Source organism: Melitaea cinxia, chromosome 25 (genome assembly GCF_905220565.1).
Source record: "Melitaea cinxia chromosome 25, ilMelCinx1.1, whole genome shotgun sequence".
Lineage (NCBI taxonomy): Eukaryota > Metazoa > Arthropoda > Insecta > Lepidoptera > Nymphalidae > Melitaea > Melitaea cinxia.
Window position 1 is genome coordinate 5,230,443 of NC_059418.1, and position 288,358 is coordinate 5,518,800.

Sequence of the window (288,358 nt, forward strand, 5' to 3'; positions counted from 1 at the left end):
TTGGCTTGTCAGCCTCTGTACTCTCCAGGAATACAATATAGTCAAAATTACCCCCGTTCTCAGGGTAGTGCCGCACGTAATCGGCTACCCGAAACGGGGCATACCTTTCGGCGTCTGTTAGCTCAACAGATTTTATGGACTCGGAGTCGGAGCTCAACGAGTCGTCCTCAGCGTTACCTTCCTCCTTCTTTTTCCTTTTCTTACTTCTCCCCATCTCTTGATTAATTTATAAGTATTTATTTATAAAAAACTCCAGTGAATGAATTATAAAATTAATAAAATATTTTTGAAAAAAAAAGACCGCCTTTTCACTTCAAAGTTCCCGCGCTTTTCTGTTTGGGTTAAGCTTCATATGTCACAATTGAGCGCCATGTTTATTATAAATTTTTTTAAATGTCACAAACATGGATCAAACATATTTCATCCTAGGTCACAAAAGATAGCTTTTAATAAAAAGTGTATTTTTAAGTAAACATTTATTTGACATAAAGTATTATTATTAATTTAAAACGTTTTTAGTATGTTCATATCTTTTTAAATTTTATAATTGTTTAACATTTTATTATTACGTCTCGTAAATGCGTCGGAAAAGTGCTAAAAAAAAACAAAACAAATGGTTTTGAGCAAAATGAAATCATTATATCTAAAACAAAAAAAAAAAACGATAAAAGAAAGTTTTATATAACATATATAAATTATATCAATAGTATTTAAGATTAGCAACACTAATAAGCTTTTCTAGTCGATTTCAACAGTGTTTATAGGAAGTGTACTTACGTTTATTTTTAAATCTGCAAAAAAGTAGTTTTTGATGTATTTTATGGGGAAAAAATGACACAAATGAATGTAATAAGTAAATGTTATTTAATCGTTAGAAAAGATTACTAGCAATGGCGACTTAATTTTTTTTTAATTTTTTTTTTATTACGAACATGACTGAGGAATTAAAATATAATTTGTTGGAATATACTTTAACTAACGATGAGAACAAAATTCTAGAGATTTGCATTACTTGTCTGAATAAAGATGTTCCTTTTATAGTTTTGTCGAAGTGTGAACATGTGAAGATTTTTGATATATTATTGGATTATAAGGTATTAAGTCCTTTATTAATATGACTTTTTTTTAATTTAACTTTTAAGAAATTAAATTGCAATGGATATTTTAATTAAAAGTTTCTGAATGGCAATAAATTCGCTAGTATAGTAAGATTTCAATATAATGGTGTCTTGTTAGAGGCAAAATGGCGGATGTTTACTTTCTTTTATAGTTATACAAAAGTTTATTAAATAAAAATAAATGATGAAATATGTTAAAAACGTGAAAATATTTAATCAATGTATAATTTGTTTGAAAAAATTATTTCAATTATATTTTCTTTTATAAGTATAATAAAATACTTTTTCTATATATTTAAGATTTACATTTTCCATCATTTTATGAAACAAAAAATAAACTATTATATAATATGTAAACAGTAAACCCGTAGTTGCTCCGTTTTATTAGAAATAAATTAATTAATATTTATTTTTTTCCTAGAAATATATGAGGTATAGTTTTTATATTTAGACATCTCATATATATTTTTAGGTGGAGTTAAACAATAGTTTTATATGCTACACATGTCACAATGTTTTGAAAAAGATATACAAGTTCAAGAATCAAGCTAATGACAGCATTAACAAGTTGTATAATGAGGTATACTTAATTTATATTTTATTGCAGAATATTCTAATTCTCACACCACATCTCACACCATCTCATACCACAAGGTTGTCTGGAAGAGATCACTCTTTCAGCGATAAGACCATATTTGTACATTTTTCATGTTATGTTATTTTTTGTTTCTTTCAATGGTGTACAATTAAGAGTATTATTGAGACATTAGTTAATTGCTCACAATAATTGTGTTTGTTTTCAAACAAACAAAATAAAAGACATCAATGTACATCGACAAGTAATAAAATGAGATCATGCATTTTTTATTTTTCAGGCGAAACATTTAGAAATAACGAAAACAAGTCCATGTCTTCAATATTCAAATATAGAAATAAATTCTACGATAGATTCTCAACCGCTTGTGGTCGAAATAAAAGAACCGTCCAATAAAGAGAATTTTATTGAAATTGCTACGGAAATTAAAATAGAAAGAAGCTTGGATCTTGAACAGGAGATACCTTTGAAGGTATGTATGAACAACTAGCTGTGTGTGCGCGGTTTCACTCATGTTAATAGATTAAGAAAACATACTAAAATATTTTATAGTCTACACTATCAAATGAGGTATCACAACTGAGGTAGGGCACAGCAGGAATAACTGAGGTAGGGCACAGCAGGAATTTCCTGCTCAAAATATGGAGCAGCCCGACTGGGGTAGTACCTCGACCTTACAGAAGATCACAGCAAAATAATACTGTTTTCAAGCAGTATTGTGTTCCTGTTGGTGAGTAAGGTGACCAGAGCTCCTGGGGGGATTGGGGATTGGGTCGGCAACGCGCTTGCGATGCTTCTGGTATTGTAGGCGTCTATAAGCTACGGTAATCTTTTACCATCAGGTGAGCCGTACGCTTGTTTGCCGAACTAGTGATATAAAAAAAAAAAAAAAAAAAAAAATCCAGCCTTCCTCGGTAAATGTACTATCCAACACAAAAATAATTTTTGAGTTCGAACCAGTAGCTGTGTGATTAGCACGTTCAAAGAATAAACAAACATACAAACTCTTCAGATTTATATTATGAGTATAGATTGTGTTTGTTCTTAAATATAAAAAAAAGTGTGTGTGTCCACTCGGACGCTAAACTGGAGTTTACTCCTTTAGATCGACTGTCTAAATAGGCAAAAAAAGGCTTACTAGTCTAAGAAAAAGGTTAATACCAAATCAAATGGTAAATAAACGAATCAAATAACGCCATCTATCGGCGATAGATGATAGATGGCGTTACGAGAAACGTAACGAAGTTATTCGTTCAGTAAATTTTACTCCTTATGTTTTTTTTATGCAGTCACAGCACTGACTTAAGGCTGTCGCTCTGGCTGCTGCACCAATGCATCGTCAAAGTAGTAATTATAATAATTGTTTAACAGCCTAAAAAGGAGAAAAGAAAAGTCGGCAAAGCAAAAACTCCCTTACAGAAAAAGTATGAAGGAAAAATAAGAATAGTCATGTTAACTACAGAAGAAATGTTAGAAGAAAGGAAAGCAGAGGCCTTAAAGAAGAATTACATAAAACTGCCTTACAAATGTGAATATTGCATAACTGGTTTTGATCATGAGTTAACTTTGAAGAGTCATATGGAGAAACGGCATAGTAAAGTAAGTTTTGTGACATCCCTTACTTGTATGTTTCGTGGATTTAACCTGCCTTAATTCATATTTAGGGATTAATCAACCTAGGTTACATTTCTAAAGAGTTAACCCTCTGAATTTAATTTCACGGGTTTCGACTATGTTCGGGGGATCAGCTCACCTTAATTGAATATTTGGGGATTGGAACCCCCCTTTGATAAACATCTGGGGGTTTTAACTCTTTAGTTAATTTCCAGGAGTTCGACTGCATGTTAGTCAAAGGTCTAGAGGGGGGGGGGGGTTACTTTAGTTTTTTACATTACGTTATAATTTGTTTTCAGAAAAGCGATGGTATAGAATGTAAGATTTGCAATTCGATTCTCGGCACGAAAATGTCTTTCGACGAACACCATAAAAGACACTTTAGACGGTGAGATTTATGTTAATAATTTTGTTTATTTATAATATTTTTTTTTTATTTTTATTTTATACTTTACTGTACACCACAAACATATTACAAACAAAGCATAAAGATAGTTAAGAGGAAAGGGTACCGGCTCTTTCTCCATACAAACGTAGTCGACTGTTTTCTCCCTGGATAATGACACTAGATCAAATATTTTTGTGACATAGAACTCTTTGCTGCCATGACCATGCCCCTATGTTTTGATTTTTTTCATATTCTTATTATCATAGAAATTAGGAGACTTCAAAAACTCGAAATATTGCATAATTTTTTGTACATTTTCAGACACTCATTAAAAAAAATATATGCATATTTTCAAAAAAATGAGAACATAGGGGCATAGCCGAAGTCTTCTTTTATTTTCTAAAAATAATTTTTAAAAAAAATTGCCATGTTTTGAGGAGAAAACAGTCGACTACGAAACACTGTTTTGGTCAAAAATTATCTACCTAAAACGGTCTGAGCTGCAGTTGTCCCTTTCTTGCTTTTTGGGGGATAGGTCTGGGGGAGGGAAGGGTCAAAGCAATACGTATATACGCCAGCGAAGTGATGCCTCATAGTCGATAATTATATCGATACACTAGTGATGTAATTTTTAGTCGATATTTTCTAAAATTCGTATTAACAAAATTAAATAATTTCTCTTTTCATAACTACAATAAAACCGTATTTGTATATGCGGTTTTTATTGTAACACTGTGCAAACCTGGGCTAACGAAGGGTTTCGCTAACAAATAACAATGACAATTATGGTAAATAACTGTGTTGTTTGTTTTTGGTATCAAACTAAAGGGCTCAATACAAGGATTTCAAAAAAGATTAATATTAATATTATGATTATTAATACCGTAATACTAATAAAAAATACAATAAGAAAGTTAAAAAAAATTAGGATTCTGCTCTTTCCCATGCCTATGCCAAGCAAGCTGCGAGCCGCGCTTCTTCCTCGCCTCCTAGGCGAAAAATAACTTCGGGGTTTACTCTTTCCAATATATTTTTTTATCAATTTCGGAATACTCTGTAAAAAGTTATGCATGGTCAAACATAAATAAATATAGATACGTGGCGACTTTAGAACCTCCTCTGTTTTTTTTCATCGGTAAAAAATTGCTTAGTTGTTTTCTTGACATTACTGAGGAGCAGATTATTAAATTTGGTCGAATCTATGTACCTATGCGATTCGTATTTGGACTTCGCAAATAGAATCATATTTCTGAATTGCGTAAAAAACTCCAGTGGCACCACTGGCGTAGCATTCCTTGGAACCCCGGGAACCTTGAGGCCTTGTATCAAAATTAGTGGGGGGACAGGCAAATTATGGGTAAAGATTTCTCACAAAAAATGCTTGCATTGAATTAAAATAAATATTTATTGATTATAAGTTATTACTTCCTCCTAGAATAGACAATAGTGAGTGTAGTCTGCTGTAGCTGTTCCTGTTCGATCGAAATCCTTAGGTAATTTTTTATCAGTTTTAGTTTTGAAAAACATCAAGTTAATACCTCCGGAAAACTGAATGCAAGGCTATTGAATTTTATCAGTAATAATTCCATGAGTTCTTTATGTAATGAATGTTTTGAATTTCGGGTTTTAAGCTAATTTAAAGAGCTTGTAGTTCCAAGCTGGAGAGTTATTAACCTTGACCTGCAGCAATAGATGCGGGGGATCGTTCGCTTCAGCCTGTGAGGCCAATACTATTAGTGAATTCCTATGAATCTTCCGCATCTATATGGGGGATTCACAGGCGCATAACCTGAAGAAGAGATTCAACGCTGCCTCCAGGTCTTACAGGTAGTAAATCGCTAGGGCAAAGTTCAAACACAGCAGAATTGATGAGAGACTATTGGGCTTTCCAAATGGAACCCGTGCCTTCTGTTTCTTACAAAAGCTGTCGAAGGTAACTTTTTTTAGTCTACACTTCCATCATTGCGCGAACCTGAAGGCTCTCTGGCACATTATGCGAAAAAGTAAGCGAAAATTCTTTGCACTCTTTTGCGTCGAATTCAACTCTTGACGATGAGGGAAAAGCACCATCGAGCATTCCACGGTGCGAGCACGCGATGCGTAATGTGCACTATGAGCCGTGTCGTTTGTCGTGTTCTGCATTCTTTCGATGTCAAGAAGTCTAGTGGTGCTAATTGTATCCACCAGTGGTTTGCAACCAATGTGCGAGCTTCGTGCGCATTCTTTCCGCGTACATTCAAAGTGTGGAATGACCTTGCTAAAATTTGGGGGTTAAAGCGTCTAGTGTCTAAATCTTTTCTCTAAAGGCCATGGGCGACGGTAGCCGTTATAAATCAGATGGCTTCGTCTGCTTGTGTGCCCCATTCTTATATAAAAAAGATTAATTCATTGTTCATAATGATTAACTGAATCCCGAAATAAACAATGCAGAGTGTTATCAACAATTGGGCGCACGCTTGACTCGGATAAAAGGGGATTGCTTTTCAGACTTCAGTCATTTCTGAAGTGAAAACTCTATAGGTATTTATGACAGTTTTTTTATTCTTTTTTCCAGGAAACACAAGATTAAGTGACATTGTGGATAATATTTTACTAATTTTTGCTTACACGCCTTAGGGGCCCTGTAAATAGGGGGCCCGTATCATTGATACGGCTGATACGGCAGTAGTTACGCCCTGAGTGGCACCCAATTCCCTACTGCGGGAATAAGTATATGTATTCTCAACTTACTTTACTCTATTCTTTTTAACCCTGTTGTACCAACTTATCTAAAACGACGATTTAAATTTCTTAGTGATTCCCATGAACGCAGTCTTCGTTCTGAGGAAAGCTTACTTCTTGAATTTCCCTCTCAATCCTCTTTCTTTTATACTAAATCTTTCACTGTTCAAGCTTGTCGACTTAGGAATTCTATAGACGTGTAAAATCGGTTTCTATTTTTAACCGACTTCCAAAAAAGGATGAAGCTCTCAATTTAACTGTATTTTTTATGTATGTTACTTCAGAACATTTGACTGAGTGGACCGATTTCAACAATTTTTTTTTAATCGAAAAGTGGTGTCTGTCATTTCGACACCAACAATTTATACTACGCCAATTCGATTTTTCGATAAGTTTGTTTTTTAATGCGAACTTGATAAAATGTGTTTTTATATGTAATAAAAAAAAATTGTGAAATTGCAATGAATAAATTAACTATTAAAGATACCAAATTTCAAATAAGTTTCTTAATTAATATAAAAGGTATCACGTTTTTCCCTTTTATAAGTCTCTATTGTAAAGTTCATTTTTAAGAGTTAGCTTAGTATAAATTGCTGGTGTCGATTTGGTCTCACTTAAGTTTATTTGAGATCTAACTTTTCGAGTTATATAAATAATACGTTTTTACTTAACTATTTTCGTCGACCTACGTTGTATTTATTATACCGCATAACTTTTTACTGCGTGTACCGATTTTGATGATTTTTAATTTAATCGAAAGCTCGTGTTTATCTTGTCATATTTAAATTTCATCGACATCTGATAACAACTTTTTGAGTAATCTTTAATAACTCGTTTTTACTTGACTATATTTTCGTCTACCTTTGTTGTATTACATGTCGATGTAATTGAAGTCGGCTTTTTTTCCTTTGCATACAAGTCGAACTCGGTCTACCCAGTCAAAAGTTCTGAAGTAACATATATACAAAAAAAAGAAAAAGAAAAATACAGTCGAATTAAGAACCTCCTCCTTTTTTGGAAGTCGGTTAAAAATCAATCTGATACGTATTATTATTTTCTGTTGGTGTTCAATAAAGTGTATTGTTATGTTATGTCATGTTAATCACCCACTCTTTAAAAAATTTCAATCGATTACGTAATTTGCCTAACTAAAAAAACATAAATAAAATAATAATTGGAAAAGTCGCCTTCATGATTTTTGTAAGTGTACAGTACATAATGTGTGAAATTGGTGTGATTTATTTAGCTATCTTTGTGTAATTATTGAATTTTTATCTTGTTCCAGCTTTTTCAATTGACTTTCTAATAGTTGTTCTTCACGCAGGCGGCTTTTCTTGTTTTTTTTTTAAATTATAATATTATTTTTAACCATTGTTATATCGCCGCAATTATATGTTAATTAATACATATAACCTATACCTATGTATTAATAACTGCGACAAACATGAGACATTACAAATTATATAGGTACTAAGACAAATATTTTATACTATGTATGTACTACATTACATATATATACTATACTTACACTTATACTATGTACTACATGTATACACTATAATTATGTATGTATTTCATTACCCATTCTTACACACACCTCAACCATGTAATTACATACCTAATTCATAAATAAAGTACCTAAGTATTTCGATAATTACCCACATAAATATAGACATGTATCAAGTCACAAAGAGTATCTAAGTCAAAATAATAAAACATAATAATAAGTAGTTTACGAAATTCAATAATAGTAAGCCGAGTCTCAGCAATACGATGCAGAACAAATTCAATAAAACAAGCCAAATTCAGAAAAATAGCACTATGCGCTCTATGTACTCGTAGTCAATCACAAACGAAAGATGCGAATACTAAAATATCGTCAACAATTAATAGCTGAATAGCCGGCGCACGCACACTAACAATACGACCGTCACACATAGAAAAAACGGAGCGGAGATGGCGCGGGGCGCGGTAGCGGCATGCAGCGCGACAGAAACATTTTATTCAAATACCTATTTTTGAAAAGTCTCTCCGGTACCCTTTCCTCTTAAAGACAGTGAAGTACAATGGGCGAACTTATGGCTTATTAGCCATTTCTTCCAGACAACACAGATATATCGACAAATACAAAATAAAATTCAGTTACTTAATAATAGTAAATAAAAATTGATATTTTTTTGCTGACCCGAATTGAAGTTCTGTCACGATTCATCCTGTATCATCCCACTGCTGGACATAGGCCTCTTTCTCCACGTAAGAGAAGGATTAGAGCTTAATACACCACACTCCTGAGATTAGTGCATTCAAACAAACTCTTCAGCTCATTAGTATAGATATTTGGAAGCTTACATGGGGCGCACAAAACGTGTTCGGAATAAATAAGAAAAAAATTCCCTTTGCGTTAATGTACTTTTTCATACGATTAAATTTTGAAAATATTTGTGCCTCTTTGCATACTTTTCAACAGCCTCTTCTGGTGATGAAAATCGTTGATTGCGTAATTGGTTCTTAATTTATGGGAACAGAAAAAAGTCACAAGGTGCCAGTTCGGGACTGTATGCGGATTGGCTTATAAGTTCTACGTTTTTCAAAAATTCGTTTGTCTTTCCGCCCGTGTGGGAAACTAGCATTGTCGTGGTGCAATATGATGATACGGCGTTTACGGTTATTTTTACGCAGTCGTCAATAACTTCCGGCAAACAAATGGTCGTGTACCAGTCACTATTCACGGCACGACGATTCTCTAAAACAACAGTAGCCACGTTTCCAGTTTTATTAAAAAAAGAAGCAATCATTGGCTTAGGTGCACTTTTTCACGCGCGCCGCTTTGGTTAGTTTCGGCTCACCTTGAAAGACCCATACGCTGTTGTGCTTTGTTTTGGGACCGTTGCAAAAAATCCATTTCTCTTCACCTGTTACTGTGTTCCACACCAAATTTGACGCGCTTTCGTTGAATCTGGTAAATATAGCATTGCACCAAGTGCGCGGTCCGTTTTTTGAGCCTCGGTCAAATTATGTGGGATCCACCGCGAGCATAGCTTTCTCACACCCAAATGCTTGTGTAGGATTGATTGTATGTAACTCGTGCCTACGTCTAAGGATGCCCGAATCTCATGGTAGGTCACATGCCTATCTGTTTTGATCATACGGTGCATAGCATCGATGTTTTGTTGTTCACAGCGGTGGACGGGCGACCATCGCGAGATTTGTCACTGAGATTGACACGACCTCGCTTGGATTCCGCAAACCAGCTATAAATAGTCGTCTGGCATGGTGCTTCATCGCCAAAAGCAGATTGAAGCCGAGCGAGGCTCTGATGAACTGTCAAATTACACTTAAAATCGTTAAAAATCATACTACGAAAATTTTTCCGAGTTAAATCCATGTTAATGTAGACACACAATTTTCAAAATGGCGCCACAATGTAAAAACAATTGACAGTCAGATAAAACAAACTGCATTCTACAGCCAAAGAGTTCCATTTTCAAATTTTGAATTGCTTTTTGTAATTACTTTTTAAATATTGTTTATGTAACTGATCAGTTCCGGAAACTTTTAGTGCGCCCTATGTATCAACTCGTTTGTTTTTAACCAACTTAAACTTTTTAGACGACCGAAACGCGTATTTACTTAACTATTTTTTCGTCTACCTAGGTTGTATTACTATAGATTTAATTGAAGTCGGTTTTTTTTTCGTTTTCGAGCAAACTATTTATTAAGCATTAAATATTATTATTATAAATTTTAATCTGTAACCTATCTAAATATATTTTTTTTAGATATGAATGTATCGAGTGTGGTAGACGCAATAACAACGTGTACACAGTACTGAAACACTACAACGAAAATCACGGCAGGATCAAAACTGTATTTAGCTGTAAACTGTGTGATTTTTCTACAGAGTAAGTCAGTTATATACTTTTTTTATAATACAAAGGTGGAAAACAAGCATACGGTGGTGCAGTGATGGTAAGACTTCAAATAATAATCGAATTGAGAAGTTTCTCCTTTTTTGGAAATCGGTTAAAAACGAAGAATATTCACAACTGGACTGTATGTTATTATATATGTTACCCATAACTTTTCTTTTGGGGCTTGTCACTTGATGGCATTTAAATTTAAGTGATATTGAACGAGTACTATTTGGGTTATCCCTAGCAAAGTGTATTTAATTGACTTCGTATACGTCTAAGATGTTCTCATTTTATTACTTGTCGATGTAAATTGCTGTCGGGTTTTTGTTTTTAGAGCCATATGGTCTCGTCTTGGCAACGTTTTGCATGAAATTGTTTTTGGTGGGATCTACTTTAATAATTTAGTTTAAATGTTGTTAATATACGAGTAATTCATAATTGTTTAAAGGTCGCACAGAGTGTACCGATATCACCGGGACAAGCATCGAACCAAAAAGGTCGAGTGTGAGTTATGTGGAAATACGTTCGTGAACAACGCCGGACTCAAGATACACATGTTGTAAGTTATCGCTTAAGCCTGTAATATCCCACTGCTCTCTTTACCCAAGTAGAAGAAGTATAATCCACCACGCCGCTCCAATGCGGGTTGGCGGGTAAATAGATTATAAGTTATTATCATCATTACAGCCTAAACAGTCCACTGCTGGACATAGGCCTCCACAAGTTTACGCCAAAAATAACGTGAACTCATGTGTTTTGCCCATAGTCACCACGCTGGGCAGGCGGGTTGGTGACCGCAGTACTGGCTTTGTCGCACCGAAGACGCTGCTGCCCGTCTTCGGCCTGTGTATTTCAAAGCCAGCAGTTGGATGGTTATCCCGCCATCGGTCGGCTGTTTAAGTTCCAAGGTGGTTGTGGAACCTTGTTATCCCTTAGTCGCCTCTTACGACACCCACGGGAAGAGAGGGGGTGGCTAAATTCTTTAGTGCCGTAGCCACACAACATAAGTTATACTGACTATAAACACGATTTTGTTAAATAAAACTAAAAGTAGAAGTAAGTTTGACTGAGAATGAAGAATATCCTGTTCAAAATATGGAGCATCCCGACTGAGCAAGTACCCCGAGCTTACAGGAGATCACAGCTAAATAACACTGATTTCAAACAGTGTGTGTTACTGTGGTAAGGTGACCTGAGCTCCTGGGGATTGAGGGTAGGGTTGGCAACGCTTTTGTGATGCTTCTGATAAAGTAGGTCTATAAACAACGGTAGTCGTTTACCATCAGGAAGTCTATACTCTTGTTTTTATAATACCACAATTGGGTATCTCAAATAAATGTGTAATTAGCCATATGTCTGCCCATTGTAATTCATAATATGTAACTATTATGCTTTGTTTGTAAAGACTTGTGGTGTTCGATAAACTAAAGAAATCAAAGTTTTCACTTTAAGCACAGTACACGGCCAATCCAACCGAGTGTACTCCTGTGCTGAATGTGGCAAGCAGTACCGCGCTAAGTCTGGTTTGGCTGCCCATGCGGTCACCCACGCCCCTTCCCCCGCCTACTGCGCTGACTGCGACGCCCACTTCACTTCGCAGCTGGGCCTGAAGTATCACTTGAAGCACCACTCCAAACACAGCGAGAAAAGGTTACACTCTATTTAACTTTTTTATTAGTCTCGAATTTTGGTCCCCAGAAATTTATAGAAGATTATCAAATGATTTGGATTTAAAACTATTGGTTATTTTTCTTTTTTACTAGTTTTAGTCTTTTTTTGGGCCCCAGAAAATTTTAGAAGACTATCAGACAATTTGAATTAAAAATAATCTGTTTCGTTATTTTTAACGGCAAAAAATGGTTCATATGTAGTTTTTGAAGACATTTCGTCGTTTGAATTAGATTCTTTTGGTTTCCAGAAATAGGAGCAAGACTACCAATACAATGATTTACAATTAATATGCAGTTCTAACGCTTTTCTTATTTATTTATTTTTGCGACTCTAGAAACCCTTAGAGGATCATTAGTCAGTTAGAACAAGGTACAAGAAATTATTATACTTTATTATCATAAATTAAAGCTTTACCTGTTTTTAGGTGCCTTTAATGCCAACATTTTCTTGCTAAACAAAGTAAAAAGATTGCACACGTTATTTTATGTGATGACTCTATTAATTGGTAGGCGATATACATATTTTTTAATAGTTATATCTTCAATTTGGTTTAGTTATTGTATAAAATTTTTCTCATATGTTAATTAAAATGATTTCTTTGCAGATTCGAGTGTAACGAATGTGACGCCAAGTTTATCGTAAAGAGGTCGCTCCAGGATCACATAGACTGGATTCATCTCAACAATACGGAGCACGTTTGCAATAAATGCAATAAAGTCAGTATACACTGCATTATTTATATACATAAAAATTAATGGCAGAACTGTATGTACGCGCATAACTTCTAATAAATTAACTTGTAATTAATTAATTGAATTTTTTTTTGAAGTATATTTTCTTTACACACGTTTGACTTTTTTTGTAGTAGTTATGGAATGAAAATTGAAATTGAATGAAAAATGAAATTTTATATCAATTCGGTTTTTGTATTTGGTTATTGATTTGTAGAAGTTTTTATGGAATGAAAATGTAAGGAAATCGCGCAGTAGATTGGGAAATTAAAAAAGCAATGACACACAAAAACACACAGTCGAATTGAGAACCTCCTCCTTTTTTGAATTTGGTCAGCTTTTGGAGTGATCTTTGATAATGCGTATTTACTTGAGTATTTTTTCGTTTACCTACGTTGTATTACTTGTCGATATAATTGAAGTCGGTTTTTCTTCATTTGCCTGCAAACACAATTATGTAAGGATTTTTTTTGCGCTCAACATAAAAAAAAGAAAAAAACAATAACAAAAAACAAATTAATAACAAATCGCTCTACGGTAACATTATTTAAAAAATTATAATTCGTGATAGTTAAAAATATAAGTAAAGAACATGGCCTGTTTTATCGCTCATGCTGTTTATTCACTTATACTCATTCACCTCTAAAAATATTATGACCACCATATTTGCTTTTTATAAAAAGATATTGAAATGTCATATTCAAAAATATTAGTTACCGTAAAATGGGGTGAATAGACACAACTTTCAACTTCAACACTGATTTTCTTACATATTTTGTATAGAAGCTTATTAATAAAACATTGTGAAATCGTGAGTCGTGTTGTAATATACCAAATATGAATCCCAAAAATTAGCGAAATCATGTCTATTATTTGTAAATTGAGAAAAAGTAGGTGGTTTCTATTTACCCGGAAACTGGGGTCAAAAGACACGAGGGAGGGGGTGAATAGAGAAAAAACACTAGGGCTGTCAAATTCAACTTTAATTTATTTATTGAAATAATAAGTAAGAACAAAGACAACATAAATGTATGTATCTTTTCTAAATCAGTATATATATATATATATATATATATATATATATATAAGTATTACGTATTTTCAGGAACATTTAATTAAATACTTTAGGAATATAAACATGAGCAGTATATTATTACAAGCAAACAAGCTTAAAAAAATAACAAAAATATAAGAATGTTTAATTCTAACATAAAGTATAAAATTGTAAAAAAGAAACTATAAGTATTTCGTATTTTCAGGAACATTTAATTAAATACTTTAGGGATATAAACATGAGCAGTATATTATTACAAGCAAACAAGCTTAAAAAAAATAACAAAAATATAAGAATGTTTCATTCTAACATAAACTATAAAATTCTAAAAAAGAAACTATATTTGGTAAATAATTCTTAGGTTTTCTATAAAATGAGATCAAAAATCACAGTTGAAAATAAAATTGGGAACATTATGATTATAGTAGCGATATAATTCACTTTTGGGGTTTAGTTTTGGAAATTAAATTGGTAACTTTTTATACTACCTATTTAATCTGAATCCATCAGAGCATTTAATATATCTTCATCACACCTATAATATGTGGGCCGCCTAGAAATGGTTTTCGTTGATGGTGTCTCAACAAATGTATTTGACAATGTTTTCTTTAATTCTGCATCGCTCAGAAGAACATTAGAAATTATTTTAATATTTTTCGGGTTTTTATTATTAAATTCATTTCCTACAACGGTTTCAATACACGCTATCCCATTCATGTCGTCTTCAAAAACTACTGGCATAGTTGTTATGTCATAAGGACTAATGTTATACGAACAACTTGCAACATTTTCATCCGGAAGATTTGCCTTTTCAATAATCGGTGTATTGTAGTCGTAGGAACTTCTTGCGATTTCTTGATCAAGTTGATTTTCAAGTATACTAGTAGGTACATTTTCTTTGGAATCGTTTCTTTGAACAATTGTAGTTTTTTTCCCTTTACCCTTTCCTTTAGTGACCCTATCCGCTGTCTTTTTATTTTTTTTGCTGATTTTTCGGTCTCGTGGAACAGAAGAATCTATGTATTCTGGATCAGTGTCAATATAGTCTTCATCACTCGAACATAATACACTCTTTCCTGCCTGAACTTGAAGTTTTCTTTTTTTTTTTTTTTTTGGTTCAACTACGTTTATAGTTCCGTACCGCATTTCCTTCAAAAAATTTAATACTGTTTGGTCAACAGTTTCAGCTTCCTTAACTTGGTCGTGCCATTCGGGTATTTGTTTTAAAACTTCTGAAGGGTTAAAAGGATGTATTCCTGTCTTCCTAAAGCCAGACATAATATTACTTTTGCTGTTTTCTTTCAAATTGTCCATTAGTTTGGACAGCAATTTGGGAAAACAACCTTTGGGAATCGAAGATTGATTTCTCCCGTCTGTTTTCTTCCATTCCGAAATTATACTTCTCCAAGCTATTTTCATTGGTCTGAATAGAGCAACATCAAGAGGTTGTGTTATATGTGTTGAATTTGAGGGTAAGAAAACAAAATGAATATCCTTTTCGTAACACTTTCTTATTAAATCGAGTGAGAGATGGGAAGACAAATTATCACCTATTAAAATTTTTTTACCGGATTTATTTTCAAAAAACGGAAGAATCATAGTGGTCACCCAATCTTCAAAAATATTAGCATCAAACCAGCCCGATTGACTTCTATTATAACGGGTTCCTTTTGGACCAAACTTTGTCCAAGTATCAAATAAGTTTTGCGCCTTATAAACTACATATGGGGGTATCATTTCTCCTGCAGCCGTACAAGCCATCATAATTGATACTGCAGCTTTTGAATGATTCATTACGCGTTCCGGGTATTTTGTTCCTCTCTTAGTGATAATCTTTTTTCGGCCGGGATCATCAGCCAAACTTGTTTCGTCATAGTTAATGATGTTATCAATCGGAACACCACTGATTGATTGTTTTAATTGTTCGAAATATTTTTTTAATATATCCGAAGACAATGCAGCTCTACTTCGTTTAATATTTTGTGATATCCTCTGCGTTATCTTATCACTGTATCTTTTTAAAAAACTTCTAGCAAAGTCCGGTCCAGGCATGTTGTCCTTAAACCGTTTTTCTTTAATGCCCAATTTGTCCAAATAATTTTTAACTAATAACCTCAAATCATAAGGTTCAAGAGGATATCCCCATTCAGCACATACATTTATGTATTTTATAAATAATAATTCCACCTCTTCTGATAACACTGTCTGACCACCTTGTCTCTTCATATTCTTTATAGTATGTCTATATAAAACAGATTTGTCTATTTCAAACTTTTTAGCGATGCAACTTAAGGAACTGCTACTATCATTATATTCCTGAATAGCCTGCTCAATCAATTCTTTAGGATACCTTTTATACTTCTTGCCACGAGGATCTGATTTATAAATCCTCGGAATGGCGAACGAAATACAATGTAGCGTACCTGTTTGAAATAAATATCAAGTATTTAGCCTGGTTTTTTTAATGTTTGAATTTATATAAATAAAAAAAAACAGATAACCACTTAAAATGGTTTTCTAATAATTAATTGTTACTTATAATAATTTTAAAGCCCCTAGGTAGCTAAGTATAATGAACTAGTCTACGATAGACAACCCTAAAAAACGTGTTTCTATTAACCCCCTTTTCGTTTCTATTAACCTCTCACCCGTATCTATTCACCTCCTTCTTCGTGTCTATTGACCCTAAAGGCGTTTCTATTTACCCCTTTCTCGTATCTATTCACCTCGAAATTGCAGAAAAATGCCTGCATCCTGATTTCACAAGAAATAAGAAAGAAATAATTGAATATTAACACTCACCTTTGTATTCCTAAAAGATTAGAAATTTAACTTTCCAAATAAATCAATTCGCTAGGTGAAATCTGCAAAGAACTCAATATTGAGCAAAACTTTTCGCAAGGTCTAAAACCACTATTCACACACGTTCACTTTAACGGCGTTTTTCTTTAAACCATTAAATTTGACATAAATTTGTGTGTTGTCAGCATAAAGGAAAAATATTGCCGTGTAATTAATAGAAGAAATAAACCTTCAATAATAATAAGCTATAGATAAACTAGAGACAAAATAATGAAACTTCCAGTTTTGTTTCTATTCACCCCGCGATTTCTATTCACCCCATTTTACGGTATCTGTACTCTCGGAATTCGTATTTTAGTAGTTTTAATGTGCCTAACAAATCGATAATTATTTTGGTTTATCAGATATTCATTGATATTTTCGCTATTAATTTAACTTTATTTAAATGCACTTTATTGTTTACAGCTTTAATTGTGCTTCCAAATACTTTGAGTTAATTAACTAGTGCAAACATTTTCTTTTCTAATTCTGTAATCGATTATCGTTGAATATTGGACCCTATAATTTGACGAAAACTATCTTTCTCATTTTTCTTCGCTTCCAGACTCAAAATTGAGCTGATATTTTATATTCTAAATTACTCATTACATTTTGACCCAAAAGTCCTTATCTCCTTTTAGACAAAACATAAAAAAAGGTTACTTTATACACATTTGACTGTTCATATATTATTTATTTTCAGGTGTTCATAAACAGTGCGAGCTTGAAGAAACACAGAGAATTTGTTCATGAGAAGAAGAGGCCGCCGAGAAACAAAATTTGCGATCACTGTGGCAGGGGCTTCACTGTTAGTTAACATAATTGTCCTAATTTTAAAAACAAACAAAAACCCAACGACAAGTAATACAACGTAGGTTGACGATAAAATAGTCAAGTAAAGACGCATTATTGGAGATAACTCGAAAAGTACTTATCACATCTCAATTACATTTGAATGGACATGACATGCAACACCTTTCGATTAAAAAAAATCATCGAAATCGGTCCACCCAGAAGTTCTGAGGTACATTACATAAATACAATCTAATTGAGTACCTCCGCCTTTTTTGGAACTTGGCCAAAACATTACCATAACGTAAAAGCCAATTTTCGATTGAAATAAATCATTGAACTCAATCCATCTTGTGAAAAGTTATGAGGTGACACACAAAACAATTGCAGTTAAAGTGAGAGAAATAGTAGTTTTAACTGAGGTAGGGCACAGCAGGAAATATCCTGCTCAAATTTGGTGCAGCACAATCGGGGTAGTACCTCGACCTTACAGAAGATCACAGCTAAATAATAATGCTTTCAAGCATTGTTATGTTCCTGTTGGTGAGGAGACAATATATTTACAACTTTTCCGTGCGTTTTGTTGCTTATGAATGGTATGCAGTTCTGGTTCACGTGGTTTTACTGTCTCTCACTTGTATGTAACTGTATACTATCAACTTGCTAGTTCGCATTCAGCGTGTAACATGCCACTGTGGGCGGCTCAACGTGCTCTTCGAGGCACGGTGGGGAGACCCACAAAGACAGACATCCAAATCGGAAAGAAATATTGTTAATACAAATATATCATCATCCCGCGCGGTTGTCGAACCCGCAAACCGTTGGGTGTTTCTGGCGCCTACTCGCACCACTCCACCAGAGCAGTTGTGCTTATCTAACGCCACGACACTTCTCTGTCCGCAGTCCCTGTCTATCCTGCGCTCGCACATCCGAACCCACACGGGCGAGCGGCCGCTGCACTGCGCCCACTGCCCGGCCACCTTCGCCCACTCGGCCGCCCTGTACACTCATAATAAACTCTTGCACGGAAAAACTTAATAAATATATTTTGTTTTATTGTCTTTTTTTTTATTGAAGAGGCACTTCTTTACGCACACTCGACTTGGGGAGTAAGCTGGGGAATGCGTGACGAGAGCGTTATGAGCAAGAGGGAGGTGCGAGCACACGTTTTCTTTTTTCTCTTTCTCTCGTAGCCAGTTACGTTTTGTAGATCTAAGACATAGTCCTGACCTATTGTGCAGAAGTTTTAATTCAGTCTTGTGGTCTAAAGCACTCGTTTTCTAGGGTAATATATCAAGGAATCATAACTAAAAGTAAATAGTGAGGTTTGGTCAAGCTGATGTTATAAGTATTAAAATTTAGATGTTAATAAGTTGGTTGAATTCATGGAGTTTATCAATTAAAGGATGAGAGGAATTGTGTACAGCATTAATTAGGAATCTATCATATAAAAACGGTCTTCTTAGATGTAAGGGAGGGTCAACCAATTCCACCTGAAGTGCATTCATCACAGTAGCCGTTCGCAGTCACTACTGGACATAGGCCTCCACAAGTTCACGCTAAAAATGGCGTGAACTCATGTGTTTTGCCCATAGTCATCACGCTCGTTACTCATAGTAGGGAATATATCTGCATTATTGGAGCAGCGTGGTGGACCAAGCTCTGATCTTTCTCCTACATACATACACACATATACATACATACAGATATATATACATATATAGATATATATACATACATACAGAACAGATCAGATTGGATCAGAACAGATCAGAACAGAATAGAACAGAACAGAATAGATCAGAACAGAATAGAGCAGAACAGAATAGAACAGTACAGAATAGAATAGAACAGAACAGAATAGATCAGAACAGAACAGAATAGATCAGAATAGAACAGAATAGAATAGATCAGAACAGAATAGAATATAATAGATCAGAATAGAGCAGAACAGAACAGAACAGATCAGAACAGAACAGAACAGATCATAATAGAACAGAATATAATAGAATAGAGCAGAACAGAATAGAACAGATCAGAACAGAATAGATCAGAACAGAATAGAACAGATCAGAACAGAATAGATCAGAACAGAATAGAATATAATAGAACAGAATAGAGCAGAACAGATAAGAACAGAATAGATCAGAACAGATCAGAATAGAACAGAATAGAACAGAACAGAACAGAACAGAATAGATCAGAACAGAATAGTATATAATAGAACAGAATAGAGCAGAACAGAATCGAACAGTACAGAACAGAATAGAACAGATCAGAATAGAACAGATCAGAACAGAATAAAACAGATCAGATCAGAATAGAACAGAACAGATCAGAATAGAACAGAACAGAATAGAACAGATCAGAATAGAATAGAACGGAACAGAATAGAATAGAACAGAACAGAATAAATAGAACAGTATAGAATAGAACAGAATAGATCAGAACAGAATAGAACAGAACAGAAAAGATCAGAACAGAATAGAACAGAACAGAATAGATCAGAACAGAACAGAATAGATCAGAACAGAACAGATCAGAACAGAATAGAATATAATAGAACAGAATAGAGCAGAACAGAATAGAACAGTACAGAACAGAACAGAATATAACAGAATAGAATAGAACAGATCAGATCAGAACAGAACAGAATAGAACAGATCAGAATAGAACAGAATAGAACAGATCAGAATAGAACAGAACAGAATAGAACAGAACAGAATAGAATAGAACGGAACAGAACAGAATAGAACAGAACAGAATAAATAGAACAGTATAGAATAGAACAGAATAGATCAGAACAGAATAGATCAGAACAGAATAGAACAGAACAGAAAAGATCAGAACAGAATAGAACAGAACAGAATAGATCAGAACAGAACAGAATAGATCAGAACAGAACAGATCAGAACAGAATAGAATATAATAGAACAGAATAGAGCAGAACAGAATAGAACAGTACAGAACAGAACAGAATATAACAGAATAGAATAGAACAGATCAGATCAGAACAGAACAGAATAGAACAGATCAGAATAGAATAGATCAGAACAGAATAGAACAGAACAGAAAAGATCAGAACAGAACAGAATAGAACAGAACAGAATAGATCAGAACAGAACAGAATAGATCAGAACAGAATAGAATATAATAGAACAGAATAGAGCAGAACAGAATAGAACAGTACAGAACAGAACAGAATATAACAGAATAGAATAGAACAGATCAGATCAGAACAGAACAGAATAGAACAGATCAGAATAGAACAGAATAGAATAGAACTGAACAGAATAGATCAGAACAGAATAGAATAGAGCAGAATAGAACAGATCAGATCAGAACAGAACAGAATAGATCAGAACAGAATAGAACAGAACAGATCAGAATAGAATAGAACAGATCAGATCAGAATAGAACAGTACAAAACAGAATAGAATAGAATTGAACAGAATAGTACAGAACAGAATAGAACAGTACAGAACAGAATAGAACAGATCAGATCAGAACAGAATAGAACAGAACAGAACAGATCAGAATAGAACAGAATAGAATAGAACAGAACAGATCAGATCAGAATAGAACAGAATAGATCAGAACAGAATAGAACAGAACAGAATATAATAGAACAGAATAGAACAGAACAGAATAGTACAGAATAGAACAGTACAGTACAGAACAGAACAGTACAGAACAGAACAGCACAGTACAGAACAGAATAGAGTAAGCAACTCAATGCCTGTGTAATAGCCGATTGATATAGCTATATTTTTTTCAATAAACATACATATAAATTATAATAATAAGTAACAAATTAAATCGATTTCTTAAATAAAATAATCTTAATCTCTTACTCTTACTCTCTTATATATACTCTTAATCTCTATATATATTTATATATATATATAATCTGAATCTCAGAAACGGCTCACTATTACCCTACAGAAAAAATCTCATAAAACATGGACAAATACGGACCAAATTCTCATACCGAGTTATAAGAATCTATCAGATGTCATAGAATCTTATAACCCTATATGAGAATTTGGTTTGCATTTCTCCTTGTCTCTCTCTCTCTCTTGAGAATTTTTCCATAGGATAGCTAAGAGGAGGAGCTAAGGTCTGTCACTCAGGCACTATGAATAATGGAAGGAGGTGCCATCTAGTTCATTATTAAGATTTCGACCAACTGTAGCATTTGGTTTACTGTGTGAATCATTTGACATCATAAACTACTGGATTATATGATTGTAATATAGGCTGCTTTGCAAGTAAAATATTCGTTACATCTTTACCTTTATCAGATTTGTCTGACTCTATACAATGACAACCAAAAGTCCTTTTGATTCCCTACGTATTTTCTTTTATTTTTATTGCAATTTGTGCATATTTCATGGAATCGACCACGTTTTAAGCATATTTTGTAGGATGATTGGTCAGTGTCCATACTAGAATCATCATAATATTCTACTGTAATAAAACTGCTAGGTTCGAGCACTTTGCATGTTCCCCAGGGGTTGTTTATTCATGTTGAAAAAAAAAGTATATAATAAAAAAACTTACCAACCAACAGTTTGCTAACTAATAATAATACATATAAATTAAATTAATAATAAAAAAAATTATAGAAAACTGTTCTGAATGAATAAAATTGAAAAATAATTAACGAAAAACTACAAAAAACAAATGCGCGCGTTGAATTTTCCCGCCGTTTTTTTCACACGCATAGGTATTATACTCTTCATCTTTAGTTGATTGTCAAAGTCCAGTCAAATCATGGAGCATAGAGTCAAATGAAAAATTTCAAAAAAGGTTCTATATTTTTATAATTTTTTGGTTTTCTTTAATTTAAGATTTTAATTATAGTCGAATTTCGACCTCGGGCGACCACTAGTTATGATTTGCTATATATAATAATATTATTAATCTACAGTCAATATTGAATATCTAAATACTATTAAACGAGCAATTCTTGTATAAGTATATATATATATACAGGATGGGGATGACAATACAACAATAACTTTGACATCGTATATGTAATGATCTTCCAAGCCCACATACAAAAAATCAATTAAATACATCCAGTAGTTTCGTCAATAAATATGATTTTTCATTTTTTAAAATTACTACGTGTTGTATAACATTAATAAACGGTCACCCGCAGGTTAACGACCCTTTGAGCGCGATCGGTACAAACATAATATTAAGCGTACGCGTAAATTAAAAACGTGCAAAATTGTTATCTATTTTGGTAGGTCAGTGATATGTTAAGACATTAAAAACATTTGTTAAATAGTTTTAATATTCAGTATGATTCTAATAATTTTCTTTTTATAACTTTTGTTTTTAAAAAAATTATTGTTTCTTTTAATGCTTAAATTTTAAATTCTGAAAATGTAAATTCTGAATCTAACATAGTTTTTTCAAGTAGGTAATATCACGGGGAGCACACGTGGCATATCAAATTTACAATGTTTAATAAGTTTAAGTATTTCGTTGCCAACATTCACTATATTTATTTCAAAATCGAAATATTCCCAAAACTTTTGCTCGAGCAATTCAAAAAATGCGATAAATACAACAAATAAAAATAACAACAATTATTAAATAATAAAATACCACGTTATTACATTAAAATATTAAATCTTGCAACAGCTGAAAAAAACAACGTGCCACGTGTGTTACAATGACCCTGAGAGATTGTGAAGGACAACTGAAGGGGCCTACTCAAAGCACTGCCTGCAGGGCCTGCTTGCAGTTACTGCCGCAGAGGATGTTGCTCCACAAAGCACTGCAAATCATTTACGCGGCATACGTTGTCGTGTTCACTTGTGTTCTCTTTGTCCTTGCCTAAATTCGTCAGTTTTTATAAATGGCTCCTACATTATTCAAACACCAAAAAATAGCATTGGGTTTGACTGTATTGAGTACTTGTAGCGTTCAGAAGAAAAAAAGGAAGCACTGGTGTAAAAAATGGTTACTACTGCGTAAGACATTGAGTCACGCCAATTTATTAAAAGAATTAGAACCTGATGACTATAAGAACTATCTTCGAATAGATGAATCAGTCTTTGAAGATTTATTGCAAATGGTGACACCACTAATTGAAAAAAAAAGTATTTTGATGAGAGATACTGTAAGCGCAAGAGAAAGATTAATTGTTACTTTAAGATTCCTTGCTACTGGGGCCAGTTATGAAGACTTAAAATTTAGATCAATGACCTCTCCACAGTTACTATGTAAAATTATACCAGAAACGTGTTGGGCAATCTATGTCTCTTTAAAGAAATACATTATGGTAAGTAATAAAAGAATTATCATCATCAACAGCCATTTTAATGATTATTTCAAAAAATAGGTACACAAAAATACAATTTGTATTAGTTTTCATAATGTAATTTTTACAAACGGTATGATATCCCACTTAATTATATTAAAAGCCTATTTCTCATGCTTTTTATTATATAATAAAAACTGTCCTAACTGACTTCCTTTTCCTTCATAAATAATTGAAGATTGTTTGTTATTAACATATTCAAGATTGTCATCTTGGGATATTGCACCTAAGCTATTATTTATTTGTGGATTGGATGGTTCAGAGAATGTGATGTGTTTCCTGATGATGGAGGCAGTGGGGACATGTTTCTTGATAATTCTTCATGATGACGACGGTCATCTTGACTTATTGTACCAAAGTTAGGTGGACTGTTTGCTGATGATGGTGAAGCAGCAGATTGTTGGGTATCAATGGAAGTACTTGAAGGTTTAGGGCGGCGTTTTATATATATCTTTGGATGGTTCAGGGAATTTTCATTATATTCGTATTGCGGAGATGTGAGAGGAAATGTAACTGAAGTGGGTGATGGTGAAGGAGAGGGAATAATTGAAGATGAGGGAATAGAGACAAATGAATTATTGGTTAGTTGCTCAGTACTGGCATAAAATATTACATCCGAAATGAGTTTTTTTGCTATGACCTTCTGATTTGCAGTTAGATCTCTCAATTGCACTCCAATAGATCTACCTATAATTTCCCAATCATCCTCTTTAGTATTTAATATTTTATTTGTTGTGTAGCGTAGATACTGTAAGCGCAAGAGAAAGATTAATTGTTACTTTAAGATTCCTTGCTACTGGGGCCAGTTATGAAGACTTGAAATTTAGATCAATGACCTCTCCACAGTTACTATGTAAAATTATACCAGAAACGTGTTGGGCAATCTATGTCTCTTTAAAGAAATACATTATGGTAAGTAATAAAAGAATTATCATCATCAACAGCCATTTTAATGATTATTTCAAAAAATAGGTACACAAAAATACAATTTGTATTAGTTTTCATAATGTAATTTTTAAAAACGGTATGATATCCCACTTAATTATATTAAAAGCCTATTTCTCATGCTTTTTATTATATAATAAAAACTGTCCTAACTGACTTCCTTTTCCTTCATAAATAATTGAAGATTGTTTGTTATTAACATATTCAAGATTGTCATCTTGGGATATTGCACCTACGCTATTATTTATTTGTGGACTGTTTGCAAACAATGGTGAAACAACATATTGTTGAGATCCAATGGGAGTACTTGAGGTTTTAGGGGGGCGTTTTATAATAATTTTTGGATGGTTCAGAGAATGTGATGTGTTTCCTGATGATGGAGGCAGTGGGGACATGTTTCTTGATAATTCTTCATGATGACGACGGTCATCTTGACTTATTGTACCAAAGTTAGGTGGACTGTTTGCTGATGATGGTGAAGCAGCAGATTGTTGGGTATCAATGGAAGTACTTGAAGGTTTAGGGCGGCGTTTTATATATATCTTTGGATGGTTCAGGGAATTTTCATTATATTCGTATTGCGGAGATGTGAGAGGAAATGTAACTGAAGTGGGTGATGGTGAAGGAGAGGGAATAATTGAAGATGAGGGAATAGAGACAAATGAATTATTGGTTAGTTGCTCAGTACTGGCATAAAATATTACATCCGAAATGAGTTTTTTTGCTATGACCTTCTGATTTGCAGTTAGATCTCTCAATTGCACTCCAATAGATCTACCTATAATTTCCCAATCATCCTCTTTAGTATTTAATATTTTATTTGTTGTGTCGAGCAGCTGTTCTTGCTTTTTTTGAAAACTTGAAACTTTGTTTCTTTTTACAGCTGGTGGAGCCTCTGAATTACAATCCTGGAAAAAGTAAAGCTTGATATTAATATTGTTTCAGATGCCTACAACAGAGGCAGAATGGCTAGAAACTGCAAGAGAGTTTGAAGAAAAATGGAATTTCCCTCATGTAATTGGATCTATAGATGGAAAACATGTACAAATTGAAAAACCATCAGATAGTGGCTCATTATTTTATAACTACAAACACTTTTTTAGTATTGTTTTGTTTGCAATGGTTAATGCTAATTACGAATTTATGTTTGTACATGTTGGAACAAATGGATGTGCTTCAGATGCAGCTATTTTAAAAAATACAAAATTTTATAGAAATTTAGTAGAAGATAAATTGAATTTGCCACTACCGTGTCCCTTATCTAATGGCGATGTACCTGTGCCTTATGTTTGTTTGGGGGATAGTGCCTTTTCCTTAAACCGTCATATAATGAAACCGTTTCCATTCAAAAATATTAGCCATGAACAGAGAATATTTAATTACAGACTTTCACGTGCAAGACGAGTTGTCGAAAATGCTTTTGGCATACTGGTTACACGATTTAGAGTTCTGCGCCAAAGCATAAACGTTAAAGTGGAAAATATTGATTATATTGTCTTAGCATGTTGTGTCTTACACAATTTTTTGCTAAAAAAGTCACGTGCCAGATATTTTACTTCCAAAAGTGTGGACCGTGAAGATGTCAGAGGAATCAAATTTCAACCTGGTGAATGGCGGTGTTCTGAAGGATTAACTCCTCTCGAAAAATGTTCTACAAGACAAAAGAATGAAGAAGGAAACAACATTCGAAATATTTTTACAGAGCATTTCAGTGGCCCTGGACGTGTACCATTTCAAGAACAAATGCTGAAAATTGTGAGATTGTCAGATGAATAGCCAATTCATCATTGAGTTGTTATTTTTAATTTCTTTTGTTTTTATGTATTATCATTGAGTTGTTATTTTTAATTTCTTTTGTTTTTATGTATTATCATTGAGTTGTTATTTTTAATTTCTTTTGTTTTTATGTATTATTTATATTTTTTTAGATGATGATTAATAATGAATAAAAAGGTACTTTTATTTTTAATGTATAAATTAAAACATAGTAATTTAAGAATCTGTGTTTGCTTAAATGACTCACATTAGCATGGATAATAAATAAATAGTTAAACTTACCTCATCAGCAGATACTGCAGTATCCACACCAATTCGGGCAGCTATGTCCTTTTCATCCAAAAAGGTAAGTAGCTCGTAGTACCATAGCGTAGGCAAATACACATCGTCAATACTGGCACCGGTCTGAGTAGAATTCATAACCTATAATAATTAGATGCGTCACATAAACAGTAAGTTAAGAACTACCTATATGTTAGAGATATGCGAGTAAAAGGTTATTATGTCCAATGTTGTAAAATAAAAGTGCTTAAGTAGGTACGTACCTTCTTTCTTTCTCTTCCATACGATGTCCTCATGTTTTCTAATTTTTTTTTGAAAACTGCTAATGTAGCATTTTCGTCAAAAGTTTTATATTTTTCATGTAAAAGCGACATGGCCTGCGACCGCATATCTTTGTTATGATAATGATCGTGGTTAGTTTTCCAAAGACATGGCAAATCCCTATACAATTCGATTACGTCCCTCCACACGTCTTTTTCTCGCTGGCTCATTTTTCTTGAAGAAAACGGAGCCAAACAAATAATATAATAAAACCAAACCAACTATATAACTGATTAATTGATAAATGACAACATGAACTGACAAGAAAAACCACAGATCAAATAGAGTAGACAAAAGTCGCTATGTACAGACGTATACAAAATGGTGGTCTAAATCGGCCCGACCGAGCTACACATGTCCCTGATTGCAGTTTACGGAGTGGGGAGATCGTGTGTCGGGCTGGCAGAACGACACTGCGGCCCTGCGACAGGGTGAACAATTAAAATATCGGCCCTGCATGCATACATACAATACGATCGGCAGTGGCACTGCAAGCAGGGCCCTGCAGGCAGTGCTTTGAGTAGGCCCCTTGAGTGTGCCAGGGCTGCCAGAAAATTTTGTATGAGTGTTACAAATAAAATTATTTGTTACACTCATAGAAAATTTTCTGTAGTCATATTTTTTAACAAAATAATTTGTTGGCTTAAAATTCGTATAATTTTCGTTTCTTCTTATTATTATTGCTTGGCTAATAATGTGCCCTTAAGTGTATCATTGGATAAACTGTTTCTAAGTTTTGTTCTGATTAAATGAACTTCGTTGAATGCTCGTTCATATTATAGATTGCACTGTGATGGGGAAAAAATAATAAATTTAAAGCAAATTGAGGCAATATTTTATAATTTTCAAATTGTTTTTTATTTCAAAATGTATTTTTTTTTTCAAGTCGAAATTATTATCACAAAAGAAATTATAAGTTTCATTAGAAAGCAAACAAATATAGCCTTTATATGATTTTTCAGAGTCTTCATTCAAGTAAAAGATCTAGGCACGCGTTACGTAGTTGGGAAATTCAACGAAAATCGTACATTTTGCGTACGATCTTAGTCTAGCGATCGTACATGAGTCAAAATGCAAAAAAAAATTCGTATGAGTACGATTAAAATCGTACATCTGGCAGCCCTGGTGCGTAGGCTAGCGTAAACAAAACATGTTATAACATGTTTTTGGTTTTTTTCCAGGCTCGCTGCGTACGCGACAAGCGGCCAGTGGTTGGCCAGTGGTGTCTATACTCTATGCCCTTTATTTAGATACTCGTGTTTCTTGATGTTATTAGCGTTGTTTTGTCAATTTTAATTAATTATTGGATTATCTCGAAAAACTCTTGGAGTGAATTGTGCGATATTTAACGCTTTATTTTTATAGTGATAAGTACCTACCTAGTTTAATAGTTATTATGTAAATTGTGCGATATTTAACGCTTTATTTTTATAGTGATGAGTACCTAGTTAATAGTTATTAAGTGAATTGTGCGACATTTAACGCTTTATTTTTATAGTGATAAGTACCTAGTTTAATAGTTATTGAGTGAATTGTGCGAAATTAGACGCTTAAGTATTAATATTAACAATAGTTTTTATTTTATTTACAAGGCCACGCTATAATTACACAGCTTCGGAGTACGCTGACATGATTTTTGTTTACGGAGAATGTCACGGCAATGCTAATTTGGCAATAAAGAAGTACCGGGAGAGTTATGGGAACACCCGTATTTGTCCAACCAATGGCCGCACTATTACAAATGCTTTCCAGAGGATACGGGAAAATCAATGCTTAATCCCGCATTTAGATACTGCTCCTCCACGTGCAAGTCGATTGCGGGATGCTGAAATTTTAGATTATTTTTCAAATAACTCAACAACCAGTTTGCGTAAGGCAACACGTCTCCATCGTGTGGATCATAAAATGATACATAATGTTTTAAAAAGTGACAAACTGAGGCCTTTTATGTACAGTAAAGTGCATGCAATGTTGTCAAGGGACAAGCCCGTCAGAGAAGCATTCTGCCGCTGGATGTTAGCAAAGAACGAAAGAACTAAACTGATTTTTTTATTGATTTAATGTATATTATATGCATAATTAAAAAAAAATTGCATTCTGCACTCCTTCTCCATATAAACTACTAGCCGACCCGTGCCCACTTCGTTGGGCGTTAATTATATTTGTCTTTGTGATGCAAATATATAATAAAGTTTCCATCTCGCTCGTATTTCTCCGTTCTCCGACTTGATTTACATATACCTATTACTATTATATATTTTACTGAATTTTTTGTTCAATAACTGACAATTGTTGACAAACAAAGTTAAAAATTGTACCTCTTTATAATTTTAGATTTTTGTTTTGTGTTTATTAATCTGTGTTTAGATACATTAAGTGTGCGAAATTTCATACTCCTCCGTCCGATTTTTTTTTAAATACGAACATGACTGAAGAATTAAAATATAATTTGATGGTGTATAATTTAACTCAAGATGAGAACAAAATTCAAGAGAAGATTTGTATTACTTGTTTAAATAAAAATGTTCCTTTTATAGTTTTGTCGAAGTGTGAGCATGTTAAGATTTTCGATTTATTATTGGATTTTGAGGTAAGTCCTTTATTTATAAACTTTTAAGGGATAAAATTGCAATGGATATTTTAATTAAAAGTTTCTAAATCGTTAATCAATTCGCTAGTATCGTAAGATTTCAATATATTGGTGTCTTATTAGAGACAAAATGACCGATACTTATTTTTTTTTAAATTAAGTTTTACATGTGTTTATCTATAAAAATAAATTATGAAATATGTTAAAAATGTGAAAATATTAATGAATATATACTTAATTTGTTTTATGGTAATAAATTTTATTTCAATTTTATTTTATTTTAAAAGTAGAATAAAATACTTTTTCTATATATTTAACATGTAAATTTTCCATTTCTTTATGAAACAAAAAAAAACATAAGATATATATATATATATATATATATATATATATATATATATATATATATATATATATATATATTATAGGAGAGTAAACCCTTAGTTGCTTAATTTTATTAGAAATAAATTAATTCATTTTTATTTTGTTCCTATAAATATTATATGATAGTTTTATATTTAAACTTCTAAAAGAGCTTTGGCAGTTTAATTAAAGTATTTAAAAATTTAAGGTAAATCATAAAATAAGCTCACTCATATAATATATTTTTAGGTGGAGTTAAGCAATAGTTTTATATGCTACACATGTCACAATGTTTTGAAAAAGATATACAAGTTCAAGAATCAAGCTAATGACAGCATTAACAAGTTGTATAATGAGGTATACATAATTTATATTTTATTGCAAAATATTCTAATTCTCACACCAATTGTTTGTTCACTTCCTAACCGCAGTTTCTATGTTGTGTCCTATACCCAGATTGTCTTGAAGAGATCACTCTTTCAGTGATAAGACCGTGTTTGTACGTTTTTCATGTTATTTATTTATTTATTTAACAATTTATGTACACTAGGATAGCAAAAGGAAATAGCTCTTATAAACAATGCTGGTACAAAGGCACTACTTATCCCATGATGGAATCTCTTCCAGTAGTCCTGCTACAGGAAACTTATAAAACAGTCGCAAAATTAGCGTGTACAATCTAAACATATAGATAATAAAAATATAATATAAATACATAATTATACAATATATAAATGCACACATACATAATAATTTATACACACGTAGATACAAATAATACGATACTTATACATACACGAATACACATATATGATACATAATATAATACATACGATAATAAATTCCAATACGCATTAGGACACTTAATTAAATTGATTTTAGACTAGGATTGATTAAGGTAGAATTTTCTCACTCTTCTTAAATAGCGATAGTGTTTTGCAATCGCGAATTTCATATAGGTAGGGAATTCCAAAGTCTAACGGAATATGGAATATAGTTATGTTATTTTTTTATTTCTTTCAATGGTGTACAATTAAGAGTATTATTGAGACATTAGTTCTTGCTCACAATAATTGTGTTTGTTTTGAAACAAACAAAATAAAAGACATCAATGTACATCAACAAGTAATAAAATGAGATCATGCATTTTTTATTTTTCAGGCGAAACATTTAGAAATAACGAAAACGAGCCCATGTCTTCAATATTCAAATATAGAAATAAATTCTACAATAGATTCTCAACCGCTTGTGGTCGAAATAAAAGAACCGTCCAATAAAGAGAATTTTATTGAAATTGCTACGGAAATTAAAATAGAAAGAAGCTTGGATCTTGAACAGGAGATACCTTTGAAGGTATGTATGAACAACTAGCTGTGTGTGCGCGGTTTCACTCATGTTAATAGATTAAGAAAACATACTAAAATATTTTATAGTCTACACTATCCAGCCTTCCTCGGTAAATGTACTATCCAACACAAAAAAAAATTTTGAGTTCGAACCATTAGCTCTGAGATTAGCACGTTCAAACAGTAAACAAACATACAAACTCTTCAGATACCTTTGAAGGTATGTTTGAATACCTGCTGCTGCTGTGTGTGCACGGTTTCACTCACATTAATTTGAGGAGGAAACTCTTGGTACTAAAATATTTTACAGTCTACAGCCTTCTTTAGTTGGTTTTTCCTATACGGGTAAAGACTTAAGTCCAGCTAAGGGACCATAACAGCCAGATTACATGCCTTCAGGCCAAAGAGATGTTATAAAGTATTAATTGCAATATTTACCGACTGACCTCCAAAGAAGGAGGAGGTTCTCTATTTGATTGTATTATTTTTTTTAATTTTATTTATATCTGGATGTAGCAGAGGCGGCTCGTAACATATTTTGATGGGGTTCACAAAAAAATTAACGAAAAACTAGAACTTTATTTATTTGTATAGAAAATCTTTTCAAGCTTTTATCTTTTAGCTTTACCCACAGGACAGGCTTATCTTGTATAAATAATAAATAAATTAATAAATCAAAGTTCATCCATCATTCCCCCATTAGGATTTTTTTTACCCCGTATTAGATTTTTTTTTACCCTGTATTAGGGGTCTGGCAACCCACACAATACACAAACACAAATGCCCAGACCGCGGTTAACATCTGTATGGCTAATACAAATGTATGCCATGTGCGAGAATCCAACCGACTACTCCCAGCGCGAGAGAGAAACTTCTTAGCATTCCATGGATTCACCGTGCGGGTACTGGGTCCATCTTGCGGCAGAAGGAGAAACTCAGAGCAGTTCCCAGGACTTTGTAATCTAGGTGTAGGTTTAAGAAGGCCCTCTTTGAGATGCGCATCAAGCTCACATTCACTGTTCGAGTTTCCCGCCCTGCCTAGCCAAATTTGGCAGGAACCTGTCAGTGCAGCCTTAGACACTCGTTCTAAAATAGAACTTACTGCAGTCCTTGACAGGCCCAATGTCTTTCAGAAGATTATAGAGAGATTTTGCTGGTATACCTCTCGCTCCTACTTCTACCGTGTATAAAGTAACCTCATAACCATTTTTGTTAAGTTCGTTTGTTAGATCGTAAATCATAAGCCAGTGCTGTGACCGTTGTGATTGTAATAATTGTTTAACAGGCTAAAAAGGAGAAAAGAAAAGTCGGCAAACCAAAAATTCCCGTACAGAAAAAATGTGAAGGAAAAATAAGAATAATTTTTTTAACTACAAAAGAAATGTTAGAAGAGAGGAAAGCTATGACCTTAAAGAAGAATTACTTAAAACTGCCTTACAAATGTGAATATTGCATAACTAGTTTTGATCATGAGTTAAGTTTGAAGAGTCATATGGAGAAACGGCATAGTAAAGTAAGTTTTGTGACCCCCTTTGTTCGGGAGTTTGAACCCACCCAAATTTATATTTAGGGACTGAACCAACCTTAGTTACTTTTATGAGGACCCTAACCCTCTGAATTTAATTTCACGGATTTCGAGTCTTTAGTTATATGTTCGGGAGCTTCAGCCCACTCTAATGGAATATTTGAACCCCCAATTTGTTAAATGTTTAAGGGTTTTATTTCTTTAGTTAATTCCAGTCGTTCGACCAGTTTAATTTCCAGGAGTTTGACTCAACGTTAGTCAAATTTCGTGAGTGGGGGTGGGGTTTACTTTAGTTATTTCGCTTAGTATGTATAAAATAAACAATCATTTAATTTCTTGAAACATAAATTTTTTATATTACGTTGTAATTTGTTTTCAGAAAAATGGCATACAATGTAAGATTTGCAACTCGGTTCTCAGCACGAAGATAGCTTTCAACGAACACTATAAAAGGCACTTTAGACGGTAATATTTGTGTTGGTAATTTTGTTTATTTTTAACCGACTTCAAATAAGTAGGAGGTTACTCAATGCGACCGTATATATATATATATATATACACCGGCATATTTAGCGGAACACAAAAAAAGGTCCATAATTAATAAAAATATGGTTTTATTTTAAAATCTACTTACTGCACTTCTTTTGGTATTTAAAGTTTCATTTGTTTTTTTGTGAAGAATGGTACATTTTTGAACTTTTCATGTAACCGGGAAAAGTGAAAATTAATATTAAAATAACAATTTATTAAATTAGAAAAATGGTGATTAATATCGCGTATATTCTCCACGTGCTCTTATTAAAGTTTCTACCCGTCTAGGCATACTGAGAATGATGTTATCGATGGTCTTATGGGATAGTCTCCGCCATTCCTCAACTACGGCGATTCGCAGTTCACCCACGTTGGCAGGAGCTGGAATTCTGGACTTAACTTTTCTTTTCAGCAAGTCTCAAACGTGCTCTATTGGGTTCATATCTGGTGATCTCGCCGGCCACTCCATAACAGTGATATTCATATCATTAAACAAAATCGTCACCGATATATGGGGGCAAACGATACGACATTTTCTTCTACAACTTCTCTGATATAGTGGTCTGCAGTCAGACTCCCTCTGTCAATCACTACCAAGTCTGTGCGAGCTCCCAAACAAATGCCCGCCGAAACCATTATTGATCCACCACCGTATACAACTGTAGTTTCAAAATTTGTCTGAACGTATCGTTCTCCTTTGCGTCTCTATATTCTTTGCCTGCCGTCAATTTGATTTAAGAAAATTCTGCAGTCATCACTAAACAATACCTTACTCCATTGGTCCGCGTTCCAAAGTCGATGTTCCTGAGCAAAAGTTAACCTGTTTCTACGATGACCCAACCAGCTTCTTCGAACCTTCTTCGTGCCGTACGCTCACTTACGGTTACACCCCGCACTGCTTCTAACTCATGTCAGGCTTGGACGGCTGTCAAGCGGGGGTTCCTACGTACACGAAGCCGAATGAAGCGATCATCCCTACTCGAAGTGCGTCTTTTTCTGCCTTGTCCTGCTCTTCTCACATAAGTACCGGTCTCCCTGAACTGTTGGATACTGCGATGGATCGTTGAAACTGGTCGACGAAGATCTCTGGATATCACTCTGTAGGTTTGACCATTTCTTCGCATTTCGAGTGCCCTGGCAAAAAAAACTAACAAAAAACAGTACTTCAATGAAATTTTAAATCAAACTCCGAAAGAAATACTCGAAGTTCGCTCCAGTTAAGGTGTATTTGAATAAAATTAAAACAATTGCATAAAATGTGATCTTCAGTTGTTTTCTTAATTTGAAAATATTTCTTTTTAAATTAAATGACATATAAACCAGCCAGCAATCTTATATGATACTGATATCAAACCTTTATTTTGTGTTCCGCTAAATATGCCGGTGTATCTATACTTATTATAAAAATAAGTCCCCCGGCCGCGTCTTTCTGTCCTCCTGTCTGTCCTCCTGTCTGTCCTCCTGTCTGTCTGAACGCGATAAACTCGAAAACTACTGAACGGATTTTTATACGGTTTTCAACAATAGAAAGAGTAATTCTTGAGGAAGGTTTAGGTATATAATTTATTATGCTTTTATGTAAATTAGCTGAAATACGGCGACAAATGTTGAAGAGGTCGCAAAAAATCTCGCCAAATGGGAACTTTCCACGCGAACGCCGCGTAAACTAGCAAAGATACAGTTAAGTAATGTACTAGAGAATTCAAAATCTATAAAAATGCTACAAAAAAGTCCGCGATAGCATATCTCTATCTCTTACGGTTGACTTACAATAACCACTTTTATGTTAACATTTTTAATTAAAAACATTACGTTATTTTCAAAGCTATTTTCTTTAGTTCGGTATTAATCCTTATCCAAATGAATATGTTAGTTAGCTTAGTCATTTAATGCAGATTGAAATTGCTCTTTACACTAAATCAATCAGATGAATAGTTTTTGAGATATCGTTGTTAGAAGTAATTAGTAGCGAAACATTTTTAATGCTTGGCGAGCATTGAGATGCCTACGGCGAGTCCATCCCCTCTGCCCCGCATCGCTCGACCGCCTGCTCAAGCTATATAAACCGGGCGATGTAGCGTGCGATCCGCCATAGTAAACAGACTTTGGTAGCAACTGAACGCATTGCGTATATCGACTGTCATCGGCTTACTACGGGTATTGCTGTTCGGCATTAAATCTTGCTATTGGTTCCTATTATTATGCTATTGTTAGTTTTAATTAATTATTTTCATACTTAGTAGGTGGTGTAAGAAACCTTTCAGTTTACTTTCTTCTTTTCGTTTGGTTATTTCGTTACTTTTTAAATAACCAAGTACCTTACTTTTCCGTACTTGGTTGCTATAAATAGATTTTTGTAAATAATTTTCGTGAGTCTATTTAAGTTCATGTATATTCCTTAATTAATTATTTTCATACTTAGTAGGTGGTGTAAGAAACCTTTCAGTTTACTTTCTTCTTTTCGTTTGGTTCTTTCGTTACTTTTTAAATAACCAAGTACTTTACTTTTCCGTACTTAGTTGTTATAAATAGATTTTTGTAAATAATTTTCGTGAGTCTATTTAAGTTCATGTATATTACTTTTTTGTTACTTGGGTGTTGTAGGGAAGTTGTTGTAAATAAATATTATTTAGATTCATTAAACTGTTTCTATTAAGTACCTCTTTATTCAATTTCTTATTAAACTTAGGTAGATAATCATGCCGAGAAGAAGGCCAAATATAGGACGCAGTACGTCTGCTGCTAAAAGACTTCGTTTGAATCGGAATAGTGAAAATAATGAAGAGAGAGAACTGCGTTTATCATTGGACCGTGAAAGACATATTTCGCAAAGACTGCGAGAGTCTTCTGCGGAACGTAACGCACGTTTGTCGTTGGATCGTGAAAGACATGTTTCACAAAGACTGCGCGAATCCTCTGCTGAACGTAACGTACGTTTGTCGTTGGACCGTGAAAGGTATGTTTCGCAAAGACTGCGTGAATCCTCGGCAGAACGTGATTTACGTTTGTCGTTGGATCGTGAAAGACATGTTTCACAAAAACTGCGTGAATCCTCTGCTGAACGTAACGTACGTTTGTCGTTGGACCGTGAAAGACATGTTTCACAAAGACTGCGCGAATCCTCTGCTGAACGTAACGTACGTTTGTCGTTGGACCGTGAAAGGTATGTTTCGCAAAGACTGCGCGAATCCTCGGCGGAACGTGATTTACGTTTGTCGTTGGATCGCGAAAGACATGTTTCTCAGAGGCTACGCGAATCCTCTGCTGAACGTAACGTACGTTTGTCGTTGGACCGTGAAAGACATGTTTCACAAAGACTGCGCGAATCCTCTGCTGAACGTAACGTACGTTTGTCGTTGGACCGTGAAAGGTATGTTTCGCAAAGACTGCGCGAATCCTCGGCGGAACGTGATTTACGTTTGTCGTTGGATCGCGAAAGACATGTTTCTCAGAGGCTACGCGAATCCTCTGCTGAACGTAACCTACGTTTATCTTTAGATCGTGATAGACACAATGCTTTAATGGAAACTGAAACATCTGAGAGAAGACAACTCCGACTACAAAACGATCGTATTCGGCACATAAATTTTAGGAATAATATGCCAACTAATGGAACACAAAATAATAATAGATGGTCCAATAAAGAGTACTCGGCAATGAATTACAGTACAACAATTGATTATCAAAATTATCGTATCGTTTGTATAGGTTCTCCTTCCATTGTTTGTCAATACTGTTCGGCACTGAGATGGAAAGATGAGTCAAAAGGTTTATGTTGTTCAAATGGTAAGGTAAAATAAGATGAAATAGGTGCTCCACCTGAACCTTTAAATTCTCTACTTGATGAAAGTCATCCAAAGCATACAGAATTTATGCGTCATATTCGGCGGTATAATAATGCGTTCCAGATGACTTCATTCAAAAGTCAACGAGTAGTTGAAAACGGCTTCATGCCAACATTTAAAGTCCAGGGCCAGGTTTACCACCTTGCAGGTAGTCTTCTTCCACAAGTTCCTGACGACCATAAGTTTTTGCAGATATATTTTATTTCCGATCCTGAAGTTCAAGCAACGACTCGATGTAATATTAGTAATAGTAATTCAAGAACACCACTTGATAACTCTATAGTCAGGTCATTGCAAAACATGTTGCATTTGCATAATAGATACGTACAATCTTTTAAAACTGCAATGGAAAGTATCTCTCTCGATGTCCCAGATTACAATGTAGTAATTCATGCCAGCAGGGTACCTGACGGTGAACACCGTGGACGGTATAATGCTCCTTCTACCAGTGAAGTAGCAGTTGTCATTGCTGGACAACAATTTGACAAAAGGGATATCGTTCTTCGAAGCCGCGACGAAAATCTCCACAAAATTTCCGAACTACATCGTTCATATGACAGTCTTCAATATCCATTGATGTTTTGTCGAGGTGAAGACGGATACACAATTGATATTCCCCAAGTTAATCCTTCTACAGGAGACAGAGTACAGAAGAAAGTTTCATGTATGAATTATTATTGCTATCGTTTAATGGAACGCCATAATCATTATAATGTTTTACTAAGGTACGGAATGTTACTGAATCAATATGTTGTAGATCAGTATGCTAAACTAGAATCAGAACGTTTAGCTTTTATACGAAATAACCAAACACAATTACGCGCAGAAAATTATATACACTTACAGGATGCTTTACATTCTAATGAACACACGACAAACAATATTGGGCAGCTGGTAATATTACCGTCATCTTTTACTGGCGGACCAAGATACTTACACGAAAAAACTCAAGATGCCATGACCTATGTCAGGAATTACGGGAAACCTGACCTCTTCATTACTATGACCTGTAATCCTAATTGGAAAGAAATAAAAGATAGTCTGCATTCCACCGCAACACCTCAAGACCGATATGACATTTTAAATCGTGTGTTTCATTTAAAAGTACAAAAACTATTACACTTAATAAATAAGGTAAACGTATTTGGTCCGACACGCTGTCACATGTATACGGTGGAGTGGCAAAAACGTGGGCTGCCACATATACATTTGCTTTTGTGGCTGACAAATAAAATCAGGCCCGACCAAATTGACACAGTTATAACGGCAGAATTACCAGACCAAGACGAAGACCCAACATTGTATGACATCGTGGTAAGGAACATGATTCACGGACCCTGTGGAGCTTTAAACCCTAACTCGCCATGCATGCATGAGGGAAAATGTTCAAAAAAATTCCCAAAACCATATCAGAGTCAAACTTCAACTGGTGATGATGGCTATCCAAAGTATAGAAGATTATCACCAGAGGAAGGAGGACGCAAGGCTGCTATTCGTAATTACGAAATTGATAACAGATGGGTAGTGCCTTACAATAAACTATTATTAAAAATTTTCGAGGCGCATGTTAATGTAGAACTTTGCAGTTCCGTGAAATCAATAAAATATGTCACTAAATACATCAATAAAGGAAGTGACCAGGCTACGTTTAGTTTACATTCTACAAATGAAGTAGAACAATTTCAATCTGGCCGCTACATTTGTAGTTCTGAAGCACTATGGCGGATTATGTCCTTCAATATTCATGAAAGAGCACCAACTGTCACACACCTCGCTGTTCATTTAGAAAACGGACAGCGGGTGTATTTCACTGAAAATAATGTAAATGACATTGTGAATAATCCAAGAGATACTACTTTAACAGCGTTTTTCAAACTATGTGCAGAGGACGACTTCGCAAAAACTCTGACCTACGACAAGGTGCCTGCCTATTATACCTGGAATCAAAATACGAAAAAATTCCAACGACGAAAGCAGGGGGCGGTAGTTCTCGGGTACCCTGGCGTGAGAAAAACAGATGCTCTTGGAAGGGTGTACGTGGTACACCCTAATAATGCAGAATGTTTTCATTTGCGGTTGTTACTCCACGTTATAAAAGGCCCTACTTCGTTTAGAAGTCTCCGCACTTTTGAAGGTGTAACTTACGACACATTCCAAGGGGCTTGCAAAGCTATGGGCCTCCTCGAAGATGACAGTCACTGGGAGAGTACGCTCTCTGAAGCAGCCATATGCTGTTCACCAAAATCACTTAGGTGCCTTTTTGCCATTATGATATCGTTCTGCCAAATCACGGACCCGCATCTTCTTTGGCAAAACTATCAGGAAAGTATGTCCGAAGATATACTGCAACGCAGACGACAAGAACTGTCATCAGATGATTTAGAGTACGACCAAAATATTTTTGATGAAGCTTTAAATGAATTAAATAAAGAGGTCGAATCTCTATCAGGTAAAAGTATAAAAGATTTTGGTTTTAACTTGCCATTAAATTCAAATCTTTATGCAATGAACAACATCGAGGATTTACGAGAGACTGACTATGATTACACCCAACTCTTACAGACAATTCAAGATGAACATCGCTTAAATCCAGAACAAAAAATTGTTTACGACCAAATATTGTCATCAGTTAATAGTAATGAAGGGAAAATGTTCTTTCTAGATGCACCCGGGGGCACGGGTAAAACATTTATAATTAATTTATTATTAGCAAAAGTAAGGTCTGACAGAAAAATTGCTCTTGCCGTGGCGTCGTCCGGTATTGCAGCCACACTTTTGAAAGGCGGGCGAACTGCACATTCCACTTTCAAACTACCTTTAAAAATTTGCAGTGACGACGTCTCTAGCGTTTGTAACATCTCAAAACAGAGTAAAACAGGTAAATTAATGCAGGATTGTAGCTTGATTATTTGGGACGAAGCTTCCATGTCCCATAAAGCATCAGTTGAGGCATTAGACAAGACAATGCGCGATTTACGCAACAGAAATTGCCCAATGGGTGGCTGCACCGTTTTGTTTTCTGGAGACTTTCGTCAAATTTTGCCAGTCATAGCAAGGGGGACTAGAGCTGACGAAGTCAATGCATCACTCAAAAGATCTTATCTTTGGCCACATATTACAAAATGTGAACTTAATACAAATATGAGAATTTTGTCCTCCAGTGAAGACAATAAACAATTTTCAAATAACTTACTTCAAATAGGTAATGGTGCATTTCAATCCGGAAATGTTAAAATCAATCTTAGTAACCTATGTGCTTTGGTTCAAATGTGGAAGAATTGGTTGAGACCGTATATCCCGATATTACTAATATAACTACAAAGACTTTATGTTGGTTTAAGGAAAGGGCTATATTGGCACCTACTAATGAACAGGTTGATAAAATTAATCATTTAATTATTTCCAAGTTTGAAGCACCATCACAGATATACTATTCAGTTGATACAGTTTTGGATACCGCAGAGGCAGTACATTATCCAACTGAATTTTTGAATTCTTTAGTTCCTCCCGGAATTCCTCCACACAAGTTAATATTAAAAGTGGGTTCACCAGTGATATTACTTAGAAATTTAAATCCCCCAAAATTGTGTAATGGCACGAGACTCAAAATAGTTAAATTAAAAAACTTTCTAATCGAATGCACTATTTTAACTGGCTGTGGTACTGGTGATACTGTTTTAATTCCCAGAATACCGATGATTCCCTCCGAATTACCCTTCCAATTCAAAAGACTGCAATTTCCAATCAAATTAGCCTTTGGTATTACTATTAATAAGGCACAAGGCCAAACTTTAAAAGTTGCAGGAATAGATTTAACTGATCAATGTTTTTCTCACGGCCAGTTATATGTTGCCCTTTCAAGGGTGACATGTAAAAATAATCTGTTTGTGTTTACTAACAATCCGTCAGAAGTAATGAACGTTGTGTATAAGGAAATATTTCAATAGAAATATTCCTTATACACAACGTTTCAAGTAAAAAGTATTCACTTTTAAATATCCGGTGCCTACCTTACAGCTTCATCATCAACAATGTGTAGATATCTTTGTCATCACATATACTTCTTTATCTATACCTAAAACACTGGATGTGTCTATAATATGCGAGGAGTTATTTCAATTACTCTAGGCTCCCATCACCACATCCTGACCTGGTTACTATAGGACCAGCTGCAATGTTTACTCTTTCAAACATAATAAGAATTATCCAAGTCGATACACTGGCCTCGAAGTAATAGGGAAACATAGTCATTATTGGGGAGTTTCGACGATGATATGATATACCTAATCATCGTATTTTTAAAAACAGACAAACAAGTTACACATAAAAATACCAAAATCGTCATAGGTTTGCCTATAATATTTAAGAAGTTCCTGCGATTTCACCAGGATCCCATCATCAGATCCTAACTGGACAATGGGACCACCTGCATACGCACCATATATTAAAAAACATCCCTACGAATTGAGAACCTCCTCCATTTTTGAAGTCCGAAATCCACACGGGCGAAGCTGCGGGCGGAAGCTATCTATATAAATAAAAATGAATGTTGTTAAGCGCATAACTCGAGAATGGCTCGGCTAATTTATTTTTTTGTATGTTCCTTAAGGCCCACGGAAGGTGTTAATACAAAAAAAAATTTACTATTGACAGAACGAAGTCTGTCCGGGCAGCTAGTATATATATATATATATATATATTTTTTTTTTTTTCAGATATGAATGTATCGAGTGCGGTATACGCCATAACTACGTGGAAGAAATTCTGAAACACTATAACGAAAAGCACCGCGGGATCAAAACTATATATAGCTGTAAACTGTGTGATTTTTCTGCGGAGTAAGTCAGTTTTGTACTTTTTTTTATAATACAAAGGAAATTTAAATAATGATTTTTAAATCAAATATAGACAATCATAGACAATCCTCAGATTATATAAAATTTATACCCAAATTTTTAATATAATAACAACGAAATGTAATTATTTTAAATGTCGATAATATACGAGTAATTTATAATTGTTTCAAGGTCGCACAAAGTGTACCGCTATCACTGGGAGAAGCATCGAACCACAAATGTCGAGTGTGAGTTATGTGGAACTACGTTTGTGCACAAAAACGGACTCAGGAATCACATGTCGTAAGTTATACTGACAAGTCACACGATTTTGTTGTTTTACATTTGATTCTGATATTTTATTATTTTTATGCGACTAGGTCGGCTAACAAGCGTACGGCCCACCAGATGATCAGCGATTACCATAGCCTATAAGCGCCTAGGGATGACCAGAAGTTGCCGACCCTACCCCCAACCCTGTCCAGCAGCTCTCTACCCTACGCCCTCACCAAATTACTTCAGAGCAGTGTTATTCAGCTGTGATCTTTTGTGAGGTTGGGGTACTTGCAGTCATGCTGCTCCAGATGTCATTTGGAGTCTTCCATAAAAATCAATCCGCAAATAAGGGGTTGTAGGGCTATGCTTAGCGTGATGAGATATAATCATGAAATGTAATAGAGGGGGTGGGTTTCGCAGGAAATGTGACATGCGCACATCATTAATATTTGTTTCTTAACTAAGTAGCGCTTAAAACTTTTTCATGGTAGTAATGTTGTGTTCCAGTGGTGAGTAAAAGGTATAGAGCTACTGGACAGGGTAGGTGATAGGGTCGGCAATGCAGTGGCAATGCTTTTGTTGTTGCAGGCGTCTATAAGCAAGGGTAATCGTTTACCATCACCATCAGGCAGTCTGTACTCCGTTGTCACCTTTATAATAGTAAAATTGGGTTGTCTCAAAGAAATGTGTAATTAGCCATATGTCTGCCCATTGTACTTCATAATATGTCACTGTCTTTATGCTTTGTAAAAACTTGTGGTGTTCGATAATCTAAAAACAAAAACTAAGTTTTCACTTTCAGCACAGTACACGGCCAAATCAAGCGAATGTACTCCTGTGCTGAATGTGGTAAGCAGTACCGCGCTAAGTCTGGTTTGGCGGCCCATGCGGCCATCCATGCTCCTTCCCCCGCCTATTGCGCTGACTGCGACGCCGACTTCACTTCGCAGCTGACGCTGAAGCACCACTTGAAGCACCACTCCAAACATAACGAGAGAAGGTTACAGTCTATGTTACCTTTTTATTAGTTTCAATTTTTGGGCTCCAGAAGTTTATAGAAGATTATCGAATGATTTGGATTTAAAACTATTGGTTATTTTTCTTTTTTACTAGATTCAGTTTTTTTTACGGTCCACCTCAAAATTCACGTCAAAAATTCAAGAAACCAAGTTTTTGGTTTTTATTTTTATCTTTTACAAGAAAAAAAGTTTTTTATACGAAGGTTGGTGAAAAATTACCTATTATGTCCCAAACACACTGTAATTATTATTTTTTTTACCTTGTTTTGAACTCAATATTGAAAAAGCACCCTCATTTTCAATCGAAATTCATTTTTCGAGCATTTCTTCCTATTCCTTCCCTATCACTTCCTGACCTCAGATCGCCCGTAATTTATTTTACCTTTCATTTTTTGTTGTATTCTCTTTTACAATGGGTTTCAACCTATTATGATTTTTTTTGGGCTTAAAAGCTATCCGCACTGGTCTATGAGAGGATCATTAGTCAGTCAAAACAAAATACAAGAAAATCAGTGTTTACTTTATTATTATTTATTTATTTATTATTTAATAATTGATGTACACTAGGATAGCAAAAGGAAATAGCTCTTATAAACAATGCTGGTACAAAGGCACTATTCATCCCATGATGGAATCTCTTCCAGTAGTCCTGCTACAGGAAACTTATAAAACAGTCGCAAAGTTAGCGTGTAAAATCAATAAGCTTTAATTTATTATCATTAATTAAAGCTTTACCTGTTTTTTAGGTGCCTTTAATGCCAACATTTTCTTGCTAAACAAAGTAAAAACATTCCACACGTTATTTTATGTGATGACTCTATTAATTGGTAGGCGATATACATATTTTTTAATAGTTATATCTTCAAATTGGTTAAGTTATTGTATACAATTTTTCTAATATGTTATTTAAATGATTTCTTTGCAGATTCGAGTGTAACGAATGTGACGCCAAGTTTATAGTGAAGAAATCGCTCCAGGATCACATAGACTGGGTTCATCTCAACAATATGGAGCACGCTTGCAATAAATGCAATAAAGTCAGTATACGCTGCATTATTTATAAACATCTATATATTAATACGTGAAGCAAAAACTTTATATACTAAATTTCATGAACATCGTTGGAGCCGTTTCCGAGATTCAGATTATATATATGTATATATGCAAAAATTGCTCGTTTAATAGTATTAGATTTATTTTCAGGTGTTCATAAACAGTGGGAGCCTGAAGAACCACATAGAATATGTTCATGAGAAGAAGAGGCTGCCGAAGAACAAAATCTGCGATCACTGTGGCAAGGGCTTTACTGTAAGTTTACATAATTGTCCTAATTTTAAAAACAAACAAAAAACCGACTTCATTCACATCGACAAGTAATACAACGTATATTCTATTTTTTAATATTATTAATAGTCTTAAATAGTAAACAAATATGGCGTACTTCCGACCACACACAATAGAGTAATATTGTAAGTATAGTGCGTTTCAGTAAAGAGTTCCCTTCGCTGTTATATTAGCTTAATTGGCTTCAATGTTGACATATCTTGATATAAAATTTCCCTAACTACTTATGACAATCGTATTTCCTGATTTTGGTAAGATGTTGTTCGGGTGCAATAAATTTTTAAGTTCTAAATTTTTTAGTATCTACATACCTATCTACATGGGTAAGAGGCAAGGCTGCTTTTAGATTAGGAATTTTGTTTTTAAAACTTGATTAAATATCAATTGGTTTGTAATATTTATTTACGCTAAAATGTTCTTAGTTATTTACAAACTAAAACATTAATAAAACATCAATTATTTTTATTGAATGTAATTTAGCCAGTATTATATGTTAGTAAGAAAACATGGAATTTATTTATTTATTATATGGACCATCCATTTCAATAGGATTTACACCTGAAATTATGCTATCGCAATCACTGTCTGAAGAAGTTTCACTGTCTTTTACTTCAATAATGAAATTATCCATTTTTTTATCCAATTCCAAATCATTGGCATAATAGTTTTCTTCGATACGTCTGACGTGATCACATTCTTTCTTCCATATGTCTTCCATGCTTCTTTCATTGCAGGCGGTAACCTTAACGATTTGTGACCATGCAATGTCAAGTATGAATCCACTTCATAAATAGGTTCTTCTTTGTGCTCTTTAATGATTTCATAAAGTTCGACTTTAAGCATGTTTGGCAAATACGCCAGTCCCCTACTGGTAATCCACTGTTTCATTTTCGCTTTACTATTTGCCATTGTTGGCGACTTGTTAGTTTTGACGCTATGATATGGCGTGTTATCCATTACTACTAAACTTTGCGGAGAGAGGTCAGGTACAAGGTTCACCTGACTTTGTCTCTGACTTGAAAATCAACTTTGCGTTGGGCACGAAACCGTTTTCTCCTCCAGCATGCACAATTATCCAGCGAGCTCCCCTTGCATCGGAAGATAGAACTCCTTCTTCACCTTCATTTTGCCAGCATTTGGTGACACCGTACGAAGTATGGATGTAAGTTTCATCCAGGTAAATGACAGGTCGAGTATCAGTAGCACTACGATTCACCCGCATCTGTGTTAGATATGTAGCTCGCCAAGCTATTATGTCTGGCCTCTTCATTAAAATTTTTCTCTTGCTTTTGTATTTTTGAAAGCGAAAACCAATTGATCGCATGATTCTCCACAGACTTGTGCGGCTTCCGTTGAAATTAATATCGACCTTCAAAGCATTCAATAATTTTGTCAGGGTCGGAACTTCTTTCGAACAGCATAAAATTCATAAACTTTATGACGTATAACGCATAGGTCAAAGTCGTCCAATTTCCTCAATCCCTCTTGTCGTGTGGGCGTGATGTTCCCGGAGTTGAAATTTTCGTGGATGTACTCGCGGCAACTGCACCTTCTTGAGATATTTTTGTCACCGTCTTTTCTGATATACCTAAAAATAAAATTAAATGACGTTCAGACCTAATGCAATCATCCAATGTAAGGAAATTATTAAAATCATAATATATATTAATAATAAGGTTAAGATGTTTGCCTCCCTTCTTAGAAAAAAACCTCACAATTACTCCAGATAAATTATATATCATATTGTAGGTAATTGCTTGCTCTACCGGCTTCCACAACTAAAAAATTATTATTGCTTTTGTTTTTGTAAATTAATTAATTATTAAAATTATAAATATGTGATGGCTTTAATTTTGAAACAACTTCAAAATGAGTGACAACTATTATGCTTATTTACTACGAGTTATTCGCACGGGTATTGCTAGTAATACTTATCAGTAAACTAAGTATTACTTATTAAATAATTATTTTTACATATAACTATTATGTGTCTGTTATAAATCATATTATTGGGACTAACATCTGCTTATGGTAACACCATTTTACTAACCTGTCATAGCCGCTACCCGACGGGGAACATTTTCGTATGGAATAAGAGGAGCTTTATTAGTTTTTTCACGTTCACAAAACTTTTTAACTTTGAGAACCAATTCTCTTTCACCACTTCTTAATGTCTTAGGCTTGATTGATAAGTAAATAACACTAAAACAAATTAAAAACATTGAGAGCTCTGAACACTGATAGCATTGAAACAATACGACAACCAGTGCTACCAACATTTAAAACAGAAAGGAACTCTTTTGTGCAACGCACTGTATAGTAAAGTGACACAAAGAGCAAATGAAGGAACAATATTAATAAGCCAGAGACGAATATAAAATTAATTATATGTTCAAATATTTAACGCTATATTGCTTAAATTATTTCAAAACCTAATAATATATTGAATATTTTTGCTAAGAATTAGTAGAGGTACAGAATTACGAATATATATATATATATTAATCGAGCATCGAGCATAAAAGGCAACAAATTTATATTTCGTTTATGTGAAATACTCGGTAAAAAAAACGTCAAAAATAAAATTTACAACAAAATAGGGCCGCCTGTGTCTAGAAAAAAGTCGACCCTAACAATATTATTAAATTATTATTGTATTTACTATGAATAAAAAATCTTGCGGCGACGGCACACTCTCTCTAACATCTAAAAAAAAAGGACTAATAACATTGTTCTCCACGAAGCTCTCATTGGGTAATCCTAAGTCTCATCCTAGTCTTAAAAAAAATTCCTGTGAACTAAAGTAAATTTGTATGCCATTGCTACATATATGGTAACTTTAATATTAAATGGGATAGCGTTAAAAATGTTCAGGGTGAAATTGATATTCAGAAATATTCATAATATAAAATAAAACCTTTACAATGAACGCTACCATTGCTGTACGTGCTGTGTGGCTACGGCACTAAAGAATTTAGCCACCCCCTCTCTTCTCGTGGGTGTCGTAAGAGGCGACTAAGGGATAACAAGGTTCCACAACCATCTTGGAACTTAAGAAGCCGACCGATGGCGGGATAACCATCCAACTGCTGGCTTTGAAATACACAGGCCGAAGACGGGCAGCAGCGTCTTCGGTGCGACAAAGCCAGTACTGCGGTCACCAACCCGCCTGCCCAGCGTGGTGACTATGGGCAAAACACATGAGTTCACGTTATTTTTGGCGTAAACTTGTGGAGGCCTATGTCCAGCAGTGGACTGTATAGGCTGTAATAATGAACGCTACCATAAAAGATTGACATTTGCAATATTTTTAACCGACTTCAAAAAAAGGAGTAGGTCACTCCGTTCGACCGTATATATATATACATATAAATTTTTTGTGTGAGTTCATGGGTATTCGAGGATGGTTTAGATTCACAATTTGGTCCACTGAAAAATGTTTATTTAACTAATTTTTAATTTATAAGTAGTTGTTAATTTTGGAATGTTTTACATTGGATCCGGTAGACTGCGCTACCATCGCAGCATCAAATATTAAATGTTATTATATTTTAATTTCAGTTTTTCCCGACAGTTGGTGCTGCGATCAAATTCAGAAAAATATTTTGTGTTATGGCAAAACAACGTTTGCGGGGTCAGCTAGTATATATATATATATATATATATATATATATATATATATATATATGCCGATTTTGATAATTATTTTTTGTTGGAAAGGAGATATCCCTAGTTTAGTACCATGATTAGGAAATCAGGATCTGATGGTGGGGTCCCAGAGAAATCGAGGGAAACTCTCAAAAATCCGCATAACTTTACTGGGTGTACCTATTTTGATGATTTTTAATTTAATCGAAAGCCGATGTTTATCGTGTGGTCACATTTAAATTTCATCGAGATCTGATTACAGCTTTTGGAGTAATCTTTGATAATGCGTATTTACTTGACTATTTTTTCGTCTACCTAACGTAGTATTACTTGTCGATATAATTGAAGTCGGTTTTTCTTCGTTTGCCTTCAAACACAATTATGTAAGGATTTTTTTGCGCTCAACATAAAATAAAGAAAAAAACTAACAAAAAACAAATTAATAACAAATCGTAACATTATTTAACAAATTACAATTCGTGATAATTTAAAATATAGGTAAAGAACATGGCCTATTTTATCGCTCATGCTGTTCATTTACTTATACTCATTCACCTCTAAAAATATTATGACCACACCCTATTTGCTTTTTAAAAAAGATATTGAAATGTCATATTCAAAAATATTAGTTATCTGTACTCTCGGAATTCGTATTTTAGTAGTTTTAATGTGCCGTAAAACGTGGTGTATAGAAAATGCGGGGTGAATAGGAAAAAAATGGGAAAAGTTATTTCTACTACAATTTTAAGGCAAAGGACATACGAAAACTACCAAATTACTTTTTTTCACTGTGGTAACATTTTTTTTTGTACGATGGCAACACCCTTTTGTAATGAAGTAAGCAAAAAGTGGTATTTCAAAGGTTGTTTTCTGTACCGGTCGAAGTAAGTGTTTTGTTGCTCTCCAAAACTTCACATTTTTAAATGAGAAAAACGTTTACCCCCCTTACTAAACGTTAAACCCTTGGTGTAAAAAGCAGTTTCGATCAATCTGTTGTTCTCCTGGGATACATTTTGTGCAAAAGTAAGTGACAATATTTGTGATGTTTTTGGTTTATTCATTATAATCATAAATTGCGCATTTTTTGTTTGTTGTTGAGGTTAATAGACACGGGAAAGGGGTGAATAGACATGCGGTATGGGATCAATAGATACGCCATATGGGGTGAGTAGACACGGCATATGGGGTCAATAAAAACAAGAAAGATTTAACAGTCAGGGTTGTCACCTGTCCTTTTCTTACCTTACCGTAACCTCTTCACGCTTCAACGTTTAAAGTTATTAGGATGAAGTTTGGTATGAATATAATTCCCGGAAATGACCCACCGATCCATTGTTTTAAATATTATATAGAATAAAATGTGTGAATAATAAAATAGTTTATAATATTGTTATATTAGTAGTATTATAATAATTAATGTATTTTATATTTTAATTTGATTTAATCTATGTATGTATAATATGTATTAATTAATTTTAATATAATTATATAGTTATACAGTATACTATGACTATGACTAAATTAACATATGTATATTTTATTGTGTGTTTATTCTATTAACAAAACATTCCATGTGGGTTTCCTTTTTGGAATGGCTGCTATTTAATTTTTTCTCAAAAATTTCATGGATGTTTCAGGAAAAGCGCTAACTAGTATTTTTTTTTTTTTGTTATTTACAGATAGACATTGGTATTTTACCAACATGCCTCGCACATATAAGTCGGATCCAAGAGGTAAACACTATAAAAAGTACGACGAAGCTGTACTCTTAGCCGCCGTATAAGACTATGGAAAGGGACAATATTCTTTAAAAACCATTGCTGAAAAATATAAAATTGATAAATCTGTATTGTACAGGCACTGCACAAGAATGATGAAAAAGCAGGGAGGACAAACAGTTTTGAGTGAAGAAACAGAATTGAATATAATTAAACATATAAATATATGTGCTGAATGGGTTTACCCATTAGATGCCCTTGATTTACGGTTCCTTGTGAAAAAGTATTTAGATAAAGCAGGGAGAACCGTTACTAAATTCAAAGAAAATTTGCCAGGGCCGGATTTTGTTGCCTCTTTTCTTAAAAGACACAAGATAAAATTACCCAAAGGAATTCTCAAAATATAAAAAGAAATAGAGCAGCGGCCTCGCCTGAAATAATCAAAGAATACTTTATATACTTTATTGCACTCAAAAATAAATATAGAAACATAAAATAATAGTAAGGTTTATGGCAAAAGTGGACTTATCTCTGAAAGAGATTTCCTCCAGTCAACCCATGGTCATGAGTAAATGTTTCATATAGCGAGGCAAACAGTGCAAGAAGTATTCATTAAGAAGAAAAATAAAAAAATATATAAAAAAAAACTTATATAATACTTTAGTCAGTTAAGAGACTCCTTGTCCGATATTGATCCTAACAGCCCTACACAGGACCTAGTGCTAGTGAAGAAAGTCTCCAAGAGAGTCAGCAGGTTTTTCTCTCCAAATCCTTCGAACCCTAACACGAAACAATGATAAATTACGACGAAACTAACCTAACGGACGACCCAGGTCGCAAAAAAATAATAACAAAACGAGGTACGAAATATCCCGAACGAGCGTTGAATCACTCAAAGGCTGCTGTCTCAATAATGATGGCCGCCACCGCAACTGGGGAGCTGCTTCCGCCTTATGTGGTTCACAAATCCCTAAATTTATAAGACACTTGAACTGAAAATGGTCCCCGGGTGCCCGCTATAATCGCACGGCAAGTGGTTGGGTTGATTCAACAATGTTCGAAGACTGGATCAAATCTATTATAATACCTTTCTTCCATAAGAAAGAAGGAAAGAAATGTCTGATTGGTGACAATTTATCGTCACATTTGTCTTTGGATGTGATCAGCCTATGTCAAGAAAAAAATATTTTTTTTGTTTTTTTGCCGGCAAATAGCACTCATTTAACTCAACCACTTGACGTAGCCTTTTTCAGGCCCATGAAAATCGTATGGCGTAATATCATTTTAAAGTGGAAAAAAACAGACGGAAGGTCTCAATTGACTATTCCAAAAGGGTGTTTCCCAAAATTATTGAAGAAACTCATTGAAGATCTCAGTAGAAATGCCAAAGAAAATATACAGTCAGGTTTTAGGAAAACAGGAATATACCCTTTGGATGAAGAACAGGTGCTGAGCCGATTACCTGTGGATGACAGAAATGACGATGAAGACGCAGTAGAAAACTCGATTCTTGATATTTTAAAAGAAATGAGATATGAAACCATGAATATTGTAGAGAGTAAAAGAAAAAAGAAATTAAACGTCATTCCTGGAAAAAGCATTGGAAGGAAATAGAAGATTACGTAAATACAGATGAAGAAGTTATACCAATAAGTAAAAAGAAGAAAACTAATTTACGTCCAACTAAAACAAAGGAAATAAAGAAAACGAAATGTCTGCATTGGAGGAGAACGAAAAATCATTTAAAGGAAAAGGAAAAAAATCTAAATCTGAAACTGAATTAAACAGACAAGAGAAAAAAGAAGGAGAGCATGAAAATAACGAAATAAAAGAACTAACTAACTAACTAACTAACTCAACTGGCTCAGTGACCCGAAGTGAGTCTTGGCCTCCGAAACAAGATTTCTCCACTTTGCACGATCTTGCGCGATTTCCCGCCAATTATTGGCTTGGATCTCACTCAAGTCTGCTTCAACCATGTCCCTCCAGCGGTACCTGGGGCGACCCACCGGTCTACGTCCAGTTGGTCGACCCAGATACGCTCTCTTAACTGCTCGATCCTCCCCCATGCGTTCGACATGACCGAGCCACCGCAACCGATGGGATTTGGTAACTCCAATGATGTTTGGCTCTGACACCAGGTTTGCAATTTCAGCATTGGTTTTTATTCGCCAGCTGCCATCTTGCCCTTTAGACGGTCCCAGGATCTTACGGTAAATTTTCCTTTCCGTAACCAGAAGCCTGTTCTCCTCTCTGAGCGTAAGTGTCCAAGCCTCACAACCGTACATTAGGATTGGACGAATGATGGTTTTGTAAATTGTGATCTTTGTCTTCCTACTAAGAAGCTTGGACACCAAGACCTTGTGCAGGGCTGCACTGCACCTCAAGGTGTTTTGTATACGGATCTGTATTTCTTCGTCACGTGTATTCGTATCGGTTACAGTGCAGCCAAGATACTTAAATTTCGACACTCCCTTGTATGTGGTACTTCCAACATGGAGGTCTTGTCTTGCTTCGCGAATATTCCTATATCGCTTCATGTGGAAGTACTCGGTCTTGTCATGGTTGATCAAGAGACCAACCTTTTTTGCCTGCTCTTCGAGTGTCATAGCGGCTAAAGCAACGTCGCTAATGTGCTCCCCCAACAGGGCCAAACCGTCAGCGTAGCCTATCACCATATGCCTTCCATTCAGGTCAAGCCCCAGATCGAGTGTCATCAATCCTCTAATTACATGCTCTAAGACAATATTGAAGAGCACTGGTGACAAGGCGTCGCCCTGTTTTAGACCGGTAATAACAGGAAATTCGTCGCTCAGCTCGCCGCCAACCTTTACACACATCCTGCTCACTCCGGTAGCCGCCACCACTAGGTCCACTAGCTTTCTTGGAATATTAAAATTCCTTAAAATGGCATACAAGGAAATTCGATCCACGCTGTCATATGCTTTCCTAAAGTCCACGAACAATGAGTGAATGCTCTGAGCGTATTCCCATTTCTTTTCCATGAGTTGTTTAAGAAGAAAAATCTGGTCAACCGTACTACGATTGCGTCTGAACCCACACTGATAGTCCCCTAAGACTTTTTCCGCATATGGTTCTAGCCTTTCCAGCAGTATGTATGACCAGACCTTATAAGCAGTCGGGAGCATAGCAATACCTCGGTAGTTCGCGCACTTCTTTTTGGAGCCCGTTTTATGAATTGGGCAAATAATACCCAAATTCCATTCCTGGGGCTGTACTCCAAGGTCCCACACTTTTTCCAGGAGTTCGAACATTTTGGACTGTACAGCGCTTCCACCATATTTCCATAATTCAGCTGGTATTCCATCCACACCTGGGGCCTTGTTGTTTTTAAGCCTCATTATCGCCCTACGAACTTCGAAGAAGGTGAGCGGTCCCAGTTCCTCCTGATTGTCATCGGCTAGCTGGATAATCGGCTCTGTCGGTGGGGGGCAATTGAGCAGCTGTTGGAAGTAATCTCGCCACATGCACTTAACGACATCTTTGTCTGTGACTAAGTTACCATGATCGTCTTCTAGCATTTGTGTATCCGGCTGATATCCCCTCCTCACTTCTCTAATCTCCTGATAGAACTTTCTGGTCTCGCCTGCCTTCATAAGTCGCTCCATGTCATGAACGATGTCGTTAAGATGCTGTCTTTTAGCCCTTTTTATTTGTCTTTTGGCCTCTATCCTCAGTTCGTCATATTTGGTCTGCCATCTGTCTTCCTGGTTTGCTAAGATTTTATATTTTCTTCTTTGTTCCACCACTTTTTCACATTGTTGATTCCACCATTTCTTTCTTCTCTTCCTCTTCTTTGTACCAATTACCGTTGTTGCAACTTCTTTTACCGTGTTCTTTATTCTATCCCACCCCGTCTCCATGTCCTCAATCATCAAGTCTTTAAATCTATTGCTTAGTTCTATGTGGAATTTCTCTCTGTGTCGTTTATCTTTTAAATTGTCTATGTTTAATAATGGTGTGTGTACTTTTGTAGTTATCTTATTTGATTTTATTCTACATTTTAATTTAATACCAATCATGTAGTGGTCGCTATCACAGTCGGCGCCTCTGTACGACCTAACATCTTGGATTGTATTTTTGTGCCTATCATCGATTGCAACATGGTCTATTTGATTAACGGTATGGCCGTCAGGAGATCGCCAGGTACCTTTGTATATATCTTTATGGGGAAACATTGTGCTTTTTATAACCATTGATTTTGCTGTAGCAAAACTGATTAGTCTCAGACCATTATCGTTAGACTGGTCGTGTTTGCTGTGTCGCCCGATGGTAGGCACAAAAATTTCTTCCCGGCCAATTTTTGCGTTAAAGTCACCGAGGACTATCTTAATATCATAATTGGGTAGCTGGTCGTAAACCGCTTCGAGATGTTCATAAAAGCTGTCTTTAAATTCATCTTCAGCAAGTTCAGTGGGCGCGTATGCATTCAATATCGAAATATTTGAGAATTTGCCTTTTACTCGTAGTATTGATATTCTATCGGATATTGCATCAAACCGAAGCACACTACCCATGAATTTCTTAGCGACCATGAAGCCCGTACCGTATTTATGTTCTCCTTCTTCCCCACCACTGTAAAAGAGCACTGATTGGTTGTCAACATTGCATTCTCCTCGGCCCGGCCATCTTACCTCTTGGAGAGCTGCTATTCCGATATTATATCGATACAGCTCTTTATTAACTTGGTAGATAGCCCCGAGTCTATACAAGGAACGCACATTCCACGAAGCAATTCGGAAGTCCTTTAATTCGTGCCATTGGTCGTCGTTTTTGGGATCGGATCGTTTCTTTCTTGGTTTCGGTTTCGTAACTTGGTCTTTTTTGCGTGGGAGGGGCGTTAACCCGCCGCACAACCCCCATATTGCTGGAGGACCACACCCGTCAGAAGACAGCGAGTCCATCGGACTTAGCCGGAAGCGTAGCTAAGCTGTACTACCGACTTTTTCCTCCGTCCGTCACCCAGAGGACGCTTACGCTAGCGCATTACACCGTGAGGGCCGATGCGGCGCGTCACTGCGTTTAGTGGGCAAGGAGATGATCATCGTGATGCATCTTCTTCATGCCGTGATGTAGGGATTAGCCAGTCAACATGATGGATTTAAAGTTGACTGCCCAGGGTGCGCCGAACGATCAGTAATGTATCGTCACTCGAGGAGGCTCTCTACTCACACCCTCAAATAAAAGAACAAGAAATAGAAAAACCATAGTTTAGAAAAGATGAAAGAGATAAACCAGAAATAGAACTTGACCAGCTAGACGAAAAACAACAAGAAAATGAAAATAATAATTTAACTGAAAGGCAATATGTGGAAACAACCTTGGATCGTACGGAGTTAGAAATAGCAACTATGCCTATGATTTATCAGGATATTTTTTATGGAGAAGAAGTTATCATTCCGAACACTCAAGATATGGACTGTAATTCTGAACAAAAGAAAAATAATATTAAAATTATTTCGGACGAGATAGTTCCGACGGATACAACAAAAAAAAAACGAATAAAATTAATTTGAAGCAATGTAAAAGAATAAATCTAATGTCTCCTGTGAAGATTTCTAAGTCTCCAGCTGCCCCAAATGATCTCCCCAGCACAAGTGGCTTGAAAATACCAAAAATGCGACAACCATCTTTTTATAAGAATGATTCAGAAATACTCCGAGATTTAATGGACGATTCAATTTAATTTTGAATAATTCATTAAATTTGGAGTATAAAATAATATTATTAGTCTATAAGGCTACCACGAGACGGACTGCATCGCATCAACTGCGTGAAGTCGATATGTTCAACTGTGCGCAGTGGATACATTTAGTTGAATGCATTTGGCGTTCGATGCATGTTTGATGGTTGTCTAAGTTTAAATGCAATTATAACCTAAATACTTACTTACCTACTGCTTGTAAATTAAGTTTTATTGTATCTACTTTAACAACTTGCAAAAGGATGTTGTATATGATTAATGGTTGTGCAATTAATAAAATTATTTATTTCAACTATAAATGTTTATTTTGCCTCATACTAAACATTATGCTTTTTTAACTGCCTCCACATATAATAACAATAACCATACTAACCTCCTCATTTTAAAGAGTAGCTGTTGTTATACAACTAATATAAATTTTTCAAAAAAAAAAAAAAAATATCTACAATATATTATGAGTAAGTAGTACCTGTACATTATATACCAAGTGTCAACCCTACAGAATTTTTCTATTCACCCTATTACGAGGTGAAGAGAAAACACTTAAATTGTTGTTTTTTATAAAAATAAACAGATAAATTGGGTAAAACTGTATAGTGACAAATAAAATAAACCGAGACTCAAAAGAAAACAACATTTTCTTAACTGAAGGTAAAGAAATACATAGTTTAAGACTTAACCAAAGTTCAAAATCGTGCCTATCGACCCCGTTTTACGGTGCTTAAAATGATAAATCGATATATATTTTTTTAGTGAAATAAATAGTAAATGGAGTTTTACAAATGTCCGTAAGCTAATGTTTTTTTTTTATGTAACTGAAGTAGGGCACTGCAGGAAATATCCTGCTCAAATTTGGTGTAGCCCAATCGGGGTAGTACCTCGACCTTACAGAAGATCACAGCTAAATAATAATGCTTTCAAGCATTGTTGTGTTCCTGTTGGTGAGTAAGGTGACTAGAGTTCGTGGGGGTTTGGGGATAGGGTCAGCAACGTGCTTGAGATGCTTCTGATGTTGCAGACGTCTATAAGCTACGGTAATCGCTAACCACCAGGTGAGCCGTACGCTTGTTTGCCGACCTAGTTATAAAATGGAGACACGAGACAGATTTACAACTTTTCCGTGCGTTTTGTTGCTTATAAATGGTATGCAGTTCTAGTTCACGTGGTTTTACTGTCTCTCGCTTGTATGTAACTGTATACTGTCAACTTGCTAGTTCGTATTCAGCGTGTAACATCCCACTGTGAGCGGCTCAACGTGCTCTCCGAGGCACGTTGGGGAGACCCACAAAGACAGACATCCAAATCGGAAAGAAATATTGTTAATACAAATACATCATCATCCCGTGCGGGTGTCGAACCCGCAAACCGTTGGTGTTTCAGGCGCCTACTCGCACCACTCCACCAGAGTGGTTGTGCTTATCTAACGCCACGCCACTTCTCTGTCCGCAGTCCCTGTCCATCCTGCGCTCGCACATCCGAACCCACACGGGCGAGCGGCCGCTGCACTGCGCCCACTGCCCGGCCACCTTCGCCCACCCGGCCGCCCGGTACACTCACAATAAACTCTTGCATAGAAAAACTTATTAAATATGTTTGGTTTCATTGACTTTTATTTTTATTGAACGACATTGACACTTCTTTACGCACGCTCGACTTGGGGAGTAAGCTGGAGAATGCGTGACGAGAGCGTTATGAAAGTGTGATCGGGCGTGGCGAACGGAGCAAGAGGGATGTGCGAGTACACGTTTTCTTTCCCCTCTTTCTCTCGTAGCCCGTTACGTTTCGTAGATCTAAGACACAGTGCAGACCTATTGTGCAGAAGTTTTATTTCAGTCATGTGGTCTCAACTCATCGCAACTAAAAGTGAGATTTGTTTAAGCTGATATTATAATTATCATTGATCTTAATTTTAAGAAGAAATTTCGTAAGCCGTATTAAAATATTATTATTAATAAGTTGGTTGAATTCATGGAGTTTATCAAATAAACTTTTGAACGCCAAAGTCGCCTATACTTGACAGCCACTAGCGAGCCCTGTGCCCCAACGGCGTCTATAGGCGACAAAAAACCCAGACTACAAAAATATTACATAAACTTTTATTTTTAATACTTATTAAGAATATATTTCTAGCATTTTCATAATCATAATAATATGCTCATATCGCTTTATTCACAAAAATATTTATATACAATAATGAGTTCCCTGGTTTTTGTGATAGGCAAAGCCTGTGTCACAATGAACCAGTGTGCTCTTCCATTATTTATTTCTAAAGCAAACTTTACACAAGAAAACTTAAGTAAATTAATTATTTTAATTTAACATTTCTCAAAATAGAATATCCCAGCAACTGAGTATGAAAAACGAGTCTTTTAAAGCTACATATACTGAAAACATTGAAATTAAAACATGCATTCGTATTCCACGTCTATAGTTGATCGCTAGGAATGTGACGCAAGAGGCATACCTACATATTCTTTTAGCTATTCACAAAATCGCAATTCTACTCAAACGTGTTATATTTTTTTATGAATAATTTGATATTTGAATTAAAAAAAAGGTAAAAAACATAAAACTATCATCAGCTATCACATAATTAGAAAATAAAAAGAAAATCAAAACAACTAAAATCAATCAAATCGCCAGTATAAATCAGATATCTCAAATCTGGTGCATCCCTAGCGCGTCACCAATTATCTTTCATATTAGTGATCTTCACTATGAACTGTCAGTTGAGATACGCAATAGGTCTATGGTTGGTAGCAGTCATTCTGTATATTCAATGCACTCTGTGGCAGTCATTGTATATATTACTATTAGTGTCAAATTGGTGTCAAATAGTATTGATTTAAATGTGAAGTAAATAAACTGCTGTTTTAACGATGATAACAAGAAAAATTCCATTTGCTCGATAACGAAAAAAAACGACTTCAATTACATCGACAAGTAGTACAACGTAGGTAGTCGAAAAAATTTCCAAAGAAATACGTATAAATTTATGTGGTATCACATAACAAGTTCCAGCCTTCGGTAAAGAAAAGAATCATCAAAATCGGTACACCCAGTAAAAAGTTCGGAGTAATAAAATACATGTGAATTGATGACCTCTTCCTTTTTTGAAGTCCATAAAAAATGAAGATTAAATATGAAAGCAAGGTCCGACGAATGCAAAGGGAGAGAGCGAGAGCTCTTAAAGCCGCTACAGCTGTGCCAAAGCCGAAGACAACATCTACGGAACGGATGAGGTTGCTACGCGCGCGGCGGAAGGCCTTGCTTCTTGACGACGAGCCCATATGTACAGGTTTGACTAAAATATAGGTTTTAATCTAAATATATTGATTATCAGAAATAAAATGCTAAATGTATTTTTCGTGCTAAATTTGCTCTTGTTTTGGGAGTCCGGAAACACAGTACAAAAGTAGGTACAAACACCAAGACCACTGTAAACCTCTATGTCACCTATACAAAAACCCTACCTATACCTACAAATAATTTATATTTATTAATAATTGTTATTATTAAACCTATTTAGAAGATTTCCGTGATCGCAGATCGAAGACGCGAATAAGATAGAAACAGCCACCGCTGTGACCACTGCGTCATAGTGCAGTCTCTTGTTTTCTATTTAGGTAAATTTTATGTTCAGAAGTAGGAAGACACTAGACACTGGCACTTTGTACTAGACCACTGAGACGCCGGAAACAGTAGCCGAGTCGTAGATTTGCCGATTTGTCATTTTGTAGTTTTTAAAAAAAATGTTAGGTAATGTATATCCAGAAACATTCCAAATAAAAAACGATGATTTGTATGTGAAGATACTGTAAACTATTGTGTGTTTGATACAGGAATTCGAAAATTTCATACATACATTTTTCATACAATTTTGATTTGTTTTTATCTGGGCTATCTGGATCTAGATAGATCTATCTGGAATCCTATGTAATAATGCTATGTGGAATATAAGTAAATATAAACCATAAACCTATCTTTAAGTAATTAGTGAACATTACTTCATTGTAATTTTACAAATTGCAATGTCATTTTATGTGTGAATTTTTTTTTATATTATTAAAACTAAACAACTGCTTTGGTGTAGACTTTTGTGTGCCGTGTGGTCACCTAAGCATCGGCGGTTTGCGGGTTAGATACTCACTCGGGGTGGATATATGTGTTTGTTTTGGATGTTTGTCCTTGTAGGTTTCCCTACCATGCCTTGGAGAGCACATTATGCTGTCCTGTCATTATGGTCCCGGTTGTTATCAAATACACCTGATAGTGATCTTTACTTATATTAGAGAATATATCCCCCAACCCACATTGGAGCAACGTTCTTGATTAAGGTCCCATCCTCCTGCCAAATGGAGAAAGAGGCCTATGCCCAGCAGTGGGAAGCTACAGGTTGAATTGTCACATTTCTATTTTCAGATAGAAGATGACTCAGATGATTATCTAAGAATAAATCATAAAATATTGACTTTCATGACAAACAAAAAGCTACAATACAATACAAATATACTTTATTGTACAACCAAAAACAACAACGAACAAAAAAAGGAATGTACAAAAGGCGGTCTTATCGCTAAAGAGCGACATTTAAGATAGGTGTTACAAAGCTACAATGTTACATTTAAAGATAGGTGACCTTCCTCACAAGTTTCAGTGTCAAGGGGATACTTTACAAAGAATTTAGGAAGAAAACGTTTCTTAAATGAAGAACATGCAGAAATTGACGGTACTCCACCTGAGAAGAAATACGCAAACACAAACGCCCAGACCACAACAAATATCTCCTATCACCTATAAAAAATATGTTTCTTGAGCTCGGATCGGACCCGCGACCACCAGTGGAACAGCACAGCACAAGAAAATTTACAGCAGCACACAATATAGCTACTAATTTTTACATTAATTCAATATCCCTAATAATGCGTATTTATTGGATTATTTTTTCGACTATACCTACGTTGACGATTCCCATTTTATTAGTTTCGATATTCATTGAAGTCAGTGGCGTAGTGTAGGTGGAGGGAGTTGGTGAGGGGGGGGCATGGTACAATGCACAGGGCATTGTATGAAAGGGGGCGGCAAAATCACCACAATTTTTCAATTAATAAAAGTTTAAGTCCTACCTATCGACAGCGTGAAAGTACAAAAAAGAGAAAGCGAGATGATGTCGAGTGCCGTCGAATTGGTACTGACCAACACCCCACTGTTCTCACTAGTAGTAATTATAGTAAAAAATTTAATACAGTCTTTACCAGAAGCTAGTACATAGTCATAGTACAAGCTAGTACATAATCTTCATATATAATATAATATCATATATAATAATTTTTCCGATACCTTGATCACCGTAAACATTTTTTTTACGGTAATTAGAGAACAGAAAAGTTTATAAGTTTTACCGGTAAATAGAATAGAGGATCGGCTAAATTTTCCGAAAGTGTAAAACACTATTAATTAATCTTTATGGATAATTATTGCCAGTAGGGCGACACTTTTTTTGCTATACTTTGTATACCAAACTTGAATTTTTATATAAATTGGCAAAATTGTACGTCAAAATGAAAAAATTTAAACGTCGGAAACGTCGTAATTGTCAAATTTTGACTCGAACAATTATTTCCTAACCGCCATATTATATTGCAACCACCGAGTAACCACGCCCGGAATTTTGGATTTTTCGTTTTTTCTGCATATATATTTTCTGAGCCCTAATACTTTATTGTGAGAATATTATTCGTCGCTTCTAGGGATTTACTATGGGTTTGTATTTGAACCTGAATCATTGGTCTTTTTGGTCGAACGAAGTAATTTTGCTTTTGAAAATTAGTTCTTAATATCCATATCAACAGAAAATAATAGTATTTTATAGTTATACCTATATTTTTATTACTTATACTATATTTTTCTGTTTTCATTCCTTTAGAAAATACAGTGAAACGTAATGTGAGATATCAAAAATGTACTATTTGTGGTCTAAAGAGGACCCCTGGACTGGAGCCAATGTATTTTTGAAGAAGTTTCCACTTGATCCAGATCGGTTAGTGTAAATATTACTATGCTCTGTGGTGTTAACAATAGAACAATACAATATTTAAATAAATTCGGTCATTCGTTAGTTAAGTGGGCTCCGATTTATGGGGTGAAATGGGGGTGGGGGGGTAAAGGGTGGTGGGGAGGGTGGGTTTTTTAGCCCCCCGTAGTGTGCTTTTCGTGTAAACCCCGTGGTTTCGAAGATATCGTGTTTGAAGTTTTGGGGTTAACTTTACGTGATTCAGAGATATTACAATACCTTAGAGCTCCGCGTCGACTCCACCTTAACTCCGGTGCAGCGGGAAGTGCACTCATATACTCCATTCACCAACTTTCACACTGTATTTTCGAACAAATTTACGTAAAAACGATCTCGATTGCAAGACCAACAAACGATACGAACTGACGCTTAACGACTGACAAATCGACACTTTTAAACAAAATAACGCGTCAGACACAATATTCTAATAAAATTAGTAACATTGCGTGCTAGAATATAGGTTTAGAAATTCGAAAAATACCCAAAACCGAATCGGAGCACCCCACTGTCCACGTGGTCTTGGTCTGTCCTACCCCTAGAGTGTTTTTTTGTGCCGCGGAGGCGCGGAGCCAAGCGTTCCTCTAACTTTCGAAATTCTTCTTCTAACCTCAAAACTTTAACCATGGATATCTCCATAACCAAGGGGTTCTGAGGTGTGACAGTGGTACCAGGGGTAGCGCCGGGGTAGCGCCCCCCCCCCTTCCCCCACGGTCCCGAAATTCGGTTTTTCCTAATCTAAAGCTTTGTGTTTTAAAGGAAATGCTAAGTGACGCCTTATTTTGGTCAACGGTGTCTATTTGTTAGTCGTTAAACGTCAGTTCGTATCGTTTGTTGATCTTGCAATCGAGATCGTTTTTACGTAAATTTGTTCGAAAATAAAGTGTGAAAGTTGGTGAACAGAGCATATGAGTGCACTTCCCGCAGCACGGTAAGGTATTGTAATATCTCTGAATCACGTAAAGTTAACCTCAAAACTTCAAACACGATATCTTCGAAACCACGGGGTTTACGCGAAAAGCACACTACGAGGGGGGTAAAAAACCCACCCTCCCCACCACCCTTTACCCCCCCACCCCCATTTCACCCCATAAATCGGAGCCCACTTAACTAACGAATGACCGTTATATTTACGAGAGCATACATCATTTTTATTTGTTTCAGCTGCCTAATGATATGGAAAATTACATGCGATACCATATAATGGGCACTGTCAATAAGGTAATGTTAAAACGTGGCAGACTCCCTACAAAATTCCAATGTCAAAGTGACACAAAAACTGTAACATCTCGGCCCGCTGCTATCAAAAGGCAAAGATTGGCTTTAGTACAGGAAGCTCTCGTAGACATTAAATTGGAGAGTGATACCAGAGAAGCAAATGCAACTTTATCTCCTAGTAAGTACTTATTAGAATCAAAGTATAACTATTCCTGTCTGGGAGTGTGTAATTTGATTGCTCCAAGATTTAGACAGATTATCAATTTACACCTTTATCTTTGTTTTACGTTCACCTGTAGAAGTCGTAGACGGACATCAGCCAAAAAATCAAGAATCAAGGTTTTGTGAAGAGTACATACTTCAGACGTAAGTCAGAGCAAACAGAATTCAAATCCCATAGTATCGCAACATCACCATCCAAAACATGGACGTCAACTGTATCAACATCTCCCTTCAAAGTAGAACATGTAAAGCTAGATATGCCAAGTGCTTCCAAAATCCATAGAAAATTACTTGTGGATAGATCTGATAATGACACATCACTGTGCCAGTCAATATTACAACAATCGTCACCATCAGTCCAATAATTACAGTTGAAATCAATGTCGGAAAGCAGTACCTTAAATGAAGAGAAAGATATATTAGGAAAGAGTAGAAAAGCAAAGTAAACCCTAGACAATATATGAAATAAAATTGAATCCAAACATGTTTGTATATTGGAATAACTCATAATATACTGTGTTTAAAAAAAAATTGAATACAACAGGCTCAGAACTTTCTGATCAATTTAGAATATCTACATCATATGCTATAAAATATTTAGAAAATGTATTCCAATGATTTCTGATGTCCTTAAATCCTTTATTGTAAAACGAGATAAGAAAATGGATGAAGACATCCCTTCCAATCGCATTTAGGCATCACTACAATAAAGTCAACTGCACTTATAGGTTTTGGAATTGAAATAGAAAAGCCTTGTAAATCGGTACATCAGGCATTAACATGGTCAGAATATAAGAAAGAATATACAATCAAATACTTAATACACCAAATGGTTTGGTAAATTATATATCATCCGGATATGGATGGATAAGTAACACTTTACTCATGGAAAACTGAATTTTTTACATTTTCGTCATGTTTCTTTTCCACTGCTATTCTTAATTTGCTTTCTAATACCCGACCTCTCTTCATGGCTTTTGTGTCCGGAGTATTGGTTCCTATGATCATAGCCACCAATGATCCATCTGCATTTGCTTACTTTGTAAGCTTTTGAAGCTGTAACTCGCCCGTACCTTAAGTCATGTCACAATCTGATGTTGTGCCCGAGTATTCTCTTCAATAATTTTAATATTTTTTTTTCTGAAAAATACATGGATATTTTGTTCAAAAAAGAACCACAGTTAAGTTCATCACAACTTTCTAAAATTAAATAATGTAGTGAAAAGTTCTCAACCTCATTTGTTTTATTGTTACTGTTTGATACTTCTTAGAGAAATTGTGATAGAAAATCATTTTGCAATGCAGTCTACGTAAATTGTTGTATTTTAACAGTGGACAGATCTTCGGTAGTAATGTATTTAATATTTGTACCAACTTAAGTCAGTTTTGAGTTTTTCCAGTAACACCGAATTTCTGTACATAATGGTTCTTCGCTACTTCTGTAGACCCATATCAGGAAAGCTATTGAATGTTTGTAACCGCCTGTAGATGCAACACAGTCATGACACTGGATGCTTACGACATTATCTTGTCAACCGAGGAGGTTCTCAATTCCATTGTATTTTTTTTAATGTATATTACCTCTGAACTTTTCAGTTTGTGGACCGATTTCTTATTTTCTCACATCTCATTGGCCTTAGTTCGTCTCATTATCATCATCATTTCAGCCTATTGCAGTCCACTGCTGGACATAGGCCTCAACAAGTTCGCGCCAAAGATGCGTGAACTCATGTGTGTGGCTACGGTAACAAAGAATATAGCCACCCCCTCTCTTCCCGTGGGTGTCGTAAGAGGCGACTAAGGGAAAACAAGGTTCCACTACCACCTTGGAACTTAAGAAGCCGACCGATTGCGGGATAACCATCTAACCGCTGGCTTTGAAATATACAGGCCGAAGACGGGCAGCAGCGTCTTAGGTGCGACAAAGCCAGCCCTGCGGTCACCAACCCGCCTGCCCAGCGTGGTGACTATGGTCAACACACATGAGTTCACGCATTTAGTCCGTCTATTGCAGATGTTTTAGACAGTGTCAGACAGACACTGTGTCGCCTAGGTCACTCTTCAGGAAAACGCAGAGTTGCCTAAGCTCTGCGCCACCCTCTCGACCTCACTGGCTAGGCCCACAGGAACGCCGAGTCAATACGTGTGGAGCTAGTTCGGCTGCAGGAGTCTTTCGCATTTTAGAGCTATGCCACGAATGCTTGACAGAGACCCCATTCCGGGTTTCAAATGAAGTTTTCCTTCTCCAGGACCCTGATGATTTTGGGCCAGGTTTAACCTTCGGCCGCCTTTTACGACCCCCACGAGAAGAAAGGAGATGGTGCTATTCTACTCTGCCGACACCACAGGGTATGATTCTTACTTTAATCGAAAGCTAATGCTTGTCCTTTAAATTTGTTCTTTTTGAGTAATCTTTGATAACGCCAAATTGCTACGCCAGTATTCCAAGCACTTTTCGCTGTTATGCTGCCTTGCCAGTTGCTGAATCATGTATCTGCAGAAACTTATCGATTTATCATGATGCTACAGTAAATTTACATTTTTTTGGAAGCTCCACGCAATTCAGGCGTAATCTAATGAGGGAATTCGGGAAATGAAAAGCATTGATTACAATAAATCTGACACATTTATCATCTAAAGAAGACGCTTGTGAGAGTTGAAGCGGTTCTTGGTTCGAAGTCCTTTGATCTTTGGAACTTTGTAAAGTTTGTAACGTGACGCGATTAAGAGGGAATACTTTTGAATTAAGAAGACCTAGAAACTGTTATTAGCAGAAGCAAATCTATGGAAATAAATAAAATTGGTGTCTTTTTTTAATAATAAAAGAACCCTTTTTACTAAATTCATTTGTATGTATACACGATACATATACCAAAATAATATTTTTTACAATTTTTGTCTGTCTGTCTGTCTGTTTGTTCCGGCTAATCTCTGAAACGGCCGAACCGATTTTGACGGGACTTTTACTGGCAGATAGCTGATGTAATAAGGAGTAACTTAGGCTACTTTTATTTTAGAAATTTATTTATTTTATAACTCTGCGAACTGAGCAATAACTATTTTGTTAAATTCCACTCGGACAAAGTCCTGGGCACAGCTAGTTTACATGTATATTACATACACGTATTTTTAATTAGTATTTAATTATTGTTGTTTGACAATGACGTGTAATTTTAAGTATCAGCTGTTTAATATAATTCTATTACTGCAAGTTAGTTATTTTTACCGCCAGGTGACTAAAGAAGCCACGCTTCTTCCAAGGTCCCAATAAAAACATATTTACCATGAAAAGTTGTTGTCGTTTAAAAGTTGTTTTTCTCACGTGTCTTGTATGTATGCATATAATATTATTTAGTACCGCTGAACAGATTTATATAATTACTAGCTGACACCTCAAACGTTGTTTTGCCATATATGTTATGATGAACCCCCTTGATTACTAACTTGTAACGATTCTAAGACCTACCTATATGCACACAAAATTTCATAAAAATCGTTCCAGCCGTTTCGGAGGAGTATTGTTACTAACATTGAGACCCGAGAATTTTATATATAAGATTCATCATCATCATCATTTCAGCCTATTGCAGTCCACTGCTGGACATAGGCCTCCACAATTTCGCGCCGAAAATGGTGTGAACTCATGTGTGTTGCCCATACTTTCCACGCTAGGTAGGCTCTTACGTCACCCACGCGAAGAGAGGAGGTGGCTATATTCTTTAATACCGTAGCCACACAACTTACTTAATTTTATATATAAGAGAAGCTATGATAAAATTCGTTTTGATAAACCAAGTGTTTTTACAAAAACGACGTTAAAAAAACCCAACGTGACAACTTTGAGACGCTATAGTTTTTTTTTTTGTTTTGCAGGAGTTGACACTTCCAATGTTGAACCAGAAATAAAGGTTGAACGCGATGATGACGAAGGTAACCCTGATAAAGACGTGCCATCACTTGAAGTAAATATAAAGATGGTAAGTGGCAGATTCTAATTTTGAATAAGATTTTAATTTTTAACCGACTTCAAAATAAGAAGAATGTTAATGTGTATTCAATTGATTATTTTTGCGATCACCTACGTTGTATTACTTGTCCATGTAAGTTGAAGTCGTTGTTTGTTTGAGAGCACACAAGTATATTTTCTTGATCTACATTTATTTTTGTAGTTTTTTTGCGTTATTTATTTTTAATGTCTGTGACTGGTGCAATTGCCAGAAATAAATATCATTCTTTCTTTCTAAATAATATTTATCGTATATTTAGGAACATGAAGACGAAATTAAGGAAGAAATTACATTAGAAGAAAATAACTTTCAATGTCGGATATGTCTTAGTGCTGGCAGGAAAATGTCACCGTTGGAAGAGTACGAGGAAATCTATAAAAAACTGTTATTTGACATCTACCCATATCGAGTAAGTATCGAATCTACTTTGTTTTAGGTTAAGATGTAACAATGAAAGTCTATGTTGCCTGTTTTCAAAATTAATTTGAGACTGTTATCTGAGATGTGAGATAACAGTTGATCGCAACAAATGAAAGCCTTTTATATGTTCTACTCAAAATCTGGACCAGAACGACTTGGGAATTACTTCAACTTTGAGAAGATAACAGCTATAATAATACTGCTTATAAGCAGTGTTATGTTTCTGTGATGAGTTAGGTGAAAAGAGCTCCTGCGGGGATTGGGGGTAAGGTTGGCAACGTGATTCCGATCCTTCGATGGTGTTACAGGTCTGTAAGCTACGGTAACCGCTTACCATCAGGTCATCTGTACACTTGTTTAGTTGAATAACAAAAAAAAAATCCTCCAGATGTCAAACTTCCTTTTTCGTCCATATTAATGACTGTCCGATACACGTATGTAGCCTTCGTTGTATATAGGAGTGTAGAGGTGTCACTGAAATTGTTTTCAGAATGAACATATTCAGCTTAGTACTGTCCTGGTCTGCTGGGAGTGTCGCGCGGCGCTGAGGAATGTGGACAGGTTCCAGAGGAAAGTTAGAGCGGGGCACGACATGTTACAAACGGAAGATGTATGTATGGCATATACAATATAAATGTAATAATTGGAGTTTACTCCTTAAGCATATATCATTACAGCCTATACAGTCCACTGCTGGACATAGGCCTCCACAAGTTTACGCCAAAAATAACGTGAACTCATGTGTTTTGCCCATAGTCACCACGCTGGGCAGGCGGGTTGGTAACCGCAGAGCTGGCTTTGTCGCACCGAAGACGCTACTGCCCGTCTTCGGCCTGTGTATTTCAAAGCCAGCAGTTGATGGTTATCCCGCCAACGGTCGGCTTTTTAAGTTCCAAGGTGGTAGCGGAACTGTGTTATCCCTTAGTCGCCTCTTACGACACCCACGGGAAGAGAGGGGGTGGCTATATTATTTAGTGCCGTAGCCACACAGTAAGCATAAGCCTCCTTAAGCATATAAGGCCCCAGGTATTAAAAAAATATGAGGAGTAAAATCTACTGAACGAATGACCTCGTTACGTTTCTCATAACACCATCTATCGCCAATAGATGGCGTTATTTGATTCGTTTATTTACCATTTGATATGGTATTAATCTTTTCTATTTAGACAGTCGATAAGTGATGATCGATAGTGAAGGAGTAAACTCTAGTCGTGCGTCGGAGTTGACACACATTTTTTTTATAGAGTTGGAGTTTTGTTTCATTTATTGTTTGCAGTATTTAAAGCAGGGTTCGCCAAACCGATTCATAAAGGTAACCGTTTGAAACGGTTACCGTATGAATCGGATACCGATTGAAAAGGTTACCGTTTTATTTCGGTTCCAAAACCGTAATAAAACGGTTACCGATTAAACTGTAATACCGAAATATAACGTTATGTATTTCGGTTTTAAATGATTCGGAGAAGTAACAGAGGGTGACAAAATCTGTGAGCCATCGTTTAAAACGAAGAATCTGTAATGTTCCTTTGCTTTTATTGATAATGCTTGGTTTTTCATAAGACTGGCTTCTTTAACTATGAAAGTAATTAAGTTTTTTGTTTTGAATTATTCGTTATATGCAATATAAACATTAACGCGAAAAAGAGATGAAAACTTGCTCGCGCCACGCCCGGGGCCTGTCGTCTATCACAAATAAATAAGTTTTAAGTAAAATCACGCAACACACGGGAGCGAATGAGATAGAGATATGGTGTACGTTCGGACCGAAATCCGAGCTAGCGCAGCGCAGCTACAAGAACGGGAATTGCCCGCTTAAACTTACGACGCGAACGTTATGCCTACTACCGGTTTATTTCGATACTGTATTACCGATATGATTCGGTTACCGAATGATTCTCTTACCGTTATTTTGATTCGATAAGTACCGTTTTATAAAGGTAAATAACCCATACCGGAATATCCCTGATTTAAAGAAATTTAGTCAAGAAAAGAATTACATATATGTTTAAACTTTTGCCTTTATGTAATCTAAATAATGACCATCTATGGGATCTATACTATAAGACACTATGTGTCGACACAGTGGTCACAGTATGTCACAGCAAACAACTAATACGCTAGCGATTACGGTTATTAATTATATATACAGATGCTTAACATGGTCTGAGCGTTTGTGGTCTTATTATTTTGTGTTTCTCAACGCTGACACAACATTCTACTCGAATCTGGGAAATGTTTAGCCCTTGTTTTAGCTTAATAACAGTACAATTAGATTTTACTTTCAAATTTTCATATTCCACTCTTGTTATGAAAATATTATTCAAAATAAAACTCAAATATTTCTTTATTTAAGGAATGCTTCAAAGGCACTTCTGAAATGTCATTTTACAAATTAATATCAAATTATTTAATTAATAATTAAAAAAAAAACAATGGTTAAAGTACCTTCCTATATTAAGCCACCGACTATTCGGAATGTAGATTTTCAGAGAAGAATCGGCAAGTAACTCTGCAGTTAATTGTTTAAAATTCTTTCAGATTAATGTTTCTCTATCGACTTTAACAACAGTTGTCTTCAATGATTCAAACCCTGGTACAATATTTCTAACAGAAGCAGACAAGCGAACAGACAATCTCAATTCAGAAAATGAAACAAATGACAATCGAGAAGATAACGATTTACTCATAGAAAAAGAACACCAAGAAAATAGAAAAGGAGATAACAAAGGAAAGTCAAAAAAGAAATTTACCAGAAAAAGAAAAATGGTTATAAGAAAACCTAAATTCAAAGTTGTTGAGGGTGTTGAGACATTTAAAAGAGTTGATTTCGATTTGGGTGTTTCAAAAGTTCTGGATGAAAAGAGAAACGATGAGAGTTGCAAACAAAGGGGATACAAATGCTCAACTTGTGGTTTAAGTTTTGATGATGCGAATGAATTAGATGATCACAACGGAGAATGTGATCCTGAGGTAAAGCTGTATATTAATAATATTAACATATGAAAGGCACAAAGCCAGGAGAAAAAGTGGTAAAGTTACCTTAAGTAAACTTTTCTTAAAAATCCTTGTGTCACAATGTTAGTTAAAATACTCCTCCAAAACAGCTAGACAGATTTTTATGACATTTTGTGTGCAGATCGGGTAGGTCTGAGAAACGGCCAACATCTATCTTTTATACCCCTTAAGGCATTAAAGGGGTTAAAAACATTTATGGCAAAACAACGTTTATGGGGTCAGCTAGTATATATATAAATTTAATCACAAAAAGAATCCCCACTATTATTTATGTGAAATATTATTGTAATGATTTTTAATATTATTTTTTATCATTAATTTTTCTAATGGCAAAACTGGTAGTCTTTGCCACTATTTTTATACCACCACAAAAACACCAAACAACCAATCGAAAACTAATTTTTTCTAAAAAAATGTGATAACCTCTTTATTTCTTTAACTGCCTTTAATATTCTTTACTACCTTCATTTCAACCCAAAGATAATTCCGTTTATTTTCAGAAAATTGGGCCCTACGATAGTGATACACGCCAGTGTCGGCTTAGAGTGATGGCCCAGCCTGTTTCCCACTCCCAAACCCACAGCAGGGAGTTCATTTGCAGGTTGTGTAGCTACAGGTGTTCTGAAGAAAAAGACTTGAAGATTCACGCCAAGACACATAGGAGGGCCATTGAGTGTCTGGAATGTGGCCACCTGTTCGAGTAAGTGTTAACTAAAATTTTATTTCCGTTAATTTATTTAATTGTTTAATAAGTTAATTAAATTTATTTCTGTGTTATATCTAATATATCTAATAATATTATAAAATTATAAATCTGAGCAGTCCTCCCGTGACCGTGGTTGCTGTAAGGTATCCGAAACGTCATCATCTAAAAAGCTTGATAAATCGCGATAATCAATCCGAAATCAATAATAATATCCGATTTTCATTATGGTGAGTGAAAGTCGCGTAAACATTAGAATAGCTGTAAAGTTTGTTTGCTATAACCCAATCTTAGGAGCTACTCGTCCAAGTTGAAATTTTTTGTTTGTTTGAATACCCCATTTACCAACATACCAAAGCTGTAGTCAATTTTTTCCCTGAAATTAACGCGGGTGGAATCTCGGAGCATAGTTAGGAATTTCATCATCATCATCATCACTTCAGCCTATCGCAGTCCACTACTGGACATAGGCCTCCTTAAGTTCGCGCTAACAAAAATCGCGTGAACTCATGTATGTTGCCCATAGTCACCACGCTGGGCAGGCTAGTAATTTATATAGAATATTTTTTTGCAGTAATCGTCGACAGTTCAATAACCACTACAATGAGTATCATCAAATCTTCACTTGTGACCATTGCGGGCTCTCGTTCGAGATGAAATCGACTCTTATCAAACACATCAGGTATATTTTGTTATACCAAATGTATCTCAAGCGCGTTGACGACCCTCCCCGCCAATTCCCCCAGGAGCTCTGCTCCTTACTCACCAGCAGAAACAAGACTGCTTGAAGCATGTTGTTATTTAGCTGTGATCTTCTGTAAGGTCGAGGTAGTTCTCCAGTCTCCAGGGCGACTTCAAATTTTGAGCAGGATTCCCAGCTGTGCCCTGACTACACAGCTAACCTGGATCTCTACCTTACTCACAGAAACACAACACGAATTGAGATTAGTATAATTTAGCTCGACAATGAAAAAACAACCTTTTTCGATTTTGCATCGAAAAAAAAACGTTGGTAATAAAAAAAAACCGGCCAAGTGTGAGCCGGACTCGCGCACCGAGAGTTCCATACAAACAAAATTAGTAAAAATATTTTTATTGTATGATGTTACTAAAAATTTATGCTTTTCGCTATTTTTCCTTTATCTGTGCTATAAGACGTTGCTTCGTACCAAATTTAAAGATACTAAGTTCACAGGACCTGTAGGTTTTGATTCCCTTGCGAGTGTGGAAAATGTGCAGCATAAACGGCTGTATCTTTTGATTGCGTTGGCTTAGAAGTTCGATTTTTTCACAGCTCCAAGGGACAGTAGACCTGAGTATTTGATACGAATTTCAGCTTGATACCTCCACGCGTTCCTGAGAAAAAGGGTCTTGACAGACAGACGGACAACAAAGTGATCCCATAAGGAATTCGTTTTATCCTTTTAAGGTACGGAACCCTAAAAATCAACTAAATACGCATTATTAGGGATCAAAAAGTACTAGTCAGGTCTCGAGTAAATTTAAATGGGATTATCTCATGAATTGACAAATACCAACTTTCGATTAAAAAATGCAGTCGATTCGAAAACCTCCTCCTTCTTTTGAACTTACCACTTTTTGCATTTCATATTCCTCCTGAATGGAAAAATTAGAGATTAAATAATCAAAATATAATTACTTACAGCAGAAAACATACGAAACTAGAGTGCAAGATCTGTGACAAGAAGTTCTCGAGGTACAACAGTCTGTGGCTCCACAACAAGGTGTTCCACGGGCCCCCCATTGAATCCGCCTACTGTGTGGTGTGTGACCTGAAATTCACAGATGCTTACAGATACAAGTGGCATCTCGCGAACAACGTCAAGCATAAACCTAGGAAGATTTTACGGTTAGTGTCAAGATCCAGCCTGTAAAATCCCACTGCTGGGCTTCCCTTTCTTCTAGTAGGAGACGGATCAGAGCATAATCCACCAGGCTGCTCCACTGCGAGTTGGCGGATGTATTCCCTACTATGAGTACCGATCGCTATCAAGTGTACATGATAACAAACGGTTACATTCTTTTTTATTTTTTTAAAAAAAAATAGGAGGTTTTGTCACAGTGACCACGTCACCTCCATCGTTCTTGACTAATTCAACATCGTCTCTTTAAATATAATATTAGGACTAATTTATAAACATTTCTAGCCATTCAGTAGTTGGTGAAGCCAAGTTAGCCAAGATACTTTTGAATACCCCCACAATAAGGACGCTCCGAGAAGCCTGTGAACGCCCCAGGAGGCTTCTGAGCTTCTGGAAGAGCTGGGCTCTCTTTTCACGCATAACGGACCACCTTTGAGTCTAAATGCGGGAAACCGAGTCCATAACAATACAATACAATACAATAACCCCCACAATATTTAAATTATATTCTGGGTACTGCATAAAAAATCTACTTCGTTCAGTTTCGATCCGCACTCATTCCATCAAAACAATATGTATCCTCTACTCGATCTCATTCTGTGTACAATGGCGAATCAAATATCTTCATTAGGAAGCCAGTTCTGTTTCATTTTATGGTTAGTGTGGCGAATGTAAAAATTAAAGTTTGTATTAAAAATAATTTGATAGCTAAAGCATATTATTCTATTCAAAATTATATTTACCATATGATATGGATGAATTCAACTAACTATATAATAAGACCCATTTTGAAGTAAAACTTTTTTACCCGCGCTTGACATTTGACGCAGCATTACGAAAAGTGTAATCGGGCGAGGCTATTGGGTTTGGGTTAATAATAGGCGTTTATATTCTAACTTCTCTATATTTTATTTTGTACACGCTTTACAAAAGCAAATACACGGCAGAGCAATTAATTAACAGACATCTTTAGTCGCCATCGATGACAAGAGAACAGTGAATGATACCATATCTATAATATAAAAATGAGTCGCTGAATGTGTTGCTAAGCGCAAAACTCGAGAACGGTTGGACCGATTTCGCTAATTCTTTTTTTAAAATATTCCTTGAAGTACGAGGATGGTTCTTACGGAGAGAAAAATTCAAAAAAAAAAAATTTAAATTTCCTGACAAAGTCTAAAAACAACACTTTTCTATACTCCCATACAAAAGATTTGTGATAATACTAATACATACAAATACAATTTGAACTTTAATACCATACGATCAAGTTTGTGTTAGGCGATACGAAGTTCGCCGGGTCAGCTAGTGCAAAAATATAAATTAGAGTGGATGGGCACAGATAAACAAATGTTTTTATTGTATATCCAACAGAGGCGAACGGAAGTTGAGGAGATATAAGTTAGTGAAGATGAAAGAGAGTTACGTTTCGTTTATAACTGTAGGGGCAACTAGATAAGTTTTACTTCAGTCGTGTGGTCTAAAGCACAGACGTTTTTTAAAGACTAACTGCGGAGTTTTTATTTTCTATTATTCTCTGTAGTTCTGAATCGGCGGTAGCTTACTATAGATAGGTTCGTTAATGGTGGTACGTTCATTTTTAATACATCGAAGACGCTGCTGCCCGTCTTCGGCCTGTGTATTTCAAAGCCAGCAGTTGGATGGTTATCCCGCCACCGGTCGGCTTTTTAAGTTCCAAGGTGGTAGCGGAACTGTGTTATCCCTTAGTCGCCTCTTACGACACCCACGGGAAGAGATGGGGTGACTATATTACACTCCGGTGTAATGGTGCATGTGACGGTGCCTAAAACACCGACTGTCGCGGGTTCGATTCCCGCTCAGAGTGGATATTTGTGTTAACACGAAAATTTATTTCCGGTCTGGTCGTTAGTCCTTGTGGGTCCACCGTGTCTCAGAGACCACGTTAAGCCGTTTATCTCGGTTGTTATCATGTATATAACTACATACCCGCATTGGAGCAGCGTAGTCTATTAAGCTCTGATCCTTCTCCTACATGGGAGAATAGGCCTATGCCCAGCAGTGGGATATTACAGGCTGAAGCGTAATTTTTATATAAGTTTAGTGTACATTGCATTGGTGTTTCAAAATAAGTAAAATGAATTGTGTTTTTCAGACGCGCAACACCTGTCGCAGCACGCCAACGGCCGCTAGCGCACGGCCCGATACACTCACTGCTCTCTGACCGAAGTCAAACTTCTATACAATCGTTGTGATTTGAAACTCGGCGAAACGAAAATGCGTCACTATAAAGAAAGAAACACATAAATGTAATAGTAGAGAATGAGATAGAATGGCGCTTACGACCTCTTTCACGAGACCTTGATCATCGTCGATAGAATGAATCGCAACGGCCTACCTTCCTACGACTTTTAAGCCTCACTACTGACGTGTGTAAATTGCATACATCTGCATGTCGCATGTTTTCAACTTATTTCAACCTTATTTTTAGGTTGGCTAGACATTACCTAACATTCTTTTTTGAGTAAAGAAACAGTGTTACAATAAATATATAAATAAAAAGTTTAATAATTTTTATAAAGAAATTTTTTTTTTTTTTTTTTTTTTTTTTTTTCGGCGGGTAGCTGCAAAATATACAACAACACTTCTGTGAGCTCTCTGTTTTTATATTTAAATTAAATATATAAATATCAGTATATATGAGTGATATGTGCTAAAGGTTCATAATACCTGCCAGTAAAAGTCCTCTCATATTAATATTTCTACTAAATCGTACGTAACTCCAGTTTCTGCTGTCATCTGCAAAGATCACTGCTATCTTAAATTACTACACAAGCTATGGAGTCAATCAAGCAGTCTATAGATGATCTGGCTTCACAACTGAATACTAAAATGGCTGAGTTCCAACAAACCCTACAAGCAACTAGTAGCCCTACATCCAATATAGCTGCTCAATTCAGTATGTTTCGCACTTTCGTACTAACTGCATTGGAAAGTCTGCAATTGCAGCTTAGAGTGTTAACTAATCAGGTTGATGAGCTTGAAATGAGAAGCAGGAGAAAAATTCTACTAGTACACGGTATACCTGAGACATCTAATGAGAATACAACATCAGCCGCTGTCAAAGCCTTGTCTGATCATATCAAGATTCCTGAGTTAGAGTGCACTGCTGTCAGTCGAAGCCAACGCATGGGCCGCTTGGCTGCTGGTAAACCAAGACCAATTCTTATAAAGTTTAATGATCTTGCATTGCGAAATAAAATCTGGTACTCCAAAACTAATTTAAAAAATACTGGCATCACACTATCGGAATTTTTAACAAAAAGTCGCCACGAAGCATTCATGTCCGCAAGGCAGCGTTTTGGAGTCTCGAAGTGCTGGACAAAAGAAGGACAGATCATCATAATCGGTCCAGACGGCGTTCGGCACCGCATTGTTTCCACGGCTGATATAACGGTAATAATGAATCAATGTGAAGTACAAGAGCCAGCTCCTACAACTGATGCAACTAGAACCGTAGATTTATCACCTCCAGCCTCCAATTTAAAGGGTACTAAAACTTCCCAGTCTCTTCTTGCACCAAGGCCCAAAAGGAATGTTAAAAAGTAATTAATTTATCTTATATTATTCTTAATTTTTTATTATTCTTAATTTTTTTTTTCTTTTATTTTAAATTTATTGAATGATTACAAATTTATCAAATGTATCATTAACGTTTATACAATTATTACCATTATGTTGTATAAAACAATTATTACCATTATGTTACATAAAACAATTGCTTCCTTAAGGTCGATTATTGCCTGTAATCTGTGTTGTATACTCTTATCGGTATCGGTATTTGTAACTTTCACTTAACTTTGCACATTTTATTTTGTAATTATAAAGTAGGTAAACAGCATTTACATTGAAGATGTACTTAACCAATCTGTCGTTAAGCACACCATGACAACATAATATGACAATGTCAAAATTGACGTAATTGCTGTTTAATCTTTTCCTTTCTAGTGTGGCAAATGCTGAATGCCATACAGCCTAAAGATGGTTTAGTGACATGTTTCTCATACTCAATACTTAAACCACGGATTCAATGTAAATGCTTTTTTATTTTTATATATTTTTCTTTGCGAGAATGGTAAAGTAATGGGATTTAGTTTCCTTGTTCAATTTTGCTTAGTATTGTAATGTTGAAAACTTGTAATTATTAAGATTTGTATTATAACGCTGGCAGGTATGAGAAATTATTTGTTTTTATTTATTTATTTTATTTTATTTATCACTTTTATTGTTCTCTTTAATACATTATTAATATTATTATTATTTACGTTTAATATATATACTACATTTTTTTATTATATGGTTTTATACATATACATTTTAGATTGCATAATTATATATATATACTTATTGTTATTTTTATTATTATCTTGCACATACAATGCTCAATATTAGCGGTACAGCTATTTCTGATGATAACAGTTTTTGTTCCCTAAACACATCTTCGAATGATAGTTTTCATAGTGCTTCTTTGCCTTTGAATAGTATACTTAATGCTACATTTTCCTCTCTTCATAAAAATTTTAATGTCGTTCATATTAACGCACAGAGCATCCCAGCCCATTATCCCGATCTTTTAGATACTTTCGACGTTCCGAATATCCATGCCATACTAGTTTCTGAGTCTTTTTTAAAACCATCTTTGCCTTCCACCTCTTTCGCACTCCCGGGGTTTCACCTTATTAGAAATGATCGTACTGGCAAAGGAGGTGGTGGCGTGGCCATTTACCTTCGAAGTCACATACCTTTCTCTATTCTAAGCAAATCTCCTTCAGTTTATTCGGAATCCGCAGAACATATTCTCTTGGAAGTATTATTTGGCAAGCTAAAAGTACTCTTAGGAGTATTTTATTCTCCCTCACTCCAAATTAACTACTTCCAAACTTTTGAAAGCTTGCTCGAAACTTATGTTCCTAATGCCGATCACACCATTATTATGGGCGATTTTAACACCTGCTTGGTTAAAGATGACTCACGTGCTAATCAACTCAAGCATATAATCACCAGCTCTAACCTTTCTCTGCTCCACACTAATCCAACGCATTTTTTCCCTAACTGCTCTCCTTCACTTCTTGACCTCATGATCGTCTCTTCTTTAGACCTTGTTTGCTTGCACGGCCAACTTTCAGCCGAAGCGTTTTCATACCATGATTTAGTTTATTTATCTTATAAGATTCGACCTCCTAAAATGAAGCCTACAGTCATTATGCGCCGTTCTTTCAAAAATTTCAACAACTCCAACTTTACGACCGATTTGAACACAATTGATTGGGACGCTGTTCTTAATGCTGCTTCTATTGATGAGAAACTAAACATCTTTAATTCCCATCTTATTAATCTTTTTGATAAACACGCTCCCTTGCGGCCTATAAAATTGAAACATCTCCCAGCTCCCTGGCTCACTGAGGATATCAGAGCATTAATGACCAAACGTAATGCTGCGAAGTGTAAATACAAATTGAAACCATCTGAACTAAATCACAATAATTACAGGCGTTTACGTAATAAATGCAATAAGATGTGCAGGGACGCTCAAAGACAATATGTACATTTGTCTGTGAATAAAAAGAGCTCATCAGAGGTGTGGCGATTCCTTCATTCTCTTGGGTTAGGACGCTCCAAAAATGAAACTTCCCTCAATATAGACCTGAACGTCCTCAACAACCACTTTTCCAATTCTTCTATCCCCAACCCTTACAAAGCACAAACTGTTTCTCTCCTCAAAGGCCGTACCAAACCCAATCACCCTTCATTTCAATTTGAACAAATAACATCATCTGATATTAAAAAGAACGCATCAGCTATCTCATCTGATGCCGTTGGCTCTGACGGAATAAGTAGAAAAATGGCTATGTTGGTATTGGAAGAGATTATGCCTGTAATATGTCACATACTTAACTTCTCTCTTACTTCAAAGACTTTCCCTAGTGTTTGGCGTCTTGCTAATGTCACACCAATCCCTAAACTCTCCAATCCTTCATTACCCTCACACTATCGACCTATATCTATACTTCCTTTCTTATCTAAAATCCTTGAACGAATCATTCACTTCCAACTTACCTTGTTTTTAACTAAACACAATATCTTGAGCCCTTTCCAGTCCGGTTTCCGACCCGGCCATAGCACTGTGACGGCACTTGCGAAGGTTTTCGACGACATTCGGTTTGGAATGGATAACAAGCAAGTAACCATACTAGCATTACTGGATTTCAGCAATGCATTTAACACCGTTGATTACGACATACTCCTAGCTATTTTAGAGTCCATTAATGTATCCGCTGAAGTCATAGAATGGTTCCATTCTTATCTATTCGGGCGTCAACAGCGTATCTGTGCCGGAGGTCGCGATTCTTCGTATTGCCGTCTCAGTGCTGGGGTTCCCCAGGGTAGCGTGCTCTCTCCACTACTATTCTCTATCTTTATAAACACTGTTACTGAACTTCTCTCCATCTCCTTTCATCTTTACGCTGATGACTTGCAGGTTTATTTGACAACGCCTGTTGAGAATATTGTAGAAGCTATAAACACCCTTAATTCTAACCTGAGCACTATCACCAACTGGAGTCGGTCGTTTGGATTGTCTGTAAATTCCGGCAAGTCACAGTTCTCTATTTTAGGTACTTCTAAACAACTAGCAAAGATTGCTCGCTATAACCTTCCTGACGTTATATTCGATGGCTCCGTGGTATGTTACTCCAACGTGATAAAAAATCTAGGGGTTATTGTTGACAGCTCTCTCTCTTGGCGTCCACAAATTGCAGAAATTAGTCGCAAAATTTTCGCAACTTTTCATTCTCTGAAAAGATGGAAAAATTTCCTACCTATTAAGACTAAAATATCGCTAGTTAACAGTCTTATGATGCCAATCTTGGACTATGCGGATGCATGCTATCCAGACTTGTCGGAGGAACTGATCAATAAACTCGACCGTCTGCAAAACCTTTGTATAAGATATATATTCAGCTTAAAGAAGTTTGACCACATATCACAGTATCGCTCAAGGCTTGGATGGCTGCCAATAAAACATCGACGTAACCTTCATATTCTGTCTCTCCTCTACACAATCCTTTTTTATCCTACTTCACCGCTATACCTCAAAGAACGATTTTCTTTCCTTGGCAACCCTTCTCTTCATCTATGCCTTCGCTCTCAAAACGACAACAAATTGAGTGTGCCAATTCACAACTCGAGTTCATATTCTAAATCTTTTACGTTAAAGGCTGTTAAACTATGGAATGCACTACCATCAGTAATTCGTCAGTCTCCTTCTATCTTTGTCTTTAAAAACCGCGTGAAGCATTTCTACCTCACTATGACTTAAATAGCATGTCTATGCATACTTATTTCCACTGTTTGTACCCATCTCTCTATCGCGTACGTTTATTTATTGACTTATATATGTGTATTTACATGTTTATTTTTATGTATATGTATATATATGTGTATGTGTTTGTATGTATGTATTTATGTACCCGTGTTTGTGTATATGTATGAATGTGTGTATATAAATATATATAAATTTATATGATTTATTTGTTTATTTATTGTATTCTAGTTGCATGTGTATATATGTATGTATGTTTGTAGAAATTTATATATGTATTCTGATTAAACGTTATTACTATAGCGCAAGCCCGTTACACTGCTAGCTTTTTTCTGTTGGGTAATCTGGAAGAGATCGCTATTTAGTGATAAGATCGCCCATTGCACTATATGTGTCTAGAATTAAGGTTTGCTATGTATACTATCTTTAGTTGCAATAAAGTGGTTTATTATTATTATTATTAAAAAGCACTTAGCGTAACACCAACACCGTTAACCACGAATTACTTTAAATATTAGAAAAAAAGTTGATCATGGTTACAAGAAGCTGTAATTACGAGGTAAATCCGACTATCTCAAACATTACAAGTCTTTTATACGACTTTTCAGAAGTCTCACTTCTGCCGTGTGTGAATTGTACACAAGGCTTTATACTATTCAATGTTTTCACTGTGTTTTTGTCAGTCGTTGTATGAATGCGGTGTTGTTTGTAAATAGATCAGTAATTAGTCATGAAATAATTGTATGTGTATTATTGAATAATTTTTATTGTATTCTCTATTAGAACGATTATTTAAATAAATGAACAAACATCCAAGGGCTTTCAGTTAATCATACCTTTTGTACTACATAAAGTAATGTTTTTTTTAATCATCATCATCATCATCATTCCAGCCTATTGCAGTCCACTGCTGGACATAAATCTCCACAAGTTTGCCCCAAAAAATGGGGTGAACTCATGTGTGTTGTGTGCAGGGCACTTTGTCGCACCGAAGACGCTGCTGCCCGTCTTCGGTCTGTGTATTTCAAAGCCAGCAGTTTGATGGTTATACCGCCATAAGGCCATAAGTGCATTTGGTACTAAATAATAAATAACATTGTTTTATATTTCATTTTACTTTTTTTAAAAATTAGTGTTATTTTACATTTAATCTGATTTTCATTATCTTTGAAATTCAAATCGTTATTGTAGCGTTGATTTCTAACTCCTCTGGAGATTGAAAGCTAGAGACATCACTGTGCACTCTTCGGGCGTCGTAGTCGGAGGGCGTGAAGAGTTTTTTAATCTCCTTTATGAATAAGCCTCTTGATGTCCTGTTGAGACTGTCATATTTTTCATAAAATAAAACATCGAAGGCATCTCTTGTTATTTTTTTAATCTTTCTTTGCGAACGCGGGAGCTTTTCAACCTTTATTGTTATTTCTTTCAATTTCCCATAATCGTTTTCATTATAAAACTTATTAATATTTCTCAAATAGTTTCTCAATTTTTCATATTTTTTGTGTATAATTTTCTTGAGTTTGATTCTTAATTTATTCGCTTCCATGCTTTTAAGCTTCCCTAGATAATATTTGACGCCTTTTTTTAAATCGTCATCAGAAAAATCTTCGTTATTATTCACCATTTCAGATATTTCATCAGCGACAACCGTCGATAGTTCTTTTATCTTTTCATCGTCGTATTTCAGAATGATATTACCAAGTTTCTTAGCATAACTCACCAGATATCCTTTTTCTTCTTCATTTTCGAAAACAACGACAGTTCTATTCAACAATTTATCAAGCCAACGATTCAGAACGTCTATGAAGTGTACTAATTTATCTTTGATTGTTGAGTTGTGAAAGAAACCGTTTTCAACTTTAAACGCTGTTTCAAGATTTAAATTTAGACTTCTCGGGTTTGGGTCTGAGTTGATCGACAGGGTGTTGACTCCTTTAACAAAATGGAATATAAATTAATGAGCTGATTCCGTGCAGTATTAATCGTATTATCCGTAGCTACGGATACTACGGACTACGGATCTACTAGCTTATAAAAATGTAATTTCATAATTATGAATCTATACTAATATTATACATAGTTAAACTTGGTTACTTTATTTGAAGATTTATAAGGGCTAGTTTCTGGAAATTATGAATTGATTATGAAAATTTTTTACCATTAGAGCTTTAGCTTTTCATAAGTTTTGCTCTTGTGTCTCGTCAGGTTTACGAGCCATAACGTATTACTGTTATGAATTAAAGTTGCTTCATCATCAATCTGAAGATAGGAGGTATTTCGGACCGTATACGGCCTACTCTAAGTAGAAAATAAATTTTCATCCTACTGAAGACCGTTTGACATTACTCTGGTGTAATGGCACGTGTGTCGTGTATGCGCTCAAACACCTGAGATTTTAGTCAGTTCCAGTTGTTATCATATATACCTGATAGCAATCGTTACTCATAGTAATATATCCGCCAACCTGCAGCGGAGCTGCGCAGCGTGGTAGAATAAGCTCTGTACTTTCTCGTAAATGGAGAAAGAGGCCTACGCCCAGCAGTGGGATGTTGTACTCCCGGACTCTTTTCTCAAAACTAAAAAATATCTTAGAATTTCTCTCGAGACACACAGGATTTTAATGAAGTTGTCCCTCACAAGATAGAGACAAGTGTCAGCTTTCGATTAAAATAAGATTCATTAAAATCGGTACACCCAATAAAACGTAGGTCGACAAAAAAGTGTTTCTATTTTATGTCCGTTACTCGTAATTTATTCGGGGTAGACTGATTTTGATTATTCTTTTTTTTTTCGAAATTTAATCCATTTAAATTTAATTACATTTTTTATTTAAATACTTTTTGAGTTATCTTTATAATGAGTATTTTCTTAACTATTTTATTTCCAACCTATGTTGTATTATTTTGCAAATTTTATTTTTAAAGATGTATGTTATGTAATATGCACAATAAAGTATATTTCTTCTTCTTCTTCTTCTATTATTGGTCGAAGTAATTGAAGTCGGTTTTCGTACAATTTCAGAAAAATTTACGATTACAATTTTAGAAAAATTTAACGACTATCATAAATAATAATAAGTAACTTTTACCACAAATAGTGAATAAAGTAAAAATTGCACCAAATAACACCATATTTCCTTTATCTGAACGATAAAATATAACAATTTGTAGCCGCGAACTGTTCGAAGTTATTTCAGATTAACACGTTGGTTGCTGAAGGCATTCCACGAAATGACCAATTTTATGTTGTTTCAGGAGTTTTTATAGATCTTAAAGCCTCTTATAAATCGGTAGAGATTTTTTTTCTGAATTTGTCCATGTTTTAATGAGATTTTTTCCACAAGGTATAGATAATATAATTTTTGAACCCAGCTTCGAATTATAATAACCAGGTCTATTTTTGGAGTTTACTCCTTTAGAACGATATCTGGTATGAAATAAACACGGAGAATGAAACCGAGCTGACACACACACACACACCTTTTTATGCTATAATGGTGGCAGATAAGCGCACGGTCCACTTGACGGTAAGAAGATACTTCTAATATAAAATTCTCGTGTAATGGTGTTAAACATTGAACTCCTCCGAAACGGCTCGACTGATTTGAATAAACTTTTGTGGGCATATTGGGTAGTTCTGAGAATTGGCTGACATCTATTTTTCATACCCCTAAGTTATAAGGGAGGGGGGGATTAAGCGGGTTAATAACATATATGGCAAAGAAACGTTTGCGGGGTCAGCTAGTTATCCTATAAACGCTTGCCACACAAAGAATTGACAAATGTCAAGCGCATTGTTGAGCCTACCTCCTACCTTTTCCGAAGCTTTAGCTGCCTTGCTAATCATGGAAACAACATTATTTAAGAGCAGTATTATTTAGGGGTTATCCATTAATCCGCCAACCGCAGCGTTGTGGATTAGCAATTCAGCAACGGTAATCGGTTACCATCAGGTTAACCGTACGCTTGTTTGCCGATCTAGTTGGGTATAAAAAACCCATAGCTGCAGCAGTTAACGTGTTAAATTCAATGTTAGGAATCGTAAAATGAAATTGAAAAAGTTTTATTTGCAACAGACATTGCTTGGATAATATATCCAACTAGCTGTTCCCCGCGTTAATTTGAGTAAAAAAATAGCCTATAATTTCAATACCTACTGGTTTGAATTGAAAAATTCTTTTTTGTTTAATAGACCATTAACCGATTAAGACTATAGGCTATTTCTTTCTTCAAATTTACACGCGTGAAACCGCTTTTTCATAATAATATTAATTTTCACACTATGACACCTCATCTGGAGAAGTCCTGACGACCGCTCTGGTGTAATGGTGCGTGGGCCGTATCGGGGGTCTCTAAACACCGACGGTCGCGTGTATGATTTCCGCTCGGAGTGGATATTTGAGTTTATACAAATATTTACGGTCTGGTTGTTAGTCCTTGTGGGTCTCCCCACTGTGCCTCGTAGAGCATATACTGTCGGTCCCGATTGTTATCATATACACGTAAACCTGATAGCGATCGTTACTCATAGTAGAGAATATATTCGCCAACCCGCATTGGAGCAGCGTGGTGGATTAAGATCTGATCCTTCTCCTATATAGGGAAAGAGGGCCCAGCAGTGGGATATTACAGGCGCCTGCCTGCTGCTATAGCTGTTTAGAGGACAAACAGGGCCGCATTTAGGGGAGGGCAACCGGTGCTACAGGCTAGGGTCCTTCACAAAAGAGGGGATATAACTTCGGAAAAAAAAATCAAAATCAGACTATTAAACAACTTTTCCTTTCACATTTTTTTCGCGTTTTAGCTTTTAAAAAAAAATGTCCATTTTATTTGGAAAATAATTTAGGGCCAAGGGACCTCCACTCCTTTGTTGCTCCGAGGCCTCCAGAGCCATATATAGATATTGCCATTGGAGTAAAAATAGGAACATATTGATCCAATTATACTTTAAACTGGTCTAATTAATATATGAATTGCTATTTTTAAAGTTATCTTTTTGATTACTTTTAAAAATCTAACTAGTTAAACCGTCTCAGTATTAAGGCAAATAAAAAAACAAAATGTCTTTCAGAGTTTTTTAATATTTTATTTATAAAACATTTATCTAGATATAAGCGAGAGACACGAAATTGAACATTACGTAACACAAATTAAATATATTTATTTATTATTTATTTTGGAGTTTATTGGAGTTAACTCCTTAACACGTTGAACGCCAGACCAAAAACCATGTTTAGTCCAGTGGGCCGCGACGGACACCATGTGACTGCCATTATATTGGGTCCAAGAGGCCGTGTCGGACACCATGTGTCCGCATGCCCTCGATCACTTCAGAAGCCTCTAGGGAGCCGACAGACAGTGTTTCGACTGTTTTTACTAAGGCAAGTGACCCGCGCGGCCTCACAGTGCAATAAGGCCACATAGCACAAAAAAAAAATCGAAAACACTTTGAATTTATAGGCTTTTTAACAAATTGTTTCCAAAAATGTTATAGCTGGTGTCTGCCACTTGAGATCTTGGAAAATAATGGGTAAATAACTGTTTCCGTCAGTCGCCCATTATTTTTGAGGTTTTCGCTGACAATATTTGCAGAAAAACACCTTAACAATTTTTTGACGATTCTCGATTTATTGGTGTGGCCCCAGGCGAAAGTATGCTGTCGGACATACGGTGTCCGTCATGGCGTTCAACGTGTTAAGAATGGATTTTAATACAAGGCCCCCGGTATAAAAAAAATATGAGTAGTGAAATCTACTGAACGAATGACCTCGTTACGTTTTTGTGCACTATCTATCGTAACCCTATTGGATTCCGATAGATGGCGTTATTTAATTCGTCCACGTGGTTACCATGGTACCATATTAATCTTTGCCTTTGGCTAAGTAGCCTTATTTGTGCCTATTTAGACAGTCGATCTGAAGGAGTAAACTCCAGTCGAGCGCCGGAGCTGTGTAAAGGCGGCAAACAACGCGTACAGTCCAACTGATGGTAAGCAAATAACGTAGCCTATGGACATCTGCAATATAGGCTTCTGGCAAACTTTTTAAACAGAAACACCATACTTGAGAGCAGTGTTTTTTCGCTGTGATCTTCTGTAACGTTGAGGTACTTCCCCATTTTGGTTGCACCAAATTTTGACCAAGTTAGCGACTACGGCTTCTATTTATATCTTATAAATGGTATGTATTATATGGAGGTTTAATTTTATGTCTCTCGCTTGTATATTTTCTATATACATAATTATTTTATTGTTCCACATCGTCAATGTCTGATTCTGTGTATTTTAACAGTAGTAATCTATTAACAACTTTGTGGACTACCCTCTTATGTCTACTAAGAGCCTTACTAGTCCTAAAGTTATTGCCACATAATTTACAGGTAAGTAGTTTCTCCCCGGTATGAAGGGACTCGTGCTCCCTTAATGCTGTTACATCCTGGAAAATAATAATAACTATTATTTATATATTAATACACGAAGTAAAAACGTTGTACCCCTTTTGATAAAAATTGCGCGGACGGTGAAGTGTGAAATTTCGCACATTTATATTTTATATAGAGAAAAAATGCAGAAAACTAATATTTTTTGTTAATTATGCATAAATAATACATTAAATCAATAACAAATACATCACACACGCTACCACGCATATATACTATTTTGTTTATTATTATTATTTCGACCACTGGGCGACCACTAGTTTATATATATATTCAAGTAAAGTAAGTAGTCTTTACGCACGTTTGATTTGGGGAGTAAGCTAGAGAATGCGTGATGAGAGCGTTACGAAAAGTGTGATTGGGCGAGACACACGTAGCAAGAGAGAGAGAGATACAAGCGCACATTTTCTATCTCTGTTTCTCTAATAGGCAATTACGTTTCTTATATCTAAGACACAGAGCAGGCCTATCGTGCAGAAGTTTTACTTAATATTTTTTACTATTTATACTCACCCGACAAACTTTCCCACATGTCTGACAGAGGTATATCTTTCTAGGTTTGACTTTCTTCTGGCCGTAGTGCGTCTCTCTCATGTGACGTCTTAGCAGCCTGCCTGTTGACATTATCTATACAAACATATAAAATTAATTAGTGATTGATTGGTTAAGCATATAACATCCCACTACTAGGCAGAGGCCTCCTTCTCCATGCAGAAGGGTCGCGAGTTAATTCACCCTCTCTTCCCCGCGGGTTGGATATATTCCCTACTAATTCGGAAAATTTTGCGAGTGTAAGGCACAGCCTGGGGCGTGCAAGATCTCATCAAAAACATGTTGTTTTTTTTATGTCACTAGGTCGGCAAACAAGCGTACGGCTCACCTGATGGTAAGCGATTACCGCAGCTATTAGACACCTGCAACACCAGAAGCATCGCAAGCGCGTTGCCGACCCAATCCCCAATCCCCCCAGTAGCTCTGGTCACCTTACTCACCAACAGGAACACAATACTGCTTGAAAACAGTATTATTTTGCGGTGATCTTCTGTAAGGTCGAGGTACTACCCCAGTCGGGCTGCTCCATATTTTGAGCAGAAAATTCCTGCTGTGCCCTACCTCAGTTAAAAACGTTGCCAAGACGAGACCATATGAGTCTTACTGCCACAAAATTATCGGAACTCATGCTGAGCCAAGTTTGTTACAATACAAGCCCGAACTTCACACCTTAGGGGTCATCCATTAATCACGTGATATTTTTAAGCAACTTTCTAACCCCCAACCCCCCTTTATGGATATGTGGTGAAATTAGCCACCGTGATACACATTTCTAGACAGACATCAAGGTTGCAGGGTGTTTTGATGTTGGAGCGAATTGAATCGTTCTTTAATAGTATGCAGATGTAATAAGTGGTGAAAAAATTGGGTGACATTGAGCGGTTTTGTTTCTTGATACAATTTATTGGTTGACGTAAAGTAGGGATAGCGAAATAGTACTTTAATAACTTTATTTTGAATTCTTTGTAACGGCGTTAAGTTTGTCTTAGCGGCACATCCCCAGACTTCTATTAAATATTTAATGTTAGATTTAACTAAGGTGTTATAAATGATCATTCGTACTTTATTTGGAATGCATATATACATACTATACTATACTATACTTTTTTTTCATACTCACTTTATTACAAATGTCGCACTTGTGATTGGACTTCCCGCGGTGCCTGTAGTTGACGTGGTCGCGACAGTCCGCCTTCGTTCTGAAGCCGCGGTCGCACAACGGACATTTTATTCTGAAACAATCATTACTACTATACTACTGTACAATGTTATATTGGGGTGAGGCACAGCGGGATGTATCCTGTTCAAAATCTGGAGCGACTGAGTAAGTACCTCGACCTTACAGAAGACCACAGCTAAATAATATTGCTCCTAAGTAGTGTGGTGTTCCTGTGTGAGGAAAAACTTTTTTGAAAGATGAAAGATGGTACGGCACGCAGATGCTCAATGAGATACAAGATGCTCAACAGGAAAAGTGATGCTAAATAGGACGCGAAATGCTTCAACAGAACACATACTACTCAACTGGACACGTGATGCTAAATAGGGCGCGTGATGCTAAACAGGTCATAATTATAATGCTCAACAGGTCATAATTATAATGCTCAACAGGTCATAATTATAATGCTCAACAGGTCATAATTATAATGCTCAACAGGTCATAATTATAATGCTCAACAGGACGTGATGTTAATTAAGACACGTGGTGCTTTACAAGGCTTAAGAGGTATGTGGGAATACTCACTTAAGCGCATTGTTCCCAGCGTGTGTCTTCGTAAGTTTCATATGATGGTAATACGAGGACTGCGACGCGAATGTCTTGTCGCACTCGTAGCACTTGATGGCCGGCCTCTCGCCGTGCGTCAGCAGGTGGGTCTTCATGGTGTCGTAGCGGACCACCTTGCCGCACACGGGGCACGGCTGGCGCAGCAGCGTGCCCGAGTGTAGTCTGGAAGGATTCAATTATTTTTTTAGCTAATCAACAGATGGTTTTTTGTATTTAAGCATATCTATAATTTTTTTTTTTATATCACTAGATCGGCAAACAAGCGTACGGTTCACCTGATGGTAAGCGATTACCGTAGCTTATAGACGCCTGCAACACCAGAAGCATCGCAAGCGCGTTGCCGACCCAATCCCCAATCCCCCCAGGAGGACAATAATGTTCAGTAATTATAATTTATTAAAATATATGTAAATTATATATTCAAACGCGCCATCTATAATCGAAATAGTTGTTAAGACCCTATCATCTGCTACTTATTTCAATTTTCTGAAAACCCACATCAACTTCCTTATCCTATCAGCGATCATTCGAATGACGGTTCCAGACAAAGTGTAGGTCCATTTTATTACTCCAAGATATTTTATATGATCACACGCACTAGCAGTCTTCTGAGATAGGGGTTACGCATGAGTGGACTTTCAGGGCGAAACTAGTGGTGGGCAATGTGTTTTTCCGAATCGAAAATGGTTTTGGAATGATGAAAAATGGAACTTGGTTTTGGTAGTATTTAAAGACAATATTTTGGACCTTAACCATTGAGAGACATAAAAGACTCCCTCCTCAGCAATAACCTTCAACTTGTCCCAAGTCTGATCATGAAAAATTAAGGCAGTGTCATCCGCATATGAGTAGATTTTGCAATTTGTAAGGTTAAGGTTACAGAGATCGTTTACATACACAAGAAAGAGAGCAGGCCCGAGGATGCTACCCTTAGGGACACCATAAGATAGACAAGCTGTGTCACTTAATAATAAGTCACCCAATTTAAGCTGTTGTTGTCGGTTAGTGAGGTAATCTCTGAGAAGCTGATGAGATAAGCCCCTTATACCAATATTATAAAGCTTGTCAATTAAGATTGCTGAGGAAACGGAGTCGAATGCTTTGGCAAAGTCTAAAAATACACCCAAACATTTCCTGCCAGAATCTAGGTGGTCGCCAATTTCCCCTGTCAAGGACAAGACTGCATCTTCTGTTGATATGCCATCCCTAAAGCCGAATTGTTGATTGGACATCAAATTATTCGCAAAGAGAAATTTCTTAAGGCGATTATTAATAAGCTTTTCGAGGATTTTAGCTAGAACCGGGAGTACAGATAATGGCCTGTAATTATTTAGGTCATCATCACTACCACCTTTATGAATCGGTGTAACCACGGCTTTTTTGAAGCATAAAGGAAACTGGCCCTTTTCAAAACAAAGTTTATATAAGTGACACAAGACAGGGATAAGAATATGTTTAGCATTTTTTATAAAATATGTTGAAATGTTGTCTAAGCCGAGGGAAGAATCATTAGAAAGATTGCATATTATAACATTTAATTTAGAAGGATCTGTGTTTGACAGTACGAATAAATTTGATGAAGGAGTTCCAAGTAAAGGAAAGGTAAAGGGGGGGGGGGTGGAAGGACAAATCGATGTTTTTTGCAAGTGTCATACCAACTGTCGAAAAATGGTTATTAATGTAATTTTCCGATTCAAACGGAGAGGTCTTAATAGATGCAAGATTATGATTTACATTAGTTTTCAATGTGCAAATATGTTTAATGCTTTTCCATAATTTTTTATGGTTGTGTTTAGCAATGTCTAATTTATTTCTTTCGTAATTGATTTTAAGTAAACGAATAAGTTTTTGACAGAAATTTCGGTAACGAGCGGTGGTAATTTTTTAAATATGGTTAAGAGGGTTATTTTTTACTTTAATATGAAGCTTATCTCGGTTTCGGATGCAACGCAGCACACCAGGAGTTATCCACAGCTGTATACAACGTTTACGGTTTGAAATGATATTTATGGATTTATTGTTATTTGTAATATAATAAACATTTAATTTGCAATAACAAATAATGAGATCAATAATTGAGATAAAAACTATCCTATCTGCCAAGTTAGACCAAATTACAGATGGATACAAAATTTGATGAAAATTGGTTCAGTAGTTTCGAAGATTATCGCCCAAATACATCGTGACAAGAAATTTTTATATATATAGAAGATTTGTAAAACTGATATCAATTATCATCGACAAGTTTAGTATTATCTTTATTATTAGATATAAATCAAAAACTATTCTAAAAAACTTTCTCAACTTTAAATGGGACCACACGACAAGCACCGTCCTTTGAATAAAAATAGAATCATCAAAATTGGTTCTCCAAAACAGAGCTTTACGTAACAGTACATATGCACTTACGAGGATACAAACTATTTTCATCTTTGTAAATGTATGGAATGATTCGTACTCACTTCTCGTGCTTCCTCAAATTCTGTATACCGGCAAAGGTTTTACCGCAGGTCGAGCATTTGTGATTCAGGTTTTTGTGCACTTTTTCTATATGTGTGTTTCTTTTTTTCTTTGATCTGAAAACAATAATTATAACATAATCTATCATCATCCTCATCATTTCAGCCTATCGCCAGCCTACAGCCACGGGAAGAAAAGGGGAGGCTATATTCTTACTGCCGTAGCCACACAACATAACAGAACATAATCTTTACTAATATAATAAAGCTGAAGAGTTTAATTTGAAAAATTCGTTCTGTATAGGCTAGTCCATTTACCAAAGAAGGCTATGGCTATTAGTAAACCTGAACTGAAAGTGAAACTGCGTGACACAGCTAGTTTCATATGGTTAAAAAGTTTGTATTAATCTTGAGGCCTAACAGATCTTTTTCGAACAAAAAAAAAAAACTATTAGGATAAAATTTACAAGTTTACTTCGTCTATTCAGACGATCTTGGCACTAATGTACATACAAACAGTATCAATAACGGAAGAAGAAATATTATCCGTAATCGGTCCACCGAGTAAAAAGTTCTGAGGGTAACATATTTAAAACAAAAATAAATACAGTCGAATTGAGAATCTCAAGAAGGTTTAGTACAAAACATAAAATATAAAATTGAATGTGAGCTTAACTTTATTGGCAATCGCAATCAATTTATAATACAAAAATAACTATTAAATTAATAATGACAATTAAATAATTGAATATATTAAACACAGCGACACAACAGCGTATATATATATGTATGCCTCAATGTAATTATGTATGTGTATGTTATATGTATGTATGTATGTGTGTATATATGTGTTTCATACATTATATATACTAAAATATTTACTTATTTATATGTTTTTTTCTTTTTTAATAATTATGTAAGTTTATCATATCGTAGTTTTTATCTATTTATAATTGATTTTTACTCCTTAATTTGTGCACACCTTAACCGCTGCTACTGTATCGTGTCCAGTACCCAAAGGTTATCTGGAAGAAATCGCTATTTAGCGATAAGATCGCCTTTGTACATCTTCTATTGTATCTTTCTTTACATGTGTCTGTATTTCGGTGTACATTAAGAATAAATAAATAAATAAATAACAGTGAAGAGCAGCTGTCTGTATCTTTCTCGCTCGGGTACACTCGGCGGTCCCGAGTTCACCCGATCGAGCCTTTCATTTCCGAGCGTGACGGATCAGCCTCACTTACTACCGACGAAAATTTGTATACGCGGTGTGCCAAAAGAAGTTTTCACTTCAAAAATGTAGATTTAGTTTTTTTTTTAAATAATACTCACTCAAAGAATTCACTACACACGGAGCACACATAGCCCACAGTTGTCCTCTTGTCTGGCGTAACATCTGCTGACCACGGCTTTAGGCCTGGATTCTTTAAGTATGACAATCTCCTCAACTGTAATAAGAAAAGCCAATCTCATCAACAATTGTTTGGTTACAAAAAAAAACCGAGTACAATTTACACCGATGGATAAGACGGGTGTTGAGAGGTAGTTGAACAAATATTAAATTTAATACATATTATTAGGGATAGCTCAAAAAGTATTTATTGGATCTCTATCAAATTGAAATTGTCAGCTTTACATTAAAATCATCAAATCGGTAAATCCAGTAAAAATAACGAGTGTACTTTAGACCACATGACTGAAGTAAAACTTACTAACCGTATCTCTCTCTCACTCTTTCTATCTTCACTAACTTATATCTTAAGCTTCCGTTCGCCTCGCCCGATCACACATTTCGTAACGCTCTCGTCACGCAATCACCAATCAACTCCCCAAGTCAAGCGTGCTTAAAGAAGTTTTACTTCAAAAAGTATTAAGAAAACACATCTTTATGTGTAAATACAGTTGAAATGAGAACTTATTGTACTTATAGTTTGTAATTTATGAAGATATCCCAGTCGAGTGTCGATACTGACACAAACTCAACACAAATCTACATATTTATTAATTCTCACCCGTCTAAGTTCCTCAGGCATATATTTCACGGCGTGGCCAATTCTCAAATGCTTCAATATAATTAGAACGTTGTATGAGACGTGGTCGCAGTAATGGCACTGAAACTTCAAGTAATGATCGCTCCTGTGTTCTTCGTACCACTTATCTCTGACGTATGTATTGCATATATTACATTTTTCGTGATTTGGTAGCTGTAATACAGATATTTATGGGAACTAAAATTATACAAGTGAAAGGCATTCAATTCAATCATATGTACTAGATGCCGCGTTGGCGCAACTGTCACAGCCATGGATTGTACCATGTGATAGCGGGTTCGATCCCCGCGCACATGACAAACATTTGTATTGGCCATACAGGTGTTTGCCGTGGTCTGGGTGTTTGTGCGGTCCTTGTGGGTCTTCCCACCGTGCCTCGGAGAGCACGTTAAGCCGTCGGTCCCGGTTTTTATCATGTACACCTGATAGTGATCCTTACTCATAGTAGGGAATATATCCGCCAACCCGCATTGGAGCAGCGTGGTGGATTGAGCTCTGATCCTTCTCGCACATGGGGAAAGAGGCCTATGCCCAGTAGTGGGATATTACAGGCTGAAGCGTAAATGTACTAGAAGCAGTAGTCGCAGAAGAAAGTCATCAAATAAAACCACATAAACCGCATACCAGCCCTACGATATATATAAAATATATTAATCAAAGATAACCAGTAGCTTAGCCTCAGGAACGAGAGCCTATAATTTTTTTTCAAGGGAAACTTTTTTAGATGCATGAGGGTAAAATTTTTGCAGATGACGGTAAATGTTTTGATGAAACGGTTTTTTGTCGAACAACAGTTAATGTTGTTTTTAGTAGGTAGAGCCACCTAGCGTGTACTATAGAAACTACAAAGGTTGTTACATTAATATCGATAGTATTACATTGCAAACTAACTAGATGGCGCTGGAACGGAACTCTAAAGTTTTAGATTTGTATAAATATAAACGAAACTTAATTAGTTTGCCAAAGAAGTTCCATTTCTGACATGTGTACTTGGTACGGACGCACGTTTTTTTTTATTATACACGGATCAATATTGCTTGCCACAATGATACAATAAGCAAGATAATTAAATTACCTCCCTCCTGAGGTTAGTATAAAAAGTTTTAAGGCGACTTTTTGGAAACAAAAAGTTTAGTAAATTATTTCAACGGGACTGTATGTAAATGTACTACACAAAAGTGTATAATCAATAAAATACACAGAAATTAGAGAAAGTGCTTTTGAAGCCTACTTAAATGAAGACATTTGTGACATTAATGTGTATTTACCTTTTTATGTGCTCTATTGATATGTGTTTGTTTACTTTTAAGATCCTTATATACTTCCACACATGAGTCACATTTGTACATTGCATCTACAAAGCTCTGTTCTGCTCTTCTTCGCTTCAAACTATCTCTCATCTCTGATGCTGTCATTTTAACTGTCGAATAGTTTATAGTTTCTTGCAAAATTAATTTCTTTATCGCAATCTTTTTCGTTTTAACATTTTCCCGTAATAAATTATTTTGTGTACCTTCTTCGCATGTTATCTCAAGTTGTGAATTGGATTCATCTGTTTTTGGATCGTATTCATCTATTTTTGGATCTGATTCATCAATTTCCATGTCTGGTTCATCATCTTTTATGTCCGATTCATCTATCGTTATATCCGATTCATCGACATTTGCATCCGATTCATCGACAATTATCGATTGGTCTATTTTTATGTCGGATTCTTTTACTTTTTCCTCGATATCGTTGCTCGAGTTGGCGATTTCTGGAATTGATAAGAACTCTGCGTCGCTATCATTTTTAATTGATTCATTTGCATATTCGTCGTCTGATTGGTTCTCATCTTGTCTTATTAAAAGGTATTCATAGTTGTTTGTATTTTGATGGAATTGTGATAAAACTGATAATCCCTTGTGTAGATTATATTTATACTGAAAATAGCCATTTTAAATAAATAATAGTATCGATTAAATAAATAATAGTACTCCGATAAGCTGAAGTGATGATGATGATTGAGTAAAAAATTTTAATTACACATAATTTATTTAAATCATATTCATTTTTAGTTGTTATACACCTGATAGCGATTGTTACTTATATTAGGGAATATGCTCGCCAATCCGTATTGGAGCAGCATGGTGGATTAAGCTCCGATACTTTCCTACATGGGGAAAGAGATACTACAGACATGATGTGTAATAGATAAACTTAAATTCAACTGCATCGATTTTAAAGATTCTTTCACAAGTGCAATGTTACTTTATCACTGAGTAGCATAAGCTATATTTAACAGGAGAAAATAGAACAGCTAAAACACTGTAGTCCACGTGGGCAAAGCCATAGATGGAAAGCTAGCAAGGTAATAAGAGTGCACTCATAGTATTACACATCATCATCATTACAGCCTATACAGTCCACGGCTGGACATAGGCCTCTACAAGTTAACGCCAAAAATAACGTGAACTCATGTGTTTTGCCCATAGTCACCACGCTGGGCAGGTGGGTTGGTGACCGCAGTACTGGCTTTGTCGCACCGAAGACGCTGCTGCCCGCCTTCGGCCTGTGTATTTCAAAGCCAGCAGTTGGATGGTTATCCCACCACCGATCGGCTTTTTAAGTTCCAAGGTGGTAGTGGAACTGTGTTATCCCTTAGTCGCCTCTTACGACACCCACGGGAAGAGAGGGGGTGGCTATATTCTTTAGTACCCTAGCCACACAGTACTACACAATCTGTAATCAACTTAAGACTATGTTGTTATATTGTGTTTATTCACAAATCCCCCGATGCTCTGGTCACCTACCTTACTTATCACAGGAACACAACACTGCTTGGAAGCGGTATAAATACACATTATTAGATATAACTCGATAAGTACTTTGAAAAGTTCTAAGGTAACGTACAAAGAATCAAATTGATATCCTCCTCTTTTTTTGAAGTCGATAATAGTGATATAGAGTACTCACTTCCTTGTTATTGACCATGTTTTGCAACTGTTTCTGAGCAGTGCACGCTTGTTGTTGAAACGTTGACAATCTGTTCAACAGCGCTGTACACTCCCAGCATATATAGAGATCTGTCGCTTCTCTGTAGCATAATAACTGAAATTAAATTAAATAAATCGATAATATTTATTCACTTATAAGGCCTATAATCATACGTCAAAAAAATATACCTACATCCTCAAGAAAGGTCAAGGTAGCAAAAATAACAGTAAATGCACACTGTTGTTCCTCCCAAAATAAATAAATAAATAAATTTGGGTTGGATTTAGAATCGTTTGGCACAAATTTTGGCAAGAGGGTCGGTAGAGGGGAGGTCTCCCTTACTAGAGGCGTGGAGGGAGAGGAGTGCTCAACTGCTGTATTGTATATGGGTGTCTGCATTTTCTTACGCTAGAGCGAAGGGGCTGCACCTTCCGGAGCGCGGCTGGCTATATGGTATACCTGTCTAGTGTAATTGGCTGACTATGGCGCCAAATATTATACGTATAGATATTAATCTACCTATATTAAAATTAGCACTGCTTAAATAGCGTACTTACAGTTGTAAATAATACCATATCATAACATTATTTTAAGTTATTGTACATAATATAATGTCATAACATTATTTTAGGTTAAGTATCGTTGGGAACTTATTTTGTGCTTAAAATGAATGCAACTACTAATAATTATTACAGTAATAACACCTTCATATATTTACAATACGCGAACATACCTCATAAGCCTCCGAATCACATGAAAGTAAGAAAAATAAATTGTTAATTCCATCCTCAATTTCGCATAGTTTTTTAAGCTTCCTATCGATGCTTAAACATGTACAACAAATATCTTTTAAGCTTAGTAAAATGGGCTCTTCCATTTTTCACTAATTTTTCATACACCAACAAATTAATTAATTTTACATTAAAAATAAGGACAATATTTGTTATCACTTATCACTGTTAACAATTTTGTCAAGTTGTCAAAACAAGGGATATGCGATAAACATCGATGCATCGAAAACATCGATGCTTACATCGAATCGATCCGATGTTTTGAAATGTGTTTTCAAAACCAATCGATATACTTGATGTATCGATGGTTTTTCATAATAATTATAAAATAGCAATGGATGGTATTTATAAAATTATTTGTAATTGTTATCATAAATTAGTTTTGTATTTGTAGATTTTTAAATCATTTATTTAATAGGAGTTCAGTTACTTAGTGATTATGTCACCCCCAGAAATTATACAATATGACAACAACAAAAACATAGCCAGATAAAAATGAGTAACATTATACTTATTTAAAAATAATAATAATAATACACCGCGGACCGCGGACCAAAGCCACAGTTATTTGAGATTTGTTTTCGGTCTCCCCGCTTATCCTACCTTTTGAGACTCACAATATGATTAATCTAACCTTACGTACTCTCTTAGATCTATAGCAAATAATATCCCGCACAGCATCCTAGCATTCTCCGAAAAGGGAGAGGCTAAGGCGCTGTTGTAAGGCCCTACATCGAATCCCCCGTCTAGCACTTGTCACTCAGATACGTTCCAGCCACACTTCATCAACACACGATTAATATCGTCAATGACATCACAAATTAGACAATTAGAAGAATCAGTTTTTCCCATTAAGTGTATGAACTTGTTGGATGGAATGTGACCAGTACGCATTCTCAACAAGCCACTACATTCTTTCTGTCCATCTTATTTTCTTCAAACCATGGGTAACGAAGTGGCTCAAACTATACTGTATTATACCAAATACCTTTCAATTGCGAACGCTCGTCAAGATACTCACGCCATTTTGATCTACAGAGTGCTTTTAAGTTACTAAGACGCCAATTTGAGTGTAACGTCAAACATTCAAATTCAATCCTTTCGTAAGCTGCTTCTCAGGCTGATAAGTCTGCCTCTTCGATACCCATGATGCCAACATGAGAGCGTATCCACTGGACAACAGTTTTACTTATTGCACGGATTTTGCGGATAGTGTCTAGATGACTACGGCTATCGGTATCCCTTGAAGGCTAGATGGTATCTGGTAGCGAGATGTTGAATACTACTTTTAGAATCCGAGAAAATCATTAAATCCAGTAATTGAGAAAACAAGGACTAACTTTAAATGAATTCACTGTTCATTTTATTTATTAGACACTTTAATGTTGTATGATTCAAGTAGTTTTAGGGCCAGCTTCACCTCATCATCACTTTAGCCTATCGCAGTCCACAGCTGGACATAGGCCTCCACAAGTTTGCGCCAAAAAATGACGTGAACAACAAACATCTATCCACTTCTATTTCGCATTTATAATATTATTAGGATTTACTTTACCATTACCAATGTTATTTTTTGCAAGTATGAAATAAAACGCATATATAAAATTTTATTATTTATTGCGGTTTAATATTAATAACACTGATATCATCGGTGTGTATAATCTGTCGTTTAGGCGCCATTTTGTGAACTCTGCGCTTGTGTGTGTACAGGCACGCGCTCTGTCGGAAAGTGCGCCCACACAGGTCACATGAGAGAGGTTTTTCTCCGGTATGAATAAGTTCGTGTTCTTGGAGGCATTTTTTATCCTGGAAATTAAAAAATAAATATTATATTGTCTAATAATAAACGTTTTATACTTAACGGCCCGCACTACGTTCACTCCTATGTTCCACAAACTCAAACGCCCAGATCCCGACATATATCTTAAATGGCCAATGCCATATGCGGGGATCGAACAGGCTAATGCCAGATGAACAGCCATATATCAGTGCTGGGACAGTTGCGCAAACGCGTTATCAATTCTGTATTGTATGTACATTATCTACATCAGGATTTTATTAATATAACAATTATGTTTACTCTCAAATATAAAAAAAAATATGTGTGCGTGTCAGTTCCGAAGAACGACTGGAGTTTACTCCCCTTCTGATCGACTGTCTAAATAGGCACAAAAAAGGCTTACTAGTCTAAGAATAAGATTAATACCAAATCAAATGGTAAATAGGCGAATCAAAAACGTTATTAAAAAACATCCTCGTCTATCGGAACCACCGGAACCCTCAACCCCGTCATGTAAAGGCGGATTTTTATGTCGTGTCATGACGTGATGGCTAGCGTTTACATTATTATGTCGTGTTCTAACGCATCAGGACAATATTTTGAATCAATACAGCCGCAGATCTAGAAAAGGTCGAACGTTTTAAATGTTCTTCTATGAGTCATCGGATGCTAATTCAGATTTTGAAGAAAATACTCAACTTTTGATGCTGGCAACTCTTTTAAAAAAAGAAAGAAACAGAAGATTTTGGATTCATCCAATCATTTTACAATTTACGTAAATAAACTAGCGACGTTGAAACAGCATTGTTCACATTTAATCTGACGTATCGTGATGGCGTCGTTTCAGCACTCCTCGCGACCCGCTCGTCTCATGCGAACCGGGATCGGTTCTGATACGATACATCAGAAGCCATGACGACATGTCACAATACATCAATGTAAACGTTGTTATACAAAATGTATGATACCGATTCTGTTCTGATGCGATGCGATGCGACACGACACGACACGTCACTCAAATATAAATCCACCTTAACACATATACTAAAATACAGTCGTATTCAGAACCTCCAGCTTTTTTGAAGCCCGGTAAGAAATACAGCCAACTCACTCTAAAAGCCTTCCCGCAAGTCTGACACAATATTTTGTCCCCTATCTTCTCCTTGATGCCCTGATGCGCACGTCGGACGTGGCGAGTGACGCCGCGTCGCGTTGCTAATGCCTGGAAATTTGATTTAATGAACACTACGGGCTTGTTTCACAAGTTACCGTTAACGCTATTTGACGGATGACGGTATCAACAGGATTAAAACTATGATATAGCTGGTGGATATTTGGTTGTATTAAAAAACCTGATGTTGATAATATGTTACTGATTTACTCAACTTATATAAACAACCAGGAGAGAGAGGGCGCCACCCTGCCAGCGCAAACATCAGCTTCGTATATAAAGTGTAATTTAAATCGTAAAAAGTGAAAAATATAGTGTAAAACCAGTGAAATAGTGTTAAAGACTAGTAAATTTAGTTCTATAAATATAAGTACAAACATTATTATCTATATAAAGACGAAAAAAGTGATAAAATTGGCAAAAACAATAAAGTGACATTTTATGGTGATAAAAAGATGTTGTGTCCATTTATACTTTCTGCGATTTACGTGTTTGCCTACTGAAAAGAAGAAACGGCCGATCACACGAATACTTAGCTCAAATAGAAAGTTATAAATCTAATAACCTAAAATTCTATGCATTGCTTAGTCATCTCCTATAAAAGACCTGCCATCTAGCGACATTTCAAAGAACTCGGTGGTGCGTTGTCATCGCATTAAAAATACAGCGACACAACCTACTACTAAACTACTATTACTGCTATCCGTCAATAGAGGGCGCAAGTGCCATCTAAAGGCATTCCGACGAACTACGTAGTGCGTTAGCATTGGCAATATCGATAAACGAGTTCAACGCCGCAACCCAAGTAGCTTAAAAAATTTCTGCTATATACTAACAGAGGGCGCTAAACTTAAAAATGGACGAAATTAAGGAGATGTTGAAAATGATGCAAGAGGAAATGAGACAACAAAAAATGGATATGCTAGCCATGAAAGAAGACATTAAATGTACCATCAATAACAATATAAACGAAAAGTTTAAGAATTTAGAAAACAAAAACGAAAAACTTGAGCAAAAACTGGAATCACAAAAGTTGGCTATCGACAATTTTGAGAAATCCTTAAGGAGAAAAAACTTACTGTTTTTCGGAGTTGAAGAGCGGGAAAAAAGCTATCAAGATTTGGAGAAAAAAGTCCTAGATATTATAAATAACATAATGAACATCAAATGCGAAAAGTACTACATTGAATCAGCGCGAAGGCTTGGAAAAAAAAACGATAGAGTCAGACCTATTGTAATTACTCTACTTACTATGGGGATGAAAATACAAATCCTAAAAAACAAAAAGAAGTTAGAAAATTCGTCCTACTATATAAAAGAAGACTACCCATTAGAGGTACTCAATAAGCGAAAAGAACTACAAAGAGAAGTAGCGCTATTAAGAGAACAAGGCAAAAAAGCTGTAATAAAATACGATAAAGTCGTTATTCTAAAAAATAGAGACCAACATCCAGAATTACAAAAAACCCAAAATAAAAAAAGAAGCTTATCTGAATCCCCTGAGATGGCAACATGCTCTACCAATGAGAATAAGAAAAATCAAAAACATCCTACAAAATTAAACAAGACTAACAACTTGGATAAGTATACTTTAAAAAAACCTATGCTCACATTATCCGATAAAACTCCTTCTCAAACACCCGCCACAGAAAGGAATACAGAATAGCAATTAACCCCCCCCCCCCCCTCTCGATCTCCCAACACGGCTTGTCACCGCGGGAGGTCTAGACTACGACCCTCCAATTGTCCAAAAACTCTATATCTGCACATATAATGTGAAATCCCTATTATCACCGCAAAGAATGGTACTGTTAAAATACTCCCTGGAAAAAATCAAATACGACATCATTGGCCTAGCTGAAGTCAGAAGGAATGGCAACTGTATTCTTGAGGACGATGACCACATATTTTGTTACACCGGAGAATCTAAAGGTCTCCATGGAGTTGGTTTTTTAATTAAGAAAAACTACAAAAGTAACATACAAAATTACATGGGCATATCTGAAAGAGTCTGTTTGCTGAATCTACGCTTTGGGGCAATGAAACTCTCAATTATCCAAATTTACGCCCCTACCTCTGATGCAGCAGAAGAAGAGATTGATGCTTTCTATGAGCAAATAGAAAAAGCCAGGAGTTTCGCAATCGGAAAAGTTATACTACTGGGAGACTTGAATGCGAAGATAGGCCAAAGAAAACCTGAAGAAGGTACAATACTAGGCCCATACTGTTACGGTAAAAGAAACTCCAGAGGCAAAAAACTAGTCCAATACGCACTAAAAAATAAATTTACAATAATTAACACTATATTCAAGAAAAATATAAAAAACCTATGGACATGGACTACACCAAATAAACAAAAAAGAAACCAAATAGACTATATTTTGAGTAACCACCCAAAACTCTTTACCAACATAGAAATCCTCAACAATGTCTCGTTTCCAAGCGACCACAGACTCTTGAGAGGAACAATAACTTTATATAACCAAAAGAAAAGTCGAGCTACTTTCGACTCAACCCCAACAGTCACCCTATCCAACAAGAAATCTCAAGAAACATACCTTTCTACCTTAAGAAAGCAAGTTGAACGTATCATCTGGGAAGCTAACGATAACATTGAGTCATACTATCTCAAAATAGAGTCAGCCATACAGGAAAGTTTAAATAGCCTTACATTAATTAAAACAAAGAAAGAAATAATATCCGAAGAAACTAAAAACTTAATAAAAAAACGCACGGAACTGCAACACAAACCTTCAAAAAATATCGAGGAGAAAAGGGAACTTTCATCACTCTACAAAATAACAAATAAACTACTTAAAAAAGATTATGAAAATTACAGAATTGAAATAATTGAAAGGCACCTACTAGCCACGGGAAGCCAAAAAAAAGCCTATAAACAGCTAAATGCAGAAAAAAAATGGATTTCAACATTGAAGGCGCCAAAAAACACCAAGAAGCAACAAACTCGAAAGGATCTAGTTAAAATTGCCTCCGATTTCTACACAACACTGTACGACGACAATTCTGTCGAAAATTACAGCTATGAAAAGCTTTCCGGAACAGATGAAAGGAACTTGTCAATCCAACCCTTCCACGAAGAAGAAATAATGATAAAAATTAAAAAATTAAAAAAAGATAAAAGTCCGGGTGCTGACAATATCCCAAATGAAGCATTGGTAGTTGGAAAACACCTACTGATAGGACCACTTACTACTCTCTTCACAAAGATACTGGAAGAACAAGAAATCCCTATCAAATGGGCAAAATCACGAATAATTCTTATATACAAAAAGGGAGACCCAGCGGATATAAATAACTACCGACCTATTAGTCTACTACCAACAATGTATAAGCTATTTGAAATGTGCCTGGAGAAAAGAATAGAGCCAACTATAGAAAAGAACCATCCAGTGGAACAGGCGGGTTTTCGTCAAGGGTATTCAACAACTGATCACATACACACCTTAGAACAAATAATAGAAAAATATGTCGAATATAAGAAAAATATATACATAGCATATGTCGACTACGCGAAGGCCTTCGATTCCATTTCACATCAGAGTATCTGGGACGCATTAGAGCATCAAAATCTTCCATACACATACATTAACATTCTCAAAGACATCTATAAAAAGAGTACAAGCCGGGTCAAACTGGATAGACTGGGCCCAGAGTTTAATATCCATAGAGGCGTGAAGCAGGGGGACCCGCTGTCACCGAAAATCTTCATAGCTGTCTTACAAAATATAATGAAAGATCTAGACTGGAGCAAAAAAGGAATAACCATAGAAAGAAAAACCCTCAGTAACCTACGATTTGCCGACGACATTGTCCTTTTCGCTGCGACATCAGAACAACTATAATAATAAATAATAAATAAATATTTGCACAATACACACACGGTCGTCTGTTCCTAAAGTAAGCAACTTAATGCTTGTGTTATAGGTTACAGCCGACTGGTATATAGCTACATATTTTTTTTTTCGATAAACATACTTATAAATAATACATATATAAATATATAAATAAATATTTATATTACACCCAGACTCGGGGTGGGAATCGAACCCACAACCCTCGGAGCAGAAAGCAGGGTCACTACAAACTGCGCCAACGGGCTAGTCACTAGTCAACTAGAGGAAATGCTGACAGAACTAAGCGCTGCTAGCGAAAATATAGGTCTACAACTAAATATCTCGAAAACAAAAGTGGCTACCAACGGTACGAAGAATCCCATACTAATAAATCAAACACCTTTAGATTACGTAGAGAGCTATATTTACCTCGGAAAACTAATATCATTTAAAAACACAAGACACCAAGATGAAATAGACAGGAGGATCAACATGACCTGGAAAAAATATTGGAGTTACAAAGAAATATTAAAGTCTAAGCTTTCAATTAAACTAAAGAAAAAAGTGATAGATTCGAGTCTATTACCCTGTTTATCGTACGGTGCCCAAACCTGGATCTTTAACAAAAGTACCTTGTCAAAAATCATCATCCATCCTTCGAGCATCCTTGGCATCAAGACCATTGACAAAGTTAACAGTAAAAAAATCAGACTCAAAACAAAAGTGATAGACGCATTAGAACACGCGCAGCGCTTGAAGTGGAAATGGGCAGGACACATCGCCCGTTCTTCTGAAGAAAGATGGCCTAAACGAGTAACAAAATGGACAGGCCCGGGAGGCAAAAGACAAAGAGGCAGACCAACAGCCCGCTGGATAGACGACATAATTCGATTGGCAGGAAGGGACTGGATGAAGACAGCTAACGACAGGCAAAAATGGGGACAATTGGAGGAGGCCTATACCCGAAAGGGGCCATGACAGATTAATCTCAGACACCTTATTGATACATAGTTTTCTATACATATACATATATGAAGTCATGGATATGAAAAAAGGCTTATATAATAATAATAATAATAATAATAATAATATAAACAACCATTCTGGTGTAGTGATGCGTGTAGTCGCCTTGGTCGGCTTCTTAAGTTCCAAGGTGGTAGTGGAATTGTATTATTCTTCAATTGCCTACACCACACAGTAGATGTATATCTTACCTTATTACATATGGGACATTTGTGTTGCGTTCTTTCCATGTGCTTATAGTTGATATGATCGTTCAGTTCAGTTAAAGTTCTGAATCTCGTAGGAGTCGCGCGACACGAAGCGCGCGCCGCACGCCGCGCTCTGTTGACACGAGACACTAACTTGTGCACGTCGCGCACGGCGTGAGCGCGCGAGTAGCGCAGGTGCTTCTCGTAGGAGTCGCGCGACACGAAGCGCGCGGCGTGCGCTCTGTTGACACGAGACACTAACTTGTGCACGTCGCGCACGGCGTGAGCGCGCGAGTAGCGCAGGTGCTTCTCGTAGGAGTCGCGCGACACGAAGCGCGCGCCGCACGCCGCGCTCTGTTGACACGAGACACTAACTTGTGCACGTCGCGCACGGCGTGAGCGCGCGAGTAGCGCAGGTGCTTCTCGTAGGAGTCGCGCGACACGAAGCGCGCGGCGTGCGCTCTGTTGACACGAGACACTAACTTGTGCACGTCGCGCACGGCGTGAGCGCGCGAGTAGCGCAGGTGCTTCTCGTAGGAGTCGCGCGACACGAAGCGCGCGCCGCACGCCGCGCTCTGTTGACACGAGACACTAACTTGTGCACGTCGCGCACGGCGTGAGCGCGCGAGTAGCGCAGGTGCTTCTCGTAGGAGTCGCGCGACACGAAGCGCGCGGCGTGCGCTCTGTTGACACGAGACACTAACTTGTGCACGTCGCGCACGGCGTGAGCGCGCGAGTAGCGCAGGTGCTTCTCGTAGGAGTCGCGCGACACGAAGCGCGCGCCGCACGCCGCGCTCTGTTGACACGAGACACTAACTTGTGCACGTCGCGCACGGCGTGAGCGCGCGAGTAGCGCAGGTGCTTCTCGTAGGAGTCGCGCGACACGAAGCGCGCGGCGTGCGCTCTGTTGACACGAGACACTAACTTGTGCACGTCGCGCACGGCGTGAGCGCGCGAGTAGCGCAGGTGCTTCTCGTAGGAGTCGCGCGACACGAAGCGCGCGCCGCACGCCGCGCACGCCAGCGCCGGGCGCGGCGCGTGCGTGCGCGCGTGCAGCCGCGCGCGGTCGGCGCGCACGAGCCGCCCGCACTGCGCGCACTGCTGCCGCGCCGCGGGCGCGTGCACTCTGAAACATTTACAGTCGCGTTGAAGGCTTATGTACGGATGCGCACGCTTCAGCACGTTCGCGCACGCATCGGCTCTCAAGCATAAGAACGAGCACGCACGGCACGCACGTGTGCGGACAGTGTTTCTCCGGGACGCAGTAGTAGACTTTTCGCACTAAAACGCACGCTTACACACCGGCACGCACTCACAAATTCGCTTGCGCACCGCTCGCAGCAGTAGCAGTATGCTCACTCTCAAACACGCAAATACACATTATCTAACGCATCGTTATGCACACTTACACACGCTAACACTCGCACCGGCACGCACGAGTGACAAAGAGCCTTAATTACATAAATAATTATATAATATAAAATTAGTTTACAACTATAAAAATTAAGTTTTAATTTACTTACTGTTCATGTTTTTTGAGTGTGTTTTTAAAAGCAAACGTCTTTCCGCATATTTTGCATTTGAAGCCTTCTCTGTGGAACTTTAGGATGTGTTTGTATCTAAGATATTTATTTCTGAAAAAAAATAATTAAATCAAATATAAGTGTGTCAGCTCCGACACGTGACTGGAGTAACACGCATAAAAAAATAAAGACAAATTGAGAACTTACTCAAAGTATTTATCACATTCACTACATAAGTAACCAAACGGTGTTTTGATTTCCGGTTTCTTGGTCCTTCGCGATTTCAGAGCCGGATTTGTTTGTACTGCTCTTCTTTTTACCTACAAAAACAATTAAATAAAAGTCATATAAATTTAAAACTGCAACAAATCTATGTAGAATTGAGGTACTTCACCGTCAAATCTGGAGCAGCCCGTTTGGGGAAGTCCCTCAACCTTACAGAAGATCATAGACAAGTAACACTGCTGCCCAGTAGTTTTGTGATACTGTGAGTAAGGCAGCGACCTCCTGGGCAGAGGCAGCAACGCACTTTCGATGCTTCTGGTGTTGCAAGTATCCATTGACTATGTAATTGCTTACAATCAGGCAGTCTGTACGTTTGTTTGTCATTCTAGTCATTTAAAAAATAGTGTTCGGGTCAATGCACATTGAGCAGTATGATTGTCTTGCAAACTAACAACCTCCTTAATTTAGCATATTTATTACGAAATTGTTATTTGTCTGATGCAGATTTCTACTGAAATTGTTATTTGTTTGTTCTGAATGACATCTGTACTTCTGCCTATATATACTGAAAATAATCTTAATAAACTCAGTTTACCTCATAACCTTCCCTCACATGTCATCTCTCACTCAACCATAGACTGTACCATACAAAAAGTGTACTTGACAAAATAAAATAATTACCTTCTGCCATACTCTAGAACGAACATTGTTAGTTCCATGTTCAACCTTCAAATGTTTCAATACATCGAGCACACTTGACGTGACATGGTCACAGAAGTTGCACTTATATTTTGTATAATGATCTTTTCTGTGCTCCGTCAACCACCAGTACTTTATATACACTTGGCATTTATCACACTGTATATATCTAGGTTTCTGAAAAAAAATATATACATGTGGAGATAGGGTACAGCAGGAAATACCCTGCTCAAAATATGGATCAGCCCAACTGGAAAAGTAACTCGACCTTACAGAAGATCACAGCAAAACAATACTGTTTTCAAGCGGTGTTGTGTTCCTGTTGGTGAGTAAGGTGACCAGAGCTCCTGCTCATTGGGGATTGGGTCGGTAACGCGCTTGTGATGCTTCTGGTGTTGCAGGCGTAAGTGTTGTTGTATTATTTGTCAAAGTATTTTTTTTTTTTTTTTTTTTTGATAAAACAATTAATTACTTACCTGTACATGTAACTCCAACTTATGTTTCTCCAATTCATTACTATCTATAAAGCTCTCAATACAAGATTCACATTTGTGTGTACCATTAACATAACTGTCTAGGATCTTCATACTCTCTCTATTTTCTATCATTTCCTGTTCCGACATCTCTATAGTTGAATAATTGACATCCTCTTCCGAACTATCAACCTCTTTGGAGGGCGATTTATTTCTTTTTTTTATTAACCTCTCTTTCTTGCTAGTTTCTTTTTTTACCTTTTTATTATTTTTCAAAAGAGGTTTTATTTCTATTTTAGGTTGATGTTCTTCATCAATTCTTGTGTCTGTTATGTTTATGTTTTCTGTAAAATGTTCTATACTATCTAATATTGGTAAATCTAGTGTTTCATCGTTAGTATCAAATTCAGTCTTAATATCATCTATTTCTGGTACGCAGTCAATAAAATTGTAGTGTATGTCATCATTTGATACGAATTCATATATTTGGTTGTATGAATTTTGATGATAATTTGATAGTTTTGATAGTGTATTGTGCTTTTTTACCTAGAAATGTAAAAATAATTGTAATTAATAAATATAAATATTAGATTTAGGGCCTGTCTCAACATTTGTGGATTAAATTTATGCGTAGGATATAAAATTTATATTCAAATTACCTACAATTAGATTTTAACAGCAGCAGGTGGGATAGGGCATTAGGACTTGTATCACCTCAATTAATAATCTACAAGTTTTAGGCTCCTATATCCAAAACCGGTAACACAGGCCCATAAGCAAAGTATACACCTAATTTAGTGTGTACATCTTATAATTAGATTAATCTAAGAATACCTCAAATTAAAAATACTTTTTCAAAGTTTAATAAGAAAAAAGTGGCACATGTTTCACTTATCACTGATTTAAAACTTAAATATTTTTTTTAATAATTTTTTTTTACATCAAGTCTTCCGTCAGTGATGTCTGACAGCTGTTTCTGGGCTATGCATGCTTGGTTTCTAAACCTGCACAGCCTACCCATGAGCGCTTTACATTCCCAGCAGATGAATAGATGTGTAGCCTCCATTTGAAACATTGTCTAAAATTACAAAAACAATTTGTTCATGTTAATTTAATCTATATAAATAAAATGGGAAAAAAAAAATATACTAAACATTCCACTTCTTCTATCTTATTCTCATATTTCATGCATGTATTTATTTATAAATAAAAATAAATCGCTGAAATGTATGTTGGCACATATGTATTTTTTATATTGTTAGAACAGTAAGTGCTTATATTTTGGGTGAAATACAACGTCACTAAATCCTCACATCTTATTTGTAGTTCTGTGCCGAATAATGAGCTTTAGCCATGCCTATAGCCTTTTTTAATACATAACTACAAAAACTAAACTGAAAAATTTTTAGTTTCGGAATTTTACGTAGCAGTATTGCAGCATGCAGCTGTAGCCTCGTTTTAATGAATAAGCGTTTTATTTGTTTTAGAAACCAAATATAGTCTAAAATCTTTATATCAATATTTAATTATCAATTTTGTGTCACTAATCGTCTTAGTTTCATTTTTGCTGGTTTCACTGACTACAGATGGTTATAGATTATAAAACGTGAATATTATACACATTATAGTATATTCCATAACATAATTTAATATTTTTAATACCTTATAAGCCTCAGAATCGTAGGAAAGTAGAAAAAATAAGTTATTGACACCATCGTCGATTCGGGAAAGTTGTGTTAGTCTTCTGTCTACACTCAAACATGTACAACAAATACTACGTAGAACGGATTCTGGATTATCATCCATTTTATTTTATTATAATTATAGAAAAAATTCTTATTAAATTTGTTATTTAGAAACTTTTGCTTTGTTGACAATCAATTAATTCTTGGATGTTGACATTGACAATGGTTGACAACTTGACAACATAAAATCTGACAGTACGTTCCACTAAACGCCCGCAATGATAGTAACAGCCTCTGTTCGTTCCACCCTTGGTCGTGAAGGCGCTGCGGTCACCAATCCGCCTGTCCAGCGTGGTAACTATGGGCAACACACATGAGTTCACACTGTTTTTGGCGTGTACTTGTGGTGGCCTATATCCAACAGTGGCTTGCGATAGCCTGAAGTGATGATGATGAGTTATGAAGGTGGCAGTGGACCTATGTTATCCCTTAGTCGCCTCTTACAACACTAACGGGAAGAGAGGGGATGGCTATATTCTTTACTGCCGTAACGACACAGCAAAAATTCAGTCGGATATAATAATAGAGTCGGTATGTTACATAAATATTGACGTCGCGAAAATGTAAAAGATATATGCAGAGGCGGCTCGCGACAATTTTTGATGGGTGTTCACAAAAAAATAAACGAAATAGAGCTTACCATTTATTTTATTGGTACAGAAAGTCCATTCCATCCGGAGGCAGCTCATCCTAAAGAGCGCTGGTGGAGTGCACTCACACGAAAATTACACAGGTAATGTTAAATCTATATTTCTTTATATTACATACTATCCTTTCTATTCTATTATGCTTATACATTAAATTGTAACGAGTGGAGCGTATTAAGGAAAAAAAAAAACATTTTTTTAGTTTTTTTTTTAATTTTTAATTTTTAAAACATTTATCTAGATGTAAGCGAGAGACATTAAATTGAACAGTACGTAACAAAATATAAAGATATTTATTATTTATTCATTTTTAAACTAAAGGTGGCAAACAACGCGTACAGTCCGCATAATGGTAAGCGAATAACGTAGCCTATGGACATCTGCAATATAGGCTTCTGGCGAACTTCTTACACAGACACCATACTTGAGAGCACACGTGTTATTTCGCTGTGATCTTCTGTAACGTTGAGTTACTTTCCCATTTGACTACAGCCTCTGTTGACCGATTTTTGTTTATATCTTATAACTGGTTTAACTGAGGTAGGTCACAGCAGGAAATTTCCTGCTCAAAATATGGGGCAGCCTGACTGGAGTAGTACCTCGACCTTACAGAAGACCACAGCTAAACAATACTGTTTTCAAGTAGTGTTGTGTTCCTGTTGGTGAATAAGGTGACCAGAGCTCCCGGTGTCGCAGGCGTCTATAAGCGACGGTAATCGCTTACCATCAGGTGAGCCGTACGCTTGTTTGCCGACCTAGTGACATAAAAATATGGTATGTATTATATGTGGTTTAATATAATGCCTCTCGCTTGTATATATTCCATATACATAATTATTTTATTGTTCCACATCTTCAATGTCCGATTCTGTGTGTTTTAACAGTAGTAATCTATTAACAACATTATGGACTACCCTCTTATGTCTACTAAGAGCCCCACTGGTCCTAAAGCTACTGCCACATAATTTACAGGTAAGTAGTTTCTCCCCGGTATGGTGGGACTCGTGCTCCCTTAACGCTGTTACATCCTGCAAAATAATAATTACTGTTATTAATATTTATTTTTGAAGTAAAACTTCTTTAGGCAAGCTTGACTTTGGGAGTGCATAGTGCAGGCCTATAAGTTTTAATACAGTCGTGTGGTCTAAAGCCCACTCGTTTTTTATTCATACATATTATGATCTAAAATTCTAAATAAATAAAATAATATTTATATTTTATGAATCGCTAAAAGCTGCATCAATTCGGCTACGTTTTTACTCGGCTGGAGTTTACTCCTTAAGAAACTATACAAGATCCGCCGTATAAAAAATACGGTGAGTAAAAACGTGAGAAAAAACGAAAAGCAGTGATGCTGTGTGACGCTTTACATCTCTTTTAGCTGTAGCAAGTTATGAGTACAGTATACCAATATTTACTGTACCGATGTGAATAGTAAACGTGAATTTATGTTTTGATTTCAGAGTTTCATTGTTTTTATTAATTATCTCTTTATTAATTGAATTTTTTTTAACTACTCTCCGCTAAACTCCAGCCGCGTGTCGGAGCCCACACACACTTTTTTTATAAGTTTTCTCATATTTTGTACAAAGTTCTTATGGAATGACAAAAATAGAAAATTGCTCAATAATTGTGTTTGCTCGCAATCGACCAAGTAATACAAAATCCAAATTTGCACGCCTCCACGCACTCCTCCTAAAGCGCTTACGCTTTAGCCTGTAACATTAAACTGCTGGGCATAGGCTTCTTTCTCCTTTTTGAAGAAGGATCAAAACTTAATCTACCACGCTGCTCCACTGAGGCTTGGCGGGTATATTCCCTACTATTAGTAACGATCACTATCAGGTGTATTTGATAACAACCGGGACTGACAGCTCAACGTGCTCTCCGAGGCAAGTTGGGAGCCCCACAAGGAGTAACAACCAGACTGGAAATAAATGTTTGCATAAACACAAATATCTACTCCGAGCGGGAATCAAATTCGCGACCGTCGGTGTTTAGGCGCCGACGACGCGGCGCACGCACCATTACACCAGAGCGGTCGTCCTTCTGGCGGGTTTACTTTAAAACTGCTGTTTGCAACTCATGGTTAGCAGCGCCCTCTATTAGCTTATTTAGGAACTAATGATCGACCATACAACGATTTTAAGATTAGGCCTGAAATAATGTGACCCCGGATGCAACGTACCCCCCAAAAGCCCGAGTAAGGAGGTCATCCTTTAAGGCCGTAAGCCTAGACAGGCTCTCGGGTTTGTCAAGAGCCACACACGATTATAAGTTCGATAAGTTTGTTTTTTTCTTGTAGATAATCACAGATGCCTCTGATTCATTCAAATGATATTTTATTATGGTAGAAACATAAAAATATTTATTGTAAAAAAATTGAAGAAATTTTCAGCCTTCATATTCAATTGGTTTCTATGTCAATAGTTTCCTGGCATAGTAAAAAATACAGCTTATTTCGTCAAGTGGTCTTCGGGTTATTTTGATATCATGCGTATATCCAAAACGGTGATGTCCAACATAATATTTATTTAATCGCTTATTTTTACTATAATACTATTCAAAAAAGAATTTAAATGATATTTAATTTATAGTTTGACGTGTATTCTGTTTTAAAGTGAGTATTTTATAGTATATTAATCCATTGTTATACAATAAATAGAGGTTTAAGAGTGTGCACTTCCTTGGAGGCGTGCAGTAGTCAAGTACGCATATAAGCATTATTGGAGAGAACTGAAATAGTACTTGTCACATCTTAATCGAATTTAAATGAGACCACATGATAAGCACCACCTTTCGATTAAAAATAGGGTCATCGAAATCGGTTCATTCAGTAAAGAACACATATTAAAAAAAGTGTGTGTGTGTCAGCTCCGAGGCACGACTGGAGTTTACTCATTCAGATCGACTGTCTAAATAGGTACAAACAAGGCTTACTAGTCTAAGAAAAATATTAATACCATATCAAATGTATATAAACGAATCAAATAACGCCACCTATCGGAACCCAATAGGGTTACGACAACGACGCGTACGCACGTTATGCGGTATTACACAAACGTATATCGACGAAAAAATAGTCAAGCAAATACGCATTAATAGATATAACTTAAAAAGTACTTGTTAGATCTGAATTAAATTTAAATGAGACCACATGACTTAATACTCAAGCCTGAAAAGTGAAAGTTGCGCAGAATAGGTTGAGCACAAAAACGTAACGAGGTCATTCGTTCAGTAGATTTCACTACTCATATTTTTTTCACACTGGGGGCCTTGTATGAAAATCGACTGTTAAGGAGTTAACTCCAAAAATACAGTCGAGCTGAGAACCTTCTGCTTTTTGCAAGATTAAATTTATACTCACTCGACAAACTTTCCCACATGTCTGACAGAGGTATATCTTTCTAGGTTTTACTTTCTTCTGGCCGTAGTGTGTCTCTCTCATGTGACGTGTTAGCAGCCTGCCTGATGACACTATCTATACAAATAAAATTAATTAGTGATTGTTTGACTCAGTCTGTAACATCCCACAGCTGGGAATAGGCCTCTTTCTCCATGTAGGGTCTGAGGTTAATCCACCACGCTGCCTCAATAGATATATTCCCTACTATGGGTAACGATTATTATCAGATGTATATGATAACAACCGGACCAACAGATGCAAGATTTCATCGAAAACATTTTCATGTAAAACGTTGCTAAGACGAGACTATATGACTCTTCATCATCATCAAAATTTCAGCCTACTGCAGTCCACTACTGTGTTGTACTGTGTGGCTACGGTACTAAAGAATGTAGCCACCCCCTCTCTACCCGTGGGTGTCGTAAGAGGCGACTAAGGGATAACACAGTTCCACTACCACCTTGGAACTTAAAAAGCCGACCCATGGCGGGATAACCATCCAACTGCTGGCTTTAAAACACACAGGCCGAAGACGGGCAGCAGCGTCATCGGTGCGACAAAGCCAGCCCTGCGGTCACCAACCCGCCTGCCCAGCGTGGTGACTATGGGCAAAACACATAAGTTCACGTTATTTTTGACATAAACTTGTGGAGGACTATGTCCAGCAGTGGACTGTATAAGCTGTAATGATGATGAATGATGACTGCAGTCCACTGCAAGACATAGGCCTCCACAGGTTCGAGCGAAAAATGGCGTGAACTCATATGTGTTGCCCATAGTCATCACGCTGGGCAGGCGAGTTGGGGACCGCACGGCTGGCTTTGTGGCACCGAAGACGCTGCTGACCGTCTTCAGCCAGCTCCAATGTGATATTTCGTGATTTTTCAGTACCCCTTTGAACCTCACGTGATCAATAGACGACCCCTTAGTCAGAATGCATGGTTCAGCCGTTACTGTAATATTTAAGCCTTATGTAATACTCACTTTATTACAAATATCGCACTTGTGGTTGGACTTCCCGCGGTGCCTATAGTTGACGTGGTCGCGACAGTCCGCCTTCGTTCGGAAGCCGCGGTCGCACAACGGACATTTTATTCTGAAACAATCATTATTACTATACTACTGTATAATGTTATATTGGGGTAAGGCACAGTGGGATATATCCTGTTCAAAATCTGGAGCGACTTTGTAAGTACCTCGACCTTAAAGAAGACCACAGCTAAATAATATTGCTCCTAAGTAGTGTGGTGTTCCTATGTGAGGACGGTAGTCAGAGCTGGAGAAAAAACTTCGTTATAAAATGGAAGATGGTAGAGCACGCGGATGCTCAACAAGATGCGTGATGCTCAATGGGATACGAGATGCTCAACAGGCTAAGTGATGCTGATTACGACGCGTGATGATCCAACAGTAAAGTACATATGATATTCAAAAGGACACACGATGTTCCAACAGACCACATGATACTTATATATTTTTTCTATATTTGTTGTTATTGTACTATTTGTATCCTAAATAAATTTACTTAAAATAAAAAGCGCATAACATCTACATCAAAGATGATGTTAAGACTAAGAGGTATGTAAGAAAACTTACTTAAACGCGTCGTTCCCAGCGTGTGTCTTGGTAAAGTTCATGTGATGGTGATACGAGGATTGCGACGCGAATGTCTTGTCGCACTCGTAGCACTTGATGGCCGGCCTCTCGCCGTGCGTCAGCAGGTGGGTCTTCATGGTGTCGTAGCGGACCACCTTGCCGCACACGGGGCACGGCTGGCGGAGCAGCGTGCCCGAGTGTAGTCTGGAAGGATATACGGAAATTATTTATTTTAGTGTCGTAGCGGACCACCTTGCCGCACACGGGGCACGGCTGGCGCAGCAGCGTGCCCGAGTGTAGTCTGGAAGGATATACGGAAATTATTTATTTTAGTGTCGTAGCGGACCACCTTGCCGCACACGGGGCACGGCTGGCGCAGCAGCGTGCCCGAGTGTAGTCTGGAAGGATATACGGAAATTATTTATTTTAGTGTCGTAGCGGACCACCTTGCCGCACACGGGGCACGGCTGGCGCAGCAGCGTGCCCGAGTGTAGTCTGGAAGGATATACGGAAATTATTTATTTTAGTGTCGTAGCGGACCACCTTGCCGCACACGGGGCACGGCTGGCGCAGCAGCGTGCCCGAGTGTAGTCTGGAAGGATATACGGAAATTATTTATTTTAGTGTCGTAGCGGACCACCTTGCCGCACACGGGGCACGGCTGGCGCAGCAGCGTGCCCGAGTGTAGTCTGGAAGGATATACGGAAATTATTTATTTTAGTGTCGTAGCGGACCACCTTGCCGCACACGGGGCACGGCTGGCGCAGCAGCGTGCCCGAGTGTAGTCTGGAAGGATATACGGAAATTATTTATTTTAGTGTCGTAGCGGACCACCTTGCCGCACACGGGGCACGGCTGGCGCAGCAGCGTGCCCGAGTGTAGTCTGGAAGGATATACGGAAATTATTTATTTTAGTGTCGTAGCGGACCACCTTGCCGCACACGGGGCACGGCTGGCGCAGCAGCGTGCCCGAGTGTAGTCTGGAAGGATATACGGAAATTATTTATTTTAGTGTCGTAGCGGACCACCTTGCCGCACACGGGGCACGGCTGGCGCAGCAGCGTGCCCGAGTGTAGTCTGGAAGGATATACGGAAATTATTTATTTTAGTGTCGTAGCGGACCACCTTGCCGCACACGGGGCACGGCTGGCGCAGCAGCGTGCCCGAGTGTAGTCTGGAAGGATATACGGAAATTATTTATTTTAGTGTCGTAGCGGACCACCTTGCCGCACACGGGGCACGGCTGGCGCAGCAGCGTGCCCGAGTGTAGTCTGGAAGGATATACGGAAATTATTTATTTTAGTGTCGTAGCGGACCACCTTGCCGCACACGGGGCACGGCTGGCGCAGCAGCGTGCCCGAGTGTAGTCTGGAAGGATATACGGAAATTATTTATTTTAGTGTCGTAGCGGACCACCTTGCCGCACACGGGGCACGGCTGGCGCAGCAGCGTGCCCGAGTGTAGTCTGGAAGGATATACGGAAATTATTTATTTTAGTGTCGTAGCGGACCACCTTGCCGCACACGGGGCACGGCTGGCGCAGCAGCGTGCCCGAGTGTAGTCTGGAAGGATATACGGAAATTATTTATTTTAGTGTCGTAGCGGACCACCTTGCCGCACACGGGGCACGGCTGGCGCAGCAGCGTGCCCGAGTGTAGTCTGGAAGGATATACGGAAATTATTTATTTTAGTGTCGTAGCGGACCACCTTGCCGCACACGGGGCACGGCTGGCGCAGCAGCGTGCCCGAGTGTAGTCTGGAAGGATATACGGAAATTATTTATTTTAGTGTCGTAGCGGACCACCTTGCCGCACACGGGGCACGGCTGGCGCAGCAGCGTGCCCGAGTGTAGTCTGGAAGGATATACGGAAATTATTTATTTTAGTGTCGTAGCGGACCACCTTGCCGCACACGGGGCACGGCTGGCGCAGCAGCGTGCCCGAGTGTAGTCTGGAAGGATATACGGAAATTATTTATTTTAGTGTCGTAGCGGACCACCTTGCCGCACACGGGGCACGGCTGGCGCAGCAGCGTGCCCGAGTGTAGTCTGGAAGGATATACGGAAATTATTTATTTTAGTGTCGTAGCGGACCACCTTGCCGCACACGGGGCACGGCTGGCGCAGCAGCGTGCCCGAGTGTAGTCTGGAAGGATATACGGAAATTATTTATTTTAGTGTCGTAGCGGACCACCTTGCCGCACACGGGGCACGGCTGGCGCAGCAGCGTGCCCGAGTGTAGTCTGGAAGGATATACGGAAATTATTTATTTTAGTGTCGTAGCGGACCACCTTGCCGCACACGGGGCACGGCTGGCGCAGCAGCGTGCCCGAGTGTAGTCTGGAAGGATATACGGAAATTATTTATTTTAGTGTCGTAGCGGACCACCTTGCCGCACACGGGGCACGGCTGGCGCAGCAGCGTGCCCGAGTGTAGTCTGGAAGGATATACGGAAATTATTTATTTTAGTGTCGTAGCGGACCACCTTGCCGCACACGGGGCACGGCTGGCGCAGCAGCGTGCCCGAGTGTAGTCTGGAAGGATATACGGAAATTATTTATTTTAGTGTCGTAGCGGACCACCTTGCCGCACACGGGGCACGGCTGGCGCAGCAGCGTGCCCGAGTGTAGTCTGGAAGGATATACGGAAATTATTTATTTTAGTGTCGTAGCGGACCACCTTGCCGCACACGGGGCACGGCTGGCGCAGCAGCGTGCCCGAGTGTAGTCTGGAAGGATTCAATTATTATTTTTTTAGAAAATCAACAGATTAGTTTTTTGTATTTAAGCATATCTATAATAATGTTATAAAGCTGAAAAGTCTGATTGTTTATTTGTTTGTTTAAACTCGCTAATCTCAGGAGCTACTGGTTCGAATTGAAAAAAAAATATTTTTGATAGCCCATTTACCGAGGAGGGCTATCGGCTATTTTTACCACAAATTTACGCGTGTGAAAGCGCTGGCCACAGCTAGTTGAAAACAATACTGAATATACATTTTGCATAATATAAAATACATATATATATATTACATAAGCGTAGCTTAGTAAATATATGAAAATGATTTTTACTCACTTCTCGTGATTCCTCAAATTATGTACACCGGAAAAAGTTTTACCGCAAGTCGAGCATTTGTGATTCGGGTTTTTGTGCACTTTTTGTATATGTATGTTTCTCTCTTTCTTTGATCTGAAAACAATAATTATAAAATAATATATCCTAATATAATATATCTAAAAAAAAATAATTTCGGTGTAGGATAGTCCATTTACCAAAAAAGGCTATGATTATTGATAAAACTGAACTGAAAGTGAAACTGCATGACACAGTTAGTTTCGTAAGTTTCAAATATAACCTCGAGACCTGACAGATCCAATGTGCATAAAAATTATTAGAAAATAAATTACAAGAGTACTTAATCTATTGAGACGATCTTGGCACTATATACATACAAACAATATCAATAACGGAATATCAAAATAATATCCGAAATCGGTCCACCCAGTAAAAAGTTTTGAGGTAATTGACAGAAAGAAATAAAAAAAAAAAACAGTCAAATTGAGAAACTTCAGAAGGTTTTGTACAAAAAAGGTAGATTTACTTTTTTTTTTAGGGTTCCGTACCTCAAAAGGAAAAAACGGAACCCCTTATAGGACCACTTTGTTGTTCGTCTGTCTGTCAAGACCATTTTTCTTAGGAACGTGTGGAGGCATCATGCCGAAATTCATATCAAATACTCAAGTCTACTCTCCTACTGGCAACGATCAAAACCTACAGGTTACTTCCCGTGAACTCAGAATCTTGAAGGAATCTTGAGGTACGAAGCAACGTCTTATAGCAAAGATCAAGAAAAAATTTCGAAAAGCATACATTTTTTGTTACATCATATAATAAAAATATTTTCAATAATTTTGTTTGTACGGAACCCTCGGTGCGTGAGTCTGACCCGCTCTTGACTGTTTTTTTTTTAAATAATACTCACTCAAAGAATTCACTACACACGGAGCACACATAGCCCACAGTTGTCTTCTTGTCTGGCGTCACATCTGCTGACCACGGCTTTAGGCCTGGATTTTTTAAGTATGATATTTTTCTCAACTGTAATAAGAAAAGCCAACTTCATCTATTGGTCGCAAACGAAAAACTCGACTACAATTTAGGTTGAACAATTATTTAATTACGAGTAAATACGTATTATTAGGGAAAACTCAAAAATTACTTACGCTTCAGCCTGTAATATCACACTACTGGGCATAGGCCTCTTTCCCCATGTAGGAGAAGGATCAGAGTTTAATCCACCACGCTGTTCTAATGCGATCGCTATCAGGTGTACATGATAACAACCGGAACCGCAACCGGGGCTTAACGTGGCGCTTAACGGTGCTCTCCGAGGCACGGTGGGGAGACCCACAAGGACTGCACAAACACCCAGACCATGGCAAACACCTGTATGGCCAATACAAATGTTTGTCATGCGCGGGGATCGAACCCGCAACCGCCAGCGCAACAGGTACAATCCATGGCTGTGACCGTTGCGCCAACGCAGCGTCAAAAATTACTTGTCAGATCTCAATCAAAATTAAATTACCAGCTTTGGATTTAAAAAAAAATCATCAAATCGGTAAAACTAGTACAAAGTTTTAAGGAAACATACAGTTCCACTTATAATTTGTAATTGAGTAGGAAATCGAGTATCGAAACTGACACAAACATATCTCTAATTTACATAATTATTAATTCTCACCCGTCTAAGTTCCTCGGGCACATTTTTCACGGCGTGGCCAACTCTCAAATGCTTCAAAATAATCAGCACGTTGTATGAGACGTGGTCGCAGTAATGGCACTGAAACTTCAAGTAGTGATCGCTCCTGTGTTCTTCATACCACTTATCTCTGACGTATGTCTTGCATATATCACATTTTTTGTGATTTGGTAGCTGTAATACAGATATTTATGGGAACTAAAATTATACAAGTGAAAGGCATTCAATTAAATCATATGTTAGCGATAAACTCCGAAAATAATGAACCAATTTTAATCAAATTTTGTAAGCATCTGTATTTTGGTCCAACTTGGGAAATAGGGTAGTTTTTATCTCAATTATTGATCTCAATATTTGGTATTGCAAATTAAATGTTTATTATATGACTTTGTACTGTGTGGCTACGGTACTAAAGAATACAGCCACCCCCTCTCTTCCCGTGGGTGTCGTAAGAGGCGACTAAGGGATAACACAGTTCCACTACCACCTTGGAACTTAAAAAGCCGACTGGTGGCGGGATAACCATCCAACTGCTGACTTTGAAATACACAGGCCGAAGACGGGCAGCAGCGTCTTCGGTGTGACAAAGCCAGTACTGCGGCCACCAACTCGCCTGCCCAGCGTGGTGACTGTGGGCAAAACACATGAGTTCACGTTGTTTTTGGCGTAAACTTGTGGAGGCCTATGTCCAGCAGTAGACTGTATAGGCTGTAATGATATATGAGTTTAGTGTGTATTTATAGTTAGTGATTATCGGTTAGTTCTATAAAATTCTAATAGATGGCGGATTGGCATCTAAGTTGCACAGATGTGCGGTAGATGGCGCCGTATTTCTATTTCTAGATTATAGATGGTGCGTTTGAATATAGAATTTACATATATTTTAATAAATTATAATTAAAGAGCCACAGCAACGCGTGACTGGGTCAGCTAGATATCTATATATCATTGCTAAGATTTATATAAAATATCAAAAAAACAGAGGCAGAAAATAATTATCAAAGATAACCAGTAGGCTCAGGAACGTAATCTTACTAAAAAAACTCTAAAAAAACTGACTTCAATTATATTGACAAGTAAAACAACATACAAGATGAAATAATTGTGTTTGCTCACAAACGAAAAAAAACCGACTTCAATTTCATCGACGAGTAATACAACGTAGATCGACGAAAAAATGGTTAAAATCGGTACACCCAGTAAAAAGTTATTGCGGATTTTCGAGTTTCCCTCGATTTCTCTGGGATTCCATCATCTGATCCTGGTTTCCTTATCATGGTACCAAACTAAGGATATCCCCTTTCCAACAAAAAAAGAATTGTCAAAATCGGTACATCTAGTAGAAAGTTATGCGGTATAATACAACGTAGGTCGACGAAAAAAGCGTCAAGTAAAAACGCATTATTAGATATAACTCGAAAAGTAGTTGTTAGATCTCAAATAAATTTAAATGGGACCAATTGACACACACTACCTTTCGGTTAAAAAAAATTGTCGAAATCGGTCCACCCGGTCAAAAGTTCTGAGGTAACATACATAAAAAAAAAAAAAAAATAGTCGAATTGAGAACCTCCTCCTTTTTTGGAAGTCGGTTAAAAATAGTCAAGTAAATGCGTATTATCCAAGATTACTCAAAAAGTAGTCATCGGATCTTAATTAAATTTTAGTGGGACTACAAGACAAGCATCAGGTTTCGATCAAACAAAAGTCATTAAAATCGGTATATAGTGTGAAAAGTAAATACCTATCAATTAAAAAAAAATCATCAATATCGGTTGACCCAGTCAAAAGTGAGAACCTCTTCCTTTTTTATAAGTCGATTAAATATTGTATCCAATAAAATACACAGAATCTAGAGAAAGTGATTTTGAAGCCTATTTGTATGAAGAAATTTGTGACATTAATACGAATTTACCCTTTTATGTGCTTCGTTGACATGTAATTGTTTACTTTCAGCGTCCTGATATACTTCCATACATGAGTCACATTTGTACATTGCATCTACAAAGCTCTGTTCTGCTCTTCTTTGCTTCAAACTATCTCTCATCTCTGATGCTGTCATTTTAACTGTTGTATAGTTTATAGTTTCTTGCACAATTAATTTCTTTATCGCAATCTTTTTCTTTTTAACATTTTTCTGTAATAAATTATTTTGAGTACCTTCTTCGTGTGTTGTCTCAGGTTGTGAATCCGATTCATTTATTTTTGAATCCAATTCATCAATTTCTACATCTGGCTCTTCAACTTTTATGTCCGATTCACCAATCGTGATATCTGATTCATCAACTTTTGCATCTGATTCATCGTAAGTTATCAATTTGTCTATTTTTATGTCGGATTCTTTTAGTTTTTCCTCAATATCGTTGCTCGAGTTGGCGATTTCTGGAATTGATAAGAATTCTGGGTCACTATCACTTTTAATTGATTCATTTGCATATTCGTCATCTGATTGGTTCTCATCCTTTGTTATTAAAAGGTATTCATAGTTGTATATATTTTGATGGCATTGTGATAAAACCGATAATCCCTTGTGTAGATTATATTTATGCTGAAAATATATATTTCAGATAAGTAATAGTATTGAGTAAAAAGTTTTAATTACACATAAATTTTTTTAATATCATATCCAAAATTGACCGCTCCAGCGGGGTTCGAACCCGCGTCTCCGACTGACCGTGTCGGCGCTCTAGCCAATTAAGCTATGGAACGATGTACCCGCTAGATCGACACTTTTGATATGATGATTTTTATTTTCGGTTTAAGCGAACCGTGGCGCCGTCTATAGTGAGTTCTTTATAGAAACCCATAACTATTCAAAGTTTCATATTACAATGAAAATCTTTGACAGGAGACGACACCATGCTATTTTTAATATGTACGATTTTATTTATGTGTTACCACAATAAAAATAACAGGTGCTAAAGGTGCTTTGGTCACCTACCTTATTCACCACAGTATAGATATAACTCGGAAAGTACTTCGAAAAGCGCGGAGGTATACATTAAAAAAAAACAATCAATTTGAGAACTTCCACTTTGTTGAAGTGAGTCAATTCATAACAGTGATATAGAGTACTCACTTTCTTGTTATCGACCATGTCTTGTAACTGTTTCTGAGCAGTGCACGCTTGTTCTCGGAACCTTGACAATCTGTTCAACAGCGCTGTACACTCCCAGCATATGTAGAGATCTGTCGCTTCTCTGTAGCATAATAACTGAAATTAATTTGCACGATTTATTTTTGTGTTACCCACACATTAGGAAATTCAAAAAAATAATTTTAAATGTACCTAGCATTTATTGTTTATGTATATTATATTAATTTGTATTACACATATATTAACTTTTATTATTTAATTTATAAAATATTATTTTATATATATTTAATAAACAAGCATATCCGCACGATACCCGTAGTATACGGCGTATTTGACATTACTTATTTCTCTCGCAATTTTTAAATTCAAATTAATTTGTCATTTCTAAAAGAACGCTCTAGAAAGAGTACAGAGCGCATGATCGAGAATTTTGACAAGGGCTAGCGAGAAAAACGTAATTTGATTTTGTAATAAATAAAATTGTGGATATCGGATATCTATATTGTTCGAGTGCTAATCTGTAAATAAATATATTGTTTAACTCCTAAATAAATATCATATCGAAAATCGACCATTCCTGCGGGGATCGAACCCGCATCTCCGACTTACCGTTATTATAGTTACGAGTGCTGTAAAGGACTCACTATAGACAGCGCCACGGTCGCTTAGACCGAATATAAAATCATTGTATCAAAATTTCGATCTAACGGGTACATCGTTCCATAACTTAATTGGCTAAAGCTTTGACACGGTAAGTCGGAGATGCAGGTTCGATCCCCGCTAGAACGGTCGATTTTTGATATGATATTAAATAAAACTGAAATTAAATCAAATAAAACGAAAATATTTATTTACCTATCAGGTAATCATAATGAACATCAAAAAAAGTATACCTACATCCTCAAGAAAAGTCAAGGTAGCAAAAATAATAGTAAATTTGGAAATTGCTACATATTAACATCATGTACAGTACAAGTTTAGGCAATATGCTCAGTATTATCTAGCAACCTTAACTTAGTCACAATATTTAGTTTAAAAACAGTAAAACAGTTAAATAATTTAAAAATAACTAAACACGTGAAACTTATCAGTATCAACTAAAGTTTATTTGTGAGTCACTATTCACTAGTCTAAACACATACATAATACTCATAAACAATCCAAATCAAAAATCTATACAGCCTATGCAAATATTTGACAGTGCAGGGACTGAACCTAACACCGCTATTACTAGTAGCGACTACTAAGATATTTTTCCTACACTTCTTAGCTTCTTAGTTTTAACTCTGAGTACATTCAAAAAAATATTTTTAATTACCATTTTTCATTACGTAAAGGTTTCATATCATGATTTTATTAAGGTAGATATATATATTACTACTGGATAAATTGACATTTCATAGTAACATATTAGGTTGTGCATAACATCAATTTTTTATTATGATTCTTATAGCAGATTTAAGTTTCCCTCCATTATTGTATATAATAATATTCAAGTCCTTAAGAAGTAACTAAATAGCACTGATTTTAATTATTTTGTATACGCAGGCTCGCATTTTGGAGTACAACATACAGAAAATGTTTAAAAAGTAGATAATTAATAAATAGCTATTTTATGGCTTGACAAATAAACTATCTAGTATAACTATGGCTGACTATGGTGCGAAATATATCATACGTATAGATTATTACCTCTATTTAAGTTAGCACCGCCTAAATAGCGTACTTACAGTTGTAAACAATATAATGTCATAACATTATTTTAGGTTAAGTATCGTTGGGAACTTATTTTGTTTTTAAAATGAGTGCGCCTACTCATAATTAGTACAGTAATAACACGTTAATGTATTTAGAATACGCGAACATACCTCATAAGCCTCCGAATCACATGAAAGTAAGAAAAACAAATTGTTAATTCCATCCTCAATTTCACATAGTTTTTTAAGCTTCCTATCGATGCTTAGACACGTACAACAAATATCTTTTAAGCTTAGTAAAATGGGCACTTCCATTTTTTACTACTTTTTCATACACGATTAAGTTAAATATTTTTAACTTTTTAATAACGACAATATTTGTTATCACTTTTGACAAAAGTTTAAATATGTAACAATTTTGTCAAGTTGTCAAAACAACTCATATGGAGACCAAACTCGCGTGGACTCTAATGATAAGGAAAACCACCTTACGTAAAAATCCAACCATAATAATTAACATGTCCGCTTGAATGCGATAAGTAATAGTTCAAAAAATGACCAAAATGGCGCTAGTAATCACAGATTAATACAAATATTTGAAATATATTTAATAAATCATATATTTTTTCGTATTTCTTTAATTTTAATTAAAACTTCCATAGCGACTTTTGTAAATGAACATAATAAATTAAAAATAATCATATCTTTATATAAAATATATTAATTGATGGTATTTATAAAATTATTTGTAATCGTTATCATATGTTAGTATTTGTTTTAATAAATTTTTGAATCCAGTTAGAAGAAGAAGAAGAAAAAATATACTTTCGTGTACATAAAAGTTAAAGTACTTAAAAATATAAAAACTTATTACAGTTATTGAGAAAACAAGGACTATCCTTAAATTAATTCACTTTTCACTTTATTTATTAGACGCTTTAAATGTTATACAACATACCACATAATGAATCAAGCAGTTTTAGGGCCAATTTCGCCTGATACTGATAAAGCTATTTCGTCGTATCCTACGAAAAAGGGCGCAATGGCGGTAATGGCTTTTTATTTTTATTGCTTATTTGAAAACTACGGCTCATTGTACACCAGATAGAGTAATTAAAACATAAAAACAAATGCTCTAAGTACTTACAATTATAAGTTTAAAAAAAAGACACAACTGCGTTTTCTAAAATTAACCGACGAAAATAGTCACAAAGTTCACTGTGGCTTTTGTCGTCGTCAGAATTACGAGCGGGGTGAGGCGTTCGCGCCAATGTGTCATTTTTGAGCGGACTAGCATCTCGTGAGCCCGCACTTCACTGTTGTGTTTTATTGCAGTATAGAGAAAAGTTTAAAGACACTTTGTAGTCGTTTTAATTGTTGTTCACTATGAAAAGATGAGGTAAAACATTAGTGAATATAGCACTGAAAAAACAACCGCGTCTGTCAAAAAAAACGAGAAACATAAACAAAGTAAGTATATAAAACGTTTTCAAATCAATGTTGATATTCAAGTGTTTTAAACAAGCAATATTTATTATTGGCTGTAAATAATGTACTTAACATAATTGAAAATCGAATAGTTTTTTGATTATGTTAGAAATTTGAGTTATTTATTCTATGTAAAACAAATTGTTGCTTTTTGCGGCGATAATTGTCATTCCGCAGAAAAAAGCCACTAATGCATTTATGTCTTTGTTCCACGGAATTGTCGTATCTAAAATCTTAATCACGCCCCGTTTCTAAACGCTTTCGTGGCTTTATTCTTCAAACATATATATTTTTAAATTTATTTTTATTTTAAACTTTAGTTTGCATGAAATAAAAAGCCTTAGTTATAATAATCTACACTTATATTATAAAGAGGAAAAATTTGATGGTTTGTTTGTATGTTTTTTAGAATTTAATTGGTTCCGAAACTATTGGACCTATTTTAATTCATAATTATTTATTTGCCAGAAAACAGTCAAAAAAAATTCTTTCACCTAGGTAAAGGAAGCAAATATTTTTCTTAGCCTATTTTGTAAAATGCTTCGCTCGCATGAAATTTGGTTATATCGTGGCTAAAAAAGCTACCCTTCGCCAATATCAAGACATTGTCAATTTAAACTTTAATATTGCTTTCTATATTCCTAAGAAGGACCAGTGCGACAAATGTCACTCTTTTAAAAATATTAAAGAACCAACGGAGCAACAAAAAATTGATCATGAAAAGCATATAAAGTACAAAAATTTGGCGAGATCTGTAAAAGAAATTGATAAACGAAAATTCCGAAGAAGATTCCGCGAAGCCGAAAATTCTGACGGCAAAACGCTTGCCACTTGTTTTGATATGCAGAAAATATTGACTTGTCCACATGGTGATGTCAGCATTTTCTATTATAAACGAAAATTAAACCTTTACGATTTCACAATATATGATATGGCTCAAAAAGTTGGATTTTGTTACATGTGGACAGAAATAAATGGCAAAAGGGGAGCCAATGAAATAAGTAGCGGACTTATGCTTTTTATCCAACCAATAATAAATAAGGGTACGAAACATTTTAAGTTTTGGTCAGACAACTGCTCTGGGCAAAATCGGAACCGCATTGTTTTTGCATTATATCAATATCTGGTGGCTAAATATGATATTGAAAGTATAACCCATAGATTTCTAGAAGTCGGACACACCCAAAATGAAGGTGATAGTGTTCATTCAATGATTGAGGGCGTTACAAAGAAAAGGAGGGTGGCCGATCACTTGACGTCATAAAAAAAAATTTAGGTCCGGTATGTTGTGGGGTATCCGAATCACCCCCATGTATGTTACGCGATTTTTTATAGTTTAGGAGTTATGAATTTTTTTCGATTTTATGAGAAATTTCGACTTGACCACCTTAAAAAATTTCAAAAAAAAAAGCAAAAAATTTTTTAGGGTTTTATTTTTTGCAACTGAATTCGCATAAGTTATACTTTTATGAATAAAATAATCAGCTTCGTCGCTTTGATGAAAGTTATGAAAATGTTGGTCTAAAGTCAAAAATCTACGTTCCGTGAATTAGGACTTAAATTTTCAACTTTAAATTAAAAATCTAAACAGGTGATCTTATGATTTCTTAGTTAGTCTTAAAAATGCGCCAGACTCTCAGCTTTCATAATAATAAAAAAAAAGCCGTACTTAATATGGAAAATTTGGCTAAAATCGGTCTTCAAAGACAGCAAGGTGGAGAATTCTTAAAATTAGCCTATTGATTAAAAAAAATTTTTTATCATTCCTAAGGCTAATTAATGATTAGAAAATGCTGGAAACCTATTTTGTTGGTTGGATAAAAAAAATTTTAGGCTTTTAAGTAAGAACGAGATCATAATGTTAAAATCATTTAATATTTTTAAAATTTATAATAAATGTTCAACGTGGCCACCTTCAGCAGCAATGAAATAACGAATGGTGACACAAGTAGCAGTAAACACAATGTGAGCACAACTGAGATCAGTAACTAACGAACTAGCTTTGATCGGTTGCGATCGGCCTCTTTGCCATCGAGAGTGAGGGAGATAGCAATATAGTTTCTTATTCTTTCAGTCCATTGTTATTGCAGGTAAAATTTGCCGTTTTTTACGACGGTATAGAATGTGTATTGTTTCTGGAACTGGCCACGTTGAACATTTATTATAAATTTTAAAAATATTAAATGATTTTAACATTATGATCTCGTTCTTACTTAAAAGCCTAAAATTTTTTTTATCCAACCAACAAAATAGGTTTCCAGCATTTTCTAATCATTAATTAGCCTTAGGAATGATAAAAAATTTTTTTTAATCAATAGGCTAATTTTAAGAATTCTCCACCTTGCTGTCTTTGAAGACCGATTTTAGCCAAATTTTCCATATTAAGTACGGCTTTTTTTTTATTATTATGAAAGCTGAGAGTCTGGCGCATTTTTAAGACTAACTAAGAAATCATAAGATCACCTGTTTAGATTTTTAATTTAAAGTTGAAAATTTAAGTCCTAATTCACGGAACGTAGATTTTTGACTTTAGACCAACATTTTCATAACTTTCATCAAAGCGACGAAGCTGATTATTTTATTCATAAAAGTATAACTTATGCGAATTCAGTTGCAAAAAATAAAACCCTAAAAAATTTTTTGCTTTTTTTTTTAGAAATTTTTTAAGGTAGTCAAGTCGAAATTTCTCATAAAATCGAAAAAAATTCATAACTCCTAAACTATAAAAAATCGCGTAACATACATGGGGGTGATTCGGATACCCCACAACATACCGGACCTAAATTTTTTTTTATGACGTCAAGTGATCGGCCACCCTGTATATACACCTAATCAGTGGTTTAACCTAATAAGATGGGCAAAAACTACAGGAGAACCATATAGAGTCAAAGAAATGACAATAAATGATATAATAGACTGTCGTTCTTTGTTAAAAGGAAAAAACTGGAAGAAAAACGATGACGGAGAAAAAGTTGAATGGACAAAAGTGAAAGATATTTATGTGAGTAAAGAAAATATAAACGTCATAAAATATAAATATCAACTAGATGAAGAATATAAAGTCATTACAACAATAAAAAGAAAAGTAAAAGGGAAAGCTAATGATATGGCAAATAGTATAAAACCCGTAAATTCTGAAGTTTTAAAAATAAAATGTGATAAGTACACCGATTTAAAAAGCTTGTGTCAAAGTTACATAATACCGGAAGAATTTCAACAGTATTTTAAATCATTGCCTTAAAATCAATCGATAGATAATGCAAACAAGAGCGATGATGATATCGATTCTGAACGTGACCAATAACTAATTTTATAATTAATTTTATATCCAAGAAAGTTTTAATAAATTTGTAGTTAATTAGTAAATAAATACTTGATCTCAAATATAATAATTGTTTTACTTTTTGTTTTTTGTCTGCAATTTTTTTCAAAAATATTAAATTTTATTAGGTACGTATTCAATCAGTTATTTTTAATTTATTTTAAAATTGTAAATCTAGAAATAACAAAAATATTCTGTGTGTCCGTCTGTAAAATTTTCACGCACTTTTAAACTGCACAACCAATTTAAGATAAATCTTTAATGAATATTTTATAGGCAGTGCAATAATGTTACAAACATAATAAATAAAAACAAAATTTAATTTTGGAATTATTTATTTATTTATTTATGGCGGCCTTATCACTAAAGTAGCGATTTCTTTCAGGCAACCTTTGAGCAGAGGACTAGAATTGATTGTTATTGGGGATAGGGGCGCAAAATAAGTGCTGTCAGTCATAAACATAAGTATATATTATATATATTCATACATACACATATACATACAAATACACCTACACAAATACACACATATACACGTACACAAATACCTACATAAACACATAATAATTTGATAACAAAGAAAAATACATACACAGAGAAAAAAATAAATTGATAAACGAATAAATAAGTAAAAAATAAAATAATATTACGATGACAAGTACATTACCTTAGTTAGCCTCTTGAATGATTCCAATGTTTGAGTTCGTCTTATAGTTAGCGGCAACGAATTCCAGAGACGACAGGCTTCAACAGTGAAAGATTTAGAGTAAAAGGTTGAAGAATGATATGGAATCTTTAGGATGAGGTTATTTATCATAGCGGAGAGATCTTTCGTGAGTATCTATACTAAGAAATCCGAAACGATTTTTTAGATAGGAAGGTGTTAGAGGATTAAATAGGATTGAGTAAAGGAGAGACAGAATGTGAGTATTCCTGCGAAGTCGGGTAGGTAGCCACTTGAGCTGTTTGCGAAATTCTGAAACATGGTCATATTTACGTAAACCAAATATGAACCGAATACAGAGATTTTGTAAGCGCTCAAGTTTATTTAATTGTTCCTCATTTAAATTAACAAAACTAGTATCAGCATAGTCAAGAATCGGTAAAAGGAGAGTCTGTGCAAGCATAGCTTTACTGGGAATGGGAAGAAAGTTGCTTAACCTTCTCAGAGACCCAATTGCTGCAAACAGTTTTTTGCTTATAAAGTTTATTTGGTGTATCCAAGATAGGTGTTTGTCAAAAATAATACCAAAATTTTTTACTTGATCGCTTATATCGCTATATCGCTATACGTATATTATATTATTGCTTGGTCGAAATTGTTAAAAAGCCACTAATGCTCTTACGAACTTTAATTTCCCCCCGAAAAAAGGCGTAACGTCCTTTAATTTTATTCCGATACAATTTTATACCACGAATAAAGACATAACCAACAAATTTAGCTGAAATATTGAATATAGAGATTTGCAAGTAATTTTATAAGAATTATATATAATTTTCCTTGTATTTCAAATTCATTTTTTTTTTACAATTGTATTGCTTTACAAATCAGATGATAAAAACCTCCTCCTGAAAAGTTAGCGTTCTGTAATTGTGTCTTTATTCGTAGGATACGACGATTTGACGTATGGCAATATCTAAAGGGTAAAGGGTATGGCTTACCTATTCTTCTAAAAAGGAAACTGTCAGCAAAAAGTTTATTCATTTTTCCGAAACAGGCCTTAAGAGTCTGTTTCGCAAGTATCGGCACGAATATTGAGCACTCAGCGATAAAGTGGTGGTCGCTTTATCGCATCGTGCAAACAGATAATAGTTCTGTTCACTAAAACATAAATTATTCATTTTTGTTCATTTAACATGATAACATCGTACTATTTTAAAAATTATATACAGAAAACGCAACTATTTTAAGTTAAAATAAATTGTAGAGGAAAAAAAGCATTGTAAAATACAAGTTTTCGTAAAAAAATAATGTGTTCTTTATATTTACATAACTCACCATAAAGTTCACTTTTCATTTACAATAAACATGTAACGTAATACAAATTATAAGATATAAAAGCTTGTGGTGAGATTTGAGTACTCATATCTACTAAGTTTTAAATTTTTAAAAATTGAAATTAATTATTTAATTTACTTGTATATCTATATAGATAAATTTCGTTAATTCATAGTAATAATCTGGAAATGTTTTTATGACGTCGTGCGATGGCTCGCGACGACCATGGCCTTGGGTGGAACGATACCGAGGCTGTTGCATTTATTACGAGCGCTCAGTGCAAAACCACAGAGTACTTTGTATATATAGCAAATCTAAAACGCAATGATAAATTCACGGGAATCCGTGATGAATTAAACTTTACTCCAATCCATGCGAAATATTTAGTCACAACCCCCACAGCTGTATGTTTTTATCATGCCACCATATTGCCTACAACGCCCGCCGCATTTTTACAGCAATTTCAGCGGTCGTGGTCGATAGCGTTGCGAACGTTAATGGAACGTAGCCAATATGTATAATAATACCACATAGCTCACAGAATTAGCAAGTTGAAGTGGCAGTGGGCTGGTCATCTGTGTCGCAGGACCGATGGGCGTTGGAGCAGACGGGTCCTTAAGTGGAGACCGCGTCTTAACAAACGCAGCGTGGGACATCCTCCGGCCCGTTGGACCGACGATCTACGTAAGATTGCCGGTGTAGGCTGGATGAGGATTGCGGAAAACCGGGATGTCTGGCGCGAACTTGGGGAGGCCTATGTCCAGCAGTGGTTTGCAATAGGCTGAACTGACTGACTGACAATATGTATAAAGATCAGGTTAGTTCCAGTCACTTTTCGAGTAATTCGATTACATATATGTCTAAAACTAAACACTGGGGATTTTTATAGTATAATAAAAATAAATAAGAATATAAAAGTTAAAAAAAATGGCTGTTGATAGGGGTATGTACCTAAATATGGGTCCTAAAGTAATGTAGAAAACATAACTGTATCTCTTTTTATCTTAACTAACTTATATCGCCCTCTCAAATTCCGATCACACTTTTCTTAACGCTTTCATCACGCATTCACCAGCTTACTCCCCAAGTCAAGCGTGCGTTTTACTTCAAAAACAAAAAAAAAAATTCAACTCACTGAATCATTCCAGATTATTCTGTCAATCGAGCCAGAGTCAGTATCTATACAAATAAATAAAATAACATTTTTTACAGTTTTTGTCTGTCTGTCTATCTGTCGGTTTGTTCCGGCTAATCTCTGAAACGGCTGGACCTATTTTGACGGGAATTTCACTAGCAGATAGCTGATATAAAAAGGAGTAACTTAGGCTATTTTTATTTTAGGAATTTATTTATTTTATAACTCTGCGAACTGAACCATAACTTTTAAGCTATTGCATAGCTTCTATCGCGGGCCTTGAGCGCGGGGACCGAATCCAGAAATTCCGTAACGAAAAAAACCTCACGCTCCCCACTCCGACGGGCACGGAGGTGTGGCTTGAAGGCCGTGCATCGTGTAATGTCGTTTTAGTTCGGGCATAGAGAAAAGTAGTTCGGCAGTCTTCGACACGGCGTTGTGTGCGTGCGTTAAGTCGCAAACTTAGTTTCTTATTTCAGTTATCATAAACCTATAGTTTCAATGATAAATATTCCTGAATAACCAACAGCTACTGTAAGATAATAAAACCCACATGTATTGTAAAATAATAAAAATATTTTAAACAATATTAACTTTTTATTTATTTAATGAAAGAAAAAAAATTGTTTTCTTATCGGTCACCACGCTCAAATAGTGTAACTTGAATTAATATCAAAGAAAAAGAAATACTGCATAAATAAAATAATTATAATTGCTTAAGTTGATACAAAATGCTATGCAATAGCTTTACCGCGGCAGTCCCCGAGTGCCACACGTCTTTTTTTGTTAAATTCCACGCGGACGAAGTCCCAGGCACAGCAGTGTTACATAAATATCGCAAAAATGTAAAAGATATGTTTTATGTATCTTTATTTATACTAACCTATACTATCATAAACCTGCAAATAAAATTGAAAAATAATAATAATTTTACTATTAACTTATTTATTACATGCACACACCTACACGAACACACATTCACCTTTTCATGTCTTACACTCACCTCTAACTGCAGTGGAGGGGACGGAACATAGCCGTTTACTTTTTATTACGTTCTGTTATTTTTTAAATATAGTGTCTAGTTATGTATTTTATAATGATTAATATCTTTATATATCAGTGTGATCCTATTTTGGCCATATTTGTACATTATATTGTTACATATACTATTGTAACATAACGCTGTCGGATTGCCTATAAAATAAATAAATAAATAACTTTTGACAGAACGAAGTCTGTCCGTGCAGCTAGGTAGTCTTTAGGGAATAATAATTGTGTCTGCTCGCAAACGAAAAAAAAACCGACTTCAATTACATCGACAAGTAATACAACGTAGATCGACGAAAAAATAGTCAAGCAACTACGCGTTATCAAAGATTACTCAAAAAGTAGTAATCAGATCTCGATAAAATTTATATGTAACCACATGATAAACATCAGCTTTCGATTAAATTAAAAAAATCGGTACACCCAATAAAAAGTTATTACGGATTTTCGAGAGTTTCCCTCGATTTCTCTAGGATCCCATCATCAGATCCTGGTTTCCTTATTACGGTACAAAACTAGGGATATCCCCTTTCCAACAAAAAAAAGAATTATCAAAATCGGTACATCCAGTAGAAAGTTATGCGGTATAATACAACGTAGGTCGACGAAAAAAGCGTCAAGTAAAAACGCATTATTAGATATAACACGAAAAGTAGTTGTTAGATCTCAAATAAATTTAAATGGGACCAATTGGCACACACCACCTTTCGATTAAAACAAAATTTGTCGAAACCGGTCTACCCAGTCAAAAGTTCTGATGTAACATACATAAAAAAAATATATATATACAGTCGAATTGAGAACCTCCTCCTTTTTTGGAAGTCGGTTAAAAATGAATGTTGCTAAGCGCATAACTCGAAAATGGCTCGACCTATTCGGCTAATTAATTTTTTTGTATGTTCAGTTTATATTTCATATGTCATGATAAGGTCCACGGAAGGTTTTAATACTATTAAATTTTGACATAACGAAATCTGTCCGGGCAAGTAGTAAGTAATAATTATAATAAAACTAACCATGTAACCTTATCTGCAAAACCTTCTTAGAGAATATTAAGAAATTTCTTTAAAATCTTTTTGTGTCAATGTTAAAAAAGAAGCCTTCATGTTGTAGATTGGCTGACAAGAAAGATAATAATTAAATCCAGCACGATATAAAATGTTTATTAAACTTATTAGCCGCAATTAATTTAATTAATCACAATTGTCGTGATAAACGACGATTTTGTCATAATATTACTACCTTATTGTGTTTGCAAAACTCTCACAACGGAAAAAAGACTAACTTAATTTACATCGACAAATAATATAATAGTTAGTCGTAAAAATAATCAATTTAATACGCATTATTATAGGGATCATTCAAAAGTATTATTCTGATCTCGATCAAATTTAAAAGGAATCACGTGACAAGAATCTGCTTTTAAAAAATTAGAATCGCTACATCCAGTAAAAACTTATTAGGTACGCTTCAGCCTGTAAGATCCCACTGCTGAACATAGGCCTCTTTCTCCATGTTATAAGCTACAACACATGAAAAAAAAAAACGAAAACTTCTTTTGTACCTATATATATATATATATATATAATGTCTATATCTACACAAATAACATGCGAACGACTGCATTCAATTGAATAAATCTTTTACTTTTATTCGTTACTGTCAGAGAAGGTTCATATAAAAGAAACTTAAATAAAAAAATAAAAAAAACTCTTAGTCATGAATAAAAATATGGCGGTCCAAAGTTCGACGGTTCAGCTAGTTTAAGTAACAAATTACGATTTTTTAACAGTTACTGCTGAGGTTTTAAATAAGTTCTTTTGCAGTTTATTTGAAAAGTAAAAAATATTGTAAATTTATGTGTCGATCCGTATATTATGTTTCGTTATATCTACTGTTTACTATTATATAATAACTATTTAAATATAATATAAAAAAAACTCCTACGCATTAATTCTATTCCATGCAGATACCGATATGCCTTACGTCATTTTGGTAAAAAACTAATACTCTTTCAACTGCTGGATCGATTTACCAAACATAGCTAAGAAAACACTGCAAGGAAACTCATCATCATAACTTCAGCCTATCGCAGTCCACTGCTGGTAATAGGCCTCCCCAAGTTCGCGCCAAAAATGGCGTGAAAGAAACTCGCTTTCACGTAAAATGTTTCAAAGTTGACAAGCCACAGACAGACACAGACTGAGATTGAGTTCAAATACTCCTTTTTTCCTTCGGGAGGTTAAGACAGAGGGAAACGTTTTATAGTCGGTTTGTTGCCCGTGAATTATATAATATACTGACTAGCTGACCCCGCAAACGTTGTTTTGCCATATATGTTATTAAGCCCCTTAATCCCTCCCTTATAACTTAGGGGTATGAAAAATATATGTTGGCCAATTCTCGAACCTATCCGATATGCACACAAAATTTTATAAAAATTGGTCCAGCCAGTAAATAACAAATAAGGTAGTTGTACAGCCTATGAAGGTGTCACAGCATGCTTAAATCTATGAAATTATTTCACTATTAACTAACTTTAACTATGCCTTAATCTATGAAATTAATTAAATAGGTATATTTTACTTACAATTTCTATATTAACTTAATTTTTTATTAAACTCTCTTAAAAAGGTTAACACGCTCTTCCTGAAGCTCTGGACACTATCATTATAAATATCGACACTGCCACATAACTGGTTATAAGTCCTAATTAGTCTCACGGTTAAAGAGTGCTGCTTAAGTTTAGTTCTAGCGAAAGGCTGATAGAAAAGGCCAGAATCACGAGCCGCTCTCTTCAAAGCACCTCTTGGTACTCGCAGCTTAAAATCCTGTAACAGCACAGGACAATCGACAATGTTTCTGCAAATTTTAAAGAGGAACATCATGTCAAGCAATCCACGACGAACCAAGAGGCTATCCATTCCAAAATGTTTGAGGCGCTCAGTATAATTGTGAAGATTCTTATGGATCCCTTCAGAAAAAGCAAGATGTCTAAGGAACCTTTTTTGAACACGTTCAATTTGTAACTGATGTGTATTATAACCAGGTGTCCACACCACGCTAGAGTACTCGAGTATACTTCTTACATACGCATTATAAATAGCTATTTTAGTTTTTGAGTATTTGAAAAATTTGCTATTCCTGATTATAAAACCTAACATTTTTGATGATTTCGTTACAATGGCATCTATGTGAGAATTAAATGTAAGTTTTGAATCAAAGAGGATACCCAAGTCTCTTATTGCATCTACCTCAACTATTGTACTGCCATCCAAATGATATTTAGATTGAATCTTAGCAATATTACGTGTAAATTTTATGTGATTACATTTTTTTATATTAAGTGACATATTATTTGTGGAGCACCAAGTAGAAATAGCATTGATATCCTCTTGTAGTAAGTCAATATCAGATAAAGCTTTTATGGTTTTACACAACTTTAAATCGTCAGCAAATAAGAATGCACTACTATGTTTGACGTTATTAAGAATATCATTAACAAAAACGTTGAACAACCACGGGCCCAAATTCGAGCCCTGGGGTACTCCTGAAGTGACAGCGTAAGTTTGTGAGTAAGACTAGCTCACCCCGTAAACGTTGTTTTACCATATATTTTATAAATTCCCTTAATCTCCCCACCCCATAGCTTTGGTGTATAATAAATAGATGTTGGCCGATTCTCAGACCTACACGATATGCACAGAAAAATTTCATAAAAATCGGTCCAGCCTTTTTGGAGGAGTATTTTAACTAGCATTGTGACACGCGAATTTTATATGTAAGGTGTAAGTACCTACCTACCTACTTATTCATTTGAAAATTGAATCGTTTGCAATTCACTAAAACGGTAATATAATCTTTTTTTTTGTCAACAAATCATTAAGTTATAGAATTTGAGACGTCATTAAAAAAATAATGTTTCGCATCAATCTGCAATATGAAATTAGTGCATGTACTAGCTGTAAGCTTCGGCTACATCTGGGTTGCTAATTATATTTTATGTAATGAGGGAAAACGTTAAAGGAAATTAAGCAAATTAAACATACATATTATACATTATTTACATACATATCTTTTTTAACATACTCACATGAATCATTGTAGCGTCTTCGGTGCGACAATGCCAGCCCTGCGGTCACAAACCCGCCTGCCCAGCGTGGTGACTATGGGCAACAGAAATGAGTTCACGTAATTTTCGGCGCAAGCTTGTGGAGGCCTATGTCGAGCACTGGATTGCGATAGGCTGAAGTGACATGAACCTCTTCTAAATATAAGGCAACGTGTGAAAAAACGCGCGAATGGTAGTTGTGTATGACTGTATGCACTATTCCCTACAATTCAGTGTTAATAAAAAGAAATTAATAGATAAAGCTTATTATTCAGTGCATGATTATATAGATGACTAGCTGACCCGGCAATCGTTGTCTTGCCGCTAAACGCTATTAACCCTTAATTACTCGCATGGGGTCAAAGCATTTTCGGATTAAAAAATGAAGCACTTGGCTCGGCCCGATTTCTCCCGCGCCCTCGCTAGCTTCATAACGTGCGTCTAAGTTTGTATTTTACTAGCGATCAAGTCACAGGAGTGGAAGGATGCGTCGCTGCACTCTTCAGCGCTGACCCCGTGCGAGTAATTACGTTACTTTTTTGGAAGAGGTAAGTTTTTTATTTTATGTATTTGTTTTTTGTGTATTATGAATTATATTTGTGTTATTGTATGTTCAGTGAATAAATGTTTGTTATAAATATGTTTTTTACCTCTTTATATAATGAAATTATCAAAAAACTCATTTTTACTACGAGTTTTGTCTTTTTGTCAGAGTTAGTCATGGATAGGAGAGAACAGCGATTTGTGCAATGGTTGGTAGAGAATGAAGGAGGTTCTGATGAAGAAGAAGTTGGAGGGTCAGATTTCTTATGTTCAAAAACCAAATAAAGCTGTTGTGTTGTTATCTTCCATGCATCATGTAGCTCATATCGACCCAGCCTCAACTGACAAGCAGAAACCTGAAATAATAACATTTTACAACAGCACTAATGGAGGAGTGAACACTAATGATCACTTGTGTGGTACATTCAACGTAGGGAGGTGAACCAAATAGTGGCCGTTAGCCATTTCCTTCCACCTGATAGATGTTTCAGGCATAAATGCACTCATTGTACATCGACTAAATACCGAAAAATCACGTACTCACATGAGGCGTAATTTCTTGCGGCAATTGTCTGTTGAACTTATTCATAATAACCAAAAACGACGACTTGAAGTCAGAGCAACTCCTAAGAAGGTAAAAAAACGTCTGATGGAAGAGCGCGAGTTGGAAAATCGCGTCCCGCCAACCATTGCAAAACGTGAACGTTGCAACAGCTGCCCAAGGAAATGCGATCGCAAAGTACCAACAAAATGCAAGAAATGTATAAGATTTGTGTGCTATAATCATTCTGACATATACTGTCAACAGTGTAACGAGAGTGATTTGGAGAGTTCCTAAAAAATACGAGTATTTACTATGATCTCAGTATACCTAAGTACAAATTGTTGATTATTGATATTAATTTTATTTTAACTTGTTTTTGTATAATTAATTAGTAATTCATATTATTACTTATAGATATTATAAAATAAACATAGCACTTTAATAATAAAATCGATTCATTTACTTATGTATTTCAAAATATATTAAAAACTACTCATACTATTTGGGGTCACCCGTGACCCCATGCGAGCAATAATGTAATATTCTTTGTGCGAGTAATTAAGGGTTAAAAATAGGGGTTGATGGTAGAGGGTTGAAAATTTAGGGTTGTATGTATTTTTTAATGTTGTATCATAAAAAAATAGAAATTAAAAATTTTGTCTAAAAAATAAAAAATAAAAATTTAGGGGTGGACTACCCCTAACATTTAGGGGGATGAAAAATAGATGTTGGCCGATTCTCATAGATACCGGATAAGCACAAAAAATTTCATCAAAATCGGTCAAGCCGTTTCGGAGGAGTATGGCAACGAAAACTGTGACACGAGAATTTTATATATTAGATAAAGATGTGTAGACTTAGTGACGCAGTATTTCATGCAATTTATTATTAATTTTGCACTAAAAGGCAGTTTATATATAATTTTTAAAAGTGTAGCTAGCTGCGGAGTTTCTTGTCGATTTTTCGCTACAGAATCTCCAGTCCGAATCGGTGGTAGCTGTGGTGGTAGGTTCACTTTCAAAAATAATAATCATTAAAAAAATACTTCTATTTTATTTATTTATTTATTTCAAAACCATTATCTGCAGTGTACTTATTTTCAAAGATACAGAGCATTACTATGGACCCCGCTGGGGCACGAAATAATCCAGGGTAGAAAAGAGGAAGCGCTTTCTCGTCCAATATATATTTTAGTAATATATTTAATTTGTAAAACGACGATTCGAAAGTGCTTTTGAAGCCTATTTGACTAAAGTTATTTGAATTTATTTTGATTCAGCGATCAGTATCTTGTGTATCATTACCTACATAGTATAAAACAAAGTCGCTTCCCGCTGTCTGTATGCTTAGATCTTTAAAACTACGCAAAGGATTTCGATGCGGTTTTCTTTAGTGATGAGTGATAGAGTGATTCCAGAGGAAGGTTTATATGCAACTAGTTGTTCCCACGACTTCATCCGTGTGGAATTTAACAAACAAAGTCATTTCTCCGTTCGCAGAGTTATAAAATAATTAAATTTCTTAATTAAAAATTAGCGCAAGTTACTCCTTGTTATATCATCTACCAGTGAATGTCCCGTCAAAATCGGCCCAGACCTTTCTGAGATCGGCCGGAGCAAAAAGACAGACAGACAGACAAAAATTGTAAAAAATGTCATTTTGGTATATGTACTGTTTATACATCATTTACTAAAAATCAGTTATTTTAATATTACAAACATACACTCTAATTTTATTTATTTGTATTAATATATTATAATACATGCATGTCATAGTAGAGGAGCGCTGATACTTAGTTTTAGAGATTTCTAATGTGATGTCGTAAATAAACACATTTTTTGCGCTAACATTGCAAGTATCTGGGGGCACGGTAGTGCCCCCGCCAAGACGAGCCAAACAAAAAAAAAAATTTTATATTTTATATTTAGTATCAGCATTGCACCCGTGCGAAGCCTGGGCGGGTCGCTAATTTAAATATAAAGTTTAGTCTAACGCGAATGTCACTAATTTACTGACCAGTCTGTTTTCGTGCCCTTGAAACCTGTTTAATATCATTGTAAATTAATTTGTTAATATAATATTACGAGTATAACCACTCCTTTTAAAATGCGTTTTGACTATGATTACCCTCATACCTATTTGTGTCAATGTGCCTGTTTAACAAGTTAAATTTTACTCTGAGTTTAGATTTGTGTTTTGTGAAGTGTTTTTACAATACTCCAAAAGGAGAGTTAACGTGTTTTAAAGCGTTTCTAATTATGCAAGCATAATTGTATTTGACTGACGTTTTTCTGTCTAACAAATCGTCAAACGCGTGAAATTAAAATAATAGATACTGATTATGAAAATTGTAAATTTTCTAACTTATTTAATCTGTACATTAATACGTGAAACAAAAACGTGTAAACAAAACAAAAACCCCTTCTTACGAAAATTGCGCGGACGGACGGAGGAGTATAAAATTTCGCACACTTATATTTTACATACAGAAGGAGTGTAGAACGCTGATATTTTTTTAAAATCTTTCCATAAAAATATATTTAATCAATAAAAAAAAACACACTAGTCACTACAGTATTTGACATACACACGCATTTTTTTTTTTTTATAGAAGAGGGGGCAAACGGACAGTTGACTCAACTGGTGGTAAGCGAAAACAATATCCACAGAAACCCGCTATATCAGAGGATTAGCAGGTGCGGTGCCAGCCTTAGATACTCTTTTGTTTATTATTTAAAACATATCATCATTACAGCCTATACAGTCCACTGCTGGACATAGGCCTCCACAAGTTTACGCCAAAAATAACGTGAACTCATGTGTTTTGCCCATAGTCACCACGCTGGGCAGGCGGGTTGGTGACCGCAGTACTGGCTTTGTCGCACCGAAAACGCTGCTGCCCGTCTTCGGCCTGTGTATTTCAAAGCCAGCAGTTGGATGGTTATCCCGCCGCCGGTCGGCTTTTTAAGTTCCAAGGTGGTAGCGGAACCGTGTTATCCCTCAGTCGCCTCTTACGACACCCACGGGAAGAGAGGGGGTTGCCATATTCTTTAGTACCGTAGCCACACAGTAAAATATAAAACACATAGTTAATATGTATGTATGTAAAACATATAGTTAATTTAAATTAATTATGGTCGGATTTCAACCACTGGGCGACCACTATTTTTTATTAACACAGAAATGTACAAACGAATAAAGTAAAAATTTAGGAGATGAATGTTTGTATTAAGGGTTTTCAGTTTAAATTATAAATTATATATATATATATATATATATATATATATATATATATATATATATATATATATATACTAGCTGACCCCGCAAACGTTGTTTACCATATATTTTATTAAACTTCCAATCCCCCCCTTCTTATAACTTAGGGGAATGAAAAATACATGTTGGCCGATTCTCAGACCTACCCGATATGCACACAAAATTCCATGAGAATCGGTCAAGCCGTTTCGGAGGAGTTTAACTACAAACACCGCGACACGAGAATTTTATATATTAGATATATATGTATGTACACCTCCATGCTGTATAATTCTTTTGTCAGATCCTTTTGCTGCTAGAGGTTGTCTGGAAGACATCGCTCTTTTAGCGATAAGACCGCCTTTTGTACATGTCTATATTTTCTTTCTTTCGGTGTATTTTTTTTTCTCTGATAGTGTACAATAAAGAGTACTTGTATTTGTATTGGATCCTGTGTTGATTAAGGTGACCAGAGCTCCTGGGGGAATTGGAGGTAGGGTTAGCAATGGCTTGCGAGGCTTCTGGTGTTGCAGACGTCTATAAGCTACGGTTATCGCTTATCATCAGGTGAGCCGTACGCTTGTTTGCCGACCTAGTACATATACTTTACTATTATTGCCGACTCAGTTATATAAGAAAAAAAAAATGGCCGCATGTTGAAACTGACACATATACTTAATTTTTTATATTATCCTAATATATACAAATTACGCAAGAACGTGACGTTCTTTGTTCGCGATGGACTAAACTACTTAACCGATTTTAATCAAATTTTCACACATGTGCAGTTTTATCCAACTTGATAAATAGGCTATATTTTATTGTGATATATGTAATTATTATATATAAGAAAAAAATAAGGTGATGCTAAGTTCGCTAGGTCAGCTATTATATTATATATTTTAGTACTAGCTGCGCCCGCGACTTCGTCCGAGTGGAATTTAACAAGTTATTTTTCAGGTCGCAGAGTTATAAAATAAAAAAAATTACTAAAATAAAAGTAGCTTAAGTTACTCCTTATTACATCAGCTATCTGCCAGTGAAAAGATAGCCGGAACTAACAGACAGACAGACAGACAGACAGACAAAAATTGTAAAAAATGTTATTTTGATATATATACCATGTATACATCCATATGCGTATAGTAAAAAGCGGTTTTTTTATTTATTTGTATACTATAGATAATTCGTTTGCGAAGTATTTATATTTCAATAATTATAGCCTCTACCCTCTAGCACTATATTTTTACATTACTCTTTTCAAACATACTTATTTACTGATAAATAAGTAATAATTATAATAAAGACCGGTATGGTAAGTACTACTCGTAATTGTACTTGCACTTTACTGATAAGAATAATTGTGTTTGCTCGCAAACGAAAAAATAATTGTGTTTGCTCGCAAACGAAAAAAAACCGACTTCAATTACATCGACAAGTAATAAATACAACGTAGATCGACGAAAAAATAGTCAAGCAACTACGCGTTATCAAAGATTACTCAAAAAGTAGTTATCAGATCTCGATAAAATTTATATGTGACCATATGATAAACATCAGCTTTCGATTAAATTAAAAATCATCATAATCGGTACACCCAGTAAAAAGTTATTACGGATTTTCGAGAGTTTCCCTCGATTTCTCTGGGATCCCATCATCAGATCCTGGTTTCCTTATCACGGTACCAAACTAGGGATATCCCCTTTCCAACAAAAAAAGAATTATCAAAATCGGTACATCCAGTAGAAAGTTATGCGGTATAATACAACGTAGGTCGACGAAAAAAGCGTCAAGTAAAAACGCATTATTAGATATAACTCGAAAAGTAGTTGTTAGATCTCAAATAAATTTAAATGGGACCAATTGGCACACACCACCTTTCGATTAAAACAAAATTTGTTGAAATCGGTCAACCCGGTCAAAAGTTCTGATGTAACATACATAAAAAAAAAAAAAAAAAAAAAAAAAATACAGTCGAATTGAGAACCTCCTCCTTTTTTGGAAGTCGGTTAAAAAACCGACTTCAATTACATCGATGAGTAATACATCGTAGATCGACGAAAAAATAGTCAAGTAACAACGCGTTATCAAAGATTACTCAAAAAGTAGTATCAGATCTCGATAAAATTTATATGTGACCAAATGATAAACATCAGCTTTCGATTAAATTAAAAATTATCGAAATCGGTACACCCAGTAAAAGTTATTGCGAATTTTTGAGAGTTTCCCTCGATTTCTCTAGGATCTCATCATCAGATCCTGGTTTCCTTATCATGGTACCAAACAAGGGATATCCCCTTTCCAACGAAAAAAGAATTATCAAAATCAGTACATCTAGTAGAAAGTTATGCGGTATAATACGACGTAGGTCGACGAAAAAAGCGTCAAGTAAAAACACATTATTAGATATAACTCGAAAAGTAGTTGTTAGATCTCAAATAAATTTAAATGGGACCAATTGGCACACACCACCTTTCGATTAAAACAAAATTTGTCGAAATCAGTCTACCCGGTCAAAAGTTCTGATGTAACATACATAAAAAAAAAAAATACAGTCGAATTGAGAACCTCCTCCTTTTTTGGAAGTCGGTTAAAAAAATGTATATTTATTTACATTTTACAGCGACTCATGTTTATTTTGTCAAATAAACATAACTAATCTTCATATAATTCTGCCTAAGCATTACCAAATCTGTACGTAATATAATATACTAGCGACCCGCCCCGGCTTCGGACGGTTGCAAAAACTATCAGTGTTCCTCTACTATATTATGCATGTTGTATACATATAAACCTTCCGCTTGAATCACTCTATTTACTTAAGAAAACCGCATCAAAATCCGTTAGGTAGTTTTAAAGATCTAAGCATACAGAGAGCGGGAAGCGACTTTGTTTTATAGGTACTATGTAATGATAAAACTACTAGCTGTTTCCTGCAGCTATGTTTACGCAAAAATAATTATATACAAAAAGGCGCTTAATACTAATACTATAAAACTAAAGAGTTGGTTTGTTTCTTTAATAAAAAAAAATCTTTTTATAATCGATAAGTTCATTTATCGACGAAGGCAAGTTAAAAAGTGTTTATGTACTTATGTACGCACGTAAGCACGCACTTCATTGGCTAGCTAACTTCAGGGTGTCGGTTTTTTGTAACCGTGAGCATGCGCATCGTAAAAAAATATTTCCATCATTTTTGCCTAACGCGCATAAAGAATTATAAAACCGATTTAAAAAAAACCGATCAAGTGCGCGTCGGACTCGCGCACCGAGAGTTCCGTACAAACCTGTATGTATAGAAGTAAAAATTATGGTATATTAGGTGTAATTAAAAATTTATGCTTTTCGTAATTTTTCCTTTATCTGTGCTATAAACACGTTGCTTCGTACCAAATTTCAAGATTCTGACTTCACGGGAAGTACCCTGTAGGTTTGATTTCCTTGCGAATGCCGAAAATTTGTAGTATAAACGGCTGTATCTTTTGATTTCATTGACTTAGATATTTAATTTTTTCACAGCTCCAAGTGACTGGAGACTTGAGTATTTGATATGAATTTCAGCTTGATACCTCTACGCGTTCCTGTGAAAAACGGTCTTGACTTTGTTAGGTGTGTGTACGGAACCCTAAAAATACAGTCGGCTTGATAACCTCCTCCTATTTTGAAAGGCGGTTAAAAACACAAGACACCCGAAAAAAAGCACAAAATATGTCGGCCCTTGAAGTATACCAAAACTTTTAGATATTTAAGTACTCGCTACGTATCCAAGTTACTGCCACACTGCGAACGAGTCATAATCGTTAGTGGCTTATTGTCCTAACAATTAATTTGACTGTGAAACTCATGATTAGGCAGTTTGTTGTAAATGTGTTTTATCAAAAGAAAAAAATGTTTTTAAAGAAACAGTGAAACGAACAATTGCTGTATCATATTTAACAACAATATTAAAAATAATTCCGTCAATTAATTCATGTGATTATTAAACGAATTCAAAAAAGGAAGAGGTTCTAAATTCGACTGTAGCTTTTTTCAAATGTTCGTCATTGTGTCCCATTGAAATTTAATTAACCGACTTCCAAAAAAGGAGGAGGTTCTCAATTCGACTGTATTTTTTTTACGTATGTTACTTCAGAACTTTTGACAGGGTGGACCGATTTCGACAATTTTTTTTAATCGAAAGGTGGTGTGTGTCATTTGGTCCCATTTAAATTTATTTTAGATCTAACCACTACTTTTCGAGTTACCTATACCTAATAATGCGTTTTTACTTGACGCTTTTTTCGTCGACCTACGTTGTATTATACCGCATAACTTTCTACTGGATGTACCGATTTTAATAATTCTTTTTTTGTTGGAAAGGGGATATTCCACGTGTAGTATCATGATAAGGAAACCAGGATCTAATGATGGAATGCCCTCGAAAATCGTAGCGACGACTAGTGCGTTTGTTAATTTTTTTTCGTCTACCTACGTTGTATAATAATAGTGTGTAATATTATGTAATATACCTTACTTGTCAATGTAATTGAAGTAGGTTTTTTTCGTTTGCAAGCAAACACAAGTATTGAAGTGAAATTTCTTTAGCCCATAAGGGTCAATTTTTTACGGATAAAACGGCAACATTTTGATGAAGCGGTAACGTTTTTGTCGATGGCGCTGAAACGGAAATCTAAGGCTTTAGATTTGTACTAGCTGCTGCCCGCGACGTCGTCTGCGTGAACGCTATACAGCACCAAAAATACCTACGATATATTATACCTTTTAAAATAACATTCATTTACCCGTTTCTTCTTTACATTTCATATCTACAGAAAAATCTCATAGATGGCGCCGCTCTAAAATTGTCTTGTCTACTTATATTCATTTAATTATGTTTATCGGCTTAATTACTTATATTGCGTGATTTTTATAGTGTGAAGCTAACTTATATAGCATGGTTATTAACATAATAACAACAACATCCAAAAAGGGCGTCGTTAGATTACACGTTGTTACAGAATGCGTTGAAGAAATAAAGGTTCACTGCTCGTTCCCCGTAGACGATAGCGTGATAATATGTAGCCTATATGTTGACCCGACTTCTTAATAATATTCGTGCCAAATTTGAAGTAAATCCATGAGGTACTTTTTGAGTTTTTCCCGGACATACATACAGACAAACAGACAAACAGACAAAAATTCTAAAAACTATATTTTTGGCTTCGGTATCGATTGTAGACCACACCCCAAGTTTTTGTTTAAGCCGCATTTTGTTTAATAGCTCTACAACACACTCCAAAAAATTAGTAATTTTAGAGACGAGAAAAATATGTAATGTAAAAAAATCAACGATTAGAAACGTACAAACGAACCTCTCCTCTTAATAATAAGTACAATACAACACACGCACACACACACGCGCGCGCACACGCACGCACACACAAATAAACGCATAAACATTAAAGGCAGATTTAAAGGATATACGGATAACTCAAAAACAATTCGTCAGTTGTTCAATTGGGACCAAATGACAAGCACCAGTTTTCGAATACAAAAAGACGAATCATCAAAATAAAAATAAAAACCGGCCAAGTGCTAGTCGAACTCGCACACCGAGGGTTCCATACAAACAAAATTATTAAAAATATTTTTATTATATGATGTTACTTAAAAATTCAACCTTTCCGCAATTTTTCCTTTATCTGTGCTATAAGACGTTGCTTCGTACCAAATTTCAAGATTCTGAGTTCCCAGGACAGTTCACAGGTTGCAGAATAAACGGCTGTATCTTTTGATTGCGTTGGCTTAGAAGTTTGATTTTTTTTCACAGCTCCAAGGGACAGTAGATTTGAGGATTTGATATGAATTTCAGATTGATACCTTTGCGCATTCCTGAGAAAAAGGGTCTTTACAGACAGACGGACAACAAAGTGATCCTATCCGTTTTTTCCTTTTGAGGTACGGAACCCTAAAAAGACATAAACATTGACGTTATTAAATCTACTAACACATAAAAAGTGCGTGCGTACAAAGTAGACAGTGTCAGAAGTGAAACTTCTTTGGCAAACTAATTTTAAGTCTCGTTTATATTTATTTATACATATAATAAAATGATAGGAAAGTTAAAACCGTACGTTGAATATTTTATTAACGAATGAAGTAGTAATAATATATTTTCAATCTCCAGTAAAATTTTATTAACGGACTAGCTGTGCTCATGACTTAGTCTGTGTGGAATAGTGACTTAACATGTTCAACGTGTTTCTTTAAATTTGCATAACTTTTTTCTTTGTAAGCCAATTGACATGAAACAAATCTAAATTAAAATTTAATGTTAACTGAAGCTTACCAAAATATATTAGTGAAAACCATGTCTAAAACAGATAAGGCATTTCTGAGATTAGCGTGCAGAAACACACAGGCAAACAAGGAAGTCGGTTAAATATTGGTTTAAATTTTGTCTGTTTTAGAACAATTTTTAGTATACTCAACATCTTTCACGTTTTTTTTTTTTATAAATCAAGCACTGAATTTACTGAACTAATGTCAACAATTCACTAAACATAATTAGGTATACGTTTCTTTATCCTGATATATAAATATCGCCTAAAGACTTATCGTACTAAAGCAGAGTCAGGTGAAACAGCGGGATATATCTAGTTAAGCGCAAAATAAATGCAAGCTCGTTAGACCACTACAACTTATAACAGGAAAATATTTTGGTCTGACTTCAATCGTGTTCCGTTGCGGTAAAAAGTTGTTTACTTTGCTTTAAAACTTTTTTTTTTATTGTTTCATTTAGTAAAAGTAGAGTCAGCGTTTAGTAATCTTTCGTTACAATTATTACACGAAGTCAAATTAGTTATGTTCGTGTGCTACTGATTTAATATTCAGCACACCATAGCACAAGATAGGAAATATATTTACAATTTTATTTCACCACTTGTGTTTGTGTTGATGTTCATTCAGTTGCTTACCCAAGGTGGAATCTTTGCCAAGTTCATAAGTTTTTAACATACAGACTAACGGACATTATCTGCAACAATTACTTGTCACATTGCAATTCTAAAAAACCCACAAAAACTGCTTATTATAATATTTTTCCGGTCAATAATCTTCTTAACGATAGACACGAAATCAGATCGTAAATGATTTTGTGGAATTAAAACGTGTTTAAAAATAAACTTAGGAATAACTAATAAAGTTGTGACAAAAGCGATAAAAATGGACCCGTGTCAGTATCAAGAAATAGAATGCAATACTGCTCACAACGAAGACCGGAAGCAAGTAATTAAATCTGCGTTAAAACAGGTCAGTATTTTATTAAACTTACTCTTAGAAATTAAAACTTAAATTTACTGAAAAATAATCTATACAAATAAAAATAATTGTTGCTAAGCGCATGACTCGAGAATGGCTCGACCAATTCGAGTAATTTATTTATTTGTATGATTTTACTACAAAAAAAAAAATTACGACTTATTAGCTTTTAACAGAACGAAGTCTGTCCGGGCAGTTAGTACAAAATAGTTTACTTTCTATGAAAATTACTTTTGTACATAATTATGTTTACAGGCAAACGAAAAAAAAAACGAATCAATTATATCGACAAGTAATACTACAACGTAGGTAGACGAAAAATTAGTCAAGTAAATTAAATTAAAATCGGTACACCAAAAATATTACTAGTAAACTTTTTTAAAATTATTTATGTAATTTTATACTGTCGACTAAAATAAATAAAGACACATGTTTTTTATTTCACTTGATTGTTTTAATTATTATTATTATTATTATTATCTTCTTTGATTTATTTTATTTTACGGTATTTGTTATTTTCTAAAATACTTTTATGTACCTAATTAAAAACCAATCAACAAACTTAAAAAAAAATCTAGAACTAGAAAATATGTATATATAAAATTCAACATTTTTTTTAACCGACTTCCAAAAAAGGAGGAGGTTCTCAATTCGACTGTATTTTTTTTTTTTTTTTTTTATGTATGTTACATCAGAACTTTTGACCAGGTAGACCGATTTCGACAAATTTTGTTTTAATCGAAAGGTGGTGTGTGCCGATTGGTCCTATTTAAATTTATTTGAGATCTAACAACTACTTTTCGAATTATATCTAATAATGCGTTTTTACTTGACGCTTTTTTCGTCGACCTACGTTGTATTATACCACATAACTTTCTACTGGGTGTACCGATTTTGATAATTCTTTTTTTGTTGGAAAGGGGATATCCCTAGTTTAGTACCATGATAAGGAAACCAGGATTTGATGATGGGATCCCAGAGAAATCGAGAGAAACTCTTGAAAATCCGCAATAACTTTTTACTGGGTGTATTGATTTTGATAATTTTTACTTTAATCGAAAGCTGATGTTTATCATATGGTCACATATAAATTTTATCGAGATCTGATAACTACTTTTTGATTAATCTTTGATAACGCGTATTTACTTGACATTATTTTCGTCACCCTACGTTGTATTATACGTTATATCTTTTTACTGGGTGTACTGATTTTGATCTTTTTTGTATAAATCAAAAGCTAATACTTGTCATGTCGTCCGTTTTAAATATGATTGAGATATAATGAGCAATTTTTGAGTAATCTTTGATGACACGTATTTACATGACGATGTTAAGACGACTGTGGTCATGTTCAATACTTTGCCACAACGCCATCTATCAAAATGTAATGAAATTACTTCGTTCACTATCGATCAAATTACAATATTCCACTAGAGTAGAAAGTAGCAGTTTATTCGTTATAAATATATTTGAGCTTTTAATTTTTGAGTTATCGCTAATACTGGGTATTTACTTGGCTATTTTACGTCGACCAACGTTATATTAACCTCATTACTATTTTACTGGGTGGACCGATATCGATGATTCTTTTTTTAATCGATAGGTGGTGCTTGTCATGTGGTCCCATTTAAATATAATTGAGATTTGACTCGAACTTTTTGAGCTATATCTGATATGGCGTATTTACTTGACTGTTTTTGGAGTTTTCTCCTTAAGAATCGATTTTCATTTAAGGCCCCGGAATGAAAAAATTGAACAGTAAAATCTACTGAACGAATGACCTTGTTAGAGATGGCGTTCAGACGTTTTCTAATAACGCAATTAGGTTCCGATAGATGGCGTTATTGCATTCATTTATTTACAATTTGATATAGTAATAATATATTTCTTAGACTAGTAAGCCTTTTTGTGCCTATTTAGACAGTTGATCTGAAGGGGTAAACTCCAGTTGTGCATCGGAGCTGTGTGAAAACATGAACATTACATATTTTTAATAAAAAAGACATAAACCGTAATTCAATATAAATCCGCTTCAACTAAAAAACCCGCTGTAATAAGCGATGTCAGCGCTTCGCGCGAATCGACGACGGGCCTTTTATGAAATTTCTGCCTACAATCGCTAACAAAATGTTAGAAATAACAGTAGAACATTATATAATTCTACAATTTTATAATGTCGCGTTATATGGAATACGAACAAAGTATTACTATTTTTTCGTCGATCTACGTTGTATTACTCTTCGATGTAATTGAAGTCGGTTTTTTTTCAAATTGTGATGCTTCTATACTATCCGAAGGAACTTCGTTCCTACCTGGTGTCCCATGACACCACATAATTTTATTTTAAAACTATTGTTTATTTATTTTTAAAACCTTTTTTACCAACTTCTATGTGCTTTACATATTATATTATATATTATGTAGTTGCTCGTGGTTTTTTGAAACCAAGACGATATTTATACATTGCACAATAGATCGGTATAAAATGAATTACCTAATTTATTAAATGCATCTTTTTTCAGACTCTAATAGCCAGTGTCAGCTGGACACACTTCTTCTTGGCCGGCTTGTGTGTCGGGTCACCGACAGTCATAATACCACAGTTGAGAAAAGAAGAAAACTCGACGATCATTATCGATGACGAAATGGGATCATGGCTGTGTTAGTAGATACGTATTTAATATTTTGATTTTTGCAAATTATATTGATATGCGGTCACCAACCCAGCGTGGTGACTATGGGCAAAACACATGAGTTCACGCCATTTTTGTCGTGAACTTTTGGAGGCCTATGTCTAGTAGTGGACTGCGAAAGGCTGCTGTGATGTTGATGATGATGGTGATTGATATCGAAAAGTTTTGTATTCCTGTTGTAAGCAAGGTGGCTAGAGCTTCGGGAGGTCGGGGGTAGGGTTGGTAACGCGATTCCGATGCTTCTGGTGTTACAGGCATCTATAAGGTATGGTAACCGCTTGCCATTTTTAAAAATATATTAACTACTAGATAACTCGTAACCAGCTCGCTGTGTGTCCAAATTTTTCCACTATTTTGGCGCGAACTTCTGGAGGCCTATATCCAGCAGTAAACTGTGATAGACGCAGCTGAAGTGAATGAAATCATTAACAACTCGAGTGCTTAAAAATATAAATTATTCGAAATCAACATACGTAACGTTACCTCATAATTGCTCAGTTCATATCATACCTTTGTAATATTTGCGCCATTTTGGTCGAATTTTAAACCATAATTTATCGTTTTTTAGCTAAACCGTTATATAAAATGGTGTTCCTTACTTCTACCCTCCATATTTCTCCTGGTGAAAAAATTTTTAACAACCGCCTAAAGAATCTTACAACCTTAGACATTTGAGTTAATCAACATCCCGGACATCGAAGTAGATGAGATTAGTGCGGCACTCGAGCAGCTTAAAAACGGAAGGGCCCGGGGGATTATGGAGTTACGATTGAGCTTCTTAAAGCCGCAGGGCAACTGCTCTAACAGCCTTGGCGAGACTCTTTAACGCCGTCATCCACCGTGGTACCAGGTAGGTACCATTTACCTGTGGTCAAGGAGTGTGGTAGTGCTGTTCTTTAAGAGAGGCGATGAGTCTCTGTCAAAGAATTACAGACCGATTTCACTTCTGAGCCACGTCTATAAGCTGTTTGCGAGGGTCGTTACGAATCGTCTCGCCAGAAGACTTGACAAATTCCATCCCTCAGAGCAGGCTGGGTTTTAAAATGGCTACAGCACCGTAGACCACATCCATACTCTTTGGAAGATTATACAAAAGACAGAAGAATATAATCAGCCCCTGTGTATGGCATTTGTGGACTACGAGAAAGCCTTCAACTCTCTCGAGACCTGGGTTGTCCTGGACTCTCTGCAGAGATGTCATATCGACTGTCGATATATCGAGATACTGAGATGTATGTACGACCGATGTATGTACAGCGTGGGGTAAGACAGGAAGATGTAATATCAACGAAATTGTTTACCACTGGGATGGAGGATGCCTTTAAGACCTCAGACTGGGGGGAACGAGACATCAACGTCAACGGTGGATACATCTCTCACCTTCGTTTCACCGATGATATCGACAACTTTACGGAGACGTTGGATGAGCTACGCCAAATGCAGGCCGGCCTAAATGACTCCTTCCGACGAGACGGTCTCGGTATGAATTTGGACAAAACGAAAGTTATGTTTAACAACCGAGTTATACCGAGGGCGGTATCGGACAACGTTTTGTATACCTTGGTCACAATATTTAACTAGGCCGAAAAAACTTCGAGAAGGAAGCTGATAGGAGGATTCGGTTGGGCTGGGCGGCGTTTGGCAGGCTTCATAATAATAATATTATGTAACTCTTTATTTTAGACTAAGGTCCATATAGGTTTAGTAAAACAAAACTAAATGAAAAATAACGCTTCAGCCTGTAATATCCCACTACTGGGCATAGGCCTCTTTCCCCATGTAGGAGAAGGATCAGAGCTTAATCCACCACGCTGCTCCAATGCGGGTTGGTGGATATATTCCCTACTATGAGTAACGATCGCTATCAGGTGTACATGATAACAACCGGGACCGACGGCTTAACGCGCTCTCCGAGGCACGGTGGGGAGACCCACAAGGACTGCACAAACACCCAGACCACGGCCAACACCCAGACCACGGCAAACACCTGTATGCCAATACAAATGTTTGTCATGTGCGGGGATCGAACCCGCAACACCCAGCGCAAGAGGCACAATCCATGGCTGTAACCGTTGCGCCAACGCGGCGTCAATGAAAAAAAGCAAATTAAAAAAAAAAATTAAAAGTAAATTAAAATGGTGTTAGTAGACAAAAACTAAGAAAATAAAAAAAAAAAGAATGAAAAAATATATGTCTTCTAAAATAATTCAATAACTCCAATGATCCAAATTCGACTATAATTAGTTTAAATTGTAAGTTTGAATATTGTTAAAGTTCTATTGTCTTTATTTTATTTTATTTTATTTATTCAGATAACCAACAGCTTCTTATATACTATTCTGATCATAAAGCATATAAAAAATAATACAGCCAATAACAGGTTTCCCTAAAGTTAACAAATTGGTATTATGGACATATCGTTGACAAAAAGAAAACAACAGTCACAATCAGTACATTCTGATACACAAAAAATGTTTGTAAGAGAATTTTTATGTTGAGATATAGTTAACTAACACCTAACAATACACATATATAAATAACATAGTAAAAGAGGCATATATAACTACACATCATACATATACAGATACAAAAATAATAATTAAAAAAAAAAACAAAAAACCCGCCTGCGTGAAGAACAACTAATAGAAAATCAACTGAAAAAGCTGGAACAAGATAAAAATTCAATATGCACACAAAGTCAGCGAAATAAATAGAAACAGTATCAAACATTTTGTGCTGTACATTTAAAATATATTAATACGGTAGTCCTTCGAAACTTTATGCAACGTCGTACATAACATGCAGTCGGAGACATGCACAAAGAGAGAATGATTTGACTTATCCTTCAATTTCATGCCTCTGACTGCATATTATCTATGACGTTGCATAAAGTTTCGAAGGACTACCTTATTAATATATTTTAAATGTACAGCAAAAAATGTTTGATACTGTTTCTATTTATTTCGCTGACTTTGTGTGCATATTGAATTTTTATCTTGTTCCAGCTTTTTCAGTTGATTTTCTATTAGTTGTTCTTCACGCAGGCGGGTTTTTTGTTTTTTTTTTAATTATTATTTTATTTATGTCTTTTTAGTCAGACAAATTACGTAATCGGTTCAATTAATTAAAACAGTTTACATCATGTGGTTGATTAAGTAAATTTTTAGGGTCAAGAGAACTGATAGCAAGCCCGGAGAAAGATCTCACTCTGCTCAAAGCAACGTAAGCCTGACCTTTAGCAAATAGGTGACTGCTTAAATCAACAACTATTAGTTTTAATATAATGAAATTATTATTAAAATTATTTGTTTGTATTTGGTATTATGTATTTGTTATTAATTTTATTAATGTAATTGTAAATTGGTGTGACATTTATTAATTTTTATTTGTAATTTTAATTGTATGTTTTTTTTTAACCATTGTATTTTATTTGAAAGGCTACACCCCGAAGTTGATCGTCGCCTAGGAGGCGAGTTTGACATGGCATAGGCGTGCGAAAGAGCAAAGTCCACATTTTTTAAACTTTAATATTGTATTTCTGTCTTAGTATTACGGTAATAATAATCATGATATACCTTTTTAAAATCCTTGTATTGTGCCCTTCAATTTGATACCCATATTGTAGTATTCGAGATAAATTTTTTTTTTCATTAAATACAATGGCTTCGCACAGCTGCCATGTTTGATTTTTTTTAATGTCACCTATCTAAGAACACTTGGGCAGCAAAGACGAACCTAACGATACCTCAGTTATGTAAATCCGTTTAGTGGTTCTGGAAATATGAGGTAGTAAAGAATATTACATACATACATACATACAAGATACGCGCGAAAAACATAACCCTCCCTTGGCAGTCGGGTAATAATAGGTATATACTTATAGTTTATACATTGTTACGGTGACTCAGATAGTATTTTTATTATATTGGTTTTGAATATCCTTTTAAACTTTGTGAAGATGTCGACGTTTTTAGATAATGTGTTATACGTATGAGGGAGTCTCAGTAACAGCGAGTTTTTTAAATAATTCGAATAATGTTGAGGAACTTCTAACATAGATGTATTACGGGTACGATATTTCGGAACTCGGAAACCTATTTTAGATACTAGGTGTGGGCAATCGAGCTCACTATTTATTATGTCATAGAGCAGACCCATATCCAAAAGAATACGTTTCGGCTCCAACGAAAGCATTTCATGTTCCGCGCAACCATCTTCATAACTCTCGCAAAATTTACGACACCGAAAGTTTAAATGTTTTATGATTTTTTTTTTGTATATGTTCTAGGCGGTTCTGATAAATGCGGTATTGAGGTAACCGTATAGGGCTAGCATACTCTAAAATGCTCCGTACATAAGCAAAATAAACATACTTAATAGCTGATATATTTGTAAACGGTTTGTACACGCGAAGAACAAATCCCAGGTTTTTATATGCTTTCATTAGTATATTTTCTATATGATCTGATAGTATCATTTTTTGATCAAAGTAGACCCCCAAATCTCTCATACTTTGTTTTCTGTTAATTTGTTCGCCATTAAAATGATAACTATATAGAATAAGCTTTGGTTTCCGCGTGAATGAGATGCATTCACACTTGCTAGCGTTGACTGTTATATTATTATCTCTATAAAAGTTATATAAATTATTAAGGTCGCATTGCAACGATAAGCAATCCTGTAAGGTATTAATTACATAAAAAATCTTTTTGTCATTAGCGTACATAAGATAGATACATTGCTTCAAACTTGAACCAATATCATACAAGTATGCATTGAAGAATAGTGGTTCTAAATGTGAGCCTTGTGGAACACCAGTCGGAATTTTGACGTAATTTGAGCGATATCCAGCCATGACTACCGCCTGAGAACGATTAGTCTAAACTATCCTTCCATATTAATAAACAAAAGAGTTTATATGCGTGTGTACGTGTGTCAAATACTCGGTAGTGTCTAATGCTTTTTTTTAAATTATTTAATGTATTTTTATGCACAGTTGAAAAAAAAATAGCTTTCTTCAATCCTTCTATAAACTATAAGTGAGCGAAATTTCATACTCCTCCGTCCGTGCAATTTTATAAATAGGGGTACAAAGTTCTTGCTTTACCTGATTAATATATATATATGCTAAAGTCAAAGATACATATTTGTTGATTAAAGATCTTTGTTTCCAGATTCTACGGGCGGCTTCGCAATGTACCCGTGGATATTCATTTTACCGCTTTTTACAAAACAGTACGGTCGAAAAATCTCTCAAACGGTGACGTCAGTAGTCTCACTGACAATTTTTATTATATTGTACTTCAGTACAAACCCTTACCACATACTAATTTCCGAAGTATTTCAAGGTTTTTTGTCTGGAGGAAACATGACGATAAGGATTCTGATACTCGCAGAGTACGCGTCAATAAAGTACCGTGGAGCATTCTTAGCTATCAAAGCGGCTTCTTTCTTTTGGGGTATATGGTTTTCAAATGCGATTGGCACTTTTTTCTACTGGAAAAATATAGCTATATTTGGTATTATATGTAGCCTGTATACGTTTATTTTTGTTTTCTGTCCGGAATCGCCATATTGGCTGGCGAGTAAAGGCAGAATTGAAGAATGTAAAAAATCGCATCGATGGCTGTATGGTTGTAATAAACGAACGGAAAAGGAAGTACAGGAAATTATAGATTCTTATAAAAGAAACGCTGAAAAAATTGGTTTTATTGAAATGTGTAAAAGTAAAGAGTTCTACAAGCCTTTAATTTTGTCTGTTTTGGCAGTTATACAATATAATTTTTCAGGGAAAGTTGTGTGTAGTTTGTATATTTTAGATATTTTTAAGAGTATCACTCGTAAAGAATCGACAGCATACATTGTAATGCTCATTTTAGATGGCGTTACAGTTTTTGGAATGTATTTCGGTTCACTTTTGTCGCGGTTTTTGAAACGTCGGACGCTGTACTTTTGCTCTTCGTTCATGGGTGTCATTTTTCTATTTATTATATCATTTTATTTATACTTAGTCAGATTTTCTGTAGTAACCGAAAACAATTATGTGACTATAGCTTTGTTAGTAATTTACTCAATGTCTCTAAGTTGCGGACCATTGATATTCAGTGCCGCTATTTACGGCGAACTGATTCCTATAAAATTTCAAGCGACCTCCTACATATTTACAGGATTGACATTTACCATATGTTTTTCGATGTTATTGAAATTAACGCCAGTTATGTTCGCATCGTTTGGTATGCACGGTACTTTCCTGTTCTATGGTGTAACATGCGGCTTATGTACCATATACTTATACATAAATATGCCAGAAACTAAAAATAAAACTCACGAAGGGATAGCGATGTTTTTCAGAGGTGAAAATAATAAATTAGAAGAAATGATAAGCCTCAAATGAGTTCGTTATGTTCTGCATTAAAATAGACAATATAGTGGTAATAAGTAGTAGCAGTAGTATTAATTATGTATATGCTTAAGTTTGATAAAAAAAAGACGATTCAAAACAATAAACATTTCTTGTGTTTTATTCAATAACTTTACAACATCATTAATATTCTATGGCGTCATTGAGATTGGACAGCAGTATATATCCTGCTCATAATTTGGAGCATTCTGACTAGGGATGTACATAGAACACTTCGTGGAGTTCACTCCCTATATAGTGTATAAGGAGCAAACTCCAAAACTGTAAGGTACCCAACTCCAGTTTTTGAGAAGGATATTTTTTGATATGATCTTAACTATGAAAATAAAAATTAATTACCTCAACCTTACAGAAGCTCACGACTAAATAATACTGCTTTCAGGAAGTGTTGTATATCTGTGGAGAGTACGGTAGCCAGAGTTCCTTGGGAGGAGCGGGGGTAAGGTAGGCAAGACGCTTGCGATGCTGCCGGTGTTACAGCCTGCAGGCGTCTATAGGCTTACGTACTTACGATTGTTTGCCGACCTAATCATAAAAGAATATAATCAAGTACAACAGCGTGAGATATCTAGTTAGTTGAGCGCAATATAAAGACAATATACTTAAATCAGTTGGCGAAAGACTAATAAATTGTTGTCTAATAGCGATAGATGGCGCTAGTTTATATACCATTTTGACATTATATTTTAATCTTTTTCTTATTTACTGAATTTTTTGTTCAATTACAATAAAATATAGCCTATAAGCACTCCTGAATAGTGTAGCTTTCTGTTAGTGAAAGAATTTTCATGATCGGATCAGTATTTGCGAAGATTACCCCCTACATACAAACAAAGATTAACAAATAGATAGATGGATGGTATCAATCTTTTTTCTCAGAGTAGTAAACCTTTTTTTTGTGCTTATTTAGACAGTCGATCTGAATGAGTAAACTACAGTCATGCCTCGGAGCTGACACACACACACACTTTTTTTAATATGTGTTACATCATAACTTTTTAACCGACTTCAAAAAAAGGAGGACTTCTTCGTTTATGAACCGATTTGGATAATTCTTTTTTTGTTGGAAAAGAGATATTCATAGTTTGGTACCGTGATAAGGAAACCAGGATCTGATGACGGGATCCCAGAGAAATCGAGGGAAAATTTCAAAAATCGTAAGGGTGACTAGTAAATTTAATCATGTTTTCATTAAGTACTATAAAGCACTACTATTTAATAAAGGTCTGAAGTCGATCTGATGATGGAGAAAAAAGATAGTCGAGGGAACTCTTCAACAATTTATAGCAATTACCTGCTTTTTGAACTTAATTCGTTTTTATTGATGAGAACTTTGAACCTGTATGAGTTATAAGTGCCATTTCAGTCTGATGATGCAGACGAAAGATAGTCGAGGGTACTCTTCAACGACTTATAGCAATTACCTGCTGTTTGAACTTAATTCGTTTCTATTGATGAGAACTTTGCTCCTATATGAGTTACAAGTGCCATTAAAGTCTGATGATGGAGACGAAAAATAGTCGAGGGAACTTTTTAACGATTTATAGCAATTACCTGCTGTTTGAACTTAATTCGTTTCTATTGATGAGAACTTTGCATATATATGAGTTATAAGTGCCATTTCAGTCTGATGATGGAGACGAAAGATAGTCGAGGGTACTCTTCAACGACTTATAGCAATTACCTGCTGTTTGAACTTAATTCGTTTCTATTGATGAGAACTTTGCACCTATATGAGTTACAAGTGCCATTAAAGTCTGATGATGAAGACGAAAGATAGTCGAGGGAACTTTTCAACGATTTATAGCAATTACCTGCTGTGTGATTATCTGTGTCGCAGGACCAGGTTTGATGATGGAGCCCATAAACACTCGACGGAATTTCTCAACAATTTACAGCAGTTACCTTTTGCTGTTTGACGACCGCTTTGATATAATGGTGCATGTGCCGTGTCGGCGGCGCCTAAACACCGACGGTCGCGGGTTCTATTCCCGCTCGGAGTGGATATTTATGTTTATAGAAATATTTATTTTCGGTCTAGTTGTTAATCCTTGTGGTTCTCCCAACCTAGCCTCGGAGAACACGCTAGGCTGTCAGTCCCGGATGTTATTACGTACACCTGATAGTGATCGTTACTAATAGTAGGAAATATACCCGCCAACCCTCAGTGGAGCAGCGTGGTAGATTAAGTTTGGATGCTTCTTCTACACGGAGAAGGAGTGCGTGGAGGCGTGCAAGTTTGGATTTTGTATTACTTGGTCGATTGCGAGCAAACACAATTATTGAGCAATTTTCTATTTTTGTCATTCCATAAGAACTTTGTACAAAATATGAGAAAACTTATAAAAAAAGTGTGTGTGGGCTCCGACACGCGGCTGGAGTTTAGCGGAGAGTAGTTAAAAAAAAAATCAATTAATAAAGAGATAATTAATAAAAACAATGAAACTCTGAAATCAAAACATAAATTCACGTTTATTGTTCACATCGGTACAGTAAATGCTGGTATACTGTTATACTTATAACTTGCTACAGCTAAAAGCACAGTAAAGCGTCTCACAGCGTCACTGCTTTTTCATTTTTTCTCACGTTTTTACACTCCGTATTTTTTTATACGGCGGGTATTGCATAGTTTTTTAAGGAGTAAACTCCAGAAAAATGTGGCCGAATTGATGCAGCTTTTCTTTAGCATTAAGCGATTCATAAAATATAAATATTATTTTATTTATTTATAATTTTAGATCACAATATGTATGAATAAAAAACGAGTTGGCTTTAGACCACAAGACTGTATTAAAACTTATAGGCCTCCACTGTGCACTCCCCAAGTCAAGCTTGCGTGGAGAAATTTTACTTCAAAAATAAATATTAATAACAATAATTATTATTTTCCAGGATGTAACAGCGTTAAGGGAGCACGAGTCCCATCATACCGGGGAGAAACTACTTACCTGTAAATTATGTGACAGTAGCTTTAGGACCAGTGGGGCTCTTAGTAGACATAAGAGGGTAGTCCATAATGTTGTTAATAGATTACTACTGTTAAAACACACAGAATCAGACATTGAAGATGTGGAACAATAAAATAATTATGTATATGGAATATATACAAGCGAGAGGAATTAAATTAACTAGACTAGAGAACTAGGTCGGCAAACAAGCGTACGGCTCACCTGATGGTAAGCGATTACTGTAGCTTATAGACGCCTGCGATACCAGGAGCTCTGGTCACCTTATTCACCAACAGGAACACAACACTGCCTTGAAAACAGTATTGTTTAGCTGTGGTCTTCTGTAAGGTCGAGCTACTTTCCCAGTCGGACTGCTCCATATTTTGAGCAGGAAATTTCCTGCTGTGACCTACCTCAAAGTTAAACCAGTTATAAGATATAAACAAAAATCGGTCAATAGAGGCCGTAGTCAAATGGGAAAGTACCTCAACGTTACAGAAGATTACAGCGAAATAACACATGTGCTGCATATTGCAGATGTCCATAGGCTACGTTATTCGCTTACCATTAGGCGGACTGTGCGCACTGTTTGCCACCTTTAGTTTAAAAATGAATAAATAATAAATATCTTTATATTTTGTCACGTATTGCTCAATTTAATGTCACTCGCTTACATCTAGATAAATGTTTTAAAAATAAAAAATTAAAAGACTCTAAAAATTTCTTTTTTTTTGCCTTAATACGCTCCACTCGTTACAACTTAATGTATAATTGTGTTTGCTCGCAAATGAAAAAGAAACCAACTTCAACTACATCGACGAGTAATACAACGTAGATCGACGAAAAAATAGTCAAGTAACTACGCGTTATCAAAGATTACTCAAAAAGTAGTTATCAGATCTCAATAAAATTTATATGTGACCACATGACAAATATCAGCTTTCGATTAAATAAAAAATTATTAAAATCGGTACACCCAGTAAAAAGTTATTGCAGATTTTCGAGAGTTTCCCTCGATTTCTCTGGGATCCCATCATCTGATCCTGGTTTCCTTATCATGGTATTAAACTAGGGATATCCTCTTTCCAACAAAAAAAGAATTATCAAAATCGGTACATCCAGTAGAAAGTTATGCGGTATAATACAACGTAGGTCGACGAAAAAAGCGTCAAGTAAAAACGCATTATTAGATATAACTCAAAAAGTGGCTGTAAGATCTCAAATAAATTAAATGGGACCAATTGAAACACACCACCTTTCGATTAAAAAAAAATTTGTCGAAATCGGTCCACCCGGTCAAAAGTTCTGATGTAACATACATTAAAAAAAATACAGTTGAATTGAGAACCTCCTCCTTTTTTGGAAGTCGGTTAATAAGCCTAATAGAATAGAAAGGATAGTTATGTAATATTGGGGAAATATTTTGGTCTAACTTCAATCGTGTTCCGTTGCGGTTTCACTTTGCTTTAAAACTTTTAATTTTATTGCTGCATTTAAATAATAATTAAAAGTAGTACACGCGTGAAGTCAGCGTTTCGTAATCTTTCGTTACAATAATTACACGAAGACAAATTAGTTATGTTCGTGTGCTACTGATTAAATATTTAGCACGCCATAGCACAAGATAGGAAATATATGTACAATTTTATTTCACCACTTGTGTTTGTGTTGATGTTTATTCAGTTGCTTACCGAAGGTTGTATATTTGTCAAGTTTCAAGTTTTTGTGTAATAGATAAGAGTCAAGATCAGGCAGACAGACTAACGGAAATTATCTGCAACAATTACTTGTCACATTGCAATTCTAAAAAACCCACAAAAACTGCTTATTATAATATTTTTCCGGTCAATAATCTTCTTAACGATAGACACGAAATCAGATCGTAAATGATTTTGTGGAATTAAAACGTGTTTAAAAAATAATCTTAGGAATAACTAATAAAGTTGTGACAAAAGCGATAAAAATGGACCCGTGTCAGTATCAAGAAATAGAATGCAATACTGCTCACAACGAAGACCGGAAGCAAGTAATTAAATCTGCGTTAAAACAGGTCAGTACTTTATTAAACTTACTCTTAAAAATTAAAACTTAAATTTACTGAAAAATAATCTATACAAATAAAAATAATTGTTGCTAAGCGCATATCTCGAGAATGGCTCGACCAATTCGAGTAATTTTTTTTTGTATGGTTTTACTACAAAATAATTGTGTTTGCTCGCAAACGAAAAAAAAACCGACTTCAATTACATCGACGAGTAATACAACGCAGATCGACGAAAAAATAGTCAAGTAACAACGCATTATCAAAGATTACTCAAAAAGTAGTTATCAGATCTCGATGAAATTTAAATGTGACTACATGATAATCATCGGCTTTCGATTAAATTAAAAATCATTAAAATCGGTACACCTAATAAAAAGTTATTGCGGATTTTCAAGAAGTTCCCTCGATTTCTCTGGGATCCCATCATCAGATCCTGGTTTCCTTATCATGGTACTAAACTAGGAATATCTTCTTTCGAACAAAAAAAGAATTATCAAAATCGGTACACCTAGTAAAAAGTTATTGCAGATTTTCAAGAGTTTCCCTCGATTTCTCTAGGATCCCATCATCAGATCCTGGTTTCCTTATCATGGTACTAAACTTGCGATATCTCCTTTCCAACAAAAAAAGAATTATCAAAATCGATACATCCAGTAGAAAGTTATGCGGTATAATACAACGTAGGTCGACGAAAAAAGCGTCGAGTAAAAACGCATTATTAGATATAGCTCGAAAAGTAGTTGTTAGATCTCAAATAAATTTAAATGGGACCAATTGGCACACACCACCTTTCGATTAAAAGAAAATTTGTCGAAATCGGTCCACCCAGTCAAAAGTTCTGATGTAACATACATAAAAAAAAAAAAATACAGTCGAATTGAGAACCTCCTCCTTTTTTGGAAGTCGGTTAAAAAAAATAATTTTTACTGCTTATTAACTATTAACAGAACGAAGTCTGTCCGGGCAGTTAGTATACTTTCTATGAAAATTACTTTTTACATAATTATGTTTGCAGGCAAACGAAAAAAAAAGACTTCAATTATATCGACAAGTAATATTATACAACGTAGGTAGACGAAAAATTAGTCAAGTAAATTATGTGTTGTCATGGGACACCAGGTAGGAACGAAGTTTTTTCGAATAGTTAAGAAGCAACACAATTTAAAAAACATGTTGAATTAATAATTTTGTTTATTGGTTTGTAATTAAGTACATAAAAGTATTTAGAAAATTTAGTAATTTAGAAAATAACAAATACTGTAAAATAAAATAAATCATACAAAATAATAATAATTATAATAATTCAAACTATTAAATGAAATAAAAAAACATATGGCTTTATTTATTTTTGTCGACAGTATAAAATTACATAAATAATTTAAAATGTGGTGTCATGGGACACCAGGTAGGAACGAAGTTCCTTCGGATAGTGTAGAAGCAACACAATTTGAAAAAAAAATATTGAATTTTATATATATTTTCTAGTTCTTGATTTTTCTTTTTTATTTTGTTGATTGGTTTTTGATTAAGTACATAAAAGTATTTAGGAAATTTAGTATTTTAGAAAATAACAAATACCGTAAAATAAAATAAATCAAACAAAATAATAATAATAATTCAAATTATTAAGTGAAATAAAATTTAGTTTTATAAACGTCATTTATACGATATTACGTCACTTCCGTTATATATTTTTCTTACGGTTTTAGTATCACATTTTTTTCAGTTCGGTCGCCTAGCCAAATGTCAAGGCTTTTTTTTAACGTGGCGAAAATCCATCATGGATACCCTCCAGCGCGGGGGCGCCAGATGGTTATGTCAGACTCCTACTGACTAAAAACCACCACGTGTTAGCAGTCATCCGCCTGGGTGGGGCGAGATGTGGTCGCGCTAGCATTCGCCACCTCGCCTCAGCGGTAGGCCCGGACAAAGCCTCCGGGCCCCGGCATAATGGTGGGGTGGCCTCGCTCACAACAAGGCCACCCCTCAGACGTATGGGGTCGTGTCGTCCGGCCGGCCGAAGTCCCCCGATTATCGGCCGCCGACCCCACTATTACGAGGGGGGGAGGAGGTGGGCAAACCGCCTTCTCCTTGCCCCCGTACGTCTGCGTCGGAGTGGGCCAGCAGAGGCGTCTTCCTCTCTGGCCCGCTCCGCGGCCTCCTTCTGCGTCATTACCTCTTCGCAGAAGGAGACCGCCGCCTGCCACGATCTCTCGCTGTCAAGCATGGCCTTTACGACACTCGGCAGCGAGAGATCCGTCCGAGAACCGCTGAAAGCATGCGCCGCTGCAAAAAAAGTTTACTAGTAATATTTTAGTTTTACAAACGTCATACAGTCGTGCGACTGATATTACGTCACTTCCGTTATATGTTTTTCTTACGATTTTAGTATCACATTTTTTTCAGTTCGCTCACCCAGCCGCCGCTGCAGCCAAATGTCAAGCCTGCCGTAAGGAACTTCGTTCAATACGCATTATCAAAGATTACTCCAAAAGTTGTAATCAGATCTCGGTGAAATTTAAATGTGACCACATAATAAACATCGGCTTTCGATTAAATTAAAAATCATTAAAATCGGTACACCAAGTAAAAAGTTATGCCGATTTTCGAGAGTTTCCCTCGATTTCTTCTGAGACCCCATCATCACATTCTGGTTTCCTTATCATGGTACCGATCTCCTTTCCAACAAAATTATCAAAATCGGTTCATAAACGACAAAGTTATCCCCGAACATACATAAAGTATATAAACGGTCAAAAAAAATCGGTTATAAATTATACAAATTACATGCTTTGTGTTAGCTTCATCTGTATGTTTGTATGTATGTAACCGACTCGTCTGAACTTCATTTTGACCCACTTCAAACATTCAGATTTCATTTAAACTTAGTAGATTCATCGAGGACCGATGATAATACATAAATTAATTTTTTTTATATGGTTTTTACACTTTTTTTTAAACTATTGTTTATTTATTTTTAAAACCTTTTTCACCAACTTCTATGTGCTTTACGCCCCCATTTTTTTTTATAATATAGTTGTACTTAGGACGTATATATAACATTAAAAAAGCAAAGACAAATATACATTATACAAATCGAACACTACTACACTGTATTAAGCATTAATTCATATTTCGATTAGTTTTCTTTTTCCCTTTCAAAAAGTATTTGTACTCATTGAACCCACTGCTGAACAAGTCGATGTCATTATACCGGTCGTCATAGACTTTACATGACCTTGCGAGAAATGAGTTGCCACAATACCTTGTCCGAGTGACAGAGGGGAAGAAAGTTGCTCGGGATCTTGTGCAATAACTGTTGCACCTAAACGATACCCTACTAAGTAGGTACTGAGAGTCTACCAAAACATTAATCAATTTGTAGAGAAAAAGCTGATCTCTGTGTTCTCTACGATTTTCAAGGGAAGTAAACTTAGAAAAACAATCAGATCCAAATTTGACTTTCAACCTTTTAATGAATTTATTTTGTATTCCTTCAATTATGTCTATGTATTTCTTATATTGAGGATTCCAAACGGTAGATGCGTATTCCAAATTTGATCTAACGTATGCATTATACAGGAGAATTAAGGTCTGAGCATTTTTAAAAACCATCCCTTGCCTAAATATAAAGCCCAACATTCTATACGACTTGGTTGTTATCTTGTCTAATGCTGGTCAAAAATGAGCTTGCTATCCAACTGAACTCCAAGATCTCTTACCTCCGTAACTCTTTTTAGACTGGCAGTAGAGATTGAGTAATTATACAAAATATGTTCTCTTTTTCCCGAAAATGTAATTGTACAACATTTTTCTAAATTCAAATACAAGCTATTAAATCTACAGTATTGTTCAAGTCTATTTAAATCATCCTGCAATTCATCACAATCTTTTTTATTCTTTATAATTTTAAATTTTTTTGTATCATCCGCATATAATATTACATTTGAATTCAAAAAGCACTTATCAATGTCATTAACAAATATATTAAATAGTAGAGTTCCTAAATGTGAGCCCTGTGGTACTCCAGAAGTAATTGGAACAAACGAAGAGGTGTATCCCTTAATCGCCACAGCCTGTGACCGATCGCGCAGATAGGATGTCAGCCACCTAAGTAAATTCCCATGAATTCCGATATGTTCAAGTTTTTTTATTAGAAGACTATGTGAAATTTTATCAAAAGCCCTTGCGTAATCAGTATATATAACATCAACTTGGTGTCCTGAGTTCATTGCATTAAGTACAATATCTAAAAACTCACAAATATTAGATTCAGTCGATCGCTTATTGATAAACCCATGCTGGCTACTCATTAACAAGGGTCTTAACACCGGATATATCATGTCATATACAATTTTTTCGAAAAGCTTTGGTATAGAGGACAATTTAGAGATTCCACGATAATTTCTTACATTCCTCCTGTCAAGACCCTTATGAATCGGAGTTATCAAAGATTTCTTCCACTCTAGGTATACAGCCCGTATTCAAGGACTTTTTAAATAAAATAGTTAAAGGTATGCTTAAAGTTTTACTACATTGTTTTAAGAACATAGGATGAATAGAATCTGGCCCACTCCCCTTGCGTACATCTAATTTAGCTAAGTATGATTGTACTTTGTTCTCTGACATATCTAAAGACGCAATGATTGTATTAGATAGTATTAATTATAATACATAGTATTAAGCGAGAATGATATATTCGGTTTAAATACAGATTGGAAAGAGCAACTGAACATGTTTGTAATTGTTTGTCCATCTGAGCCAGATTGCAGATCCAAATACATAGTATTAGGTATACCAATGTGTTATTTGCACAATAGATCGGTATAAAATGAATCACTTATATGACATCAAAACCTGTTTCAAGCATGCTAATCACGTAATGTATGCGGACGATAAAAAAGTATACTTAAAAATAAAAAACCTTGAAGATTGTAACTTGTTGCAGTCCGACCTTGACTCCCTTTATGCGTTCTATGCTCGAAACAAAATAAGTGTCAACGTTAAAAAATGTCAATGTATAACATTCACACGTAGGAGACATCCCATTATATTTTCTTATGAATGTGATGGCAATACGATAGCAAGAGTCAACATCGTTCGGGACCTTGGTGTATATTTTGATGACAAAATGACATTTTCCAATCATAATATTTTTATCACGCAGAAAGAATTTAGGAGTTTGGGTTTTGTAATTCGGATTTGTAAAAATTTTACTGACATTGAGGCCATCAAAACTGTATACTTCGCGTACGTTCGCAGTGTTCTCGAATATGCAAGTCCTATCTGGTCACCAATGTATAATATTTATAAGGACCGACTTGAAGGGGTCCAAAAAAGATTTTTAAAACACATTCTCTATCGCAGTCAACAGTTCTCCAAATCTTACATTGAAGATTGTCACCGAAATAACATATTATCCCTCGAGGAACGCCGCAATGTCTTGGATATGTGTTTTTTGTATGATATAGTCAATGGACACGTGGATTCCCCGGAGCTAGTAGGTACACTGTCATATTGTGCACCTAAACGTCGTACGCGTCATACGCCTCTGTTGTCTGTTCCTTGTAGTAGCAGAAAATACTCTGCCAATTCTGCACTGACTAGATTACCACGTATCTTTAATGAATCATTCAACGACATAGATTTATTTGCATTCTCTAAAGCTAATTTTAGAAATAAACTAATCTTAAAACTAAAAACTAAAAGTAAATAAATGTGCGCGACCCTCGCTAAATATTTTTGAATCTTTAGGTATCGAGATAATAAGCATTATTGCAAGCTAACGCTCCCTAGTGGTCATGTACCGATCCCAAGATATTGACATCGTAGGGCTAGGGCGTCAATTCCTAATCCACACAACACACTATGTGATGACACACATAATATGTCTGCCTAATACCTATTTAATTATCTAATGATTATAGTAAATATAGTGATACTAAAATAACTTTTTAATATATTATAAAAAACATTATTATATATTATACATATATACCTATACATTGAAACATCGACAAACACGCTGTACTTTATATATAATACTCGTATAAATTTATTGAACAATAATAAAAAAAATTGATCCATAACTGTGACTATTGTAAGCGCGCCATCCCATCGGTCCAAATGCAACAATGTAACTATACTTGTAAATATTATAAAGGGAAACCTGTTATTGGCCTTATTTTTTTTTTGTAATTTAGTTATAGTATGTATTAACTGAAACGCTGTTGGTTTTCTTAATAAATAAATAAAAAAAAATAAAAAAAAATACCTAATTTATTAAATGCATCTTTTTTCAGACTCTAATAGCCAGTGTCAGCTGGACACACTTCTTCTTGGCCGGCTTGTGTGTCGGGTCACCGACAGTCATAATACCACAGTTGAGAAAAGAAGAAAACTCGACGATCATCATCGATGATGAAATGGGGTCATGGCTGTGTTAGTAGATACGTATTAAATATTTTGATTTTACAAATTATATTTATATCAAATAGTTTTGTGTTCCTGTAGTAAGCAAGGTGGCCAGAGCTTCGGGAGGGTCGAGGGTAGGGTTGGTAACGCGATTCCGATGCTTCTGGTGTTACAGGCGTCTATGAGCTATGGTAACCGCTTACCGTTTTTAAAAATATATTAACTACTAGCTAACTCGTAAGCAGCTCGCTGTGTGTCCAAATTTTTCCACTATTTTGGCGCGAACTTCTGGAGGCCTATTTCCGGCAGTAAACTGCGATAGAAGCGGCTGAAGTGAATGAAATCAACTCGATTGATTAAAAATATTAATTATTCGAAATCATCACACGTAACGTTATCTCATAATTGCTCAGTTCATATCATACCTTTGCAATATTTGCGCCATTTTGGTCGACCACGCGGGTTCGAACCCCGCTGGAGCGGTCAATTTTTGATATGATATTCAAAAATGTTTTGTCTGTTTGTCTGTTTGCCTGTATGTATGGCCGGGATAAACTCAAAAAGTACCGCATGGATTTACTTCAAATTTGGCACGAATATTATTAAGAAGTCGGGTCAACATATAGGCTACATATTATCACGCTATCACCTACGGGGAACGAGCAGTGAACCTTTATTTCTTCAACGCATTTTGTAACAACGTGTAATCTAACGACGCATATTTGGATGTTGTTGTAATTATGTTAATAACCATGCTATATAAGCTAGCTTCACACTATAAAAATCACGCAATATAAGTAACTAAGCCGATAAACATAATTAAATGAATATAAGTAGACAAGACAATTTTAAAGCAGCGCCATATATGAGATATTAGAAGAAACGGGTAAATGAATGTTATTTTAAAAGGTATAATCGTAGGTATTTTTCGTGCTGTATAGCGTTCATGCAGACGACGAGCAGCAGCTAGTTAATTACATAAAAAATCTTTTTGTCATTAGCGTACATAAGATAGATACATTGCTTCAAACTTGAACCAATATCATACAAGTATGCATTGAAGAATAGTGGTTCTAAATGTGGGCCTTGTGGAACACCAGTCGGAATTTTGACGTAATTTGAGCGATATCCAGCCATGACTACCGCCTGAGAACGATTAGTCAAAACTATCCTTCCATATTAATAAACAAAAGAGTTTATATGCGTGTGTACGTGTGTCAAATACACGGTAGTATATATATATATATATATGCTAAAGTCAAAGATACATATTTGTTGATTATAGATCTTTGTTTCCAGATTCTACGGGCGGCTTCGCAATTTACCCGTGGATATTCATTTTACCGCTTTTTACAAAACAGTACGGTCGAAAAATCTCTCAAACGGTGACGTCAGTAGTCTCACTGACAATTTTTATTATATTGTACTTCAGTACAAACCCTTACCACATACTAATTTCCGAAGTATTTCAAGGTTTTTTGTCTGGAGGAAACATGACGATAAGGATTCTGATACTCGCAGAGTACGCGTCAATAAAGTACCGTGGAGCATTCTTAGCTATCAAAGCGGCTTCTTTCTTTTGGGGTATATGGTTTTCAAATGCGATTGGCACTTTTTTCTACTGGAAAAATATAGCTATATTTGGTATTATATGTAGCCTGTATACGTTTATTTTTGTTTTCTGTCCGGAATCGCCATATTGGCTGGCGAGTAAAGGCAGAATTGAAGAATGTAAAAAATCGCATCGATGGCTGTATGGTTGTAATAAACGAACGGAAAAGGAAGTACAGGAAATTATAGATTCTTATAAAAGAAACGCTGAAAAAATTGGTTTTATTGAAATGTGTAAAAGTAAAGAGTTCTACAAGCCTTTAATTTTGTCTGTTTTGGCAGTTATACAATATAATTTTTCAGGGAAAGTTGTGTGTAGTTTGTATATTTTAGATATTTTTAAGAGTATCACTCGTAAAGAATCGACAGCATACATTGTAATGCTCATTTTAGATGGCGTTACAGTTTTTGGAATGTATTTCGGTTCACTTTTGTCGCGGTTTTTGAAACGTCGGACGCTGTACTTTTGCTCTTCGTTCATGGGTGTCATTTTTCTATTTATTATATCATTTTATTTATACTTAGTCAGATTTTCTGTAGTAACCGAAAACAATTATGTGACTATAGCTTTGTTAGTAATTTACTCAATGTCTCTAAGTTGCGGACCATTGATATTAAGTGCCGCTATTTACGGCGAACTGATTCCTATAAAATTTCAAGCGACCTCCTACATATTTACAGGATTGACATTTACCATATGTTTTTCGATGTTATTGAAATTAACGCCAGTTATGTTCGCATCGTTTGGTATGCACGGTACTTTCCTGTTCTATGGTGTAACATGCGGCTTATGTACCATATACTTATACGTAAATATGCCAGAAACTAAAAATAAAACTCACGAAGGGATAGCGATGTTTTTCAGAGGTGAAAATAATAAATTAGAAGAAATGATAAGCCTCAAATGAGTTCGTTATGTTCTGCATTAAAATAGACAATATAGTGGTAATAAGTAGTAGCAGTAGTATTAATTATGTATATGCTTAAGTTTGATAAAAAAAGACGATTCAAAACAATAAACATTTCTTGTGTTTTATTCAATAACTTTACAACATCATTAATTTCTTAGATAATAGATATATAGATAGGACAGCAGTATATATCCTGCTCATAATTTAGAGCATTCTGACTAGGGATGTACATAGAACATTTCTTGGAGTTCACTCCCTATATAGTGTATAAGGAGTAAACTCCAAAACTGTAAGGTACCCAACTCCAGTTTTTGAGAAGGATATTTCTTGATATGATCTTAACTATGAAAATAAAAATTAATTACCTCAACCTTACAGAAGCTCACAGCTAAATAATACTGCTTTCAAGAAGTGTTGTATATCTGTGGAGAGTACGGTAGTAAGATTTCCTTGGGAGAAGCGGAGATAAGGTAGGCAAGACGCTTGCGATGCTGCTGGTGTTACAGCCTGCAGGCGTCTATAGGCTTACGTACGTACGGTTATTTGCCGACCTAATCATAAAAGAATATAATCAAGTAAAACAGCGTGAGGTATCTAGTTAGTTGAGCGCAATATAAAGGCAATATCCTTAAATCAGTTGGCCTACGACTTATAAAAGGAAAATATTTTGAACTAACTCAAATCGTGTTCTGTTAGAGTAAAAACGTTATTCACTTCAGCCTATCGCAGTCCACTGCTGGACATAGCCCAAGTTCGCGCCAGACATCCCGGTCTTCCGCAATCCTCATCCAGCCGACACCGGCAATCTTACGTATATCGTCGGTCCAACGGGCCGGAGGACGTCCCACACTGCGTTTGCCAAGACGCGGTCTCCACTCTAGGACCCGTCTACTCCAACGGCCATCGGTCCTGCGACACAAATGACCAGCCCACTGCCACTTCAACTTGCTAATTCTGTAGGCTACGTCGGTTACTTTCGTTCTCTCGCGGATAGTCTCATTTCTAATCCTATCTTTAAGAGAAACCCCAAGCATAGCCCGTTCCATTGCACGTTGAGCGACCCTAAACTTGTGGACCAGTCCCTTCGTCAGTGTCCACGTCTCGACTGCGTATGTTAACACAGGCAGGACGCATTGTTCGAAGACTTTTGTTTTCAAGCTTTGCGGAATCTTCGAAGTGAAGACTCGACGAAGCCTGCCAAACGCCGCCCAGCCCAACCGAATCCTCCTATCGGCCTCCCTCTCGAAGTTGTTGCGGCCCAGTTGGATAGTATGGCCTAGGTAAATATAATCCTGAACAACTTCGAGAAGGGTACCATCGACCGATACCGGTATCGGTATGACTTGGTTGTTAAACATGACTTTCGTCTTATCCAAGTTCATACAGAGACCGACACGTCGGGAGGACTCGTTTAGGTCGGCCAGCATTTGGCCTAACTCATCCAGCGTCTCCGCAAAGATGACAATATCGTCGGCGAAACGAAGGTGAGAGATGAATTCACCGTTGACGTTGATGCCTCGTTCCCCCAATCTAAGGTCTTAAAAACATCCTCTAGCGCAGTGGTAAACAGTTTCGGTGATATTAAATCCCCCTGTCTTACCCCGCGCCGGAGGGAAATAGGTCTTGTTCTTTGGTCATTGACATGAACGGTCATCGTCGCCGCGTCGTACATAGATTTCAGTACATCGATATATCGACAGTCGATATGACATCTCTGCAGAGAGTCCAGGACAGCCCAGGTCTCGACAGAGTCGAAGGCTTTCTCGTAGTCCACAAATGCCATACACAGCGGTTGATTATATTCTTCCGTCTTTTGAATAATCTGCCGAACAGTATGGATGTGGTCTACGGTGCTGTAGCCATTTCGAAACCCAGCCTGTTCCGGTGGTTGGAATTCGTCGAATCTTCTAGCGAGATGATTCGTAACAACCCTCGAAAACAGCTTATAGACGTGGCTCAGAAGTGAGATCGGTCTGTAATTCTTTAACAGAGACTTATCGCCTCTCTTAAAGAACAGCACCACCACACTCCTGGACCACGCCTCCGGCGTGGTACCTCGGTGGATGACGGCGTTAAATAGTCTTGCCAAGGCTTTCAGGACAGGTCGCCCTGCGGCTTTAAGGAGTTCAGTGGTAACTCCGTCATCCCCCGGGGCCCTCCCGTTTTTAAGCTGCCCGAGCGCTGCACCAATCTCATCCCCTTCGAAGTCCGGGATACACTCCGAATAATGGCGCAACAATGGTGCCCGTGGATCTTCGGTGTCCCAAGTCGCAGGCTTGCATGCGCTCAATGAGTACAGCTGTCCATAAAATTTCTCAACCTCTCCTCGGATCTGAGGGCGAGAGCAGACGGTTCTGCCATCCGCTGTTTTTAGCTTCGCAAGAAGGCTTCTACCCCAATGGTGACGATAAAAACGTTATTGATTCCTTTTAAATCAAGTGTTTTTTAAATTCATTTATTATAATTTCTTTTTCATTTAAAAAAGAACAGCTTACGTTTTTATGTTTGTGACAAGCCTTAAAGAGACGCACAGTTCGGTTTTTGGTGTGCTCATGTGAAGCCGACGCTCATCCACAGGCTTCATATCATATAGAATAAGTTTCTACGCACTGCTACGTACTCGCCGTGGTACGTGCGTAATGTCGACTTACATCGCGACCTCAAGATCGATTCGATCGCGAAGCATCTCAAAATACACGCTACGGCGTATTTTGAGAGGGCGCGCAGTCACCCAAACCCTCTTGTAGCAGAGGCTTGCAAATACGTAGGTAGAGGAAACTTACAGACAGTACAAAGACGTCCCATGCACGTTTTAACCGACGCTGGCGCTTAACGCCATATACACCGCTATATACAGGACACACACACACCGCCTACAAGGGCGAGGTCCCCACGTTCTGACGGCTCGCATGCGCCTAGGCGCGTTGTGGATCGTCCGTAAGCCGTCTCAGCGCTCTGTATAGCGCCTCCTCCAGTCCGACGACGCTCTAAGCCGAGGTGCGATCTCGCCTGGAGATTAATATACTTAAATAATAATATAATAACATAACTTTTAGGACGTGCGTTTTCCCCGAGCTCTCTCAGAGGCTCCTCTCACTGGTGAAGCTGTAAAGGCCGATAGGGCCAACAGCACTCCTCAATCCGAAAAAAAAGGTTTTTGATAGGTTATGAGAATTCGCCTCGACTACGGGCCTTAGGTGGAATGGAACGATAGAAAGGTCTTTGCGGTCGTTGCGGTCGCTGTATGGAACGCGCTCATTATAACATAATATATTAATTATAGCTAGCTACTTATATAGGTACTAATCTGTGATTAATTATATAGTTCAGAATCTTTTTACCAATAGTATAAAAATTAAAAAAAAAACTTTTGTTTTAAAGTTCACATAAACTAAACTGATATTTTATTTAAGTTAATACTTACAACTTTTTTTAAAAATGTAGTTGCCTATTATGGACATATATTATATTGATTACGATAAAATAATAATATAACATGATTGTAGAACTTTTCAGATCAAAAATCTGTTTTTGACATTTGATAAATATAATCAAAAAAAAGTAAACATTGCACAGTATTACTATACTCTGTGCATTGCACATTCCTACTATTATGCGTTCCCATTATTATTATATTATTCATTATTGTATAAATAAACTTTAAAACTTTATTTATTTATAATATAGGCTAAAGAATTGAATGCCGTTGGATAATAGTAAATAAATATTATTACAAACAATGGACGATGATTCAGAAGTATCGTTAAAAAGTATCTGTTGTACATGTTTAAGCGTCGATAGGAAGTTAGCACAGCTCAGTCGAGTGCACGACGGTGTTAACAAATTGTTTTTCCTGCTATCATATGACTTGGATGCTTACGAGGTGAGTTTATAAACTGTAAAGGCCAGAAGGGCAAACAGTAAAAAACATTTAAAAAAAAAGTAAGATTTTTGTATAAGAACTATGCAATTTTTTCTCTAGATTTTTTTAAAAACCCATTTAAAAGGCCCCTGTGCTCTTCTTACTATTTCTTACAAGAGCTTACGTTGTTATCCAATGTTTATTCCAAAAACTGGGACTATAAGTTTATATGACCTCGAAGACACTCTGAAGAGACGTAAGAGAAGAAAAACGCGACCACACACATGCAATTTCCTTCGTATAATAATACTCTTTATTGTACACCATTCTAACAAAACTAAAAATAGTACAATGAAAAAGGATGTACAAAGCCAGTCTAATAGAAGAAAATATTGAACCTTGCTAAATAAGTATAATTCCTTTTTAAATCATACCTATTACTTAAAAGATCTTTTGCTGAAACTAAATTGAGTTCCTCAGCCATCAGACACAGCTTGATTCAAGCAAAACTTAGTTCTCTTGGAAAACATAATCAAAATTACGTTATTCTAAAAATCTTTAAAGGCACTTTTTGAATTTTATATTTATACAGATATGTCGGCAAATAAGCGTACTGTTCACCTGATGGTAAGCAATTACTTTACCTTATTAGACACCTGCAATACGAGAAGCAACGCAAACATGTTGGCGACCCTAAGGACCTGCCGACCCTACCGACTCTGTCCAGGAGCTGTTGTCACCTTACTCACCACAGGAAAACAACACTGCTGGAAAGTGGTATTGGATATTACAAAAATATACAATACACATATGCAAGAATGTAACCGCAGTTATTGATGTTGATTAACTTTTGATGCTCAAAGATTATAATCATTGATTGTTATATTCATAATTGACGTACTGGCCAGTACCTGTATCGCTAAACTTTGAACTAGCTCGACTATAAGTACCTCAACTTTGCAGGAGATCACGGCTAAATAAAACTACTCTTAAGTAGTGTTTGCAGAGCTCCTGGGAAGGGTAGGGGTAGGGTTGGTATCATGCATGCAATGCTTCTTATGTTGCATCCTGCAGGCGTGTATATGCTAGGGGTACGCTTCTTTATTTAAAAAAAAGTCTTTGTGTGGAATTCACACAGGGCAGACGTGAAACTTCTGAAAAGTAGCCTAAGAAAGATTTTTTTCACCGAGAATAGAAAATACTGTGTAATGTATTGTTTCTCATTCTCCTATACATTTATGTTTCTTTATCGTGACGCATTTTCGTTTTAGCGAGTTTCAAATCACAACGATTCTAAATAAGTTTCACTTCAAAAAAAGTTTAAATTAATGTAATATCATCATCATCATCATCATCATCATCATCATCATCATCATCATCATCATCATCACCATCAACATCATCATAATCATCATCATCTTCATTATCATCATCATCATCATCACCATCACCATCATCATCATCATCATCATCATCATCATCATCATCATTACAGCCTATACAGTCCACTGCTGGACATAGGCCTCCACAAGTTTACGCCAAAAATAATGTGAACTCATGTGTTTTGCCCATAGTCACCACGCTGGGCAGGCGGGTTGGTGACCGCAGTACTGGCTTTGTCGCACCGAAGACACTGCTGCCCGTCTTCGACCTGTGTATTTCAAAGCCAGCAGTTGGATGGTTATCCCGCCATCGGTCGGCTTTATAAGTTCCAAGGTGGTGGTGGAACTGTGTTATCCCTTACTAATATCTTATGCAACTTTATCATCATTAGAAGGTAGGCTGTTGTGATTTGTTCTACCGACGATGATCACGGTGTAAAAAAGGTCGTAAGCGCCATGCAAAATTCTTCGCTCACGTGTTTAGACCAGTAACGTAATCTGTCTCATTCTCTCCTATACATATATAACACTTAAACTTGTTTAATAATAATAAAGAATGTTATTTGTAGGCTTTGTTTCATAAAGATGCAGTAAATCTATACATATGCTGGGAATGTAAGGCTTTGATGAGCAAACTCTGTGAGTTTCGGAATCAAGCTTGTGTGGCTCAGAAGCAGCTGACCAACATCACTGATGGTAAAATTAATGTAAGTTGCTTTCAAGCTTCCTTTTTGTAGTGTTGACTTGAGGTGTAAGCCGGTGAATGCGTGACGAGAGCGTTACGAAAAGTGCGATCGGGCGAGACGAACGGAAGTTGAGAGGGAGATATATGTTAGATGGAACTAAAGAAGTATTACTTTAGTCGTGTGGTCTAAAGAACGCTCGTTTTTTTTTTTTAGTTTTTTAACCCCCGATGCAAAAAAGGCATGTTATAATTTTCACACTTATGTCTGTCTGTAGTATCATAGCTCTGGAAATTATGAACCAATTTTGAAGCGGTTTTCTTTTACGTGAAAAGTCATCGCTACGTTGCGTTACGCTTTCTTAGCTATGTTGGGTATAAATTGATGCAGAATTTTGCAATTATAGCTCTTATCTTGTAAACCAAGTTTGCACATTTTTTAGTATTTATTAATTTTCACATAAAAAACAAAATCTTTGAACTGTAGTTGGTGTTTTACTTCAGTCGTGTGGTCTAAAGCACAGTAATTTCTTTTTTTTTCTTTCTTTATGTTTCGACAGCACGAAGTAAAACTTATTAAAGCTAGTTTTACCCCATTTGCTCTTAAGACAATGTTTTGAAATGAACTAGTTTGTGATAGGCGGAAATAGGGACATAATTTAAATTATCTTTTAAGAGTTTAAATTATATTAGACTTGGTTTAAAAGGAATTCATTTGCTTTTCCAATCCTCAGTAGCAACATCTGCTATTTTTGATGTGACAATGTCTAAAAAATCGATGAACAACGGCTGCATGCATAAAAAAAGATGACTCATTGTCCCGTTACGCTCATTGTACGCTTGCTACGCAGCTATCTCTCTTCCACTCGATTGGCCTACGCGTCCGAGATGTTTTGCTATGACGTTGTCACCTTAAACTATCGTCCGTAAACCAACTTTACAGACAACAAATTTTCTGTTCAAAAAGTTTTGAGGAGACCACTTCTTTTTAATTAATCCTTAAATAAATTTAATTACATTTATTTCTTATTTTAGTTAAAATCAAAAAACTTATCACTCTCCCGACTATCACGCTACCACCAAACAACATACAATAAAGAATATATCGGAAACGATGAAACTCAAGACAATTTTATAGATTGCGGACCGGATATACACTTTATTGAAACAGAAAGTGACAATGACGACATTCCATTATGCAATTTAAAAATTAATAACACAACTTGTGATAGAGAACCTCTTTTGAAAATCGATAATGATTTAGAAAAAAATACTAGCAGGAAATTAGCAGGGGAAAAAAGTAAAAATGTTAAATCAAAAGAGGTTTTAATTGATGAAAGTAATTATACTACAGTTTTAATGTTGTACAAGGAAATTATTAAAAGTGTTGAGGATAGAAAAGAAACAAAAAGGTCATCAGATAGTTATTTGAATGCAGCCAATAAATGTGAGATTTGCGTTGAACCTTTTGATGATTATAATGAATTGGAAAGACATAATTTAGAACAACATGTAGCGGTAAGATCTTTTATATTATTACTAGTTGATTCAGTGCACTTCTGTTTTTTTTTGGATATAATTTTTCTTATATACGAACCTAATCGTGGCAATAATGAACCAAAAAAAATATATACAATTATCCAATTTTCTGCAGTCTAGTAATAAAACCATACTTACAGAAAGAAGGACATACACAATGTGACATATGTATGGTTTATATAGAGGAGTTGAAATTGGCAGACCATAGAAATGAACATTTCCAAAAGTATATTTGTAATGTATGCGACAATGTGTCATATAATATCCAAGATTTAGCAAGACATTTAGAAGTGGAACATTCGATTGACGTGGCTTGGAAAAAAGTAAGTATTTTTTTACATATCAAGGTTGTCTTTTGTAAGAACAGAATCTGGATCTTGCAAAAAATTTGAATGAATAGAGGAATAGTTCATTCTCTAATATTTTAAAGAAATCATAACCGACCAGTTTGTTTTATCATAGATCAAGAAAAAAGTAGCAAAAACAAATGAACCGAAGCTAAAACGAAAGAAAGCTTCTAAAGATCAAACCTCGCCTTCAGTTTGGCCGTGTACAGAGTGCAATCAAATTTTTGAGTAAGTAGCTAAATAAAATGGATCATTTTGTGCAACGAATTAAGTAAGATTAATTTGAACAAATCTTTGTAGATTTGTCTAAAAATGGGTTTTTTAAGGCCTATAGATTCCTGATCTGGGCACTAAACTGGACCCTTAAATTTAGTAAACCTATCTTATGCTAAGTACTGCTTCTATTTGGCTGATTTTTTTTTTTGTCCTACCATTATCATCATCATTTCAGTCTATCGCAGTCCACTGCTGGACATAGGCTTCCACAAGCTCGCACCAAAATGGTGTGAACTCATGTGTGTTGCCCATAGTCACCACGCTGGGCAGGCGGGTTGGGGACCGCAGGGCTGGCTTTGTCGCACCGAAAACGCTGCTGCTCGTCTTCGGCCTGTGTATTTCAAAGCCAACAGTAGGATAGTTATCCCGCCATCGGTCGTCTTTTTAACCGACTTCCAAAAAAGGAGGAGGTTCTCAATTCGACTGTATTTTTTTTTTTTTTTTTTTATGTATGTTACATCAGAACTTTTGACTGGGTGGAGCGATTTCGACAAATTTTCTTTTAATCGAAAGGTGGTGTGTGCCAATTGGTCCCATTTACATTTATTTGAGGTCTAACAACTACTTTTCGAGCTATATCTAATAATGCGTTTTTACTTGACGCTTTTTTCGTCGACCTACGTTGTATTATACCGCATAACTTTCTACTGGATGTACCGATTTTGATAATTCTTTTTTTGTTGGAAAGGAGATATCCCAAGTTTAGTACCATGATAAGGAAACCAGGATCTGATGATGGGATCCCAGAGAAATTGATGGAAATTCTTGAAAATCCGCAATAACTTTTTACTTGGTGTACCGATTTTGATAATTCTTTTTTTGTTGGAAAGAAGATATCCTTAGTTTAGTACCATGATAAGGAAACCAGGATCTGATGATGGGATCTCAGAGAAATCGAGGGAACTTCTTGAAAATCCGCAATAACTTTTTACTGGGTGTACCGATTTTAATAATTTTTAATTTAATCGAAAGCTGATGTTTGTCATGTGGTCACATATAAATTTTATTGAGATCTGATAACTACTTTTTGAGTAATCATTGATAACGCGCAGTTACTTGACTATTTTTTCGTCGATCTACGTTATATTACTCGTCGATGTAATTGAATCGTTTTTTTTTTTCGTTTGCGAGCAAACACAATTATTAAGTTTCAATGTGGTAGTGGATCTGTGTTATCCCTTAGTCGCCTCTTACAACACCCACGAGAAGAGAGGGGGTCGCTATATTCTTTATTACCGTACCCACACAGCATTTTTTATCCTATATATGTAATATATTATGTGGTTTAATTAAATGCCTCTCGCTTGTATCCACAGTAGTAAAAATAAGAAATACAAGCACGTACAGAAGTTTCACAGAGAGTGGTTCAAGTGTTCCACTTGTGATAAGAAATTTGCTTTCAAAAATACCCTCAAGAGGCATCAACTGTGAGTATATGATTTCTTATACCTCGTGTGACCCACATCAAAGAAGTGGTTAATATATGTTATGTAAATTTCGAATTGACCTTTGGAACATTAATATATTTGGACACCTTCTTCCTTTTCGAAAAAAAAACGAAAGATTGTTTTTGGAGTTTATTTCCTTAACGAATTACATTTATTTACCATTTGATATGGTATTAATCTTCTTCTGAGACTAATAAGTCTTTTTGTGCCTATTTAGACAGTATCTGAAGGAGTAAATTCCAGTCGTGCGTCGAAGCTGACACACTTTTTATACCCTCTTTTCCGTTTGATTGTGACGTCTTAAAAAATTAAATATTAGTACATCAATTTTAAAAAGTTTGTCTGGTACCGCGAAGGTTAGGAATGATCTATCCACTCTTAGATATTTTATTGTAATGGAAAGCTTGTAAATCAAGAAAGCTTCTAGGACGGAAAGTGGACGCAAAAACTAATAGACGATGACGCGTTGGCGCAACGGTCACATCACTGGTTTGTTACTGTTGCGTGAGCGGTTGCGGGTTCGATCCTCGCACATGCCAAACATTTTTATTTGCCATACAGATGTTTGCCGTGGTCAGGACGTTTGTGCTTGTGTATTGTATTTCCGGACCACTGACACAGGAGTTAATTCTAGTGGGGCCGTTGAGTGTAAGACGTTTATTAAAAAAAATAAATAGCGAACGCTTTATAGTGCAGATTTTTAATTAGTATCAGCTCAAGACCCTCAGCAAAACGAATCGATTTTTGATTCGGCCGTTCAGCAAATGAATCGTATATTAATAGACCCATGAGCAAAAAAATCGTTTATTCCTCGGGCCATGAGCTAAACAAGCCGCTTATTCCTCGGCCCATTAGCAAAACGGACCATGCATTCCTTGCCCGCTAAAAAAACGAACCATATATTCCTCAGACTATGAGCAACTACGTTTCAGCTTGTAATATCCCACTACTGTGCATAGGCCTCTTTCCCCAAGTAGGAGAAGGATCAGAGCTTAATCCACCACGCTGCTTCAATGCGGGTTGGCGGATATATTCCCTACTATGAGTAATGATCGCTATCAGGTGTATATGATAACAACCGGGACCGACAGCTTAACGTGCTCTCCGAGGCACCCACAAGGATTGCACAAACACCCAGACCACGGCAAACACCTGTATGGCCAATACAAATGTATGTCATATGCGGGGATCGAATGCGCAACCGCCAGCGCAACAGGTACAATCCATGGCCGTGATCGTTGCGCCAACGAATGAGCAAACAAACTGCTTATTCCATGGCCCACGAGCAAGAGGAATCGTTTCTCAATATGCAAACCGGGCCCAGTGCTCACGGCGTACGGTGCGCCCCGCAGAGTGCACGGCTCCGTGGCGCGCGAGCAGTGCGCGGCGTGCGGCAAGCTCGTGCGCGCCGACCTGGCGCCGGCGCACGCGCGCACGCACGCGCCGCGCGCGCCGCACCACTGCCGCGCCTGCGACAAGCGCTTCGTGTCGCGCGCCTCCTACGAGAACCACCTCAAGTACGCCGGCCGGCACGCCGTCGCCGACGTGCGCAGGTGAGTGCGACGCGATATGATACGATGCGACATGATACGACACGACATGATACGACGCGACATGATACGACACGACATAATACGACGCGACATGATACGACGCGACATGATACGACACGACATGATACGACACGACATAATACGACACGACACGTGTGTGCGTACAGAGTGCAAGTCCACCATCATCTCTTTCCTTACGGAGCGGTCGTGGTCATTGAATTTTAGCCATCAAAAATTGATGATCGGATCCACAATCGGCTCTCGGGGTGTGCGAATGTTCCTAATAGATGTTTTCCACCGTGACGTAACCACAGCACGAAACAAAACATTACTTGTGTGCTGCTAAAGAACCCGTCTGTCGCACGGTCTGTAGATTCGGATATAGGTAAGTGCCATGTGTTGCACAAAGAGTATTCCATAAGCTTCTAAGGGCTCTCAGTGTAGACCACGAAGGTACAAACATACATAGGATACGGAAACGGCTTATCATCAGGTGAATATGCTTGCTTGTGTGTGGTAGCAGAAAAAATATTTTCAATACAATAATAATATTAATAAATCAATACAACAATAATAATAGATTCAGCGCCCCGGGCCATTTTAATTTGCCGCCCCGTAAATTAAGAAAAAAGGTAGGCGCAAAAGGCAGCGTATGTATTAAGGGATGTGTTAATAAATAATCTATTATTTTCAGCCAAATATTTCGGCTTACCTTTTTCGAACCATTCGACTGTCCATTCCATTATTCCACACAATAATCGAAGTCAAGGGAAAATATCCGGAGTATGTTTCGATTAATTTTTTATATTCCTAATAAATATGTTCGGCTTGTGCCACCTCGCAGAATGCCGCCCCGGGCCATGGATCTTTTGGCCTCAGGGTAAATACGCCCATACGCCATACCTTTACCGATATTATTATCTTTTAGATACAAGTGTACGATGTGCGAAAAGGGCTACAGATCGCAAGCGGAACTTCGTGATCACGTCAACTACCAACACATGGGGAGGACGCAGCACAAATGTCCCATCTGTGATAAGGTATACCAACTATTCGTCACATAACCCAAAATATATCAATATATTTTCATTAATAATTTCCATGTAAATACTACTTTTAAAAAAAAGTATTTAGCTATACTATTCGGCTGTTACCTGAACACAAGCATTTAGTAAGTTTGGTGAGAAACTTAATGACGGCACGATATTCAGTTTTCACCATAGTGGCTAGTTTCTTCTCGATTGACTCGTTTAATCGTCGATAACTCAAAAGCTAATGATGCGATTAGGCTATAACTTGGTATATATACTAACAATGAGTCACTGCCTACCTACCTAAATGAGTAAGCTAACCCTCGCTAACCCCGCCATTCCGCTAACTGTTTGATCTCTCCTCGTATAAGCAGTGGCTTTGGAACAATATCGTTTTTGAACTGAAATTAAACTAATAATAATAATATTCTTTTTTACACACCATTAAATGATACAAAAAAGAGAGGAAGATGTACAAAAGGCGTGTGTGTGACGCCGCGTTGGCGCAGCGGTCACAGCCATGGATTGTACCCGTTGTGCTGGCGGTTGCGGGTTCGATCCACGCACATGACAAACATTTGTATTGGCCATACAGGTGTTTACCGTGGTCTGGATGTTTGTGCAGTCCTTGTGGGTCTCCCCACTGTGCCTCGGAGAGCACGTTAAGCCGTCGGTCCCGGTTGTTATCATATACACCTGATAGCGATCGTTACTCATAGTAGGAAATATATCCGCCAACCCGCATTGGAGCAGCGTGGTGGATTAAGCTCTGATCCTTCTCCTACGTGGGGAAAGAGGCCTATGCCCAACAGTGGGATATTACAGGCTGAAGCGTACAAAAGGCGGTCTTATCGCTAAAAGAGCGATTTCTTCCAGTCTTCCACAAACTGTGGGTATAGAAGACAGGACATAGAAGTGTTTACTACTAAACTACTGCTTCTATTTGAATAACTTTTTTGGAAAGAGCTTAGAACTGGTATGAATTATATGTGGCCGCCTGACATCGGTCTTGGGTCTTGTGTAGCAGTGTGCAGCGTGTGGGTGCTCACAAACCGGCAATTTCGGTTTCGAATCCCGCTCGGGATAGTATTCGTCTTTGTACAAATATTTCTTTCCAGTCCGGTTGTCTGTACTTGTGGGTTTCCCCACCGTGCCTCGGAGAGCGCGTTAAGCAGTCTGTAGCAGTTGTTACCATAGACACCTAATCCGCCAACCCGCACTGGAGCGTGGCGCATTAAGCTCAGACCCTTCCACACGGAGAGACAAGCCTATGCCCAGCAGTGGGATGTTTGTTACAGGCTGAAGTATGTGGTTACATTTAACGCCCCTCACATGTACATGTTGTCTAAATTTTTCCGGTATTTTATTTGTAGGCACTGGCTAGTCCTCGATGCATAACACGTCACGTCAAACGAACGCATCACGGCATCAAAGAAAACGCGAAGGACAAAATATGTCAGACTTGCGGAAAAGCATTTCGTGTGAGTAGAGTTACACTAACTTGGGCTGTCGTTGTTGCTTCTATTATTAAGATACTTGGTTTCTCTATTTGTTTGGAACATTAGACTCTCTAAGATAAAATTGTCGAAATGAATGAGATAGGACACAGTAGGGAATACTAGGGGAAGTACTTCGAACTCACAGAAGGTCACACCAAAATAACAGTGCTCTCATGCAGGGTTGTGTTCGTAAGTAAAGTAAGTAAGGTGACCGGAGCTGCTAGGAGAGTGGGGGTAGGGTAGGCAACGCTCTTGTGATGCTTCTGAAAAAAGACAGGCTGCTCCAGATTATGACCAAAGTATTTCCTGCTGTGTGCTACCCCCTCTCTTCCCGTGGATGTCGTAAGAGGCGACTAAGAGATAACACAGTTCCACTACCGCCTTGGAACTTAAAAAGCCGACCGATGGCGGAATAGCCATCTAACTGCTGGGTTTGAAATACACAGGCCGTACACAGCAGCGTATTCGGTGCGATAAATCCAGCCCTGCGGTCACCAACCCGCCTGCCCAGCGTGGTGACTATGGGCAAAACACATGAGTTCACTCCATTTTTGGCGCGAACTTGTGGCGGCCTATGTCCAGCAGTGGACTATATTAGGTTGAAGCGATGATGAGTGATGATGATTTCCTGCTGTGGCCTACCTTATAATACAAGTAGGACGTTCGACCCCAGGAGAAGAAGAGCCTGAGCGAGCACGAGCTGATCCACTCGGGCGAGCGGCCGCTGTCGTGCGAGCTGTGCGGCCGCGCCTTCCGCCAGCGCGCCTCGCTCTACACGCACCGCCGCCGCGTGCACGCCGCCCGCCCTCACCCGCCCGCCGCCCGCCCAAACCCGCCCAGCACGACCGTACAGAGCTAATAAACGATTAACGTACACCGTCTTTCATTACTCTTGTCTACTGCGCCACTGATCTATAAGTTTTATTTTATTAGTAACATGGCGTCGCCTGCGCGTAAGAGTAACTAAAGGAGGCCAAAATATCACTGCTCGGGATCATGCAGAACTAATTAAAACAACAACCAAAAACACAAAGGTCCTGATCATTATGTGCCAACAAAATCACCTCGACAAGACCTGATCGGGCCCTAGTCACATGGGCTGATGAAAATTTGATGCTGATGAAGTCCCTGAAGTTCGTGGATTCACTCATAGCGTAAGCGAAAAATGCAGGGTAGCCTTATGCTACACGAAAACCAAAAATTGTTCGGGACTTCCATTTTTCATAACATGTCATTGAGTACTATGGAGAATATATTTTTTAACCTTATTTAATGATTTTGATACCTTAACGCCACTCAAAAGCAACGCTTCCTATTTTTGTAATTTTGCTTCTTATATGTTACACCTGACTTGCTGCTGCTGATTATGGTAGATAAAAGATGTAAAAATAAAAGTTAAAATGTAAATATATTTTGTACTATTTATTTTCTATGAATGAGCTTCCGAACGCGCTGTATGATGATGATATGTGAACGTGAACTGATGTATGTAGCTAATGAATCGTAATAATAAATAATAAATAAATTTCAAAACTTTGACATAGATATATAGAGGAAACGTGATTATTTATTCAATTTTTATGCAACTACCCACCCAATTGTTTTTGAGTTAGGACCTATGGAAAAAATTCATAAAACATGGACAACTTACTGCAGACACAATTCTCAGAGTATTCTTTTTACTAAGCTCTGGTCACAGTTGGGAGCAGTGGTATTGGTGCTTAAAAACGATTATTTCGCTGCTATCTTCTGTAAGGTCGTGGTCCCTAATCGGGCTGCTCCAGATTTGAGCAGGATATTTCTTGCTGTGCCATACCTTAGTTAAAATCAGTTATGAGAGACTATGATATCTATAAGAATTTGGTCTGCATTTGTCCTAGTTTTCATGAGATTTATGTGATTTCCAGATGGGACAACTTAATAAGTATTATAGATAGCAGCCAATAATTTAAAGTAAATGCGCAAATACGAAACATTCCGTACATACGCTAAACCCGTAACCCCAGAGTATCACTGCCACCTAGTAATACCTAGATTTCGAAAACGGGTGAAATAATAAAAGTATTCATATAAAAATATTTATTTCAAATATCACAAGCTGAAACCATTTTCAGGCATGTACTGCATGATAGGCAGCGAGAACTCCTGCTGGTCGCCGGGCTGGTTCCCATTGATCTTCCTCTTCTTACAGAGATACTTCTTCGATTTGATGTTGAGATGCACCTAAACAATAACATTTTAGAATTATTTCATATTATATTATACTAGCTGACCCCGCAAACGTTGTTTTGCCATATATGTTATTAACCCCCTAAACCCCCCCTCCCCCTTATAACTTATATTACTTATATACTATTATGTCCTCCAATAGTGGTAATTACCTGTCGATGGTGTTTATAGAGGTTGGACTGTTGAGAGAAGGTCGTGGGGCAGTACTCGCACATGAAGGGACGCTCGCCCGTGTGCGTGCGTATGTGTGACTCCAGCTGAACTTTAGTCTGAAATTTAATATATAAATGTGATCAAATTTATTAAAAGAGTAAATATAAGTATTTAGCTAAACTATTTAAATTCAAACAAACATACAAACGTTTACACTTCAGCCTATCGCAGTCCACTGCTGGACATAGGCCTTCCTAAGTTCGCGTCAAAACTGGCGCGACCTCATGTGTGTTGCCCATAGTCACCACGCTGGGCCGGCGGGTTGGTGACCGCAGTACTGGCTTTGTCGCACCGAAGACGCTGCTGCCCGTCTTTGGCCTGTGTATTTCAAAGCCAGCAGTTGGATGGTTATCCCGCCACCGGTCGGCTTTTTAAGTTCCAAGGTGGTAGCGGAACTGTGTTATCCCTTAGTCGCCTCTTAGGACACCCACGGGAAGAGGGATGGTGACTATATTCTTTACTGCCGTAACCGCACAGTTCAGATGTATAATATTAGTAAGATGACACGAGGTGTCCTAAACCCCCATTGAGGGCTCATTGAATCATCATTAAGGTTTACATTCGTGTCTCGTAGCGTGATCTGTTGCAGCCTTAAAGCTTTCTCCTTTTTTAACGATATACAGCATCATATAGATGACAATATTACAATGATTTCTTACCGGAAATCCCTTCCCACAATGGTGGCACATCCGGTTATTCGGTCTACCTTTGTGGACCGCGCGGATGTGTTGCTCTAAACCAACTCGATTCTTTGATGGCTGTTTGACAATAAAAAGACAACTGAGGTAGGGCACAACAGGAATTTCCTGCTCAAAATATGGAGCAGCCCGACTGGGGTAGTACCTCGACCTTACAGAAGATCATAGCTAAATAATACTGTTTTCAAGCAGTATTGTGTTCCTGTTGGTGAGTAAGGTGACCAGAGCTCCTGGGGGGATTGGGGATTGGGTCGGCAACGCGCTTACGATGCTTCTGGTGTTGCAGGCGTCTTTAAGCTACGGTAATCTCTTACCATCAGGTGAGTCGTACTCTTGTTTACCACCCTTGAAGTATAAAAAAAAATACCTTGCAACAAATAGGACATTGGAAGGTTCTGTGCAGGTGTTTCTCCTCGATGTGATCTCTTAGCTTCGTCTTGTCCGCGAATCTCTGGTTACAATGATCGCAGATGAATCTATAAATATATATAAAATACATATGTCTAAATATAGCCTTGCGTTATGATTGTGTAATAAAATTTCATTGGTTGATCGTAACATTTCTGAAGGAGTAATCATTACAGCCTATACAGTCCACTGCTGGACATAGGCCTCCACAAGTTTACGCCAAAAATAACGTGAACTCATGTGTTGCCCATAGTCACCACGCTGGGCAGGCGGGTTGGTGACCGCAGGGCTGGCTTTGTCGCACCGAAGACGCTGCTGCCCGTCTTCGGCCTGTGTATTTCAAAGCCAGCAGTTGGATGGTTACCCCGCCACTGGTCGGCTTTTTCAGTTCCAAGGTGATAGTGGAACTGTGCTATCCCTTAGTCGCCTCTTACGACACCCACGGGAAAAGAGGGGGTGGCTATATTCTTTAGTGCCGTAGCCACACAGTACTTAACTTTTACTTAAGGAGTAAACTCAAAAAAAAAAACGTAGTTACTCACTTTAGTTGATCGTGAGTGACGTGCTTAAGACTGTTCCTGAGATGTCGCTGTAACGAACAAACAGAAGAGAAGGCGATGCCGCAGGATGCACAAAACGCTCTGTTTGAACTTGTGTTGCCTTTATTCTAAAACAAAATATTATTACGGTTTTAACGTTTTGAACGAAAGTTATTTAAATTGTTTTCTTATATTATCTATCTTCTGTTATGACTAACAAATGGCGCAGTTTGCAGTGCTCCAGGGTTCGTGGATTCGATTCCCGCCTCGGGTCTAAAATATGCAGATACAGCCCAGGTGTTAACTGTCTTAACTTAGGAACAGATGAGTGTGTGCATACATTAACGAAAAAATATATATAAAATAGTGTATTAATGTAAAAGATATAAAGGCATGGATCTGTTCTACTGCTTTATGTAGTGGGTCTACAGGATGGTCCCAAGTACGCGCATTAATTTCACGTTTAATATAATAACCTACACCACCACCCCGCGAGCGTACCTCTTGTGCTCTGGGTCTATGGCGTAGATAATATCCCGCCACACTTGGGGCACGTCCTTCCTCGCCTACTCTTAGCCATGTTTCATTAATCACTAAAATATCTACACATACTAACTACACTACTACTAAATTATAGACACACCTGCAACACCAGAAGCATCGCAAGCGCATTACCCGACCCTACCCCAATCCAGCTCTGGTCACCTTACTCACCAACAGGAACACAATACTGCTTGAAAGCAGTATTATTTAGCTGTGATCTTCTGTAAGCTCGAGGTACCAGTTGGGCTGCCCAGATTTTGGGCAGGATTTGCTGCTGTGCCCTACCTCAGTTGATATTTTTTAACAAATATATTAAGTGTATAATTATTTTCATTTTCAATGTAAATGGTTAAAGAACCAGTACATTAAAACTGTTAAATTGTTATTTACGCTTCAGCCTGTAATATCCCACTACTGGGCATAGGCCCCTTTCCCCATGTAGGAGAAGGATCAGAGCTTAATCCACCACTCTGCTCCATTGCAGGTTGGCGGATATATTCCCTACTATGAGTAACGATCGCTATCAGCTGTACATGATAACAACCGGGACCGACGGCTTAACGTGCTCTCCGAGGCACGGTGGGGAGACCCACAAGAACTGCACAAACACCCAGACCACGGCAAACACCTGTATGGCCAATACAAATGTGTGTCATGTGCGGGGATCTAACCCGCAACCGCCAGCGCAACAGGTACAAAAGATACAATCCATGGCTGTAAAATTGTTATTTACTGCATAATAAATACATTAACAAGAAGTAATGAGTTTCAAGAGTGTCCGCTATTCTAGTGAGACTACTTACACTTGTGTCGTGTTTCTCCAAGTGTCGCTTTAGACTAGTTTTCCATCTGAAGACTTTGTCGCAGAGGTTGCAAGGAAACTCGTTCTGACATTCGTGTACCGCGCTGAAATATAGCCTAAACTGAATCTGACTGTACGTGTACTGTGACAGTATGTAACCGGAGTTAAGAGTGAATAAATCGACACTCTCAGCGTCACTAAGCACTTCCAAAAAAGGAGGAGGTTCTCAATTCGACTGTATTTTTTTTACGTATGTTACTTCAGAACTTTTGACTGGGTGGAGCGATTTCAACAAATTTTCTTTTAATCGAAAGGTGGTGTGTGCCAATTGGTCCCATTTAAATTTATTTGAAATCTAAGAACTACTTTTCGAGTTATATCTAATTATGCGTTTTTACTTGACGCTTTTTTCGTCGACCTACGTTGTATTATACCGCATAACTTTCTACTGGATGTACCGATTTTGATAATTCTTTTTTTGTTGGAAAGGGGATATCCGTAGTTTGATACCATGATAAAGAAACTAGGCACTGATGATGGGATCCCAGAGAAATCGAGGGAAACTCTCGAAAATCCGCAATAACTTTTTACTGGGTGTACCGATTTTGATAATTTTTAATTTAATCGAAAGCTGATGTTTATCGTGTGGTCACATATAATTTTATCGAGATCTGATAACTACTTTTTGAGTAATCTTTGATAACAGGTAGTTACTTGACTATTTTTCGTCGATCTACGTTGTATTACTTGTCGATGTAATTGAAGTCGGTTTTTTTTTTCGTTTGCGAGCAAACACAATTATATCATACGATTTCACTGCCCATTTTTTTTTGTAGCTCAGGCTCTATATCGTTTCGTCAGGAGTAAACTTAAATAAAAATTTAAAACTCCCTACGCAATAATTCAATTTTACGCCGAAAATGACTTACATTATTTTGCCGATATTGTTCAAACTGCTAGATCGATTTTCACCAAACATCAAAATCGATCCATCCGTTCGAGAGCCATTACACCACATACAGACATTGGCAACAAACAAATAACACCCCTATTTTAGCGGCTTGAGTTACAAAGGGGGGGGGGGCAAAAAGATTGAAGAAAGATTGCAAATTTTTTTCCCAGGAAGTAACGATAGTTTTTGTCATCTACCATTTACCAACCGAAACAATTCACTTGCAATATTTTACTCAGTTGTATACTCGCATTCAGCCTGTAATATCCCACTGCTGGGCATGGGCCTCTTTCTCCATGTAGGAGAAGAATCAGAGCTCAATTCACCACGCTGCTCCAATGCGGGTTGGCACATATATTCCCTACTATGACTAATGATCGCTATCAGGTATAGATGATAATAACCGGGACCGACGGCTTAACATGCTCTCCGAGACACGGTGAGGAGACCCACAAGGACTGGACAAACACCCAACCCACGGCAAACATCTGTATGGCCGATAAAAATGTTTGCCATGTGCGGGGATCGAACCCGCAAACGCTAGCGCAACAGCCACAAACCAGTGCAGTGACCGTTGCGCCAACGCGTCGTCAAAACATATCACAAAGGTCAAAAAGTTGTTAAAAAACATCACGTGATAAATGGCCGACCCCAAAATAAAAAGCTTTATAGCTAGCCCCGGGGTTTCACACATGTAGCCTATAGCCTTTCTAAGTGGGCTATCCAGCACAAAAAGATTTTTTTAATTCAAACCAATAGTTCCTGAGATTGCGGTTAACTTTTCAGCTTTAAAATATTAGTATAGATAATAACAACTCACAGCCTATGGTTCATCAGGCCCGCTCTATGACTAAAGGTCTTGTCGCACTGTGGGCATGCGACCCGGGCCTTATGCGTGTCGCAGTGGTTCCTGTGGCTGTCTATTGATCTGAAAAAAAATATTTATTATTTTAACAACCACTATTGTGTAATGGTGCGAATAGTCGCCTAAAAACACCGACCATTTGTGGGTTCGATTCTCGCTCAGGATGCATATAATGTATTTGTCCAAATATTTCTTTCCGGTTCGGATGTCTGTCCTTGTGGGTCTCAACACCGTGTCTCGGAAAGCGCGTTAAGCGGTCGCTCCCAGCTGTTATCATAAATATCTGATTCCGATCGTTACTCATATTAAGGAACATATCCGCCAACCCGCAGTAGAGCAGCATGGTGGATTAAGCTCCAATCCTTTTCCTACATAGCGAAAGAGGCATATGCCCAACAGTGAGATGTTACAGGCTGCAATATAATTAGTTGAACCGACTAACTTCGTACCGCCATATATTTTTTGTGAACGACTAAGAAACGATTTAAGGCGCGCGTTAGTAAAAAATATTAGAACAGAAAACGTATGGAGACATCGAAACAACAGTGACGCTGTGTGACGCTTTATAGCGCTTTTAGCTGTAACCAGATACAGGTATAACAGTATACCAACATTTACTGTACCGACTGTTCGCTGAGGTAGGGCACAGCAGGAATTTCCTGCTCAAAATATGGAGCAGCCCGACTGGGGTAGTGCCTCGACCTTACAGAAGATCACAGCTAAATAATACTGTTTTCAAGCAGTATTGTGTTCCTGTTGGTGAGTAAGGTGACCAGAGCTCCTGGGGGGATTGGGGATTGGGTCGGCAACGCGCTTGCGATGCTTCTGGTGTTGCAGGCGTCTATAAGCTACGGTAATCGCTTACCATCAGGTGAGTCGTACTCTTGTTTGCCGACCTAGTGACATTAAATAAAACCGATACGTATAGTAACAATTTACGTTTTAATAGTTTTATCAACGGTTTTAAGGAGTAAATTCGAGTCACGTGTCTGACACACACTTTATAACTCACTTCGACACTTTCCCGCATACATTGCACTTGTATTTCTTGAGGGATATCTCGTGTCGCTTGTAGAGATGTTGGTACATTGCCTTTACGTCTGTCGATCGCTTTTTACAAACTTTGCACTCGTATCTGAAAAATAGCATTTTAACCGATATAAAAAAAGGAGGAGGTTCTCAATTCAATTGTAATTTTCCATTCTAACGAGTAGTGTTTGAATTCTACCTAACAATAATAATAAATAATTATAACCACACAATATACAAGCACAAACACCTAGACCACGGCAAACATCTGTATGGCCAATACAAATGTTTGCCATGTGCGGGGATCGAACCCGCAACCGCCAGATAGCCACAAACCAGTGCTGTGACCGTTGCGCCAACGCATCCAATAATACTTCCACGTCAAATAACAATAGGTAGTAAAAAATCATCATATCAAGAATTTCGCTCTAGCGGGTACATCGTTCCATAGCTCAATTGGCTAGAGCGTCGACACGGTCAGTTGGAGACGCGGGTTCGAACCCCGCTGGAGCGGTCAATTTTGATATGATATTCAAAAAATATTTAACAATAGTGGTGTTAGTCGATGAAAATTGAAGTCGGTTTTTTTTTAATTTGATATCAAATAATATTTGCACAGATAGATCACAGTTCCATACCTTCTCATATGTCTTTTATAATGCGCGGTAAACGCCTCAACAGACGATATTATTGTTTTACATATCGAACACATGAAATTTCCCGGAACCTGTGAAACATAAATTATTATTATGACCTGCCATAAAAAAAAAAAAAACTTAAACAGGTTATCTTTCTTAACCTCTATCACAAAAAAGAAAACAAAATAAAGCGTGTGTGTACTTATGTACGCACGTAAGAAGTTATACTTCGTTGCTAACTTCTTCTTCGTTGATTAGCTAACTTCAGGATGTCGGTTGTTTTCGTGGCGGTGTACGCGCACATCGTATAAATTTACTCTCATTTTTCCCTAACACGCCAAAAGAAGTATAACTTAAAAAATATTAAAATCCCACTGGAGTTAACTCCTTAACAACGATTATCGTAATATTCAAAAACATATTATCTCTCTCTCACAAGCGATAAAACGCGGTAAAATGTCACTCACAGCGTCACTACTGTTTCGTTGTTTCACATGATTTCACTCCCAATAACTTTTCATACTTATATCGTTCGTAAAGGAGTAAACTCCCAAAAAATGCAAACAAATAACACATACCGAATGTTTCTTGTCGTGATGCGCTTTAAGAGACGAAGCACAGTTGAACAATGTGAGACAAGTTTCACACTTATACTGAGCTTTTTTGAAACTCTCCCTCCCTGCGAGGTGAGATCTCTCCGCTTGCATTTCGTCATAGGAGAGTTCGATTGTTTCTATTTGTTTCAATTTGCTTTTTTTATTCTGTAATAGAAAAAAAAACTTCATTATAACGCGATGTATTACAATGTCACATTAGCGCTATGATCAAAGTTTTTGAGTTCACTCCTTAAACACTATCGCTTCAGCCTGTAATATCCCACTACTGGGCATAGGCCTCTTTCCCCATGTAGGAGAAGGATCAGAGCTTTATCCACCGCGCTGCTCCAATGCGGGTTGGTGGATATATTCCCTACTATGAGTAACGATCACTATCAGGTGTACATGATAACAACCTAACAACCGGGGACGACGGCTTAACGTGCTCTCCGAGGCACGGTGGGGAGACCCACAAGGACTGCACAAACACCCAGACCACGGCAAACACCTGTATGGCCAATACAAATGTTTGTCGTGTGCGGGGATCGAACCCGCAACCGCCATTTTTATTTTAACCAATAGCTACATATAAGTGACTCGCTTACCTTAACATTAGCGGTTTTTTCTTTGGATTTGACTTTATTCACTTCATTAAACAAATTCCTGATCTCTGTATCCACATCGCCAATATCGACATCTGACGCTGGATCTTCTGATGTATATTCTGAAAGAAATAGAATTTAAGGAACGATGCCTCCTTTATACTTTATATTACGTGTATTTTTTTTTTTTTTTCGTTTTACGCTCAATTTCTAAAACAGTCTAGACATTTGTATCACTATGCTTAACGTTCAAATCTTCATCAGATTAGAACTGTATTTAAAGATGATATTCTGAGTATTTCAATTTACTCTGCACAAAAAATGCTCGTGATTTTAAGTTATGGGGGGGAGGGGAGGGGTCTTAAAACCTTACCACATATCTCCAAGGGGGAGTAGAGCGTCAAAAAGTTGCTAAAACACATCACGTGATTACTGCATGTCGTGTTTTGTATCAAAGATTGTCTAAAAGCATTTCGCTCCTTCAGCGATAAGACCGCTTTTGTACATTTTAACCGATTTCAAAAAAGAGGTAGGTTCTCAATTCGACTGTGTTTTTTATGTAAGTTCCTCAGAACTTTTTACTGGGTTGACCGATTTTGATGATTCCTTTTTTTAATCCAAAAGTTGAAAGTTGATCGAGATCTGATGACTACTTTTTGAGTGATCCTTGCGTAGTTACTTGACTATTTTTTCGTCGATCTACGTTGTATTACTCGTCGATTTAATTGAAATCGGCTTTTTTCCCCTTTGCGAGCAGACACAATTATTTTGTTTCTTTTAATGATGTACAATGGCTTAAATAATTAAATTATTAATATTATTGAATGGAAATAATTGTGTTTGCTCGCAAACGAAAAAAAAAACCGACTTCAATTACATCGACGAGTAATACAACGTAGATCGACGAAGAAATAGTCAAGTAACTACGCGTTATCAAAGATTACTCAAAAAGTAGTTACCAGATCTTGATAAAATTTATATGTGACCACATGATAAACAACAGCTTTCGATTAAATCAAAAATTATCAAAATCGGTACACCCAGTAAAAAGTTATTGCGGATTTTCGAGAGTTTCCCTCGATTTCTCTGGGATCCCATCATCAGATCCTGGTTTCCTTATCATGGTACCAAACTAGGGATATCTTCTTTCCAACAAAAAAAGAATTATCAAAATCGGTACATCCAGTAGGAAGTTATGCGGTATAATACAACGTAGGTCGACGAAAAAAGCGTCAAGTAAAAACGCATTATTAGATATAACTCGAAAAGTAGTTGTTAGATCTCAAATAAATTTAAATGGGACCAATTGACACACACCGCCTTTCGATTAAAACAAAATTCGTCGAAATCGCTCCACCCAGTCAAAAGTTCTGATGTAACATACATAAAAAAAATACAGTCGAATTGAGAACCTCCTCCTTTTTTGGAAGTCGGTTAAAAAGTATGTTCAACCCATACATACCTCTATCAGATTCAATTTTCAATTCATATTCCAAAGCTCCGTTTTTATTTGTCGAATTCGATTCCATTGATTTAATTTCGTTCTGTGAATTCTGAAAGTAAAAAAAAAAAAAAACGAGTGTGCTTTATTTAGACCATTTCGAGTAATGAATGCAGTACCTTTACCGGTACGAAGTCTGCCCTTCAAGTAGTCTATACAGATAAACAAAATTGGAGTGTCTGTTTGTATTATTAAAATAACCGCTTTTTACTAAATGCATATGGATGTATACACGACATGGTACATATACCAAAATAACATTTGCTAGAATGTTTGTCTGTCGTCTGTCTGTCTGTTTGTTCCGGCTAATCTCTGAAACGGCTGGACCGATTTTGACGGGACTTTCACTGGTAGATAACTGATATAACAAGGAGTAACTTGCGCTAATGTTTATTTAAGAAATTTATTTATTTTATAACTTTGCGATCTGAAAAATAAATTTTTTGTTAAATTCCACGTGAACGAAGTCGCGGGCACAGCTAGTGTGGTAATAAAAACCCAACCTTTCTCTTTATTGATTGTTCACTATCACATGCGATACTTATAGGTCTATCTGCGTCATTATCCTCATTTAATTTAGAATCCTGGTTCGGTTCAAATCTTTTCATATCTGTAACAATAAAGATTTTAATTATAATATTTTTATGTCACTAGGTCGGCAAACAAGCTTACGGCACACCTGATGGTAAGCGATTACCGTAGCTTATAGTCGTCTGCAACACCAGAAGCATCGCAAGCACGTTGCTGACCTTACTTCCAATCCCCCCCCCACCCTCTCTAGCTTACCACAGGAACACTACACTGCTTGAAAACAGTATTATTTAGCTGTGATCTTTTGTAAGGTCGAGGTACTACCCCAGTCTCTTAATTCAGATCAAGATAGTTCTTACTATCCCTTACTTGAACTAAAACTTACAAATGTTACACCCAGATTTGGGCGGGAATCGCAATCGCATCCCGCGGAGCGGAAAGCTGGGCCACTAAAGACCGCACCAATGGGCTAGTCTTACGTTTCCTGTGTTTTACGTACCATTTTTAAATTCAATTTTGACCTCTTTGATTTCAACAGCCACTGGATCTTTCTCGAACTTTCTCCGACGTAATTTACCACTCCTTGTTGCAATCTAGAAAGAAAAAGTCAAAAACTGTTCAACAATATAATCTATATAGATATATAAAATTGAAAGTGTCTGTTTGTAACATTAGAATAACCGCTTTTTACTAAATGCATATGGATGTATACACGGTGCATATACCAAAATAACATTTTTGTTTGTCTGTCTGTTTGTTCCGGCTAATTTCAGAAACGGCTAGACCGATTTCGATGTGACTTTCACTGGCAGATAGCTGATGAAATAAGGAGTAATTTAGACTACTTTTATTTTTGAAATTTATTTATTTTCTAACACTGCGTACTGAACAATATTTTTTTTAATTTCACGCGGACGAAGTCGCGGGCACAGCTAGTATGTAAATAAATATATAATTAGCATTTAAATTGCGTTTAATTTTTAGAAAGAACCTATGCTTTTTCATCAGCCCATTTTTATTACATTTGTATGTACAATGTTTATAATGTAATTCTGTATTTTCTGGTCGTTTTTTCTTTTTTTTTTCTCCTTGGAAGTTATATTTCTTAGTAATTTTACAATGCGCGCGCACACCGTCACGAAAAACGGACATCCTGAAGTTAGCTAATCAACGAAGAAGTTAGCAACGTGAAGTTCGCTAGCCAACGAAGTATAACTTCTTACGTGTGTACATAAGTACACACACGCACACACACACTTTTTTTCTTGTTAATGTTTCTTTTTGGTGTTATATTGTCATTGTTTCTCCCAAATAAACGTCTTTTCATACTAATGACGACCGATGGCGGGATAACCGTCCAACTGCTGGCTTTCAAATACACAGGCCGAAGACGGGCAGCAGTGTCTTCGTGGTGACTATGGGCAACACACATGAGTCCACGCCATTTTTGGCGCGAACTTGTGGAGGCCTATCCAGCAGTGAACTGCGATAGGCTGAAGTGATGATGACAGTGGTCTATTCGTTTGTGTATTGTGTGTTTCCGGGCCTTTAGGCGTTTATTATTTATAATAAAGGGGTTCAAACATAAGTTTTTTGCAGGTTTGCAAGGACTAATATCTAAAGTCACTGAATCAATTTTGAAGATACATTCATCACTAGAAAGTTACTTTACACCCGAGTGTCATAAATTAAATTTAATATTTATATATTTACACTTTCGCACACCAATACAAAGTTGTAACAATATCTATCTATAATATATATAAAAGCGAAAGGTCACTCATCACGAAATCTCCGAAACTATAACACCTACAAACTTGAAATTTGGCAGGTAGGCTCCTTATATGACGTAGACATTCGATAAGAACGGATTTTACGAAACTCGACCCCTAAGGGGGTAAAACGGGGGTTGCAAGTTTGTATGAAAGTCCTATGTTTTTGAAGTAAGAGACTTGAAATTTAAAATGTATGCTCTATAGATGGTGAGACATAAATTTTTTTTTAAATTGTCCAAATAATATATCTTTAGAAATCAACTCCTTTTTGGGGTTAAAATGGGGGATGGTAGGTTGACTCACTCATCACAAAATCTCCGAAACTATAACACCCACAAACTTGAAATTTGGCAGATAGGCTCCTTATAGAGCGTAGACATCCGCTAATAACGGGTTTTACGAAATTCGACCCCTAAAGGGGTAAAACGGGGGTTGGAAGTTTGTATAAAAGTCATATGTTTTTGAAGGAAGAGACTTGAAATTTAAAATGTATGCTTTATAAAGTGTAAGAAGGTGTCCAAATAATGTATCTTTAGAAATCAACCCTCTTTTGGAGTTAAAACGGGGGATGGTAGGTTGACTCACTCATCACGAAACCTCCGAAACTATAACAGCTACAAGCTTGAAATTTGGCAGGTAGGTTCCTTATAGGGCTTGTACATCCGTTAAGAACTAAGTTTGTATGAGAGTCCTATGTTTTTGAAGTAAGAAATTTGAAATTTAAAATGTATGCTCTATAGATGGTGAGGAGGCGTTCAAATAATGTATCGTTAGAAATCAAACCCCTTTTGGGGTTAAAACGGGGGATGGTAGGTTGACTTACTCATCACGAAATCTCCGAAACTGTAACAGATACAAACTTGAAATTTGACAGATAGTTTCTTTATAGGGTGTAGACATCTGCAAAGTACGGATTTTACGAAACTAGACCCCTATGGGAATAAAACGGGGGTTGGAAGTTTGTATGAAAGTCCTATGTTTTTGAAGTAAGATACTTGAAATTTAAAATGTATGCTCTACAGATGGTGAGAAGGTGTATAAATAATGTATCTTTAGAAATCAACTCCCTTTTGGGGTTAAAACGGGGGATGATAGGTTGACTCACTCATCATGAAATCTCCGCAACTAAAACAGCCACAAACTTGAAATCTGGCAGGTAGGTTTCTTATAGGGCGTAGACATCCGTTAATACCGAGTTTTATGAAACTCGGCCCCTAAGGGGGTAAAACGGGAGTTGGAAGTTTGTATGAAAGTGCTATGTTTTTGAAGTAAGAGACTTTAAATTTAAAATGCATGCTCTATAAATGGTGAGAAGGTGTCCAAATAATCTATCTTTAGAAATCCACTCCCTTTTGGGGTTAAAACGGGTGATGGTAGGTTGACTCACTCATCACGGAATCTCCGAAACTATAACAGCCACAAACTTAAAGTTTGCAGGTAGGTTCCTTATAGGGCGTAGACATCTACTAAGAACTAATTTTATGAAACTCGACCCCTAAGGGGTTAAAAGTGGGGTTGAAAGTCCTATGTTTTTGAAGTAAGAGACTTGAAATTTACAACGTATGCTCTATAGATGGTGCGGAGTTGTCCAAATAATGCATCGTGATCTATATATATATATAAAAGAGAAAGGTCGCTGACTCACTCATCCCGAGAACTCAAAAACCGCTGGATGGTCCCATCCACCCAGGATGGACAAAGATGAAATTTGGCAGGGGGGGGGGGGGTAAATTATAGTTAGTAGACTTCCGCTAAGAACGGATTTTGTGATATTCCACCGCTAAGGGGGTTTAATTGGGGATGATAGTTTGTATGAAACGTATACAGCAGCTACAAGTTCGCCTGATAGGTTATTTAAAAAAATAATTTGCGTTAAAAATCTTAATAGTACATATCTTCATAACTATGCGAACGTAGTCGCGGGTAACAGTTGTAGTAACAGGTATTATAAAACAAAGTCCCCAAACGTGTATGTGATCGATTCCCTAAAAATCTACTGAACGGATTTTTATGCGGTTTCACCAATGGAGAGAGGGCTTGAAGAGGAAGGTTTACGGAACGGCTAAGCCGATTTTGATGATAGTTTCACTGGACACACTGATTTCAACGCGAGCGAAGCCGCGGGCACAGCTAGTTATAATATATAATCTCCCTAATAACAATATGATATTAGGATACAAGTTGCATCAGATGCAACAGGCGGCCTTATCGCTTATACAGCAATATCTTCCAGGCAACTTTTGGGCAGAGGACTATCATAGGGCCCTTCCCAACAAATTTTTATGTAACATACATACAAATAAACATACACAAATCTATCTATAAGCAACTTGATGAATTAAAATTATTGGTAAAATATCATAGCATATAGTACTAAATTAAAATTGCATTAAGGTAATAAATACATTTTTTTTTATGTCACTAGGTCGGCAAACAAGCGTACGGCTCACCTGATGGTAAGCGATTACCGTAGCTTATAGACGCCTGCAACACCAGAAGCATCGCAAGCGCGTTACCGACCCAATCCTCAATCCCAGGAGCTCTGGTCACCTTACTCACCAACGGGAACACAACACTGCTTGAAAACAGTATTGTTTAGCTGTGGTCTTCTGTAAGGTAGAGGCACTACCCCAGTCGGGCTGCTCCATATTTTGAGCAGGAAATTCCTGCTGTGCCCTACCTCAGTTAAATTATTACTACCATTTCTTTAGTGAGTCTCTTGAGTGCCTCTAATGTTTGAGAACCCTTATTAAACTGTGGCAATGAGTTCCAAGGACCATTTAAGTTTCCCCAGTAAAAAATTAGCAAAAAAACGATAAACAATGGCAAGGAATCTTCAATATCAGGCTTTCCTTCGAAAGGTGAGACCGTTCGTGAGAATCTCAAGGGTAACTCAAATGGTTGTTGGGAGTCGAAATTCTTTACGCACGTAAATTAGTAAGCTGGTGAATGCGTGACGAGCGTTACGAAAAGTGTGATCGGGCTAAGCGAACGGAAGTTGGAGGGTATAAGTTAGATGGAGCTAATTAAGTTTTACTCCAGTCGTGTCGTCTAAATCACTCGTTTTTTTATAAGAAGTTTTTAGTTAAAACGATTAAATATCTATTTTTGTTTACCTTTTTCTTCCTTCGATCTTTTTTTACATCACAGAGCACAGTTTGTATTGTTTCTGGTTCAATATCTGAATCATCTGTGTTACTAATATTGCCATTTTGTGTTTCATATTTACTGTCATCTGAAAATAAAATATAAACATGGATTGAATTAAGACACATATATATATGTATATTTTTTTATACCACTGAGGTTGCAAGAAATATTCTGTTCGCCTGATGGTAAGCGGACATATACACTTATGGACACTTGCAAAACTAGAAGCATTGGCAAGTGCATTGCCGTCCCAACCCCTGATCCTACCCAGGAGCCCTTACCACCTTACTCACCACAGAAGCACAACACTAGAAAGCAGTGGTATTTAGCTGTGATCTTCTGTATGGTTGAAAAATCATCTTAGGTCTTTAACACGTTGAACGCTATGGGTGACACCACTTGGGCCTCACTTGTTTAGTCCATGTTAAAAGTCCTTATTAACAAAATTTTTATGATAACTTTTTATTGGACTACCAAATCCATTCTTAAAGATCTTACTTATTTTTTCTTACACTATATAAAATATTTTTTTTAGATATATTTTTTAAGTTGACTCTGGCTCGGGGTCATGGTATCCCCCGCGGCACCAACGGAACAATTGTGTGTCGACTACACGGTGTCCCATGGCCCAGACAGAAAACTAAAAAAATCACGGCGGCGTTTAACGTGTTAAATATACCGTCGCATTCTACCATCTACACCATTAAAATGTATTAAAAATTATATAATCAAAATAGTCCAGGAGCCAATATAAAAAAAAAACTAAAAAAATATATTCACCGTCATATCTCTCGACTTTAATTTCCGTTTCAACTGCAGAATATGGACTGACATATACTGGCTCGTTGATATGTACTGTCAGCCTTGGAGCTCTTGAGACGTCGCTCAGAAGACATTCGTTTAGATTCTGTAATAATTAAATTTTCGTAAATAAAAATTTTTTGACGCCGCGTTGACGCAACGGTCACAGCCATGGATTTTACCTGTTGCGCTGGCGGTTGCGGGTTCGATCCCCGCACATGACAAACATTTGTATTGGCCATACAGGTGTTTGCCGTGGTCTGGGTGTTTGTGCAGCCCTTGGGGTCTCCCCACCGTGCCTCGGAGAGCACGTTAAGCCGTCGATGCCGATTGTTATCATGTACACCTGATAGCGATCGTTACTCATAGTAGGGAAAATATCCGCCAACCCGCATTGGAGCAGCGTGGTGGATTAAGCTCTGATCCTTCTCCTACATAGGGAAAGAGGCCTATGCCCAGTAGTGGGATATTACAGGCTGAAGCGTAAATAAAATTTTCTGTAATTATGTAATTTTTTTAATTCTCAAATTCTTTGTCTACACATTCACATAAAAAGATTTATATCCATAATATATCATCACTTCAGCCTGTTGCAGTCCACTGCTGGATATAGGCCTCCACAAGTTCGCGTCAAAAATTGCGTGAACTTATGCGTATTTCCCATAGTCACCACGCTGGGCGAGCGGGTTGGTAACCGCAGGGCTGGCTTTGTCGCACTGAAATACCCTGCTACCCGTCTTCGCCTTTATTTCAAAGCCAGCAGTTGGATGGTTATCCCGCCATCGGTTGGCTTTTTAAGTTTCAATATGGTAGTGTAACTGTGTTATCCCTTAGTCACCTCTTACGACACCCATTGGAAGAGAGGGAGTGGCTATATTCTTACTGCCGTAACCACACAGCAGATATATCAGTCGACTGTTTCTTAAAACACAGGCATTAAGTTGCCAATTTTTTTTTACAACACAAACTTTACCTCTGTATATGTCTGCAATATCCTGTAAGAATTCTTAACTTGTTCCCTGAATGATAAAACCTTCCGTAGAACAGCATCACACTCCCAACATATTATCGGCACGACCATCTGTATGTCATTTAGCTGAAACAAAACAATTTATCTTTACAATTCTACCAGGTGTCCCGAAATTCCACTCGCGTTAATTTGTGAAAAAAAAATCCTATCATTTTCCATGGTCTGCAGTGATTCTCAAAGTGGTCTATATCGACCCCTAGAGGTCTATGACAACTTGCAAGGGGTCTACGTCAGCGAAAAAAAAATTTGGGCATCAATGAAAATGGGGGTCAACAATAGTAGATCTCAACATACACTGATAGTACCTACCTATTTCCTTACATTATACTACCTTATAATAATACATATACATTATTTATAAAAGTACCTATGGAGTAAAAAAAAATATTGTATGTTTATAAAATTGTGTAAGTTGTAGAATGTAAGCATTCACTTTGTGGTCGCAATACATTTTGAACTTGTAAAAACCTGAACGTAATGATATACCAGTATCATATTATTACAAGCATACGCGCAGTTTCAGAGCTCTCAGAGCAAATTTTATTATTATATTATTTTGAGTAGTTTAAATTTAAATTCAATTAATAAATATATAAAACTTTACATGCGTTTTTTTACTTTAAGTTTTTAAACTTCACTACAGTTAGAAATTTACAAAAAATCAATATCAGGTTAGTACACAAAACTGAAAAACATGACTACTACGACACAAAAAAGTTTGGGAGCCTCTGGTCTTCGGCCTGTGTATTTCAAAGCCAGCAGTTGGATGGTTATCCCGCCACCGATCGGCTTTTTAAGTTCCAAGGTGGTAGCGGAACTGTGTTATCCCTTAGTCGCCTCTTACGACACCCACGGGAAGAGAGGGGGTGGCTATATTCTTTAGTACCGTAGCCACATAGTATGCTGGAACCCAATAGGGTTAACAAAAACATAACAAGATCATTTGTTCAGTAGATTTTACTCCTCATATTTTTTTCATACCGGGGGCCTTATGTGAGAATCGATTCTAAAGGAGTAAACTCCAAAAATTCTTAAGCTTTACATTAATATTGTTCGTGGCAAACAAGCATAAGGTCTACCTGATGATATACAGTTATCATAACCTATGGAGACAAGCTTTCTAAAGGAAAGTGAATTATATAAATTAGTTTATTTTCATTTATTTATTTATATATACATACATATAGCATACACGGCATACTCCCAGACAAAATAGATAGAGAAACAAATAATTGTACCTATACCAGTCCCTTGAGCGGTAGCTGGAGAAATTTCTCCTAGAAGGCGGAAGAGGACTATGCCCAGCAGTGGGATAATACAGGCTACTACACCAAAATTTAAGTCAAAAAGATAGAAATATTGTATATTTAATTTATAGTTTCTACTTACAGGTATTTCGTTCAGCGTATCCATGTAATACTTTTTTAATCTTTCGTCCTTCACTTCTTGTATCGATCTACCGACACAGAGACACGCCATACACAGCAAGTTGTTCAAAATATCGTTTTTGTTCTCCATTTTACATGAACTTTATATCAAGCTTTTTAGTACTCATAAACTTTTAATACTATATTATTTACATATTTTTACACATATTAGAATACTTAGCATATTCCTACGTATTCAAAACTTATAAATAAGTTATTTTTCATAATTTTTGACTATTTTTAATCACATCATTCAAATGTAGTATTAGTTGTAACTTTCTCCTGGATTTATATTCGAAATATGAATGAAATAGGTTAACATTTTAGTTTCAGTCGCGATTGCAATACGTGAGAAGTTTATTTATATTCAAAAAGCGATTTTACTCAACTACATATGTTTAAATAATCTAATAGTATCGAAAAATAAAAACAAAACAAATATCCACCATTGTTGTTTTATGTTTAGTGTTGTACCTATACTATGTACATTAAAATCGACTTGCTATACCGAATAATCAATAGGTTTTTTATTGTAGTTTTAATTAATAGAATAATATTCTCATTCGACAATATACTACAGGATTTTCTTTGGTAAATTACAACATACGGTTCTCATATATACATTTTATTTTGCTAAGTCGACCATTTTGTTCTTCGATTTATAAAATAGCGATACTGAATAATCGATTTAGTGCATTCTTCATTTGACATAGAGTATAATGTTGCCAGTAAATAAAAACAAAACATTTTACTTGCATATCCGGGTAAGGCGGCCATTTTGTGGTGTCGCTGTGGCATTAAAATATCCCTCTTCCAATTTCGTCTATTTTACATGGGAGTATTACTTTTTGTTGTGATTGATAGATTTTTCAAGTGTTTTGATTATACGACTTTTTATTTTTAAATTAATTTAAAATGGAGCAAGACGTTGATACTGCCTATAACACGTTTTGCTGTACATGTTTGAGTTCTGATAGAAATGTTATATCAATTAATGGCTTAACACAAATCTATCAAGTATTTAGATTAATAATGTACGATTACGCGGGCGACCGGGTAAGTTTTAAAAGTTTTAAAGTTATTGTGTTATTAAGTTGATGTGTTATATCAAAATTACATAAACTTGACATAAATACGAATGTATTATGTAAATGATCAGATACGTTTTAAATATTCAGTAAAAAAAATAAAGAAGGATCTGTCAGTTGCCAAGGTTTTTCGAAAAATAAAAAAGTAAAGTTTCGTAAAAAACACTTTGCTTGTATTTAGCGTAACTTATAATTTTAATATGTAGTTTGATTAACCCGTTAAAATAAAAAAAGGTATTCTTCTTTTACACAAATAAAATGAAATATTTATAAAAAACAGTTTACATTTCGCTTTTATATATACAATGATGAAAATTATACAATGTGTTGCTCTGAAAAAACAAAGAAACGACATTTAAAGCTATTTACCAATTCCTATACATAAAATTAAAATTAAATATTTCTTTTATATGTGACTATTATGAAGTGTCAAAATATCTTTATGAAAACAATACATATTACTACTGCTATAAAAAAGGTACTATACAAATATACAAACTCAAAGGAATGTATTCCTTTATATATATATATATATATATATATATATATATATAGTACGTTAACGATATATATCTGGCTGTTTTTAATGGAAAAACAAATTTTGATATCTGAGTAAACTGAAGAATTAAAGTTTTACTATTGTTTGTTTAAGTTTTTTTCATTTTTTTTTTTGTTTGTGCATACACAAGAGTGACTATACAATAGATACTTAAATGAGTACCTTGATGATGAAAAAAAAAAACAAAGGAAACATTTGTAACAAAATAGCAAACAGAGTACTTTAAATTTTTAATTTTGTTTGTATTTTTTTTTTTGTGATTACATAGTAAAGGCACTGTTTAAATAAAGAAGATGTGACACAGATCACACACGATTCACGCCAACTAGAAGCTACATCCGGCATTCTGTTATATGTCCCTAGAAAGGAAACGATAAGCTGTTAAAATTAAAAAAAAAAAAAAAACTAAAAACAAAAATCTTTCCAGTATGGAGATTCCATTGTGGAATTAGATCAACTCGTTTGTTGGGAATGTCTGGCGATTATGAAGAAATTAGCAAGATTTAAACGGCAAGTACACAATGCACAGGAACATTTACGAGTTCTAGCCATGAGTCACTCACAAGAGGTATTATTAATTTAAGATAATGCTATCAAATTTTGTTTTACTATTCTCCTTGAGTTGTGACGTATTGATGTCCCTATTGTAATAATGTTAAATATAATAAGTTAAATATTACAAAACTATTTTGTAATTACAGACAATGGATCATACGTACATGTCACGATCTCTATCATCGCTCGAATGTATTATAAAAACGGATTATGACCGAGTTTTTGTCAATTACAACGATGAAAGCGTCATGGAGGATAAGGAGATACGTACAGACTGGCCGCACTATATAACTATAAGTACAGCTCAGAGTGTCAAGAATGAGACTTGCGACGTAGCCCAGGCTTTAAGAGATCATATTACTTTGGGTATTGACAATCAAGTTATCGGAGGTATTATTTAATTTTTATATATGCCATATATTTTTTAATTTTCCAATAATAATATCGCGGTCATTAATCGAAATAGAATATAGCCTATATTTTAAGTTGCACAAAGTTACATATCAGTCTGTGCAAAATTTCATTAAAATCGTTGCAGTAGTTTCGAGATTGGCCCTAACAAACATCGTGACACGAGATTTTTATATTTGTCTATATAGCTAGTAGACTGGGCACATTTCGTACCCCTCACATTTTTTTTTTTGTTCTTTATTCTGTAAGAAAGGCCAAAGTGGTAGAAAACGTAACGAGGCCTGCTTGTTTTACTGGGCAAAACATCTTTTGTGAGGAAAAGATACATTTTAAATATCACATTTATCGTTTGTAAGGAATAAACTCTAGTTGCTAACAATTGGTTTTTTTGTGAATATATAGAAATTCTCATTTATATAAAGTAGTGGCCGAAGTTCGACCATAATTAATTTAAATTATAAGTGAACGTTATTAGGGCTCTCTTGTCAAAAACTATACTTCTATAATAATAAACAAAGAACAAGTATATATATGGTCGTGTGTGTCAAATAATAGTGTAATGTTTTTTTATTGATTAATGTATTTTTTATACATAAGTAAAAAATAAATACATTAGCATTCTGCACTCCTCTATATAAACTATAAGTGTCCGAAAATTCACAATCCTCCGTCTGCGCAATTTTCGTAAAAAGGTGTAAAAAGTTTTGGCTTCACGTATTAATATAGAATCATGCCCAGACAATAATTAATCAATTTGGTGCAATCGTCCAGAAGGTATGCGTTAAAACATTTCTGGGTCGCTGATAACATTAGCAACAGTTTTCTCTGATGCCCCACCTATGTTTGCATCGTGATGCCATACACCCTATAGCCTTACTTGACGAATAGGCCATCAAACGTTTTTAAAAAAAAAATTAACCAGTATTTTTTAAAATATGAGCTCGTTCATTCAAATGAACTTTTCAGCTTTATAATATTATTATAGATATTATAAATTAATACATTATATGTTCAGTTCCAGAGTTAGTATTAGAAAATCCTGTGACCGGCGTCATGTCTCACATAGTGGTCGGTACGGATGGTCTGGTCACGAATGATACGTTTGCCGCTCAACCCATTAAGGGTGAAATGCCGGAGCTTATAATTGAGTAAGTGTCGCTTCAGACTGTAATATCCCACTGCCGGGCAAAGGCCTCTTTCACAATGTAAAAGAAGGAATAAGGTTAAACCCACCACGCTGCTCCAATGCGGGTCGGCGGATATATTCCCTACTATGAGTAACGATCGCTATCAGGTGTAAATGATAACAACCGGGACCGACGACTTAACGTGCTCTCCGAGGCACGGTGGAGAAACCCACAAGGACTAACACCCAAACCGAAAGTAAATATTTTTATAAACACAAATATCCACTTCAAGCGGGAATCTAATCCGCGACCGTCGGTGATTAGGCGGCGCCGACACGGCACACGTAGCATTACACCAGAGCGGTCGTCAATTATTATGTATATTTATTTTTGATTTGACATTGTACTAAAATCATTAACCGGCTTAAATAGTTGTGTGACTTCAATTACATCAACAAGTAATTACAACGTAGATACTCAAAAAAATAGTAAAGTAAATGTAAAACATATATTTAAAGATACTCAAAAAGTGCTCATCAGATCTCGATCAAATTCAAATAGGACCAAAACACAATCTTTCAAATAAAACAAGAATCATCGAAATCAGTACACCCAGTGAAAACTTATGAGATATACAACGTAGATCGACGTAAAAAATAGTCAAGTAAATACGCATAATTAGATATAACTCGAAGAGTACTTGTCAGATCTCAATTAAACTTAAATGAGATCACACGACAAGCACTAGTTTATATTTAAAAAAAAAACATTTATCGATTCCGGTCCAGCCACTCAAAACCAGTAAAATATTATGAGACACACATAAAGAAAAGGCATACAGTCGAATTGAGAACCTTATCTCTTTTGTAACCGACTTCAAAAATGTATTTTTTTTTAAAGTTGGTTTTGTGACTATTTTTTTTTTTTTTGTCTAATATCATTTTATTACTTGTCGATGTAAATTAAAACTTTTTTTTTATTTATTTTTATAATAAACACAATTAGTTTAGAATGTAGTTATGTTTAGCTGTGTGGCTACGGCAGTAAAGAATATAGCTACCCCATCTCTTCCCGTGGGTGTCATAAGAGGCGACTAAAGGATAACACAGTTCCACTACCACCTTGGAACCTAAAAAGCCGACCGAGACGGCGGAATAACCATCCAACCGCTGGCTTTGAAATACACAGGCCGAAGACAGCAGTGTCTTAGTTGCGACAAAACCAGCCCCGCGGTCACCAACCCGCCTGCCCAGCGTCGTGACTATGGGCAACACACATGAGTTCACGCCATTTTTGGCGCGCACTTGTGGAGGCCTATGTCCAGTAGTGGACTGCGATAGGCTGAAGTAATAATAGTTATGTTAGGCCAAATGGCATGGGCGTGGGCATGAGGACAACAGAGATAAATATTTGATCAGCAGAATTGAAAAACTCGCATTGTTTTACGCTTTAAAATGTCATGAGAAAGTCTTTTTTAGAATTAGAGGGGAATTCAACCAGAGCATGTAAATCTGTTCGGTCGTGTCCATTTGTAATTTTAAATCGTTGTAATTAAATAGTTTTGACGTTTAATTCTAGTAATAATTTTTAAAAAGCCCTTTCCCGATAAAAATAAGTACAATAATAATTGTTTACCTAACTATTACGTATTCGTATCTTCTATTGATATTCCTTAATAAATAAATAAATTTTTGCAGTGAAACAATTCTTTAGAATCGCTGTGATTTGTAACTTGTTGAAACGTAAATGCGTCACGATAAAAAAGAAACGCATAAATGTATTCGAGAGAATGAGATGGAATACATTTTTGATCATCGTTAGCGTTAAGCGACGCGTCTTTCATGGCGCTCACGACCTTTTTCACGAGGCCGTGATCATCGTCGATAAGACAAATCGCAACTGCCTACCTTCCTACGACTTTCCAGAAGTTTCACTTCTGCTGTGTGTGAATTGCACACACACACCTTTTTTCTAAGTTAAATAATCTTACAATATTTTCAGCCCACTATCTACGGGGGACACGGTAATAATAAGTCAAAAGCCGAAAGATAAGACGAGCAGTAAGGATCTCAAGTCGGGTTACATGACTGAATATATGTCAGAGGCTGATATGTTAGCTATAAGGTGAGGAAAGATCATAAAAAAAATATTCAAGGTCATATACAAATTCTTCTCAGGTCATATAACGCTCAAGTGAGGTCATATACTAACTCAGGTCATATACAAAGTCATATATCATTAAAAAAAAAAAATATTTTGTCAATACGAGCTTATGTGAAGTATTAAATAAAAGAATATTATCTAAGTTTATACAAAACTCATTGAGGTCATAAAAATTTCGTCTAATTCTTAAAAAGTGATCTAAAGTAGTACACAATTTTAGGTAAATTAAAATATTGTTTATACAAATTCAGCTAAGGTCATATACAAAACTAAAGATGAGGTCATAATGAAGAAAACTGAATGTTTACCTGTAAAGGGTTGTTACACTATCACTTGAAATAATTATATTTTTATTAAATAGTTATACTGTATATTAACTGAACTAGTGGAAATAATTCCTGGTAAACCATCAAAAAATATATAAAAATTAGGCTAATTTATATGACATTGTTTCGATGCCTATATAATCTTATATATAAAATTCTCGTGTTACAATGTTAGTTACAATACTCCTCTGAAACGGCAGGACCGAATTTTATGAAATTCTGCGTGCATATCGGGTAGACCTGAGAATCGGCCAACATCTATTTTTCATACCCCTAAGTTATAGAGGAGGGGGTGAAGGGGGTTAATAACATATATGGCAACACAACATTTGCGGAGTCAGCTAGTATAATATAAAATTTGTTTCAGGGAAGAATTAAAACAGAAAGTGCAATACACGAGTACGGCTTACAAATGTGAATTGTGTATAATTGGATTTTACACGCAACAGCAAGTCGAGGATCATTTGATTACAATGCACACAGAGGTATGTTTGATTTATTAGTCAACGTTTCAACTGTCGTGACAGCCAGAACAATTACCGAGGTGAAAAATGGGAAAATAGTGAACCAAAAAAATATCCGTCAATCCTGTGGAGCAGTAAAGTAGATTAAGCCTCAATCCTCTAGGTAGGGCACAGCAGGAATTTCCTGCTCAAAATATGGAGCAGCCCGACTGGGGAAGTACCTCGACCTTACAGAAGATCACAACTAAATAATACTGTTTTCAAGCAGTGTTGTGTTCCTGTTGGTGAGTAAGGTGACCAGAGCTCCTGGGGGATTGGGGATAGGGTCGGCAACGCGCTTGCGATGCTTCTGGTGTTGCAGGCGTCTATAAGCTACGGTAATCGCTTACCATCAGGTGAGACGTACGCTTGTTTGCCGACCTAGTGACATAAAAAAAATCCTTTTCCTACATGCAGAAGGAGGTCTATGCCCAGCAGTGGGATGTTAAAGGCTGAATCGTTTCATAGCTCCCTGTGACCTTTGCTTAACAATGAACTGTTGATGGTAAGCGATTAACGTAGCTTATAGACACTTGCAACGCCAGAAAAAACGCATTGTCAACACTACCCCATATCCCTCCCCGTGATCTTCTGTAAGGTCGAGGTACTTCCCCAGTTGGGCAGCACCAGATTTTTCAGTTAAGTTTATTTATACGACTAAACCCCATCTCATAGTTTGACGACCCGTTGGCGCAACGGTTAACGCACTGGCTGTTGCGCCAGCGGTCACGGGTTCGATTCCCGCTCACGACAGACATTTATATCGACCATATAGATGTTAGTCGTGGTCTGGGCGTTGTGCTTGTGTATTGTATGTGTTTCCGGACCACCAGCACAGGAGAAAATCCTACTGGGGGCCGTTGAGTGTGAAGCGTTTATTAAATTTATTAATTAAAAATAGTAGGCGTTTATCATCCCCAAGAGCTCTGACCAACTTACTCAACAAAGAAATACTAAACTTCTAATATAATTAACTGTATTAATTTTAACGGTTTTAACTGTTCTAAAATTATTTTTCGGTTGAATTTAAATGTTTTTGTGTTTATGTTATACTATGTCTGTTTTATGGAACGAAGTTCCTTATGGGGCGTTGCGGAGGGGTACTCTAGCTACTCTTAAAAAATAGCGTAAGATTTTTATTGTATAGTCATACAGTGTCTAATGTATAGTCTATGTGATGACTATTATTATTATTGCATTTTGCTATTATTCTTATATCATTCGATAATTATTATATGTATATTTTTATAAATCATTTTAAATAAAAATAAATTTGTTAAGATAAGTAGGTATTTTTTTTTATAGATTAAAAAAATCATAATAAAAAAATGTATACCCAAATAATTATTTTCTCTAAACATCGAATAGAACTTGAAATTAATATTTTATAGACGACATCACACGGTTTTTTTTTTTAACAAACGAGTACCGAGTATGTATGGGTATTTCCGATATTGACACAGTGAGATGGGTCATTGTTAGGGATGAAGCCAGCCAACACCTTTTTTCTTGTTTCGAAATTTTAAAGGTCCGTTCATATTGAATACTTCTAAAATTTACTGTATTATTTTTATGTCACCGGTTTTGTTAGATACGCTTCTTTTTGTTTATACCTGTGGTGTGTTCAATGTATGTATTGTCGGTCACCAACCCAGCCCAAGCCCAGCGTGATGACTATGGGCAAAACACATGAGTTCACGCTATTTTTGGCGTGAACTTTTGGAGGCCTTTGTCCAGCAGTGGACTGTTTTAGGCTGAAATGATGATGATGATGATGATGATGATTGTGTGGAATGTCGTATACGTCAATTTGCAAGAACTTATTACGATTCGGCGGCTATTTTAAAATGGCGGCTTTTTGTCTGTCCTTTAATTCCAGTAGTTTGAGACTATGTAATAAATGGTCTGTGGTGGAAGAGACTATTTATATATACTTTATTTTGGTTCCAGATTCTAGCTGATGATTATTATTATTATACCAATTTTTTTTACAGAAACCGGGTCACGTACCGTGTAAAGTGTGCTACGTATACATGCAGAAATCAAAACTAGAAGAACACACACACAGTCACTATTTAAGATATATTTGCAAACTGTGCAATAAAACGGAAACGAGCGTCAAACTCATTACGCTCCACGTCAAGGCGCACATGGTTAAAGCGACCCCGAACGCTGTTATACAGATCGGCGATGATTTGGAAGGGAAGGTAATTTTGAAATTGTGTTTGTATCGTTTCTTTTTTTTTTCGTAAGTATAATGGACGCGTTCCAATAAGCGACCGCAACGACCGCAACTTTATTATGTAAACTAGCTACGCTCTGCGGTTTCACTCGCGTTAATTTGAAAAAAAAAGCACTTAATATATAGCCCACAATAGTCTTCCTCGGTAAATATACTATCCAACACAAAAATAATTTTTGAATTCGAACCAGTCATCATCATCATCATCATGATGTTAACCACTAGTCCCCGAAATTGCGGGTAGCGCTATTCGACGGATGATCGTATCCAGCAGATAAAAGTTTTGATATATCATTCTATATCACCATCGAATCCGCAAATATGAATCTTATAGGTGTAATTTCTTAACTGAGACGAAACATGACCTAATGGCTTATTCTACCTCCTGCTGTTAAAGTCTAATCGTAACTTATATGCTGGATAAAGTTTACCCACGACCTGTGAAACATGCGCTGTGATTATTTAAATGGTCGATTACGTTTACAGGGACGTAAAAATAAAAAAGAAGTGAAACAATCGAAGGAGGATAAAAATCAACCGACGCCGGGTGATCTGAGGAAGTTGCTTTCGAAAACAACCATTGTCGGTTACAAGTGCTTGGAGTGCGATATGTTTTTCAAGTGAGTTTGTTTTTGAAGTAAAATTTCTTTACGTGACGTTACGTGGGAGGCATCAGTGAAATAGGTCCTAATTTAATTGTTTAAAACTTTTTTTTTTTTTCAGAAATTCCCGAGCTCGAAAGAACCATGTGGCGAGGTTTCACAGAGAAGGTCTACAGTGCGATCATTGTAAGAAGAGGTTCGTTAATAGGACCACGCTTACTACACATTTAAGGTAATCATTAGGGACCAACCATTAATTACGTCATTCGATAAGGGGGGGGGATCCCCCTTGTGATACAATGTTACAACATGACCTCTTATACCCCTGTATTATTATTATTTGACATATTTAATGTCGAAATTCGACCACAATTAATTTAAATAATAAGTTTATTACATTATTAAGTTTCTGTTGTCAAAGACTACTTCTATAATAACTAGCGACCCGCCCCGACTTCGCACGGATGCAATAACTATCAATGTTCCTCTACTATATTATGTATGTATTATACATATAAACCTTCCTCTACAAACACTATTTACTAAAGATACCCGCCTCAAAATCCGTTCCGTGCGTAGTCAAAGATTTAAGCATACATAGGGACAGACAGACAGCAGGAAGCGACTTTGTTTTATACTATGTAGTGATTCTTGAACCGAATACTATGCTATATAATATATATAATATGTTAGTTCAGTGTTTCCCAAAGTGGGCGATAACGCCCTCTTGTGGGCACTGCAATATTAAAGGGAATACTAAAAAAAATGGTGCCGTTGTGTAGAGGCTTGGAGGATTTGTCATTTAATCTATAAGGACTCTCGACTACAACTTATGAACAAAGGGGCACTATAAAATAATTTATTCTCTTAGTGGGCAGTAGACAAAATAAGTTTGGGCACCCCTGCTTTACCTATTAAATTAATTTGAACATTAACTATTTTCTGTACACAGATACTATTTAGAAAAAAACTGTTGTTTTAATAAAGACTAATTAATTTCAGGCTCCACGAAGGTCCATTACCGAGAGAGGAGTGCCCGATATGCCACAAAATGGTCAGGACGATACAAATCAAATACCACATACAGAGACACCAGAACACCAGTCGGTATGAATGTAAGGACTGCAATAAGGTGTTCAGTCACTTGTCCACTTATCAAGCCCATCTCAAATATTCCAGACCGCATGCATCGGATCAGATATTTAAGTAAGTATTAAAATATACGGTAAGTCTTTAGATTAAGACCCGTCAAATAATTTTTTTTTAACCCAACCTATCTAACTTCAAAATTTGACCGTTTATCAGCTTAATTTCGTGACAAAATTAATTCGACGGCGCTTAATCTAAAGACTAGCCAAATATATGTTCTCAAACGAAATAAAAAAAATCTACTTACATTGACAAGTGAATAAATCGTATAAAAATAATTGTGTTTGCTCGCAAATGAAGAAAACTGACTTCAATTACTTCTACAAGTAATATAATGTAAGTAGACGAAAAAAAAAAAAATAACAAACGCACTAGTCGTCACTATGATTTTCGAAGATTCCCCCTCGATTTCTGTGAAATGCCATTATTAGATTCTGGTTTCTTTATCATGGTACCAGCGTTTGGATTAGATGATTGAGATTTAACAAAAAAAAGAATCGGCAAAATCGGTTCATAAACGACGAAGTTATGTAGATAATATGTACACACACACGCACACATACACACATATATATATATATATATATATATATATATATATATATATATATATATATATATATATTGCCTTGGAGGCGTGGGGCGGATGGCTGGCTCCCGGGCTTATATGCCTTGCTTGGGACCACACAATCTTCACTTCTAGTTCAATGTTTAATTGTTTATCTTTAATATTATCCGATTAAGCACCGGCCGGCAATATATTGGAATATATAGAAAAAAAACGGAACGAGCTGGGCGCGCAACGGACACAAACTGCTCACGCGAAGACGTCTCGGCGAACCCGGCGTCGCAAGATGGCGCTCGCTTCGAATCATCGAGCGAACGAGTGAGCGGGTTAACGAATCAATCGTGGCGCCCAAGTGGCGCGTACATATACAGTCGAATTGAGAAACTTTGTCCTTTTTTAAAGTCAGTTAAAAAAAAAACCAACAAAATCGGAACACTCAGTGAAAGTTATGAGGTTACATAGATGAATAAAACGTTAACGTTACGGACGTTTTTTGCCGGCTAGGGTACCTCTCCGAAACGCCTCATAAGGAACTTCGTTCCTAAAACAGAAAACACACAGTCGAATTGAGCAACTCCTAATTTTAAGTAGATTAACAATTGAGAAGCATTAATTTAAACCACACATACTACATACATATATATTTTCCAGGTTTCCATGTCCGATGTGCAACAAAGGCTATCCGACAAAGCAAGCGATGCAAGATCACTTCAACTACCAACACTTAGGCAAGACATCACACAAGTGCCCCATCTGTGATAAGGTAAATGCCCTATTCTTTATCCTATTTTCGTTTCTCCTTACACTTCTTCCTCCTGCATTCTCCTTAGTCCTCCCTATTCCTTTCTTTTCCCTTTTCCTTTTTTCTCCTTATCCTTTTCTCCTCCTAACTCCTTTCTTCTCTCTACTCCTTTTTCCTCATTATTGCTCTACTCTCTTCTTCGATCAAATAAAGTGAAACTCTCTACTGCTTATTACCTCTATCAAAAATAGGAGAACTTATTTATTTTTCTTTCCGATAGGTAAAATAAATAAACTTTTATCAAATTTATTTATATGTTATATGTCAAATGGCTTTATCAGCGTCAGTAACAGGTGAAACAAGACACATCTATATCAATAAAAGTTAATCTTCGGAACGGATAAGTTAATCATACAGAGTTGTACTCATATGACTTCCTAACGACTGTACTAAAATGAAGTTTTTGGGAGTTAACTCCTTAAGAATCGATTTTCATACAAGGCCCCCGGTATGAAAAAAATATGAGGAGTAAAATCTACTGAACGAATGACCTCGTTACGTTTTAGTGCGTTATCGATGGCGCCATAGATGGCGGCCCAAAACCGTCGTCGTATTGGACGATCGACGTTTTCTAATAACGCCATCTCGATAGATGGTGTTATTAGAAAACGTCGCATCATTTGATTCGTTTATTTACCATTTGATATGGTATTAATATTTTTCTTAGACTAGTAAGCTTTTTTTGTGCCTATTTAGATTCCAGTCGTGCGTCGGAGCTGACTCACACACTTTTTTTATTTATGAGAAAAAAATAATGTGATACAATATTCGCCGTTTCAGTTATTACTTTAGTATGATAAAAACAAAAAATATACATTACAGCCGATAGCGTCACATAAAAACGTGGAAAGGCACATGATGAGGGTACACGGAGAGAAAAAAGTCAAGCCGAGAAACCACGTGTGTCAACAGTGCGGTAAAGGATTTACAGTAAGTTTGTTTGTTACGCTTTCACGCGAAAACTACTTGACCGATCATCATGAAACTTTGTACACGTGTTCTTGGAGGTATTAGAAGTAACATGGAATACTTTTTATTAGAAGAATATAAAATTCAATGTGAGCAAAGTCGCGGGTAAAAGCTAGTAATATGATAAATGCGAAATTTTGTCAGGATGGGTGTATGTTTGTTACTCATTCACGCATAATATCAGGAACGATTTGAACGAAACTTGGCTTTTCGACCCGACATTACAGGTATGAGACCGCAGGGCGACGCGGGCCCGCTGTCATGTCTGAACAACGGCGATAATATTTTTTTAAATTGAAATTTATTCCTAACGCTCGATTTACTGTGGACAAAACAAGAAGTGAATCTGTACTATAAGGCGAGGAAGATAAAAGGCGGGTTTTGTGAAATTATGATGAACAGAGACAATATCCCGACAAATTATACGACTACGCCAGAATAAGTTTTTGACCATATTCTTGAGCTATCTATCTATTCTATAAGCTATCAAGGACGATTTAGAGTCTGGAATAAATAATAATATAAGAAATATACTCGTAATGATAATATTATAAGAAATATAATATTACTAGCTGAGCCCGCAAACGTTGTTTTGCCATATATGTTATTAACCCTCTACACCTCATAACTTAGAGGGGTGAAAAATAGATGTTGTTCGATTCTCAGACCTACCCAATACGTACACAAAATTTCATGAGAATCGGTCAAGCCGCTTCGGAGGAGTTTAACTATAAACACCGCGACACGAGAATTTTATATATTAGATAATCATATAAGATTATAATAATAATATAAAAAGAATAGATTGCACAATACTGCAGTGCTGACGCGCGGGGAGTCACCACGCTGTTGCCATTTGATCTAACGCATAGGATCCCGCCACCGCCGCCTTTGTGGGCTCATGCACAACAATTTGCTGAAGATCATGACATGATCAAATGCATAGTTTACGATTCTATAAAGGACATACAGACAAACATTCATTTATATATATATATACTTAAGGTTTTTTAGTTTAATGCTATTTATCTAATTATTATTATATTATAAGTAACTTATAATACATTACTTTATTTTTCTAGATATCTCTTTCGTATTTATTAAATTATATATTTTGTATATATACATATATATATATATATATATATATATATATATATATATATATATATATATATATATATATATATATATATATATACTAGCTGTGCCCGCGGCTTCGCTCGCGTTGAAATCAGTGTGTCACAAAGTTTTTCCGGTAAACCTCCAGTGAAACTATCATCAAAATCGGCTTAGCCGTTCCGTAAACCTTCCTCTTGAAGCCCTCTCTCCATTGGTGAAACCGCATAAAAATCCGTTAAGTAGATTTTGAGGGAATCGATCACATACACTTTTGGGGACTTTGTTTTATAATGCCTGTTACTACAACTGTTACCCGCGACTACGTTCGCATAGTTATGCAGATATGTACTATTAAGATTTTTAACGCAAATTATTTTTTTAAATAATCTATCAGGCGAACTTATAGCTGCTGTATACGTTTCATACAAACTATCATCCCCAATTAAACTCCCTTAGCGATGGAATATCACAAAATCCGTTCTTAGCGGAAGTCTACTATATAACTATAATATATAACTATAATCTACCGCCCCCTTGCCAAATTTCATCTTTGTCCATCCTGGGTGGATGGGACCATCCAGCGGTTTTTGAGTTCTCGTGATGAGTGAGTAGGCGACCTTTCTCTTTTATATATATAGATCACGATGCATTATTTGGACAACTCCTCACCATCTATAGAGCATACATTTTAAATTTCAAATCTCTTACTTCAAAAACATGGGACTGTCATACAAACTTCCAACCCCTATTTTACCCCCTTAGGGGTTGAGTTTCGTAAAATCCGTTCTTAGCGGATGTCTACGTCCTATAAGGAGCCTACTTGCCAAATTTCAAGTTTGTAGGTGTTATAGTTTCGGAGATTTCGTGATGAATGACCTTTCGCGTTTATATATATTATAGATATATATATATATATATATATATATATATATATATATATATATATATATATATATATATATATATAGATTTATTTTATATTTTTTAAATTTATTAATAGTAATTATAAATTGCTTGCAGGATAGAAAAGCGTTAACACAACATGAAGTAATACACTCGGGAGAAAGGCCTTTGTCATGTGATATATGCCAGCAGACGTTCAAACAAAAAGCCTCGCTCTACACGCACAGGAAAAGGGTGCATAAAGTGTTTCCAGCGAAGAAAGTTGTCGAATTTATGGACAATAAACAACAATAGTTAATATTGATATCGACTTTTAGTTTAGGCTGATCACCTAATGTTGTTAAAGATGTCCCATTATCCTACCAAAGATAAATTTCAGGTTATTTTCAAAACACACTTCCGACATACTACTATAGTATATATTAGGAATCTTGATGTAGACGATTATTGAATATAAATACTATAAATAGATAATCAGAACGCTGGTGATTGGAATCAATTTCATTCCTTTCAAACTTAAGTCCAATATAATTAAAAGTAGTTGGCCGTGCTTCTTACCGCCTCAGGTTCACATAATCTGACGAAGTTCAATGAAAAAAAGCTGTGTGCAATTCAAATGTGATTTGTTCTATCGACGGTGATCACAGCCTCGTGAAAAAGGTCGTAAGCGCCTGTTAGCAAAGTTAGGTTGCGTTGTGGAGATCGTCAAGAGAGTAGCAGCACGAAATAATAACAAAGATATTTGTAATGAAATGTGAGTTTTATTTCAATAAACTATCACTGCATTACACTGTCGGATTATACAAATAAAATACAATTAATTTAACAATTTGTAACAAGCAGATGGAACGATTCAAGATGATGAAGATTTGTCGGTGCTACGCCTATGGTCCTCAAGTAGTAGTCTGGTCCTCACTAATTCACTTGTTAATGTGCTAGCAATCGACCCCGCCGCGAGACTTGATACGACTATGTCAAACTGTTCGGGCAATCCTGACAACATTATCTCTGCCACTTCAGCGTCTTCGATTGTCTTTCCTGTCAGAGATCTGCTGTACTAAGCGTATTATAGCCTCAATGTATTCAGACATCGATGAGTATTGATTATAGTCGATCCTGTGCAACCTAACTTTGCTAACAGCGCCATGCAAACGCGTCGCTCGGTCTCGACTTATGGCCAGCGAACGAAAGGTTATTATAATTTTGTTCCAATTACAAACAATTTTACTAGTTTTTGTCCTGCGTGGAATTGTGAGAAATTGGCCTTGAATAGTTAGTAGCGATCGATACTCGTAATAGGGACCTACCTTTCTCTACCCTGACCTATATTGAAACAATTCCCTGGCAATATGGTTGATATATTTTAAAATAAGTTACTCCAAAACACTTGGTTTTTTTTTTTAATAAATATGGCAAATGTATAGAAAATTAATATTAAATGTAATGGTGCTTTATAATTGTAAATAAAAGATTGACGTGCGTTTATTATCTTTAAGTGTTTTATTTTTATAACAATAAATTTATATACTTCACAATTATTAAACTGAAAGAAGTTTGTTTTTTTTTATGCAGTACCCAGAATATAATTTAAAATATGTGGTATTCAACAGTATCTTGGCTTCACCAACTTCCGAAGAGGCTAAAAATGTTTATAAATTAGTCCTAATATTATATTTAAAGAGACGTTAACGATGGGTGTGGTCATTGTGTGACAAAATCTTTTTTTAAAGAATAAAAAAAATTATTCACGATTTTTACTTATAATTTAGTTTTATTTCGATACTTCATCAATTCTTGAGACTACATTATTATTATCCTTGATTTTGGCGAAATCATCTGCGCCATTTTTCCTTTTTCTTATTTTTTATACTTCAAAAATGGAAATTTGCAGTTTGACTGTAAATTGTAAATCCTTTGTCTTCTTAAATTTTTACTAGGTGTACCGATTTTGATGATTTTTTTTCTTATTCGAAAGCGATATGTTGGATTGTGTGGCTTAATATATATGTTTGTTCTTTGTTTATTACATTAAAATTAAACCTTAACATTGCTCTCCCTGAAAAGTTTTTATACACTGACTTGACCTCCTTTTCCACCTGACTCTTCAAATGTCAACTGAACGTTCTAAAATGTTTTTAAACTTAAGCTTATCTATACTAATATTATAAAGAGGTAAAGTTTCTAGCTTTGTCTGTGTAGGGGTAATCATCGGCAATACTGATTCGATCATGAAAATTCTTTCATTAACAGAAAGCTACACTATTCAGGAATGATATAGGCTATATTTTATTGTTATTGGACAAAAAATTCAGTGAAAAATAATAGTATATGTTAATCAAGTCGGAGAAATAAGCGAGCGAGATGAAAAGTTTACTATAAGTATATTATTTGCATCACAAAAATAATTAACGCCCAAAGAAGTAGGCACGGATCGACTAGTAACATACATTACGGCTAGAACCCCTAAATTATGGGTCAATTTCTTTTATTTAAGATATTCATTTAAGAGGCTTTAACCGTTGCAGATGTATAATATGACTTTTTAAAAGCCACTGCTTAGTGCCTATGTCTGTATTAATATTAATATTTGCAAGAAAAATGCCCTTTGCAATGTTTTTTTTTTTATCGTCGATAGTAGAATTCAATAAAAAAAGTGATTTTATTTTTCGTTAAAAATAAATGCGTTTTTACTTGACGCTTTTTTCGTCGACCTACGTTGTATTATACCGCATAACTTTCTACTGGATGTACCGATTTTGATAATTCTTTTTTTGTTGGAAAGGGGATATCCCTAGTTTGGTACCATGATGAGGAAACCAGGATCTAATGATGGGATCCCAGAGAAATCGAGGGAAACTCTCGAAAATCCGCAATAACTTTTTACTGGGTGTACCGATTTTGATAATTTTTAATTTAATCGAAAGCTGATGTTTGTCATGTGGTCACATATAAATTTTATTGAGATCTGATAACTACTTTTTGAGTAATCTTTGATAACGCGTAGTTGCTTGACTATTTTTTCGTCGATCTACGTTGTATTACTTGTCGATGTAATTGAAGTCGGTTTTTTTTCGTTTGCGAGCAAACACAATTATTTACTTGACACGTAATAGTGGATAAAATTAATAGTTTTAATTATAACGTATTAAGTTTGTTTGAACTTATACTGATTCTACATACAGCAACCATCAGTGTTATTTTAATTACATTTTTTTTAAAGTATTTATTATATTTGGAGGACTGGCTGTTTTCAGTATACGTATTCACGATGACCAAGCATGTAACATCCCACTGCTAGGTATAGGTCTCTTTATCCATGTAGGAGAAGGATCGGAGCTTAATCCACTACGTCGTTTAACTGCATTTTCAAAGAATATTAAGTACCCTTTGAAATTCTTAGAAGATTACACGGTACAAGGATAAATGGATAAAAACCTGATTTGTGTTAAAAATGCGCAACAATTGACAACCTTAAAATGTATTGTTACTAAACTATTACTAATAGTTACTGATTAAACTGATTAAAGCACGGTACTTATTCAAAAAAAAAAAAACGATTTTAAAATTAAACGTTTCGTAACCAAAACTTTTATGTAAGAACGACTCTAATGTATAACAAAAAATATAACTGGAAACAATTTGTGTAATATAAATATACATAAACCTTTAATTATAACTTGTAAGATGTAATTTTTATATTTTAAGCAATAAATGAGATTTTTAACAAGTAATTTTTTTATTTCATACAAACTCACTTGGTAAGTAGGTTCGGAATTAGGTATATCATTCTTTTAAATTTTCGAGATACCCTACCATAACTATTGTATAGGTACCAGTTCAGTCATGAGTAATCAGTACTTTTCGAGTTATATCTAATAATGCGTTTTTAGTTGACTGTTTTTTCGTCTATGTCGAACTATATGTGGGTACCTCAGAAGTTTTTGCTCGCTGGACCCATTTTGAGTTTCATTCAAATTTTATCAAGATGTTTAGAAATGCGTATTTACTTGACCATTTTTGTCTATCTACGTACTTACGTTGTATTACTTGTCGATGTTATTGATGTCAGTGTTTTTTTTTTCGTTTGCGATCAAACACAATTAGGGGTATTTGATTTAGATAATATCACATTGCTTGCAGATTGACACGAATTAAAAATACTGGTATTATAAACTGAAAAGCAAATTCTTGCTACACAAACGTGTATACTTTATAGCACTTGTTTTGGTTTCAAAGATAAAAGATGTAAAACTCTGTGATAAATAAGAGTCAGGACATTTGGAATCTCAGCAAAAAATATTTGTTTATAAAACCAGTACTAAATTTAGCTTATAAAAAAAGGTTATAAATAAAACATCGAATTTAAAAAATATATTATTTTATTATTTGAATCAAGGCACTGTTCGGTTCTTACTATTATAATAACAAATGCACCAATATTGCAAAAAATATTTTTAGTTATAATCAAGTTTTATTTAATGATGATTTTTGTAGGATTTTTAACACACATTAGCTACCACTAAAAATCATATTGTTCATTCAAAATTAAATAATATTATAGTATTATACTAAAAAAAAAATTAATTTAAATTTGGTAATACGATATTTAATACATTTTTATTCGAAATTAAAGACAACGCGAATTATGCCGCGAAAATTGACATTTATACAAAAAAAAAAAAATGCAAAACAATTTGACATTTCTGACAAATATTTTTTTAATAATACAACGAAATAAAAAAATAATCCATACATAAAATTAACAGATAAAAAATGAGAACATAAAAATGCCTTTCGAATTTTATTTATACTAAACTAAAATTAAATGCTTATTAAATGTAAAATATTTAGCACCTATGAATTAATCTACAGTATATTGACGTAACTTTTGTACCATTAAAAAAAAAAAATTACCATTCGTAATCAATCAGTCCTGAAAATAAAATATAATTGAGCGATAAAAAATCATGTAATTTTATTACTATGGACGTAAGATTCTAGCATTAAAAAAGCGCTTTAGGTAGTTTGAATGGATGAACTTTATGGGGGACAAAATAAATTTCCCTTTACCTTTCCCCTGATGGCTACGGTCCGCCTGTTGGTAAGCGATTACCGTAACCTATACAACACACGTCCATGAGCTCTCTACCTTACAAAACATTACTTGAGAACGGTATTATTTCTCTGTGATCTTCCGCAAGGTTGAGGTACTTGCAGTCAGGCTGCGCCAAATTTTGAGCAGGATATTTTTATCTGTACCCAACTCAATAAATGAATTTATGCAATACAAACAAGCATTAACAAGCATATGCTTGTTTCAAAAATATATATATGAAATAAATGGACGAACACTGGCAACATTTTTCTAAACAGTTGCCAGGTGTAATAATTTGTACCTTAAATTTAACTTAACATTTGTATAAATCTACAATTTTATTAAATATTTCATTTTAAAATTTGCTACACCGTCTAACCTAACCCTGCTTGTGTATTTCTATTTTTAGAAATATCATAATACAGAATATCAAAGAACTATTTTTGTACTTCGGTACAAACTTTTTTATATCTTTATTATAATAATACTTAACGTAACATTTTATAAAGAATAATAACACAGGCTCACAAACATAAATGTGCTCTGCACCTTTTACCAGACCCAAGAAGAACTTTGCATTTTAAAGCGCTGAACTCAAATCCGTAGTTTAAAAAAAATTGCACACGTCCAATGTTCTACGATTTCCTAGCGATTAAAACGGTTTTTTTTACGGAAATAAAAATAAAAAATAAAACGTACTTGCGGTAGTCACAAGATTCATTTTCGAAAACGGATCCCAAAATTGGATTCAGTGCATCGAAATACATAACCCTAGCTACGCCTGGTCAATGCAGAGCACTTTTTTGTGGGCCAGTGTAATTATCTGGAACATTAAATTTAATATTAATAATTGACAAATATCATTTAATGATTATTTAATAAAACTTAATATCACTTTTTTGTACATCGCGTACAAAGGCAGCAAATGTAACGGATAAAAGTATTACAAAGAGGTTTGGTATTCCACCGAGAATATAAAATGGTCTATTACTAACTGCGTCCTTCCAAATGGCGGGTCCTATAGGAGTTATAGGTCCTATAAGAGTATGGTTTTTTTTGGTGGGAATGATAGACTTAACCTTTTTTTAGCAAATACCAATTGTAAGGGTGTGTTCACTTCAAGACTTCGTTTACCATAAATCTTTATAAACATAAAAAACCCAAACACAATAACTTTCTTAAAAATTATTTTAAAACATCTAAAAGCCAGTTTCTATGTTCAAAAAAAATATATCAATTATGCTCTGAAATCTTTCAGTTACAATCAAACGTTTCGTTAGCATAACGACTAGTTATTTGAATATAGGGATGGGACGCAGATTAATATGAAATCATTTAACGTCCTGCTATAAGTTTTTTTCAACGTTTTGTTGATTTTGAATTTTTTTTTTTTTTTAATTTTAAACGCCATTTCCAAACAACATAACCTAATGAACTTCACAAAATACTATTTGGGTTGGACACCCATTAAAAATACAAACCAAAAACTCTAAGATTCCCGAGAGACCAATTTTAATTAAACTCTAATTTTTGTCATCACATTAATACTCGGAGCTGCCTTTATATATAAAGGGGCCTACTCAAAGCACTGCCTGCAGGGCCTGCTTGCAGTTACTGCCGCAGAGGATGTTGCTCCACAAAGCACTGCAAATCATTTACGCGGCATACGTTGTCGTGTTCACTTGTGTTCTCTTTGTCCTTGCCTAAATTCGTCAGTTTTTATAAATGGCTCCTACATTATTCAAACACCAAAAAATAGCATTGGGTTTGACTGTATTGAGTAGTTGTAGCGTTCAAAAGAAAAAAAGGAAGCACTGGTGTAAAAAAGTTTTATATTTTTCATGTAAAAGCGACATAGCCTGCGACCGCATATCTTTGTTATGATAATGATCGTGGTTAGTTTTCCAAAGACATGGCAAATCCCTATACAATTAGATTACGTCCCTCCACACGTCTTTTTCTCGCTGGCTCATTTTTCTTGAAGAAAACAGAGCCAAACAAATAATATAATAAAACCAAACCAACTAACTGATTAATTGCTAAATGACAACCACTGACAAGACAAACCCCAGGTCAAATAGAGTAGACAAACGTCGCAATGTACCGACGTAAACAAAATGGTGGTCTAAATCGGCCCGACCGAGCTACACATGTCCCTGATTGCAGTTTACGGAGTGGGGAGATCGTGTGTCGGGCTGGCAGAACGACACTGCGGCCCTGCGACAGGGTGAACAATTAAAATATCGGCCCTGCATGCATACATACAATACGATCGGCAGTGGCACTGCAAGCAGGGCCCTGCAGGCAGTGCTTTGAGTAGGCCCCTTAAAACTCAACTACGTATACTAAATATTGGCCGATTTATTTGTACTGCAAGTCGGACAGTTTTTAATCTGATCTTCTAAAAGCGCAACACGTTTCTGTAAATGCATTATCGTTGCGTCCTTCTGTTTCAACTGAACTTTCAGCGTAGTTATCGAATCTTCCAACGCGCCGTATACTGCCTGAACTTCAGGCTGGTAGCTGAATACTTGGGGCGGTTCGTCTAAACAGAAGAATTCTCTCACAACTGGGTGATTTGGAAGCTTATTCAAAATCGCGTTGACGAACGTCTGCAATCCCCTAACTCTTTCCTCCAGAAAAGCTGGCTGAAAATTATCCCTAAACCACCTTTTCCCTGGCAACGGTAATAAGATGTTCGGCTGTTCATTTTTTATGCGATTATACAGCCTAACAAAATCCGTGTATCTCCTAAACACAAGCCAGGACTGATCGCGTTTGTCGTCCTCAACTTTTAACTTGTATATCGTGAACCTTGCCCTTTCTTCCATAACCTCATAACCGACGATTGGAATGCGTAAAGACTCGAATTTCTTTATTTCACTCCTATGGAGACTTAAATCTACATTACTTATACTATTTTGTATGGTGTGGTTGGTAAAATCGTTGATGTTACCCATCGATTTGTAATGGTTTCTCGGTTGTATGGGTCTAGGTGTTTCCATCTCGTTGTCTGAATGAGTTGATTCTGCATACCTAGATTTGTAGAAGTTGTTGAACTTTGAGATAGGGTCTGAATTGCCATCTTCGCTCGATGTTGAAGATATTTCATTGTTCATGCTGTCTCTTGGACGGTTGTCTGTTAATTTTATTATTTTTGATTCCATCTTTTGTACTGTCGCCATTTTCAGCACCGGTTCTGAAATTACAAGTTTTAATATTACAGATAATAATATAAAATACAAGCTTTACGTCTGCGACATCGACCTTGTGGATAAGGCGATTTGACTACACCGTAATTTCATTTCTGCCGTTAAAATATAGGCTATATTATTATCACTCAGTCATAGCGTAGCACTTTACTGGTAAAAGAACTTCTTAAAATCCAATAGCATTTGAGTTTATCCATTACAAACTAAAATTAATCAAAATATTAGCAACAATACGGAATTATAGATTCATATGACCATAAGTACTGGGAATAATTTTAGTTGGTTTACAAGAGCTTCTTACAGATTTTAAAGAACGGCAACAGAGGCATCAGGAGGAGGATAGTTATATTTATTGTAAAATTGCTTTTCAACTACAATTGTAAATCTTTTTTGGAAAATAATTTACAAATGCTGCATGGACTTAAATAACTGTACCAAAAAAAGGCAGATATTTTTATATATGGGAGTACAAATGTCTGGTCTTTTATTACTGATAATATTTTTGATAATACTGGTGGTTCAGGATGCTAGTTATCACATATATTTATTATTAGAAACAGAATTTATAATGTACTAGCTGCCCCGGTGAATTTCGTACTGATAAATTCATTTAATATAAGTATACTACTCAGCAAACGTTGTCTTGCCGCTAAATGCTATTTAAAAATAGGGGTTGGTGGTAGAAGGGTGAAAATTTGGGGTTGTATGTATTTTTCAACGCCAAATCATAATAAAATAAAATATAAATAATAAATCTGAAAATTAAAAAAAATTAGATGGACCTACCCAATGTACACACAAAATTTCACGAGAATCCGTCGAGCCGTTTCGGAGGAGTTTAACTACAAACACCGCGACACGAGAATTTTATATATTAAATATTAATGTACTTTTTTGTGAATATATCAAATTTTTATTATTTTATCTATACTTATAAAGCTGAAGAGTTTGTTTGCTTGAACGCGCTAATCTCAGGAACTTTTGGTCCAATTTGGAAAATTCTTTCAGTGTTAGATAGCCCATTCATCGCGGAAGGCTATGGGCTATATATAATCACGCTAAGACCAATAGGAGCGGAGTCCACGCGAACGAAGTCGCGAGAAGAAGCTAGTTTTATATAAATCTTGTCCTGACATCAAGACGAAAACAAAAAAATTAATTATCCAATTCGGTACTGTAGCTCGGAAGTACATCGGAAGTACGCGCGTAAATCTAATTTGAAAAAAAAAAACGGACTTTAATTGCTTCGACAAATAATATGACGAATTAGACGAATATAGACGAAAAAACGGTAAAATAACTAAACACCTCACACTCAACGGCCCCCACAAAGATTAACTTCTTGCACTGTTTGCCTCGCTATATAAAACGCTTACTCATGACCATGGGTTGACTGGAAGAAATCTCTTTCAGAGATAAGTCCACCTTTGCCATAAACATTATAATTATGTTGTTTTTACATGTATTTTTTGAGTGCAATAAAGTATACAGTAACTTCTGTGTCGGGGGTCGGGAAACACGTAATGGACGAGCACAAATGCCCACACCACGGCAAACATCTGTATGGCCAATACAAATCGCGGGAATCGAACCCGAAACCGCCTGTGATCGCCAACGCATCAACAGACAATTAAATATGCATTAATAAAGATAACTCAAAAAGTACTCGATCTCGATCAAATTTCCACCCGACAAGCACAAGCTTTCGATTAAAAAATATTCATCAAAATCGGTGCATCCAGTTAAAGTTAATGCACATAAAAAAACTACAGTCTTACTGAGAACGTCCATCTGTTCATGAAGTCAATGAGTTAATAGATGTAACTAGCTGACCCGGCGAACATCGTATCGCCTAACACAAACTTTATCGTATGGTATTAAAGTTCAAATTGACTTTTAAGTATTATCACAAATCTTTTGTATGGGAGTATAGAAAAGTGTTGTTTTTAGACTTTTTCAGGAAATTTAAAAAATTTTTTTTTTTTAGAATTTTTCTCTCCGTAAGAACCATCCTCGTACTTCAAGGAACATTTTAAAAAAAGAATTAGCGAAATCGGTCCAACCGTTCTCGAGTTTTGCGCTTAGCAACACATTCAGCGACTCATTTTTATATTATAGAAGATAGTACTTTGTGATAATCACGAAACCATATAATCCAAGTCCAATAAATGGAATCTACATTTCGTGCTGTATTAGTTACAACTGTAGATTGTCACCTTATTATATAATTATACTAGTGACCCGTCCCGGCTTCGCACGGTTGCATGAACTATCAGTGTTCCTCTACTATATTATGCATGCATTATACACATAAACCATCCTCTGGAATCACTCTATTTACTAAAGAAAACTGCATTAAAATCTATTGCCCAGTTTTAAGGATCTAAGCACACAGACAGCGGGATGTGACTTTGTTTTATATTATATAATTATTACCAAATTATATATTCATCTTCATCTTCATTTCAGCCTATCACAGTCCACAGCTGGACATAGGCCTGCAGAAGTATGCGCCAAAATCATGGCGTTAACTCATGTGTATTGCCCACAGTCACCACGCTGGGCAGGCGGGTTGGTGACCGCAGGGCTGGCTTTGTCGCACCGAAGACGCTGCTGCCCGTCGTCGGCCTGTGTATTTCAAAGCCAGCAGTTGGATAGTTATCCCGCCACCGGTCGGCTTTTTAAGTTCCAAGGTGGTAGCGGAACTGTGTTGTCCCTTAGTCGCCTCTTACGACACCCACGGGAAGAGTGGGGGCGGCTATATTCTTTACTGCCGTAGCCACACTACAGAATTATATATCTATACTAATATTACAAAGTTGAAAAGGTTGTTTGTTTATTTAAATGCACTAATGTCAGCAACTACTGGTTCGAATTTAATAATTATTTTTGTGCTTGCTCATTTAGAAAGGAGGGCTATAGGATATGGGGATGGCTAGTATACTAATAAAGAAGAATCCCTATGACTGCACCAAATTGGATGATTCCTTTTTTGTGTACACATTGTCAAAACAAGGTTTGTATAGTAAAAATTAAAAAAAAAACAGCATATAAAAAATACCTTTATAAAGTTCGCCAGGTCAACTAGTGTACTATAAAAAAACATTTATCTTAATACATATAAATTACGCATGACGTTGTTTGTCCGCGATGGACTCCTAAACTACTTGAACGATTTACATCAAATTTGCACACCGTGTACAGTTTTATCCAACTTGAAAGATAGGCTATATTTTATTTTGATATATGTAATTGTTATATTTAAGGAAAAACAATAAGGCGGTACAAAGTTTGCCAGGTCAGCTAGTATGTATATAATTATTACTGCTTCTTATCAACCAAGAATAAATACCAATTTTATACTGAGTCACCAAATTAATATTTTCAATAAATAAATTAATGTAATTTTAGTACATGAACAAGGTGGATACGAATGAGAGGCATTAAGTAAACATGCCATTTAGAAGATATATAAAAAACATCAGTAAAATAATAGCAGTACCTAGTTTATGTTTGGTTGTAAGCCTATTTTTAATATATATAAATAGGTCAGCAAACAAGCGTATGGCTCACCTGATGGTAAGCGATTACCATAGCTTATAGATGCAACATTAAAAGGATCGCAAGCGCATTGCCAACCCTATCCCCAATCCCCCCAGGAGCTCTGGTCACCTTACTCACTCGGAACACAACACTGCTTGAAAACAGCATTATTTAACTGTGGTCTTCTGTAAGGTCGAGGTACTACCTCAGTCAGGCTGCTCTATATTTTGAGGAGGAAGTTTTCTGCTGTTCCCTACCACCGGTCTCGTGTCTAAACTTATTACTTTGACAAATCAATACTTTATTAAAACTTATTTAATTTTGGTTATTTACTCTGTATACAATTTTATTGATTAAATTAATACTAAAATTTAACAAATATCTAATTTTGATATCATCTACAAAAACTAAACAGTTAAAAAAATACCCATCCTAAAACATTACCAAAATTCTTAAAATGAATATTAATTTATAATTAAACAAAACAATGCATAGTTTTAATATAACTACACCCTCCACCCTCCACACCCATAAACCCCATAATTCGGTTTTTCTAATTCGGTTTTACCTAATCTAGATCTTAGCCTAAATATTTATTATTTAGTATTAATGTGTTATTGTTTTTTTTTTTTTTTAAATCATAAGTATACAGTATAAACTCAAAATAAACAATCGAGTTATTTATTTGTTATATGTAAAACCTTTACGGTCTGCAACCTTCATAGTGCAATAAACACAATGCCACTTACTTGTAGACATCCAAATTGAGACTATTTCAATAGAATTATTCACTTAGACTGTCCACTCCTTTCTTAAGGTAACGTACATTAACGAGTAAAATATGTATGTTTTATACACAAAAATTAACATTTCAATAACTTAGCACCTTTTCTGATATAAATGTTATATTTTTTTATATTTGTAACAGTTTATTGTAAACAATATTGTGATAATTCAACGATGATAACATCAAACAGCACCACGAAGTGACATTGACCAGTAATTACAGATAGAAATAAAATAAAATATAGAAAATTAGAAATATTAAATAGAATGTATATGCACGTATTATCTGTTTTTTATATTAAAAAAAATATGCTATCAATAATTTAGATATTTATAGCTAATTTCGAATAATGTTCTTTGTAAGCAGTTCATTATATTTTTAAGTAGTTAACAACGTTCTTTTTAATGCGAAAACTTTAAACTCTAAGAATATAAAATGAATCGAATTTTTTCGTAAAGTTTCAAACCTACCCCACCCCAGCCTGCAAAATAATGATATTTGTAATAAAAAAAATACTTATTGATAGATTTTGAATAGCTCAATTCAACTACGTTGTCCTTTTAAATTGCTCACCTCAAATTATTTAATTTGAGGTGGTTTGAATTTTTAATTAAAAAACAAAAAAGTCGTTGAAAAATATTCTTTTATCAATATTTTCAAACTCAGCAATTATAAATGCAACTTGAGCAGTTCTTTAACGGTTTAAGCAATTTAAAATATTGAATACATCAAAAGATATAGGAGTTTGAAAATATTGATAAAAGAATATTTTTCAACGACTTTTTTGTTTTTTAATTAAATAATTTGAGGTAAGCAATTTAAAAGGACAACGTAGTTGAATTGAGCTATTGAAAATGTATCGATTAGCATTTTTTTTTTACAAATATCATTATTTTATTTGTTCAAACTATTTATATTTATTTAAAAATTAAGGGAAGTGGATCTGTTCCAAACTATACTTGAGCAATTATAAATGCAACTTGAGCAGTTTTTTAACACTTTGAGCAATTTAAAATATTGTATACATCAAAAGATATAGGAGTTTGAAAATATTTGATTAAAAAAAAAATTGATTTTTAATTATATAATTTGAGGTGAGCAATTTAAAAGGACAACGTAGTTGAATTGAGCTATTCAAAATCTATCAATTAGTATTTTTTTTATTACAAATATCATTATTTTGCAGGCTGGGGTGGGGTAGGTAAGTTTCAACGTCAAAAATAGCAGCCTGACAGAACAACCTAAACAACAGAAGGATTGAAGTAAACAATGAAACAAAACAACAAAAAATGACCGAATCACAGCAATTATCAAATATTGTAACTATTAAATGCAAGCAGCAAGTTGTCCGTGCGGTACGCTTCAATATCGACGGCTCCTATTGCCTAACATGTGGCGCTGACAAGAAAATTAAGCTCTGGAATCCTCACAATCAATTACTACTAAAAACCTATGGTGGACACGCAAACGAAGTGTTAGACGCAGCCGGATCATGTGATAGCAGTCATATTATATCGTGTAGTAGTGATAAATCTGTGATATTATGGGATGTGACAACGGGACAACCTGTACGACGGTATAGAGGACACGCTAGTTCTGTAACCTGTGTAAAATTTAACGAGGAATCGACGATGGCGGTGTCTGGATCTGTAGACAATACTGTATCTTTCTGGGACGTCGTCAGTCGAAGGCAGGAACCCGTACAGATACTAAAAGATGCAAAAGACACTATAACCTCCATACAGGTTACCGACCACGAAGTTTTAACATCGTCTGTAGATTGTCACATGCGTTTGTATGATATGCGTGTAGGTAAAATGTTCTCAGACTATATTGGGCATATTATTACATATGCAAGTATGACACACGATGGTCAGTGCTACGTTTTAAGCTGTGCAGACAATACAATAAAACTATTTGATAAAGATTCTGGCGAATTATTAAATACGTTTTCAGGTCACGAATGTAAAGACTTTTTGCTTGAAAATTCCGTGAATGAGAAAGATAGTAATATTATCTCTGGTTCGGCAACTGGGGAGATATTTTATTGGGATTTGGTTTCTAGTCGTTGTACTCAAAAGTTGGTGCATAGTAAAAAACCTGTGGTCTCCTTGAGTCACCATCCAACTGATAATTATTTGTTAACGGCGAGTGAAGATGAGGTTGTCTTGTGGGGTGTTCCAAAGATGGAAGAATAAATAGACTATAATTGTATTTGTATTTTTTATTTTTTGTTTTACCTCACAACTTTTTACTGGGTGTACTGATATTGATGATTTTTTTTTAATCAAATGCTGGTGCTTTTCATGTAGTTTCTTTTAAATTTGCTAGAAATCTGATGAGTACTTATTGAGTTATATAATTAGATATATATTAATTCCTAATTATATATATTAAATTGACAATTTTTTCAACTGTTGATGTTCAATGTTGGTGATGTTTTCATTTTGTAACTTTGTCTATATAAATGTGTTTTTTTTTTATAATAGGACTATTATTAGTTTAATTTATATTTGTCAACACTAGCGCTGTCATACGCAATTAGAAAGGAATTTATAAACAACAGATGCAACGATCGCGCCACCTAGCACATCGTTCGGTAGTCATCTACCCTCATTTATTATATTACTCGAGTTATTCTGACGTGTACGAAACGAACGGTGCAACCGTCGCTAAGGCAGTCTTGGCTCTGGCTTGGCACGATACACTTGTTGTATCCTGCTAGTAGCTTAACCTAGACTCGTTCAATAATTAATTTGTGCAAACGAATTAATTGTTATCTATTACGATTAATTTGGCTAGGTGGGACGTATAACTCGAGTAGTGAAGGTGAGCGTTGATACGTATCTCAAAGGAGGCCTCCTTAAACCTACACCTGGGTCGCAAGTCCTAGGCACTGCTCTGAGTTACTCCCTCCGCCACACGATAGACTCGATCGGAACTCCGAAAAGTGTCCATGCTTACACGTGTTCAGTGTACGTTATAATTTTGTTATAATCTTTTTAAGTACTACCTTCATAATATTGTAAAGAGTGCGAGTATAACCTACGCCCGCGCCCTGCAAATATAGAAAAGCAGCTTCCAATTAGTCGAAAGACTACATATTTATAAGATTTTCTTTTTATTTTATTACCTAATTGTTAAAAGATTTATACTCCTATGTCTATTTATGTATAAGTAAGTAAAGAAATACAAATTTTCTTAATATTTGTAAATGGATCATAATTGTGATTTTAAAGTGTTTTTACTACTTTTTAAACATGTAAAGAACTACTTCTGTAAAAAGATTTAACTTACAAAAACATACCATTAAAAACCATTAATAATTACCATAGTAATCGCATAAAGTACATACAAAAAAAACATAGTTGAATTGAAAGCCTCCTCTTTTTTGAGGCGGTTAAAAACAAGAAGAAAAAAAGAAAATATTTATTATTATTGTAGTCTATGAGGCTTAATGATAATAAGCATTCCTTTCTCTACATTTAAATAAATAATCTGTAAATAGGATTGAAAGGTTTATCTGATTATGAGCAAATTTATTAATATGGAGGGTAGAGGGGGAGAGTCATCTTTGTACATCAGAAAGAGTCCGTCGAAATAAATTAGGGTGGCGCTAAATTAGTGTCAGAGTAAATCTTAAAAGACGTTTCAAATATTATTATTTATTATAACAGTATTAATAACAGTTTTATCTAAATAGCGATTATCAACATTACCATTAACTGTAGTAACTTTTAACTCAAAAACTGCGTGCGCACAAAGCACACATATTAGAACTGAAACTTCTTTGGCAAACTAATTGAAAAAAAAAAATTCTTAAAAACTAATTGAAAAATAAGGTGAAGCGGGACACGAGGCGGGTGACGTCTGTACTGGAAGAAGTAGGCGGTATCATAATTAAAATACATTGCATATCAAAACGTTGCACATTCTTGTGACGTTTCATCCGTAATAATTTTACCCTCATGTGCCTAAAGAAGTTTCATTTCAAAAAAATTGTATTTTATTATTGATTTACATCCATATATTAAAAAATATATAGTAATAAATATAATGTGATATTTTATTTTATATAAACATGAAGTCATGTTACGTTCCGTTACAATTTATGGTATCATTACTTATCAGAGTGAAAGTATATTATTAGTAGATGAAATATTGATTTACAGATAACAAATTGAGGTTTATTTAATTTTACGTAGTATTAAATAAAGTTTAAGTAAATTTTGAACATAATTAGTATACTACCGTTTCTGTAAATAAAACCTGTATTTCGTAGGTCGACAAATCACAAGCCATAGCTAAAGCCACAGGGTATAGTAATACTTATAGAAAGCTAAATAATCATAGACTATAAGTGTTGTAATCTGTGACAACGAATTACTTATGTCAAAGTGCGTCATCCCGCTCTGCTCTGCATTTACAAAAACAGTGAAAGAAATCTTACGATTTTTCTTAAATGAAAAACAGTATATGGAGAAATGGGTGCCAAAACTGCGGTTAAGTTACGGAACAGAGGTGCCGCGTATAAATGCGATATGTGCGGTCGTAAGTTAATGACGCCCGATGCGCTTGTAGTCCACCAACGTACCGCGCATAATATCATAACGCGGAGAACTAAACCTAAACAGGTCATTAAACCCGTTAAAGCCTCCAAGGTTGATATTAAAGCGAGATCCGAGAAAAAGCCGCTTCCTACACTCAAAACTCCTCCTAAAACCAGTGAAAAAAAAGTGGTTAGTGAGAAAGAAGCGGTCCAAAATGAACCGACTAAAGACGATCAGTCGGAGCAGAAGAAGAAAACGGTTGAATTTGAGTGTCCCAAGTGCTTCCGAATCTTTCTTACGTATTTTCCAGCACACAAACACATACAAAAATATCACTGTGTAAATAGACAAGGCGTTAAAGTGTGAGTGCATTTACCATAGATATTTCTTATCATAGATGTATTTTTTTTTTAATTATGTATATATAGTTAGGAATAATATAAATGTATGGTTCATTTTTATTTAAAAATTTACATCCACGGGCTCAAAATGCCCATGCCTTTGTTAATCATGACAGTCCTGTGACTGCCTAGTAAAATAATATGGTTCATGCTGACGGTTTTTTTTATATTGTATTGTATGTAATTAATCATAGTTAAGTTTTTAGTTCATTCATATGATATCAAAATAGTTCTATTCACTGCATAGAGTGGTAGTAGTAGCAAATTCAAATAATAAGCGTCATACACACAGACGACGACAAACATCTGTATATCTCAACTGCACCAACCAATCAATCTCCTTCGTGTGTTCTCCACTCTACATGACATTGGCGGAATCAACCGCGCTCCAATGGCACAACTGAAAGCCATTAAACCAATAAATCAATCAATCAATCAACATCTGTATGGCCAATAAAAATGTTTGTCATGTGCGGGGATCAAACCCCCAACAGCAACTAACCAGTGCTGTGACCGTTATACCAATGCATTGTCATAATATTAGTAATATATTACAAAATAAGTAGCTTTAAATTGACAGTAAGTAGTGACTTTTAAGAGTTATGTGTTTGACTCTATCCTTGAGTCTGTTGCCCTTGGGTTAAAAAAAAACAAGAAGAATTACCAGGGGAGGGGGGTAGTTATAATGACATGTTACATGTAATACATGTTATTTTTACGCATAGGGTTTCTCTAAAATGGCTATGCTTTAGATTAAGAACCATCGAATTATAGGGTTTTGGGGGGTGGAGGGCGGAGGGTGGGGGGGAGCTACACTAGGTAACACTGCCACCCTTCGGAAACCAATGGTTATGGAGATATTATGGACATATCCATGGTTAAAGTTTTGAGATTAGAAGAAGAATTTAATTAAAATCTAATAATCTCTAATCTAATTTTGAGCTTAGACAGGTTCAGATAATTTTTTTTTAATTCATTCCATGTTTTTCACTTCAATATATTTTTATTTTTACTTATTTACTGTCATATATTCAGTAACAATTATCAAAAATGAACTGAAATATTGAATATTTTTTGTATATAAACAGTAAATAAGTAAAAATAAAATATATTTAAGTAAAAAACAGCATGAAATAAGCCTATATCGTCTTAAAGCCTTGCCTTTTACAGTTATTTAGTCAAAAACAATGCATTTATGCTTACATTGCTTTAGAACGAAACGCTAAGTGGCGTGCCATTTTTTTTAAAGCATCTAGCAAGCATCTATCAGTTGTATAGTTCGTTAAAATAACGTGTGAAAACGTTAAAATTACGTGTGAAATGTGAAAATAACGTGTGAAATGTGGAAATAACGTGAGTAAGCTATGGGATGGAGCATGAGTAACGTAAGGTTTATCGTTTGTTGATCTTGCAGTCGAGATCGTTTTTACGTACTCCTGTTCGAAAATAACGTGTAAAATGTGAAAGCTGCGGAATTCTTCTTCTAATCTCAAAACTTTAACCATGGATATCTCCATAACAAAGGGGTTTTGATAGGTGGCAGTGGTACCGATGATAGCGCTATCCCACCCTACCTCTCCCCCTTCCCCCCCAAAATATCATAATTCGATAGTTCTGAATCTAAAGCCTTACCTCTAAAACCTTACTACATGTCACCAAGTTGGGGTAGGGGATTGTAAAGTTTTTAAGAACATCATATGAGTAATGGATGACCCCTAGCTGACATTTTTGACTAAAGAAACTCCCTTCTGTATATTTAAAAAATATTTTATCAGCCGGTTGTTACTTAACATACAAGCCTTAAGTTGCCTGCCTTAGTATCAGATAACCCTAATTGCTAAACATAATATTCTTAACCTAAACATGTTGATTTAATATTTTTAGAACACCGAATTCACCACATCTCATCCAACCGGTACGAATCGAGCTGTGCCTTAAGTGTAATAGAAAAGTGAAGACGATACAGACGCATGTCTGTGACAATAAAATCGAGGAGAGGGGTGACAGTCAAGAATTTATGTGTACAGCTTGCGAAGAATGGTTTCCCAACTTAAAGAGCTTTAATATGCACGTGTTGAGCTCGCATGGAGACGACGTTGAGAGTATGTTCTTTCCGACGAGTCTAGGTACGGATTTATTATAGATAAGCTGTGTTTTGCGATTTCGCTTTTATGAAGTTGTTTTGAATTCGATGCGTTTATGAAATAATGAAATATTTGTCTCATTTAAAATGTTAAATGTGGGTAGATACAGGCAATCCCTACGATTTATCAGTTAATATTAAATAATTCAACTGCCTTTTGAATGAATAAAAGAACAACTGTGCTTTAGACCACACGACTGAAATAAAACTTACGAAACGCGACTCTCTCTACCTTCAGTAACTTATATCTCTCTCAACTCTCGTTCGCCTCGCCCGATCACATTTTTCGTAACGCTCTCGTCACCCATTCACCAGCTTACTCCCCAACTCAAGCATGCGTTAAGAAGTTTTACTTCAATAATAATAACATTAAAAACTTTAGCATTTGTGTTTTTAGTAGGATATAATTAAAAAGTGTTACTTTACTAACTTAATATACAATATTGTCGTCAAATGGAACGTTGGGTAGAACACTTCACCACTCTCTATGCAACTCCAGTCAGCATCGAACCGGAGCCTGTTCAGAGCATGCCTAAACTGAATACTTGGAGTCAATTAGACAACCTACCTACTATAAGGGAATACCATATTGCTGTAAAGCAGCTTAAGCGCGGTAAGAGTCCTGGTAGTGATGGAACCCAAGCAGAAATACTTAAACTTAAGTGCGTGTCACCTATTCTGCACAGTCTGCTGTGTAAGTGCTGGGAGGCGGGGTGCGTGCCTCGGGATATGCGTGATGCCAACATCATCACACTATACAAAGGGAAAGGGGATCGCGGCGATTGCAACTCCTACCGTGGCATTTCCCTTTTGAGCACAGTCGGCAAGCTATTTGGACGCGTAATATTAGGAAAGCTCCAAAAACTTGCAAATCGCGTATATCCTGAGGCACAGTGTGGTTTTCGCCCCCGGCGTTCCACAGTCGATATGATTTTCTCCCTTCGCCAATTACAGGAGAAGTGCAGAGAGCAGAAAACGCCATTGTACGTGGCGTTTGTTGACTTAAATAAGGCCATCGATACCGTCAGCAGGGTCAGTCCACCGAAACTCTTGAGCTTTGTTCAATCCTTTCACGAGGATATGAAGGGCGCTGTAGTTTTTGATGGCCAAACGTCTGATCAGTTCGAAATGCGTAGGGGTGTCCGTCAGGGCTGCGTGTTGGCTCCTACCCTGTTTGGTATATTCTTTTCGATTATCCTAAGAACTGCTTTCGGCGATAGCCAACAGGGTATCCACCTTCATACAAGAGTAGACGGAAAGCTATTCAACATCTCACTGCTTCAAGCTAAACGAAAGCGTCATGATCTTTTCGTTGACTCTTTGTTATTTACCGATGATGCAGCTTTTGTGGCAAACTCAGTTCAAACAATCATGGACAAATTTTCCGAAGCATGCACTTTGTTTTCCATGTCCATAAACCCCAAAAAAACTGTGGTTCTAGCGCAAGGCAGTGCAGAAATACCTGCAATAATGCTGGATAGCACTGCCTTACAAGTGGTTGATAGGTTCTGCTACCTGGGATCGACAGTCACGAACAATCTCTCTCTAGAAGCAGAGATCAATACTCGCATCGGAAAAGCGGCGACTACGTTCGGGCGGCTCAGTACAAGAGTGTGGAACAACAAACATCTTACCAACAGGACCAAGATGATAGTATTTCAGGCCTGTGTTTTGAGCACGCTCTTGTACGGAGCGTAGGCGTGGACGTCCTATGCGAAGCAAGAACGTCAGATTAACACTTTTTATATGCGCTGCCTACGGAACATCCTGGGTATAAGTTGGAAAGACAGAGCGACCAACGAGAGGGTTCTACAAATAGCGCGGATGCCCAGTCTAACTGCCATGCTAAAACAGCGTCGGCTGAGTTGGTTGGGGCATGTACACCGGATGGACCCCTCTCGACTTCTGCGGCAGATCGTGCTTGGCGCAGTTGCGAACGCAGGGAGGGATGTTGGGAGGCCTTTGCTCCGTCTTAAAGACTGCGCCAAGCGCGATATGGTTGCTTTTAACATAAATCACAACAGTTGGGAAAAGTTAGCCGAGAACAGAGACCAATGGCGTAAGAGCGTGAAGGATGGTCAACAACATCACGATGAAGCCTGGTTTGGACTCTTATCGGACAGGAGAAACAAAAAACACAAGAACAGTGACACTAGCACATCTTTTCCTTGTTCGGTGTGTGGTAGAGTCTGCCGCTCCCGTATCGGCTTGTACAGCCATCAGAAGAAATGCTCTTCAGACACCGTTTAAATCGTCTGGAATAGACGTAAAGGCCCATGATGATACAATATTGTATATAACTTGTTTATGCCATCGAAATTTTTTTTTTTTTTTTTAATTGAAGATGTCGTTTATTATGTCGTAATCAGATTGTATAAAATTTCACATTTAATCACATTATTTTTTTACTAAACGAAATCTTGATTTACCATTCAATCTTAAAAGATGACATTAGTCTACAAAAATTAATATGTATATGGCGAAATTTTCGATATTGTATATTCCGAGCATTCATTACGGATTCATAAAAAAAGTAATGATTTTTATTTTTCTCTTTCAGAGTTTACAAAATGGAAAACGGAAATGGAGTCACAGACGAAAGTCACTTACGCGATACTAGATAACTACGATTCAAAAAGATACTACCACTGCAACTTCGCAAAAGAAGACCAAGAGAATAGCAACACAACATACTTCTGTCCATCAACGATCGTCATCCAAGAGTTTTCTAAAGGTATCCAAGTACATTATTACAAGCAACATTACAAACACTGCTTTGCAAAATACAATTTATCAGATAAATATAAAAAGTACTCGATAACGTCGTTTCTGAAACGTTCTGAAGAGTACAATAATCTTCCGACTCAAGGTTCAAGTGAGAATGATATGTATATACAGTTTAAAAATCTCATGGAAGGTATAGTTGTCGACGCAGCTAAAATAAACATATCGGCTCTTAAAGTTCTTATAGGAAAAGCGTTGGATATGACATCGATATTGACTAATTACGATGAAGAAGCCGATGACAATTCAGTGGAAGTACACAATTCAAGTCAGAATATGAACGATTTGCAAATAACAAAAGCTCTTGAAGATAAAAATTTGAATATAGGCAAAAGAAAAACTAGCGATGAAAACTCTTTGATAGATAAAAAAAGAATGAAAATTGATGTGATAAAGCATGAAGACATAGGTCCCATAACGTCGTCACCTAAAATAATAAATTCCTTTTCGTTAGCTAACAATGCGGATAAAGATAAGTATCTCAAAGATGATAATAAAAGTAATAATATTTCACCATTGAAGCAATCAAACGATATAGACCAGTCACCGTCATCATTCAACGACTCATACAAAGATTTTGTCGTTAAGAATTTTCCATCCAAAGAGAGCAATCAAGTCAAGCCTCAGAGTAGAGTCAGAAGGCCAGTGAAAACAAGAATTGGGCAATTTAAACCAAATACATCACCCCGATCGAATAATGAGCCAAAGAAGATAGAATCAGATTCGAAAAAGGTAGAATCTGAATCGAAAAAGGTTGAATCAGAATCGAAAAAGGTAGAATCTGATTCGAAAAAGGTTGAATTAGATTCGAAAAAGGTTAAATTAGATTCGAAAAAGGTTGAATTAGATTCGAAAAAGGTTGAATTAGATTCGAAAAAGGTAGAATCAGATTCGAAAAAGGTTCAATCTGAATCGAATAAGGTTGAATCTGAGCCAAAAAAGATTGAATCAAGAAAGTTGAATCGTATCAGCTTAGATAAACCAAAAGTTGATTTTGAATATGAAGTAAAAGAACAGAAGGGAGGCTATAATATATTAATATTAAAAATATAATTAATGTACAGAAAATGAGTAGAGTAAGTATTTAATTAAGGAATTCAATTTTGCATTTGTTTTAAAAGTATATAACATTATACATAAAAATAATTGATTTTTGTAACTTCATAATCTCTCTATATTACGACACGTCAAAGTAAAACATGAAAAACTATAATTATCAGCATGGATATTAAAATCGAAATCAAAATTAAAAATTACTCAAATCAAGTAGCCTTCAAAAGCACTTTTGAATTATCATTTTACAACTTGAAATTATATTTGTCTTAAATAATTATAGTCGAAAGTGAAGTTACTAGACTCTGTAGAAAAGAATCGCCAGGAAACTCCGACTGACTTTCAAGTTTTTTTCAACATTATATAGATATGTAATAAGTAGTTAATTCTTATACATTTTATATATTTTTATTTGTATTGAACAAAAGTTATTTCTATTTGCGACGTACACAATATGCAAAGTGATCCCCACTCTGCCGCTGAGCGCGTAATGTCTATACCAATACCTATACTTTAAAATTTTAAATCAACTAAATATGTTTTCTGGCCAATTTCATATCATTCCATATGTTATGCTATCTAATTCAAATTTCTCTAATTTGAATAATTTTTCCTCTTTTGTTCGCGTGTATTGGTCGCAGTATGATGTTATATACCCTATAAGGCATTAGCTTTGATAAAAAGGCTATCCTATAAAAAATTTTTTTATCCAGTAGCTACTGAGATTAACGTGTTAAACAATCAGTTTATAAATATTAGTATAGACGCTAGTAAGTTCCCAAAAAACAATGTAAGTACAGCAGTCATAATAAAAGTACAGCGTCAATAATACACATAGACGCAAAGACAAAAATGACATGACACACACATTACAACTCAAAAAATGTTTAATTATTTTTGTGTAAAATGTAAAAATGTTTTCTTAACTTTTCATAACATAAGAATCTTCGTAATTAAGTTTCACGCGTTTGAAAGATGTCAAGGCCAGGTAAGTATACTACGCTAAATTTGACTACAAAGTATCTTGAAGATCGCGAAGAAAATAATTAATAATTATATTATTCATTGTAAATATATCATCATATTATAAATATGTAAAAATTAGAGGTTTAGAAATGACAATTATTAAAAAAATGAGGTTTTTTTTTAATTATGTTATGGGCTTACTCGTGACCTCAGTCTAGCTCTAGAGCACAGACGAGGTCGAACATGGAGCGAGTTTGCCCAGACGAAGCCTGTTCACTCGCGCTTTAAACATGTTCGGGTTGTATGAACTCGGAACTTCGGCAGGGAATTCCATTCCTTGACTGTGCGCATTAAAAAATATGATTCGAAGCGCTTTGTACGTATGAGATTTGCGCAATATGCTTTTTTTTTTTAATTCAATTGGCGGTACTTTTAAAAGAGGTTAAATTATTTGTTTGACTATGATTAAAAACTTTTTCGTAAAAATCATGTTTTGTAAAAAAAGTTTTTAATTAACAAAATCTGAAAATCGAAATGAATATAAAATTAAAATTCGTTAAATAGATTGAAATAAAAAAGGAAAAAAATGAAACAACACTGTCTGTAATTTTTAATTTAATAATGAAAATATATATTTTTCGTGGTAAACTATAGTCAATTATTTTAGTCTATAAGTTTTTTGTTTTGTCTTAAATATATTTTTAGTTGGATATAGCTTTTTTTCATATAATAGATTAGTTAAGTATCTGTAATTGTTTTTAGGGAATGGAAAACTCTTAAGTATTATTTTTTTTTTAAATTAAATCCACATGATTATAATTTAAATCATCAAGCTCGGAATTTTTAGGTATTAAAAATAATCAAAATGTTAACTGATAATAAATATTGAAAATCCTTTTTGAATTTTTAATATAACAAAAAATAAATATCGCATTAAAATGGCACACAATCAAGACCTTAAAATTTAATGAAGTTGTAATTTATCATAAATATCAACAAATTGTTATATTGGAATAAAATGCAAGTGAAACCGGGTAGGACGACTAGTATGTAAAAATAAAAACATAAGTCATGTAACGGCAAATGCCGCATACGTCATGTCACTTGTCAACAGAATTTTGGACGATTGGAGCTGACTAAGAAAGATTCCCGTGATGTGTAAATTATGTAAAAATATAATCTCTTTATTGTAAGAGACGAAGGACGATAAAACGCGACTCTCGGGCAGTGTTACTGTTCACGCGATTTCATTCCCATATTGTTTCAAACCAATAAGGACTAAACTCCTATGAAGAGTTTGGGAGCTTAAGTATTGTTAATTCCTAAAATTGCGTTAATCTTTTTTTCTTTCTATTTTTTTTCGGTGTACTTGATTCGAAAGCAATGTAAATATATTGAAATATAAGGATTGGTAATTGCGAACACTGACAAGGGAAGCCCGAGGAAATTGACTTAGGGCCTGTTTCTACCAACTATGGATAAACACATACACATAAGTTACTAATAGGCTTTACCGCAGACGATAAATTAAGGCTCCTGGCTACAAACTTAAATTCACAATTTTGAATAGAAGTATTACATAAATTTTATTTGCAATTGCGAGTAGAAATATCCCATATAAGTAAAATGGAATTTGTGGAAAACGACAAATATATCAAATTGTTTTCTATTAGATACCACTATATGTTAAATGGATTAACGCTAACTGGTGAAACAGGCCATTTTCCCTCCCTATGGGGTCATAAAAAGGAGTTATGGAGAATTTGTTGAAATATTTTATCGTCTAGTTCTTAGTTATAATTTCGAATGTATTTTAGTTCATATCAGGGCATGGTTTATTTTAATGCGATTTGGGCAATAGAACTAGGATTTGGAAATAGGCTTCAAAAGGACGAAAGAGGCCTATGCCCAGCAGTGGGACATTACAGGATAAATCAAGCAAATTCAAGCAATTTGTTCTTAATATTTTAATGAAAATTAACTATACAAACTGTATTTTTTTTCTTGTTTACAATATATTACCTATTTAAAAGGTAGGTATCAAAAAGTTGACAAAAAAATGTATGTGCTTTTGTATGTAATTATCAAATTAGACAGTTGAAGTAAGATCTTCACAGGATGTTTAATTTACAACGATTATCATCCCTTTTCTATAATGATCTATCTCTGGTTTTTTTTCTAGTTTCGATAGATTTTTGACATACCTAATTTGTATGATTCTATCATTTGTAAGCAAATTCAGAGGTAGATAGAATATTGAAACTGACCGTTTAATAATTGATCAAGGCGCGCGGTTGAATGACAGTGATGTGTCACAATTTTGCTTACGCTTAAAGACTATAGTAGTTTTCTACGTGACATTGGCGAAATCACCTGTGCTCATTTGGCACTATGGAAAGCCAGAACCCCTAAGAAGAAGACTATAGTAGTCAATTAGCTAGAAAAAGTTTTCGTAATAAGTATACACCCGAATGAATATCGAGAAATCATTGTAAATAAAAAATTCAGAATTGTAATAATAAACATATAATTATGTTTTAGGCATATCCAGATTAGAGAAAGAAAATAAGGTCGTATATATAAAAGTTATTAATTATTTTATATAGGCAGAAAAAGGGTTTCCTTTGTTTAGAAAACGATTACTTTAGCTAACGGATTGTTAATATATATAAGACAACAGAAAGAAATTTAATTGCCGACGTGGCCAAAACGAGTCGTTTTTGAATATAGGTACAAGACATAATGATTGTAAAAATCGCATTAAAATTAACTAAAAATTAAGAATAATTAAAGAATTATGTTCTGATGTAATGTGTAAAAATGTATTATTGACTGTTAGTGTAATTTTTTATGGTAAATAATGTAATAAAGGTTCGCTTTGTATTTATAAATGATTTTATTTACACCCTTAATTTAAGTATATATATATATATATATATATATATATATATATATACTAGCTGTGCCCGCGGCTTCGTCCGCGTTGAAATTAGTGTGTCACAAAGTTTTCCCGGCAAAATTCCAGTCTTAGCCGTTCCGTAAACCTTCCTCTTGCCAATGGTGGAGCCCTCTCTCCAATGCTGAAACCGCATGAAAATCCGTTTAGTAGATTTTGAGGGAATCGATCACAAACACTTTTGGGGGACTTTGTTTTATAATACACTAACTGTCGCCCGCGACTACGTCCGCGTGGTTATGAAGATATGCATTACTATTAAGATGTTTAACGCAAATTATATTTTTAATTTCAGTCACTTGAAATGCTTATCACACTGAGTAACTTTTTAAAAGGAAAAATTTAGTATAATTTAATAGTTATTTTTAAAAACCTCTCTATACACCACATTTTTAGTTTTATTTTCAGGCTGTTTATGTTTCATACAAACTATCATCCCCAATTAAACCCCTTTAGCGGTGGAATATCGTAAAAACCGTTCTTAGCGGATGTCTGCTAACTATAATCTACCTTCCTGCCAAATTTTATCTTTGTCCAACCTGGATGGATATATAGATTATGATGCATTATTTAAACAACTCCTCACCATCTATAGCGCATAAATTTTAAATTTCAAGTCTCTTACTTCAAAAACAGGACTTTTATACAAACTTCCAACCCCCGTTATACCCCCTTAGGGGTCGAGTTTCGTAAAATCCGTTCTTACCGGATGCCCACGTCCTGTAAGAAGCCTACTCGCCAAATTTCAAGTTTGTAGATGTTATAGTTTCGGAGGTTTCGTGATGAGTGACCTTTCGCTTTTATATATGTATAGATAGATAGACTAGCTGACCCCGCAAACGTTGTTTTGCCATATATTTTATTAATCCCCTTAATCCCCTCCCCCCTTTTAACTTAGTGGTATGAAAAATAGCTGTTGTTCGATTCTCAGATCTACCCAATATGCACACAAAATTTCATGAGAATCGGTTAAGCTGTTTCGGAGGAGTTTAACTACAAACACCGCGACACGAGAATTTTATATATGAGATAAGTCAATTGTCAATAAATAAATAAAATAATAATTATACAGTTTTTTTTTTTTTTGTTTGTGACAGACACAAAGTGTTCATTGCTCGCTATGTAACAACTTAAGTGTAAGTTTTTTTATTTTCATTGGACCTTTTTCGTTTTAATTTTTCAATATCATAAAATAACTGAGAGTACGGAATGGATAAATGGTTATATAGGTTAGTATAAATAAATGATTGTTGTGTTTCTGTGGTGAGTAAGGTGACCAGAGCTCCTGGGGGAGATTGGGAAGGTCGGCAACACGCTTGCAATGCTTCTGGTAATCGCTTACCATCAGGTGAGCCGTACTCTTGTTTGGCGACCTAGTTGTATAAAAAATATTATAAATATTTATCATGTCTTATTTTTATCATAACAGTTGGGATATTTTTTTTTATATTATCTCATCTGTTATGCTACGAAAAGAGATACATTTTTTCGATTTTGGAATATTTTTATTTTATTAATCGTTGTAGCGTAATATTTTATAGATTGCTTTCGTCAATGAATTGGCTCTCAAATATCATATCATATATTATATTAATACACTTAGGTTAAGATGTTTGCCTTCCTATTTGGGAAAAATCTCACAATTACTCCACATAAATTGTATATCGCACTGTGAGGATTTATGGGTTAAACTTGAACTGCTAAATACCAATGGTAAAACTGATTATCTGTACATTTGCACCGTTTATATTCCCCCTCCGGTATTGAAACATATCTTGGAACACTTCATTTTAAATACAAATCATATAATTGATAAACTTAGCTCCTTTAACATAATCAGTTCTTGGGGATTTTAACTTGGGTGGTCTGTATTGGAACTAGGCGACTGGCCCTGCACTGACTCCGATAAGAACGAATAATTTGTTGAATAACATGAGTACTGATTTAATGTCATTAAATGCTCTTACACAGTATAATTTTTGTAAAAATAATAAAAATCGCGTTTTAGACCTAGTAATTAGCTCTCTGGTTATCTCCCAATTGAGCGAAAGCAAGGACCCTCTTTCCGGGATAGAACCATTACACCCTCCTATTGAGTTTTCCGTTAAAAGTAACTTTCAGGAAAAGCTCGAAACTTGTATTGGGGCTAGGTTCCGCTTCTACAAAGCTGACTATGACAAAATTACAAGGGCCTTGAATAACATTCTTGGGAGAAGAAATTGTCGAGTTATGATTGCTGTTCTAAGAATTATCATTGCTAAACATGTGCCTAAATCCAAAACACGGTCTAGTAAATATCCGCTATGGTTTTCTGCAGCACTGATAAAAGTCAGCAATGAAAAATTTAAATATCGTAAAAATGGCAACCCTCGTGATTTAATTACTTTTAAGTTGCTCAGGGAGCGTTGCGCGAAGCTTCATAATCTAAACTATAAATTTTATTTGAATAGGCTGGAAACAACTTTGTCTTCAAACCCTAAACTTTTTTGGAGCTTTATCAAGCGCAAAAAGGGTATGTCAATTTCCTATCCTGCCACGATGTCCTTAGATGGCGAAGTGGCTTCTTCCGGACCTGAACAGATATAATATCATAAATAACGGTTCGTTATTAAACAGGTTTGTTATTTTTGTTGGCGTCCTGTCGTGTTGGCGCATTGGCGCGTTGGCACGTTGGCACATTGGGGTGTTGGCATGTTGGCGCATTGACGTTTTGGCGTGTTGGCGTGTTGGCGCGTTGGCGTATTGGCACATTGGCGTATTGGCGTGTTGGCGCGTTGGCGTATTGGCACATTGGCGTGTTGGCGTGTTGGCGTGTTGGCGCATTGGCGTGTTGGCGTATTGGCACATTGGCGTGTTGGCGTATTGGCACATTGGCGTGTTGGCGTGTTGGCGTGATGGCGCATTGGCACATTGGCGTGTTGGCGTGTGGCATGTTGGCGTGTTGGACTGTTGGCGTGTTGGCGTATTGGAACATTGGCGTGTTGGCGCATTGGCGTATTGGCGTGTTGGAGTGTTGGCGTATTGGCGTATTGGCACATTGGCGTGTTGGCGTATTGGCACATTGGCGTGTTGGCGTGTTGGTGTGTTGGCGCATTGGCGTATTGGCGTATTGGCGTGTTGGAGTGTTGGCGTATTGGCGTGTTGGAGTGTTGGCGTGTTGGCGTATTGGCACATTGTCGTGTTGGCGTGTTGGCGTGTTGGACTGTTGGCGTATTGGCACATTGGCGTGTTGGGATGTTGGCGTATTGGCTTGTTGGCGTGTTGGCGCGTTGGCGCATTGGCGTATTGGCGTGTTGGCGCGTTGGCGCATTGGCGTATTGGCGTGTTGGCGTATTGGCACATTGGCGTGTTGGCGTGTTGGCGCATTGGCGTATTGGCGTGTTGGAGTGTTGGCGTGTTGGCGTTTTGAGGTGTTGGCGTGTTGGCTTATTGGCGTGTTGGCGTATTGGCGCATTGGCGTATTGGCGTGTTGGCTTATTGGCACATTGGCGTGTTGGCGCATTGGTGTATTGGCGTGTTGGCGTGTTGGAGTATTGGCGTGTTGGCGTATTGACACATTGACGTGTTGGCGTATTGGCGTATTGGTGTGTTGGCGTGTTGGCTTATTGGCACATTGGCGTGTTGGCGCATTGGCGTATTGGCGTGTTGGCGTATTGGCGTATTGGCGTGTTGGAGTGTTGAACACTAATGCCACACTGTTTTTGTCCCGTAAGTTTTTTTTTGTCTCATGTACAAGGTAATCAAGATATGGTTCACCTTAGTCATAGTAGTGAAATGAAGCTTAGATTTATCAACTTTGAAAATAAACAAAGTCCATCCTTTCAGAGTCATTAAAAAATCATGTAATCTAGCAGATGACAAGCTATCTCTTATGATGCCATTAGTGCTACGCTCTCTGTTCCCGATTCGTTGACATCAACTCCTCAAAATGTGGGTTAACTTTAAATCGTTTATTGTAGACTGGCATGGCACAACAACGTTGCACCAAACGTATTGTGACATAATTATAATAGTTAGACATAATATGCTGTCGCGACACTTTTTAACCGACTTCCAAAAAGGGAGGAGGTTCTCAATTCGACTGTATTTTTCATGTGTGTTACTTCAGAACTTTTTACTGGGTGGACCAATTTTGATGATTTTTAATTTAATAGAAAGCTGATGTTTATTATGTATTCGCGTTCAAATTTCATCGAAATCTGATAACAACTTTTTGAGTAACCTTTGATAACGCGTATATATTACGTATATTGTATTACTTGTCGATTTAATTGAAGTCAGTTTTTTTTTTTTTTTTTTTATGTCACTAGGTCGGCAAACAAGCGTACGACTCACCTGATGGTAAGCGATTACCGTAGCTTATAGACACCTGCAACACCAGAAGCATCGCAAGCGCGTTGCCGACCCAATCCCCAATCCTCAATCCCCCAGGAGCTCTGGTCACCTTACTCACCAACAGGAACACGATACTGCTTGAAAACAGTACTATTTAGCTGTGATCTTCTGTAAGGTCGAGGTACTACCCCAGTCGGGCTGCTCCATATTTTGAGCAGGAAATTCCTGCTGTGCCCTACCTCAGTTAAGTTGTTTTTTTTTCGTTTGCGAGCAAATACAATTATTGTAGATAATGATGTATTCTACAAAGTCTTACTACATTTTGTATTTCTATTATCATTAGTTTTTGCAGCGCACGCAATGTAAGTAATTTTTTAGGTTATTTTTTTTATCCCTTGGGTTACATTATTGGAGTTTTAGTAAGGATCCCTAATATTTTTGAAAATATAGTATAACCTATGTCGCTCAAGGATAGTGTAGCTTCTCAATGGTGAAATAATTTTTTGAATCGGTCCAGTAGTTTCGGAACCTATTCAATGCTAACAAACAAACAATCAAATCTTTACTCTTTATAATCGCTTCTTTTACATGAAGATGTTTGATTTGTAGTATATAATAAATTAAATCTATTTTTATAATAACATCTTACCTTTGTATTACTTTAAAAACCTTATTTCCCTAACCGAGTACTTGAATTTATCGATAATGGATATCGACAGTTGTTACAACCACGGCTGTAAGCAACTTGTCCGTGTAGTTGCGACGTGTCATTATACTGTAATGACACAAAATGTATCTATGTGTGTGTGAAAAATGTAAGTGTGATTTTAATTTAGTATGTGTGAGTTTCGTAGTGACAGACGATTATTTTTGTGTGGGAATTAGATAAAGTGTGCATGTGTGTAATTTCCCCCGCAAAAAATGACAGAAAGTTTTGTATCGGTAACAAACGCAATGGCTACTCCCCTCCGTGTTGCTCTTTGCGTCTACCTACACTTGGTTTTTGCATAACGGACGTTTACAATTTTCTTCATATATGTATAGACATTTTACAAATTGGAACTTTTTGGAATATATAGTAGTTATTCAGCTCTTGAATGTTAAAATAATTGTTAATTACTAGATATATGTCATATTTTTTGATACAGTTTTTCAAGTTTTTTTTTTACTTTTTTGTTTTCGACAATGTGAATTTAGAACTGTACAATAATAACATTTTAACAATACAAGATTAAAATATTAATTAAATGTGTTACGCTATAAATAATTTCTTATAATTATATAGGCTAATTCTACCATTTTTGTACAAAAAACAAAACGAATTAATAAATATTTGATTAGGCAGGTGTAATAACTAAACGGTCTTGGCATTTTTTAAAACAACGAAACTAAACAAAACGTCAATTGACAGTTTGTTTGAAAACAAACAAGTAACGGTTTTGGAAAAAAGGTTTTATGTATCTGTTCTGAATTTATGAGTATTTGAGTAAAATTGTAAAAGAAAATATAATTTAATGAATATAATACACATTATTTTAGCGAGCGTTAATACTTAATTTAAGGAGATAATTCGTAAATAGTACAACAATGCAGACGAATACTAAAAACAGTAAGTGGCTTTATGTTTTCGTAATAAATAAGTCGAATACATGTTAAAAGTTTAAAAAAGTGTGTAATATTAAAAGCAGATCTTAAAAAAATGTTGTAAATCACATTATTGATATGCTATTTTATAATAATAGTACCACTGATTTAACTACTGTACTTTTTGATAACTATTTTTAATGCAACAATAGTGGAAATAATTGATCGTACAAATTGTGAATAATAAATAAACGCTATTTTATTATACCTCCGGGTAATTATGTACAATCGAGGAGTGTAATTTAACTCTAACCTATCTAACTTAAGAAGTACAACGTTTAACGACAGTTTCGTTTAACAAAAAAAAAAAAAAAAAAAAATAACCCTAACCTATCTAACTTAAAAAGTACAACGTTTAACGACAGTTTCGTTATACAAAAAAAAAAAAAATAAAAATTAACCCTAACCTATCCATAAATTACACTCCTCGATTGTACATAATATCCATATCTCCATTTTCTACATGTACGCATATGAAGACGTACTTGTTCTTTATATTACATTTATTTGATAATACGCTTTCTTGCATATTGTTTATATATAAAAATAAACGATCAAATTCTTTACGCGCTTATTTACTTTAACACAAAGTAGATATATAAGTTTACGGGAGCGCCAAAGGGCTTTTTAAAAAATATTATATTAATTAAACTAAAACTATTTATTTAAAAAATATTTAAAAATTCCAATGGACACGTCCAAACAGAATTACATGCTCCCAAAGCACGAGACAACGTGAATTCTCCTATTCCGCTGATAAACATTTACTTCTATTGTTCTCATACTTTGGTCAACATAACTAGATTGATATGGTCCAGATTACATTCTTAGTTATATTTGGAGATCTGTGGAAATCTTATTAATATATATAGTTAATGTTAGTTTCCCAAATTAATTAGTACTAATATTGTAAAGCTAAAGAGTTAATCGCATTAATCTCAGGAACGGCTGGTTTGAATTGAAAAATTATTTTTGTGTTGGATAGTTTTTAGCATAGGCTGTGACTTTTTTCTCAAATAAACAAGGGTGAAACTGCAGCGCAAATGTATATAGAAATAAAAAATAAAATAAAACAAATGTTATAATCAAATATTTTATTTAACTGAGGTAGGGCATGGCAGGAAATATCCTGCTCAAAATCTGATGCAGCCCAATCGGAGAAGTATCACGATCTTATAGAAGATCACAGCTAATTAATACTGCTTTCAAGCAGCGTTGTGTTCCTGTGATCAGTAAGGTGACCAGAGCGCCTAGAGGGGGGAGGGGAGGGGTATAGCCCGCAATACGTTAATGATGTTTCTGGTGTTGCAGGCGTCTATAAGCTACGGTAATCGCTTACAATCAGGTAAGCGGTACACTTGTTTGCCGACCCAGTTGTATAAATAAAAAAATTCTGTTGCAGAGATAAATGAGCTACAGTTAATCATAAGTAAGATGCCGCTAGAAGTTTGCTGTGTGACGGTTCTACCGGAGTTTGGGGTGAGATGGAGAGAGATGTCTCGTGCAGTGCGTAATGCGAGACTACCAATGGCTCCGGCGAGTGTCGCCAGGATTCTGTGCAGACACATCGGCAAGTCTCTACCGAGTGAGGAAATAGCGGAGATCGTCTCGAGGTTGAGGTTGAAATGTAAGTTTGAATGTATAATTGAGCTAGGGGATGGTAGGAAATATCGATTACTTTTAATCTTATAGGAGATGACAGATAAATATTACTGATCTTAGGTAGTCGTAGGTCTTTAAGTAGCGTTGTGTTTCTGTGGTAAGATAGCCAAACCTCACGAGGAGGGTCGTGGCTAGGTTCGACAATGCGTTTGCAATACTCGTGGCCATTGAGGCGATCAAAGGCTATGGTATCTGTTTACTGTCATGCTGACTGTGCGCTTACGACCTTGGTAGGGCACAGAAGGAATTTCCTGCTCAAAATATGGAGCAGCCCGACTTGGGTAGTACCTCGACCTTACAGAAGACCATAGCTAAATAATACTGTTTTCAAGCAGTATTGTGTTCCTGTTGGTGAGTAAGGTAATCAGAGCTCCTGGGGGGATGGGGGATCGGGTCGGCACTTGCTATGCTTCAGCAGGCCTAGCATGCGCGCCACGACAAAATTTTGTCGACCCCTTTTCTCGTATTATCTCTCTATGTCTACAGTAGCTAACATGCGTGCACGCGATACTCTTCTCGTTACGTCAAGAAGAGATAATCATTAAATTTTAGTGATCTGTGATATTTATCTCTACGGAAGCTAACATGACATCGTAATTTTGTCGAATTTTGTCGTTTTAGGAAGAGAAACTTCTCGTCTTCAATATTATCGACGAGAAAGACGATAAATAAAAAATAAATAAAACCGGGTGCCTATTTTTTGTATACCATGGCGTTTCCCTATTATAATTATATAATTTCGGTATACGAAGAGCGGGAAATGCGAAAAGTCGAGTGAAGTGTGCCATATAATGACACAAAAAACGTATTTGCGCCCTGTTGCTTCTTATTCTAAATAATAATAATAATAATACTTTATTTCAGACCAAAGTATATCTCCATATTGGGTTAGTACAACAAGACAAGACAACATTCAGAATAAAAAACAAAACAAAATTATATTAAAAAAATCAATAACTAAAAATAAAATTAAATAGAATAAAAGTAAAATCAATAATCAAAAAAAAATTCAAAAATTCAAAAAATTTTAAAAATTAAAAAAAAAAAAACAAACAATGCGTGATAGAATTACAATTATCTAATGTGCGACAAGATATAAAGCACAACACGAGCATATTGTTTTACATATATAATTAAATTCATTTACTTACGCCGTTTTATTTTCCATATTAGAGTTTTTTAAATTAGATATACAATTTTTATCTTAGCCAAAAGGCCGAGAACATTTTTAAATAAAACATGTGTCACTCCTTTGAAATTGGTCAATAACCTTGTAAATTCAACTTTACGACATAAGAAATAAGAATGATATTCAGTTGTGATTATGGTTGATAATGTTTCTCTACTCGACAAGGCGAAGTCTTCGGAAGAGAATTTTGTCTCTCGTAGTGCGCATGTTAGGGTAATCGAGAAAATACTCGATGTAGACATTATCTTTCTCTCTCGTCAAGAGATATCTCGTTGTATGCATGCTAGGCCGGCTGGTGTTGCAGACGTCTATAAGCTACGGTAATCGCTTACTATCATGTGAGCCGTACGCTCGTTTTCCGACCTAATTGTATTAAAAAAAAGTAGTAGAATGTAGTAGAAATTTGTATCTATTTAAATGTTTATTACGACTATTATTTATTGATGACGTGTTGGCGCAACGGTCACAGCACTGGTTTGTGGCTGTTGAGCTGGCGACTGCGAGTTCGATCCCCGCACATGACAAACATTTGTATTGGCCATACAGATGTTTGCCGTGGTCGGGGTGTTTGTGCAATCCTTGTGGGTCTGCCCACCGTGCCTCAGTGAGCACGTTAAGCCGTCGGTCTTGGTTGTTATCATGTACACTTACTAGCGGTCGTTACTCATAGTAGGGAATATATCTGTCAAACCGCATTGGATCAGCGTGGTGGATTAAGCTCTGGTCCTTCTCCTACCTGGGGAAAGAGGCCTATGCCCAGCCGTGGGATATTGCCATTACCCCGTTATTAAACTTAATTCCAGATGTACTAAAGTTATTTGTTTTATATTTTTCAGTGGTAGCGACACAACGCAGGACTTGGCATGTCGTAAAGCTCTCAGAACAGATATGTGATGAACCAGTGAATGTTCTGACGAGTCGTATACCGAATAGGGTTGTGCAGGCTCTACGGGAAGCCAGGAATCAGAGGTTTATGACGCCAGAGGTAATTCTTTACCCTTACACTAGCTCACCTGCCGGCCTAGCATGCATACAACGAGATATCTCTTGACGAGAGAGAGAGATAATGTCTACATCGAGTATTTTCTCGATTACCCTAACATGCGCACTACGAGAGACAAAATTCTCTTCCGAAGACTTCGCCTTGTCGAGTAGAGAAACATTATCAACCATAATCACAACTGAATATCATTCTTATTTCTTATGTCGTAAAGTTGAATTTACAAGGTTATTGACCAATTTCAAACGAGTGACACATGTTTTATTTAACAATGTTCTCGGCCTTTTGGCTAAGATAAAAATTGTATATCTAATTTAAAAAATCTAATATGGAAAATAAAACGGCGTAAGTAAATGAATTTAATTATATATGTAAAACAATATGCTCGTGTTGTGCTTTATATCTTGTCGCACATTAGATAATTGTAATTCTATCACGCATTGTTATTTTTTTTTTTTTTTTTTAATTTTTAAAATTTTTTGAATTTTTGAATTTTTTTTTTGATTATTGATTTTACTTTTATTCTATTTAATTTTATTTTTAGTTATTGATTTTTTTAATATAATTTTGTTTTGTTTTTTATTCTGAATGTTGTCTTGTCTTGTTGTACTAACCCAATATGGACTTATACTTTGGTCTGAAATAAAGTATTATTATTATTATTATTTAGAATAAGAAGCAACAGGGCGCAAATACGTTTTTTGTGTCATTATATGGCACACTTCACTCGACTTTTCGCATTTCCCGCTCTTCGTATACCGAAATTATATAATTATAATAGGGAAACGCCATGGTATACAAAAAATAGGCACCCGGTTTTATTTATTTTTTATTTATCGTCTTTCTCGTCGATAATATTGAAGACGAGAAGTTTCTCTTCCTAAAACGACAAAATTCGACAAAATTACGATGTCATGTTAGCTTCCGTAGAGATAAATATCACAGATCACTAAAATTTAATGATTATCTCTTCTCTTATTTATTCTAATTTAATGATTGACGTAACGAGAAGAGTATCGCGTGCACGCATGTTAGCTACTGTAGACATAGAGAGATAATACGAGAAAAGGGGTAGACAAAATTTTGTCGTGGCGCGCATGCTAGGCCTGCTGGCGAGCTTTGTCTAGACATATTTTTGTAATGTAATGAACCATTTTTAGAATCATTGTGATTTGAAACTCAATGAAATGGAAATGTGTGATACAGAAAAAAAAGCATGAATGTATAAAGAATGAGAGAATACATTACATCGCATTTTATATTCTTGGTGAAAAAATTTAGTCAACTAAATCAGCTAGTTAGTTAAATTTAATCAGCTATTTTGGCTATTCCGTATGATACTGGTTGTGAATAAACTTATCCTGCACATAAGTTACAATTAGTACTTTAACGTAGGATGTAGAATATGCCATTTTCTTTCTCATTAATTGATAAAGAACAACTACAAATAGAAATATTTCATATAGTGGATTTTGATGGTAAAATAGAATAATGTATCATTAATTTTTATTTGATGGATACCGTTATCTATCGAATAGCATTATCCACACATTTAATAATTTTTCAGGTACAAACAGTGAAGCTAGGTGATTTAATCTACATAAGCATACAGATGGTATCTGATATAAGGCAAGGCAGTGTTTTGTATGTAGCGACTCCTCCGGGTGAACCTGTAGCACTGGTCAGTTCTCTACATTCCAGTTTGCTCCGAGCTTGTGTGCAAGGTTAGCGGAAGAATTATTTTTTGGAGCTTATAATTAAGAATCGATTTTCATACAAGGCCCCCCGGTATGAAAAAAATATGAATAGTAAAATCTACTGAACGAATGACCTCGTTACGTTTCTCGTAACGCCATCTATCGGAACCCAATAGGGTTGCCATAGATGGCGTTATTTGATAAGTATATTTAATATTTGATATGGTATTAATCTTTTTCTTACACTAGTAAGCCTTTTTCGTGCCTATTTAGACAGTCGATCTGAAGGAGTGAACTCCAGTCGTGCGTCGGAGCTGACACACACACTTTTTTATTGTAAAATATTTAGGGGTCGTACATTAATTTGGCTCGTGAACGTGAGGCTGGAAAGGGGGGACAATCACGAGGGGGCATAGATATAGAAAAAAAAAGTAGATAATGCGCGGCCTTTATTGTTTGTGAAGCCATAAAACTCGACTCCTTCAAGTAAATACACGCGCTCACGCACACATATGCATCAAACTACGCTCATTTTCGTTAGTATGTCACGAGGCTTCATACAGTAACTTTGCTTATAAAATGCCGTCTTGTGTGATTAAATGGTGCAAAAACAATACCAAAGTAAACAAAAAATCTGAAGGAATATCGTTTCACACGTAAGTACATATAAAACTTTAAATTTATTGTTATTCCAAAATAATATTGAGGTTATTCGGAACTTATAATTTCAATGTCACGAAATGACGTACCACGGGAGTGTTGCCAGTAGTTCTTTTTTTCAATACCCCAAAATGTGGGTAAGTAAATTGTACGCAATCAGAAAAATAATTAAGTAAAAAGTAGACATAGTTATTGTTTTTTTTTCTCGTGTTATTTTATGTTACATAAATTGAAAATAAAAAAATCAAAATATATTTATGAATTATTAACTCGTTTGTTTTATGTTTTAACTTTTTACAATTTTTGAGTAAACTAGGTACCCATATTTTACTATCAAATTTCATGGTTTTAGGTTTCCAACGAATATTTTAATAAGAGGTGAATGGGTAGCGGCTGTAAGACTGAGAAAATGACCACGATTATGCTGGCCATGCGCATAAAGTCAATTTAATACGATTAGTGATTGAAAAATATTTGAACATAAGACTACATTATATTAGTAAAATGCAAACAATGACGATGACTCTGAGTTCTAAGCGACAAAAATTTAAAAAACTTATACAACATAAAGGAATCTAGGTTTAAGAAAAATAGTTAAAAAAAACCGACTGCAAAACTGAAAAGAGATAAACAGAGGGGATAGGAAGTGTCCATTCATACGATTATCTTACGAATATATTTTTTTATTATTCTACCGATTTTTTGTTTTATTTTTATTAAATTTATTTAAAACTATAAAAAGGTTTTTATTTTCACATACCCATTTTACCTATATTAAATTAATTGCTTAATAAAAATTTTAGGGACTTTTTTTAAAAGGTGTCAACACTTCACTCACTCACACATCTTTAAAAAAGTGGCTTCAGTTTTCTGTTCTAGGTGCGTTATCTACCTTTTTTTACTTGATCTATGCGAGGGGGTTGTAATGAAATATCACATATATTTTTTTTTCGTTGAGTGCGTGATTTCGAAACCAAAAAAAAAAAAATCAAAGTTACAGCAGTTTTTTTTTTAAGAGCTAGTGCGGTGTTTCTTGTTTATTCTCTTTAGCAGTATCTATATTACAAATTGGTTTGTGGCTTCGTATTAACCATATTTAATTTATTCAAGTCAATATATCTGCCAACCCGCGTTGGAGCAGCGTGGTGGATCGAACTCTGATCCTTCTCCTACATGGGGAAAGAGGCCTATGCCCATTAGTGGGATATTACAGTGGCTGAAGCGTAATTTATTCAAGACTAATAAAATTATATTCTTTAAAATAACCATTTAAAACTTTGTTTGTATGGTTGTAGGATACAGTTTTTGTCTTACTGACTTAAATTTTATTTGATTACAGGATTAGGCTATAAAAAGTACGAAGATGCAAGTCTTAACGGTCGGGATATAAACTCCCTACTCCGGATACATAATACAAATCACAACGAACATCCAGACTTCCTTGCCAATCTTCCTGAATACAATATAATGCCAGTCGCTGTGAGGAACGGTATAATTATACTATTTATACTTTGAAGACATTAAAAGTTCACTATTTCATGCAAAATATTACAATTTTTTTGCTGAAAATTTCTTGCCGATTCTTCTCGACAGAATCTACATTCAGAATCGGTGGTAGCTTCACTTTCAACAGTAAATAATTAATTTGTAAAATTGAGGAGATAGACCTGGAGATAGACCATGAGCCGAAGGCGTTTATTTATTAAAAAATAAAATAAAATTGGTTGTCTGTAAAGTTGGTTTACGGACGATAGTTTAACGTGACAACGTCATAACAAAAAATCTCCTCGTACGCATAGGCCAATCGAGTGGAAGAGAGATAGATGCGACGCAAGCGTACAATGAGCGTAACGCTACAATGAGTCATACTTCTTCGTGCAGCCGGCGTTCATTGATTTATTAGATGTTGTCGCGTCAAAAAAAAAATGACGATTCGAATTTGCTTGTGAAGTCTATTTGAATGAAGTTATTTTTGGTTTTGACAAAGAAATGTTTCAAATACTTGCTCTACCTGTCTAAGTAATATGTAATTGTGAAGAGTAGATTCAGTAAAATTGTCACTAAACATTTGTGTTATGTTTACGGGTCTATCATTAATCGCACGGTTTTCTTAAATAGGTATTGACTACACTGGCAGGAAAATGGATCAAGAGTATGCCAGCCAAATTTTGGGTCCAGACCCACCACAACTTGCTAAATTGACGGTGACAGCGGAGAAGGAGTTCTTTGCTCCGGAAAAGTTAGTAAACTATCTAAAATTAAGTTTTTTTTTTTTTATGACAAATAGGCAGGCATTTGACCACAATCTCACCTGATGTTAAGTGACGATGCGGTCGAAGGTGGAGCATGCCTGCCTAATAACAGCCTATTCACTCTGGCCTTGAAGGCACCCAGATTGTATCGTTCGGGAAACTCTTCCTTAGCTGTGCGCATCAGGAAAGTAGTGCCAAAGCGTTTTGTGCGCGTAGGTGGCGTATCGATGACATAAGGATGGAACGATCGACCGCGTCTAGTGTCCCGATGGCGGAAGGTTGTTGGGGGAATTAGATCGTGTAATTCCTTCGCACACTCACCGAAATATATTCTGTAGAACACCGACAGACGAGCTACCCTACGCCGATGATCGAGACTCTGCAACTTAGTGAGAATTTAGAATTACTTCCTACAGTCAAAGTTAGGAAATTTTACATCTATAAGCTATATATTATAATATATAATTGTGTATGCTCGCAAACTGTACTACTGTGTGGCTACGGTACCAAAGAATATAGCCACCCTCTCTCTTCCCGTAGGTGTGGTAAGAGGCGACTAAGGGATAACACAGTTCCACTACCACCTTGGAACTTAAAAAGCCGACCGACGGCGGGATAACCATCCAACTGCTGGCTTTGAAATACACAACCGAAGACGGGCAGCAGCGTCTTCGGTGCGACAAAGCCTGCCCTGCGGTCACCAACCCGCCTGCACAGCGTGGTGACATGGGCAAAACACATGAGTTCACGTTATTTTTGGCATGAACTTGTGGAGGCCTATGTCCAGCAGTGGACTGTATAGGCTGTAATGATGATGATGATGCTCGCAAACGAAAAAAACCGACTCCAATTACACCGACAAGTAATACAACGCAAGTAGACGAAAAATAGTCAAGTAAATTCGCGTTATCAAAAATTACTCAAAAAGTAGTGTGACCACATGACACGCACCAATCCCGGTAAAAAGTTTGAGGTAACCAAAAAAAGTACAATAAATTAAGAAAATTATGCAGAAAATTGGAATATTTCCAAAACAAGTAACGAATATTTGAACTTTAGGCGTTTGACAGTTCGGACGTAACTAAAACATCTGCTAGTATTAAATATTAATCAAGGTATCATTTTTTTTTTCAGATTCAATATGAAAATGAAATTGACGATTCAGTTAAAGAGCGAAGATATAGCGAAAACGTTACAGTGTTGGGCGGCTAAAGGCGCCATTTTGCCAACTTCTGACTTATTCCAAATATTCCATAAAATTAAATCAAATAAAATACATATCGAAGCTGATGATGATTGACTTATATGTTATTTGTGTTAAAGTTGATAATAAAGGTGTTTTGTATGATTATTAGGTTTTATTTTTAATTTTTTTTTTTTTTTTTTTTATTTAATTGTATATTAACCTTTTTGGAATATCTTCTAAAGATATATTTTGATTATTTTGCGGACTGGATGTGTTAAAAATATATTTTCCATAATGAAGAGGCCGTTTTACGTAGTAGGGTAGCCCTTGACACAGTTGCAGGGCATCTGCAAGCTTATTCCTCCTGAAGAGAAGTCAATTTCTTTACTCTCAAGAATTATCTTCACAATACTATCACTTTTTTCATTTCCGCTTCAAATTTAATATTCACAAGAAAATAATTAAAAAATATTACAATTAAAACCAACATTGTTTTGATTAAACTACCCTCCTTACAGAAAACGTCTTCTGCCTTGTAGCCCATCGAACCAACCGCTATAATACATATTACGATTTCTCTTATCTTTTTCGAAGAATATCATTTTTTTCTCTTTGAAATTAAAGTGAGGAGGTATTTCTGTGTAACCCATAACATTTTGTAAAGATAACGGTCGCAGTCCATGATTTGTATGGATGTAATGGTTGGATGGATATTCAGGGTTATTTTTTAATGGAATCCTCATAACAATATCTTGACATAAAATTATCGGTAACATACTTAAGTATGAAACATACATGCTTTATAAATAAAATAAAACGTGACAATATATGTAATTATTTAAATATGTTTGTTGTTGTATGTCTCCTGTGGAATAATAAAAAATACAAATTAATTAAAAAAATATATTTATATAATTTACATTTATTATGTTACTCGCCAAATAAATAAAAAAAATTTTGAGCCAGTTTCACAACTAATAAAACTTCGTAAACAACATTTAACAGTACCATTTGTTAGGCCCTTAGAAGTATTTTAGCTCAATTGCCAAACTCGGGTTGCGATTAGGAAGAACTGGCAGATAAAATAGTTTAATGTTTAAAAATAAATAAATATCATAAGGTTTTATCTGTTTGATACCGTTATACATCAGTTAGCTATGTCTTTAACCGATGAAACAGGTCCTTGTTTAGTATTAATCGCACGTAGTAGGCATAAAAATTATACTTCTAAAGGGTACTCATAATTATTATTTAACTACTTAATCAAGGAGCTAAGGTATTGCCAGTTTAAGTTGCAAGACAATTTTCTACTACTAAAATAAATACGAGAAAAAATTTAGTTATCTGTAAACTTGGTTTACGGACGATAATTTAACGTGACAACGTCAACAAAACATCTCGGACGCATCATCGCCAATCGAGTGGAAGAGAGATAGATGCGGCGCAAGCGTACAAAGAGTGTTATGCTACAATGAGTCATCCTTTTTCGTGCATGCAGCCGGCGTTCATCGATTTATTAGACGTTGTCACGTCAAAAGGTTGTATTTCATTCATAAACGATGGAAATATTTATAAAAGAAATATATTAAGAGGTTTATACGAACCTTTGAGTCACTTTCAAGTCTCAAGAAAACAGAAATTATCTCTCTACTTCATAAAGTAAAACCACTAAGCAAAACCTCACTAAATATTATAAAATATATGAATATTATGAATGCAAAAGTTTGCCCGCTATGATACAAAATCATTTGAAGTAATAATAAAAATATTATAACAAATTTACTGTTTTAAATTCAATCAAAATTTTTGAAATATAAATAACCTATATGGCTAGTTTTAACCGTTTGCGTTGCGCATGCAATGGAAACTCAAAAAACTAAATTTTTCCTGTAACATTTCTTGTTACTACTAAGCTCTTATTGGTCCTAGCGTGATGTTAAATAGCCTATAGCCTTCTTCGATAAATGGAATATCCAACACAAAAAAAAATCAATTTAAGCCATTAGTTCCTGATTAGAGCGTATAAACAAATAAACAAACTCTTCAGCATTAGTATAAATTTGACAATGAACTCAATAAACGGAAATACTTTCAGTTTTGTTATGTAAAATTATTTATTTTTTAGTTGACCTATAGGAATGCTACTGCTACAAAGTTACATGATTTTTTTACGCCACACATGTACACCACAAATATATTACAACAAAGCATAAAGATAGTTACAGACAGTGAAGTATTGGGGCGGTGTTATGGCTAATTAACCATTTCATATGGCTAATTGGCCATTTATAACAAAAACCTCATTTTTTTATATTATGTAAAAGATAATTCAATGTCCTGTTTATTGGTAAATTCCGACCCCAACACCCATATCTACTGTGATATATTGCATTTGGTTAACCCTCTTTTACAATTCGTATGAATCCCTGGAAAAAACATACCCTGTGACAGAGATATATACAGCCTACAGTGCCGTAACACGACATAATTTAGTCTGTCAAGAAGTGCCTGTGTACAAAGGATTTAGTACTAAATTTGTTGAAGGACAAAATTTGTTTTTACATACAGGAAAATATAATTCTATAAAGTAGAGCACGACACGAAACATCTTTCTCAAAATTTGGAGTAGTCCGACTGGTCAAAATAAGGTCACAGTCTAAATACAATACAATACAATACAAATATACTTTATTGTACAACCAAAAACAATACAAATAACATAAGAGAAAACGAAACAAGCGAGAAGAAAGAGAAGAAATTTGATTTAAATGATAAATAAAGACTTAAATTAAGGTTAGTAGGTAAGATGGTAAGGAATGTAGCTGGTTACTTTCCTTCCTAACCCCTAGGGAGAGTCAGGGGTAGGATCGCACGCGTTTGTGCTCTTTATAGTCCTAGACTAATAGGATACGCGATAACCGCTTAACTAAGCGAATTCCTCTATGAAAAAAACCTCATAAATCTTATAAAAACATGGACAAATGCAGACCAAATTCTCGTACCGAATTATGTGAGACTATGAGATCTATGAGATTTGGGCGTACGCGTGTATCACATCCTATTGTTATAGAAAAATAAACTTTAAACTGTATTTACTGAAATAAAACTATAATATTCATAGTAAACGTACTTTTTTATTTATAAGTGCTGGTGGATTTCCGTAATATTTTAAATTTTCACGTTCACGGTCCTTCTCAGGTAAAGGTTCATTAAAATCGTATTTTTCAACTACGGTCGGTAATTTTGCGTAATAATTAGGAGTGACCGCTTTATATCGTTCACGTGTTGGTTTATTTGTTACAGATTTAGCTCTTTTAGTGTTTTCTTTTAATGTCATTTCATCAAAATCATATGCATGAACAGTTTTTGCTTTAATTTCTGCTGATTCTACAAATTTGTCGATGTACTCATCATTTGGTGTAGATTTTTTCAATTGTATTTTCTTACTTCTTTTCTTAAGATTATATGTCGTTAGCTCCATATCTTTTGTAACCGTTTTTTCTCGATTTTGCTTTTTTATATTATATCTTTTTTCATTTGCACCAGGCTTTTGTGGTTTTATTTCTGCGCTTGAATAAATATTGGTTTCTTTTTCAGGAATATTGTAATCTTCGTAACTATCCTTCTTGGACATATGTATATTTTCAAATGGTAAATTATTGACTTCTTTACTAACAAAATTATATTTTGTCGTCCTTATCTTCTGATTTTTATCATTATCATCAGTGTATGTATAAGTGACTGTTTCAAATGAAAATTCGTCGTTATATGTACTCTTTTGTTTCTGACGTTTTTGTTCAATTGTCATTTCAATTGAGGCATCCGCGTACTCTAATCTCTTATCTTCAACTATTGCTTTTGTAGTCTTTTTAAGTTTTCTTTTAAGGCCTTCATTTTTATTAAAAGGTTTCTTAGGTCTTTCAATTATATCATCGACGTATTCTGTATCATAGTCAACCGGGGACGTTTCTTTAACATTTTTCTTAACTTCCTGTTTGTGTGTAGTATTATTATTTTTATCATTTTCTTTTTGATTCCTATTTATAGTTATTATTTCTGTGTCTCGTTCGATATAGTATTTTTCTTTGAGCTCTTTTTCTATTCGTTTTTTGACTCTTTCGACAAGTTTGTCGAAATCTATTTTGGTATCTTTAGGTCTCGAGTTAGAATATTTTTTATGGTTTGTGTGGTGGCTTTTCTGCTGTATCTCAAAAGATCTTTCGTAATCAGTGCCTTCATAGCTCGCAGCATCGCTTTTACCTACAGGTTTTTTTATAAAACTTTTAGAAAAATTCTCAGCTCCTAATTTTTTTGCGATTGTATGAAAGTCTTCGAAATTCGCAGCAAAAAGAAGGTACCCGCTTAACAATTTTACAAGAGTGGAAAAATAACCTGAAAATTAATTAAGTTATTTATGGTACTTAGGTCAATTGGATGTGAGGAAGTATGGTGGTAAATTCGAAGTCTACTCCTATGTAGAGAAGAGACTGACCAGCAGTGAGACATTTACAAGATGAATCAGTTCAGTTAAATCAGATGTATTGTAAGATTACATCAAGATCATTTGAATACGTATGCAACCCTATCGAAAAAAATCTCATAAAACATGGACAAGTGCAGACCAATGTCTCGTACCGAGTTATGAGGGTCTATGAGATCTGATAGATTCTTATAACTCGGTATGAGAATTTGGTCTGCATTTGTCCATGTTTTGTGAGATTTTTTCCATAGGGAATAAACCTGGCGTATTGATTTTTTAATTGGCGACTTGTCAAATGGTTTTATATTAATTGAATTATGCTATACTTACAAACTCGAAACGAATGCGTGAAAAAGTACATTTCAGATCATTTTACGATCTAATTTTATGGAACAATATAGAATTTCATATTTATTGTTAACTGCTTGTAAACAATAAAACATTTCTACATATAGATTGTTTAAATATTTAACTATTTCTTTGTGAAATAAATGTTTTTTTTTTATAAAAATAAGGTTGCAAACAAAAAGTTTGGTACTTGATAATAAGTGGCTACCGAAGTCTATGAAAGGCAATAAATATATACCAGAAGCGTCACCAGAGTATCGTCAACCCTATCCTTGCTATAACACAGCGCATTCTCTGGAGCTTTATCGGACGTTACCTTAAAAACACAATAGCACTTGAGGGCAATATTACGTGGCTGTGTTCTCCTGTTAAGATGCTTCTATAGTTGGGCTACTCCAGATTTTGAGCAAAATTTTTGCTGTGCCCTCCTCCTTATTATATTGCGCATTTTTCATATCGTAAATTTTTATATTCCTCATATTACGTGCAATGTCGAAGTGTCCTTTATTATTTTTTGATAAAGATAATTTTAATAATTATCTATAGATACAAATAAATAAAATTGTAGTGTCTGTTTGTAATATTAAAATAACCACTTTTTACTAAATGCATATGGATGCTATACACGATACATATACCAAAATAACATTTTGTACAATTTTTTTAAAATACCACGTGGACGAAGTCGCGGGCACAGCCAGTAGGTAAATATATATAGATCAATTATAGAATTTGAAAAGGTAATTTTTTTAAGGAATGTTTATGATTCGAGCAATAGATCAAGATAACTTTATTCTAATAGGTATTAGGTATTGGAGGTAATTTAAGTTAAAGAAAAAAACCCGGATAATTAGATGAGATCTTTATTGACTAGCACCGTAAAATAATGTTATGTCCAAAACATTGTAATTTATTTAATATAATATATTTATTTGACATAATACGTAAGATTTATATAATATAATATATTTGTATTTGTAGACCTGCCTTGATTTTGTATTGTTCGCACTCTTTGTAACTCACACTTGAGGCTCCGCGTAGAGGTCTGAAAAATAATATTTAATAATCTAGATGAAGGCTACTATGGCCCGCGAACGATCCGGTCCGCGCAAGCAAGTTCTGAAATACCCCCCAAATTGCGTTACAGTTTTTATGTAATCTGCGGTAATCGCTGACCTTCACGTGAGCCGTATCGTTTGCGGACTTAGTTTTATTAAAAAAAAAAAACTTTCAAAACAAGTCTTATAAAATGTCCAATCCTTTAAAACAAATCAATGTATTTCAATGTATTATACGAAAATCATCATCATCATTTCAGCCTATTACAGTCCACTGCTGGACATAGGCCTCCACAAGTTCGCGCCAAAAATGGAGTGATCTCATGTGTTTTGTCCATAGTCACCACGCTGGGCAGGCGGTTTGGTGACCGCAAGGCTGGTTTTGTCGCGCCGAAGACGCGTCCCGTCGACCCGTCTTCGGCCCGTGTATTTCAAAGCCAGCAGTTAGATGGTAATCCCGCCATCGGTCGCCTTTTTAAGTTCCAAGGTGGTAGTGGAACTGTGTTATCCCTTAATCGCCTCTTACGACACTCACAGGAAGAGAGGGGGTGGCTATATTCTTAATGCCGTAACCACACAGTTTATAACAAAAAAAGTTTACTTTCAAACGTCATGACAATTGTAATATTTATTAGATAAATAATTAACATCTTAACTACGCTAGAGCAAAGTAACTTGTTCGTAATAGTAGGCTGTGTGGCTACGGCACTAAAGAATTTAGCCACCCCTTCTCTTCCCGTGGGTGTCGTAAGAGGCGACTAAGGGATAACAAGGTTCCACAACCACCTTGGAACTTAAGAAGCCGACCGATGGCGGGATAACCATCCAACTGCTGGCTTTGAAATACACAGGCCGAAGACGGGCAGCAGCGTCTTCGGTGCGACAAAGCCAGTACTGCGGTCACCAACCCGCCTGCCCAGCGTGGTGACTATGGCAAAACACATGAGTTCACGTTATTTTTGGCGTGAACTTGTGGAGGCCTATGTCCAGCAGTGGACTGTATAGGCTATAATGTATGTATGTATGTAATAGTAGGCTATTTATTGAAAATAGGAACGAATCTGAAATAATTTTAAACAATTTACTGTGTAGACTTACAATAGCTCAAAATAATTAAATCGATTCTATGTTTAGTAGAAGAATTCAAATATTTTGTTCAATAAATTAAATTTTGTTCGATTTGGAGGGACCATTGTTGAAAATTACATTCTAAATAATGGTCATGAGTATAAAATATTTACCGTATATAAGTTCCCGTCCAAGTCTAGGCGAAAAGTTGTAATTCCTGCCCAGTCTAGGCATTAAGTGATTGATGAGGGGATTTGTCTTGACAGGATCTTGACCGTCATTGTACCTAATGATGGAAAAAATAAATAATAATAAATGAACGTCTCACATCGAATTGAACTAAGTAGAATACCCTTATAACAGGAATCCTACAAATCTAAGCATACAAAGCTTAAATAAGAAGAGAGACTTCCCAATCTTAGCTGCTCCCTATTCTCCCCTTAAAGTACTACTTACTCGGTGATAACGTAGCAATCCTACTGCAGTAAAAAAAGGATCAAAATCGGTGCAGTGATTCAGACTTTATACCATACATTAATAAGCCACGCCAATATCGTGCAATCGACATGGGATAAGTTGCAAGTGGAAAGATTATATACAGTAATAAAATGTAGGCTAAATATGACGATTATAAGTTTTTTTCTATATTGTACAACATTCACGGGCTCTTAATGCCAATGTCCTTTTGTACTATTTGAAATAATTTCTTATCGGCGTGCATTTTTTACGATAATGGTATTTCAGACCAGCAGTCCTATCCTATGGAAAATAAATAAATCTCATAAAATATTGACAAATGGAGGCCAAATTCTCATACCGAGTTATGAGAGGCTATGAGATCTGGGAGAAATTGGTTTACATTCATGTTTTTAAAAGGCTTATGAGATATTTTCCATAGGTTAAGACTATTTGGAAAAGCTCGAAAAGAGGAGAAATTAGAAGAGTTATAAACATGCATATATCAGATTAGGAATCATATACTGTATACCTATTTTCTTCAGCTGCAGTACCGGGCATCCTTTCACCTAGTTTCCGTCCTAATCTTGGTGTGAACTCAACGTTGTCGTACCTCCTCTCTTGAATGTCGGCTGTGCGTCCAAGCTTCGGCGTGAAGATGACTTTTTTTGAAACTATTAACAAATAGCATTTTAAATTTTCAGTAAATAGTCAAACATAGAAGGAATCTTAACGTTCCTCAATACGATAAGAATCTTGGGGGAAAATCTGAAAGCACACAATACAAATACCAAGACCGCAACAAACATGTTTATGCCATATAGATATTTGTCACCTGCAGAATCGAACCCGAAATTAATCAGTTGCTGTTGTTATCACTACCCTAACGTGTCGTCTACAAATATCCTGTAGAAAAAATGTTATAAACATAAAACATGTGAAAATGCTGACCAATTTCTTATTTCGACCAGACGTGTCCTGAAGTGGAGACCGAGTACTGCAAACGCAGTGTGGGACGTCTTCCGGCCCACTGGACCGACGATCTATCTAAGATTGTCGGTGTAGGTTGGATGAGGATTGGGGAAAACCGGGATGTCTGGCGTGAACTTGGGTAGGCCTATGTCCAGCAGTGGGCTGCAAAACTAGCTGACTGACTGACTGATGAGATTTTTGAGAAATTGGTCTGCATTTGTCCGTGTTTACGTCTTTTAATATTTTATTATGTTACTGTTTTAAATATACGGGAGATACAAGCGAGTGTGAGTCCTTGTGGGTTTCCCCGCCTTGCCTTGCATAGTACCTTAAACCGTCGGTCCCGGTTATTATCATGCACACCTGATAGCGATCGTTTGTCATAGTAGGAAATATATCCGCAAACACGCATTGGGGCAGCGTGGTGGATTAAGCTCTGATCCTTTTCCTACATGAGGAAAGAGACCTATGCCCAGCAGTGGGATATTACAGGATGTTTGTTCCTCTTTCACGCAAAAACTACCGAAAGAATTTTAATGAACGTTTACAATAATATAGCTTATACATTAGACTAACACATAGGCTATGATTTTTAAAGATAGTGTGTGAATTGTCCAAAATATAACGAGCGAAAAAAAACATTCGAGCCAAAACATTCGAGCCAAAACATTCGAGCTATTCTGGCGTACGCTGCAACAACTGTAGAGTTTACACGTATGTATTATGTATAAGAGAAATGTTTATCTTAATTAGTCCTACAAAAATCCCGCGACAGCATATATCTATATTTTATGAGTAAGCCATTATCGCTAAAACAGTGAACCATAAATACAATAAAAATTGAGAATATATTTCTAACTAGAGGCCTGCTCTGGCTTCGCACGGGTATAAAATATATATAAGCCTATGTCATTCACTGAAAAAATGATTAAAATCGATCCAGTAGTTTTGATTTATTCATTACTGCCCGTGGCCCGCACGCGTTAATTTGAGAGTAAAACAATTCTTCTTTTCGTAAACCATGAAAATTTCTTGTTATCTTTGGAATATCTAAATTCATACACTACATTAATTTTACTTATTTACTTTTTATACTATACTTATAGGGACGCTCCCGCCGCCCCGGCCGGCCGAACCGCCGCAAACGCTACGTACCGCAATTTTTAAATCTGTAATATCTTCGAAAATATTCATTTAAATCATATGCTGTAAAGGGCCTTATAGATCTATATTAACTCAACAATGTATTTGGGGTATTTAATTAGATAAGGATTAATGCTGTATTGGTTAAAATCGCTTCGAAAATTAGCCATTATTTGTCGTAAAAAGTAAATGACAAAAAAATGGTATTGTGGGATATCCATAAGAGATTACCATCTGACATACCATCGCGGAGTTTTCTGTAGACCTTTTCAATGTGTACAATACTTAGTACATTATTTTGTTAAATCTCGTAGGGTTCAGCCTGCGTTTGCAATGTAAGCGAAAAAAAGGTAATTATTTACGACATCACATTCGAAACCTTAAAAATAACAGTATTTCTCCACTATTTAATGGATGTTTTTATACATACAAACGTTCCTCTTTAATCACTCTATCTATTAAAAAAACTGCATCAAAATCCGTAGAAGTTTTAAAGATTTAAGCATACATAGGGACATAGGGACAGAGAAAGCGACTTTGTTTTATACTATGTAGTGATGATGCACATTTGGTAGTAACAAATTGATTTTTATATCGCAGAACCAATTTTGATGAATTTTGGTATAAAGATAGATATTGAGAAGATAATAAGCTACTCGAAGTACTTACTAATCCTACGCAGACGAAGTCGCGGGTACCAGATAGTAAGATATATACAAAAAATGAGTCAATTAGAAGCAGTAGCTTAGTCAAAAGGTAAGGTAAAGTAAAATGAACGTGGCTATAATTTAATGATTTTTGCTTGATTTTATCTGTGCAGATAACGTTAGGTATGTGAACTAGAGTTTTGTGAAGAACAAGTCTAAGAGTCTTATTAAGCACTCCGTTTTAGCAGGTCAGTTTGGACAATCTTAAAAAAAATGCTTCAATCCAAAGTGCCTTTGCTTAGCTGGGAAACAAGTTACAATACGGTTGTAGTAGTAGATTTCGGTTGTTACCATATACAACTGCTATCGATCGATTATTATAGTAGGAAATATACCCGCCAACCTATACCTTTATATACCTTTAGGTTGTGGCTCGTCCGCTTGCATTTCATAACGCATTGGGTTATAGTAATATTTCACAGAATCGGCCGCTTCCAGAAGTTTCAATAGTGCTTCACTGCAAAAGTATAAAAAGCGTTACTTTTTAAAATATCGATTTTACTTACCATATACATATATATAATCTAGATATCTTCTAAATAAATACAAATTAATCGTTAAATTTATTGTTAAATGTAGTGTAATTAATTAAAAAAATTGATGTGGACACACACGACAGAAGTGGAATTTCTGAAAAGTCGTAGAAGGTAGGCAGTTGCGATTTAGAACTATCGACGATGATAACGATCTCGTGAAAGAAGTGACATGCAAAACACATCTTACGGGTTTTGAGCAGTAATTAATGTAATCTATCTCATTTTCTCCGATACATTTATGTTTGTTTCTTTACCGGCACGCACTTTCGTTTCATTGAGTTTCAAATCACAGCAATTTTAAAAAACTTTCACTTCAAAAACATTTTAATTTTGAAATGTCACAGATATCGTTTTTAAAAGAGTATAAACTCCAGCCGTGTGTCGTAGCTGACACACACAATGTTTTTCTCACCTGTTTTGTTCATCTAGAAGTTGTGGGGATCGTTTGCCTAGCCTAGGCCCGAACCATAGTGCGGTTTTTCGGTCTCCGTGAGCCCTGCCTATTTCGTCATTCTAAAAAATATATTAAAAATGTCAAAACATATATTAAATTTAGGTTTGTTTCTTTTCATCATTACTGGGTTAAATGAGGTTTTAAATTTACGCTAACCGCCGAACACAATGTTCATAAATCAAAATTTAATTTAATTTCCTTGTGATTAATTTTCAAAATCCTTTAAATTTGACTGTATCAGCCATATTTATAATCAATAAATATAACAAACTTATAACCAGAATTAATCTTATTATTAATGAGAGCAATGGAAGCCAAAAAATATTTTTGTTTTTTTAACAAACTTCGAAAAAGGAGGAGGTTCTCAATTCGACTGTATTTTTTTAAAATGTACGTTACATCAGAAATTTTGAGACCGATTCCAATGATTCTTGTTTTGATCGAATGCTAATGGTTGTCATTTGTTTCACTTTAAATTTAATCCAGATCTGACGGATACATCTTGAGCTATCTCTAATAATGCGTATTTGCTGGACTTGTTCCGTCTTTATGTTGTATTACTAGTCGATGTAATCGAAGTCGGTTTTATTTTCGCTTACGAGCAAATATAATTATTAGTACACTTGAGTGATCGCGAAATCGAATGCGGTTTTTAATATTATGATTTACGAGATTTAATTTTAAACTGATTCAGGTTTCAACTTGTAAACTATAGACTGTATACATATCGTTAACTATGCAAACAATTGTAGCAAAATTGTAAGTTTTTTACATACCTTAATAATATCACTGGCTATCAAAAAGTGAAAAGAAGTAATAAAAACGAATATCGTTAATACATCAAAAATAGTCGACATTTTGACTCTTTATAATTATTATTTGTTCCTTTGTCGAGATGTTAATGTGTACTGGTGTCGGTGGAAGTAAGGGTCCTTTTTATATACAAGAAAATTGAAAGTTATGTAAATTAGATGAGGAGAATGGGGTGGAATGGATTCATTGTTTAGTTTTTTTGGAGTTTACTCCTTAAAAAACAATTAAGGGGAGTGGCGTGAAAAAATAAAATGCGAAATCTCGTGAAATTGTAATTATGCCCTGTCTTGAGAGTGACTCTAGCGAGAAAGAGATAAATATAGTTTGGAATTTTACGATTATCGATTTTAAGGAGTTAGCTCTCGGAGCTCATAAACATACTTTTTCAAGGCTTTTACAGGATTAGAGCGTGATGTTTTATAGCGTATTTAACCATTATATTATGGGGTTTTATGATGGGAAGTGTTTTAATTAGGTCGTATAAACTTAAGAACTAACATATTTTTTTAGTACACCTTTGGTCTAAGTAATGACTCAGATATTATTTTTGTAAAAAAATAGCAGTTTGTCAATCAAGCCTATTTACATTTAAACTCCTAAATTTACATTTTTACGATTTCTCATGGCTTGGAATGTTATAAAGGCTTTTCGATTTAAAACTTTCCCTAATTTACTAAGCGTACGTTATTGACATATTTTGACTTCGTGTCTTCTCCATTCTACGTGACATTGGCGAAATCTTCTGTGCTAGTTTAGCACTGTTAGAAGCCATTAAGCTGAATGAATGAATGATATATTTTGACAGGTAGGTCTGTTGAGGTAGAGCACAGAAGGAAATATCCTGCTCAAAATCTGGAGCTGCCCGTCTGGGGAAGTACCTCAACCTTACAGAAGATGAAGATCACAGCTAAATAGCACTACTCTCAATGATGTGTTCCTGTATATGTATATACATACTCGTAGATTCTGGTGTTTCAGGCATCTAAAGGCTACGGTAACCGTTAACCATCAGTTGTAATGACAGCAGAATTATGTATAAGACCTACTCCACTATACTCACATGTGCAAATATTTTTCCAATTTAAGCTATATATTTCATTTATTTGTTGATTCCACCTACAATTTTTTCTGTTTAATCTTAACGCTTAATAAGGAAACTAGACATTATTACAATTATTTTTAGTCAATAAAGTTTAAATTTTTTTTTGTTATAAATAAATATAACATTTAAAAAAATAAGTCCATTCGACCCTATCCTCCCCGTAAGCTCAGTATTAGAGGGTAATTGAAATAAATGTTGCTAGATTAACTTGATGGACATCACATTTTATTAGATTTATTCTTCTATTTATATAAATATCCCCTTGTCTCCTGTCTTTGCTTGTGACTATATTCACGTATCGAATTGGCAACACTGTTAATTAACGGTCGCGTAGGCAGTCTAAAAAATTTAATAGAACACCTTTAATCGTAACAGAAAATACCTGGTAATTTTCAAAATTATTCATTTAAATTTTCGACTTACCAAGAAACGAAATTAAATTTAGTAGTCATAGAAAATTCGTCTGTAATTGGCTATTTTTTTAACCGACTTCAAAAAAGGAGGAGGTTACTCAATTTGATCGTACATATATTTTTTAAATGTATGTTCGGGGATAACTTCGTCGTTTATGAACCGATTTTGATAATTCTTTTTTTTTTTTTGTTGAAAAGGAGATATTCTATGTGTTACATGATGATCACATATGATGATAAGGAAACCAGGATCTGATGATGGGATCCCAGAGAAATCGAGGGAAACTCTTGAAAATCCGCAATAACTTTTTACTGGATGTACCGATTTTGATAATTTTTAATTTAATCGAAAGCTGATGTTTGTCATGTGGTCACATATAAATTTTATTGAGATCTGATCACTACTTTTTGAGTAATCTTTGATAACGCGTAGTTACTTGAGTATTTTTTCGTCGATCTACGTTGTATTACTCGTCGGTGTAATTGAAGTCGGTTTTTTTTTCGTTTACGAGCAAACACAATTATTAGTAGATATTAAAAACTTACGTGGGCTTTAAGGAACATACAAAAAATAAATTAGCCGAATTGGTCGAGCCATTCTCGAGTTATGTGCTTAGCAAAATTCATTTTTATTTATCTAATATATAAAATTCTCGTGTCGCGATGTTTGTAGCTAAACTCCTCCGAAACAGTTTGACCGATTCTTATGAAATTTTGTGTGCATATTGGGTAGGTCTGAGAATCAAACAACATCTATTTTTCATCCCCCTAAACATTAAGGGGGTCTACCCCAAAAATTTTTTTTTTATATAAATCATATATATTTTACTTTATTATGATTTGGCGTTAAAAATACATACAACCCTAAATTTTCATCCTTCTACCACCAAGCCCTATTTTTAAATAATGTTTAGCGGCAAAACAACGTTTGCCGAGTCAGCTAGTATAAGATATTATATTTAGTTTGCTAGAAAAACAATTAGTACAACAGTAAAATTCTAAATTTTTAAACTTGACATCATAATTTCAAGTCTACTAAATAAAATTGTAGTATAAAATGGTGGTTAGAATATTGGCAGCATTTCCCCTTTAAAAAGACAGTACTTACAATAATATATCTTAACATATAATAATAATTACCCAAATTCTAACATAATTATAACTGAGGTAGGTTATAGCGGGAAATATCCTGCTCAAAATCTGGAGCAGCCCGACTGGGGTAGTACCTCGACCTAACAAAAGATCACAGCTAAATAATACTGTTTTCAAGCAGTGTTTTTTTTCTTGTGGTGAGTAAGGTGACCAGAGCTCCTGGGGGGATTTGAGAGTAAGGTCGGCAACGCGCTTACGATGCTTGTAGTGTTGCAAGCGTCTATAGGCTACGGTAATCGCTTATCATCAGGTGAGCCGTACGTTTGTTTGCCGATCTAGTTGTATACAAAAAAATTATAATATACATGAAAAATGACAATGCCAATATTACACTTATTACTTATTAAGCCCACTTGAGCAGATTTTTTAATTTTTATTTTGGTTGATATTTCGATACAAGACCTTATACATTTCATTTTTATTATCTATACTAATATTATAAAGCTGAAGAGTTTGTTCGCTTGTTTGTTTGAACGCGCTAATCTCAGGAACTATTGGTCCAATTTGAACAAGTCTTTCAGGGTTACATAGCCCATTTATCGAGGAAGGCTAAAGGCTATTTTTTTTTTCGAATTAACGCGTGTGAAACCACGGGGCAGAGCTAGTCATAAATAAACTGTGGGTGGCAGCTTCGGGATAAAAATAACTTGCTGATAATTATTTCGTTGCGTCACAAACATGTCCTCGGGGCCCTAGATTATCCGAAACCATCATTAAAAATGGGGCTACATATATTTATTTACTAACTGACATTTAATTAGCTGAAAATTGCCAGTGATATAAATGTTATCACTTTAGCCTATTGCAGTCCACTGCTGGACATAGGCCTCTACAAGTTCACGCAAAAAATGGCGTGAACTCAAGTGTGCTGCCCATAGTCACCACGCTGGGTAGGCGGGTTGGTAACTGCCTCTCTTTATCGCATCGACGACGCTGCTGCCCGGCCATCGGTCGGCTTTATAAGTTCATAAATGAATAAGATGTAAATGTAAGTTCGTGTTATTGTAGTAGTGATTGCTCCTTAATGAAAAAAAAAACAACTTATATCGAGCGGTAACAAAACGTACAGATAACTCAAAAAGTACTCGTCAGATATTGAACAAATTAAAACGAGGCCACGTGAAAATCACTAGCTTTCAATTAAAAAAATTATCATCAGAATCGTTACAAATAGTAAAAAGTTATGAGTAACTAAGTAACGCATAATAATAATTGTGTTTGCAGGCAAACGTATAAAACCGACGTCAATTACATCGACAAGTTAACAAAGGTAGGTAGATAAACGAAAAATTTGCCGCGTAAATACGCGTTATCAAAGATTACTCCAAAAGTTGTAATCAGATCTCGATGAAATTTAAATGTGACCACATGATAAACATCGGCTTTCGATTAAATTAATCATCAAAATCGCTACACCCAGTAAAAAGTTATGCAAATTTTCGAGAGTTCCCCGTGATTTCTCTGGGATCTCTTCATCAGATCTTGGTTTTTTATCATGGTACCACACCGGGGATATCTTCTTTCCAACAAAAAAAGAATTATCAAAATCGGTTCATAAACGACGAAGTTATCCCCGAACATACATTTAAAAAAAAAACTATATATATATATATATATATATACATATATATACGGTCGAATTGATCCAAGTAACATCCTCCTTTTTTGAAGTCGGTTAAAAAATACAGTCGAATTGATAAGTTCATTTTTCAGAAGTCATTTAATAAACTAACACAAATCAATCGTATTCCATTCCTACATAATCCTCATCAATCCAGCCTTGACGTATCGTTAAAGCGATCCCTCCCATTCGATCGATTTCAATTTGAATGTCAACAAAACAACAGTTCCATTGTAAACACTATTCAAAAGCAAATTTCGTACAGCTGAGCAAATACAATGAATTGTAATTCAGTAACTTGGCACTGCGATTAGCTGTAATATTATTTTCGCTCAACGCAAAGTTACTTTGAAATGTTTTTTTTAAAGAGTTTCTTACCGATTATTTTTGAAGATTTTACATTCCGAATCGGTGGGAGCTTCACTTTTAACCATAATTGATAATTTAATTTGTAAAATGATGTTGTAAATGACGAAAGTGGTTTGAAGCCTATTGGGGTATAGTTATTTTCGATTTGATTTAATTTAAAATTTAAACGGTTTTCTTTCAAGTAATAAAGAGTGGACAAGTAGTAAAAAATTGAGAGAATATGAATCAGTCATTCAAAAATAAACAAAAATTAGAATTTGAAAATTGTATTTAAAAATTGTTGTACCTATAAGTATATATTTTAGAAATAGATTATTTATAAGCATATTTTTTTTTAATTCCTAACACAAAAATTACAATTTTAGCGCTACTGCCAGTAACAACAATCCAGCAATAAAATCTTTTTACGATAAAAATTATGGCCATTTAAATTTCAAATAATAAATATTGAGTAACAGACAATTACTACTTTTAAAACCACTATTTTTGATAGAACATAGTATATATATATACTATGTATATAAATGTTAATCTGTATGTCCTTTATAGAATCGTAAACTATGCATTTGATCATGATCTTCAGCAATTTAAATTTCAAATAATAAATATTGAGTAACAGACAATTACTACTTTTAAAACCACTATTTTTGATAGAACATAGTATATATATATACTATGTATATAAATGTTAATCTGTATGTCCTTTATAGAATCGTAAACTATGCATTTGATCATGATCTTCAGCAAAGTGTTGTGCATGAGCCCACGAAGGTTTTTGAGTTGGTACGACCAATAATTGTGTTTGCTCGCAAACGAAAAAAAACCGACTTCAATTACATCGACAAGTAATACAACGTAGATCGACGAAAAAATAGTCAAGGAACTACGCGTTATCAAAGATTATTCAAAAAGTAGTTATCAGATCTCGATAAAATTTGTATGTAACCACGTGACAAACATCAGCTTTCGATTAAATTAAAAGTTATCAAAATCGGTAAACCCAGTAAAAAGTTATTGCGGATTTTCGAGAGTTTCCCTCGATTTGTCTAGGATCCCATCATCAGATCCTGGTTTCCTTATCATGGTACCAAACTAAGGATATCCCCTTTCCAACAAAAAAAGAATTATCAAAATCGGTACATCCAGTAGAAAGTTATGTGGTATAATACAACGTAGGTCGACGAAAAAAGCGTCAAGTAAAAACGCATTATTAGATATAACTCGAAAAGTAGTTGTTAGATCTCAAATAAATTTAAATGGGACCAATTGGCACACAAAATCTTTCGATTAAAACAAAATTTGTCGAAATCGGTCTACCCGGTCAAAAGTTCTGATGTAACATACATAAAAAAAAAAAAAAAAAAAAAATACAGTCGAATTGAGAACCTCCTCCTTTTTTTGGAAGTCGGTTAAAAAAAAAGCGTAGCAACGCGCGCAGGGAACAGCTAGTATTATATAAAACTAGATGACCCAGCAAACGTTGTTTTGCCATATTAACCCCCTTAATCGCCCTTCTCCCTTATAACTTAAGAATATGAGAAATAGATGTTGGCCGATACTCACAACTACCCGATATGAATAAAATTTTTTATATAAAACGGTCCAGCCGTTTCGGAGGAGTATCGTAACTAATATTGTGACACGAGAATCTTACATATAAGATTTTTCACGGAATTTTTTGTTCAATCACAATAAAATATAGCCTATGTCACTCCTGAATAGTGTAGCTTTCTGTTAGTGAAAGAATTTTCGTGATCGGATCAGTATTTGCGAAGATTACCCCCTACATACAAACAAAGTTAGAAACTTTACCCCCTTATAATATTCGTATAGATGTATAGGCAATAGTGCAATATTAATATAATAACTTATATTTTTTTTTAATTTTATATTTCTTCGTTGAATAAACGATGTGCTCATTTTAATTTTTATTTAACTGTTTTTCGAAAAAGGAGGAGGTTATCAATACGATTGTATTTTTTAACCGACTTCCAAAAAAGGAGGAGGTTCTCAATTCGATTGTATTTTTTTTTTTTTTTATGTATGTTACATCAGAACTTTTGACTCGGTGGTGCGATTTCGACAAATTTTCTTTTAATCGAAAGGTAGTGTGTGCCAATTGGTCCCATTTAAATTTATTTGAGATCTAACAACTACTTTTCGAGCTATATCTAATAATGCGTTTTTACTTGACGCTTTTTTCGTCGACCTACGTTGTATTATACCGCATAACTTTCTACTGGATGTACCGATTTTGATAATTCTTTTTTTGTTGGAAAGAAGATATCCTTAGTTTGGTATCATGATAAGAAAACCAGGATCTGATGATGGGATCCCAGAGAAATTGATGGAAATTCTTGAAAATCCGCAATAAGATTTTACTGGGTGTACCGATTTTGATATTTTTTTTTGTTGGAAAGGATATATCCTTAGTTTAGTACCATGATAAGGAAACCAGGATCTGTTAATGGGATCCCAGAGAAATAGAGGGAACTTCTTGAAAATCCGCAATAACTTTTTATTAGGTGTACCGATTTTAATGATTTTTAATTTAATCGAAAGCCGAAGTTTATCATGTGGTCACATTTAAATTTCATCGAGATCTGATAACTACTTTTTGAGTAATCTTTGATAATGCGTTGTTACTTGACTATTTTTTCGTCGATCTGCGTTGTATTACTCGTCGATGTAATTGAAGTCGGTTTTTTTTTCGTTTGCGAGCAAACACAATTATTTATGTATACGCTACGCTTCAGCCTATAATATCCCACTACTGGGCATAGGCCTTTTTCCCCGTGTAGGAGAAGGATCAGAGCTTAATCCACCACGCTGCTCCAACGCGGGTTGGCGGATATATTCCTTACTATGAGTAACGATCGCTATTAGGTGTATATTATTACAACAGGGACCGACTACTTAACGTGCTCTCCGAGACACGGTGGGGAGACCCATAAGGACTGCACAAACACCCAGACCACGGCAAACACCTTTATGGCCAATACAAATATTTGTCATGTGCGGGATCGAACCCGCAACCGCCAGCGATACAGGCACAATCTGTGGCTGTGACCGTTTGCCAACGCGGCGTCGGCGTTTTTATGTATGTTACCTTAGAACTTTTGACTGCGGGACCGATTCCGATTATTTTTTTTAATCAGAAGGTAATGCGTGTCATGTGATCCCATTTAAAAATTGATATCTGACAACTACTTTTCGTGCTATATCTAACATCTATTTACTTGACAATTTTTTCGTGTACCTACGTTGTATATGTAAATTACTTGTCGGTGCAAATGAAGTCGGTTTCGTTTTCGTTTGCGAGCAAACACAATTATTTAAAGTCGGTTAAATGTTTGTTTGCATAACTTCTGTTATGTAAGAGGTAGCTTAAAAGTTAACGATGCTATGCTGCGGTTTAGCATTACCTAGCTTAGAATTTCTCTACAGATAGATGATATTGTATTGTACTATATAGCTACAAGTAGATACATATGGAGGTATAATGGCGAACATCATACCGTTAGCCTTTTTCATGAATCTATCATTTCTTTTTTAACCGACTTCAAAAAAGGAGGAGGTTACTCAATTCGACCGTATATATACAGGGTGTCCCAAAAAGTAGTGATAAGCGGAATTCCAGAGATAGGTCACCCATTGGGGTATCCGAATCACCCCTATGTATGTTCAGCGATTTTGCATAGTTTTCGAGTTATAAATTTTTTTATATGTTTTTGAGAATTTTCCACCTGAAGAACTTTAAAAATTTCTAAAAAAAAAATTTAAGACTTTTTAGAATTTTTGTTTTTGTATCTTAATAGTCATGAGCTGTAGCTTCCCGTTTAAAAGATTCAGCTTCTTAACTTTGATGGAAATTGTGAAAATCTAAGTGTAAAGTGAAAATTTTACGTTTTGAGAACTATGACTTCAATTTTCAACTTAGAATCAAAAATCTAAACAGGCGATTTTATGGTTTCTAATTAGGCTTAAAAACTTTTGCAGAGTCTCAACTTTCATAATCATAAATAAAAAGTTGTACTTAATGGGGCTACTTTTGCTAAAATTTGCCTTCAAAGACATCAAGGTGGAAAATTCTTAAAATTACCAATTTGAATAAAAAAATTTTTTTTGCTCAATTTAGTATTCCTTTAAGGTTAAATAGTTTTGTCGGCGCTCTAGCTGGGTCATACGTATAGGATTCGTGCGGAGGAAAATGATAAATCCGTAGACTGAGTGATATGGTTCCAAAACGCTGGTGCTCCATGCCACTTTGCAAGAATAGTCAGACAACATTTAACAGAAAGATTTAGAGACAGATGGATCGGCCGTGGAGGGCCCATTGCATGGCCGCCGCGGTCCCCAGACTTGAATCCAATCGATTTCTTTGTCTGGGGATATTATAAAGAAATAGTTTACGCTAAAAACGTTAGCAACGTAGCGGAGTTAAGACGAAAATTGAGGCAGGCAGAAGAAACAATTAAAAACAACAGAATAGCATTCGTAAGAGTTAATTAGTCTGTTAACCAACCAAAAGATTGTAAGAAAACTAAGATCGAAGATTTAATAAACATTTGGAGGTTATTTAGGTTTAATTAATAAAACGAAAAGTAATCTTCTTAAAATTATTTATTATAAAAAGTTTTCAATATGTCGACCTTCGTGCTCGATACATGTTCTACATCGTCTTAAAAAGTTTTCTTTGAGTCTTACGAATGCTATTCTGTTGTTTTTAATTGTTTCTTCTGCCTGCCTCAATTTTCGTCTTAACTCCGCTACGTTCAGCGTTCCCCCTTTGAATAGCTAGACTAATTCTTTGTCCGAAGTAGCTGCCAGCTCTTAGGTCTCCTATGACGTCGAATAACCTTTTTGCTATTTCCTTAAAAAGTTTTATAGCATTATAAAGTATTGTTATAGTAAGTAATCTATATATTAATACGTGAAGCAAAAACTTTGTACCCCTTCTTACGAAAATTGCGCCGACGGAGGAGTATGAAATTTCGCAAATTTATAGTTTATATAGAGAAGAAGTGCAAACTACAAAATGTTAATATTTTTTTTTTAAATTATGCATAAAAAATATATTAAATTATAAAAAAAAAACATTATACTTTTGTTTATTATTATAGAAGTTATAGTCTTTGACAACAGAACCTTAACAATGCTCAAACTTATAATTTAAATTAATTTTGGTCGAATTCCGACCACTGGGCGACCACTAGTATACAATATACATTATCAACCTTCCATCCAACTAAATCATGTCATCCTTGTTTGAATTTGGTAAACGACGGTGATAAAATGTTATTCAAGGAAGGACAGAGTAATGACGGTAAAATGAGACTAATTTTAACATCCTCTCTTAAAGTCAATTTACGTTCATACGTTCTTAAATCATTTATATACAGGCGTAACTATATATATATATATATATATATATAACTAACTATATATATATAACTATATATATATATATATATATATATATATATATATATATATATAACTATATATATATATATATATTATAGTACAACTGTTATAAAAAAAGATTAAAAAAATCTAAATTTTTTTTTATACAATGATAGGCTTGCATTTGACCACTATTTCACCTGATGATAAGTGACAATGCGGTCTAAGATGGGGCACGCTTACCTAGAAGTAACCTATTCACTCGCGACTTAAAGATGAGTTCCATTCTTTGGCCGAACGGTTGAAGATTGTACTAGCGAATCGCTTAGTGCCTATAGGGGAAATGAAATTTAATTTATGCAGTTTTTTTTTTTTTTTTAAGAAAAACTTGCCTGATGTCGTTAACTTTTTAATATCAAACATAGAAGGAGGTTCTTAATTCCACTGCATTTTTTTTGTTACTTTTTTCGATGTTTTTTTTTAAATCGAAAGGTGGTGCTTGTCATGTGATCCCATTTAAATTCAATATAGATCCGACAAGGACATTTTGAGATATCTCTAATAATGCGTATTTACATGACTATTTCTTCATCTACCTAGGTTTTTTTACTTGTCG

The 288,358-nt window shown here is 35.7% G+C and overlaps 18 protein-coding genes and 4 long non-coding RNA genes across 24 annotated transcripts; 13 read left to right on the forward strand and 9 right to left on the reverse strand.

Annotated features, from left to right (window-relative positions):
* The first annotated feature begins 703 nt into the window (after nucleotides 1-703).
* On the forward strand, nucleotides 704-18,498 carry LOC123666278 (zinc finger protein OZF-like). Its single transcript, XM_045600443.1, has 11 exons — nucleotides 704-1,094; nucleotides 1,591-1,698; nucleotides 1,994-2,185; nucleotides 3,085-3,312; nucleotides 3,627-3,715; nucleotides 10,216-10,338; nucleotides 10,799-10,909; nucleotides 11,803-12,000; nucleotides 12,626-12,737; nucleotides 17,351-17,455; nucleotides 18,343-18,498. The coding sequence occupies exons 1-11, from the start codon at nucleotides 933-935 to the stop codon at nucleotides 18,475-18,477; spliced, it is 1,563 nt and encodes a 520-aa protein (XP_045456399.1). The 5' UTR covers nucleotides 704-932; the 3' UTR covers nucleotides 18,478-18,498.
* A 5,354-nt stretch (nucleotides 18,499-23,852) lies between these two features.
* Nucleotides 23,853-27,435, reverse strand: LOC123666279. 2 transcript variants are annotated; one of them, XM_045600444.1, is made up of 4 exons: nucleotides 27,366-27,435; nucleotides 26,783-27,173; nucleotides 24,973-25,632; nucleotides 23,853-24,021 (listed from the first exon to the last, which is right to left on the reverse strand). In XM_045600444.1, exons 2-4 carry the CDS (start codon nucleotides 26,918-26,920, stop codon nucleotides 23,884-23,886), a joined length of 936 nt encoding a protein of 311 aa, XP_045456400.1. In that variant the 5' UTR covers nucleotides 26,921-27,173; nucleotides 27,366-27,435; the 3' UTR covers nucleotides 23,853-23,883. The 2 variants fall into 2 exon arrangements, with proteins under 2 accessions (XP_045456400.1, XP_045456401.1); XM_045600445.1 differs by lacking the exons at nucleotides 26,783-27,173; nucleotides 27,366-27,435 and adding an exon at nucleotides 26,001-26,113.
* A 1,987-nt stretch (nucleotides 27,436-29,422) lies between these two features.
* On the forward strand, nucleotides 29,423-57,474 carry LOC123666277 (zinc finger protein OZF-like). The gene is made up of 11 exons (XM_045600442.1): nucleotides 29,423-29,693; nucleotides 30,306-30,413; nucleotides 31,218-31,409; nucleotides 32,688-32,915; nucleotides 33,307-33,392; nucleotides 42,019-42,141; nucleotides 42,331-42,441; nucleotides 43,217-43,414; nucleotides 44,359-44,470; nucleotides 44,637-44,741; nucleotides 57,318-57,474. Exons 1-11 carry the CDS (start codon nucleotides 29,529-29,531, stop codon nucleotides 57,453-57,455), a joined length of 1,566 nt encoding a protein of 521 aa, XP_045456398.1. The 5' UTR covers nucleotides 29,423-29,528; the 3' UTR covers nucleotides 57,456-57,474.
* On the forward strand, nucleotides 49,403-50,163 carry LOC123666280. Its single transcript, XR_006745200.1, has 2 exons — nucleotides 49,403-49,448; nucleotides 50,105-50,163. It is a non-coding gene; the product is annotated as an uncharacterized LOC123666280 (long non-coding RNA).
* A 1,462-nt stretch (nucleotides 57,475-58,936) lies between the features above and the next one.
* LOC123666036 lies at nucleotides 58,937-70,808 on the forward strand. The gene is made up of 5 exons (XM_045600245.1): nucleotides 58,937-59,166; nucleotides 67,252-67,355; nucleotides 67,645-67,794; nucleotides 68,296-68,415; nucleotides 70,344-70,808. Exons 1-5 carry the CDS (start codon nucleotides 58,998-59,000, stop codon nucleotides 70,806-70,808), a joined length of 1,008 nt encoding a protein of 335 aa, XP_045456201.1. The 5' UTR covers nucleotides 58,937-58,997.
* On the forward strand, nucleotides 61,351-61,894 carry LOC123666155. Its single transcript, XR_006745157.1, has 2 exons — nucleotides 61,351-61,631; nucleotides 61,795-61,894. It is a non-coding gene; the product is annotated as an uncharacterized LOC123666155 (long non-coding RNA).
* A 553-nt stretch (nucleotides 70,809-71,361) lies between the features above and the next one.
* LOC123666154 (PR domain zinc finger protein 5-like) lies at nucleotides 71,362-75,699 on the forward strand. Its single transcript, XM_045600362.1, has 4 exons — nucleotides 71,362-71,520; nucleotides 72,098-72,205; nucleotides 73,190-73,393; nucleotides 75,541-75,699. Exons 1-4 carry the CDS (start codon nucleotides 71,369-71,371, stop codon nucleotides 75,638-75,640), a joined length of 564 nt encoding a protein of 187 aa, XP_045456318.1. The 5' UTR covers nucleotides 71,362-71,368; the 3' UTR covers nucleotides 75,641-75,699.
* A 334-nt stretch (nucleotides 75,700-76,033) lies between these two features.
* On the reverse strand, nucleotides 76,034-76,893 carry LOC123666156. The gene is made up of 2 exons (XR_006745158.1): nucleotides 76,471-76,893; nucleotides 76,034-76,184 (listed from the first exon to the last, which is right to left on the reverse strand). It is a non-coding gene; the product is annotated as an uncharacterized LOC123666156 (long non-coding RNA).
* Nucleotides 76,894-87,010: 10,117 nt separating this feature from the next.
* Nucleotides 87,011-97,907, reverse strand: LOC123666038 (zinc finger protein 761-like). Its single transcript, XM_045600246.1, has 10 exons — nucleotides 97,764-97,907; nucleotides 97,010-97,144; nucleotides 95,323-95,976; nucleotides 94,016-94,207; nucleotides 93,336-93,451; nucleotides 92,004-92,117; nucleotides 89,500-89,703; nucleotides 88,876-88,987; nucleotides 87,717-87,830; nucleotides 87,011-87,199 (listed from the first exon to the last, which is right to left on the reverse strand). The coding sequence occupies exons 1-10, from the start codon at nucleotides 97,905-97,907 to the stop codon at nucleotides 87,011-87,013; spliced, it is 1,974 nt and encodes a 657-aa protein (XP_045456202.1).
* A 1,514-nt stretch (nucleotides 97,908-99,421) lies between these two features.
* Nucleotides 99,422-110,653, reverse strand: LOC123666039 (zinc finger protein 91-like). Its single transcript, XM_045600247.1, has 12 exons — nucleotides 110,420-110,653; nucleotides 109,698-109,835; nucleotides 108,752-109,303; nucleotides 108,267-108,461; nucleotides 107,568-107,680; nucleotides 106,633-106,963; nucleotides 106,454-106,588; nucleotides 106,241-106,412; nucleotides 105,968-106,191; nucleotides 105,841-105,924; nucleotides 100,713-100,823; nucleotides 99,422-99,627 (listed from the first exon to the last, which is right to left on the reverse strand). The coding sequence occupies exons 1-12, from the start codon at nucleotides 110,561-110,563 to the stop codon at nucleotides 99,436-99,438; spliced, it is 2,391 nt and encodes a 796-aa protein (XP_045456203.1). The 5' UTR covers nucleotides 110,564-110,653; the 3' UTR covers nucleotides 99,422-99,435.
* Nucleotides 110,654-111,988: 1,335 nt separating this feature from the next.
* LOC123666040 (zinc finger protein 878-like) lies at nucleotides 111,989-116,288 on the reverse strand. Its single transcript, XM_045600248.1, has 3 exons — nucleotides 116,152-116,288; nucleotides 115,540-115,651; nucleotides 111,989-112,177 (listed from the first exon to the last, which is right to left on the reverse strand). Exons 1-3 carry the CDS (start codon nucleotides 116,286-116,288, stop codon nucleotides 111,989-111,991), a joined length of 438 nt encoding a protein of 145 aa, XP_045456204.1.
* Nucleotide 116,289: 1 nt separating this feature from the next.
* Nucleotides 116,290-119,307, reverse strand: LOC123666250. The gene is made up of 2 exons (XR_006745190.1): nucleotides 119,224-119,307; nucleotides 116,290-118,877 (listed from the first exon to the last, which is right to left on the reverse strand). It is a non-coding gene; the product is annotated as an uncharacterized LOC123666250 (long non-coding RNA).
* Nucleotides 119,308-120,126: 819 nt separating this feature from the next.
* Nucleotides 120,127-126,238, reverse strand: LOC123666041 (serendipity locus protein delta-like). The gene is made up of 5 exons (XM_045600249.1): nucleotides 125,876-126,238; nucleotides 123,990-124,124; nucleotides 122,826-123,458; nucleotides 120,893-121,084; nucleotides 120,127-120,246 (listed from the first exon to the last, which is right to left on the reverse strand). Exons 1-5 carry the CDS (start codon nucleotides 126,017-126,019, stop codon nucleotides 120,127-120,129), a joined length of 1,224 nt encoding a protein of 407 aa, XP_045456205.1. The 5' UTR covers nucleotides 126,020-126,238.
* A 28,213-nt stretch (nucleotides 126,239-154,451) lies between these two features.
* Nucleotides 154,452-162,645, forward strand: LOC123666042 (MDS1 and EVI1 complex locus protein EVI1-B-like). The gene is made up of 2 exons (XM_045600250.1): nucleotides 154,452-154,679; nucleotides 162,457-162,645. Exons 1-2 carry the CDS (start codon nucleotides 154,452-154,454, stop codon nucleotides 162,643-162,645), a joined length of 417 nt encoding a protein of 138 aa, XP_045456206.1.
* Nucleotides 162,646-164,475: 1,830 nt separating this feature from the next.
* On the forward strand, nucleotides 164,476-173,601 carry LOC123666043 (facilitated trehalose transporter Tret1-like). Its single transcript, XM_045600251.1, has 3 exons — nucleotides 164,476-164,562; nucleotides 170,859-170,997; nucleotides 172,270-173,601. Exons 1-3 carry the CDS (start codon nucleotides 164,476-164,478, stop codon nucleotides 173,487-173,489), a joined length of 1,446 nt encoding a protein of 481 aa, XP_045456207.1. The 3' UTR covers nucleotides 173,490-173,601.
* A 3,630-nt stretch (nucleotides 173,602-177,231) lies between these two features.
* LOC123666044 (zinc finger protein 62-like) lies at nucleotides 177,232-187,985 on the forward strand. The gene is made up of 10 exons (XM_045600252.1): nucleotides 177,232-177,375; nucleotides 179,306-179,443; nucleotides 180,454-180,936; nucleotides 181,098-181,280; nucleotides 181,420-181,532; nucleotides 182,897-183,007; nucleotides 184,381-184,581; nucleotides 185,510-185,621; nucleotides 186,986-187,093; nucleotides 187,785-187,985. The coding sequence occupies exons 1-10, from the start codon at nucleotides 177,232-177,234 to the stop codon at nucleotides 187,968-187,970; spliced, it is 1,779 nt and encodes a 592-aa protein (XP_045456208.1). The 3' UTR covers nucleotides 187,971-187,985.
* A 1,190-nt stretch (nucleotides 187,986-189,175) lies between these two features.
* On the reverse strand, nucleotides 189,176-207,619 carry LOC123666046 (zinc finger protein 480-like). Its single transcript, XM_045600253.1, has 18 exons — nucleotides 207,403-207,619; nucleotides 205,957-206,079; nucleotides 204,963-205,089; nucleotides 204,149-204,267; nucleotides 199,757-199,850; nucleotides 199,230-199,336; nucleotides 198,688-198,778; nucleotides 197,229-197,347; nucleotides 196,606-196,788; nucleotides 196,028-196,116; nucleotides 195,373-195,495; nucleotides 194,316-194,423; nucleotides 192,545-192,647; nucleotides 191,202-191,326; nucleotides 190,619-190,727; nucleotides 190,213-190,311; nucleotides 189,493-189,609; nucleotides 189,176-189,334 (listed from the first exon to the last, which is right to left on the reverse strand). Exons 1-18 carry the CDS (start codon nucleotides 207,529-207,531, stop codon nucleotides 189,203-189,205), a joined length of 2,097 nt encoding a protein of 698 aa, XP_045456209.1. The 5' UTR covers nucleotides 207,532-207,619; the 3' UTR covers nucleotides 189,176-189,202.
* Nucleotides 207,620-208,194: 575 nt separating this feature from the next.
* On the forward strand, nucleotides 208,195-222,833 carry LOC123665971 (zinc finger protein 879-like). The gene is made up of 13 exons (XM_045600191.1): nucleotides 208,195-208,496; nucleotides 209,515-209,655; nucleotides 209,789-210,032; nucleotides 211,069-211,201; nucleotides 213,182-213,304; nucleotides 214,037-214,154; nucleotides 216,167-216,379; nucleotides 216,901-217,034; nucleotides 217,138-217,248; nucleotides 218,019-218,222; nucleotides 219,385-219,496; nucleotides 220,358-220,465; nucleotides 222,647-222,833. The coding sequence occupies exons 1-13, from the start codon at nucleotides 208,356-208,358 to the stop codon at nucleotides 222,821-222,823; spliced, it is 1,959 nt and encodes a 652-aa protein (XP_045456147.1). The 5' UTR covers nucleotides 208,195-208,355; the 3' UTR covers nucleotides 222,824-222,833.
* Nucleotides 222,834-229,025: 6,192 nt separating this feature from the next.
* Nucleotides 229,026-235,382, reverse strand: LOC123665981 (sorting nexin-16). Of its 2 annotated transcripts, none has more exons than XM_045600199.1 (3): nucleotides 235,129-235,382; nucleotides 229,955-230,823; nucleotides 229,026-229,195 (listed from the first exon to the last, which is right to left on the reverse strand). In XM_045600199.1, the coding sequence occupies exons 1-2, from the start codon at nucleotides 235,136-235,138 to the stop codon at nucleotides 229,970-229,972; spliced, it is 864 nt and encodes a 287-aa protein (XP_045456155.1). In that variant the 5' UTR covers nucleotides 235,139-235,382; the 3' UTR covers nucleotides 229,026-229,195; nucleotides 229,955-229,969. The 2 variants fall into 2 exon arrangements, with proteins under 2 accessions (XP_045456155.1, XP_045456154.1); XM_045600198.1 differs by having other exon boundaries at nucleotides 229,026-229,189; nucleotides 229,953-230,823.
* Nucleotides 235,383-236,438: 1,056 nt separating this feature from the next.
* LOC123665995 (WD repeat domain-containing protein 83) lies at nucleotides 236,439-237,380 on the forward strand. Its single transcript, XM_045600212.1, has one exon. The coding sequence runs from the start codon at nucleotides 236,456-236,458 to the stop codon at nucleotides 237,362-237,364; it is 909 nt and encodes a 302-aa protein (XP_045456168.1). The 5' UTR covers nucleotides 236,439-236,455; the 3' UTR covers nucleotides 237,365-237,380.
* Nucleotides 237,381-239,552: 2,172 nt separating this feature from the next.
* Nucleotides 239,553-246,281, forward strand: LOC123666231. Its single transcript, XM_045600412.1, has 3 exons — nucleotides 239,553-240,078; nucleotides 242,002-242,243; nucleotides 244,821-246,281. Exons 1-3 carry the CDS (start codon nucleotides 239,651-239,653, stop codon nucleotides 246,095-246,097), a joined length of 1,947 nt encoding a protein of 648 aa, XP_045456368.1. The 5' UTR covers nucleotides 239,553-239,650; the 3' UTR covers nucleotides 246,098-246,281.
* A 9,660-nt stretch (nucleotides 246,282-255,941) lies between these two features.
* Nucleotides 255,942-265,809, forward strand: LOC123666047. The gene is made up of 7 exons (XM_045600254.1): nucleotides 255,942-255,963; nucleotides 257,401-257,625; nucleotides 259,686-259,834; nucleotides 261,417-261,573; nucleotides 263,546-263,695; nucleotides 264,325-264,445; nucleotides 265,593-265,809. The coding sequence occupies exons 1-7, from the start codon at nucleotides 255,942-255,944 to the stop codon at nucleotides 265,756-265,758; spliced, it is 990 nt and encodes a 329-aa protein (XP_045456210.1). The 3' UTR covers nucleotides 265,759-265,809.
* The last annotated feature ends 22,549 nt before the right edge of the window (nucleotides 265,810-288,358 follow it).

Coding starts and splice junctions, on each gene's coding strand:
- LOC123666278 (XM_045600443.1), top strand. CDS start 933: ATGACTGAGGAATTAAAATATAATTTGTTGGAATATACTTTAACTAAC. Junction 3,313..3,626: donor TGGAGAAACGGCATAGTAAA/GTAAGTTTTGTG, acceptor ATTTGTTTTCAG/AAAAGCGATGGTATAGAATG. Junction 12,738..17,350: donor TTTGCAATAAATGCAATAAA/GTCAGTATACAC, acceptor ATTTATTTTCAG/GTGTTCATAAACAGTGCGAG.
- LOC123666279 (XM_045600444.1), bottom strand. CDS start 26,920: ATGAATTCTACTCAGACCGGTGCCAGTATTGACGATGTGTATTTGCCT. Junction 25,633..26,782: donor CTGCAGTATCTGCTGATGAG/GTAAGTTTAACT, acceptor TACTTTTTCCAG/GATTGTAATTCAGAGGCTCC. Junction 24,022..24,972: donor TGTTTGCAAACAGTCCACAA/ATAAATAATAGC, acceptor TCCAATCCACAA/ATAAATAATAGCTTAGGTGC.
- LOC123666277 (XM_045600442.1), top strand. CDS start 29,529: ATGACTGAAGAATTAAAATATAATTTGATGGTGTATAATTTAACTCAA. Junction 31,410..32,687: donor AACAGGAGATACCTTTGAAG/GTATGTATGAAC, acceptor ATTGTTTAACAG/GCTAAAAAGGAGAAAAGAAA. Junction 42,442..43,216: donor GGACTCAGGAATCACATGTC/GTAAGTTATACT, acceptor TTTCACTTTCAG/CACAGTACACGGCCAAATCA.
- LOC123666036 (XM_045600245.1), top strand. CDS start 58,998: ATGAAGATTAAATATGAAAGCAAGGTCCGACGAATGCAAAGGGAGAGA. Junction 59,167..67,251: donor CGACGAGCCCATATGTACAG/GTTTGACTAAAA, acceptor TTTGTTTTGCAG/GAGTTGACACTTCCAATGTT. Junction 68,416..70,343: donor ACATGTTACAAACGGAAGAT/GTATGTATGGCA, acceptor AAATTCTTTCAG/ATTAATGTTTCTCTATCGAC.
- LOC123666154 (XM_045600362.1), top strand. CDS start 71,369: ATGGCCCAGCCTGTTTCCCACTCCCAAACCCACAGCAGGGAGTTCATT. Junction 71,521..72,097: donor GAATGTGGCCACCTGTTCGA/GTAAGTGTTAAC, acceptor ATTTTTTTGCAG/TAATCGTCGACAGTTCAATA. Junction 73,394..75,540: donor AAACCTAGGAAGATTTTACG/GTTAGTGTCAAG, acceptor TGTGTTTTTCAG/ACGCGCAACACCTGTCGCAG.
- LOC123666038 (XM_045600246.1), bottom strand. CDS start 97,907: ATGGAAGAGCCCATTTTACTAAGCTTAAAAGATATTTGTTGTACATGT. Junction 97,145..97,763: donor GTGATTCGGAGGCTTATGAG/GTATGTTCGCGT, acceptor ATTTAATTTCAG/TTATTATGCTACAGAGAAGC. Junction 89,704..92,003: donor AATTTGAGGAAGCACGAGAA/GTGAGTACGAAT, acceptor GAATCCTTCCAG/ACTACACTCGGGCACGCTGC.
- LOC123666039 (XM_045600247.1), bottom strand. CDS start 110,563: ATGGATGATAATCCAGAATCCGTTCTACGTAGTATTTGTTGTACATGT. Junction 107,681..108,266: donor GTTCTAGAGTATGGCAGAAG/GTAATTATTTTA, acceptor TTGTTTTTGTAG/GTAAAAAGAAGAGCAGTACA. Junction 105,925..105,967: donor GTGTCTCGTGTCAACAGAGC/GCGGCGTGCGGC, acceptor ACTCCTACGAGA/TTCAGAACTTTAACTGAACT.
- LOC123666040 (XM_045600248.1), bottom strand. CDS start 116,288: ATGAAGACCCACCTGCTGACGCACGGCGAGAGGCCGGCCATCAAGTGC. Junction 115,652..116,151: donor GCTGGGAACGACGCGTTTAA/GTAAGTTTTCTT, acceptor TGATTGTTTCAG/AATAAAATGTCCGTTGTGCG. Junction 112,178..115,539: donor AGTGCGATATTTGTAATAAA/GTGAGTATTACA, acceptor ATTATTTTGCAG/GATGTAACAGCGTTAAGGGA.
- LOC123666041 (XM_045600249.1), bottom strand. CDS start 126,019: ATGGAAGTGCCCATTTTACTAAGCTTAAAAGATATTTGTTGTACGTGT. Junction 124,125..125,875: donor GTGATTCGGAGGCTTATGAG/GTATGTTCGCGT, acceptor AATTAATTTCAG/TTATTATGCTACAGAGAAGC. Junction 123,459..123,989: donor ACATGGTCGATAACAAGAAA/GTGAGTACTCTA, acceptor ATATATTTTCAG/CATAAATATAATCTACACAA.
- LOC123666042 (XM_045600250.1), top strand. CDS start 154,452: ATGGAGGATGCCTTTAAGACCTCAGACTGGGGGGAACGAGACATCAAC. Junction 154,680..162,456: donor ACCGAGTTATACCGAGGGCG/GTATCGGACAAC, acceptor ATTATTTTCCAG/GATGTAACAGCGTTAAGGGA.
- LOC123666043 (XM_045600251.1), top strand. CDS start 164,476: ATGGACCCGTGTCAGTATCAAGAAATAGAATGCAATACTGCTCACAAC. Junction 164,563..170,858: donor TTAAATCTGCGTTAAAACAG/GTCAGTACTTTA, acceptor ATCTTTTTTCAG/ACTCTAATAGCCAGTGTCAG. Junction 170,998..172,269: donor TGAAATGGGGTCATGGCTGT/GTTAGTAGATAC, acceptor CTTTGTTTCCAG/ATTCTACGGGCGGCTTCGCA.
- LOC123666044 (XM_045600252.1), top strand. CDS start 177,232: ATGGACGATGATTCAGAAGTATCGTTAAAAAGTATCTGTTGTACATGT. Junction 179,444..180,453: donor TCACTGATGGTAAAATTAAT/GTAAGTTGCTTT, acceptor TTCTTATTTTAG/TTAAAATCAAAAAACTTATC. Junction 185,622..186,985: donor AATGTCCCATCTGTGATAAG/GTATACCAACTA, acceptor TTTTATTTGTAG/GCACTGGCTAGTCCTCGATG.
- LOC123666046 (XM_045600253.1), bottom strand. CDS start 207,531: ATGGAGAACAAAAACGATATTTTGAACAACTTGCTGTGTATGGCGTGT. Junction 198,779..199,229: donor AACAATCAATAAAGAGAAAG/GTTGGGTTTTTA, acceptor TTTTACTTTCAG/AATTCACAGAACGAAATTAA. Junction 194,424..195,372: donor GTATGCGGGAAAGTGTCGAA/GTGAGTTATAAA, acceptor ATTTTTTTTCAG/ATCAATAGACAGCCACAGGA.
- LOC123665971 (XM_045600191.1), top strand. CDS start 208,356: ATGGAGCAAGACGTTGATACTGCCTATAACACGTTTTGCTGTACATGT. Junction 209,656..209,788: donor CCATGAGTCACTCACAAGAG/GTATTATTAATT, acceptor TTGTAATTACAG/ACAATGGATCATACGTACAT. Junction 219,497..220,357: donor AGTGCCCCATCTGTGATAAG/GTAAATGCCCTA, acceptor TATACATTACAG/CCGATAGCGTCACATAAAAA.
- LOC123665995 (XM_045600212.1), top strand. CDS start 236,456: ATGACCGAATCACAGCAATTATCAAATATTGTAACTATTAAATGCAAG.
- LOC123666231 (XM_045600412.1), top strand. CDS start 239,651: ATGGGTGCCAAAACTGCGGTTAAGTTACGGAACAGAGGTGCCGCGTAT. Junction 240,079..242,001: donor AATAGACAAGGCGTTAAAGT/GTGAGTGCATTT, acceptor TAATATTTTTAG/AACACCGAATTCACCACATC. Junction 242,244..244,820: donor GTTCTTTCCGACGAGTCTAG/GTACGGATTTAT, acceptor TTTCTCTTTCAG/AGTTTACAAAATGGAAAACG.
- LOC123666047 (XM_045600254.1), top strand. CDS start 255,942: ATGCAGACGAATACTAAAAACA. Junction 255,964..257,400: donor GCAGACGAATACTAAAAACA/GTAAGTGGCTTT, acceptor ATTCTGTTGCAG/AGATAAATGAGCTACAGTTA. Junction 261,574..263,545: donor GCTCCGAGCTTGTGTGCAAG/GTTAGCGGAAGA, acceptor ATTTGATTACAG/GATTAGGCTATAAAAAGTAC.